At 37.3% G+C, this 288,358-nt stretch overlaps 1 protein-coding gene, 1 long non-coding RNA gene and 2 other non-coding genes across 4 annotated transcripts; 2 read left to right on the top strand and 2 right to left on the bottom strand.

Moving 5' to 3' along the window:
• The first annotated feature begins 79,493 nt into the window (after positions 1–79,493).
• On the top strand, positions 79,494–104,481 carry LOC150078182 (uncharacterized). Its single transcript, XR_016547604.1, has 2 exons — positions 79,494–79,560; positions 104,301–104,481. It is a non-coding gene; the product is annotated as an uncharacterized LOC150078182 (long non-coding RNA).
• Positions 104,482–148,981: 44,500 nt separating this feature from the next.
• TRNAI-AAU (transfer RNA isoleucine (anticodon AAU)) lies at positions 148,982–149,055 on the bottom strand. The gene has a single exon. It is a non-coding gene; the product is annotated as a tRNA-Ile (tRNA).
• Positions 149,056–151,805: 2,750 nt separating this feature from the next.
• On the bottom strand, positions 151,806–151,879 carry TRNAI-AAU (transfer RNA isoleucine (anticodon AAU)). Its single transcript has one exon. It is a non-coding gene; the product is annotated as a tRNA-Ile (tRNA).
• A 29,455-nt stretch (positions 151,880–181,334) lies between these two features.
• On the top strand, positions 181,335–285,156 carry Tim17b (Translocase of the inner mitochondrial membrane 17b). The gene is made up of 7 exons (XM_090385359.1): positions 181,335–181,398; positions 204,255–204,354; positions 228,758–228,821; positions 245,597–245,725; positions 247,010–247,045; positions 259,554–259,628; positions 283,148–285,156. The coding sequence occupies exons 1-7, from the start codon at positions 181,373–181,375 to the stop codon at positions 283,216–283,218; spliced, it is 501 nt and encodes a 166-aa protein (XP_090241485.1). The 5' UTR covers positions 181,335–181,372; the 3' UTR covers positions 283,219–285,156.
• The last annotated feature ends 3,202 nt before the right edge of the window (positions 285,157–288,358 follow it).

The raw sequence follows: 288,358 nt of genomic DNA, 5'->3' as shown, positions 1-288,358 counted from the left end.
GAAACTCTGTTGAGCAAAGCATCGTAAGGAAACTGGTAGGCACAGTGTAAGCAGTGGAAAAAGTGAGGCAGATATCCGCTCGGCCGATTACATGTACTGCGGAATTATAATTTTCTGCAAAAATTCGCTCAGAACCGTATTCTTACACCTGCTATGAACCAAAATCAACACTTTGTAATTTCTGAATCAGATTGAATGGCTAACATTTCTTAAGGCGCGTATACACTTAAACACTGACGAAAGTGAACAGATAGTTTTTCATGTTTTCCAATGTGGATAGTATCGTTCACTGAAAAGACAGAGCCATTCGCTTGTGCTTCAGCTGTTTGCAAAGAGAATGTCATTTCCACGTAAGTTATATTAGAATCGTACTATCAGAGATGACTATTAGCAACGTACTATCAGTCTACCAGAGATGACGTATGCCTGACTTACGTTGTTGTTGTTGGGTGTAACAAATTCATGATAACTAGGAACAGTCGGTAAATGAGTAAACATTGTTTTATTATATTATGATTTTATTTTCTTTAAATATTTTTAACCTAAGACGTTTTCCATATAATACGTTTTAACCAATAAAACCGAATGTTATGGATATAAGAGATTATAAATGTTTTTGTCCCAACAGTGTTAATTATTTCCTGTTGTGCAGTCAACTTGACTATCTAATAAAATCGAATACAAAAAAGTATACCATTCACGAAATTTTCATGTAATTTTTAAATAAAAAAGCACTGCTGGGAAAAAATATTTGGATTTTTATACGAAAGTTTCCAGTTACTCCGTTTCATCTTTGTCGGAGCAACTGGAATCTCAATCAAAAACGTAACGTTTGGTCACCTTGGTACAAAGGCAGTGGGAGATATAAATACGAGCGACTTCACTTCCCAAAGTGAACTCAAGGTGGGTCCCAAATATGCTGACATTAGATCAGAAAGCGTGGAGAATAAGATCAAGTATACACCCGAGAGAAGGAAAGCATGGAATGGCATCACACGAACTCTCCACTGAGAGGGGGGGGGGATTAAATCTCGCTGGCAAGGTTATGGCTTTAGTCTTATGAGACACTGATGAGTTAATGAATGCAGATTGGAGCATGATGTCGCAACAAATTCTTCAGTATTATCTGTTCTCCTAACAATGAAGGTGAAGCTGGAGCTGGTAAAAAAATATCTCGAAAAGGTCAAGAAAGGGGACCATTCTCTTCCTCCTCCTCCACAAAAACGTTTGATCCCATACCGTCAATATGAAGATCCTGGACTACCCCCCCCCTTACAGATGATCATGTCTCCTTCAGATTTTTACATCTTCGGATGACCATTTAAAGAACTTTTTGGAGGACAGAAGTTTTCCAGTAATGCAGCAGTGTATGCATGTTTTCCAGTGGCTGTGAATCCCATCCTACAGAATTATACTATATCAGCACTCTCACGTCGATAGAACAAGTATGGATATGTAGGGAGAAAAGGATATCTAATATGAATAAAAACACACCGATTTACACTACGATCTAAATTACGGTTCCACAAAAGTTTATAAACTGTCTTTCTTTACTACAAACACATTGAATGGATTCGTATGTCCTGCCATACCGCAAAATGTTTTGATACCTCTTGAAACGCAAATGGCCACACTCAAGGAATTTTCATGCTTCAGCATGACGGTGCCCTTCCCATTACGTGGCGCCTCGATAGTTTGGCCATCTCGTTTGCCAGACACGACCCTCTATACTTCCTTTTATGGGATTTCTTAAAAGATCCCAACGTGCTGTTTGTATTTTCGGCACACCATCAATGAATTGGAAATGCAATGAAGAAGAATTAATAAAACTATTATTCAAGTGTTGCATAGGTTTTTTTTAAAGGGGGGATTCATTTTCTTCATTTTAAATAATGTAAAATTTGTAGAATTTTGTTTTCATCGATACATAAAGCATCTAGCTAAATAACAAGAGTATCTGTGGATATTTGAAATGTGAATAGGAAAGTCATAACTGCGGTAACCAATATTCATTTCATTTGTAGTACACTATCCATTTAAAATTATAATCGTCTCATCTAGAGACATATTGTACGAGTTTATTTCCTCTTTCAGTTACCCTGCAAATAAGCTTATATGTGCAACAGAAAACATATTTTTTCTAAGATACTTGATTATTAGGGCATTGCTGGCTATTATCCCCGGTACCTGCTGATAAACATACCATTATCCACGGGATCACCTGAAAATAGATTTAACTTCTCTCTCTCTCGTCTAATTAAGCCTGTCTCATTAAATTTAGTTAAGAATTTCCTTAAAGACAGTCATTAAAAGAAAAAATATTGACAAATAGACAGTTTTAAATCGAAGAAATATTTACACAGTGCGTAGAGCGCCAATAGCCATAAAGTTATTTGCAACAGTAATAAGAATATTTTTTCCTCCTGCATTATAAAAAAAGGGAATACGATTAGTCTATATAAGAACCAGTAACAACTTCATTAAATGTGTTCTATGATCCTCATCGGAATATTTCTGTGAAATTCTTATTAAAAAAAAAAAAAAAAAAAAAAGTTGTGACCTGAATTATTAATCGACAAATATTTGAAGACGAGTTCCGTATTAGTTCAGTACATGATCCAATTTTTCTATTCTACCACTTCCTCCGGGCAAACAACTGAGTAAATTACACTATTAGTGACAACTGTCAAACTTTAAAAAGACCTCAAAAAGAAATATCTGTTGTTCTGATCTACCAGAAAGGAAATCTATATCTACCGCAATATAACATTTTACGCTTCAATATGCGCGTTGGAAATATATCTCTGCAGGTGCCTACATACTCTGCAGTCACTGTGTTGTAGTCTGAACTATCTCACTTAGGTTTGTGAATCTATTGGTTTATCGCATAGTGCTTTTCTAATATTTTTATGACGTATTATTAATCGTGGCTGGAAAATATCAGTGCCCTGTATCCAGTGTAAGGATTTCGTCCAAGACACACCCTCCAGATCTAGGTTTCCGAACATTTTTGACCGAGGAACCCACGTTGTAAATCTGCATCTTCCGTGGAACCCTAACATCTTTAAAAACTCTAATACATATGTACAAATCAGCAAAATCAATGGTAAAAAATACAATCAATAAAATGGATGATAAAAAAATTAAAGGAATATTTTCAGAACTTGTCTCCTTTACAAAAATTAGATCCCAGAAGTTCTTCCCTAAGGTTCTGCGAAACACACTTTGAAACCACGGCTTTAGACAGCCCTGGATCGCGGATATATCTTAATTAATAAAAACCTTTATCCCAAACTATTTTCTATGTTATCTATTCCTCATTCATTAAAAAACCAAAAGTAGATATAACAAATATCGTAAAATCACCTCGCCTCATTAAAAATCTCACAGAACCCATGTTAAAAACCAACGACATGGATGAGGTGTATTCATGGAACGCAAAAATGGTTCTCTCGGGGGTGGGGGAGGAACGCTCGCAAGCCGAACTAGTGTACACAAAACATTCCAGTGGGGCATTACCAGGAGAAATATCGACCGTCCCCCTCAAGACACTGGCGCCGCCACGTTAAGAGTTATAATGCAGTAACAAGTCTGATATGATATCGTATTTTTTCTAGAATGGCTGCAGATCTACATTAACGGAAAATCATTAGAATGATTATGCAGTACTATTTATTGAAAGATATTTAGCTGAAAGTTCAGAATTTGGAAAACTTATTCAACATTGGTGAAGGAAACAAAGGGAGCTCTTACCAAGAAAGCATCAGTTTTCAAATTACAGTGTCTGGAGACTAGGCCTGCGAGGTGATCTTACCGAGGTTTTTAAGGTTTTAAATGAATTGAGCAAGTCAATGCTGATGGCATTCTTCCTCTTCAGACTACACACACAAGGGGAGGGAGCATAAATTCAAACTGTAAGAATGGTTGCAGGATATATACTGTATGTATGCGAAAATTTCGTTCATCCAGAGGGTGGTTGAATGTTGGAACAAACTTCCATCTGTTGTTGTCGAAGTGGATAGTTTGAATAAATTCAAGGGAGAACTAGACAAAATACAAGAGGAGGAGGAGATGGAGAGGTGATGTGGGGAGGGTTTTTTTTTTTTTTTGGCTGATGCTGTATAAGCTTGCTTTCTTGCATCATTTGCCGCTACTAATACTAACAATTAGCGCAAACAAATTTCGAAGAGGAGTTCGAAGAAATAAAATTTTACTAACCACTCATTTTTTTATTTCACAATGTCGTTTATGTTTATGAACGACATTGTGAAATGTCGTTCATTTCACAATAAAAGTTTCATTTAGAAACTTTTATTGTAGTTTCTAAAACTACAATAAAAGTGCAAGGTAATCAATTAACAACAATCCTTTTGAAAATTCAGGCCAACACTCTCTCTGCTGATGGTTGGGTTCGAAACTTTTTCGGAGTTGCAGATCCCTTGTGCTTCCACTGTGCTTTCTAATTCGGATTGACGATCATAATAATGTGGCCAAGGTTCATCACCAGTCACCAAACGGGATTAAAATATACCTGGATTAAAGAATTAATTTTAAATTCCACTTTGATGACCCCACTTTCTGAATTTGTCATAAATGGAAACGTTTCTGTAAACCCATCTTGCACAAACTTTGAGCGTTTCCAAATGCTCATGTTAAACTGCTTTCCGTGCACAATGCCCAGGTTGCACAGACTAAAATGTTTGCAGAACTACCTTGTCTTTTCATCCTTTTTGGCAGCCAACTGGATTTACACTGCATTGATAATGCAATGGTTTTAATTCTCACAGCAGAACAAACTTGTCTTTGCAATGAGTTGCACTAGTATTGCACTGCTTTCAAACAAGTGGCCTCTCCAAAAGATGAGACTGTTATAGCAGCCTATTTTATTACTAAGAAATCTTTATTGCAATAATAATGATAATAATAACTGGTCCCTCATCAGATACCAGGTGATCTATACCGACAATATACAAACAAAAAAGTTTGTTGAGTGAGCTGTCATACAATATATGAAATCAGTTTTAAAAGTTGTAATATACTCAAGTATTACAAGAGTTGCCCTCGTAATATACTACTTTCAAAGTATATCTGTTGACACAACTCGTTACAAAGGCAAGTTTTTTCTGCTGTAAGAATTAAGCCCATTGTATTATGCATGCAATATAAGTCCTGCTTCTGACAAAAAAGGATGAAAAAAAAAAAAGTCATAAATAATTACACTAGTTATACCTCTCTAAAATCCGGCACCTCTCCATCACCGAGAGTGCCAGAATTTAGAGTTTACTGTATGAAATATTTTCACATATTGTCCCTTGTGAAAAAAAAAAAAAAAAAAATAGCGATAAAATTATGAATTTTATTTAAATACGTTTATATCGTTTAATCCTTTTAATCTGTGAAATCTCACAACACTTGAAACGAGGGGAGCACACAACAAACGTCATAAAGCCGCCATTTCGAGATGCCTGCTCTAGATTCATGTCTAGTTACAGCTGTGAAAGAAACATATTAGTAGCTGATATGGAGTACAGCCCTCACAAGGTAGCAGCACAGTGGTTACAATCATTGTCAGGAGCAATATGGCAGCTGCAGCCCTTGCACCATTAAACCTTAATCACAAGAACATAATGACTGTCCTTCCACACTATTTGGAAAAGGCATTAGAACACTAACAATGGCGTGAGGAACTTTTATATGCTTTTTCACGCCGTAGTCTAGTTTGTCGGTCCTACCGAGAGTGGCAAGATTTTCTCTCCACGGAATTTGGGTTTTATCGTCCAACAAACAAGCAAACCGACTAGAGAACATAATTTACAGACACAAATAAATGATCGGTATATCGGTATATACAAAAATATTTGTTTTTTTGACATGGTGTAGAGTGGGAAAAGAAGCCTTTCAAATCTCTTCATTCATTGCGTGGGTAGTTAGAAAACCTAATCTGAATCCAAAGAACAAGAGGGATTCCATAGTAGACTACCCTTTCATTTAATGTGCAACGTGACTTTATTTCATTTGTTCCAGCAGATAATGACTATAACAAAATAGACTATCTATTTTGTTATTTTGGTTCTCTCCTCGTCCGTTTTCTCATCACAAACCTCTTGAAACCTAATTAATCAGTTATATATAGGTCGCAGTTTGTCTTTCTTTTTTTTTTATGTGAGCACATATACAGCAGCACACAGACCGTCCGTGTATTCAATTTCCATCTCAATCTCATGTCATCTTATGTGTTTTGACAATGCGTCACTCTATTGATGGTTATTAGAAGGAAGTCGAACGTAAAAAGCGCCCCCTTTCTGCAGCCAAATTTGGCGAAGTGGGAAAATTACCAATAATCCGAGCTCTGTATTGATGGATGACGACTTACGGTTGTTAAGAGATCATCCAAATCGTACATCCACCCACAGAGCTTGGAATAAAAATCAAATTGAAACCAGAATTGCCATGCGGAACTAAGCATAAACAGTTGATTGAAAGATGATTACCTTCATTATCTGTAAGAGTTGCAACGAGCAGGAATTCGGATATCGACAGCATCCACATAAGTCTGCGCTAGCAGATCGATAGCAAAGGTTACGGTTACTTTCTTCAAATGTAGCGTCATCGATTAAAAGCTCCTGAAACATCACAGTTTTATATTGATTTTTCTTCTGTAAGAGAAGCAAGCAATTCTATCAGCGCCTGAGATTATTAATGCGCACCCCATTTTCCTTAAAGATTACTTCTTCAGCTAACGTAAAACATTTCATAATTCCAAATCCGGTGGTTTTCTTGGTATCTGAATCGTTTCCGATTCATCACACTTAAACATTTATCCCAACCTCTTGCGGTAACGTCGACCACAAATGAACGATTTCTCGGGTCAACGACCACAACTAATTTAGGAAGGGTCACAGTTACATTAGCATTGCTTTTCTGTTGTTGTCAGGCTTCAGTTTCTTAAAAATCTTGAGAATTATTGTGAGTAAAATAAAAATGAATAAACTGTTAAATAAATAATCCGTTTTTCATCCGAATCCACTTGAAAAGCAGATTAGATAAATAATTTCAAAATTGACTACCAAAAAACAAAAGTCTCCTGATTTATCCACCGTACGATATGATATGAAGTAATAAGAAATATCTCGAGCTAGCAGAACATGGGTCAAATTAAACAGATCTCATTATCTAATAAGGACAAAGTGCTTGGACTGTTGCCAGTAGTTATCTACAAGGATTATACTGCACAGAAAAAGAAAACAAAAAAAAAAAAAAAAACACGTTAAAGTGAATTGGAGTATTTTCCATAGTCTCTTGGGAAAAAGAACAAAGTGAGTGAGAGAGAGAAATAATGAATTGCTTTGGTTTTTTGGAAGCGTTTGCATATATGCATGATGCGCTATGTCTTCTTAAGTCCATCCGTCCGTCCGCATGTAATAACTCGCCTCCTAGTGGACGGGATTTTGACGCAATTGGGCCTTATGAAAAGATTTTAGAGCCATTCCAAGTTCCATTATAATAAGATCAGTAGAAATCCGGAAATTGTTTATTTGTCAGTCTGTCCCCATGTAATAACTCGACTACCAGTCGATGAAGTTTCATTAAGTTTTATATTTCCTCTTTTAGAACGATTTTTCGAGCCTTCCAAATTTCATTAAACTCGGACTAATAGAAATCCAGTAATTGTTATTTATTTTTATCATACATATCACGTAGGCTATCTACATAGCATACATTGTAGCTGAACACTGAATATATGTTTGTTGTCATGAACTGGTTGGAGGAGTGAATGAGCAACGCTGTGGATATGCAGAAACGAAATGTTCTCAGTTCGCGCATAAAGGACGTTGCTTTTTGTTATAAATTATAAATTATTATACTATTTGCTAACGTCCCTGAAATGTAATGCACTGCGTACATCAACTAACTTCTTTTTTTTTTTCTTTTTTTTTTATTCCTGTTAATTGTTTATTATTATTTAGTGGGCATACTTTACAAGCGGATTGTAAAGGGATTAGAGAATACCTAAATATACCTATTTGGTAACCAGTTGTCCTTCAACCTGGATTTTGAAAACCACAGTATCTTAATATAATTTAAAGCTACAAGAGATAGAGATGGTATAATGCTTTTAAAGGATTAGGGAGGCTTTTTTTCTTTTCTACACATTTGCTAAATAATGTTGAGCTTCCTGAAGTGCTCTCCTTCATTCATACGTCAGATAATCTCGCACGTATGAAACCATGATCTCCTTTATTCTGTAAAAAACTATAAAAATTCATTCAATAAGCTGCGAAAGCTTGTTGACTAATATAAAACAGCAGAAAGGTCATTCCAAGGAATAGTTAGGAAAGAGGAGGGGACTGTTCAAATAGTGAACATTGAGATTGCGATGACGTGTTTGTGTAAAGTATTTTTTCTTTTACCTGACTGTTTCTTTTACCTGACCTACTTTTGGATAGCTACGTGAAAATTGTTATCGCAAAGAGTGACTCAAAAAATAAATAAAAAAAGAAGAGTTGGTTTTCATGAATTTTCAGTGTCAGATATTCATCAAAATAGAATCACCGAGGAGATAGCTTCTTAGGAACTAGAACAACCCTACTGTTTCAGAGGACACAAATGATAAAATGACGTCACCGAAGTTTAGAAAAATGCCAGTGAGATTAGAAGACATCAGAAGTTTTCGCTTTTATCAGTTTCAGATCGACAAAATCGATTAATTATATGAATTCAGTATGAATCAAAATATGCTGATAAGCATGCTTTTAATGATACTGCCATCCTTTTAATAAAGATGAACGGTTGAACACAATTTTGGAAAGATTCAGTGGCATTTCACAACTAGCATGCATGCATGGGTAATACACATACAGATAGTTAATCATGTTAATGATTACTCTTAACCTATGGAAATTAATCGATTTACTATTAATTAAACATACAATTATTTATCCAAAAATTTTTTTTTAAGATTTTTTTTTTTTAATTCAATCAATAAAACGATGCTGGTTACTGATGAAAATCTGATATTTGGAAAGCAAATAATCGTGATACGTGGTAATATCACGGAAAAGGTTTTGTATCAAAACACAGGCTATAAAACCAAAAACACTTCTTAAATACAGTAGTCTCGATAATCCGGTTTCGTTAATCCCAGTTCCCCTAAATACGAGAAAAACGCTAGAAAAAAGGGAAATCATACTTAATCAAAGTAATAACTTCATGGATTCGCAAGCCGACCGGGCTAGCCGAGTGGGTAAAGTACCTGCCCGGCAACCCAAAGGTCGCGGGTTCGATTCCCGCCTCGGGCTTGGATCAAAGTACTGCAAAAACCTTGGGAGGTGCAATATGGCCACAGAAGCCGATGCGCCAACAACTACCAAATCAATCAATCAATCATGGATTCGCATAGGTATCAAAACAAGAATGTATTACTATTTGTTAGCTGTTTAAATAAGTTCAAAATTTTAAAACAATTCGAAGAGTGCACCACATTGTTTTGTTTTGTATATGTTTTTCCTTAATTGAATATTCCGATTCTCATTTCTTTCTTTGGTTTGGAGGGCTTCATTAATTTTAACAAATAAATTTGCAAGACATACTTTATCCGAGTTTGATCTGCTCACGTTTAGTATGGATTACTGAAACACCACTGTATTTTAAGTGATTTTCTATCGCTAGAAATTTCTTACTTATTTCTAAGCAAAATCGCATTTTCTTTCTATACAAATGTGATTTTGGATTATGCGTTCCAAAGTCACTTTAAAATACTATATACTGGGTAATGCTAAATCAGAACCAGGATGTAAATATGCGCACAAATGCGTCCTTACAACACTGCGAAAACAAACATACTGAACTTTTATCACCAACCATTCCTCTCATGATTAATTTAATTTAAACCAAAAACCAGGGCATGCAAGTATACATATTACTCACCATACCTCGTGTATATATATACACATTTAGATGATCAATTATACAGAATGAATCCAGAGCGCACAGGCTTCTTTACCTATAAATATTATATATATATAAGTAAAGTAAATTAGAATGATAATTAAAAAAATAAAAATAATGCCAGTAGCATGGCAAGACAGAAGAGCGAATATAGTCAAAATTAAACATAACGATCAAACCAACAGGGAGGGAAGAGAAGGGTAACAAGAGCAAAAATATTGCAGCAGAAACTCTCCAAAATAATTTAGAAATTCTAAATATCGGCACCCCCCTCTGACTGGCACCAAGTCCAAATTTATGTGAAATATCACCAGCAGAGAAGTAAACCAACTACAATAAAATAAAATAAAAAATAAATAAACCAAAAAATCGTCAGAGGGGGCGCCGTTAAATTTCTATTTAATTGGCTTTCAAAATTTAATTGATTATTATCTTTGTATTTTGAATTTCTAAATTATCTTGGAGAGTTTCTGCTGCAATATTTTTACTCTTGTTACCCTTCTCTTCCCTCCCTGTTGATTTGATCGTTATGTTTAATTTTGACTATTTTCGCTCTTCTGTCTTGCCATGCTACTGGCATTATTTTTATTTTTTTTTTAATTATCATTCTAATTTACTTTACTTTTATATTTCAAGCATCATGTAGAGGAATATGCTTTTTGCTGCCTCTGATGTTTGCTTTATGTTTTTATTTTTATTATGAAAGATACAGTTTTCAGTTATTTCAAACATTATTTAAATATAAGTATATATATATATATGTACGCGGTATGGCAATAAAGTTCCCGGGTGATGTTGCGGCCATTTTCCATGAATTTGAAAATAAACGGAAGTGGTGCGTTGTAGTTCAAATTTCCTCCAGCAGATGGTGGTACAGAGATTATCAAGTAGGCTGACAGGTTGTATGTAACAACCAGTATCGTTAGCAGCGTTAACGTTCCGTCTCACAAGTTTGCAATGGAGCAACGAACAAATATCAAATTTTGCTTTAAACTGGGAAAAATTTCAACAGGAACGAATGAAATATTAAAAACTGTTTATGGTGATGAAACGTTAAAACATACCAGTGTGTTTAAATGATATAAGCGGCTCAAAAGCGGACGTGAGGATGTTCATGATGACCCAAGAAATGTGCGTCCATCAACCTCTCGAAATGAGGACAAAGTTTCAAAAGTTCGGAAAATTCTGGCAAGAGATCGTCGTTTGACTTTCAGAATGATGGCTGAGTTGGATATGAATAACGAGACGATTCGTCAAATTCTGCATGAACATTTAGGAAAAAGCAAGTCTGTGCAAAATTTGTGCCACACAGCCTCACGAATGAGCAGGATCAAGACGATGGTGATCATGTTTTTCGCCAAACAGGGCGTGATTCACAAGGAATTTGTACCTTAATGGGAAGAGTCAAAGCTGCGTTCTACGTACAGATGCTTCAAAAACTATTCAAGCGCATTTTCCGGGTGCGGTGAGGTCGCAATTTCAAGAAAAAGGCAGTTAGTTCTTGTTGCACGACAATACCTCCCACCCATTTCGAATTTATTGTAAGGACATTTCTGACGAAACATGGTATTGAACAGCTCAACCATCCACCCTACTCTACCAATCTAGTACCAGCGGACTTCTTCCTCTTTCCAAGGTGAAAACTACCCTCAAAGGAAAGATTTCAGGATGTTGAGGACAAAAAACATCTCTTTTCGGAAACTTTTAGAAAGATATAATAAGTGCATTCAATCAGGTGGTGATTACTTTGAATAAAAATTAAACCATTTTTAGCTCCTTCACTTTGTGTTCTTTTTATTGCACCCGTCCGAGAACTCACCTCGTATATATATATATATATATATATACACAGTGGCACTATCTGTTAGTTCCTAGAATGCTTCGGATAATCGACATTCCAGATAATCGAATTTCCAGATAATCAATGTCGTGCTGTATATATTAAGTATTGCAAATGAAATACTACATTAATAGTGTTCAGTATAGACAGTCAGCAGTTCTAAACTAGTGGGTCTCTTTCCTCCAGAGGTCTCGAGGGAGGACCAATGGAATTGCAAAAAAACACAACACAGAATTTCACACAAAAGAATAGAGTCGCGGATTTGTCACTTGTCACTCTGAAGAGGTCTGGATTTGATTCTCTTCTATGACCGGAGGAATTTCTAAAGTCCTCTTCAATCTAGGCTGCAGTTAGCCGATCTGAGACGGAGGTTGGAGGGTTTACCGGTGAATTTACCTCGGAGTTTTCAGCCCACACGACATACAAATCGGCCTGTAAACACACGCTTGTTCAGATATAATACGCAATTGTGCAATATACCTTAAATCGCTGATATGCGTAAAAACAAAGAAAGAAAGGAACTAAGCTTCTGGTGATCAATTAGGGATGCAGCGAGAGATTTTGTTCAATTAAAACAAAAATCCCAATGAGTTCTAGAAGAATAAGAAAAACTACTTTAGAAGCAAGTAAGACTATTGTAAGAAAATTAGCATTTTAATCCTCGTACTTTATCTCCTTCCTTTTATTATTCTCCTTCAAATTTTGTTTCATAAGATGCTTTAATAACACAAAAAGATTATTATCAGAGAAAACGTTTTAGTTATAAGCATTTAGTTATGAAAATTGATGTTTTACTACAAGTTCCAGTGTTTTCTGTGGCCCGCTACTGTCATGGGAAAAACAGGGATCGTGGTTAAAGAGAGTGTCGTGCACAGCTGCCTATTTCGAACTGGCTTTGCACAATGCTAGTGACAGATGTCATTTTCTTCTGTAGGCGTTTTCTTTGTAATGAACAAAGCAAGGGAAGCTATCTCCTCTTCTCTGGTGGGCTATAATGACCTTTAAAAGGATTCAGCTGGGTGCAAACAAATTTTCATCTTTATTCCAGTTCGGTCTTTTTTTCTTAAAACTTAGTGTTGATCAAAGGAAAGAATGACTCTGTGATTTCTTTGTATATTTAAAGTTATTGCATAACTGTTACTGCAGTGCCTTACTAAACAAAAAAGTAAACCTTTTATGATGTGCTGTTGACATTATCTTGCTATAAAAAAGGAGGGCAGTGGAAATCACCAAAACCCTCCCACTGATATTAAGAGAAGTGACAGATAAGTTAATGGAAGCGGAATGGCTTGATCACATCAATATTTCATATCTTCTCAATTTTAGGAAATTTATAGCCAAGAATTCAATTTCGAACGTTCTAATATAGTTTTATTAAACAGATTTTAAACGTTTAATTTTTAATATTGCAACTATTTTTTAAGATATAATACAAAATCCTAAGTTATAATTAATTCCTAAAATTCCTAATAAATCCTTAATCAATTCCTAAAATCCCTAATAAATCCTTAACCAATCTTTAAAATTCCTAATAAATCCCTAAGGTATAATATAAAAAACATCGGCATCAACAAATTTATAGATCGAAAATACACCAAATGTAGTCAATGCCAATCACACGAACTGTAACTGACCGGTCACAGAAATATTAATAAAACATGACTGATTAGTAAGTATTGCGACATTCTAACTGCACGTTATAAGCTCAGTTCTCAATGTTCGAATATTATGGGGGATTTTATTTATTATCCGTGATGCGTAATAATAAATAAATTAATAAAAAAAACTTAAGATTATTATTGCCAGTAATACAACCGTGATGCAATTGTCAAACTTGGTTTATCCCAAAGAGATCGCCAGAATTGGATGGTTTAAAAACTGTTGTAAGGCCTGTTCTGTCATCTAATGTTAGTTTAAAAGATTTGAAAGCAGTTTGGCTTTTTATTGGATTTGGTTCTAATACCTGATTATAAGGCGTTCCTGAAGTACTTTAACCATTTCAGAAATCCTTTATTTATGTATGGGACCATCATATGGTCTTCTATTAAACCAATTTTGATAAAAGAATATTCCTATTGGAAATGGTTAAATTACAAGCTGAAGCTTCCTCCTGCATTTTCCAAGCATCTGTTATGTAGACAATTCAAGCGATGGTTTCCTCTGCGCCTTCAATTCATAGCACGGAAAATTCCTATTGTTGGACTAAAATCTATGCCGAAGATGGTTCCTATATTGAACAGGAGTAAAAAAAAAAAACACCACTTCTTTCTGAATGCTGCACCTGAACTGGTGCATCTATTGCTACTAAATCCAGCAACTAGGTCTATGGATATAGTAACTGAAATTACAATTAACATCTAGTTTGTGACTGTCATGCGCAATCTGGAAGGGAGTTGCATCAGGGCCCCTGACAATTTTTTGAGGAACCAGCAACGTTTCCTTAACAACAGACATACAGACACAGTCGTAAAGAGCGAATAAGTACTTATGATTGAAAAAAGCGGGGAGGGGGGGTATGTTCTTCCAGGCTAGCTAGAAAATACAGAAATTTAATTAAAAAATCTAGTAATGTAGAGTATAGGTATAAAATGTATACCAGTAAGCCAAAAAAGAAAAAAATATACAACGTAAATATGTTAATATAACATAAAAAATATGGACCAGTAATCCAAAAAAAGATCATAATATGACATACTGGCTTGACTTACTGGAAGATGATAGGGGTGATTTAATGCGGAAGAGAGAGGTGTAAAGGAGGTAGATGCAATGGAGCTTAACGCAATGAAAGTAGAAATCGGTTTCAAGAAAAGTATGATCGAAAACTATTTATCTTTCTTTTTAATTTATTTATAGTTTCAAAATTCATACGCGATACCTGCGTGCGATTTCGACTTTCTGCTTTCACTAATGATCGAACTTCTATGTTCAACTTAGAGACAAATACCGTTTGGTCTCTAGGTTTTGCCGAAATTGTTAATGTTTTTACATCTTTTTAAATTATATACCATAACCTGAATAGGTGAATCCACTGTAGTACATTTAAAATTCTGAGACACCGCCACGACAGCAGTTTCGAATCGTACTGGCTTCTCACAACACAGCTGGTGGGTGCTTATAATAGCGAACGTACGTTGAACTGCGAATAATAATTTATTTTGTCTAAGTGAGCAACCAAGCGGTGTATGGAAGTAAAATTTTTTACTCAATAAAAAAAAAAATAATAAATGAACTTTCTGTTTATACTTCGGGACGACCCCGAGTATAAGAGGAGTTTACTAAATAAAGAGAATACAAGAAACAGCACGTATTAGTAGTCACAGGCTTGAACCCCAGTCACTCAAAGCATGTGTACTCAGGCACCCTCAAGTCTCATCACTCGACTACGGCGGACCTAAAACTTCTTAAACCAACAAATATGTAAAACTACTTTTGACTTACCCTGTATATACTGTATATAATTATTAAAGTTAAGTTAGCTTCAATATGTCCAAATGACTAATCAAGCTTACTATCTGGAAATTCTTAAAAGTTTAAGGTATTTTGTTCGATGCAGAACGCAAGATCTTGAGAAAACTGAAAACCTTCCCATAACAAAACTCGTTTACAACAACCTTTTTGCAAGACAACTTTTAGAGATGATTAAGCAACTTGGAGATCCACTTTATTCACAACATTTCTTTTCCCATGTTAAAAATATCAATGAAAAAAATTATTTTAAAGTCTGGTAACCTTATTGAAGTGTGTATATACAAAATAAGAGCTGGAAATCGGTGGTGGCATTGTTATTCACTGTTGTTCATACATCAATGAAATTTTTATTCTTCCACCAGTCCTATACTTATATAGCTTTATAAGGGGACTGCTCTGAATAATAAAAATTTTATCGATGTAAATCAATAAAAGCATGCTTATTATAAAAATTAGTCTCGTTACTTTATGGTTTCACCTCGTGTTAGTTCCTCTATTTTCTTCTTCTCCCACCCCATCAACCTTTTTCTTCCGTGTGAGAAAATTGTCTTTGAAGGCTCATCATTAACATAAGAAAGAGCTTTCTGCAAGATTGGATAATTTCGTAATAGTCTACACATGAAATAGGCTGTTGATGGACATATGAATCATGCCATTTGATATATTTTCGCTGCTAGGGAGTGTAGAATGACTGTATATGATAGGTAATACCAATTCGTCCAAGAGTACTGTGTAAGAGAGAGAGAGAGAGAGAGAGAGAGAGAGAGAGAGAGAGAGAGAGAGAGAGAGAGAGAGATTACCTGAGTCACGTGCATGAGTCATAATGTTGCCAGGCCAACGTGAACGTGCAACACAGAGGAAACCTAAATAGAAATAGAACGGGAGCAACAGCAAATGACCGGTTTACAAATATAAAGATAACAATAAAAGCTAAGAAGGGTTCGCAATTACTACTAAGGCTTTATTTTGCTTCAATCCTAAATGCATAGGTATAATACAATAAGGGTGTTCGCTACACGCTAAGCACTTGTAAGGCTCTCAGTGTACCTGCTTGGCATCTGGCCCTTGCGAAAACAGTTTAATTGGATTATGTTGGCAATGCACCCTAACCAAATCTTGAGTTAGTAAATCTGGTTTTTCCAGAGTTGTGTAGAATCCATCTGTTTTTCATCATATAATTTAGTATTGTCAATCTAATGAAGTCAGGTATTCAATAATTAAAATAAGCAATTAGCAAGTTCGCACTTTTGGTAATGCAAATTAATGTAAACGAATGTAAACGAGTGTTGTGATGATCACATATGGAATGGCTTCACTATTCTATTTCGGATTCATTAAACCGGTGATATGCGAAATGTTACGATTACGCTCTCCGCATCTACTGAAGCTTCAAATTAACCGGTTTTTATTTTTTTTTTACAACGCTAGCTAAATGATAATTTGGCTAAAATCAGTTCCTAATTTTTAAATTGTGCCTTAAATGAAATCTTGGGTCTTGAAGAATACTAAAATTACATCATTCAGTGCATTTTCTCCCTCTAATATAAGTACCCCAGGATCAGTGGCATACCAAAAGGTTCCACAGACTTCGCATTGCGGAGGGTCTCTTAAGAATCTACGTGGGAAGGGGGGAAGAACAGTTTTATATATATATATCATAGAAAATAAAACATCTTCAAAATGCCAAGCAAATGCACTGAAATACAAAATATAGTATGCTTCAATGGTAAAAATATATACTTAAAAGTAAAAATATACTTTTTTTTCTTTTTTTTTGAAAGCCCAACGCTCATTCAGTTTTTCGGGGGGGGGGAGTAAGTTTATGGATAGGCGTCGATTTTCGCTACGCTAGTTACAAAATCTCAGGACACTCCATAAAATTATGTCACAAATTTCTTATGATGTTAACCACCCAAATGTATTTACAGAATTTCATATCTCAATATAAGCTCTGTGTTAATAATTGGGTATTTCCAGTATAATGAAGTTATTGTGTTCAGTAAGGGGGAAAAAGGACACTTCCAGTCCATACTAAAAGCATTATTTCTAAAAGTGGTTTCGGTTTTCAATATATATGAAGAGTTTTCTACACTTCATGCAAAAAAATAAATAAATAATAAATAATTCAGTAGAACTCAATTGTTTTCAGTGATCGTATCCGTTAAGAAATAAACTGAATGAAAATAAGCTTTTTTTTTTTTTTGCTAATTCTAAAGATTATATAAGTAGCAGTGAGTGGCATCACTACTGCTGCTATAATAGATGCTATTATGACGGAGTATTGTCACGTGAACTTTTTTTTTTTTGTCTGACCGAAGCAGAGACTTATTTCCTACACAGCATGTGATCGGTAAGAAGAAACGGCAAGAAACAGCAATCTAGCACAGATATGTGAGCAGCGAGGGTGCCCAGTCATGCAGAACAATAGAAACAGTCCATATCATCCGCTTACATCTAAACAGCTCTCAGGATTCATCAACAGTCTTTCCGCTAGAGATCAGGCAATCGGAGAAACAAGGATGAAGTACTATAAGAGTTGACAACATGAATCAATGGAAACATCGAAGACAATGGGGTTGTTATGATAATGAATAGCTTTTAAATATCGAACTATATATGGCGATATAAGTAAGAAGTCTTAAGAAACATTAAAAGTATAATTCGTGTTTGCTCCCAAATCCTCTACGTATTTTTTTTTTCTTAAAAAAAAATAAATAAATAAGTCGAACACGTGTAAGAGAAGGATGTCCAATACTATAAATGGCGATTTATACGAAGGCAACATCTGGCAGTCCTATTAGGGAATCCAAGTGCATGAAAGCAATAACTAAGTGAGCGATAAAATAAATTATTTCACATTCGTTAGTAAAACACAGGTCACGTAAAACTGAAACTGCCGACGAAAAAGCGTTGTCCCATTCACGGGCGTATTCAGGAGTAGGCAGAGGGGGGCATATACCCCTCCTTAACCAAAAAATTTAAATTAAAGAAAAAGAACGCAGGAGGTGTTCTAAAAAAAAAACTCAAAAGCCTGGTTGCCACCCCCTTACGATGATACCTGGATACGCCACTGGTCCCATTTCAACTAGCGAGCATCTATCAAAACAATGTAGAATAATCAATGAAATCAGATTCTCGACAATACACAACAAAAGCGTATACATTCTCATCCTCTATTTTGTGACCTTAGCAAGCCCTATGGGCATCAGCTTCTAGCTGCAATCGTCTCCCAAGGACGCTTGTTAGCAACTAATCATTAGCCAACTGATCACTTGGATTTGCAACATAATAGGAAGGTCACCCAACGATAGAAACTTCTCCACACGCCGCAGGTACATAAGCTACGTGCAGGCACTAACAAGTAGACGAGACCAATCAAAACCCAAGTCATCTGTAGCAGATTGTATCGGATCGGTAGGCTGCGTCCTGTTTTCCACATCATAATATAGGCTTTGGCTCCCTCCCTCTGCTGAAACCTGCAGGCCAAACAATGTCTACGCAGGATAAAAAAGGTGCGAAGTATAATTGCTACCAACAGGCTTACAGAAATTATTACTTACTCTGTCACACGAAAAGACAAGATCTGCTAGTGAGTCAACTTCATGGGACTTTCACTCGGTAAACCTTTGATTACTTTGTGATTGGGGAGGTAATTTACTAGACGGTCTCAAGTGAAAGACGTTTTACTGAATACAGACAGTTGCCTAAGCCTAAATATATACAAATATTTTAAAACTGAAATTGTTGCGACTGCATATATAGAAGATACCTTCGAATTTATCAAGGATAGAAAGTTGAGCATCAAATGTTCATACTTTAATTCAATAGTGTTTATTAGAGTAAACAAATTTTTAAAAACATCCGTTTATATGCCGAGAAAGGTGTAGAGAGCAAGAGGAATTTACAACTACAGTAATTTATAGCAGCTAGCCACGGAACTCACTGCTACCAATGGATCCATTATTTTGTGCCAGTATACAGATTTGAACAAGTGATGTGTAGAGGTTATTACCAGCATGCTATTCACCGCTAGCCTAGCAGTGATTTCATAAAGAAATCTGAAAATAAAACGCTAAACTAGAAAACTCACAGTTGAGCCAGTTATAGCTACTTACACCCCCCCCCCCCATACTTCTTTTTCAACACATGCACGATACTAAGTACTATAGGTTTTGATACCTTTCGTGTTTGGGGTTTTCATTAAAAAAAAAAAATAAATAAACAAAACAGTGATCTTATAAGAATAACATTAACCCTGTTTTTTAAAATTGCAAAAGCACATTCAAAATGATAAAATCAGACTCTGTTTCTTATCAGAACTTAATGTGCACCAGTTATTTGCAGCAAGACCACAAATGAAAATCTATTAAAAATATATATATGCTCTGCTTTATATATGAAATGTGAACAAAACATTCCCAGGTTGTGTATATATATAAAATTTTACTTATCAATTATTCCAAGCAGTCACACCCAAAAAAGGCATAATGAACTTATAATCAAGCTAATATAATGTATAATAATTTCGGGCTCGGAATAAAATGCCTGTGGCCCGTCCCCTTCCCTATGAATTAGATCTAACTACTTGTGATTTCTTTGTTCCCCGAAACAACTGCCCTGAAAGATCGGCCATTTCACATTTCTAATATTCAAGAAAAACCGCTAGGCATATCGAATATTACAGAGAAGGGACTGTATAAATGATTCTAACAGCTGCATGGATAACAGCATTATTTTTTAATTACTATCTGAAAACGTTTTTATCACACCTCGCATAAGTTTGCAACCCTATATAAAACTACCACTAACATATTACAGATGAAATCTTAGAAGGAAATAAAAGATGATCGAAATGGGAATAAACTTGTACAGACATGCCACGGACATCTAAAGGGCTGTTGACATTTCCATTCCCCATCTCCGTGAAACGGATGTTGTTATCTTACGTGAAAGTTATTCTATTTTATCACGTCCCTTTATTTCCAAGAGTCGAAGACGGCCAGAGAGGTAAACGGTTAGCTCTAATCTTAATTACATTATTTAAACAAGCCTTGGAGCTATTCCAAAAGTAGCCTAAAATCAAATTCTGTAAACACAATTCAAAAGGTTTTTTCAGTTATAGTAGTAAACATGAATGACCAGTTGGCAACATCAAATAAAGAACATTATCATCAGACGTGTGTGTGTGTGTGTCTGTGCTTGGCCTAATTGTCAAGCGTCTGATATCATCAGACCATCATAAAAATGGCTATTTTCAGACAGCGCTGTGTGAACTAGCCTTAGACATACACAATAAATAATATTTATATAAGCACTCATTGTTTGGTAAACAGATTTTCACATTTCGTCAACTTGAAAGCGCAGAACTTGTTCTGCGACACTTCCTTTTTTTCTGCGCCCCCCCCCCCCAAATCCTCCATCTCCGGTCTTCATGCTGTACTGCACTCGTGCAACTACAATTTATTCCGTCTGTACACATGTCTAGGCGGATGCTGCTCTCTGCTTCTACTCGATGAATCGAAAAAAAATTTTTACCATACAGCTTATTTCTCCATTCGAGAAAGTTAACTTCACTGAACCTGAAACTATGCATCTTCCATTCGCAACTAACTCAAATCGTATCTTTGGAAATTCAGTTAAGGATATCTAACTATCCAACTTCATAAAACACTTTTGTTCTGCATAAAGATAATACGATTTGTATGAGATATATTTATTTTTCCTATTGCTTAATATCTTATCTGCATAATTTTTAGCTACATTTTAGCATATCCAGTATACTATACTCTGCAACACAGAATTGTGCAGTGGGAGGGGAGGAATATTCTGCAACAAAAAATCTTCATGACAAAACTATAATAATAAAAAAAAAAAATTAAAAACGTGTGTATGTTATTATTGCCGATAGCAGGCTGCACGTTTGAACTTTTTAACGTCCATAATGTCTATTTTACGATTAAAAAAGTAAGCTGATGTATGAAATGATTTGTCGCTTTTGCTATGTTATGAGTTGTGAACGTCCGAAAAGCATATCGTGTCCATTAGTTTTTCGAATTATGAAGAAAACTGAATTTTTTACCATATTTTATAAAACGCTTTTCATGCATTATTGCCAAAACTTTATCAAACACTTTTCCATTAAATCTAAATGCGTATTGGCACATATCCGATTCGATCGGAAAATGTTTGATACATGGCGCTTACTTTGGTAACTCAGTTCCTGTTTAATTATTAATTTCATAATAAAAGAAATGTGTTTAAATTTCCCTCTGTTGTTACTACATCCATATACAGTATTTGGGAAAAAATCTTTATAAATTTTCAACTATATCAAGTTTGGTCATCTACACCTTTTTTTGGCATCTCTAATATTGTGGAACTTTATCATCACTGGGCTGCCATGTCATACACAGATACGGGCCTAGTTACCCACCAATTAAGGGAAAACAATTCCTGAAAAGGCTGTCCGTGCAACAGTACTTATTACAACTAAAAAAATCAATAATCTCTTTTGGGGAAAAGGCTCTTTATTTGTGGTGTAAAATTGTGGCAACTCGTGGTTATCCGCTTCACAATATGAGATGGAAAAGCACCGACACTATACCGCTGAAGTTGCATTCGGCAAGCCCAGTGAAAAAATAAAAACACTGGCACGGGAAAGGAAATAAAATTAAAAGTGATTCATTTAAAAAATACTGTCTCTATATTTTTTAAATGAATCACTTTTAAACACTGCTAACAGGATAACAGGCAAAGCAGGTGCTATTTTGTTCCTGTGAACCTAACCATATATATTTGCTGTATTTATTTCGTGGTTTAAGTGTTCTCCAGATAATTTTTAATAGCTTGAGCGATATAACCACGTTTTTCCCCATAGTAAAAGTGATTCATGTGTCCTGATGTTTGCTTTCGTGGAAGTTTCATCCTTTACACTTCGTTCTTGTGTCCGATTTTGTTATGATTGCATCTAAATGAACAATCATAAATTTGTTTTCGATTTTTATCTTATCAACCGTGCGTAATTAAAACGCAAATCAGAGCCCAAGGATCGCATCATGCTATTCAGCAACGTGGTGTTGCGTAGTTTGTGTATGTGTTTTTCCATTTCGAAAGAATTTCTTTACATAGTGAAATCAAGAAAAGGGATACTTTTGCTTTGTGTGCAGTATGCCAGTATTACCACATAACGGGAAAAGTGACAAAAGCATTGTATGGATTCGCAGAAAAATAAAGGAAATGTCTGCAGTAAACAAACAAAATTTGCAGAAATTTCTTTCGTATGGATAATATGTGTAATTTGTGCTTGTTTATGGTATTTATTATTCATTATTGGGTATTAGCTTTAGGAAAATGTTTCCTTAGCCCAAAGTAGTTCGCCAGTATTGCCAGTTTTTCGGCAGAAATGACCACAATCAAGCAAAACCTTAAAAAAAAAAAAAAAAAAAAAAACGAAAACATACCTGAATATGTGCAGAATGTACAGTTAATGGTAATGCTATTTTCTCTTAGCATTTATACGTTTAGATTTCATACATAGTTTTAACTTCCTACTCCAACTCATTTAGTTTCTATCTATATATTTTGTTAATTGAATGTAGCAAGTGGGTGGGCCCAATCAATTTATCACTGGTTTGAGCCTTAAAAATATCTCATGAGTTCAGTTTCGAAAGTTATTTCTGAGTCATTACTGCTCTTTTAAAGATATATATAGTATGTGCATTTTTAAGTGAATATTTTTAAGTGACGTTAGGGGAGTATTCACATATGTTACGCCAATTTTCGAGAATTTTGACTCCTCGTCACAAAAACTAACCCTCCTCGTAAAATTAAGACAAAATTGAAAGGTCTCCCTTCATTCCATAAAAATAATCAGTAATAAGTATTAAAAGTATCATATCTAATAACATAAGGTTCACTTTTCGATATGTATGATTTTCTATAACGCACCTAGCATACGTTAAAGTTTACTAGTAAAATAATAAGAGGAGTTTACCTCAATAGCTCTGATTCATACTATCTAGTTAAAGTTTACTGTCAGGAACTGCAATTTTCTGCAGGAAATTCAGAAAAATTTTGGAAGATTCAGTATTCTATGTTTACGATGAAAAACTAATAATAAATAAACTGCTATCCTTGGAATTCGAAACGAGTCTAAATTCTGGTGAAGAAAATTAAGTGTAAGAAACTAGCTCAAAATTGGGCATGTAAAAATACGAATACGATTAATGATATCCAGACCAAACCCCGCTCGAAAATAATTCTTATTTTTGACTAAAGAAAACCCCATTCATGTTTTTAACTGATTTGAATATTCTGATCGTTAAGTTCAGCAGGTAAACCATCAAAATTTTTTATCTGATCTTCTTACGAATCACTATGGAAAGTCGAACCATATTAAGGAAACTAAACTCGAGAATTACAAAGTTGGGCTTTTTTCGTCTTTTCGTGTTTTTATGGCCGGGAGGGTTTACACTGGGTAGTGAATGCAATGGTCGTAATGCTCGCAACAGAACGAACTTCACTTTAACATGTTTTCTTGGCATCGTCCCACTTGCATAAATGATGTCGCCTTTTCATAATAAAAATATTTTCTGAATTACCCCGAGAGAGAGAGAGAGAGTCAAAAGTAGAAGGGAATCATCAAGAAAAAAGAAGAATGATGATATCCAGCTCAGGACCCTGGGTGTGCCAAGCCCATGCTCACCAGATGTGATATCGTACAACCACATTGCCATTGTTCCTCTCTCTCTCTCTCTCTCTCTCTCTCTCTCTCTGTCGGGCGCATTATGGCCTTAGCTGCCAATGCGCCATTAAAAACCACAAATCAATCAATCAATCAATCAATCTCCCCCCCTCTCTCTCTCTCTCTCTCTCTCTCTCTCTCTCGGAGAGTGCAGAGACTGACTACCTATGAGTAGGATCAGTTCTGAAACAGACTGTCATAGAAATTAGTTGCTAGCCGTTGGTTTTTAGGCGCATCAGCAAGTTAAGTCATATTGAGCCACTGTGTATTATCTCTATATAGGTGCGACTTCATGTTTTGGGGATGAAAAACCCGGAATAACTCGCAGGGAACCTTACTCCCTCCATCATAGCAGTGTCTTCCCTATTAAATAAATAACAGATCAATCATTTGATGATGCTATTTGTTTAAAGGTAGTGCACTATAAAGACAACTCATGGCAAAAGCGAAGTTCGCTTTACTGTCAACATCAGAACATATATACCACACGGAAATGAAAGGCCAATTCCGCTGCCATTAAAATAATAATTTAAAAAATATTTTTTTTTTTTTCCCGGGAGATTTTAAACTGCATAGTAAATGCAGTTTAAAATCTCCCGGGAAAAAAAAAAAAAAAAAAGAGAAGAGAGTTCTGCTTTTCATAATTTTGAAAATAGCATCAGCTAATTTTACAATTTCGAAAATCAAGAATATTTTGTAATATGCTATGAATGTTATAACAAAGGGAAAATTCAGAAAAGCCTGAAAATTTTCCATAATTTCCATGACCATAACCTGAAAACAGAGAACTGAACAGGCAAAAAAATCAATAATATACATATCACATTTCTTGAGCATATTGTAAATTCACAAAAACTCCCCTAATTCACTCAGTAGGTAAACAGAGCAAGCGGAAATAAAAAATATCTGATATGAGATGTGAAATAGGAATCCCATCACAATGATTTGAACATATGTAAACAAAGGCAGGAGCTCAAAAGAGCGTGGGCAGATACAGCTTCTGAAGTTGCCATTAGTATGAATAATTGAAAGCTATGACACGCGAACAGTAAATAAGCAAAAGAATTAATGGAAAGGAAATGAATAAACAACATAAATTTCAATAAAGTTAACTCTGGTTAACTTTATTGAATGCACAAGAGTGGAGAATGGAAAATAAAAATCTTATATTCAGCAGAGCACACTGACTGTGTTAGAGACTACGTACGCAGAAAGCTCTCTCTCCCTCTCTCTAATGGAAACCCCAAACGCCAACTCATGAACATCTTCTACATACGCGTCAAGAAATAGTGCCCCACGGCACCACCACATTCCCTAAAATAAACTCATGATGTAACACCAGAATGAACTGTTCGGCATACAACTCTTATCCTTATCTCACTTGAAGCCACATTTGATATGAGAACGTTGTTTTGATGTGTGTGTTTTCATGAAAACAGTCGACGCAGCGAAGAAAGCCATAGAAGTTAACGTTGTCTCTAAGCAACCCACGCGGCGTAGGCCACGTCAGCGATAGAAGCACACGTGCGTGTATTTCTTGCGACAAATTGCCTTGAACGGAAAAGAGCAAGGACAGTTGTCAAGCGAGAGAATGATGGGAGAAAATTTTGGAATACATTAGCAGTGTTCGCTCTTGACATTCTTCAAAAAATCTATGCGACAATCAGACAAGTCTTTTGCCGGAATTTCTAGAATAGTCTACCGTTGCTCGTAAATGGAATATTTGTACTATACTGTATTGTATATACATAGCTCGCTCGCTCTCTCTTTCTCATTTTGTTGATTTGGTTTCTAGCTGAAGGCTTCTGTTTCGCTGAGTGTGATGCCTGTTTGCTCCAGACTCGTTAGTGCTCCATGTTCCTACCCCCTCCCCTACCACCATCTCTAAAACTGGCCTCTTCAGCAGCTACAACCACAAGAGGAAGTCAATAATCCCCAGGTGAGGTCTGTCAGCGTTGTCTGGCATCCACTTCCTACAGACAGCCGTCAGCTGCCCTTCTGTTCCTCCTCCCCCTAGTGCCTTCTCCGTTCCTTCTCAACCAAAAAGCATTCTGCGTTCCCTTGATGTCCCCGAAGGCAGTAAATTACAGAGAGATTTTCTTCAAACTGCGCCTCCCTCTCGCTGTCCTGAAGCACACTGGCTTCAAAAATAAAATAAAATAATAACAAGGAAAAGAAATTTTCAATTTTTTTGTTGTTGTTTTCCATTTTGCTAATACAGTTCTTGGCAAAAAGTATTGTTATCTGCAATGGGAATAAATGTGCTCGTCATCACAGAATACCATAGCGCAAATTGCAGTTTATTATATGTAGGTCAGAATGAACACTTAATCAGTTATTTTACAGTATTTCAAATACTTTCAAATAACTGACACCTCACATTTTGAGGGGCATTTTACTCTTTATTTAAAAGAACGTATCGCCGAAACATATTTCGAAATGCCTGCTGCCTCCCTCATCAAAACGCGACTGGACTGGACCCTAGAAAAACCGGACAACAACTGACAACATAAAGCAGCTTGTACATATTTAAATATTTCAATTTTAAATTATATATTTATTTATTTTTATTTTATTTATATATTTTTATTTTATTTTATTTTATTTATATATATATTTTTTTTATTTTTTTTATTTTTATATATGTATATTTTTAATTTTTTATTCATTTAATTTTATTTTTATTCTTATTTTTAATTTTAATTTAATTTTAAATTCTACATATTTAAATAGTAGTCACTTCGCCCGCTGCTAAGTCTCCACACAAAAAACAAAAACAAAAAAAGTACTGTATTTAAGTCGAGCTTTGGGATAGTAACCTCTTCCTCGCCACTTCTTACTTAGTCTACTTTTGTAAATTCATTCTGTCCCTCCATCATGTGTGGGTACAAACTTACAAATAATGCAGAAAAAAAGTTTGCTGCATTTGACACACAATCTCACTATTCTGTGATAAGTTAATAACATTTGGTTCATTGGTGGTTCACGTTACATATTGAAATATAGCTGGCGTCATGAAGCATGAAATGAATACACAATTCGTTTACCATTACGAAGATAACACGGCTTCAAATGTTTTTCGGCTGATTAAACTCGATGATGAGTAGTGAAACATGCTCAGCTAATTAATTATTGCTCACAGAAGGTGTCACAGTGCAACTGAGTGCATTAAGAGTGAGCAGTATTTCCTTAACTTAGTGCATGCCTATACAAGGATGTTTCATAAGATACAGACCGATTTTTTTTAGAATCGATTCTACACTTGAAAACAATAAAAGAAGTCTACATAAACATGTGCCTAATTCTGAACGGTTACGGAGTTATGGTTAATTGAATTTTGAAAAAAAATAGAATTTTTTAAAAATTCCCTCCTTGATTAAATTTTTAAAAAGTTGATTTTAAAAAATAAAAAAATAATATTGAAATAATAATAATAAAAAACAATAAAATCGTCAAACAAATAAACAAAGCAAAAAAATTAAAACATAATTTGTAAAAACATCTCTAAAAATAATAAAATAAAATATAAAAATAAACAATTTCGTTTTTTAAAAATTAATTAAAAATTAATTAGAATTAGCAAACATATACCAAGTATGAATTAAGATTCATGTATATGTACGCTTAATTCTTATTTATTGCTTTTTTTTTTTTATTTACCATTGCAAACACAATTTCTTAAAATTCAAACAGGCGCACCTCTCCACAACAGGTTCAGAATCGGACACAATTTATATAAACAATTTTCATTGTTTTTAAGTCCTAAATCGATCCTGAAAGTATGGCCCACGTGTTTATGAAACACTCTGTGTACATATTATATCATCCTTAGAATTATGAAAACTTTAAATATAATATACTGTATTATTTTTTAAATAACGTCAAAATATTTCCTATTTTAATATACATTATATGTTATATACTAATATACATTGTATGTTATATACTGATATACATTGTATGTTATATACTGATATACATTGTATGTTATATACTGATATACATTGTATGTTAGATAGTAATATATAATAATCATACGCATATAATCATACGGAAATCATGCATATCTAAAATTAGTAAAACAACCTGGAGAATTTAAGTACAAATGTATAATACACTAAAGATATCATTCGCCAAAACATACCTGAAAAAAAATTTTCATTTGCATTTATACTGTACATCAGAATTATTTATCATGAGCAGAAGAAATAAAAAAATCAAAAAAATCAGAAGGCTGTTGCAAATATTTATGTAAAGATCATACAAAAATTAACAAGAAACAAATATAATTTCCACATACGTTAAATTATAAAAAATAAACACAACTAACATTATTTCACAGAAGCATAAGTTGTGTACTAGTACACTACTGAAATAGCAAGTTAATTAATTAATCTCTAATTCTAACTTGCTATTTCAGCCTAACAATACAAAAATAACATTTTAAATATGTGGAATTTTTATTATAATAAATGAAAGTGCTTCAAGTTATCACAACTCTTTATAAATTATTTACATAATGAATAATATATTTTATTATAAAAATAATATTTTGCCACAAAAAATAATACATATATTGTCAACAAAATACGTCTCACAAGAGATCTTGTTTCTATACGAGATCTACAACACGCGTTCATGCCTTTCGACGAATTTTGTGTGCAATGGATATGACGGATATTGTAGATTGAAACTTTGAAATTAATGTTTAAAGTACAATTGATAGAAATGTTAGTACTTACCAACATCTGTTATTAACTAACTGCCGTTGCAAAAGAACTAGAAGTTTGATAATGAATAGTGAACATTTTTTACAAAGTAGGCTTAGTTCTTGCAGAATACTTCGTTAATTAACCGAGAAAAAAGCGCAATCACGCTAGAGGGCAGTTACTCGATCCAAAATTCCAAAATGTTGAAAAAAAAATAATTCAAAAGAAATTCATAAAAATTATTAAATTACATAGTAAATATAATAAAATTAAATGTTTATTCTTTTTACAAAAAAGTACGAATTAATACGTGTGGTAAATGTAAGGAATTTTTAATGAGAAAGTGTGATAAATAAAATATAGTGAAATTATAAATATAAATAAAAAATTTGACTTGTCATAAATATAAATACATTTATAGGTCTAGAAATACAGTCGGCAGGCGATCTCATCTAAATGCCAGCTCTCGGCGGCAGCAAAATGAATAGAATAATAATGAGAAATTATATCTGGTGAGGACAGCAAAATGAATACTGTATCGCTGGGATATTTTCGTGTGACTGGGGATGGGGAGGAAAGCAGCATTTTGTTGTTTTCATCCAGGTTGTAAAAAGTCATGGTACAAGTTAACAGTTTTGAAATACTCTGAAACTATAATTTTAGTTTTTTCGTTTTGTTCATGAAGGCTAAAGATTTCTCGATGCGAAAGCAAATAAGCATTGTGGAAATATGAGTTTGTTCAAGTGTCCTTAGAAATAAACAAATCTTTGATTATGACATCATTCTTGTTATAAATCGAATTATCTCCATTATTATTTTCAGGTCGAATTTTTTTTAAATTCAAGTCGATCATTTTTAATTTTGAAATCCTGTGTACAAGCTACCACTAGCTTGTACACTTTACACACAGTAAAGGAAATGCTCATTGCTTCTCCTGTGAACTCAGTGCCTGGCATCCTTAGTATAAGAAACATTGGGATTCGTTTGACCACATCACAACTTTCCAGTCATCAAACAGCCTAACTTTTATGCCTTTTAGCCCATATTAGCAGGACTTTTTTTATGCGCAGCTGTTAACAACGGTCTTTTTTTGGAGACCCTACTCCAGATATTCATGTTATGTAATTCTCTTCGCAGTGTTTCTTCTGAAATAGGCTGGTGAAGTCCTTGGTTAATTGTTTTTAGCAATTGCAACAAATGTTTTCAATTGTTTTTTGTTTAATAGACGCGATATTCATCGACGAACACAATCACTAAGCACAGATTTATGACTACAGTCGTTGAGTTCTAATTGATTTAAATTCATCCCCTTCTTTAAAAATTCGTAACGGAAAATTCAACTACGTACTTATTTACCAGAATGCCCTTTCCAGCTGCCAAAGCTATCACTCCTTTTCGCCACTCACTAACAGCTTTCATACCCACCATCCTTAGACATAGAAACCCTAGATTTTTTAATTACAGCTGGTATACCTGCGTTTTTTTTTGTTTTTTTTTTATTATTATTTTTATATATATATATTTTTTTGCTGATGCTCTATAAGCTGGCACTGGCAAAAGTCATCGTGGAACAAGTAAACGCATGGACTGTGTTATGGTAACTAAGAGTAAGAACAGGTGCATGTATACATGCATGTACACCAGTGCCAGGAGTATAGTAAAATTGAATTGCTGGTCAAGACATAAAAGGCAGATATTGTTGGAATATCAGACGTGGGAATATCAGATATATCTGTGAAATATCACAGATATAAGGAATCCAGAATTGGAATTTGGGGAGTACAATGTGTACAAAAAGGATAGGAAGGGAGGAGGGGTCATGCTGTTAGTTAAGAAACAGATAAAATCTAAGGAAGTGCATCCAGTTGATCTAGATGGACAGTGCAATGTTGAGTCAATGAGAGTAGGAGTGTGTAGGAGAGAGTAGGCCTAATGACTCTGATGAATAAAACCAACAACAGTACAGAGAAATAGAGTGGGCCACAAATCAGAATGTCTTATAATGGGAGATTTTAACTTCCCAGATATTGGTTGGATCTTGTGGGTTGATCACTCACACACTAGCAAAATTTTTATGGATTTATTGGATGATTGTTTTCTACAGAACTATGTTCGAGAGGCAAGAAGTTGAAGTAATACTCTTAATCTGATTATCAGTAGTGATTATTCGTGCATTAAGAATTTGCAGATAAAGGAACAACTAGGTGACAGTGATCACAGTATAGTGATGAAGGATTTACTTAAAGATGTCACTATCATTACGGGTAAATGGAAGGGATTTTGCTTTCGAAAAGGCTACTACAATGGTTTAAGACAGTTTTTAAATACTATACAGTGGGACCAACTGACGATGTTACCAACAGCAAATTCTAAATGTGAAGCATTCAAGGAATTAATCTTGGAGGCTGCTGGGCTTTTCATGCCAACTAAGAAATACTGTTCAGGATTTAGGCCTAAATGGATGTCAGATGAACTAAAAAGACTTCTCGCAGAGAAGAAAAATGCATGGGATGCACATAAATTAACAGGCGACACAGAAGCTTATGCTAGATAGAAGCTAGCCTGTAATCAAGTGAGGAAGGAGGTTAGGCAAGCAAAGGCAGATTACGAGAAATCTTTGGTAAAGGATGCAAAGAAAAACAGCAAAGACTTCTTTACTTATATAAAATCTAGAAGGAGGGGATGAATCAGGTTGGTTCACTTGATATCGATGGTTCGACTGTTGATGATCCTGCTCAGATAGCGACAAACTGAACGAGTATTTTGGATCTACATTCACACATGAGGAATTGTGTAGGAAAATGGAGGACAGAAGCTTATTAAACTCCGACAGGGAGCTAAATGATTTTGAAATAACTGAGAGCAAAGTGGAGGAAAAATTGTTGAAGTTGAACATAAGAAAGACATCTGGGGTTGATGGGATCTAGCCAGTTATATTAAAGGATGAGGCAAAGGAAGTAAAAAAAAAAACTCTTAGCTATAATTATGAGAGCATCCTTGGACTCAGAGTAGGTCCTCACAGACTAGAGATGTGCAAATGTATCTCCAATTTACAAAGGGGGATCAAAGGGTGACAAAAGTAATTACACATCTGTTAGTTTAAATTCTGTTCTTTCTGGGGATAATAATAATGAAGTCACTGGTTAAAGAAGCATTACAGGATCATTTAGACAAGATTGCAGTTATTATTCAGACACAGCATGGTTTTGTCAAGGGGAAGTCTTGTCTGACCAGTTTGGTTGGATACTATGATGTGATCACAAAGGAACTGGATGCAGAAAATTATTTTGATATAATATATTTGTATTTCAGGAAAGTTTTTGAAACTATTGCACATGGAACACTGCTGTACAAATTGGATCAGAATGGTATTAAGGGCAAGTTGCTACAATGGATAAAAGGATGGTTGAGTAGGAGAAGACAGAGAGTGATAATCAATGGGCACTGCTCTTCGTGGACTAATGTTATTATTGGAGTCCCCCTGGGTTCAGTGTTGGGCCCATTTTTGTTTTGTATATTTATCAACGATGTTGATGAAGGTTTATCAGGCTTAATGGCACAGTTTGCAGATGATACAAAGGTTAACAGGGTTGTTAATGATAGTAATGACAGTATGCTACTACAACAGGATCTAGAAAAGTTGGGCAGATATGCTGAGAAGTGGCAACTGAAGTTTAACATTGACAAATGCAAAGTACTGCATTTGGTTAGCAGTAGCCCCCGAGAAACGTACCGTACCAACTCTGTGGTACTACACTCAGGGTGGTACAGAATTAAAAAGACCTGGGGTAATTATGCAGTCAGATATGAAGTTTTTTCTGAGTAGTGCAGACAGTCTGCCAGAGCAGGTCATGGGGGTCTTGTCAATGATATACAGGAATTTTCATAATAGGGAAAAGGAGGTGATTATCGCTTTGTAAAAAGCAATGGTCAGGCCATTCCTTGAGTATTGCGTACAGTTTGAATGCCTCAATTTAGGAAGGATATAGAGTTGCTAAAACGAGTACAGAGAAGGGCTATAAAATTGGTGAGGGAAACGAAGGTGTGGTCTTGCCAAAAAAGGCTTAAGTTCTGCAAATTGCAGCGTCTGGAGACAAGGCACCTGCGAGGTTAACTGATTGAGGTGTCTAAGACCTTAAATAAATTCAAGGAGGAACTAGACAGCTTTGGAGAGAGTGGATGGGTGAAATGGGAAGGGTTTTTTTTTTTTTTTTTTGGATGATGCTGTATAAGTTTGCTTTCTTGCATCATATGCAAGAAAGCAAATCTACTAATGATAATGCTAACAAGCGAAGAAGATTTACGTGTTCAATCTGTTATATGCCGTAATATCAAAGCTACTACTTTTTTGTCCGATCTTTGTATCTACGACTGAAAGATAAAGAGGATTCGCAAATTTCTTGAAAGATTCAACTGGTATTAAAATATGGTTACCAGAGGTTCACAGTTTCTTAGGATAGTCCTTCTAAATAACTATCTGTCCTCAGAAATTATTTGCCTCCGGAATGTTCTCAATTTTTAGAATGTGTCCTCCCTGGAAAGCTGACTAAGAACTGAAGACTATTAGATACTTGAAACTACGAAACCACTCATATTTCACTACCTTCAAACAATTGTTTGAAAGTAGTGCAATACGAGAGCAACTCGTTGTGAAGAAAAGTTTCTGCTGTGGACCTCAAAACTATTCCATTTAAAACCCATTTGGTAGGAGGGGAAAAAAAAAAAAAACAGAAGAAAGGACAGTATAGTCCTAACTCTATTTAATGCAATAATTATTTTATTTTATAATTTAATAAATATAACTAAATAATTAAATGGTAACAGGCCTACGGTCTCAGGATTCATACTAAATACAATAATGCAGTATCGCTGAGAAACGATACTGCATTATTGTACTTAGTATGAATAAAATAAAAACAGGTTGAAGTAAAATTCCTTTAATAAACTTGGAAAAAATTAAAATAAAATAAAAAATAATAAATCACAAATAAATGCATTGTGATTTATCACTTTTTATTTTATTTTAATTTGTTCCAAGGAATTTATTAAAGGAATTTTACTTCAACCTGTTTTTATTCGTTTTTCTCAGCAACATTGCATTATTATATTTAGTAAATAATTAGAATTGTTAATTTAAAATATAATTGTTAACTAAAATTATAACTGTCAAAATTGTTAACTAAAATTATAACTGTCAAAATTGTTAATTAAAATTATATAATATTACTATACGTTAATTTGTTTTATTGTTATTGTTATGATTTAATTACGTCTCCGGATAGTATAATCAAATTTACATGCGTATTAGTATAATCTTTAAGTTGAGGCCATTTTGTCCATGGATTTAAATGAAAAAACAAATGATAACCCTATCATTCAAAGAGCAATGACATGGTCATTCCTGGTATAGGCTATAACAAGGACTTTACTGTACGTATATTCGCAGAGTAGCAAATCATTGCTGTCAATATGCGACTCTCAGAGAAATATGGGCTGGAAAATTTCGTGTCAAAATAATACCTTGTATTATCAGGTTTTTTTTTTTTTTTTTTTAAATGAAAAACTCTCAAGAATGGCAGCTGGATGGCTAATGATTTTAATACCCTGATGATGCATTAGATAAAAATGAAGCATTTTTCTTCACCTCATTTACTTATTCTCGATTTATATTACTTTTCCTTGATTTATTTCAGGAATTTATATTCCTCTCTTGCATTTCTTCTTTTGCTAAAACTTTCGTAAAAATAAAAACGCAACCTGTAAAAAAGTTCTCATCTGCATCCGCTGTCATTCTTCAATTGTCTTCTATTTGTGTTCGTTAATTATGACACAGTCCAGACGTGAACGTAAAGCTCTCTGAGGCAATACCCTAAAGTTTGAATGGACGCCAAGTGATGAGGCTAAGTATTTATAGTAGATGCAACCAGTCGGCAAACGCTGCGGATTCATCTTTACAGATCTACTAAGTAGATGGAAGCCATTTATGGCATGGCATTGAGAGAACGTGTAGTATGTTGTAATACACTGTAATTCTGGATATTGAAACAATAGTAAGATCCACACTGGGTTTTAGTCCCATTTTAGTTACGAGCAGTAGTATTTTCGTCCCCAAAAGTTAAGGAGATGATTATTTTCTTGAAAAAAAAACAAAAAAAAAAAAAAAACAGAAAGAAAATAAAATCGACCTTTGTACTGTCTTATTTTAGGATAAATAAACGACACTACCCGATAAAAGTTGTTTTGACAAGCATGAACTCAGTGTCCTCTTCGAATAAAAGAACATTTTTAAACAAGGACACTGGCCTCCAGTCTAGAAGGACAGCACAAGCACTCAAAAACGAATCTGTTGCTGACATTCTTACGACACCGTCCAAAACACCATGCTGTTCTAATTTGAAGGTGGCCCGTGGCATTTAATAGATTCGCGTTTCAAATACCTAATATTTATGGGCGTTTTTGCTTATTGAAAGCTGCTATCTTATTTTACAGAAACTCTCTAAAAGCTAACTCCGGAATTATAAGTTTTTATACACCTTCATGTGTTTCTAAACTGTAATTGCAATATTAATTGGAGAAATATAACTTCTGCTGGTATTAATAGTAATGATAAGGTATAATGTGGTTGTTTCATATCGCTCGGTATATCTTATGACAACTGGGTAATAGTAATTTACATAAATTAGCAAAGTTGGTCGTGCACTTCCCTAAGGAATATTTCTTCTCAATTAAGATGGTTGGCGGTGTAGTTCAATCAGGTTGCAACCAGTTTCCTGCAGTAATTTGCATAACATAACAATAAAGACATACTTTAAAAACGATGTCAAAAAAAAGTGGCGGAAACGTATCATTTCCTTAGATACGTAACGAGTACCAAGTATATGTATATTGCAAAGAACCGGGATTCAGGTCATGTTCTCTGACACGTGGCTATATGAATGATGTAGCCAACCTCACGCGTATAGTGATCCATTTGCGAACATATTTGAGGATTTTGATAAAAGCCGTGTTTTCAGTTGAAGCGAGGGTAGTGGGAGTGCATTGCTCTGAAAACAAACACTGAACATATTCCTATTAACTGCGGGTTCATAGTTGACTTATTTAATAGAATAAAGGGAGTTTTTCAACATTTGGACACCGAAAGAGTTATGGTTCTCTTATTTTCATGCACTGCAGAAATGGATAATGAAACTCTAGATTAATGATGAGCAACAGAATGCCAAAGAGTATAACAAAGACAAGCTTGTGCAAATCTCTCCCCACGAAAGTGATCCAAACGACTTAGCTACCCAACCAGCGAGAACTTAATTAACTCCTTGCTTTGCATCTGCAAAGCAATAAGTCAATTAGCTCTTCTGACACTAAGCTCCATAAAGAAAAGAAATGGAAAACTTGCAGTATCAGATATTATGCGCTCCTACCAATTCTGAGAGAAATCAAGGTTTGCCACAATATTCAGCAGGTATCTCATTAGTAAAGCGTGTTTTTGCTGTCTTTTTAAATTTCAAAACACATTTACATTCTCTTATTCACATATTTCCATTAGAATTTTATAAATATAAACAGGTTTATATTTTATAACCGTAATAATCCGTAGTTGTACGTTTAATTATTAAGTTTACCTCACCTTTATGTGGGTTAGTTTATGTTACTTTGATAGCTGAAGTACATCATTACTTAATGCTACTTTTGCATTACGAAGATCATCATGTGGGTTACAACGATTTCATTCCAGGATGTAGAAATATCTTATGATCCGATGATGTAAGTTTTCCAAAGAAATTATTGCTGGAAGTTATTGAAATTAATTTTCTTTTCCTTATGATTTATGGAACCCATATAAAATTTTCCGAACTTTAAACAAGTGTTTCATAGTGAAGTAGCAGATGGCTACTTCATTATGAAATTATACATTATTTCAATGTATATGGTTATGATAGTCAAGTACAACTATCTATCATATTTAACAGGAGATTCATTTCATAAAGATATCAGTGAAATATGGCTGTAATTATCATAAATAAGGTTGTTTTCCAAAGGAGAAGACAAATAATTTTAATAAGTTGCGTTGCTTTATTCATGAAATCATCATTATCTATCTTCCGAATTCTACTAAAATGGTTTGAAGTCTGAAAGGCATGGTTAATTAGATGCCCCGATGTCTGAAAGTTAACAGAATAAGTACAGATAAAGCTACGTCATAACCGAAGTATTCCTGCTTCCATATGTTATGCTATTTCATATCCCTCCACTTCTCCCCTCTTTCAAAATTCTCTTTTTAATAGAACATATAAGTTCTATGCAGTAAGAGCCCATGTTGCTTATTCAAAACTCCCTGCAAACCCTGGTGTCCTACACATATGCACTCAGCTGACAAAGAAAGAGTTGAATAGAAGGAAGAAGTTTTATGATCGCACAATTCAATGAGTCATACATAATGCAAAAGCCATCTGCTACTTCACTATGAACATAGAGAGAATCTCGTTGAGCCAGCAGCTATTTCACAATATGGCAGACAACAAACACACGCACTGCGCAAGATATGCCATTCACAGATGGCGTCCCTCGCTGTCTATTGACAGAGCCGCATCTACCTAGTGGAACGCATTAAATTTGTTTGCGAAATACATGGAAGATATAATTAACGATGTGCGAGGAAAGAAAAATTAGATAATTAGCGAATGCCTAAATGTGGTGTTGGAAAATATACGAACAAGGGAATACAAGGATTTAAAAAAAAAAGTGCAAAGTCAAAAGAATGAAAGAAAGAAAAAAGAATACAACAGGAAAAAATCGAAAACTTTATCTATTTGAAAAGCAGTTTCTTTTTAAAATACAGTAATTTGATAATCTTACGGTACCAAGCAGTTTTATGTAATCAGTGATCGTGCTTTACGTACTCTATACCCACACCTAAATGATCGTGTCTCACCTTTTCTATACGCACACCTAGTCATTGAGGTGTGCCATCCTAGGTTGGGACTTATTGCTTTAGACAACCTAAAATTCTCCGCACCTCATATGGGTTTCCTCTTGCGAGCGTCACTACCATTTTCAATTATTTGATAGCTTTACTCGCCCTCCTTTCTTTACAACTCTCCTCTTTAAGTTGCCTTCACCCCTACCCCACCCCCATTCCTTTTTCCATTCTGTTGACCCATGAGTTCTATTTGGCCTCTCGGCAAAGCCTGCCTTTCCGGTACCGTGGCATTTCTCTTTGAAGTTGTTCTGGCATTTTTCTTCTTTCCTTTTAAGCAACAAAGGAAGGCAGTTGCTACTGTTGGATCCTTTCTGGTTCTCTTTGCTACATTTGTATCGCACGCGAACTTTGGTAAATGAAATAAATATAAGAGATTTCCATACTCTGAAAGCGAGTTAGTCTTTAACAAAAATTTATTATTATCATTATTATTATTTTCTGTTCATAGACCAGGAATGCTACATAAGGTCAGAGAGGTTTATGAGACAGATTACAAGAATATTGTCGTATTTTGTATCCCGTGGATTCTGGGTAGTAGCCAGATTTACAATACGTGTTGGGATATGATATCGTAATACTTATGTGCAAGCATATTTATATAAAATTCTTGAAATATATGGGTATTTGAAAGCTTGCCTGTTATTCATTCTATTAAAGGACTAGTATGGCCGCCGTAGCCGAGTGGTCATCAAAAGGTTGCATAAGTACACGTTCCTTGATTAACCGGAGTTCAAGCCTGTGAATCTGTTTCTTGTATTCTTTCTACTTTGTGAACTCCTCTGGTCGTCCCGGAGTATAAACAGAAAATTTATTTTATTTTATAGGTTAGGTGTGTAATAAGCGCCGAAGCAACTAAGGCTATGAGTGTCTGTAAAAAAAATTTTGTATTATGCGGTTGATTTACCTGTTTACTGGATGAAAAATCGATTTATCTGGGAGATAAACCATGCAGACTTCGCCTTAGGTCAACTAACTCAGCCGCGTTGTGAAAAAAAAGCCCATAAAAATTCCTCTCATGATTGATGGGATTCGAACCCAACCCTTTTCAACCTAGAGTGGGGAGGACGGTGGTTATATTCACTGTGTCATCTGAGGTATTAATGGACTATGTGTTTGGTATATGAGTAATAGTTTACGAAACTTGCTTAATAATGTATAGCTATAAAGCCATGCAGTCTAGTTTGGCGAATAAAGTATTTTAATTGAAGAAATTAATTTATTTGAAACTTTAAAAACCAGTTGAAGTTCTGTATAAAATTTAAATATGAACCTCGCATATCAATTGCTGTACTACACTGCTCGACAAAATTTACAGAACACTAGAAAAAGTGGTGCAGCTTGCGATGAAGAGGGACAAAATTTGTCTTTATGGTGTACCATAGAATAACGATGAAATGAGGAGACAGCGAGAAACTTGAGCGACCCGTGTTTTTATAGGCATGAATAATTTGCATAATGTGCGACTCTGTTAGGTGGTAGATCGATTTCTATTGGGTATTCGGAATTTGAATGTCGGGATGCCTATTATATCAAATATTTTCCTCCTGCGACACTGTTCAGAATAAAATATACATGGAAAACATTTTGTTCTGTTAATTTTGTCGAGCAATGTAGACAGAAGTAATTACCTACACACACACACACGCACGCACGCACGCACATACACCAGGAACTGCTGGGATTAAGGAAATAAAAAATAAGGAAATTGGCAAGAACGCATTTATCTAAAGCTGTTTAAGACAGTAGAGGAGAGAAAAATTATAGTTTAAGGCATTTGTAGTCTGGGTAATAACCAACTCAACTAAATACTTAGCAAATAAATGAAGAAGAAATTACAATAGAAATACTGTATCGCTTATTGGTTTGGTAGGTAAGAAAATGTGGTTTTTGTGGTGATGCAGTATTGTCTCTTCCTCTTTCACACGTTTCACCAATGTAAATGAAGAATAAAAACACTTTTGACTGCCCAATCCAACAGTGACAGAATGAAAGCAACAAGCCTTTTCTATTAAATATACTTACAGATTTATGAGTGAAAGAAATTTCGTATAATTACAATAGAAAGATCGCTTCTGATATCGGTTTTGATATTATATATTCTGTTTTTCTTTCACTATTCGAAGCTTTATGAAAGTTCACCTAAGATTGCAGCTACAAGACTGGGCAACAGCAAGGCTATTTTGATTTAACAGATGGTCATGTAAGTACTCATATATGAGGCATTCACTCAAGATTTGTTTGGACGAGAGAGAATAATCTTTACGAGTATGAAATCTGCATTGTTCAGTTAATCCATATAATCCTAATATGAATTAGAAATCTTTCTTTTTTCTACTGACAAAAACTTGATTTCTTAGCATTTACATACAATATTATCTGATTATGCCAAGCTCACAAAGATTGCCTACATCCATCTTAAATTTCAACTCCCATTAGCGGCCTAGTAACTCACTTTTTTTTTTTTATCAGTTCAAATTTAACCCAGTTTCCATGGATGGTAGTGCCACCTGCTGCCAAACAAGGCAAACTTACCCCTGTGGAGATAAACGTCAAAAAGTAGATCGCGTTATTAAATGGTTTTCTCGTCATTTTTTGTCCATAATATCGTTAGTGGTCCAACATATCAGCGGAGAGTCCCCCGTGACCTATTCTACCTGGAAATCCACGAATTCTCCGTGACGCATTATTCTATCTGTGGTAAGCTGTGTCGCCTCACTCGTTATCTGGGATTGATAACACATCTGATATACGATTTCAATGAGCATTGTGGACCTCTGCCAGTTGTAATATCCGGAATGTTGTTTTTGTCGTCGTAAAAGTCAACGTTCTGAAGGCCTCACGCCACGAAAACTCTGGCACTACACCAGGAACCTCCACGTGCGCACGAGAAAGGCTCACGCTCGATACACCACAAAGGAGTCAAGGATAAAAAGGACAAAGCGGGTGGCCAACAATTTTTCTATCTGTTTCACCGCTGAAGCATGGAAATATTTCACGGATGCAGCGATTCTTCACCATTTCGTAACACACGAACGGTCTAACTGAAAATGTGAACTCTCCTTAGAGCTCATCCTTAACATTTCGTGCCCTTTTAAAGATGCACGAAATAATTCACAGATTGGTAGCGAGCAACAATGAATCACTAAATGGAAAATCTTTTAAAAGTTATCAAATAAATAAATAAAATAAACTTTCCGCTATAGTTAAGTCACTTGAATCGTTGTCAGTTGGAACCCTTCTCTCCCCTCACTCTCTACAATCTTTCTGTTGAAACAATTCTTAGAAATAAATTGAAGTTAAAGTCATACAGGTTACCTGTGCTTTTATTTCATATACAGTATATTATATTCACAAAAACCCTTTTGTTCCTATACATATTCAGTATTACAATTGATCATTACTATTATTTCTCAAATATAATGTACAACCAACACTTACAGCGACAGGTATGCACAGTAGCTAACTCCAAAATTTGCCTCGAATTTGAAAATTAAGGAAAACTTCAATTTTTTTTTTCATGAATTTATCCGTGTAGCATATGTGAGATGAGAATTTTAATGATTGAAAGCAAGATCATTTTCAAATTAATGCTTCTTGTGTGCTGTAGGAATTCATAGAATCACTGTTTAGAGTCGTGGTCGCCAAGCTTTTGTGATGGTGAATCAAGTATGATTTCTACAAACGTGATGAATCGATTTAAAATTTGAATGAAAATTAAAAATTGGACCTAGATGTTCATACAGATTTTATTTGCTAAAATTACGTTACAATTGTGTTTTCAAACAAATTATTTTCTGTATATTTATATTTCACGTATGTATTTTGTTCTATATATTTCACAGAATTTTAATTTCTTCCTTAGTACCAAATTTCATTAATTGTAATCGATACATCCGCTTGATGCATTTTGTTTTTCTGCTTTAAACAGACCCGAATGTTTCATTTTGTAAAAATATTTGCCTTTGTGAATATCTTGAATCAAATTCGGATAGAAGCGTAAATACAATTTTAATAGTATAAGAAAATTTTGGTGGAAATAGATTATTTTTTTTCTGAAGAATTTTTTAGGGGACAACGAAAATATTCTCTGAAATGAGAATCCTGTTCCAAAAAATTATTTTTGAGAATTATCCATTGTTCGGCAATTACTTAATTTGATGGATAATTTAAATTTAAATTATTTATAAGTTATTTAAATAAATTTTGTTGTATTTTTTGTTCTGAAGAAACATCTGTACTGCCTCCTATTCTATTAATTTCCTTATATGCATTAATTAGATACTCTGAATGAGTCCAATGTGGTCATGTTTAATTTATATATAATCCATGATGCTGTTACAACAGTTGCGAAAGAATCAAGTTTAATGTAATGGACGAATCTAGGCGTACAGTGTTAACAAAGATGTTTATAAGGTCATCAATGTCCATCAGAATTAATTTGAAAATCTGTAAAATGCCTCACTCAACAATAACACCAAATTGGTTAAAAACATACACTTTAACCGATTTTTCGATTTTAAAATGGTTCCCAACAAAATTCAGATATAATAATCTCCGACCGATGTTGAAAACATTAGGCAATCGACTTTTGCGGTCCATTTCGCCAATGTTGGAAGACCATCCACATTTTTCATCACATTTGGTTCACTGGCGAAGCACGCAACAGGTTCGTTAATAAACAGAATATGCGTGTTTAGACCATGAAAAATCCCAACGTAGTCATGGAGACACTTTTGGATCCAGAAAAATAAATAAATTTCGTTTATACTAGGTACGGCAATCACAACCAGAGGATAACTGCTTTTTTTGCAGCAGCAGGCATACCAGAGCAGCAAATGTTGAAGAAACGATCTCATAACAACGTTCCTCTGTCCACGTACGTTAGCCAAGAAAAATTCGGGTTTGTAATATATTGGTACTAATAGTCAGACTTCGTTTTACAAACCAATACAATTATTTTTATCAGATTAGTTGAAAAGGAGCAAAATTATTTATTTTTTAGCAGTAAAAGACAATTGAGGCTTTCATTCCAATACAACGAGTTGCATAGTTGAAAATGTTTGAGCAGATATATTATTATGATATACTAATAGGTTTCTTCCCTATTTTCAAGCCTTTATTCATTCATGGTAACCTTTCATATTTCAAGATTACCAAATTACGCATTAAAAATATTTTAAACCATTAAGGGTGGATGAAATCAAACCATAGCAGATGTGGTCGCAAATGAATTGGAGAACTAAGTGAGGAGAGAATTTATGTATATATATATTAAATGATTTCATTGCTCATTTAAGAAAAAACTTTTTATTATTAATCATAGATATATTTGGTACTTTGTCAACAAAGGCAAAAATATCATGGTTTATTAATTTTCAGGTATAACAACAACCTTCCAAGGAACAAGACAGTGAGAAAAAATAAGGGGAGATTAGATTCGTATATGCCCATAATCCTGCTTTTAGGAATGTTACGCGGTTTATATGAGCTGTGAGGAAAATGAGAAAGAAATTTCGCTTTGTGTCTTCACCATTCTGATTTCGACTAGACTTTAGCCCCAGCTTATTTGATAAGCAAAAAATAAAAAAATATAACTCTTAAACAAAAGTGTCCTTGTTACGGTCGCGTAACTTGACCTACCCTCTAAAAGTATCCCTCAAACTTTTCTATCACGCATAACTAATCACATTCACTGACTTCCTCTGCAACCCTTAATTACGCTACAAGGAAAAGTAGGAAGCTGCATGGAAAATCGTTTGGACGCGATGTTTGTCTCCTTGTCTCTCTCCTTCGTTTCTTGGAACTAAAGAGGTTTCTTGCTGCTCCGGAAGTGACGGATATTGGAAGATGGAAAATCAGCAGAGGTGGCGCCATCCTCAAGTAAATACGAGAACCTGCATTGTGCTCCTTCAGGTGTATTAAGCCGACAACTGCGTCTTGCAGCAGAATCCCATGACGAGCCCAGATTAGCAGATGGCTGGGAAGGGTGGGGGGTTAAAAGAGACTTGTGAAGCATGGCACTTCCCGAACAACGATGTTTACCTTTGGAAAGGTCACCTTGGCGTTCATTCCTGGCAGTATCACGTGGCTGGAATGATGGAGGGGGGGAGAGGGAATTAAAGGTGAATTTACGTCTTCTTGTGTTTCTTTCTTTCTTTTTTTTTTTTTTCATCCCATTTTACATCCGATCCCTCACACACCAAAACACTCCTTTTAATGATTGTGTGGGGGCCCCCTCTTGGGAAAGACGAAAATACTGTCGTAAAGCGTTGCACAGCATGAACGGGCGATTTGAAAGTCTTACGTGGGTGTTCCAGCACGTACAATGATTATATACTTAAGACGCCTACTCTCCTGCTGAAAAGAAACGATAAATAGTTATCTAGCTGGCTGAAAGCAAGATGACCACCACCATCTGTCTTTTTCCTGCTTTACCCTTGCTATATATACTGTATATATACCATACCTAATGTGTGTTTGTGGGCGTGCCCTCGCTCTTAACCATTATTTCACTTTGCGTCTAAATTCGGCAAGCAACCGAATATTTAAGATTTCTTATTTCATTATATTGTGTTTAACGATTAAATGTTTATTAGCTTGTGCCGATAATTCACAAAAGAGATAAAAGTACACCAAAAGTTAATATAAATGTATATTTTCAACAGCTCTTGGAATACCTACAGTATTTCTTACCTAGCTAACCTGCGCTCTCTTGGGAAATTTTCAGTTAATTATTATCTTTTCCTTGTAGGCTTTTACAATGAAAAGGTGGTTTGTTATGATAGCTATCAACACCGAAATACAGTACAATGATTTTAAAACCTGGCTGTGGGCCTTACAAAAAAAAAAAAAAAAAAAAAAGAAAGAAAGAAAGAAAATAAAAATCTTTTTTAAGCCCTCCCACTATATTTTAAACATTGTTAAATATTTCTTAAGAAATGTTTATGATAGTAATATTACCTAATAAACCATTTTTGTTTGTTCTGTTTTTTTATTGCGGTTTCAAAACAGGGATGTATGAAAAAAACTTTATTTTGGAGAAATAAAAGATAAATATTCTTTCCTAATTCTGGTGGGAGGAAGGCAGCATTAACCCTTTAAGGGCCGAATTATTTTCCAATCGAATATTTCTTTCAAATTCAAATATTTCTTTCCAAGGGAAAGAAATATTTATTCTTTTTAATACTGTTAAACTAGTCGTACATTACTAGGTTTTAATTTTTCTAAAGATTATGAAATCGTTGACTTAGTAATTTAGTGAGTAATCTTGGTTACACGCCCTGGTCGCTACTTGGTTTACAAGATGTAAATTGATTCTGCAAATATTTTCATTTTAATAATATCTATAATGAAATGAATGAATGTAAAGAAAACGTTGTTCTGGATGGTTTGGATAGAATAAGCAACTATGGCAGCTGAAATCATGAATTGTAAGTTGCTTGTATTCTGTGGTTCAGATCAGCGTTAAGGGTTTGTCTGTGATGCCAATGTATCATTTCAGAATACCTCTCGGCCGTGGTGCTAATTAGGGATGCCTCTCAACCGGAATACTATTCAGTTTTGACACTTCTAGTGCCGCTACTGGTTGGTTTGCCTTTGTTGTGAGATTCAAAACCATTCATCCACCACCTGGGACTGATTAATTCAACTTTGGCGTGAAAAAACCCATAAAAGTTCCGCCATCCCAGCCTAAATCGAAGTAAGGCCTCTTCCACGTGGTATGGAAAAACAGCAGCTGCTACCACTGTGCTTGTTACAAGGGCTTCATTCTCTGAAAGAGAGAAGGGAGTTGGTTAGAACCAAGAAGGAAGACTACAATTGCCTATTCTATAATCAACCGATCGTATCCTTCGTAAATGTATTTTTGTTGATATGGATCCACGATTAATTATGAATGCTCTCGAATTTGCAGTCGTCAGTAGTTATGTACCATTTTGTAAAACGTTTTTGTTTTGTTTTTTTGAAGTTAACTTGAACTTGATTTAAGAAAGTAAACTTATCAAGCAGACCTACATTCTTGCTAGCTTCGAACACTGAAAATAACTCATTAAAGTCTATGTAATCCAACAGAACAACTTCGGCTAGCGATGTGAAAGGACTGTTTCTAATCAGAAAGTTTACGAAGAAAATTTTAAACAGAAATTTAGCTTCAGAATGTACAGAAAAATTAAAATCACGTGGATACATTGAAACAGAAATTATAATACGATACAGGTATTTGGATGAAACTAATTGCAATCAGCTCAGTGTAAATACTGTGATTTTGTTGATATCATCAATTTATGAAGGGTCACATGCTCACACATGGCTGACTAATAAAACGAAGGTAGAGTAATACATGCCTTTGTGTTGACCATGGTTCGAGTCCACTTGACTTCTTTAATACCGTGTATAAATAGTTTTGGAAACAAAACTAATCAATTAATTTTGTTTCCAAAACTGATTAAAATCGGTTAATTTTGTTTCCAAATTAGATAAATGAATTACACATATTAACATTATGGACCTGTAATGTTTTTATACATTTTATGATTGCAAAGACCTCAAAGCTTGTGACTTTCGCTCAATGTTGATATTATTTATTAAATTCAATTTGTATTCATCATTAGAAGTGTGTATAAGCATCTGCATTTTTTGTTAAAAGTGATCAGTACGTTTACATACGTGTTCAAAACGTTTCATTGTACTGCTAAATTACTACCATCATTCTTTCTCTCTGGTCTGTAACAACTAGTTACTCATTCTGTACTTGTTGCATTCTCTGCGACTCATTGTGATTTCCTTATTACCTTTTAACGGTGGCGATGGCTTTTTTGCTTCTTTGGTTTGGCAATGTCCGAATAAACCGTATTCCTGAAACAGCTAACCCAACTCCACTTGAAAAATATCCTAATAAATTCCTTCTGTTATTAGAGTTTTTTTTTTTTTTTTTTGTAAGTACATTACAACTTCATTGTACTGTACTTGTTGACATTAATAATAACATTTTATTATTAATGTCAAAAGCGTTAAAAAGCATTTTGTTTTACTTTGCGTTGTTTATCATGACAATTTTTTGGTGTGTGCGTTGAGAGAAGGACATTATGGGGTTGTTCGTGATGAATTAATTCGAAATGTGAATAACACCAAACTACGTGAATTATGCATTAAGAATATGAATTATTACATTAACCAAGTTAAACTCTGCACAACAAAAGTACTTAATAATTAGGGATGTTTCTACGGAATCCATATTGAATCCTCATGACAGAATTCAACATGGATTCCGTATTGAATCCTGCTATTATGCCTAATCATAAAAATTTTGAAGGCTATTTCTAACTTCCCAAGGTAGATAAGTCGCCAATTATTAAGTAATTCTATTTGTGTGGGAGTTTTACTTAGTTAATTATAATCCTTTTTTCATAATAAAATTAACTTTATAAAAAATGATTCACTTCTTGTTCACATTTTAAATTAATTCATGGTGATAGTTTTTATTACGAATATTGTTTCTTGCTTTTTTTCTATGCCAATAAAGCAAAGATTAATAATTCCTCATCCCTTTCTGAAAATCGCGGTTGAAAAGGAGCTTCTATGCTCATAGCATAACAATCATCCGCTTCAAAATTGTCCTCTGGCATTTTCTCCCAAAAAAAAGGAGAGAAGAAGATGGGTCCCCTCTCAATTACCGACAAAGTAATGGAACGTTCCATTTTAACCTTAGGCATCTAGGGATTCTTGAACACACGACTGGGCTTGAGCAGGCTGGCTTCGGGGGAAGGAGCAATACCTGTTCTCTGTATATGCTTGCTTTCACAGCATATAGAGAGAACGTATCCCAGACAAATAAAAAGACCGAACGATTTTTTGGATCTCACCGCTGTATATGATATCATCCGGCACATCGAATTGCTGTTTAAGCTTCCTCAGATGCTACCCCGCTGGGCTGTCGGAATAATTGAGATACTACTCAGTCGTTTTCGGATCTTCCTGTGAGTAGGTGCAGCAGGTGGAAATTCCAAAACAACGGTCTCCCTTAGGAACTGGCGCTAGCCAAAACTTTGTTCAACCTCTTTACAAATCACCTCGCTCACTCTACCAAGACAATTTATATAAGCTTTTGACATCTTGCATACCAAAACAATGGCTTCGATAAAATAGAAAAAGTTTTAAATGATGACTTAGCTATCATTTCAGAGTACTGTGATCGTTGATGTTTGAAACCAAGTATAATTAATAAATATAATCTTTATCGTGGTACATAAAATACACACAAATCCTTTCATGGATAAGGAACGCTAGGGGTTAAGATATGGCATCCTGCTTTCACCTCTACTCGACATGGTGGATATCAGCATCATCTTACAGTTTACTTTAAAGGACAGAAGATTAAGCAAGAAGAAATCTTCATGCTTAATCTCCTATCTTACAAATCTGAGAAACAATTAAAAACTAGAAATAATCTCCTTAATATACCTGGTGCATCTAATTGAATAGCATGTGTTCTTGCCCTTCATACAATAGCACTCGGTTTCTTTATTCTCCTTTTGAATGCTGCTCCTAAGGTTTCCATTTAGATCGGCTCATACACATTTGCCAATGTTCAACTTAATCAAACCATGCGTATCATCTCGTTGGAATCAGTGTTCCTAATGTAGTGGAGCGTTCCAGTACGCTCCAATACGTCTCCTCCTCACCTTCCCTGACAATTTGTTACAAAACACATTCTCCAGAATGTGCAGAGCACGCCTCAACTGCTGCTCCATACTCACATCTGGGGTGCTTCAGACATCCGCTTGAAAAATGCATGTAGAAAAATTAATCCAGAAATCGTCCAAGTCGAACAGTCACTCTATCCTTGTTTTCCTTTGTCAAAACAATGCCAAGATATTAGAGCCTATAGTACTTAGTACCGTGCATTGATTGAAGACCTCTGCATGATATTTTTCATAGGCTCTATTAATTACCCTTTGTGAAAAAATGGGATTTGGTGTCTCGTTTTGTTCCAAACAGTGAACTTTCTGCCGTCGTAGGTATCGAGCTTCCAGGATTTGACCTCTTGAGGAAAACTTGGAGACAGGCCAACAGATCCCTTAGCAACTATACCCGCTGCTCAAAAAAGGAGCATAGGTGGGGTCTCAGGAACGGTCTCACACTCCTGTAGAGTCACAGACCTCACTCAGATCTAGCTGAGTGTTTTTCCCGGAAATAACCTACGTCAGATTGAAACAGCTTCACCAGCTTGGCTCAGTCATCTTTTGGCGCTGAGGCTGTAAATTGGCTACAACATTAAAAATATAGGCTTTTTGTTCTATAACTTTATATCTTCTATTCGTTTTTTTTTTTGTCTGTACCCTTTATGTCCAGATTCGCTCAAATCCGGACTTTTCCAGCAAGATGAAAAAGTCCACCAGACCAAGGAGGACTTGCATTCCTTTGAATAAACAGAGATAAACTAAGGATATGAGGTGTAAATATATCGTTTATGAAAAACACGAGTTTCCGGGGACACTAGTAGCCTGAGACGGATTACTGCGCCACTGATTAAAAAAAAGTTAATAAAAATTCCTTCTGTCCTGGAATCGGGGAACAAGTCTTCCTGTATATGGTGTTGAAAGAGCGGCCACAGCTATATCGCTAGATATAAAGGTTCTTATAAGGAATCTCACCCACCGTAAGGTCAAAAGATATGTTAATAAATATGACCTTATTATGCCTTCATGTCTGCTGGATTTTTATAAATACAAAAATACATAAAATGACCCCTTAGCGAAAGTCAATGCTTGTTTTTCTCAAAAGATAAAGAATAATAGGAGTTAAGAAGAATCCCACCTCCTTACATTACGAAGACGATGTCTATTCCTGGAAGTCGTTTACTTTCTAACACTGGAATGAGGTTCTTTTCATTGCCAGTAGTGAAGCTCTGATCTGGTTTTATATCACAGATTCCAATGGTTTATGAACTGAATGAGACATTGAATAATTGTTTTACTTTTTTTTCTGAATTGAAACTTATTTATAAATCTTTAATATCTTCATTCTTAAATACTTCAGATCAGGACTATTTCTTGCTGTTAATTGTTCTGTGTCAATTATGGTTAATATATTTTTTTTTCTTTAATTTATTTAACCGTACAATGCAGGGCTTTCTGCACTAACACAAAAGTTGAAGGGTACATAAGAAATGTATCGTATATACCGTTTAAATTCATAGCTATTTACATACCTATATACATTTATATAATATTATGTATACAATATACGTACACTTTATTCTATCTAAATAATATTTTATTCACATTATACCCTAATTAATTTGATTATATAAAATTTCTTCAATTTCATAGGGCCCAACCATCCCTCTAATATACATTCCTTCTTTTTAAAACTGTGTCTGCAAGTTTAAAAAATTCCCTGAAATACTGTTTATACAGAATCAGTTTACTAACGTTATCCTCTGTAATACCCTCAACCATCATATTCAGATTAAACTCAGATCACAATAATTCGGACATCCAAACAATGTGTGAACTAGACTCAATCTGTCCTCAAAGGCTTAAGTCACTTTCTACCAAATCAAAGTATTTCAACTTTCCCTCGAGTCCGTTACCAGTTAATAAAGTTACCACATTTGCCTCCAGTACACCACGGCATCTTCTTAAGATCGACACTATAGACCTTAGGGATGAATCTGTAAGTGTCTCTTCCCTGATCTGTTTTATCCCAGAGATCTTGCCATACTTTGTGAAATTGGTATGAGCCAGCTCCCCCACCTCTATTCTCATTAGCGTTACAGCAGATTCAAGGTCCTTGTTGGCCACTAACAACCATGGTTATTATTGGCTGTTCGATGTTCAGAAAAATGGGTTCAAATTGTAAATTTGGAATTTCTTATAACTTCCCTGACGTTGCCTTATGTTGAGCAATTTGAATGTCAGAGAAATAAGTTGTAGGTTTATTCCCATAGACGTCTTTTCCTCAACACGTAATCCACACTGAATCAATAAATTAAAAAAAAAAACTGTCACGAAAGCATTAGTCACGCGATTCTGATCAGCAACAGGTGATACATCTGCGCATTGTTTCATCACTGCTCACATTAACTGGGCACGCAGCCAACTGGTACAGTGAAGGAGACAGGTTTCTCGTGGTTTTAAAGACCACTGCTTGTGTAATGAAACTGTTCGAGTTAATGACGTTAATCCTACAGCAAAATATATTCCGAAAGAAGTCGCTAATGACACGTTACAATTATCGGTTGATTACCGAACTGATTCGTGAACTTTGGTTGAACTCGTTCTTCGAGTGACTGTAATCGTGTCACGTCTCATACGAGGAATTTCATTTTAAAATTTAAGTAATTTTTGAGCGTACAACGATGGTAAATAAAGGTTTTAAAATAGTCATTCTCGTACTGACCGGTAACTGTGTCAGGTTACTGGCAGGTTACCACTCTTCTATAAGCAGACACTTGACACACGCAGACATGTACTTTGAGTGGCGTCAGTTGAGGTATTTTTAAATATTCCTCTGAGAATTTCGTCTTTCTCTCGGTCATTTTCTTTCTGTAAATGTCCGGCTTCCCATTCAACAACTTCTAGAGTGCATTCTGTCCATTAACACGGACAGCACGACGATGATTTCCTAGTAATTTTGTTTCTGATACGCATTTAGAAACAACCTGCGTGAGTGAGCTCAGTATTGTGTTGAACTTGGCCATATGCTTTTACACGCTGAATCAGATGCTTCGTTCCGCATAGATGACATTTAATACTGGTTTACAACGTTGTGCTTCACTAAGCTTAGCCCTCCTAGGTTAGTTGTCTTTTATTCTTTTTCCTGTCTCTCCCTTTTTTTGCAGACTGATGAGCGTAGCATCCAAACATGCTGAGCATAGCCGTTAGTAAATTGATCCAGATGAACATTTCTCTTGTTAGTTTATGTTGGTTCAGATGACTGAAACAACATTAAGTAACGTAATGTTTACTATTGCAATTATTCTGTGCAAAAATGGTTAACATGGCTACCAGTTTACGTTTTAAATTTTTTTTTCTATACTCCCTTTCCCAAATATTGGCTTCAAAACCTTTCCTGAGTTCAGCCAATGATTACTGGGACAGTTCACGGCTGGTTCTCCTCTTTACTGGTATACTTGGTTATCTCTGACTAAAAATTATGAACGCAATTTTATTTCCTACTTGAGATTATCAAAAACCACTCAATTTTAAGCGTGTTAGCACATGTGCATAATGTGCCTGTTGTCTTCTCCATCTGTTCATCTGTCTGTTCGTTTGTCCGCATGTAATAATCAGTTCCTGACGGATATATTTTCGTGCAATTTTATATTTGGTCCATATAAAAGGATTTGTCGAGCTATCGGAAATTTCATTTAAATTTAGACTAACAGAGCTGTCCCAAATATCATTAAAATAGGATTAATCGGAAATTATTATATATTTTTTAAACATATCACAGACTATTCATATACCTTATATTGTAGCTAAAGCACCGGATATTATGCTTCTTGCCGTGCGCTGGTTGGCTGCTTGTACTGAAACCATTTCGTCTCGGTACAGGCATAAAAATCGTTGCTTTTTTCTCTCTCTCTTTTTCTTTCTTTTTTTTTTTTTTGTTAGAAATCATGAATTATTACTATTTTCTAATGCGCCTGAAGCGTGACGCACCGCATATATTAACCAACTTGTTTAGACTACATGTCAGAATTGACACACAGTAGAAGCTACCATCAATTGCATTTGCTAGTAATGAAAGAAATGTTGAAATTGTTTTAATTGATAATGTCGTGTTGTCTGTGTGCCAACAACCCTGTTTCTTTTTGCTACATGTGCGAAAATTTTCTGAGATATTCCGCATCTTCTATAACCCAGAAAAAAGTGGAAGCTTCTTTAGTATTCCGGAGTATTGTGAATAAAAAAAAAATTAATCATTTATAAATCAAAAGACTACGAGAAGATTGTCGACAAAATACTAGCTTCATAAAGTGAGGTTGCAACATGGATGTGAAGGTTTTATGCACAGCCACCTCGAGTACTTTCCAGAACTTGAACGAAGTGAGTAAAGAGAGAAGGTGAAAAGTTTCGCCAAGATATCAATACTGTATTATGGAACAAAAATATAGGGATAAATGGATTGAGCCAATGATGAAAGGTTAATTGCTGGAACAAACTTCCATCTGTCGTTGTGGAAGTCGATAGGTTGAATAAATTTAAGGAGGAACTGGACAGGCATTTGGAGGGAATGGTTGTGTGAATTTTTTTTTTTTTTTTTTGGCTGATTCTGCATAAGCTCATACACTTGCTTCCTTGCATCACACGCCACTACTACTACTACTATATTTCAAAAGGGATTCGTGTGATGAGATCCCTGTGGGAAAACTGTGGAACTACTAAATAAAGCATTTCATTAAGTGAGGTGATCGAGTACCTGTGTTCATTATCATTTGTTCTTAACTGCTCTGTACAGAAAACTATCTAGATAATACGATTTTTATTCTGTTTTTCATTTTGTACTAAGAATTGGCATGATAGAACAAAATCAATTACAAATTTTCAATCTGTACTTAAAACTGCAGAAGTTCACCTATTTCCATTAGAAACGCAAATGTTTTTTTTATATACAGGGTATCTCAAAAATATTGGTACAAACGTTTATGGGAGGTAAGTAACATCTAAAGGAATGTGAATCGCATAGGAACCCATAACCGGAAACGTCACCGTAAGTCGGTACACGGCTCTGTTCATCAGTTCGTGAGAGGGAAAATTTCTGGTTTACTCATTCACGCAGTAGTCGCCGCACGAAGAGCATGCATCGATATACGAACTGCGAGCTGGCAGACATGCACCTAGTGTATGGATCAGCAGAGGGCCCATACGGTGTGCGCCCCCATGCGGCACAACATCGCTTCGCAATAAATGTGTGGGCCGGTATGGTCGGTGACTGCTTAGTCGGCACATACCTGTTACCATCCCGCATGAACTCCACTGAATATCGGATCTTTCTTGAACAAGTTCTACCAGGGTTACTTGACGATGTTCCAGCAAATGTGAGACGCAACATTTGGTTTCAACATGATGGGGCGCTTGCTCATTATGGAAGGTGTGTTCGTGACCATTTGAACAGGCGTTTTGGGCGTCGATGGATTGGCCGTGGTAGACCCGTTGCCTGGCCTCTACGCTCACCTGATTTATCGAGCCTTGATTTCTTTCTGTGGGGAGGCCCTCAAATCTATCGCGTATGAATCGCCTGTGGAGACGGAAATGGATCTCGTCTGCGCTGCTGGTACTGTCAAAGAAACTCCTGGTGTGTTCGACCATGTCCGTCAATCCATGCTGCGTCGGTGTCATCGTGGAACCTTTGAGCATCTGTTGTAACATCATGAAATTCATCCATCTCGTACTCCATTGTTAATATTATGTCAAATACAGTAAATGTTTGCCACTAATTACTGTCTTGTGTCATTTCTGCTTCTTGTGCCTCTGCTACTACTTTCCCGTGACGTTTCCGGTTATGGGTTCCTATACGATTCGCATTCCTTTAGATGTTACCTACCTCCCCTAAACGTTTGTACCAATATTTTTGAGACACCCTGTATACCAGTGTTATGTAAGTAGGTGTACCTATCTGGGAATTTCATGTCCTGGGCTGGTTTTGTTTTAGACTATGGTGTGGCTATTTCAACCAATAATGTGCGCATTGTGATTATTAATTAATTTGGAATTTTCTTTTATCTGTGGAGATAAAGATTAAGGCTGGTTATTTGTGATACCAAAAAGAGCTCTCTCTCTCTCTCTCTCTCTCTCTCTCTCATGCTGTTGTTTGTTTGGGCCATAATGTGCCTAATCTATGATGAAGTTCTTTTCCTCATTATGGCGTTCTTGTATGTGATACTTTAAATTTGAGTTATTTCGTATTCACACCTAGGGTAAAGGTATAACAAATATGTACCTCCCTAATATGCCATTGCATGAGATGACTAGGCCACGTAACCATTTAATGCATCCTTCGTCTCCTACGGTGACACATTTATAAAATATTAGTCACCGACTGCATGACCAAAAACATTCGCCGGTTTACAGGAAATTGGATGGGCTAATTTTATTGCTTGACCTTAGCAAAAGGAGTTGCGTCATTTGTGGGTGGAACTGATCAATGCGTATGAAAAGCCAAGGTTAGCAAGCTTGTCTGGCCTTCAAAAAAATAAGCATCCTGGAGCCACACGCTCCATCGTCCATTCATTCGTGTTCATCTCTTCGAATAAATGCATAAATACTAAAAACTTGTTATGAAAGAACAAGATAGATAGATTGAAGGGGGGTAAGAGAGAGACAGATGCATCAAAGTAATTACTTTATAGTTTTATAGTATTTTGGTCTACAAATAATCTCCGAAGAATTACTATATATTGAAATGGCTAAATGTTGCAAGGAAGTGGAATTTTTCCTTATCTGTTTTAAAAAAAATAATTTGCCCATACTTACTCCATCGCCAAAAAAAGTGATTATTCAATTCCTTTTTGAACTTAACCAAACTCCCCGCCTCAGTCATCTTGGAAGGTAATTTAATCCAACACTACGCTGCCCAAAAATGAACGTCATGAAATCCAGCCTAGAACTGTTGTGTTCTAGGCTGGTTTGCACGTAGGTTGGACTGAAAACCATACATATCTGCCTCGTGCAGCATATTCACTTATTGAGAAAGGGGTCGCGGTTCATTTTACTCTGTTCTTTCGCTTTATTTGAGACCGAGGGCCGAATACTTAACCTTCTGGCTTGTGCTTATGCTGAACTTAGAGACAAATACCATTATACACGCATCACCGAAAAGATGAATTTGCTAACATTAAAAAAAAAACAAAAAAACTGGAGAACTTCGTAACAGCTGTCCGGCGGTGTTTCAGATGTATTTTTATTTTTAAATGTATAGCGTATTCACCTGTTTAGATCATACTATTCACTTTAAAAGATATTAGCAACTGAATACTGTTGAACTTTCGTTAAGGTGGCGTACTGCATAAGATACTATATATGTCAACTGAGTACTGTACAATAATTTTCCCTTGTTGTTCTATCTCTGTAATTTTTCACGAAGGCCTTTTTGTGTCAGTGTTAAATCAACTATCGTTTAACAGTGAAACTAAAAAGAATGATTCTCATTAGTGATCCTCAGTTCTTCAGCTGCTTCTTTACAGGCGTTCTGAATAGTTTTTGGACCATGATGGACTTGGAAACAAAATGCTCGTTAGCGGGCTTTAGAAAATTCCCGTATTCTATTGACAATCTCATTAGTTAGTGTGGTTATGACTATCTAGTTACTGATATCTTTGGATCTATACGTATCGAAGATAGTTTTACCTTAGATGTTTTTAGTATAGAATGACCTTATTGATTTTCTCATGGATTACGGAGATGGCACCACTGAAACCTGGTTCTGACACACTGCGCAAGGTCTCATACAGGTATTGTGTTGGATTTAGGTTTAGAAAGAGAGTATGTACCCTCAGATGTCTTGATGTTCCTGGTGCGCGCGCGCAGGTCTCTTTGCGTCTACAGTGGCCATTCTCATCCGGGAAAAAAACTTCTGCTGTTCATTCCCAATAGATACTGCGCACTCACACGACCAGTGATTGATTCGACAGTTCATTTTGGAACCAAATCCAGTTCATTAAAATTAGAAACGTTCTCTTTGCTATGCTAATGGGGATAGTCTGAGCGTGACTGCATGACGCATTTATGAAAGGTCCTTTCAAATCAGCCTCGTGTCTGCAGCCATTGCTAACTGGTTCTCGTACGAAAAATTTCCACTAGGAAATATGACGTCATCTCTCGCCACTCGACATCAATAAGCACGCGCACCAATAGTTGCCGCTTCTGAAGCCAGTGTTCCATCGAGGAACACGGAAAACATTTTGTGCCAGAAAATGGGCAGAACACGTGGTATTAATAAGGTGACAATCTCACGCGTAACCATGTGCTCGATAGGCCGTACAATACAGTGTTGCCTGGCAACAGTTTAAATAGGGTTGTTTTGAAAAGCTCACGTACAGCATTATTTCTGGTAGTGAGGGGACAGAATGGCTTTATCGCATATCATAAAAGACTTACCCTTGGAAAAACTAAGCTTGCAACACTCTTACAACAGTAACTTGCTGGAAGTTTTCGCTTATTATCTTAATTGACGTCAGATACCACATTACAACACAGTTGTTGGAAGATTAAGACCGCAATAATGGATAGGCTTATTTGTTTTTCATTTACCAAAATAGTTCACAGATTGACTGAAACGTGTTTAGTATGGGACTATAGTTACCATCTAATCTGTAATAATTTCGAACTATTTTAACTGAATTCCGGTAACTTCGAGTCATTTTGTCCGGGGAGAAATCTCCCCTCTTTCTTCTCCTGCCATTCAGATTCCACGTCGATTATCCCTTACTTTGACATCGTTGTTTAGGGAACGTCTAACCCGCAAAATAAAAGAAAAAGGAAACTGCTTTAATTTCGACAGTTAGCGAGCCAGTTGTCCCGATCGCTTCATACTTTTAAGAGTTAAAATAGTGACCAAATGACTGACTCAGATGAGCAACGATAACACTCCCTATATGTATTTTACAGTTATGACCTCTGCCAGGCGTCTCTATGTAATTTTCCAACTATATTTAATCCAATTAGACTGAACTTTCTGACTTCCTTTTCGAATGCTGTTATAGCAAGTACTATCAAATATAGTAGTAAAAGATTGCAGCTACGTCTCTACACGTACCTTTGATCATTTACGTCACTAAAAGCTAAAAAAAAAAAAAAAAAAAGTGCTAATTGTGATCTCTTCTAGCTTGTTTTTATTACATTATTCGCGTATATATTTTGATATCCTTCAAGGACTTCAGACCACTTCAAACAAAATTATATCAAAAACTCACTAGAAACATGGCATCTCTATATCCATTATTTATCATGTGACTTATGCTACAATAAACAACATCCCACAACTTTTGTTCTGATGCTGCGCTTAATTCAACTTCAAGATTGATCGCAATAAAGGTCACTATAATAAAAATTACAGGAACAAAGCAACCGGAAAAATTTGTGGGAAAAACAACATTCAAAGCGCTGATTATTTAGACGTTAATAATGATACATTATTTCCTTAAAGTCAGCATGTAGGGCTTATCTTAGGTCTAGGCAAACTAGACATGTGCCTAGGGCCCGTACCTTGAGGGGGCCCGTAAATGGCAATGGACACAGCCAAAATCGCAACGCGTGACATTGGAGTATTGCCAATTATATGTCGACATTTTATTAACTACAATGTCAAGCGATATGATAAAAGTATTATATTTAGGTCTTATTTCTCGCTTCTTCGCGACCCCTTGAACTTCTTCCGCGACCCTCCAATGGGATCGGGAACCTCTGTTTTACATAGATGGCATATTTGCGTTTTTGTCATTTGCTGTACTGAATTTTTACATTTTATTTGTGTCTTAATTTTGATTTTGTTTTGTAGAATATTATTTGTTTCAACTCATTGGGAATAATACTTTTGCCTAGGGCCCGCATATCCTCAAAGTAGGCCCTGTCTGCCTAAAAGACAGCGCATGCGCTCACTGTCCAATGACACATCATTCATACGCAAACAATATTTAAATCACTAGATGTAGAAAATTACCCGAGCTCAGTATTTTTGCAAACGTTACAGAAATATTTAAAAATTGCACGATAGGTTACAGAACAGATGAACTTATTTTCCCAAAAGGACGCGATCTAATAACGTCTCATATTCGCTTTCTTTCTTTCTTTCATTCTATTTTATTTTATTATACAACCAAAAAACTCATATCTCTAATTAGAGATATAAGCTCTAAGCTGACTTGTGCTATGTGTATAGAAGCGTGTCCAAGGACAGGTTTGCGCCATGTTTTACAGGATAGCAAAAATGGGGGAACCCTCCCTACCTTCGTCTGAGAAAAACTAACTACAGCTCCGAGCGAAAAGATTATTAACAAATTCCTGCAGTAGTCAACAGGATTTAAACTCAGATGAGCAGAGAAACAACCGTACTGTTTAAAGGTCATCGTGGCTGCTTTTATTATAAAAAAAAGACAAACACATTACACCGACACAAGCATAACATGGCAATGAAGCGCTTTAACAACCATATCGAACTAAGATAAAACATACTTAAAGAAAATTCCAACTCGCTCAATATTTTGTACGTCGTCCAATACCTTGATGCGACTCAATCACGGTATTGGACAATGTAAGCATTCCATTTCTTTCCAACAAGTCCAAACATCTGTTTAATGCAATATTCTAATTATGGCTATAAAATCAAGGGTTTTACAAAGAGGAAAGCGACCTGACAGATCTATACATCGCAGCTCAAAAGTTAAGTAACAACCATTAGATCTGAGATACAGATAAAAATATTTTTGGTGGACCTGATCTTGTTCCTTTGATCTTCTGGAAAAATTGTTTTAATTCTCTCTCTCTCTCTCTCTCTCTCTCTCTCTCTCTCTCTCTAAAATTTTGCTTCAATCTCTTCAATCTTCTTCAATCTCCTTCAGCCCCTTCAATTTCTTCATGCATACAGGAATCTATCCTGATCATTTCAAGAAGATAAATGTGATATCTACAGTATATACCAATATACCAACTTCAATACACCAACTCTAAGGAAAACTGTAGAAAACCCAGAGACTTAACTATCTGCTTAACTCACTTGAGAAAATTTTGATTTATTGATCTGGCGCATGCTTTTGATACTATTTTACCATTTTGATTCCGTCTCTCATTCTCTGCTTAGCATAAAATTAAAACATAATACATTATGGGCATTATATTCATTACATATGCCGCTCCAGTCTGGTACAACAAAACTACAATGGTCTCCAATCAACAGAAGCTAGAAACTATCCAGTGGACAATATTACTGACAACGTCTCGAGCCTGCTGCACGGTCAGCACCCACGCCCTGCAGGCCCTAGGGAGGGGGGCTCTCCCCTTGGACCTGGAGGTAGTGCGGTCTGGCATCCTAACCAACCTGACCAGAGGCTACCACCTTCCGAGACTTCACCTCAAACACAGCAAACAACCACAAAATGAAAACCCGACGTTTGACCGAATACTTACATGATCTCTGGCAGCAACGCTGGAATGACAGCACAAAAGGCGCCATTACCAAAAACTTCATTCCAGACCTCAGAAAAACCTCATCCAGAAATGCCGGTCTGGCTTTCCCCAGGCCTACTGTCCTCATACATACTCACTGGGCACGGAGCCATCAGAGGAAAGTTAATAACAATGGGATTAACAGAAAACCCCCTATGCTTATGCGGGCTCTCAGAGACCTGGGAGTACCTAATGTATACTTGCCCAAACTACGAAGACCTAAAGTGTGTATTAATTACCAAAATACACTTTAATCCAAAGGACCAAGAGCATTACCTCTTGGAATCCAGCGAGACCTATAATGCCTTTACCAGTTTCGCACAGGAACTCTTTTAGAGACGAAGGACCCTCCCACCGCCATAATCTTGGCTTATATTACCACTGTACATAATCTCCTAATCGAAGAGGACATCTACAAAGCATTTACCCAGTTCGCCCAGGACCTCTTAAATAAATCCTGGAGGAGACATTATCCCATGAATGACTATCCACAAATCCTGGACGGGACACCATCCCATGAAAGACTTCACATCAACCCTGGATGGGACATCAACCAAAGAATGTCTGTCCTAAAATCCTGGACGGGACACCATTCCATGATGATTTCTGCAGCTCGCTATACGCCCCTTGGCGATCTGAGCCGGATGCCCTTGTCTGGTTCACTTTCACTCCTTTTCCCTGGTGGTGGGGGAGGAGACGGCATCTACTTCTCCTCCCCTCGCCGCCGCTCCTCTTTCTCCTCCCTATGGGGCATGGGCTGCCCTACAGGCCACTTCTGGGGATGCCTTCTCTATTGTCCTCATATTTCTGACTTTCCCTCAGAAATATCCAAATTCAAATTGCTCACAATCATTTCGGCCCAGCAAAATTCTAGCATAATTCTCCCTTTTTTTTTTTTTTTTTTTAGGCCCTAGCCACTGAAATCTCAGGAAATTAGGTGACAGGGCTTGCCATAGTACCATTTAAAATACTTGTGTACCTGGTCTGCCTCCACGGGGCCAAGTGTAGGCCCCAGTTGGGATCCAACGGCTAAATATCCAGATGAACAACGGTACACGACACTACACATGTACAAAATCCATACACTTTTAAACCTCTGGCATTGACAGTGTTCTGTTTCACACCCACAATGTATACTAAGCGGAGATAGGGGAAACCCCTGGTGCCGTTTGACCCTAAACACACTTTACCATTGTACATCAGAACTGAGGACAGAGCACAATCCCAACAGCGAATACCAACACAAAGGACTCTCCATATACGAGGACCCTAACATGGCACCCCTGATCCCACGAACGTCACATCGGAACAGACAAACGTCTACTGGTGTCTGATGTCAAGCATGCAGGGATGGACTCCCTCTGGTCCCTCCTCCAAAGACTAAAGAATAAACCATTTTAAAAATCACAATATGAAACCAAAGGTGGGACTTTGTCCCAAAAGAAGGCACAGACAGGACGCCTCTGTTCCTGAAGGAACAAATGGCCCACTCTACCAACTAAAACTCCAGCAATGAACCCAAGTACCGAATATTGTTTTTCCCACGCAATACTGGACTATCTCCGAACCTAACCTCACTACTATTGACACTCTGACGGGACTCCTCAGTCTCCCCCCAAAATGGACAAAACCTGGACATGGATTACTATGGTGTCCTTGATATAGAGATGGCCTATTAGCGACTCTTAATCCGCTCTCCCTTGAGCGGATCTTTCCTTCCAATTCCCCGGGCGGGAGGAGAGGTTCCCCTCTTCTCGCCTCTCCAAAATTTTCACTCCGGTGGGGCATGGGCATGCTCACTTTCATTCCGACTTCATCCCCCGAGTCTTCAGTCTCCCCTCCCAATACTTTCTCTTACACAGCGTTCGTCCCACACGTACAAACTTAAATTACAACAAAATTTTCCCCGACCTTTTAGGCTCCTAGAACTCGTCCTTTCAGCGTACAACCCCACGCAGGCTCTTTTAACGAAATCTTACCTAAATCAACCGCGATCACTTAAACTTTTTTTTTTTTTTTTAGGTCCTTCCACTGAAATCCCAGGAAAGTATGTGGCAGGACCTGCCAGAGTATCACTTACTGGTAACACCTGGCTAGTCTCCACGTGGCGGGGTATGGGCAACGTCGGTTCCCAATAGGGGCCCGACGAACAATGGGCACAACATCTTACACAACCCACGACCCACACACTTTTAAATCTCTGGCTTGACAGTGTTCTGTTTCCGATACGCGGAGATGGAAGAAACCCCAGGTGCCGTTTGACCCGAATATACCTTATTCTTGATTCATTATAGTCTTGGCTTATGAGTAATATCGCTAACAAAAAGCATAGTGTTGAACTCCAGGGAGCGAACTTTGCTTTTATTCCCCAGTGCGGGAGTCCATTTGGATCACTACTTTCCACCATCTTTTTCAATAACCTTGAAAATATATACAGTGACAGTAAGTTGCTGTACTTATGTTTGTGGGTGATGATAATCGTTCGAAATATGTTTCAATGAGCTTTACAGACCGAAGGAAAAACATTACATCAACAATACCTGCAAGATACGACATAACAGTATCAACACAGTTTCTCAAACTAAGGAATTTGATATCACTTTTAAACAAATGTAACTTCGAGAAGCATGTGACCAACACAGTCAACTAAGCAACCAAGAAGACAAGATTTATATAAGGGAATTCCCTTTCATTTCCATGATTCTAAATTTCCTGTTCTTCTTTCCAAATCTTTAGTATTTCCGAATCTTGAATTTTCCTCCCAGATAACAAACCCTTACCTGTAAGTTCACTGAACAATTTGTAAAGGTGTAAGAAAGATTCATCAAATACTTTACCAGCAGACGTCCTATGTTTTATCATAGAGAATATTACATCCAGCTGAGCCTTCTAAAAAGTAAGAACATTCTAGGTCTCAATTTATTTATTGAGACGTTATGGCATATCTTTTTATTTTGAGATCTTGGAACATTCTAGATCTCAAAATATTTGCTCTACAATTACTAGAGCAACTCTTCTTTCATATCATATTCCTACAGTATCTACCAGAAAAAAAAATTGGCATGCCACACAAAGAAGACAAAAGGACTTTGCCAGAAACGACTTCAGTAATAGAGCATCCATCTATGCAAATCGTTCAGGACTTGACATGTTATTGGACTTCAATTCATTCATGATTTTGCTAATGGTGTCAGTACTGAGGATGCTTAGAATACTGGTGCATTCCATTTACTGTATAACTCTTAATAATCTTCATCCCATGTAATGTGAAAAGGATTTGACTGAATGAACTGGTATAAATTCATAATAAGTTAAATTGACAAAGACAGTTTAACTTTTTACGAATGTGCAAACAGGTATATTACAGGCAACAAGCAAGGTCCAGTGAATAACAAAATTACATTAATCTTGTAAGTAAAGTTAAATCAGACAAGGAGTTTTAAGTCAAACAGGCTCAAGGCAAATTTATTTTAGCATTGTGAAAAGCAAATTATGTTGTTGTGTTGTCATTGTAAAATTCAATATTTCGTAGGCTACAGATATACGCGAAGTTTATCAACAAAACATTATCCTACAATTTTGCCTATTCGCACAAATGTTCAAGAACTTGAGTTGATTACAACAAGATAATGTTGTAATAAAAACATTACACTTAAATGTTCATAATACAGCTTTAGAAAGAACTAAAATTGTTTGGATTGAGGTCATAGTTAGAAAACAATGAAATCTCTGGTTATTCTCATATTTAGATGAAAAAGAACCATTATTTTTCTTTAAGACGTTTATCCTTAAGAACTTACCTACAACGTTTCCATACATCGGTTATCTCAAAGTGGTAAGTGCATATTTTGGTTTGGAGTGTGTTCTGTTGTAAACTGTTAACCGCAGTGTCAACACAGGGAAATTTTGGGCGGATAGTTTAACGCACATATTTAAAAGGGTCGACTTTTCCTCTACATATACCAGATTTACCAATTCATCTTATGGATCTGAATTTAGAACGTAGCAGATGAATTTAACTGTTAAATATTAGCTTCTAGTCAAAGCCAACTCCAAGGACGATGCGGACTTGAAAATTTGGTTCTGCTCATTGGAGAAGATTCAGAGTTTAGATTAAACATAATGAACGCTGATTTTTAGAGATTGATTTGTGAAGAAAAAGGTGCTGGATAGCTTGATAATTGCTGTAATATACTGTCTGTTAAATAAATTGAGACCCAAAGATCAACTGTGGATTAAATCATAGTTAGCAGCTTCACGTTATTCTACACAGCTTGTAAGCTGCTTGTGAAGATCTCTGTACCAAGCAAGGAACGACCAGAACGTAGCCCGCTTTCTCTCAGCTTTCTGATAATGATGATTGTCGTATAGGCCAAGTTAAGTCTGAATTCGCAATGTTTAAAATCTGTCGAATGGTCATCGATCTGTGTCTTTTAGCAAACACGGATCTGTGGATTCTCTTGTGCTGATGTTTATTTGGTGGCTCTAGATCCTTAAAGATCTCTAGATAAAAAAAAAGTAAATCTTTTATCGAACGATGTTAGAGCCGTTGAAGTATTTTAGCGTATCTCTCCCAACAATTTTTGGTTAACATAATCAGATCAGAATTTACAAAAATGACCCTATCATCTCATCTATTTTATTCAGTAATGCTTTTCTTGATTTTACCTATGTGCATTTTCTTTCTAGTTTAGTACGTCCTTGGAAATTCTTTTAATTATCCTGTCACATTCTTAATCATATAACTTGTTCATATGACTGCTGACTATTCAAAATATTAGTTCCACGCTTGCGGGCACTTAACTGCCGTTTTTCAGCACGGTCACAGAGAATCCAGTAGTGGCCCACTGTTGGTTGAAAAATGTTATACAGCATACGTTCTTCCATCTTTGTGCTAATTGTAGATTTACAGCTAGTCACTGTAACGTTCCTCGATTAGCTTCTGCTTCTGTGAATTTTAGGCGCATTGGTAACTCAGACTACAGTGAGCCAGTTCCTATGGTAATCTGGGTTATTATGTTTTGTTGAGTCGATTTGAATGTTGTGAGGCCTTAAAAGCGCATAGTAACTAATGGAGGAGGGGGGAAATCCTACTGATCCTTCACTACTATACCATCTGATCAGCTAACTACAGCCTCGATTTAAGAGGCATTTAAAAATTCTAAGATTACAGTAACGAGTCAAATGAAAACGAGATTGTCTAAATTAAAATTTATGGGTTGATACTAATGGCTCTACTCAACAATAGGACACGTTAGCTGTCCTGTATGATTCATAGCGGCAGATAAAATATGGTATTCACAGTGACGAGTGCGTCCATGCCAGCGCAAAGTGGTGTTATGTGGTGCACTTAAAGCCAGAGATCACGGGACTCAGTTATAGTAGAAACAAATCATCATGACGGTTGAAGAAATCAACTTTCAAAAGTACTAGAAACACTGAAAATAACTTCCAATTAAATTGTTTGAATTGAAACAGTATTTTATGCACAGTATATAATTAGTACAGTATATAAAGAGCATTTAATCATTATTATAAATCCCAGATGCTAAATTTTTCCTTGAATGCCAATTTGAGTGTAGAATTTTCGAAGGATATACAACGTTAAATTTACTACTTCATCCTGTTCCCTTCAAGTGGAGATATATTTTTTTATTTTTTATTTTTCTGCTCCTTGAAGGCTTGCTCAACAGTAGTCTGGTTAATCAAGGTATAACTCCACTATTAACAACGGAATCTTTATGTGCGAGATACTTGTGAGCAAGTGGACCTAAGCGGAAACTTGTACACATTCCAAATTAAGAAAGAACTTTTGTTTTTCTTAAAGGCGCAAGTCAGTAGTTATTCAAAGAAAACATTTTCTTCAACGTGCGTAATTATGTGATGACAGAAAATTCTTTCTGTCTACGAGTCTTGATTCTATATATAGAATCCACTCTCGTGGAGCCAGTATTCGACAGCAATCAGTCATTGTTTCGTCATTATCCCAGTGGGGATCGCGTGACGTATGAGTAGTGGTGGGGGGATTTTTTCTGTCGACTCGACACAATTTTTTGTTATATAACGTTGGATGAGCAACGCAAGAATTATAGTAACAGAAATCACATATTCCTACTCTCAGAATAGGCAAGTTATCCCTATACCTTTCTTTATTTCCAACAGTAATGCAATTTGAAAGTCATAAATTATTAGCACCGTGTTTAGTGTAACGAATCAGTGCGTTGCATACAATTACAATTGAGCTGTATGCTAAGCGTAGATTGTCACTGCTCACAATTAACCTCTCCGTGACTTCAGGCGGAAACCAAAGGAGATGTGGTTGAACAATTTTATCAGGAGTCTTGGAATGATCGCTTTGTTTCCATTCAACGCGTTAGCACGATTCCATGCATGCACTCTCTTTCTATTTTCAGAAACGGCTCGCAAATTACGCCCGCTTTCTGTGTTTCCAAAACATCTGCTGCACAGCGCGAGGTACGAACTACATTTCCCACATTATGTTCGCTTGAAATCGTGCAATCATCTTTCCTAGTACAGCTTCGTCAACCCTCAGTCCACCTTAATATGCTTTTAGTATCGAAATAAATACGCATCTCATTTGCATCCAAAGAACTGTATTTTTAGATGAATTTTTAACTTAAAAAAATAACGTTAAAAAGATAACTTTTGTTGACACATTTTTTAGTTAAAATGATGCGCCATGATCAGAACAATCATTAGCTTCAACAATCGTTTTAATCTCAGCAAACACAACAATGGAATCATGCACGAGCAGATTAAATGAAATGAACATTTACTTGCAGCCGCAGCATGAAAGCTAAAGAAGACCTAATGGAAAAATGAAAACTAAAGACCTAATGGAAAAATGAAAACTAAAGAAGACCTAATGGAAAAATGAAAGCTAAAGAAGACCTAATGGGAGAATTTGTAGGTCTGCACATCTTTGTGTGCAGGGCAACAAGCTCTCCCATTACTATCGCTCAGCAGTGCCATAAAATCGGACACTGATTCGCCCTGTAATTCACGTAGCAAATGGCTGGAATGCACCTGACCACGACTGACGCCATTAAAACGTCATACTTCACGCTTTTGTACAGAACAGTCGCTCGTGTGGGATCACGCAATAAACTAATCAATCACAACTTCAATTATGACTTCTCAGCTGAGTAAATGGATGTTTAAAGCAAATGTACCCGACTATTCATTTCCGTCGTTTACCTCCGGTCACCGTAGTGACCCAGTGAACCATTCCACTCTTGAAATACCCTATAGGAAACGAGGAGAGACACTAGGCCGGTAATTATATGGCTCGTGTACGTAATCCTCCCTTGTAGACTTGCGTAATTTCTGGATGTAATAATAAACATTGTAATAACAAAATAGGAACTACGTCGTGGAAAACCTGATGTTTGAGACTTAAAAGTAAACCAAAGAAAAAGTAAACTACCCAAACATCGAATAACTCACGCAGAAAAAGTTCAGATGCGAACAGCAGCGTTTGGTAAGCATCTGATCTTTTGAGATGTTTATCTGTACGTGTATGAATAGCCAATCACCTGCTTGTCTTTAAAGCAATTTGAGTTTAATTTTTAATTAACTAAATTGCTTAAAATACAAGCTGATAGTTAATTAAATTTTTAGTTTATAATTAATTAAATTTTACTTTTTAAGCTTAAAAGGTAACTTTCATTTATAATTTGCTTGTTTAAAATATTTTAGGAGATTTTTAATCATGCCTTTTGCTTAAAATAAAAAATTTACAAAATATACAAAATACAAAATTTAATTTTACTTAACAATAGGTAAAAAATTTACTAAATATTGTTAAAATACATTTTTAATTTAAAATATAATTCAATTCTTAATTTGTTAAAACATAATATTTAAAATATATTGTATTTTATTATTTTGGCTCATTTTAAAAATTAAAATATTTACATTAGTAAAGTTCTAATTCATTCGATTTTAAAACATAAATATAAAAATTAAATGTATTTTTATATTTATGTTTTATTTAAATCGTGTAAAAATATAAAATAATTTTTTCCGCTTTAAACTTGAAGTCTAGAAATGCGATATAATAATTTCAAATATAATTTGTTTTTAATTATTAAAATACAATTTTTAATAACAATTTCACGAACTGATCTCAATATATAAGGGTTAAAGGATTTTAATTACCATATTCAATGGTCACGTGGGTTATACCCACCGTGTAATTAAAATATTTACATTAATAAACTACCACTTAACTGTTTTTATTCTAAATAAAACAGTAAATACAAAAAAATAAACTTAATTTAATTTATATATATATTAAATTAAATTGCACCTGTTTTATTGAAAGAAATTTTTTTTCATGCATTAATTTATATATAAAAATGAAATAAAGTATTCCATTTTTAATTTTAAAATCAATCCCAGTATACTTTTTCTGACCTGTCACAATTATCCATTTGATTTTCCCAATTACCCTTCCCACCTGAATTACCACACCGAAATAACTTGTGCAAACACGTTTCACAACACTGAAAACGATTGTAATTTGATATTTTACCTACCTACCTTAAACTATCATCTAAAAACTGGTGTTTGATCTAGTACTCCAAGAACCGGTTTAGATGAATTCGATTAACATAAACATCAAAGGTGGAGTAAGTGGTAGGACAGGATGATTGATGGCGCTGCCGGAAACACTTTCCATTATGAACGAAGTCAGAAAATTAAGGGGTGGAAGTAATAAACAGTTTCTAGGGGAGGAAGGAAAGAATTATGATACTGTAACATCTCAGAAAATCGGGAAAGTGACTTATAAGTCTTAATAACCACACACCGGGTGGAGAGGACGTGGTTTGAGCCCATCGGTGACGTGAGGAATTTTTATGGGGCTTTTTCAAAACGTGGCCCAGTTAGTCGGTCTCAGGCGAGGGTAGCATGATTTTTCCTCCCAGAAACTCAGGTTTTTCTTCCAGCAAACAGAAAATCGACCATAGAACACATGCAATTTACAGACATTATACATGGATAAATATGGCCTTAGTTTCCAATGCTTCTAAAACCCTATTACAACTACAACAGCGCACTGTTTTATTTTCACGATACTAAACTTTGTGAAGTTATTTTCTTGTATTTTTGTTGCTATTGAGCAATCATTTTTTTTTTCTTACTACTGAACCCTGAGTAATAAATGTAGTTCAATGGCATGTTTCCAAATAGTCCAGTTTGCTTAGACGAGTATATACAACTACTACTTAGAGCTACAGTCGCGGACCTAGTCACAATGTATAATTGTCGTTTCCTAAAAGATTATCATGGGTAGAAGCATAATGTAATGGTAGACGGCAATAAATTAATGGTGATCCTGGGGCTGTTGGGTAACCCCAAAACCCTTTGTAATATCTCATCTGTATTGTTCCTCTACTTAGCGTGATCCGTAATTGTAGGTTGCTTCCGCATCTCAAAGAGCAGTTAGTATTGTAATGCTTATCTGCCATTGTTCGTGCGTATCGATGTGATTTATACCACAAACAGATAACCAATAGAGTTCGTAGAAGAAAGCTGTTATGCTCCTCAAAACCGGCCTTGAAAACTGTCCATCCGAATGCTAAATAAGTGAACAGTTTTCTGGTCGGTGCAGAATAAAGAAACTATTAATGACTCCGCGCATCCCATACTAACTGCCACTTCATACTTTTCATGTTGTTTGGCACGCAAATTCTGTCTTTCTTTCACCTTGAAATTTCCCTCCTATTTTCCCACTACAAGCACTGATGCAAAGCTTACCCATATATTACGTCATATTTCTGAAAATTTCACTCACTAAAAAGATAATCTTTAAACAATAGCTACTAATTGCCAGGAATTCCTTGATTATCAGGAACTATAAGGTCGGCCTAATAGTGTACTAGACAATGTCTAGGACACAAGCAATTGATATGTGCACACATCGGAGAACAAGGCTCTATTGTATTCCAGCCATGTTATTGTTCTAAAGTCCTGTTTAACTTCTAAATTCACAGACATTCTTTTCAGCATGAATAAACGGTATTGGTACAGGTTCCTGGTGGTGGTGGTTTGGAGGATTTTAACGTGACCATGATGGCAAATGAACGAGACAAGAAACGATACGTGCTACTTCTTCTTTTCGCCGTTTTCTAGTCAGCGATTTTGTACAAGCGACAAAGGTATGTTTATTGGAGGGCACACACCTTGCTCTGCAAGAATATCATAAATGCTTCTGGGTGTATAAAAAAAAATCAAAGAACTAAGGTCAATAAATGCGAGGGCATGGAACACTTTGACCTTGGCTAGCGAGCTAATGGCCGTTTTAATGTTTCTGTACGCTTTCTGTTCCTCAGTGGAGAAAACTGCTTATTCATCGATTCGGAGCATTTGATACGTGCTAGAGGAACTAGGGTCACACTCTGTGACCTTAAAACTTTCTTCATAACATTTTAGACTGAAAAAAGAAACGAATCTTGGTGGTTAAGTTTTTTAAAGGAAGCAAAAAAATCTTAAATCTCTTCGGGAAAGTGAAGAAACGTGAACAGAGAGCTAATGTCTGTGCAGAGAAAAAAAAGAAAGTTTTTCTTTCACAATTAACACTGGTAATTAGGATGTAGTCATGAATGTTCTTGAGCACAGCTGCTTAAGGACATGTTGCGATGTTGTGGAATAATCTGTTTTTCTTTGGACCCGAATGACTTTTCCAACAACTGCGCTGACTGTGCGGAAACACATTTGACACCATTAGATTTTGCGTGTTTATTCAGCTCTCCAACCGCCCCTTTGTGCTGCCCTGCCCCCTTCAACATGTCACAAGCGTATAATTGGGCCAATTGTTCTGTCTGTTCAGGCTCAAGACAGCTGGATTTTTTCTTTTACCTCGATTTTAAAAAGTTAACTCATTATAGTATTTCTCTCTTTTTTTTTTTTTTGTTTTTGTTTATATTTCTTGCCAAGCAATAATTATGGCGTTAAAGCAAATATTCAGCATACGAAGCATTGGTTTATCTTGTCTTTAGTGTGTGTTCTAAGTCTATTTTGTCTCTTCGTAAGATGAAACACCCAAAAACAGAAACAGTTATAGCATGATTATTATTAAGACACCAACCGAGTTTCGCTTGGAAAATCCTCTCCCACTAAATTCTTAAAGTTATCACAGTTAGGACAGAGGCTATAAACATTGTCCTCTCACACAAGAAGGCCTGTGTTAGAATCTCGTCAATGAGGCGAGAGATTTTTATGGGCTTTTCGATCAACGTGCCTGAATTGGTCAATCGCAGGCGAGGATTGTGTGGATATCTTTCAAGGAAACTCGGATTCTTCATCCAGTAAACCGGTCAAGGAATACGTTCAACAACAGATACAATATAATGGTACTTCGTAGCCTTAGTTGCTTCGACGCGTCTAACAAACACCTAACCTAAATTCTTTAATCCTTTACATCATCGATGGGTTTTGAATTTCAGCCTTTTCAAATGAACAGCGATTGATATGCACCCAGCCATAAGTTGGCTTGGCCAGATGGAATTCTTTTGGAGAAAGGCAGACAGAAGACCAACAAGCATATTGCAGAAAAATAATAACAATAATAATTACACGTTGCCACGGAATTATTATTTTCTCGATGAAGAGTAAGATTAGCGGTTATTCTCAAAGGAGAAAATTACATCTTGATACTTAGAAAACAATTAAGTTTTGATCATTCATTGCTTGAATCACATGGTGGAAAACTGCAAACACATTTCGAGTAATAACATTTATTCAACAAATTAATTAACAGTTACCCATAAGCAACATTAAAATTTGTTAGAAAAGAATAATGCAAGTTAAAAAGTTCCACAAGAGGGCGCAATATGTATACTTTCAGATGAGCCAATGCTCCTGTTCAAAGCCGTACTTTCTCTCTCTCTCTCTCTCTCTCCCTCTCCATCTTGAGATTTACTTTCATGCCTGCATGAACTAAGGGGAAAATGCACTCTGTTGCCGGGCAACGAATATGAATTTTCATTTACTATCGCCCGGATGTAAAAAGGGACACCCACGCGCAACTTTTCACATGCAAATCTTATTAACCGGGATGCTACCGCGTTCTCCACACCTGTACATGTTCACCTAAGGCGACGCTTTTCGATCAGTGGGAAAAGTGTGGGAAGAGAATCTAAAATGGGTTCCGAAAAAGGATTTCTTTTTCGTGGTACGTGATAACACGAGGTAATCGATAGCCTTTGGAGGTTCCCAAAAGGGATTTCACTTCGGGAAGAAATGGATACTGTATCCTTAAATTTATATCAGCCTGTATACAGATATCACTACACAAATTTTCTACCACATCTTTTCTCGTAGAATATTTCTGTGAGATAATATAAGACGTACAGGTTTTAAATAGAACACATCTTATTATAATTGTTAATTCTTATACGTCTATATATTCTTCTTATTATTATAAAATTTCATTAAATCAAAATTTTCTTATCGTTTGTAACAACAAAATTAGACTTTTCAATCTCTATGACGCATCTATATGGTATTTATCAGTTTTCCAGTATTAATCCAATAATTGAATAGTTTTTGCATGAAACTGATGTTTAGTCTGATTTTAATGAAAGTGGAATGGCCCGACAAATCTTTATAAAATGCCAAACCAAATTATATTTCATGGAAATCTGCTCACCGGGAGTCGAGTTGTCACATGTGGACGGACATTCAGAAGCTAATGAGCGCTTTATGCATCTAAAAACTAAAGCAAATTTTTACGAAATTATTCTGAAACAGATTTTCATTTAATTTAAAAATACTGCGAATAAACAAATCGAGGACGGGAGATTTATTATCTGTTTTATTCTAGCATCTCTCTCTTAACGAACTTTTCCGTTAGTTTCGCAAGATCAAACTTATGAAAAATAATATTTCCCAACCAACCTTGCACCTCTACTTCTTAACGTTACACACGACTTTCCTTTATCAAAATGACAATCAATGGCAATTGAAATTCAGACTCATACTCCTCGCTTGTGTTTACTTTCGAATGTGTGTTGAATGAATATTTTCTATTATCTCTCGCTACAATGTCCAAGTCAAAAAAACACAAAGAATTGGCTATAAATGACTACAATTTAAAGATAAAAATATACGGGCGCCATTACAATCCTGTTGTGAGTTTAAAGACAAATTCTTATTTCGACGTAATGTTTTAGCTACTTAGGAAATCTAATTTATGATTCCGATTTAAGAGATAAATCGAGAAGCGAACATCCGATCACGTGTTGTTTGCTTTTCAATACGAAGGACATCTAAAGACAGACCTGCAGATGTGACACAAGCAGCAGTCAACCTGCGTTCTTTTTGATTTATTTATTTATTTTGTAGTAAGTGTTTTCGAATTGTGTTAAGAAATGAGTGAATTAAAATACATATTTTCGCTTTCTTTGCACGTGAAACATTCTGCATGTAATACAGGTAGGCAACAAAGCCTATATCTGGATTCCTCGAAGGATTCCTACGTCAACATTATCTGCTTACAGTGCATATTTTCCTTTTTATGGACATTTTCTGGATGATTGATGTAACTGTTCACAACTGGCTATGAACGTAATATTCTCGGGCCCTCTACTTCAAGACTAAAGTTCGACAGCTTAAAGGCTGTTTCCTACTCTGCATGCAATCTAATATCAGTCGCCACCTTCCCCACGACGCCTCCTTCCTCTTCTTTGCACGTGCTACTTTGTTCCTAGGAGAAAGTGCTCTAGTTATGGCTCTTCTGAGTAACATTTTCTATCATTAGGTAGCAGCGGCAAGGTCATCAGCGACTGATAAGACGATCAGCTACCCTCCTCTCTTTCTCCATCAACTTCCTCCTCGTCCCACGACCCCTCCAAGGTTTATTAATTCGATTTACCAGTCCAGCGAGTCTCTGGTGGTGCTAATGGCGCAGTCAACCAACAGACCTTTTCCTACTTCGATTGCTCAGTCGTTAGTTCTCTATTACGCACCTTTCATTAGCAACGCTCAAAGTCCCCCCCCCCCCTCCTCTTCCCCAAGGGTTTTAATTACCTCGTGCCACACGTCATCAAAGCTGCAGTGGCAGGCGCTGGTGCCGTGTTTAACTCTGTTTCGTTCTTTTCGCTGTTTTTCAGAGCATAAAACTATTCCCGGAAGGGTTACGAGGAGGATATTGGCAGATAATGGGGACTCCTACTTTCATGTTCAAATAATTAAGGAAACGTTCAATTCATGGCGCTATCAGCAGTTTACTTCCCACAGTACTCTTTGGCACGTTCTCTGATAAACGTCTTGCCAGGAGTAAGCAGAAACCTGCCTTCTTAGCTACGTCTGTTCCGGGTTCGGTAAGTACGCTTGATTGAAATCATCAATTGATGAAGAAGAAGACAGCTTATAGATGTGCCGATAGGGGAATGGTTTTCAACAGTAAACTTTGGTGAAATTTCCTTATCATAAGATGGCCGCGTGATTTATGGACACCATTTGGTCTGCTTGTTTGGATTAAAATTCCTACGGGAAATACGAAGTGAAAATAGCAGCTATTTCTCAGTTACAGTTTCTTTTTGATACATTTTAAGTAGATGGGAAGTATGGGAAATGCTAAAGCCATCGATCTAGCGTTCAGTGCTGCATTTGGACTTATATCCCACCGCCTGAGATTAGCACGTAATACTTTTCGTAGCTAGTTGCACTAGGTGATTACTGCCTCTGTTTCTCTCGTTCCTTCCTCCCTTTAAAAGCGGTTAGTATTTACACCGAGGCTGATTAATTACTTGTCTGATAGCATGCATGCATACCAAGCCCCCATTCTGCTGCCCATGTGGGTTATTGATAAAGGACAGCTTCCTCCTTTGCGTTCTCCTTACTAATGCCAAGTCCTTCTGTTCAGGGAATTAAAAAAAACTGGACGAGGAAAGAGCTGTTTTTGTCGTAAGATCATTAATTTGGAGGGTTTTAGGTTGGTCGTATCTTGTTATCGAACCGAGGGGAGAATACCGGGGGGCAACAGAAGGCAGGACAAGCGGAACAAGATAAATATTAAAACGAGGGGACAGTAACCAAAATCTGAAGAAAGTTAACATCAAAAAGAAAAGAAATCAAAACAAAAAAAAAAGCAACAGAGCAAGCGAAGTCTAATTAAGGAAGCCACGTGAAGAATATGGATGAAAGAAAAACAAAAGTCCGCAGTAAAAAAAAACAAAAATGAGATGAGTAAAAGATAAAGATGCGTAACCATGGAAACATTGGCTAAGCGAAAAGTTTGCGTGTCGTTGTGGGTTTGTTACCGAAGATGGAACTGTGGAGGAGTGGCAAATCCCCTGGTTATAATGCAGTACCTGTTACTCGGCTTAATTACTATACCCCAATGTTTTCGACGTCATTCGGAGAAACCATCTGCTCTTGGCTCTACGTGAGTTTCTACTTCACGCATGCATGCTCATGCCAGCCATAGTTCGCGGAAACATTTGCGCATTTCCTTTCTCGTGCACATCGAGGCATGCACGCAAAGAAATTAGTGCACTACGGCGAACATGTCTGCGTAGAAAATCTCACGGATGACGAAAACAATCAAATAAAACACACACACACACGAACAGTGCCGAGAAGTGTCTTTTCATGAATTGAAATGGCAGTAATTGGAGCAGAAATGGAGTTCATTTGTGTACAAAGTCGTGGGCATGCGGTTGCGATGACCAGCCAACTGGCAATGTTATTAATAGCATTAAAACCCACGCGTGTTTGCTAATTTAATAGCTAAAACAGAACTGAAACTATTGAGGTTTTTGAATTGACAAAATATATATGTAGACTACAAAGACATGTGATCAGAACCGATCACTGCTCTAGTTAGTTTCATGCTTAAAAATAATCAAAAAATTCTGTTTTTCAATTCTGTGGGAGAGCATATTATGAATTCATGGTATTCGGTGGCCTAAGAGTAAGAATAGTTCCGAATCACAATCATTGTTCACTAGATTCTGGTGAACCGTGACTGTGATTTATTAAAAAAAGATACTCGACTGAGAATGTTGTCTAGATCAGCGTTTCTCAAACCTTCTACAACTTCCCCCAAAGAGACAGCGTACTCCTAGAGATGTGTAGAAGTATTTCGGGATTTTTTATAAATTTTTAAAAAGCGAAGATGTATTGCGTAGAAACAATCTTGTTACGTTTGCAGGTTTGAGAAAAAGTTTGGTGCCTGCGAAATATTTTTAAAGCCAAAACGGTTCTTAAGGTTGGGATGTACTTGTGAAATGACTAAAGTTTCTCAGACCATCTTATTATTATTATTATTTTGTTTTATTGCGAATGAACCAATTAAAATTTGTGTTAATGACATCTGCCTTTCAGGAGTTGAGAGACCTCTATCGGTTACCATAGTAGTTACGAATAGTGTTCTTCCACGCCTGGTGAAAATGGCTTGGATTCAGATACCCTTCTCAACGGAGGTAATTTTTGTGGACTTTAACAATGTGGTTGAGTTATTCGGTCTCGGAAAGTTATGAACAATTTTATCATGCAGTAATTCGATTTTTCATTTGTGGGAGAAGCAAACCGACAGAAGAATACACAGTTAAAGGCACGATGTACCGATGCCTCATGATCTAAGCTGCCTAGGCTTTTAACGCACGAGTTCCTCTGGATCAGGGAGGAGGCGTAGATATGGTAATCACAATTTTGCTGAAACGATGGAAATGAAATATTGTAAGAAGATTTAGATGGTGTATGAAAAGTTAATTATCGTAGCAATTCATAGTTTGCGGGTGAGGGGATGTGGTAGCGATTTTCAGTAGGGCAGGAATGTAAATGTACGTCAGAATGAATCTTCTTTTCAAAATACCAGTTTCTGTACTTTATTTTTCAATGCTGAATCTTCAGCGAGTATTTTATTGTTAAGGACAATAGCCATATAATGGATTCATGGCATGAACTTTTCAAATTCCAATCTTTCCAATGCGCGATCTCATTTTGTCTCGTCCATCTTCAATTGCTCCTAAATCATACATATTTCAGCATACAACGAGCCTTGCCTTCTCCACATGCTATGGTTTCGAGGTACCTTTATACCAATAACCCTTCATTCCCTAGTGAACCGAAATAAGCACACCTATTTGTTTTTAAAACCATGCAAACAGCTGGCCAAAATTTATTTATTCCAGTTATAAATCTCACTGTTTGTTTATTTATTCTCTGCAGATGTATAAAATAGCTAGCGAATCCTGGAAAACAGACATCTGCAGAATGCAGCAAGAATACTAACATACTTGCCAAATTGTATTCAGGAAGTAGATGAAAGCTCTGGTGGTAGAATGTGATAATTATTATTCTCTTAGAGAAAAATACGCAATGAAAAGTGTGCCAAATCATTAATTTAAATCACTGGAAATAGCAGTAATAGTAGTGGCATGTGATGTTTTTTTTTTTTTTTTTTTTTGATTTGGTAGTTGTTGGCGCATCGGCTTCTGTGGCCATATTGCACCTCCCAAGGTTTTTGCAGTACTTTGATCCAAGCCCGAAGCGGGAATCGAACCCGCGACCTTTGGGTTGCCGGGCAGGTACTTTACCCACTCGGCTAGCCCGGTCGGCAAAATTTTTTTTTGTAGTTGTTGGCGCATAGGCTTCTGTGGCCATAATGCACCTCCCAAGGTTTTTTGCAGTACTTTGATCCAAGCCCGAGGCGGGAATCGAACCCGCGACCTTTGGGTTGCCAGGCAGGCACTTTACCCACCCGGCTAGCCCGGTCGGCCGGCATGTGATGTAAGAAAGCAGTGTATGAAATATTGTAAGAAGATTTAGATGGTGTATGAAAAGTTAATTATCGTAGCAATTCATAGTTTGCGGGTGAGGGGATGTGGTAGCGATTTTCAGTAGGGCAGGAATGTAAATGTACGTCAGAATGAATGGCTGATGCTTATGCAGCATCAGCCAAAAAAAAAAAAAAACTCACACAACCATTCCCTCTAAATGTTTGTCCAGTTCCTCCTTAAATTTATTTAACCTATCAACTTCCACAACGACAGATGGAAGTTTGTTCCAGCAATTAACCACCCGCTGTCTAATGGAAAATTTCTGAACATCTATTCTACATCTGTCTTTCCTTAATTTGAATTTATGCCTCCTTAGGTTCGTAATCTGAACAAGTGGAAGAATCCCTTCAGAATTCAGCGTGCTCAACCCATTCAAGGCCTTATACACCTCAATCAGATCACCGCGCAGGTGCTTAGTCTCCAGCCATTGCAATTTGCAGAACTTAAGCCTCTCTTGGTATGAGGATCCCTTCATTCCCCTCACCAATCTTGTTGCCCACCTCTGTACACGCTCAAGCAAATCTACATCCTTCCTAAAATGAAGCCTCCAGACCTATACGCAGTACTCAAGGTGTGGCCTGACCATTGCCTTATACAGAGGGACAATCACCTCCTTTTCCCTGCTATCAAAATATTTCTATATATCATTGAGAAAACCCCATGACCTGCTCTTGCAGCCTGTCTGCATTGCTCAGAAAACTTCATATCTGACTGCACAATTACTCCCAGGTCTTTTTCATTTTCTAACACCTTAAGTGTAGTACCACACAGTTGGTACGTTTCTCTGGGGTTACTTCTACCCATATGCAGTACTTTGCATTTGTCAAGGTTAAACTTCAGTTGCCACTTCTTAGCCCATCTGCCCAAATTATCTAGATCCTGTTGCAGTAGCACACTGTCATTAACAACCCTGCCAACCTTTGTATCATCTGCAAACTTCGACACTAAGCCTGATATACCTTCATCAATATCATTGATAAATATACAAAACAGCAGTGGACCCAACACCGAACCCTGTGGGACTCCACTAATAACATTAGTCCACGAAGAGCAGCACCCATTGATTACCACCCTCTGTCTTCTCCCACTTAACCATCCTTTTATCCATTGTAGCAACTTACTCTTAATACCATTCTGCTCCAATTTGTAGAATAGTCTTTCATGCGCAACAGTGTCAAAATCTTTCCTGAAATGCAAATATATGATATCAAAATTATTTTTTGCATCCAGTTCCTTTCTAACCACATCATAATATCCTATCAAATTTGTCAGACAAGACTTTCCCTTAACAAACCCATGCTGTGTCTGAATTATTGCTGCAGTCTTGTCTAGATGATCCTGCAATGCATATTTAACCAGTGACTCCATTATTTTACCCGGAACGGAAGTTAAACTAACTGTTCACATCGACAGATGATTACTACGGACTGACTGAGCTTTCAATGGAATGACCACCCAAAAAAGGAAATTTGTAAGATAAATACACTTTCTATAATATCCAGAGTATAATATCGTCAGTGTTTTGATGCAATCCCATTATACAGTGAGTAACTCAAGAGATAGCGTTGAAGCATCCATTTATGGATCTCAGATAGAAATCCTGGGAGAAATGACAAAACAAAACAAAAGCAGAAATAGAAATCCAGAAACCCACAAACAACGTGTATTTTTTTTCCGTTTTTTTTTTTTTTATTTCGCAAGACACTGACGTCAATTGGCGTTTCCATGACAGCATTACCCAAGTTGCTGATTTTTTATTATTAGAAGCACCTTGGTGGTGTCCTTGGAGGTTTGCGTGCTTCTGGTATTTTGTGCACACTTGATGCATCTGCTGGTGTAGGTGTAAGTGTAGGAGGAAGCGAATGGGTTTCCCTTGTTGCGTGTCTACCGACTGGGGTGAGTTACCTTTCTTTTAACGAAGGTCACACGGGTACCAACGCAGTTTTGAACTATATTTTTGAGTCCCAGCTGCATCTCTGTTCCTTTTTTTGGATTGACAAAGTAGATGAAGAAAGGTTTTCTTATGAGAACCATAAAAGACCACACGGGAGGCAATAAGATTCATCCTTCCCGAATGTATTGCTCCGCCCTATGAACAAAAACGGAATACAAAGCATCAAATAACGTATATGGAAGAGTTAAAAGGTGAACTTTTGAAAATTCTCCTTTTTACTCTAAAGACGTAGTTCGTGTGCGCATCTTTATGTCGGGGCACACATGCTACCTAGATACAATTTACATAGTAAATGATTGACTCAGGAATTTGCGTTCAATAAGTTTTTGGAGGTGGGGAACGGTAGAGGTGCGTGTGTATATGTGTGTAATCTTGTCAGGCGGGTTGTTTTTGTTTCAAGAAAACTCCTTTAGTATTCTTGTTCTTCCACAACTAATTCGCTAGAAAAAGGTTCCAGCCACCAATTACTTCCTTTTTGCAAGAATAAAACAGGTCTTGAAGGGACGCAAATCTAAGTCTGCAAAGAGAGAGATTGCAGAAAAGGGCTTGCAAAAAGTAATTTCCACAAATAGACGTGTGTGACAGTAGAAGGAAACTGCTTTAAAGGAACGGTGTAGTGAAACTTGCCATCGCAATAGATAACTAACTACCACAAAAAGTTTTGGAATAAGTATATTAAAATAATCACTACCACGAAGCTTATTGACACTTCCGAAATCGATAAATTCCTCTCGTTGGAGCCTACCATCTTGGAAAGAAGTGAGCTCCTATGTGGGCTTGTACTTTGATTATACAAAGGTAGTTTGTATTTTCAAATTGCTAACGTCTGAGTTAGTTTTAGCATTACTTTTAAAATTTATTCTAAGCTTATAACAAGAAAGAAAGAGGGATGAAAAATTTTGAAAGAAAAAGAAAAGAAAAATGACAGCGTACAGAGCGGAGAAAAATTCATAGTATTTGTCTTTTCTTATTTATGGATTCAACTAATATACCATCACGTTGAACAGAACTGGACGTGTAGGTGGTTCTATTTATGATATATTCTAAACCAAAAGTTTCTTCGACTAGAACGACGCATACTTCGTTGTTGGTATTAAACCCATTTGCAGAAACCCTTAATGAATTCCTGGTTGTTTTTATACGTTTTCATGTTTGTTTGGGCAAATATACAAACATACGTTTGTTTGTTTGTCCCAAACAACTAGTGTTCTATCCTCTATGATAACCTACAGTTACAACAAGGAAGAAATACGCTGTGCTTCTGCATCAAGTGGTGTGTTTGTTCCAATTATCTGTAGCTGGTCATGCGACTGTTCTTCCAGTTTATCAAGCATCGCGGAGATAAGCATACCGATAAAGGCTTCCAGTTGTTGTGGAGATAGTTTCCTAGGACCTCTGTTAGAAACAAGACTATACTTTTAATCCAAAAAGTGATGTCAATATAACTTCAAAACATGCTAACTATCCTTTCTCCCGGAAACTCGGGTTTTGAGTCCAGCAAACAGAAAATCGACCATAGAAAACATTCAATTTACAGACAATATACACGGAGAAATATAGCCTTAGTTGCTGATACTCCTAAAACCCTACTATCATCCTTTCATGTTATGAGTGATAGATTGGCCAGGAATGCAACCGTATAAGGCACACAGCAGAAGATGATGCTTAACAGGTTCCCAATAATTAACAATAGAAAATCCATGTTCCTATTGAAACATTTTTAACGATAGATAGTCAAAAGATGTCTTAATCTTTTTTTTTTTTTTTTTTTTGTTAGTTGTTGGCGCATCGGCTTCTGTGGCCATAATGCACCTCCCAAAGTTTTTGCATTTTACTCTGATCCAAGCCCGAGGCGGAATTCCAAACCGCGACTTTGGAGTTTTTTTATGGGGCCAAGTGTGGGCAACGTTGGGCTCCAGCAGGGGTCTAGCGGCTAAATGGCCAGAAGAACAACGATACACAGCACTACACTCATACAATATCCATACACTTTTAAATCTCTGGCCTTCCCAGTGAACTGGTACGCCTACAATGAAAGCAACGCGGAAATGGCGGAAACCCCTGATGCCGTTTTATACTAAATACACTTTAAACTTACCTTTGAGTTGCCAGGCAGGCACTTTACCCACCTGGCTAGCCCGGTCGGCTTGTCTTAATCAGTTTACAGGCCAGGAGTCTTACAGTCCTTTGTGATCGATCATAGACTGATTGATTTTAAAGGATATCTTAAGAGTCAATTCACTTTCATATCTATAAAAATAACCGCGTTCGTTGTTCTGTAATTATCTTCTTCATTTTAGCCTCTGAATTTTATTCTCTACTCCGATACCTTCAGTGATCACTCACGTTAGCAGGACTGGTGTTATTTTAAGCAGTTTTATGTAACACAAGCTTATTTTGAATCTATTAAAAAGAGCCTTTTAACTGGTGATTCTTAAATGATACAATGTTCAGTCGGCAATAATTTCTTATCTTTAAAATAGCACATAACTATAGTATTTACCACTTACCTTCGCATATATTGTTGAATATATTCACATGCCAGTTCATCACTCTCTGCGATTTGGAAAAAAGGACACGAAGAGTATTCACTTTTCGTGTCCTTTTTTAAGATGAATATGGATGCACACACACGCACACATTCACTGTACTCTTAAAATTATTTGGACACCAGTAATGTTGAAACACTACATTTTTAGTATGAATAATGGCATTGTTCAATGAAGATTTTCCAACAGTTTGCAATAGCTTATTGCTTTGCATTCTTTATCAATTTGGTTGCCCTGCTCTGAACCTCTCCAGAAGTTATGTCTTTTTTCGGTGTGATCACCAGAATACATTATTCCGAAAGCCATTTAATTATCGTCTTATGTAGAAGGATAATGACGGCCTTCTCCCTATTGCCAAAGTTCCTAAATCCATAGACAGGACACCAAGTGACTTCGTAGTCGCCTGTTTACACTGCATGAAAAATTACATTTCTGAAGTCCTTCATCTTGGACCACTTTTAGCTCCTCTCTCCCTAGCTTATAAGCGACTTCTGGGTTTCTGTTCCCTAAATGCACAACCTTACATTTAGAAGCATTAAACCTTCTTTTTTCCTCAGATCAATCGAATACAAGGGCTGCCTTGTAGGACAACATGAAACGCACACTTGCATGGGATTGGCAAAGAAGCGGCATCATGGAACGTCCAAATGTCAATGTATGCTGCGTCATCTTGGGTTTACGCTACCACAACTAACAATGTGAACCCCGAAAAGTAACCCAACACCAATTCGCATTCTCATCCGGACTTTATTACTGGAAGAATAATGCAAGACGGCAGGGAACTGTGTTCCGGGCATTTTTGAAACCTGCATCTGAGACTCGAACGTTGTTTATCGCGAGTCGTTAAGGATTCTACAGAGTGATGAGTCGTTCTATAGAATCAATTTTCATTGTTTCATAATCCAACACAAAAAAACACAGCAAAATTGTTCAATTAATAGATAACACAGAACCAGAAGTCACACCGGATCGAAAAGACCTGAATTCGAATCCAATCAGTGACGTGAGAAATTTTTATGGGTCATTTTCACAACATGCCTGAGTTAATCGGTATCAGGGGAGGGTAGGATGTTTTTCTTTCGGAAACTCAGTTAGTTTTTTCGTCCAGAAAACAGAAAATCGACCTCAGAACACACGCAATTTACAGACATATACGGCTCAAAATTGCCTTGCTGATGCACCTGAAACCCCACAACAGTAGCAGGATCAGAACACGCAAAATATCCTGCTCAGGTGGCTAACAATCTAAACGAGTATTTTGCATCTACATTCACGCATGAGGAGTTATTCAGGAAGGAGAATGATGTAGGTAAAGTAAACATTGGCAGTGAGCTGGATGATTTTGTAATAACTGAGAGGAAAGTGGAGGAGAGATTGTTGAGGATAAACATAAAAAAGGCACCTGGGGTGGATGGGATCTATCCAGTTATATTAAAGGAGGCAGCAAAGGAAGTAAGCAAACCCCTAGCCATAATTATGAGAGCTTCTTTGGACTCAGGGGAGGTACCCATAGACTGGAGATGTGCAAATGTAACCCCAATTCACAAAGGAGGATCAAAGGCTGACACAAGTAATTATAGACCTGTTAGTTTAACTTCTGTTCCAGGTAAATTAATGGAGGCACTGGTTAAAGAAGCACTGCAGGATCATCTAGACAAGAATTCAGTTATAGCTGAGACGCAGCATGGTTTTGTTAAGGGCAGGTCTTGCCTGACCAATTTGATTGGATACTATGATGTAGTCACAAAAGAACTGGATGCAGGGAATAACTTTGATATTATATATTTGGATCTTAGAAAGGCTTTTGATACTGTTGCACATGGAAGACTGCTGCACAAATTGGAGCAGTGTGGCATTGGAGGCAAATTGCTGCTATGGATAAGGGGATGGTTGAGTGGCAGAAGACAGAGAATGGTAATCAATGGACACTGCTCAACGTGGACTAATGTTATTAGTGGAGTTCCTCAGGGTTCAGTGTTGGGTCCGTTGTTGTTTTCGGTGTTTATGAATGATACTGATGATGGGATATCAAGTTTTAATGTCCAAGTTTGCAGATGATACAAAGGTTGGCAAGGTTGTTAAGGACACCACTGACGCTATGCTGCTGCAACAGGATCTGGAAAGGTTGAACAGATGGGCTGAGAGGTGGCAAATGAAGTTTAACATTGACAAATGTAAAGTACTACATATGGGAAACAGTAACCCCAGAGCAACGTATCAACTCTGCGGTACTACACTGACAGTGGTGGAGAATGAAAAGGACCTGGGGGTAATTGTGCAGGCAGATATGAAGTTCTCTGAGCAGTGCAGACGAGCTGCAAGAGTAGCTCATGGTGTCTTGTCAATGATATACAGGAATTTTTCTAGCAGGGATAAGGAGGTGATTATTCCCTTGTATAAGGCAATGGTTAGGCCACATCTTGAGTACTGTATACAGGTCTGGAGGCCTCATTTCAAGAAGGATGTAGAGCTGCTGGAACGGGTACAGAGAAGGGCAACAAGATTATTGAATGGAACAAAGGGGTGCTCTTACGAAGAAAGGCTTAAGTTTTGCAAATTACAGAGTCTGGAGACTAGGCACCGGCGAGGTGATCTGATAGAGGTGTATAAGGCTTTGAATGGTTTGAGCATGCTCAATGCCAATGGGATTCTTCATCTTGCTCAGAATAATCAGCTCAGAGGGCATAAATTCAAATTGAGGAAGGACGGATGTCGGATAGATGTGTGGAAATTTGCCTTTGGCCAGCGGGTGGTTGGTTGGTGGAACCGACTTCCATCACTTGTTGTTGAAGTTGATAGCCTAAACAAATTTAAGGCTCAACTGGACAGGTTTTCGAGCGAACGGAGGGGTGAAATGGGAGTGGTGTTTTTTTTTTTTTTTTTTGGCTGATGCTGAATAAGCTTGCTTTCTTGCATCATATGCCTCTACTAATGCTAATGCTAATGCTAAAAATAATACTTTGAAATAATTTTTGACGTAATTACTCCATTACCCCCTCCTCACTTCTCGGATTATCCTTGAGCCATGTTGCATCGCCCCACCCAGCGCGGCAATCGTAACCCCTTGTAATGCCTGCGAAGACTCAACGACTTATTCAGGTCCCCCCCCCCGCACAACAATTCCACCGTTTAACAAGTTCCTGTTGGGCTGAAAACATTCTTTTGTAGACATAGTATGAGACAAAACCCGGTGAGCTGTAGTAGCAGAAGAACTGGAGCACCATGGCCTGAGTAGCCGGTACGCCAAAGATGTCCAAGGACGAGATAAGCAACGCTTCACTGTAGAACAGGGGTGTCAAACCCTGAAGTGCTTCTTGGGACACTCGCGGACCAAACCAATATGTATTCAGCCCACATCTAAATGGAATTAGTGTAAGAGAAATGAACGATATTTTCACATACTGCCCGTATACACGCAATCACCTGTGAAAAAAGCTGAAGAAGATTCATATGATTTATAAATTTTGTTGAAATTAATATTAAAAACTTAGATTTGAAAGTTTCGAAGGCTACTCAATAAACGCTTTAGCACCAGCAGGTCTAAAGCTGTTGTTGAGTGCAACTACACTGTATAATTTCATATATAAGCTGTCTACATTGTATGGGCCACAGCATAGCAGTTGATACGTATAATACAGTTATTATAGATGACTCAATTTAAATAACTTTATACGTGCAACCAACGTCTTTAGCTTTCTTTCATCATATTTCTTCTTTATAATTCCCAGTTTAATCTATAGAATTGTAATCAAATCACTTTGAACTTATTTAATATAAAATAAACACAATTCTTAAGAACTGCGTTACGTTTCAGGCTCGTTCGATTTTTATTTATTAAAGTAATTGATTTTTTGTTGTTTTTCAGCGATTAATAGAGGTAAAAATAAATAATAATCTTATTATCAATTAATCACTAACTTACAGTACATAGCTCACGTTTCTGCTGAGATTAACATGAGAAAATAGTAATAATTCGTTGTTTATGTATTTAGTAAATTGATAACAAAAAAACGAGTGCTTCAAGAAAACAATGTGTTTCATATATGCGCAGTAATTAAACCGAACTGTGTATTGGATATATTTACGCGATTGCCTCTTGAGTAGCACAGTGGTATGATGGCCGTTTTCCCCACACGGGGTGGAAAAGACTCGAGTCCCATCGATGACGAGAGGAATTTTTATGGGCCTTTTTCACAATGTGAAAAAGGCCCATAAAAGTTAGTAGGTCTCAGGCGAGGGTAGCGTGGTTTTTTCTCCCGGAAACTCGTGTTTTTCGTCCAGCAAACAGAAAATCGACCATAGAATACACGCAATTTACAGACAATATAACGCGATCGTCCTATTTTAGAGTGGTGGGAAAAAAAACGACACAATTTTATTAAAAAATTATATGAAAATTTTATATTGCATATGCATTTCGTAAGTTTTTTTCAATAATGACCTTGGTCAAGTTGAGCGCACAAAGAGGAAATAATCGTTAACACTTTTGGACACAAAACCCTCAATGCCTTTTAAAATAAATTACGTCACATGTTCTCAATTGGCATAGGCACTGGTGGTCTTATGTGTGTGCCCCCCCCCCGTTTCTTTATATTTATTATATTTTTGTTTCAAAAACAAAACATTACTATTGTAATTGCCTTCTCCTGAATGTACCTTCACAAAAGCTCACAAAAGCTAAGGATAAGAAAAAGAAAAACTGTTTTGACCCCTTCGGCAGGTTAAGTAGAGCTCAACCACCCTTACATGCAATTACCTGAGCCGCACGATCGCTCTGACCTGGGTTAAGGAACTACACACCTATTTTGAAGCCACATCGTCCGTAGCGGAGACAAATTCAGATTAAGGTAACTTATCATTAGCTGACGCCTTGTGTAACGGACAGAGGGACTTCTTGAGTGTGCAACGACGTCCTAATGAGACCACTTGGATTCAGCAGAGTGCTTTAATTACGTCAGAGGAAACTAATTAGTTTCCTCGGAAGATTAAAGGAAAACAGGATACGGTGGAAAATCTCCTGCGTGGTAGATGGCAGTGTTTGGCACAAATCGAGGTGTACGTTGATGGGAGAATCCATTTGTCCTGGAAACCAAGCCGCGGATTTCCTCTACCAAACTTGTAAAATACGTGCCGTTGCTAGGCAACGATGTAAATATTGCATCTTTTCGTTACTAAAGGTTATTACTGGAAATGTTTACCGGAGTTTATAGAGTAGAAAAAGGTCGACGAGTGTTGCAGATTTGTCCACAGTGTATATTTGAAAACTGCTTCATTTTCTGCTCGAGTGAACTGCCTACTCCAGTAATATATGCTCTTGAACTTTTAACTAACCTCTTTTAGAATTCGCTATTAGTTACTGATAATTTTGCGAAGGCAGTGTATTTTTAATGGTTCGCAATTTCTTTTCCTGTTTGTTATCGCCTAAGACAGATGTTTGAATTGCTAGTGGGCTTTCCGAGAAGCTTATATTTGAAAAAATAAATAAAAAAAAGTACGCATCGTGTGTTTTTTGTGTTCAGGCAACAGAATGCCACTGGAAGCTGACGAAGCAAATAACTATTATCCGCGCACTTTTAAAGAAAACTCTTTGTTACCGACTGCATTAAGTCTTGGAAATTGTCTTCCCTTAGGCCTACAAAGAGATAAGACTTTTTTTTTTCTTTTCTAGCCATCCTAATCTCTTAATTTTACTTCCTGTAGATGCAAAGTCCTGAAGGTAATGCATTGTCTAACTTTAATTCACTCACAGGCAGGTTCCACGCAGATAATTATCGATTTCTTAATAGTCTGAATCAACCCCGAGGACATAAGGTGCTTCCAACATTCTTTTTGATGGCCTATGGCCACCAGACAGACCAAATGTTAGCTATCTCCCGCAGCCACCTATCATTACGTGTGATCATTATACTTAATGCGACTATCCTATCACGTGTATAATGCCCTAATACCCCCCTCTCTCTCTCTCCCCCTTTTAATATTCTCTTTCTCTCCTATCTATCTAGCCTTATTGAATAGCAATCTATCATCTCCTGCTACACGTACTGCCTTTTCTTCCTATACTGACGATATCGTTTCTAAGAGGATGGTTGATGAAGAAGAAAAAGAGGAAAGACTGAATCGCCCTGAAAGAAAGACTTTTTGAAGGGTTCTGAAGTTTTCTGTTCAACTTGTTTACATGCCAATTGTTTGCTGTAAAAGCCATTTACAACCTGTAACTTTACTATCACTTTTAGATAATATCATAGCAATTTTTAGCTTTCGGAATCCGCCTGATTGTGTTATCTTTATTTCATACAAATACTCCTTATTTTAGATTATCTTCTGTTACTATTATAAAGAGGGTTCGTTTTGTTTGCACATCGACACCATTACTTGGAACACACGATCACCCCATCTCGCGTAATGGTTGATGATCGACTGTTATCATAGCAAACAAGCCACGTGCAAATTTTATACACATTTAACATAAATAGGCTTCCTGTCAAAAGCCTGTGCTTTCTGTTTTTCATCCTATGTTTATGCTGTCTTTTTATTTTTGCTGCTTTTTAGTTAATGCTTATGCTACCTATTTTTTCAGTCCCTGATTATTCTACCTATTTTTTTCAGTCCCTGATTCTGCTACCTATTTTTTTCAGTCCCTGATTCTGCTACTTATTTTAAGTGAATATGCTTATGCTGCCTATTTTTTACAGTCTGTGATTACGCTGCCTATTTTTTTTAGTCTGATTATGCTGCCTATTTTTTACAGTCTGTGATTACGCTGCCTATTTTTTTTAGTCTGATTATGCTGCCTATTTTTTAGTCTGATTATGCTGCCTATTTTTTTAGTCTGATTATGCTGCCTATTTTTTTAGTCTGATTATGCTGCCTATTTTTTTAGTCTGATTATGCTGGCTATTTTTTTTAGTCTGATTATGCTGCCTATTTTTTAATCTGATTATGCTGCCTATTTTTTTAGTCTGATTATGCTGCCTATTTTTTTAGTCTGATTATGCTGCCTATTTTTTTACCTAAAACCAAAAAAAATTATAAAGGAAGAGATTCGCCTGGTAGCTTTAAATACGTGATTTTCTTTCGTCCATTTATCACATAATTATATATGCTTACCTTCCGACACAAACACGCTGTATAAAGACATTACAATGCTGCTAAAATAAAACATTGAGTGTGTGCGTGCATGTGTGTGAGTGTGTGTTTTGGTGAAAAGATGAGTGTTTAAAAAATAAATAAAATAGGGAGCTTCTTAAGAATTCCTGGTTTAAAATGCTATCGAAAAATACCGAGAGGGGAGGGCTAAGTAGAATGACGAATAAGACAGCAGGGATGGAAGACTACTAAGAGAAAGGGATGGGAGAAGTGATGAAAAAGACATTTCTTGAATAGCTTTTGTGAACCTTTCAGAAACACGATAGGCTCCTGGAGATTTACGTTATTGATTCTCTGTCTTCCTCCTTGCATTAACACAATAGTCCGCTACAAAAAATATCTCGAGTTGTTTACGTGGAAGGACTCCGTTGTCGCCCGCGCGCGCGCGTGTGTGTGAATGCATTCCCAGTACTATCGCGGATCGATAACGCGCTTGAAGGAGAGACGCAGAGATAGTGTGTTATCCGAGCTGTCATCCTATTGGACGTCTGTAGTGGACTTTAATTAACTTGTGTTCTTTTTGTTCGACGTGATGTGGGAGTACAGGAAGAGAGACAAAGAGAAAGAGAGAGAGAGAGAGAGAGAGAGAGAGAGAGAGAGAGAGAGAGAGAGAGGCGGAGGGTGAGGGTACAGGCAAGCGGGAAAGTAAGGAAAGTAGGTAGAAACAATGAGTGGATGTAAGGAACACAGATACTGGAGCAGGAAATAATGGCACGATGCGGGCGGAGATGAAATGCGACAAATCTTTAGAGAAAGGATGAAATAGTTCAAAGAGCAAGACAGATAGAAAGTAAGAGAGAGAGAAAGAGAATAAGATGAGTAACCGGTACACAGGCAGATAATCACAACAGAATTAGGCGCAGAGGAAGAAAAAAGGGGATAGGGAGAGATAGGGAGAGAAAGACAGGGGGAGAAGGAGCGTGAAAGAGAGAGAGGGAGAGAAAAAGAAAGAGATGGCAAAAGAAAGAAAGAGAGAGAGAAAACAAGAGAGGGAAGAAAGAGAAATATAGAAAGTAAAAGGAGAGAGAGACTAGAAATATACAAAACTCTAGGTGATATATTTAGAATGAGGATGAAAACATTGTGTTATGATAAAGTGTAGTAAAGTATGCGAATCTGATGGTGTCATAAGGACAGCATTACAGGCAGAATCGTGAAACGTCTGACAATAATCTGTAATTCTTAAACTCAGATTACCCTCCTTAGGTTGAAGGAGGTTACCCTCCTACACACCATTTCGCTGAAATAATAGTAAAGGTATTCGCTATATAGTGCAAGAAAGCTACAGGCTTATGATGCACTGGCAAAAAAAAAAATAGATAAGAAAACACAAATTACATGCGTCCCTCCTCACACAGGTAACTTATCCAGTTGAACTTTGAATTTATTCAAAATGTCAGCCTTAACTACCTGCGAGGGCAACTTGTTCCATCAATCAACATTTCGCTGGCTAAAAGAAAGCTTCCTACAATCTAATCTAAACTTCAACCCCTGTAATTTGAATTTATGATCAATAGTTCTGGAATGCTTAATAACAGTGAGAATTACACCTTCATTCATTTTACTAATCCCTCTCAGAGCCTTATAAAGCTAAATCAGGTCACTTCTGAGGGGCCTGGTTGCAAAACTCTGTAACCGTATGAGTCTTTCCTCATACGGTTGTCCTCGATCTCACCATTCGAGTTGCTCGTCTTTGGACCCTTTCAAGAAGCTCAATGTCCTTTTTTTTTCAGATGAGGTTTCTATACTTGAACAAAGTATTCAAACTGTGGTCTTACAATTGACTTATTACAGTGGGATTATGGAATCCCTGTCTCTACAGGATAGCGTTCGATAAATCATGGATAATGCAACATGGGCTTTCCTGACTGCCTGTTTACACTGTTCAGAAAACTTCATATCTGCTTGTATTGTCTCCCAGATCCCTTTCTTCTTCTACTCTTTTTAATTCAACTCAACCAAGTGTATAATTTATTTTGGGGTTGCTCTTCCTTGCATTTTGATGCATAAAAACAAAACTGCCGCTTTTCTGACCATTCCTGAAGCCTGTTCAAGTCATCCTGAAGGCGAGCTGCTTGACACTGATCATTAACGACTCTACCAATCTTTATGTCGGCTGCAAATTGTGACATCACGCCTTCTATTCCTTCGTTTATGGCATTTATGAAAATGAGAAACAACAGTGATCCAAGAACCGATCCTTGAGGGACCCCACTCCTGATGTGACACCAGTTTGAAGAATATCCAGAATCTCTTAGAATCTTACCAGTAATCTCAACCTGTTCAAGCTTAAGCAGTAATCTCTTATTAGGGATCAAGCCAAATGCTTTGCTAAAATTCAAATAAATTATGTCGAAATTGTTCCCTACATCCAGCTCATGACAAACTGTGTCAAAATAGCCTATTAAGTTAGTTAAACATGATTTTCCCTTAACAAAACCAAACCATGTTGTGTCTTTCAGAATACCTTATCTATCTAAATGTCCCTGGATTGCATTCTTAATCATTGCCTCTTAAGGTTTTTCCTACCATTCAAGTCAGACTACCCGGTCTGTAGTTACCAACTTCACTTTTAGAACCACTTTTATATATTGGCGATATGTTAGCACTTCTCCAATCCAAAGAAATTTCCCTCGAGTCCAAAGATGCCATCATAATTAACCTCAGTGGTTCAATACACTCTCTGCGGTCTCTCTCAAACCTACAGGAATAACGTACTGCCTTCCTTATGTGATGAAATGTAAACTTTTGCGAACAGCGTTGTTTTTGAAGTTTTACAATTACAAGAAAAGAATCGCATATACAGTTTATCGTAAGCTGCTTACAGCATTGTATCTTTCATTTTGGCGTACCCTGGTCCCAAAAACCCCAGGACCTGCTCTGTCGATGCTAACTTGGAAACCAGGAAACGGCATTGGCTGTTTACAAAAAATCCAAGGAGACATAAAGAGAGCTAACACAGGCACTTAGTTGCCTGTGTTTGCTGTTTTGAAAGAATGTCTAGAAATATGGAAATGTTCTCTTAAAAAATTAAGGCAGGACAGTAAAATTGGGCTAACGAATTACTGTAAATATCTACAGACTGAAAATTGGGCTTGTCGCTGTAAATATACCTTCATCAATTATATTGATGAAGGTATATCAGGCTTAATTTCCAAGTTTGCAGATGATACAAAAGTTGGCGGGGTTATTAATGATAGTAATGACAGTGTGCTACTGTAACAGGATCTAGAATAGTTGGGCAGATGGGCTGAGAGGTGGCAACTGAAGTTTAACATTGACAAATGCAAAGTACCGCATATGGGTAGCAGTAATCCGAGAGAACTACGATTGACGCATTTCGGTCACGTAATGCGATCGAATCCGTTGGAAAAATCGATAATGTTAGGAAAGGTCAGTGGAACAAGGAGAAGAGGTCGGCCAAGAACTCGCTGGCTCGACACCATCAAGGGCGACAATGGCATGAGCATGAAGGACTTGAAAGAAGCTGTGGAAGACCGGACAGCATGGACGCAGCTCGCCCATAAAGTCTCTGAAAGTCGGCTGCGGCTGAAAACAACTACAGAGAAACGTTCCGATTGTGTGGTACTACACTCAGGGTGGTAGAGAATGAAAAAGACCTCGGGGTAATTGTGCAGTCAGATATGAAATTTTCTGAGCAGTGCAGACAGTCTGCAAGAGTAACTCACGGTGTCTTGTCAATGATATACAGAAATCTTTCTAGCAGGGAAAATGGAGTAATTATTCCCTTGTATAAGGCAATGGTCAGGCCACACCTTGAGTACTGTATACAGGTCTGGAGGCCTCATTTTAGGAAGGATGTAGAACTGCTGGAACGAGTACAGAGAAAGGCAACGAGATTCGTGAGGGGAATGAAAGGGGTTGCTCTTATCAAGAAAGGCTTAAATTCTGCAAATTGCCGTGTCTGTAGACTAGGCACCTGCGAGGTGATCTGATTGCAGTGTATAAGGCCTTGAATGGGTTGAGCAGGCTCAATACTGATGGGATTCTTCCTCTTGCTCAGACTCTTGCTCACTTGAGGAGGCATAAATTCAAATTGAGGAAAGACAATTGCAGAAAATAGATGTGTGGAAATTTGCCTTTAGCTAGCGAGTGGTTGATTGCTGGAACAAACTCCATCTATCGTTGTGGAAGTTGACAGCTTAAATAAATTCAAGGCAGAACTAGAAAAACTTTTGGAGTGAATAGATGGGTGAAATAGGAAGTTTTTTTTTTTGCTGATGATGTATAAGCTTGCTTTCTTGCATCATATGCATTTACTAATTCTAATATCTACAGCCGATCTGAAATATAATCATTCAACAATGATTGTATTTGAAAAAACAGACAAAACGTTATCAAAATTTAAAATCGTGTATAACAGCTGCCAGAAATCGACTAAACCCAGAAGAGAGAAAATTGGTTTTCTCAGCGAAATCTGGTGGCAGAGTATGCGAAGAAAACTCCGCTATACAAGTTATTTTCAGAGGACATTTTGTCCTCTGAAAATTCATAGGTACCATCATCGAAACATACTTCCACCAGATGTCTCGGTGAAAACCAATTTTCTCCCTTCACATAAATTTCCGGTTTCCGAGACACCACAGTTCAGCTTTCTTTACTTAGCTGCCACATCCAACGTAGAACACGTACACAACGAGCAATTTATTGACTACCGCGGGTGCAACATTACCAAATGCCACACGGATTCCTCGGATTGACCGTAATGAAAAGAATCATGTTTCACACACTGCGTGGACCACGTACTTTAATTGTTGCCCATACCTATCATTCATGCTGCTTAGCTCCTTTACTTTTTTTCTGGACCCAAAGTGCGTGGCCCATAAACCTGTAACAGTGGAGTTCTGTTACAGCATTTTTTGATGTTCGTTCCACTTTCAGAAAAAAATATATCTACGTGAAAAGAATAAACAATCAGCTCTTATTTCGCAGAGAGTACTTTATCATTTGAAGTGTGGTGTCAAGGGATAATATTTGGGATTGGACAACTGATGGCACGACAAGTAGGTGAATACACTGAACGAGACTTTTTGTTTATTGAATGTGGAACTCTGATGATTGAGAACACGTCGGTGAAATTTGATTGTGATTTAAAAAGCGTTTCATTCTACTAAATTTATTTACTTTTGGTATTTTAATTCGCTTTCTTTTTAAATTAATTATTATTTTAATTATTAAAAATACTTAAAATATGCAATTAAAATAAAAAATATTTTCTTTAAATTTGGAGAAAAGTCTCAAAATTAGCACTCTTTTTCTAAAGGATTTAGCGTCATTTCTGGTAGCAGTCGCGCCCTATCTTTGCAGGATTCCATCCTGATGTTTTTCCCTGTGTGGGAATGAATACTGAAAAGATAGGGTGCAAATGCTGTCCGAATTAATGCTAAATAAATCCTTAAGAAAAGAGTGCATAATCTGAGACTTCATTATTGATAACACCAACACTTACATTTAAGAGCTTATGCACTGCAATTTTTGATTCCAAGTAATGGTTTTCTTTAAGTTGATATATTGGACGAGAGCTAATCAAATCACCTGGACCTTAATTAGTACACCTGCCCAATGCATTCTACACACGAAGTCTCGAAGTTTGGTTCTAATTGTGGTAATTTTCTACTTGTCTCGAATCCAAACGTGTTCAAATATTATATTCTTGTCACGAACCCGTAAGTAATATGGTAAGCCATTTCAGTGTTGTGCAAGTATCCAGACTACCACTTTACTGTAGGCATTGAGAGACAGAATTAGTTTTAAACGAATTAAGGAAGGGGGAGGGGACACGACAAAGGAATGTTCGTGTCCAGATCACCATACTGAGTGGTATGAGAGAAAGCCATCAGTCTGTTGGAAAATAAAAATAAGTATAGCAACAGGCTTTAAGATAACTGGTTTTCTTGAGTTGTTGTTGTGACTTCCTTTTAAATACTCTATGCTTCGATAAATCTCAATTGACTTCTAATTAACGGAAAATAAGGAACAAGGGAAGAAGAAAAGATTAGTAAGGAATAAAAAATCCAGGTGTTGGCTTCGTGTTGCGAAGAGGGTTGGGAGAGGACAGGCATGAAAGCTGCAGTGTAACAGGTAATTGAAGTTGTTATCTCGTGTCCCACTGACTAGGGTTAAGGCCCTTAAAACATAAGACGTAATAGCCATGTCACGCTCCAGGCCTGCTTCTATAGAATCAGCATTTCCTATATAACGAGTGCACGTAAAAGCAACGAACCCACAGAAGGGTTTCTTCTAATGTTAATGATGTGCAAGTGTGCATTGTTCTCTCTCCAATTACCGACGAATCTCTCAAGGTCACAGGTCGCTTTAAGCAGAGAAGGTACGCAATAGCATTCATTGTGTACGTGCTTATCTGAGTTGCAGATGCATCTGATGAAGAGTTAGCTTAATTGCAGTTTCTGTCTAACTAATCTTCTTTCGATGTCTTGGAGAGAGCAACGTGAAAGATCTCTTTCTTTGGAAAATCAGTCCAGTTTAGAGGATGAAACTCGAGTTTCTGGAATAACTCGCTAGCGCTGTCCAGTCTCGAAAAATTTGGTTTATAAACGAACCTTTTCTGAACTTATTTTTATAATGGCTGTAGAGGAAGGTGTTATAACCACGAAATAAATCTCTGATCCTTAATAAATTGAAATAAAAGAAGCCTACCATTAAAACTGGATGAACAGCGTGAATTAGACACGTAAATTTAAAGGGTGTGGAACAGATCATTATCAATTACAGTTCTGCTAAGTGTCATGGCCGGTGAGTATTTGTAAAAGTAGATAGAATGGTTTTTCAATCAGGGCTTTCTTGCCTAACACTCCTTTGTTGACCCAATAAGTAAGCTCAGATTTCCATATAAAACTGAAAACTGGAAATATACGCCTATCTTTTCCCGGTGTTTTGTTTTTGTTTCAGTTTCAACCCACCAAGATTAAATGTCACGATCACCGGACACTTCGATTTAACCTATGTACGCCTTAAACAACCTAGAAAATAATATCCGATTTTCATTTTATTTTTTCTTAAGAAATAAGGCAATTCCTTTAAACCGCCCTTAGTTTATAGGGATGAAGATACGAAACATTTTTTGTAGCGAAAAATTTTAAATTAAAGGGATGAAATGTCGAATGACCAAAAAAAAAAAACCTAACCAAAGCTGAGAGTCTCCATCCAGAGGACAACAGCTGTAGTCATTAGTTGCTGAGACAGAATACCAGTCACTGCAATACCAGTCCTTTGAAAAAAGCTGGAGTTGAATATTAATATCAAGAGCAGATGGATGATTCACACACGCTATACTTCTTTTGTCATAACTCGGACATCAGCAAATAAATTGGAAATTCGTCATTGAAAAACTAGAAAAAAAAGAGCATACTCGGAACGATAATATTCTTAAATACGAATCTAGTTGTTATAGAGGACTGAAGTAAAAAAATAAGGGGGGGGGGGAAGGAATGGCTTATGGTGCGGAACACTAATTCATCCAGTGAAGGTCATCTGATATGACCTGATTTGTGAAGCAAGAGAAAGTCCTGGGAGGCCATTGTTATTATTGCAATGTTTCTGAAGCGACATTCTAAGCATGCCTGACCTCAATTTACTCCAAGCTCCTTGTAGGATCTGCAGCTCTACTTCAATTGTTTTTTTGCCCAACTGCAAACATGAAGTCCGAAAGTGTCTCGAAGCGAATAAAACAAGATGCGCAGATGTCCTGCCTTATAGAGTATTGGATGTCCTTCGGAAGCTTGTATATTCAGATGAGCACAAATGTTATTTACAGCTCCATTGCTAAACTTAAAAAAATACAATTTACAAAAGTTCTGTCTGTCCGTTTAGGAAAATATAAAAAAAAATGTTAATTTTAAAAACATTAAAAAATCCAATTGAAATGTTTTTTTAGGTTTCAAATGTTTTCAGCGGAACTCGTGTAAATTATGTACATGGAGTAATGACTGTGGGACATACGCAGTAGCCAAAGGATCATACTATCAGATCCAACCTATCAGACTGGCAGATGGCCCCCCAAGTGAATCTTATTGAATTCTTGAAGTTCTCGATAGGCAGACTCCTATAGCATATCCAGATGACTTGGTCATTACAAAGCACATCACGCATTTAGTTTTAGACTGTCTCATAAACGTTCTCATAGTCGTGGTTAATGACAGGATTCAGAGTATGCTGGGGAAACAAGACCTAGAGAAACTAGACAGATGAGCTGTGAAGTGGCAATTGAGGTTTAACATTAATAAATGCAAGGTATTACATATGGGCATCAGAAATCTCAGATTCGTGGAGTTTTGTTAATGATACGTGGGAAATTTTCCGCATGGATAAGGAGGTGATTGTCCCATTGTATAAAGCAATAGTTAGGCCACATCTTGAGCGCTGCATACAGGTCTGGAAGCGTCAGTTTAAGAAAGACGTGGAGCACTTGGAACGGGGGAGCACACGAACACAAAGGGTATTCTTACCAAGAAAGGCTTTGGTTCTGCAAATTGCAGCGAAAGTAGGCATTTGCGAGGAGACCAGATTGAAGTGTGGCTTTGAATGAATTGAGTAAAGTCAAGTCAATGCTGATGGCATTCTTCCTCTTATTCAGGCTACACATATTGAAGGGGCATAAACTCAAATTGGGGAAGGATCGTTATAGGGTAGATGCGCGAAAAGTTGCTTTGAACCGGAGGGTAATTGATTGCTGTAACAAATTTCCATTGGTGGTGTAGAAGTGGGTAGTTAATTTTATTCAAATTTATTCAAACTGGTAGTTTGAATAAATTTAATCTAAAGAAGAATGAAATTAGTTTTTTTTTTTTGACTGATGCTGTGCAAGTTTTCTTCCTTGAATCATTTTGCTGTTTCTAATACTAATAAATGAGGATACTTTCATATCCACACGATATATGAGCGAAACCTTTTGAGTTTCTCTAAACCGGGAAACAAACTTTTTTCTCGATCTCACTTATTATTTTGTTTTTAATATTTAATGCAGAAATAAAGCCCAAAAGGGGAGTAAGCTTTGAAATATGAATCCCCTTCGCAATGGTGAAAAATGATTGCGTTCAGCGTAATAAAAGATGAGCTGAGCTGCCCCTGGCATTACATGCCTTATGAGTTGCCGGAGAAAATGGAATGACTGTTGGCACCAAGAGGGTAGGTTCATTCTCTAAAACAGCACATCTAATGGACTGTTGTTCCGAATGAACGTTCATCTGCTGTGAAAGTATATACAGAGTGCCAAACTGAGTGCAAGACAACCAGTCAATCGCTAGACATGGTGAAAATTAAAAAGTAAAATGTACCAAGAGAGAGAGAGAGAGAGAGAGAGAGAGAGAATCCTGCATACCATTAATTCTATAATGGACTCTTCAGTGGGTGTAAATAGGAGTTGAAAATCATATCCGTGTTTATGAGCTGGTTTGCATGTTCCGTGGGCAAAAAAAAAAAATCCTACTCTCACTGCCTAAAATCGGCTAAATCTAACAGAATCGAATACCTTGCAGGTGTAAATCATTGATTCCAGCTAATCCCTCAGCCCCAAGAATTTAGGGATTAGATAGTCTACGACTGCAAAACTGCTCTGGTTTCTCGCAAACTGCCTTTCCTTTTGAACTTTAATCTCATGTCGTTTCCTGTTGTGGCGAAAGGAACACAAGACAAAGGACTGGACAGTGTAGAAGATTGCGATAACCCTCGTAAAAACTGCAGTAACCCTTAGTAAAAAGTTTAAAGAAGTTTTCCGCCCCCTGTTTAGTTGAGGCGATTCTTTATTGCTTGACGCCTCTCTGTTTTATTTGTTCTCATTTGACTGACAACTACTCCAGGCTACATCCTAAGCTTGGCTCGCCCTAATTCGCCCACACAGTTGGAAACGTCCCTGACTATATCGTATGGTCCATCATTTCTGTTTTGAGTTCTGTGATGCTGTACGATAGTGCACTCAGTATTGCGTTCCAGAATAGTTTATATTTCTTTTATTATAATTATCTCACTAGGGGTTGTCCACAGGATCAGTCCTTACAGGATTGCAGAGGATGCAATGTCTCGGGGTTCCAGATTGAAAAGTCCCAGCAAGGGAGAGCCGTAAATTCTCATTTAATGTAATTAGGCTGCTGATTTGTTGAACGAGGGGGTGACACAATGTGGTGTCCCTGAAGCTAGTATTCTTCCCTCCCCTCTGCAAGTTGGTTCGTTCACATCCTTATATTTGAAAAAAAAAAACTCTGCTTGTCTTGTCCCACCCCCTCTCGGGGATTGGGATTTTTAAATATTGCTGCGCCACCGTGTTAATTCCTGAAGTCCGAGTCATTGCGCAATCTCCAAATGTAAAGCCATTTGCCCCGTTCTGTGCATGCAGACTCTGACCCGGTCATTTTCCAAGGTCACCTTGTCGCTCGAGCGACGTTTATCTTGTTGATTCAGTAGTAAGTAAACGTTCATCTTATTGGCGGACTCAACTTTAGATGCTAGAGAATGGCAGAATTAAGCTAAGTATGCCCAAAGGTTTATCTCGCATTTAAGAACCAACCTTGAGCACTTCTTCCCTCCCTCACTCTGTCAGTTGTTTACGACTCATATTGTTGCTTCGGACACGATAAACCTGTCGTCGTCACCGATAAAATGTTCCTCCTTGAGCACTGCAGCCAAGTTAGGAAACGACTCTTGATCCGAAGCAGATCATCCCTTACGCGCATATCTCTCTTATGCTTCGTCTTTTCCTTGTTTACAACCCCCTTTCCCCACCCCTCGCGTTATCAACCGCGTAACTGCTGATCGGCTGTTATTTAAAGCGCATTTTGAAGTGTTTGTACACCTTCGTCCTCCACATACCCAGAAAGCAAATATCAACTTCAGCCATTGGAAAGTGGCTGTTCCGATAAATAGCTACCACCCCCTCCAGCCACAAGTATTATTGAAAACAAACCAAGGACTTGAGCGATTCTGTTTATTTTGTTATTAGAAACATTTAGACGAAAATTTGGATAAATTGATAAATGAGAGGGACAACTGGTTGTTCCCCCTCTCCCTCAAGATGGTTAGTATGTAGTGCGCATATTCTGGATTATATAAGGAATTTAAAGATACAAATATAAATAAACTTTAATGATAATAATTAATTATTCTTGTTTAAAATCGGAAGCGATGGGAAATGAAGGTAAATTCACGACTGTGTCTGCACATGAGCAAAACACTAAGCGATTGGAGCGTGGAGTACAAATGTAAACAAATAATCGTACAGTGCATGCCACTGGCATTGATCGGTACCTTGTTTTCTCCAACAACCTTTCGATTCTCGGATCTCAAAAAAACAACAAAAAGGTCTTTCATCATCACTAATGTCAACATTTGCGGTGTTGCAGGAAAAAAAGCATCTTTTGTTTGATTCATTTGCTTGTAAGTTATAAATACAATCTGTTCAACTAACAAACAGTCAGATGATGACGAAAGCGATAAACTCATTGAACCACACCTCGTGACTCATGGAAAGAACAGTACGTGGAGCTGGAGTTCAAGGCGAGAACAGAACTTGTATTGTTTGATTCAGAAATTGCCCATGTTAATTGCTCTGATTGGCCCCTGGGGCAAAAGACTTAAAGGGGAAACGAGAAAACTTCCCATACAGTCACCAACCAGAATAGAATAATAAATCGGCCTTATATATACGCATTTTTTCAACCTGGGTTCCGTGAGCACCGAGTTCATTACCTATTGTGCAAATCCAGTTTCTATTTAAACTGACTGACGCTCGATGACAAAAGGTTGGTCCATTAAAATGCTCGCCATCGTGAAAGGTTGAGTACCCCTGTTATAAATGGTTTTTAGTGTCTTGAAGGAACATAATGGCACATGTAGAACATTGGTATTCAGGCTGCCATCAAATGACTGCCGAGTGGTGAATTTTAGTGAATACTTATTGATAATACTCCAACAGAAGAGTAGATTTAAGGTAAAATGAACTAAAATAATAAATAAACCAAGATTCCGAAATTTCTGTGATCCTCAGAGTTAAAAAATAAATGAGTAGCACTAATTCTATTCTTAACTGTTCAAAAGTTCTGTTTATAAACTATAGTGATGCTTAAAAGTTGAGGAACAAACAAAACTTTAGTGAGCCATTCAATTTAATGTGTCTAAAGAATGGACAAACCTTAAATTGCAGTTATGCATTAGTGGCCAAAAATGGCGCGTCACCATGGAAAAATATCCTAATAAAACATGTAATCTACGTGGCTGAGAACGAGAGTGTTAATTAGTGTTGGGAGTTCAGTACCAATTTCCATTCTTGAGTAAAGGACAGTGCAACGTCATTGAGGTTTGTGGGATGAGTCCTGTGACTTGCAACTCGCCTGCCTAGAATATCCCACACATGCTCTATTGGATTAAAGTCCGAGGATCTCTGAAGGTTGTTGTTGTTGTTGTTGTTGAAGAAGGATTTTAGGAACATCAGCCAAATTTTTCCCTTGTATACTGTAGTAAATTGTGTGGATTCTGTGGTCGATTTTCTTTTGCAGGACGAAATACCCGAGTTTTCGGGAGAAAAAAACCACGCTACTTTTGCCTAAGACCAACTAACTCAGCCATGTTGCGAAAAAGGTCCATAAAATTCCTCACGTTATCGACGGGACTCGAACTCAGGTCTTTTCCACCCGGTGTGGGGAGGACGATGATCCTACTAACTGTTCTACCCACGAGGGTCCCTCTGAAGGTATTGGAGAATTATTTTAATACTATTCTTGAAGCTGCGTACTATAGCTTACTTTAATAAAATAATGTTACTGCTACATAACAATAATAAGTAATTTATCACGAATGTTATCTGCAGGGCCCCTTTGAGTGAACTGTGTGTACAATGCGTGGATAAATTTGATAACAAAAAAAAAAGAAAATTACCATTATCGAGTTTGTCAATGTGAGCGGTATTAGGCGTAGTGGAACTTTTCAGAATTAAAGAAGAATGGCACCTATTTAGCTTCATCGATAGATATTAATAGAATCAATTAGGTACAACGCACACGAATCTCGAACACAAGAAGATAGCAACAGAGCAGTTCCAGTTATACACTACGTACACGAGATTAAAAAATAAAGTACACAACTGGAGTTTGCCTTTCTTCTGCCTACGTCGTGCGTTATTAGAGGACGAAGTGTAGGTCGATCGATAGCGATCGTTTGCATGCTGAGACCGCTTTATTAAGAGAATGCAGCAACGAACAGCTGATACAGAAAGTAAATTATTAATACACAGTTTGCCATTGCAGTTGCGAGTCCTGTGCACACACAGATTGCGTGCAGTTGGTGTGCCACACGCTTGGTGGTGTATCGCTGGAAATGCAGTATTATTGACCTCGCTAACGAACCAGCACGAGGTGATAGTGGCTGAACACTCCTTCACTTCCACGTATGTTGAAAATCCTTGGCCTACGTGAGACGTCCTGCTAATGATGACACGTGCAAAAGACAGCGGAGGTTACACGTATGGCTTCAGTTTCCCACAGTCGTGAAGCAGTCATTTTATGCTAAGTCATGGTGGTGTTTAGCATTCGTGGAGACTACACCTCTCCATTACTTCTGTTATCGGTCCCCTACATTTTCTGCATTTTTATTATCAAAAAACTAGAAAAAATCCGAGGCCACCGTGCTTCGTAAAGTGAATTTTCTCCTTATTCGGTAGATACAAGAAGACAGAACACATTGGCTTCAGACAGGATACATAGAATGACACTTCGCTTTTCAAAAGACATGAGATCTCAAAGATCGGCTGCATTTTCGAAAAGTGACTGTCAGCGCCAGTATTGCCAACTTTATATAGCATAAATTACAAATGCATATTGAGGAGATTCAGTAATTAAAAGGAATTTGGTTATAAGTGTACGATAGGTCTTTGCATCCCCAAAAATTGAAATTTCATCTTTTGTATTGACTTACTCTTCTTATATACAGAGTAGCAGGAAAGTTTGCACACGCACGTTTAAACTATAATAATTTTAAATACGTATAAGATCTCATTTAAAACAACATACAGAGATCAGTTAGAACTACATTTTCCCTGGACAAGTTTGTCTAGTTCTGTTTTTTCAGATACAGCTCTCAAATGTAAAAGACCTTGGTTTTAGAAATGCTGAACCGTTACTTCAATGAAGACGATTGGAATCCCATTGGGATTATTCAAGAAATTCCTCCATTGCTTTCCCTTTCAACGATCATTATTTAGTCGCAAGAAACAACATCCTAGTGGAACAAAAAAATGTCATTTTAGCCCCCCCTCACATAACTCATCTGCCCAAATGTAATATGATCATAAACTGCGTGTGTTGTCTGCTCGATTTGCTTGTTTGCTGGACAAAAAAACCCTATCCACACCTGAGACGGACTAACTAAGTCATGGATTAAAAAAGCCCATAAAAGTTCCTCGAGTCATTGATAAGATTCGAGCCCGGACCTTTTCCACCCAGTGTGGGAAGGACGTTGGTTATAACCACCGTGCTACCTCAGACCTTCCTAATGGAACACAAATCAATCATTATAGTCAGAATCCCGATGTAGTATTAATATAAATGCTACTTGTAGTCGTGTCTGGTTAGAATCTGGCCTTGACACATTGTTCAACCTTTTTTTTTGGTAAGAGTGCTGTCTGAGAAAGTTACGCAATAATTAAAAAAATAATAAGGTAATCATCCCAGCCACAAGACAAATAGAAACACATGCTCAGCATGTAAGGTATAATCAATCTCCTTATGCTAATAATCCGAGCAAGGTTTGGACAAAGTTATCAGCACCATTGTCTGGTCACCGAGACCAAATGAATGATTTCTACAATGATTAGATTTCGGTATTTGTCACTTCATTTTATATTTATTTATTTGTTATATTCTTTATTGTATAGTTTTGTTTACCACTTTACCTATTACCAAAAAAGATAATATTTTGTAAAATAAGGGAATAATTTGTTTTATTTATTTATGTCTTTTTTGTAGAACTCAGTTGTGAACCAGATGTATTCGAACAAGCGTTTTCTGGGCCAGAGGAACTAACGACAATAATGGAGGCATTTCGAGATTTCACAGAAGAAGCTGTGACTGAGACAAAAAGGATGAGTGATATCACCTAAATGACCCAAACTTTCGCAATTATGTAAAGGAATGAATGGAGATAACATAGAACACTTGCTTGAAGCGTCCTAAAAATATTGAAAACTATATTTTTGAATTAACAAATTAAAAAGTTTGTTATTTTGAACGTGTCATAATTTATATTGTGTGTGTGTGTGTGTGTGTGTGTGTCCAACTTTGTCGGCCACAATGTCATGGTTTTCTTCCAGATACTTTGGGTTTTTTATTCAATAAAACAAGAAAATCTTCCACACTAAACAGAGAATTTACAGACACGACTTTACTGATTTCTCATGGTCTTGATTGCATATCTCAACGCAAACTCGTTCGAATAAGTGATTTTAAACTAAAAATGGAGTTGTTAATCAATAAATTGGATCCGTCTTTATTACAAACACAGTATACACGTTATGACAATCAGATTTCTCGATGTAATACCCACCAATGTTCATAGCAAGCGGTTGAAAGTGGAAAATTGCATCGTCAATATCTTCTGGCAGCACTTCCTGTGCAGTTTCACGGAAAAATTTGTTAATTCAGCTCTAAGTCAAGCAGAGTTCAAATGTTTCCCCGATAGACTCTGGACCAGATATCCAAGAAGCAATTAAACTCGTGTGAATCGGGGTCAAGTGAGGGTGGTTGGAAAAAGGAATGGGAAATTGTGTGAAATGTTTTGAAGCAATCATGTAATTTGGTGAGCATGTCGGATGATTCACCATCCTTCATGAAGATAGTCAGGCGCAGACTGCCTTGTTCTTTATGGGCAGGAAAAACAATGTGAGCAGTTGATGAGAGCTCCCCCAAGGATATGCTATCACGGTCTTGGGCAGGCTCGTGTTGGGTTTTGTCGACTGTGATAAATATGTTAATATTGAAATTGGCTACAAATCCGCATCCTAGAAGATTGACTTGGTGCTTCACAGACATATGGAAGTGACCCGGCCCATATTTAACAATCATAGTGCAACGAACGTGATTGTTGAAATGACCTACTCCATATTCAACAATCACGGCTGTTTTGCACTATTTAAATGAAAATTGGTCTTGTCCAACTGCAGGATCTTCCAAAGCCACACTTTCCATCTCATTCTGTCCAGAACTATGAGATCGTTTGATGTTGCACAAAATTGGAGATAATGGACCTTGGAATGACGAGTTTTCACAAAAGCTTCGCTGCGAAATCAATTTTCGTACAAGGTACAAAAAATTAAGGACATCCCCGTTTTGTGCAACCCATCTGAAAAACAAAATCCCATCTTTTCTTTCTGCCAGCGAAGTTCATACACACATGATTATGGAGTTTCGGATGTTACTTTTGAGGAAGAAAAAAATTCAACTTTTTATTCGGCATATTATTTATCATTTTTTAAATAGATAAGTTTAACCTGACCTCCAGAACTAATTTTACAATTCCCATTGTCGTTCTCTCCCCCCTCCCACATCGAAGGAGATTGCCAAATTCCTTTTTCTTTACAACGGCCTTCTTTGTGGATATATTATTGTCTACGTTGGAAATTTTTTCTTACTTTTATGCTTTTGTCTCTAGTATTTCCAGTTTTTGCAAGACAGTGTCAGGTGTTCTCATTCTGAGTCATGCGAGGCAACATTGCAATCATATTTCCACGTACATTAGGGCGCAGAAATATAATTCTGTTATGTATGTTGATACAAACGAAAAGATGTAAGTAGAGAGTCCGCGTAGTTGTTAATCAGTTAACAGTGGACACCTTGGCACTAGTCAGTGGCATCGTGGAGATTCCACCAATCCAAACTTAGAAGCCAGTTTAGTACCTCATACTGGCTTCTGAGCTTGGTATTTGGATAAAGTGAAAACAACGCGAGCTACAAAGTAGATTTGCGGCCACTTGAGTTATTTATCAGAAGCAAAGTGCTGATTATGGAGGCCGATAATAAACTTTTGTACAGAGCACGACTACAGTCACACGATATTCAAAAGAGCTTACAACAGAATGACCAATCATTTTCATCAAAATTTACTGACGCTGTACACTAGATGGCAGCACAAGCACCACCAAGGATTGGGCTGTAATATTTTTGTTGTTTTTTGAAACGAGAAATCTAAAAAAATACATTACTGCGTTTTATATTTGCTAGAATTACTGTTGAATCCAGGGCTAAATTGCGAGGAAAAAGGTAGATTGGGGACGGGGGTCGAACTGATTATCGCTCTACGATTATTACAAAAGATTTTGCATGGGCTGTTTTTTACATTCTCTTTAAAAAGAGCTATTTTTCTATTACGTCCCTTCCCACCAAAAAAAAAAGATATGAAGGCTAGGTTTGTTTTTGTACAGGAAGAAGGAAATCTCCTCCCAATGAAGCAAATACTTATTCTAGTACTATTTATATGTTCGTTTACAAAAATCTACAAATTGAAAGAAACTGTTGGTCCTTTCCGATCCCTGGGGGTTTATAAATCTCCTTTGATGAGGATCATTGAAATGTTAAAGACAACCAGCGCTTGAGAAATGATGGAAGAATATCTTCCCTTACTAGGATGACCCCAACAAGAGAATATATAGGATGGTGATAAACCACCTTAATGTACAAAGATGTAAATGTCTTGGGGATTTTATTGTGTTATGAATCCCTTAATTCTGGAAGTCCATAAAAGCTAAGAATTCTGAGTATATACAATAGATCATGTTTGTCAACCCTCTCTATTTCTGAGGAACTAAAATGAGCAATAATTTCAACTCCCTTTCTGATCACAACACGTTTGTTTCCCTTATTCGCTTGAAAGTTTACATTTTGTGTTTTTAATTTATTATGGTCAAGGCTGGATTTACCAGGATGCAATGGAGCATTTATACAGGGGACTCCAAGATCCTAGAGGGGCTCAAACTGATTACTGTTGATCCACAAGCCTCTGCAACCTTTTTTTTAGGACATGGACCTCATAACCCCTTCCGGTGATGGCTCCATCGTCCTCCCCTCCCATCCCCGAGGTCAAGACCAATGGGCTGAGAGCCATTGCAGTAGATGAAGCATAATCTTTCATAGATCAACCTCTGTTTGACAGTCTGTTCGAAGGTGTGTGTTTTGTATTAGCTGCACACGGCACTGATTTTGATGATATAGTTCGGACTCATCTGTCATTGCTTCCTGCAAGTGTTTATATCACATGACTAAAGTGGATGAGAGCATTATCTGTATATTGAGATCACAAACTGTATTCGAGTGCGCTATGCGTCACGCTTTGTGCCATCTGTTAATATTAGTGATATCTGTAGTCGCTTTCTGCAAACACACGAATGCTTTATATAATTAGTAGAGAATATCACGCAAGCGTGTAGAAAATAAAAAAATAATAATAAATAAACAAAAAACAGCAACGAAATTAAGATACTGAGAACTAAGGTTGTAGCTCTCAATTAAAGATGCTTAATGAAGACATTGCCGACTAGTGTATTGATGTAACTCTGCTATAATTATTAAAACAACAAAAACAACAACAAAAAAAAAAACCTCCTGTGACGTACTCTACGCATGCCATTTAGTGACATTCCGATCTCCAAGATAAGAATGTATATAAACAACATTTGAAGGACCCGAGGTATCGAAAAGGTTCACATGATGTAAACAACTCGATCAATCCAGTTTAAGAATAATGACCGACTTAATTCTCGAACAAAAAGAAAAACAGGAAATTTAATCCTGGAGAGAGAAATAGTGTGGCCTTCTTGACTGCGATAATGACTTGTTCTACAAGTTAACCCTCCAACTGACCGTTTAACATAGAGGCTGCTCGCGGTCAATGAATTATACTTGACGCCGAGCTCCACTACGGATACCAATATATCATCCAGGTTCGCTCTTTCGCTTCGTTCTTCGACCAAGAAATAATACCCCGCGTGACCCGATTCTTTGGGGTGAAAAGGTCATATCAAAAAATGGACGATTCGATAGTCAAAGGAGATCGTATTTTATCGTCTGCAGTTGGGGGGGAGGGGGAATATTAATTTAGCCCACTTAGAATGGCGCCTAACTTCGGTGCGTTGGCGTCGAGGTTAAAGCGTACGAGATTAGCCAGATTCCGAAGCTCCGCTTTCGTTCTTATAAACTACATTTAGTTCATTGACTACGCTGTGTGTTTATTTTTTTTAACCAAAAAAGGATTCGGATCTCTGTAAATGGCAGAGATTCGAGACCTTTGTCGCTTGTAGAAGCATTTGTACAATATGTGAGTGGTGCAAAAGATTCTAAACCCCAATTTCACGGGGGCTCCGAAGCAGATTAAACTCTGTTAACACCTTAACCTTTGTTGCAGCATAATGGAGTGTAGTTAATTAATGGAATGTAAATTATTTTTATACGTTTTTCCTTAGTGAGTTTTGAAGGAAGATGCGGTGTATTCACGAGAAGTTTGGGGATGAAGCCTGTTCGGTAATTAATGAAACAAGGACGATTAAATTACGCTTTTTTTTTTTTTTTTTTTTTGTTTTTATTGAAGTAAAGACAAAAACGGGATTCGTGGGAAACGACTGGCTTTCTTTTACTATAATAAGTTACCAGCTTATCTTGTCCTTATAGATTGAAATATGGCCGCTAGCATTTCAAGATTTATAAACAGCGAGGTCCCTTTAGTATTTATCATTACCAAAAGAAATTTTTAATCGGTTATTAACCACTACTTGTCATATTAAGTGAGTTTCGAACTACAAGTTCAACTAGGAATTTTATTATTTTATTTCTTTCCTTTTGACTACTGTACTTCCTTTTGAATGTAACTAATCAAATTAGTAGATTTTTTTATTTTTTTTTTTTCTGAAACTGGAAGTAGTCAAATTAACAGGTTTTTTTTGAAACTAGAAGTAGTCAAATTAACAGTTTTTTTTTTTTTTTTTTGAAACTAGAAGTAGTCAAATTAACAGTTTTTTTTTTTTGAAACTAGAAGTAGTCAAATTAACAGTTTTTTTTTTTTTTTTTGAAACTAGAAGTAGTCAAATTAAGTTTTTTTCTCAAATTGGAAGTAGTCAAATTAACAGTTTTTTTCTCAAATTGGAAGTAGTCAAATTAACAGTTTTTTTCTCAAATTGGAAGTAGTCAAATTAACAGTTTTTTTCTCAAATTGGAAGTAGTCAAATTAACAGTTTTTTCTTAAATTGGAAGTAGTCAAATTAACAGTTTTTTTCTCAAATTGGAAGTAGTCAAATTAACAGTTTTTTTCTCAAATTGGAAGTAGTCAAATTAACAGTTTTTTTCTCAAATTGGAAGTAGTCAAATTAACAGTTTTTTTTTTTTTTTTTTGAAACTAGAAGTAGTCAAATTAACAGTTTTTTTCTCAAATTGGAAGTAGTCAAATTAACAGTTTTTTTCTCAAATTGGAAATAGTCAAATTAACAGTTTTTTTCTCAAAATGGAAATAGTCAAATTAACAGTTTTTTTCTCAAAATGGAAATAGTCAAATTAACAGTTTTTTTCTCAAAATGGAAATAGTCAAATTAACAGTTTTTTTTTCTCAAATTGGAAGTTAGCAAATTAACAGTTTTTTTCTCAAATTGGAAGTAGTCAAATTAACAGGGTTTTTTTTTTTTTTTATGAAAATGGAACTAATGAGATTAACATTTTGTTGTGAGCTGGAAGTAGTCAAATTAACATTTTTTTTTTCTTCTGAAAAATAGTCAAATTAACATTTTTTTTTTTTTCTTCTGAAAAATAGTCAAGTTAACAATATGTTTCCTACAAGTAGTCGAATGTATTTCGAACCAAAACAAGTCAAACTAGCTCTCTGAAACTGGAACGAGTCAAATTAATTGTTTTCTTTCTTTTTGTTTTCTGAAACTACGTCTGAAAATGAAAGACGTGAGTGAGAAATTTATTAATAGCACTGGATTTGTTCACCACATTGTCCGCGACGATCTGGAATTCATCAAGTGCAAAATAAGTCTGGCGCCTACTTACAGATGAGTTGAAACAATATGGAGTTGATGCGTGTTGTGAAAGTGAAGAGGCTAACTTTCTAGCCCACATAACAACTGGGAATGAATCGGCAAGCAACCAGAGAAACTCTCTGGCGGTATCCAGGCATTGGTTTCGCAATGGAAGACGTACATTGCAAAAGGAAACAATATGGAATATTAATGAGATTTCTTATAGTCCTTTATGAATAAAGAATTATTTATTCATCTTCCACTTTTCGTCTGAATCATCCTCTTACCTCTCACCTACAACTAGAACTAGCCAGTTTCACTGTTTTTCCTGTTTACGAACTACTACGAATCGAAATCGATATTTTCCAAGCAACTGTAAACTAGTCAGATTAATTATTTTATGAAACAGCAACTTTATCAAATTAATGATTCAATTGATAAATTCCAGCTAAATGCGAGCTAATTTTCAGTTTCTATCAATCGCATATATCATCATCATCATCAGGGCCGGCGGAACTACAAGGTGGACGCCGTTTCGAAGTGTTAGTATGAAGTTTCATTCTTTCTTTAAATTTTTGTAAACGAATTAAGTAATAGTAATTAGGTAAGTCAATATAATTGCTGCAAATTTACATATTCTGCATAAAAATAAAAACAAATAAATTGTTATTTGTTTGGGGGCGCCCATTTCAGCTTTGTAGGCGGGCGACGTCCAGCCTAGCGCCGGTACTGATCATCATCATATTGCTCTCCACCCCCAGAAATACATCTTTATATCGCTCTCCTAGATAAACATTCTGGATGCGCTCCCAATAACAACATTAAACTTGGCTGGAATTAATTTCTCTGCTAGGATTCAGATACAATTTAGCTTGAATGCTGAGAAAGTTTACATCTCCTTTTATTGACTGCTTTTATTGCAGAACTATCAGTGCTTGAGTCAAAAGGTTTCTTTAAAATATTTTTTTATAAATCCCCTTAAACCCTTCAGAACAAAACGTGTGCTCTGTTATTATTGTTTTTTTTTAAATACGAACTCCACATTCTAGAGCAGAGCGAAAAAGGAAAGAATGTCCAAGTTTGAACTTTTAATGGATATTTTTTCGCACTGAGACGTACTGCAAGGTTACTGTGTCCTTGTACAGGGCAGCTGCTGTTTATCACCTCATTGGCTACGGTTATATTTCTGCGAACGGACAACCTAACTAGGGCAAGCGGAGCAGCTTTGGAGTCCCATCTACCCCACATACTTCGCAAAGTAACCATAGATGGTCCAGATCGGATGTTAATTTTTTTATATCATCACTTCCACGTATGATTATTCCCTTGGAGGTTTTGCCAACGTTAAACGAATTTAAAGGCCATCGCGAAGTTATCTTCTTACTGAATATCGAAGGGTTTATTGGCAAATGCTTTGGAATACCATTATATTATGCATGACCGCGTAGTAACTCTGGACACACTCACGCACGAGTTTCATCTTGTTTGTTATTCGGTTCCTGCCGTTTAGGGCTCATTCCAGGATAGCGTACTTACGATTTGCATATAACGTCCTAGTTTTCATTACCTGTTGTTCGTACCGCCCATTGGTAGGTGTTATCTTTCGGTCAATAACTGAGGCTTTTACGTTCCCTCCCTGATTTTATTTCCAGCACTACTTAAATTGCCTACTTCAAAAGTAGGTGTTACGATGGAGTGTTTGAAGGATTTGTTTGATGATTAAGAATGCTATGTAGGCGTTATCCCTGAAATTACCGACAGGGTACCATTTTAATGGCAACAAGCACGTACTCGCTATTTCTCCCTCTGTCTCTCTGTTACTTTTCGCCCTTTTAAAGTTGTTCCACAAAGTCCAATTCTGCTGATATTCAACACAGTTCAACGCGTAACCTACGAATGAAAAGCGTGATACTTTAATGTCTCTTTTCACCCAGTTAATAATCTGTCTGCCCAGCTATTGTGTGTACAGTTGCAACTTATTTATTCATTAGCTGGGTTAGCTACTGTCTATATTTACGGGTGTCTACACTCTGTTTTTTGGTGCAAGGTTCGTCTTAACACAGACGCCCAACTTTTGTGCTTTTCTCTGGTATTGCGATTATAGGAAACACACCCTTTCCAAGTTCTTTCTCAGTTGCCGTTCCTCTCGAAGACCTTTTTTTCTTTCTTTCTTTACTTTCGTAATGGCACGAGGGAAAACAACGTCGTATTTTCTCACAGACGGAAGTGGGAAGGGTACAGAAAATTTCTCAAGGACAGACGTAGTTTGTCTTCTTACAAACCCATCCCGTAGGTGTTTCGGTGATATGCTTAGGAATGCAGTCAACACACCCTAAATGCAAATACAGCCGTTTTATGGGGAGGTGGAGGGGGAAGGGGTGACTGCACGCAGTTTTGTTAGGAATAGGAACAGTATAAACACTGAAAAGGGATGCTTAGGTGATGTTATTAAGATAGCAAAAACTGAAGCGAATCCATAAATATTACCCTCTCTGGTGCGATTGATGCTATCTTGGGTTCATATCAGGAAGGCAATTTCGATTTCATACAGGTGATGAAAATGTCCTGTATAAGGAGATCGCACTGCACCTTTTATTTAAAGAAATAATAAACAAAAAAATTGAAGTCAGAATTAAGGCAATTCCTGTGTCGACTTTATTGGTGGTAATCTATTGCCCTTTTCTTGTCTCTTCTGTTGTTATTTGACTACGTTAGTGGTTGTCTCCTCTCAGTTGCTTGCCCTAATAATATTATTAGGCGTGTGGGCGATTTAAACTTAGTATCCCATTTACCACAGTCAATTTCCCCCCCAGCAATTGTCTATTCTCGGTTGCACTGAATTCCAACCACCCTTTACTAGGTCTGGCGCTCTTGTTGAATTCTAATTAATGCCTTCCCTCAGCTTCTGTCACTTTAGATTTTCCTTCTTCTTTAGTTCTGATCACAAACCCCTAAAGATGTCCTAAACTAATTTGTAATATTCATCAATGTACTGCTTTCTTTCATAGAAAAGTCTGGCGACGTCAGGGTCAAATTTATAAGTCTGCTAGATAAAATTATCGTACATAGCCTCCCCCTCTACAAAGAAGGGGTAAGATTTCAAATAATGATGCCAAAAGCACTAATTTGAAGTAATATTTATTTAATAAAATGCCATTTTGACTGCACTATATACTACACCCCAAATAACCACTTACAGAGCCATAATCACAAAAAATAATCTACTTAAAATTCTCAAAATTGGAACATAACTACTCTAAGCCTGTCTGTAGTTGTGATAAGCCTTATGGCCATTTTTTTGGCTTTGCCATAAAAGTGGACGTTAGTTGTCTTATTTCGCTTTTAGAACAAACTATAGTTTACTTCTTCGCAACAGACCAAAATAAAAACACGTGCTCCATGCTGCCTCGCCTTCCCCTGTTTCTACCAGGTGCTAAAACTGATGATGTTATTAACCAGTTGCCAGTTATTAAGGGAACTAAAACGAAAACAAACTGACGACTTGATCAAAAAATACGAGGTCATGCTGGAAAAATGCCAAAAGATAGGCCAGAATGTTATCGTTTGCAATTCTACCCATACAGGGGATAGGAGGGGATGTATAATGAAGGCGTTGTGGATTAACTACAGACTTCAGTTAAATGGTGGTGGACTCTTCACAGCTTGGTCTGCTCTAGTTAATTTTGCAAGGACGGATTCACTTGAACATTTCATGTTCAAGTGAATGCCTCTCTGTGGTATCAGCAAGTTCTTTGCTGATACCACAGAGAGGCATCGCAAATTTTCTTTGGTGGTGCCACATTTAGGGGACAGAATTTACTTTAAACCTTTAAGGGGTTAGAGGAACTGCTAACTGGGGAGATAATGGGGGTCTCTAATTGTGCTTCGATTAAGGATACCGGCAAACACTTTACTTGCACTATCCTCGGTGGTGCTTGTGGGACATGTTGCAATTCTATATGCATATAAAAATTCGATAAATTATACACGGCAAACTAGAGCAATTGCATGCCACACAGAAGGAATAATTATAGGAGATGTACAGGGAATGGTAGGAGTTTTAAGAAACTTAGGAATGGTTTAGAGATTAGAGTGGAAACTGTTTATCTGTTTGTCATATTAGGGCCACTCAAACCAGCTCATCTGCCCATGTGTATTACGTTTGTAAATTGCATGTATTCTCTGGTCGATTTGCCGTCTTTGCTGGACGAAAAACCTAAGTTTTCAAGGGGAGGAGAACCTTGTTATCCACGCCTGAGACCAACTAACTCAACTACGGAGTGAAAAAGGCCCATAAAAGTTTTTCGCGTCATTGAGGGAATTCGAACCTGGGCGTTTTTCGCCCGGTGTGGAGAGGACGGTGATTATAATCACTGTGCTAACCGAGCGGACAGAGATTAGAGGGAAAGGAATTACAGGATGTCCATGATGAGAAAGGCTTGGGAATTAATTATGAAAAAGAAGCACATTTTCGAGTGACTTCAAATTTATTTAGAGCCAGTGAAGTAGCATTTCTTGATGATCAGAGGATAACTTGAGAGAGAGAGTTATAAAACTTTTGTTAGATTGATGTGCCAACAACGTATTTCGGAACTCCTTGAGACTAACTAAAAAATAAAATCTTTTTCCTCCTTGGCGAAGCTCTGTTTCCTAGAAAAGGGCACTACTTTAAAACAGGGCAGCAGACTAATCTGCTGATGAAACAAGGACTAGTCAAAATCGATGGGGAAGTTTTTATCTACTGTGATTGTGCTTAAAATAGTATTAACGTCTGGCTTACTTTTGTTGCAGAAAAGCATTTTGTCTTCCATTAAGCACACTGAGCTCCCCACAGAGACACAGTTTAGACGAGACCACATTTAATGATCTGCATCTGTCATTTTTGTGACAGGAACCGATCCATAATTAAGACTGCGATATGAAAAGCACAAAATAAACAATCGCTATTCCCACTTTAACTGAAACTCGGTGTGGCTGCAGGCTCTGGATGACCCCATTCGATCAGTCAAGCATGTTAGTGACCCTTTCTGACACATCTACGGAAGTATTTTTATGTCTCAAGCACCTCAATGGGAGACAATAGAGATTCTAAGTTAGCGTACAAACTGCGTTTGTCTCAACATCACGATTACCGAACCTGCCAATGGACCCGAGTCGTGTTTTCTCACGCCCTGTTCATCAGACAGGGCTCTTCGTTCGATGACACGTCCGAAATTTTAGTCCCAGTTTCGGCATTCTTCCAAGTGGCGAGATTGATAGTGAGCTCTTTCTAGTGATCGTGGGTCATTCAGGTTTAGCCGATTCAAAGCTGGTTTCATGTAGTGATGTGTTTAACGCCACTTTGTCTTATTTTCTCTCTCTGAAGACATGTTGAAACCGCAGGGTTCATCGCTTTTGCAACATTTTCTTCACCCAGTTTGTCTACTCACACAATAAGGGAGAAACATAACTTAAGAAACAAGCTTCAAGTTTCATTTTAGTCTAATCTTTTACGTGAGCGGAAGAGATTAAAAGACAAATCTATCTGCAGCAACCAAACTTTCCATTCACTGACCAGTGGATGACAGTTATAATTGCAAAAGCTTCTTGGGTTTAACCACATCATTGTACATGGTTACGTTAAAACTACACATGTGGAATTTGAATAAGTATTTAAGTAGGATTTGTTTGTTGTCCAATAAACATATAGCAATTTGTGTAGTCCTAGTACAGTGGGATGAGGAGCCAGATGAACCTCGTGGACGTCGGACTTGAACTGCAGTACATTGTCATTCAAGTAGTACGCGAAGGTGATTCTGCAGAATAGAAGGGATGAATGTGGAAGAGAAATCAGTTAGATTTTGAAGCTGATTGTGAATGGCTTAGAAGTTTGGGGATCGGTATCCTCTTGGCACCAGCAGGTTGTATTTTATTTCCACAAGTGGGAGCACAACTGCCAGATTAAAAAAATAATCGTAACAGTATAAACAAGCCCTTCCATCTTCATTCAAATCAATCACCACTTTGGCTAAAGTACGCTAAATGTTAATATATCTTCTTGTTACGTGTTTCTTTAAGATTTTGCGTTTTTGGTTTATTAAATTCGTGGAAGGGCTGCATTTTAGTTTATCAATCAAACACTATTGGCCACCGGCTGCCGACCTCTGGTTTACAAAACCAAAAACTTATTGGCGGAAAACTAAGTCTGTCATTCGCAGTAAGAGACTTGGATTTCTATCTAAGTGGTTCATCTGTATGACAACACACACCTCCAACTTGCTGAACCCACAGAAACCTTCTGAAGGACTTCAAGCAAATTACAGCTCTGACTTGGGTCAGTCAGCCATCAAAGACTGATTTTCATCGCAAGAAATAAACTTCTATTACAAAGACTTAAATAGTGGCGCAGAGACTAAACCCTGAAATTATTGACTGACCTCTTTGATGCAGTCATCTTAAGAATGAAAACATGAGGTGGGTGTCCATGTGGTAACCACTGATAACAGAATTTCTGAAGAGTCATGAAATACACTTTCGCTTACATTAACGTCATCATAGAGGTGACAGGCACCGGGAAGTGACAAGGTCTCAAGTGGCACCCTTACGAATAAAACTCTCCTCGTAGGTATTACACTGGATAGAATCACTGTCTTCCCACATCGGGTGGAAAAGGCCCGGGTTCAAATCCCATTAATGACCTGAGAAACTATCATGGGCTTTTTTGATCTCCGTGATCGAGTTAGTCGATCTGAGGAGAGGACAGTAAGGTTTTCTTTATCTGTAAACTCTGGTTTTTCATCTAATAAAAGAGAAAACCGATCAGATAACACAACCTTCTCAGTAGCACAGTTGGTATGATCACAACCCTCCCCACACCGGGTGGAAAGACCGAATCCCGTCGATGACGAGAGGAATTTTTATGGGTCTTTTTCACAACGCGGCTGAGTTAGTCGATCTCAGGTGTGAGGGTAGCATTTTTTTTTTCTCTCGGAAACTCGGGCTTTTCGTCCAGCAAACAGAAAATCGACCTCAGAGCACACACAATTTACAGACAACCTAGGAGGATCATCGTCTTAATCGCCGATGCTCCTAAAATCCAATAACAACAAGCACACATGGGTGGATGAGGATGTTTTCGGATAACTCTTAATATGACAGTTTTAAATTTTTTTACAAATGAAACTGATGATGGAGTTTAGGCACATTATTTCCCCGAAAAGTTTGTAGTCTCCCAGCCAGAAGTGTTCTGTTGAGGTTTTTGTAATCCAGATCGTTAGTTGTGGAGGTTCAAATTCGTTCTTGTGGATAAGAAATGCTTTTTGGCTTGTCAAGGAAGGAATATGTCTTGTATTTTGTCCAAATTAACTGATTCTTGTTGTTAACAGAGTGGTCTCTTCTGTTGAAGCCGTCTTCGCACTAAGCAGGAAACATTGATTTTATCTGCTGTGCTTGCAAAAATAAAGCATACGAAAAAAAACAGGAGCCGATTTTTCTTTAAGCTTTCCACAAAGAGTTTGCAAACCAACTGCAAGAAGTTATAAATTGTTTACCAGAAAAGCAACAGCTTTATATCCCCTAGAGATGTCATATCTGGCTCATGCACTTTGTTCAGGATGATGGAGATGCGTTAGAAGTGACGTAACATGAGGCCCAATCACTGTACTGAAATTTGATTTCATTGAAACTGTATCTAACGTCCAGTTGAAGAACCGGACCGGGAGTCTCAATTCCAACACTCATTCTCAATTCTTCTTCCATACATCTTTCATGCCCTTATTTCTTTCAGTTGTTGTTGTAGGGTTTTAGGAGCATCAACGACTAAGGCTGTATTGCTTGGTGAATACTGTCTGTAAACCACGAAGTACTGGAGGGAACACTACTCCAATTATTCTGGGATTTTCAGCTGGCATAACATGTAAATCGGCCCATGAAGTTTGGATATTTCTTAGGCGCATTGGCATCTATGGCCATAAGGCACGTTATGTATGGTAGGTATGTATGCTATTCCTTTACATGTCGAGAATCAGAAAATTAGTTTTTGACTAACTAAAGGAGGTGGTATACATTGATCATTTTGAGAAAAGTAAAAATGTTTGAGACATTTATTTATTTATTTTTTTTTTTTTGCCCAAAAGTGAAATAAGTGTTAGAGAGTCTTCTGTTGTGACTGGAGTGAAAAGATTCTGGCATTGTATTGCAAAAATTTGTGCATTCCACAATGCCCATGAAGAACTAGTCATTCAATGAGCCTTAAGTCTACTCTAGGAAGAACAGGAACGCCCTCAGAAATATGGCTTTCCAATTCGTTTAGATGAACGGACCAAAATTAATAATGAAACTTACATGTCCTGACATGCCAAAAAGCGGAACAGAAAGCGTTAGAAATGGCATTTAAGGATGTCAAAAATACTGCCACCATAATTTTGATAATGTAGTGTACATTCCATTTCGATGAACTTAGTGAAATATCAATTTTAAATTTGAATATTTTGATCACATTAAAGCTTATTTTATCAGATGCTCTGCGATGTAGAGAAACGTGGAAAAGTACAGTAAAAATATACAAACGGGGGACTATAGAGCATTCGGGGGCTATAATTCCTTTACAAAATCGATTACCAAAAACTGACATGTTTCTTTTCCATGGGGCACTTTCATAAAGTATGAAGTTTTGATGTATCAGTCTGTACCATATTGATCGGGGTTTCAGAAATTGTTTAACATAAGAGAACAAAATCCATAGGATAGAGTTCCTTTAAATGAATTGCAAAGCACACCAAGATGTATCTCAGAGGGAAGAGAAATAATAGAAGGATAGGGTTGGTTTCATTTTAAGTTGATTTTCTTTAAACTTAACGAGCTAAGATCACCCTTCGGGATGAAATTCATTTGTTTGCATTTATATTTTATTTTGCCTCAGAAAGCTAGGCTACACTGGAGAATACAATATGCTGATGCTTTAAAAACAGACAAAGAATGCAGACAGAAAAATGAGAATGTTAAGAAAATTAACTGCAAATATTTCCAGAGTAATTTTCACCAAGATAAGAGTCAACTTCCGTTCACGGTTGTGTCCATTTAATCCGTCACTAGTCATCGTCGTCATAGTAACGGGTATTTACGCAGCAGTCGGGAAATGTACGTCACACCCGCTGCGAGGAAACCCAAAGGAGGGGCGTCTTTTTCTTGCTTATCCCCGTCTCGGCAGGTATTTCTGAAGTTCGAACCAATGGTTGTCTTGGCTAAGGACACGTTAGTGTTAACACCCCACCCCACCACACTTCAGTCGCTGAATATCCAATCGACCTTTCATTGGAGCTCAGCGGGAAGTTAAAGATCACATTTTCTTTGAGGTCTTCACAAATATTTAACTACTTTGTATGTGGAAACAAGGCCGGAAGTTGACAGAGAGAGATTGTTTAACCAACGCACAGCTGGAATTACTTTCAAGCATGCCACGGGTACTTTCTAGAGGACACGGCGAATACTCTTTTTGTCTTCATCTTCTGTTTTTCCTTATCACCGACTAGCAACTGATGATCTAAGCTTTCGAAAGCTAACGTGTCTATTTATCTCATCAATCCATCGGTTTTTTTAGGAATCCAACACTTTCTTCTTGTGTGTGTACTCAGATTCGAACATCTGTTAGGTGTTTGCACTGCTGAATAAATTTAGCTATCAATGCCCGCATACAAATCTTACATCGACGCATAGTGTTTTCTGTTCTGCCCATTCTAATTTAGCTCTTTTGTCCTGCCTACGCACCTTTCTATCTCTCGCAGCACTATTGTGCTCGTAAACACCCACCTTGATTAGCGTTGTGCAAAAAAGGTGACGCAGTTTTTGGATGAGGTCAATGCACACAACTGTCCTTGGAGTCAAGCACAAATACCCACCTGCGTCCTTCACATGCCAATCAGAGGAGGGTTGATTCATTGTTTACAGAATATTGCGATGATCGACGTAGGTTATCTGCAATTTGAAGTAGGTATGGTTTTATACTATAGATTGAGCCTTGAAATTCGCGAGTGTCATTCAGGTTTAATTCTGTTTCGTATTGTTTACTTCTCGAATATAATAAAACCAAAAACTACGCTGTGTCAAATAGATCCACCATCAACTCCCCTTCCCTTTTTTAATTTTTTATCTTGAGCCAAACATCTACAATCGCCTACTGTTTTATGTCACTAAGTTGCTTCTATTAACTTACCTTCCCGAACTGGAAAGGTGAAACCAGTGCAAACATCTGTTTTCAATGGAAGCAGAATAAAAAAAAGGATCTCACTTACTTATAAATGAAGAAAACGAGTAAGAAACCCACGGGGCAGTACAAAAATAACATACGAGTGTCCTTCAAAGAGTTCATACTTTGATTATTGACCAATAATTGCACGTACAGTAACATCATGTTTAGAAATTTACTTGTTTTAATAAACAAGGTAATAAAGTTTGTCCCATATTTAGTCCCAATGGCGGGCATCGATCAGGAGTATCTCCATTCCTCTTTCTTCATTGCATTTACCAGTTAAACTATAGAAGACCTGACGTATTGGTCCCGTCCAATATTCCAGTTTATTTTAAAGGTATTCGATTTGTCTGGATTCTGGGCCTGACTAGTCCAGAGTTCAGACTTGGTTGAACTTCGTTTTCCTCAAATTTTGGTTTTTATATTACCCTCCGGGATTGAATATTATTATGCTAGAACATGAAGGGATTCGTTTCTGTAGAATTGCCAGGGAGTGACTAAGATGTCGGTGTATGGCTTCGCATTTATGATTTTTGGCAGTACAACCAACAGTCAGAGAGCGAACCACGAGAAACAGTCCCAGACCATGACCTTACAATACTATGTAGATGATATCCCCAGGCATTCTCCACTCGACCAGCTGTGTAGCACGACAAGTTTCTATATGGGACCTGTTTCTACTGTTTCATGGTCCAAGAACAATGGGTCTGGCACCACTGTCAACGCCGTCTAGTGTTCATTAGTGTGGTATAGGGTTTGCAAACAGCAGATCTGCCACGAAAACTCATGCTGTGCAGCCCCCTATTGAACGACGGACGCATTAAAAAAATAATAATAATACACACCACCTGTGGATATCTGGAGTTCCAAAGTAACGTTTTACGTCATTAGGTTCTCTTTCTTTTGGGATCGTTAATTCCTATCCTGTAGTATGTTGGGTTATCTGACTGTTTTCGCACATCTAAGTCGCCCACTTTTCCAATCTTTTCACTACGAGTGACTTTGCATAATTCCTTTAAAAATAGTCCCATTTCTCTCCTTCCATAATTGGGAGGAAAGTGGGGGGAGCATTTTTTTCGGAGTTTGAGAATGGAGCGACTTAGTAAGAAAAATTTCTCCTTGGTTTTGTACCAAGGACCTATAAAATCATGTTAGGCCCTACCTTTGATAATGGCAGGTAATGCGAATTTCAAAATCAAATGGTATCTGTTGATGTTTTCATTTTTTTCACGGAAGGTGTCAATGAGCACAGTGTTTTAGCTAACAGAATGAATTAATGAAAACTGAATAGATCAGAGTTCAGTAGGTAGCGAACAATCCAACGCTGGCCTTGCAGCTACCACAATAGTTACGATCGCTGTCTTCGTACACCGTCGTGGAAAAGGTTTGGATTTGAAGCCTGATGGAGGAAATTTTGTTGACTTTATTCACAACGCGACTCAGTTAGCCGATCTCGGGCTGAAAACTCAAGTTTTCATCCCGCAAAACAGATCAGTCGATTGCAGAATGCGTGCAGTTTACGGACAGAATATACCAAGGCCTCGTGAGCTTAGTTGTCTGGGCGTAAACTGAAAGCTATCAACCTAATGCTATATTTGAGAATTCGTTTTGACCCCACAGGAGAGACAGAGAGAGAGATGTCATGCCATTAAAATTGCAGTCTTTGTAAACGTTTATTACTCCATAAACAGTGATTGTGCCACGGGAGATTGCGTTGACAGTTATGCGTTTCTACGAAGCCGAGACTTTTCGATCAATAAACCGAGAGGCCGATAACTTGTGCCCTAATAATGAGCAGGGGCACCAAACCAAACAAGGAAATGCTGGCTTTAAACTAGAACGCCAGATAAAGTAATATTTGTTTTGCTCACTCGCATCAAAACGGAGATTCTATTTGCGTGTAGAGAAGCCATTAAGGCGAAGCAGGGACCACAATTACTTCGACTAACGGCAACTTAAAATTCACTCCTTGCACTTTAATTTCTCGTACAGCGATGTTTACTGGGCAACCGTAGCGTAATATTCAATTTACGATCGATTTTACTCCACGTTTACTCCCTTCTTTCCATATTCCAAGTAGGAAAATGCGGGCACCAGCGCCATCTGCCATCGTACGATATTTCCAGCCGAAATTGCACAAAGTACATACCAGGGAGACTGCCTATAGCCTCGTTCCAAAAAACAATGAGGAAATCGCAACACCGGCAACATCTATACCCTTCTCTTCCTCCTCTTCTCCCTCCCATCCCCCCAGCGCAATCTACCCCACAAACGCGTGATTCGTCCCACTCCGTCATTTTTGCGAAGGACATCGGTGGAACTCCTGGTTTTGGTAACACGAAAGTGTCCGTAAAACTAGGCCAATCGCTTAGCACAACCTGACGTGACGGTGCCAGGCTGCGAGGGATACGATGTGCCACGGAGAACGACTTTAACTGAAGCTAGCCTTGGTGACTTCGAAATGCGCTTCTACAAAGCCCCGCAAAGGGAGGAAATGAAACCACAAAACGAGAAACTGCCGGTTCATAGAAGGACAGACGGGTTAAGAAGTCGAGGGGAGGAATACGCGGGGGTGTGGGAAATGGTTTCAAAAGAAACAAATGAAATATTACTCTCGAAGGAGTAGTAGAATAAGTTCAGACTACTTACGTCTTCTAAAAACTTGAAGTCCGTGCGTGGTTTAATTAGGCAAATATGTTTTAGAAATGATTGGGAATATCAAATTTCGGGATTTATTATGGAATATAAAATCTTTGAGAATTAAATTGGAAGTCAAATTTCGGGAATCATTTTGGAAGTCAAATTATGGGAATTTTTGGTAATTCGAAATTTCAGAAATAAAAAGTGAAACCAAATTTTAGAAATTAAATGGAAAATCGGGATGGATAAAATTTATTATTAGATTATTATGATATTCCATAATAAATCCCAAATTTCGAGATTATGGAATATCAAATTTTTGGGAATTAAATGGGAAGTCAAAAAATTGAGAATAAATGGGAAATCAAATTTCGGGATTTATTATGGAATACCAAATTTTTGACAATTAAATGGGATGTCAAAAAATTGAGATTAAATGGGAAGTCAATTAAAAAAATTCAGATTAAATGGGAAGTCAAATTTCGAGTATCATTTAGGAAATCAAATTTCGGGAATTTCCCTTATTTCCAAAATCGAAATTTTGGAAATAAGGGAAACTAAATTTTAGAAATTAAATGGAAAATCAAATTTTGGCAATTAAAATCGGAGATTAAGTTATTATCAATTAGCCAAAGGAACCAAAATTTTGGAAATTACTTGTAAAAAGTAAATATTTTTACTTAAGTGCAGTCAAATTTGAAAGATTTACTTTTGGGGAGAAACTGATTAGAAAAACACGTTTCGGAAAACTGAATTTGATTTCCTCAATTATACAATAGTAAACTTAGAGTCACCCTCTTTCTCGCTCTTTCCTCACACAAATGCATGACTTAATAATATGACAGAACTGTGCCGGATCATTCTTTACAGTGCTCTTGTGACTAACCCACAGTAGCCTCCATCAGGATAATTTGTTATCCAGGAAAGTAACCCCCCATCACAGAACGGCTGTTTATAACACTTCCCATTGCAATCTCCATCTAATGAGATATTAGGATTCGTTTTTTTCCTTCTCTTAGACTGCTGTTGTACGAGTTCATGGCTCGATCCACGTAAGCAATGAATATGTAGGTTAGTACATATTTATTAACCTGGAAATTCGGTTCCCTACGTTTCTAATTTTTACAATGCGAATGGTGGACAGATTTTTCGTAATCGCACATGCGCAGAAAGCTGCCTCATACGCATTTTGTGCGAGTAATATTTATAGTAGTATAAAATGGATTAACGAATACTAAACTTAATTTTATTAACTATTAATTATTAAAAATAGTTATTAAGTTAGTTATAAATATAACCATTAGTTAAGATAAACTAAATTAAAGAACGCTAAAATTATAACTATATATTAACTCCTAACATTTATCAGCACATATTTCCCAAAATACCTATGTATTAATATGGTAATAAATGTTTTTGAAAACTCAACTATATTCAAAGATATTTAAGAATGCGTGTTATAAGTAACTAAAAAAACTTTGGATTAAAAAAAGAAAAACTGTCATCTTAGGGCCGCCCAAGAATTACCTCATCTATCGTGTGTATTATGTCACTGCATTGTGTGTGTTCTCTGGTCAGTTTGCCTGTAAAGATTTTCGATAAGCCAACTCGATTCTGATAGTATTTTCAAGCTTCCCTCCTTCTCCAGATAGGCTGGGGAGAAGCTAAGCTTGAGAGAAAAACGGTATTTTCCCTTTCAGAAAACAGATTTTTCATCCTGAAATCTGGCTAGACATAATTAGACACGAAAGATCCTCGAGTGACACATCAGTCTCAAATATTGAATAAAGTTGCTTCTCTCCTAACCATTAATCCAATATCAAAGTTAATTTTTATTTTTAACTACATTTTTATTAAGGAAAACAAATTTTAAAATAAGCATCTTATAGTAAGAAATATTAAAAATGGCTTTTGATTACGTATATTTATAAAGAATGAAATGTTTTAAGAAAAGGAATAAAGAAATAAGCGAATAGATAGTTTCAACTTAATACCATAAAAAATGGGCGCTGTCTGTTCCAAGACCAATGCTCATTGTCCATGAAGTGCCATATTGTGAACATAAAGGATAAAAGTGTGATATCTATCGCATCCTATGTAGGAACTGGTACAACGTACAGATTCTTGCCACTTCCTTTGACTCCCTTTATTTATTTATTATTATTTTTTTTTCCTCTCCGGATACGGACCGGTACGGAAATGCAAGTAACATCGTCGTTGTCAGTTTGCTGTTCTTGTAACTCTGCCATTATCAGAATTATTATTAAACACACCACTTTCTGTCCTATGGATCACTTTATTCGTGAAACATTTGACGAAAATTTAATAAAGTGATGAACAATACTATATATGACAAAGTTTAACTCTGACACTTTTAGGTACATCTGATTTTTTTGTTTTTCATTTTGTATTTACATCAACCAATGTTGACATAAATAATGAACTTTGATTGTTCTTTCCCTCTGCTTTCTAGTGTATTCTATAAAAGTATCTGCATGTTTCCATCGTTTTATAACGATCGATAACTTGGTCATCCTCGTTGTATTTACATTTAAAGCTCGCTCAATGGAGTTCTAGTTAAACTGATCTTCTGCACACCAGAACCGAATATACAGACCTTCTTTTCATGGCTAAAATGGGAGTGAGTGAGCTGGAACATTCAATTGTATAGATTTCAGATCGATGCCAAGGATATAGTATGATAATGATAGATTACGAGTGTTGGAAAAACATGTTTTCCTTTCGAAATCAATAACAGATGTTAATAAATTCGCTATTGGCCTTGATCGACTCTTTGTTGACAGTTTGGAGAAGAAATATTTTTGAATCAACAACTGGGTATATCTCGGTGACCTTCCGGCAAATTCTATAAATGTATCAGTGGTTTTATCTTCTCTAAAATCGTATGATTTTACTGGGGCCACTTCCTGTTTTTAATATATATAAATACTACTTTAGTAGTTGGTTGTCAGACAAATAAAGATCTATTTATTTATTAATTTTTGTCTATTGATTTTTGTTTGTGTTCTTCAACAATAGTGTACTACTACTATGAGCTTTGTAAATACCCCACTCCTACACTGGTCCTCTCAGGAGTGTCCTGGTTATTTGGTCTCGCAACTCTACAACAAATATCAATTATTTTTTTAATACTAAGATGGTGATATAATAACGTTGGGAGCATACCGAGGATTCGCATTCTAATACTCAATTAGTTCTTCTGTTTGTGAATTGGCAACGCATACCCGCAGGAAAACCTTACAACTACTTTAAGTGAATGCGTAAATTAACATAAGAATATTTTCTTGCTTTCCCTTTACTTTTATCCTCCATATATTTTTAAGACGTCAAGACGTATTGTGAAGATGGAATTAGAATATTCTTCATCTGCAAACTCATCTCCAAGTTTCAAGTTCGGTTATGCCTCGGTAAATATTCACATTTCTGTTGCTCAATAGGCCTCTTGCAGATGTCTCGAGAAACACGAGAGGAGGAGCACCTAACACGAAACCCCCGAAGTATCATGCTACCTGGCTGTCATTAAAATCAAGAGATAAATGGCTCCCTCGGGGTAAATTGCCAAGATGGGAATTTTCGTCGGGTCAGAGCGTTAAATCGAAGACTCACGAGTGCAAATGAATCCTTCTGAGAACACACACAGAGTCGCAACCACCAGAGGGCGGGTATCGTGGAATACGGTTTCGGCTTGATCAGTTGTCCTGTAATTCCTCCTGTAAATAGACCCTGAGGTAGAGACGGGATGTACGCGACACTTCGGTTCACGTCTTGCCTCGAGGATCACCAGACTTGCTGGCGTCTGGGTAACCCAAGTCGGCCGACAACCCGGGAGATGTGATCCATGCCTAAACACGTCGCATCGTGTGTCTTAACGGAGGCGACACGCCTGTGTCTGAAGCACGATCACCTTGAATTATTAAATGTACAGCCAGTCTTCATGCCTGCATTAGAGCGAGCCGGCCCAAAAAAAGAGATTTTGGAATGGTGTTGTGCGATTTATTTATGTTTCAAACACCAGAGTTACGTTTGTACGTAGCTTAAAAATGGATTTGGGTCATCACGATTTGTAGTCTTCACCTAATCAGGACTACAGTACTGGGAAGTAGTATTAATCCAGAAAACATTAAGTATCTGTTTCCATCTGAAAACCAGTTGAAAATAGATGTAAAAAGCTGGATGCAGTTGCTGCACAACGGCGTTAGCAAAAATTTGATTCGAAGATTACGTTAATTGATGACGTTTTCTCCCCTAAATTTCAGGGATGTGGTAGGGAATTCAATATTTTTAACATTTCTGACGTAAAAATTAAAGAAAATGGTACCCCTTGACATGATACAGGAAAGGTAGACTGGCTGATAAAAATCAATCTGTAATTTATTTTAACAATAACTATCCAGCACTGAACAGAACAGAGCTGATGTTTCGAGATTGGTTGTATGGTCTCTTTTTCTAGTATATCAAAGCTGGCTGGTGTCCAAATAAATTACCATTGCTAATAGATGCGCAGTAACTTTTATCATCTTGTTTACGGAAAGCAAACCTCTGTGAAGCAATTTCATGGACTCGAATAGAATAAAATCTGCGTGTCGTCTTTTCATCCAAGAAGATTATCGTATTAAATGCTGGGAACAATTAACTTATCTCTAGAACGAATTCACACTTTTTACCAGTACTGTACTCATTTTTAGGTAATTTTAGGAGACATTTTGGCTATCCTCAGAGTTGACTGGCTTTCATAATATCTAAAACTCAATAATACAATCGTTTCTGTATTGAATCAAATTTGGTCTAGATCACCCTATTTTAAACAGACAGCTTATTATAATTGAAATCATTTCTTACATTTCATTTACTTTACCAAACATATGATTATTACCTAGATTATATCAGAATTTGTTAGCCCTCAACGCACTTACTGACATTAAAATATAATCTTGTCCCATCTTACGTGTTCCTTAATGATGTATTTGTAAACTTAGACGTAATTTATTCCTTAATTGTAAAGAATAAATCATCCGAAACCTAATATGTTTTTATTGGGTTTTAGAGACTTAGGCTCAGAGAGACTTACACTATGTTGTGCCATGCAAATTGTAAATCGTATTATGGCTGTAAATTGAGTGTGTTTTGTGGTCGGTTTGCCTGTTTCAATAGACGAAAGACCGTGCTAACCTCTCCTCAGACCAACTAACTCAGCTACTTTTTGAAAACGACCCATAAAAATTCTTGAATTCGGTCTTTTACATCCGTTGTTGGGAGAACGATGATTATATCCACCATAATAAAGTGGTTCCAGGACATCAAAAAGTAAATCAACATTACAACGTGATGTCTTCGACCTGCGGCTCAATGTCCATTAAAAAGGTCTTGTTAGAGTGTGCTAACTGGTTACTTTTGCATAACAAGAGCTCGTTAGCATTGAAATTTGAAAAAAATAACGATTGCAACGGTAGTTTAACCCTTTCAACCATCGGATATACCACAACATGATTCTTCTTCTTTCTTAAAATAATATTTCGAAATCAGTTGAGCTCTTACGTTACGATAAAAGGAAAGTTTTTAATACAGCCAATTTTCCACGAGGATTGTCCATGTTTGAAGCTTTCTGTATGGAATGCAATATTCCGTGCACTAACCTCGAGGTTATCGTCTATTACTTAAAATCATACATCACGTCCATCATCTATCTTTCTACATTCCTGAAATATGTTCAACTTTTTCCAGTGTTTGTTCCCAACTAATGAAACGCTGTGAAGAAAAACTCTTGGGATCAAAGTTAACCCATCTATCCTCTTCGGGGGGGGGATTCAGCACGCGCTACGTGTCTGTGTGTCTCTTTGTATACGCTTAAAGAACACTTGACCAATCATACAGTACGTGTTATCTCCAATTTCAATACAGTTGTGCGAGAGTCTGTCTAAAGAAACCTTATCGTTAGAAACCATATCAGGAAAGAGAGAGACAATCTAAAGAGCCGAAAACAGCGTTCAGAAACTTTTCCCACAGATACTGCCTCGTGCTCAACACGCAAAAAGGAAGACCAGATTAGAAAAGAATCTAATTAACGACGGGAGGTTCATTAAATGTCTTCTAATGATGGCTTCTTATAGCTTAAGAAATTTCCCCGTTTCCTACACGCAATGGTCCACGGTTATTTGCACAAGCGAAAGTTATAAAAAGAAAAGAAATACAGCTCTTGCCACGAAGCAGTTTAATCACTTTGATAATGAAGATGCAGTCTCTGTTTGCCGGGAGAAATGCAGCTGCTATAAACAGAAAGGAAAACAGAATTACACTGACGCGAGGGATTTTCTCTTTTGAGATTCTAAGGAACATTTGTTTCCGATTTACTAAACTTTGTGCCCACCGAAAAGGACAAATGCAAGTCTGGGGTATCTCTGAAATCATCTACTATTTACCCAAGTAGATCTAATGGCCTCAGTTTCCTTGCTGCTTATCGGAAAACAGCCCGTGGCAGCCGAACTAAGACAAAACTGTCATGATTGCTATCGTGTTAAATGTGCAAAACTTTTTATTTAGTATTATTTTAAAACTTGGTTGCTAAGTGACTAGTTTGCACTAGCTTGGGGAACCTACCTGATCAGCTGACAAGGACTTATTGAGCAGTTGTAAGTGTGATGGAGATTTCTTATTTATGTTCTAGAAAGTAGCACAGTGGACATAATCACAGTGTTCTCCACATCGGGTGGAAAAGGGCTCTGGGTTGAATCACGTCAATTACGCGAGGAATTTTCATTGTCCTTTTTCACACTGTGGCTGAGTTAGTCAGTCTTAGGCGAGGGTTGCGTAATGTTTTCCTCCCGGAAACTCAGATTTTCCGTCCAGTAAACAGGGAAATCGACCATAGAATACAAGCAGTTTATGGACACAACATATTATGATGCCTTATAGCCTCAGTTGCTTTGGCGCTTAATTTTTATTTAAATTTTTTAAAAATAAAAATCAAACGTCATTTTTCTTAGAAAGTGATTAGCAGAGCTTCATTAGTTCCTTACCAAGCTAACGCCTGCCTGGGCGGGCAGCACAGTGGTTATAATCACCGACCTCCCAATACTGGGTGGAAAAGACTCGGGTTCGAATTCGGTCATTGACGCGAGGAACTTGTGGACTTTCGCTCCGTGGCTGAGTGTCGGTTCAGACCAGGATATTAAGATTCGACCCACACCGGAAACTTGGGTTTTTCGTCCAGCAAAATAGGCAAGCCGACCATCCTTCTGCAACCATCTTCCTCAATTACTGTAGACATGGAAATGTATCTGTCGATATGGTGTGTTTGCCACATACTGAATGCTACTTGTAGTTCTTCCCGGAGAATAAGAGATCAAAATACAAAGTCCCTTTTAAAAGCTTCCATAAAACCACCAAGAACTTCTTAGAGTTCTTGAGAAATGTCGTTGGCTGTTGAACATATCGTTTCTAGTATTATCTTCCAAATTCAATATTATTTTCTGCAGACTGCACGCTGTTCTTGTACTTGGTGATCTGGAACAGAATAAGAAAGAAACGTAAATTCAGTGGGTTGCGTTTCTTTTTGAACACGCTAGAAACAAATAGGAATGCATCTAAGTATTTGAAGTCCCTAAATGGTACAACATATAAAAGGGAACGCTACCTAAAAAGGAATCTTTACTTTACTGAGTAAAACTAAATATCTGACGTATACTGCAACACAGATTCAATAAAAGTCAGTGGCACAGTTCTTTTGTGTAAATTACATTGGATCAACAAAAGCCCTCAAGATCTCTTCTCTTACAAGAAGCCATCTGCATGAGTAGAAGAAGTTCCACAATCGTGTCCCAGTTAGTGAAAAAAAATTTTTCAAAAATTACTGACAGATGTAGATACATCACGGTAGAGGGAAAGAGGTGGGTTGGGGTGGGAAAGAATGATAAAGAAAGAGAGAAAAACAGAGAGATGACCTGGACGTGTCACTGATTTTCTCTGTATAATAAAAGCCACGTGGCTTGTTGCTACGTGTGTAAGTAAAGGCGAAAGATAGCGGTATCTTTATGAAACTGCTAGAATGATTCAAGGTCCAGTTGGCCAAGGTTATGCTAATATACTGATTCCAGTTTCCAGACACAACTGACACTCCAAACACGTGTCTACAAATCACCTGTGTGCAACTATTTGCTTTCTCACTATTAGCCCACTCGAACTCGGTGTTTGGATGATCGCTGGTTCGAGACCCACCGAACCCTAAAAAAAAAAAAAAAAGAGTGATTGATCAATGTCGTTATTCGGGCTACAAAGAATAGCCTGTAGACAGTATTGCAGCAACGAATTGCGGCGAGTGGGGCAAGAAGTGATTACGACATCCCACCCTGAGGCTAGGCGCGAGCATTTGGACAGTACAATGTGTGCAAATAACATTACAGAGGAAATTGGATGTACAGCCTGTCCATTCGTAAGTTAATGCCCACGAGATATTCGGGTTATCAGGGGACAGATGCTAACAGCTGAATGTCTCTGCTTCCTCCATTTTGTCTTTCTTTCTTTTTATCTCTATTTTTGTCTATTTTTTTGAATAGGTTTTTTTTTACAATTTGTCCTGGACCCAGTTCCATACATTGCTGCACGATACTTGAATGACGTTTTAAATGATATTCTGTCTAACAAAACGTATAACCGGAATGATTTTGTCTTCTACAGTCTAATAAACTTAAAGGGGATACAGTTAATTAGGACACTACTGAAAGTTAATTGTAGATATACGATCGAAGTTTATTTATTACTGATAAACATCAGATTTTATTATACAACAACATCCGCTAGTTCATTGCAAGATTTTAAGAGGGAAGGAGTGTCAGTAAAAGGGCACATAGCGTGACACGAACAAATAGAGAAATAAAAGCGTGTCATTAGAATTTATGCGATAAAAATTCGGACAAATACATAAACAGAATCCTAGCCTCGAAGTCAGGACATCGAAGTTGATTTACCTGAGAGAAATTATAAGGTGTTTGCCTGACTATCTGGTCCTTGTGTTTCTTGCCCAGCAGGATTTAACTGCTTAGATAATGAATGGCCTTAATGCACACAGTAGAACACATTGTCTTTGCAATGAGTTGCTCTGGTATTGCACTACTTTCAAACAGATGGCCTAGCCAAAATTGGCCACTTAATTAATTAATTGACCATTAAAAAAAAAGATGAGACACTGCTGTGACAGAATGCTTCAGAACTAGCTGGTATCTCATAAATTAATCTTTCTGGATAGAAGTTTAAAAGTAGTGCAATACCAGGGAAACTCGTTGCAAAGGTTTGTTCTACTGTGAGCATTAAGACTATTATATTACCCAAACAAACAGCACTTGACTAAAAGTGAGAGACAAACTCCGGACAAGAAATAATTTACTGAGCATGCTTTCCGGATCAAGATGGGGAGCTAATGCCCTTCTTTAAGAACTTCCGGTCTTGGACTTTGCTATTCCGTTGCAGATTATTGCTGACCAGTTTGGCAAAATCCTGCCCACACAAACCTCATTGACACCCAACTAAATCAAACTATGAGAAACATCACTGGCACAATGATGTCTAACAAAACTGAGTGGTTTCCAATTCTTTCGACATTGCCCCTCCCCATCTCCGAAGACAGGAAAAGACAGTTAAACAGCTGCGTCATATCCAAGCCAGGACAGAGCTACCTCTGCATGATGAAATCTGGAAAATACCTCTACAACGACTGAACAGCAGGCACCCGATCTGGAATGATCCTTCACTATTTGAACAGGATACCCCAACCCATGTTACTTGGCAGCAAGAATGGGATCTTAATTCTAATCAGATCCCCAACTCTAATCTTATAGACAGAGTGGGCAAACCTGTAGCAGGATTTGACCTTTTCAGGGATTTATGGAAGAAAATAAACCGCTTTAGAAGCGATTGTGTTATATGTGCCAAATCATCACATAGATGGGGGCTTCAAGGATTCTTCCCTCTGTGCTTGTGGAACTGTAGAAGACGCTTCACATATATTATCTGGCTGCACCTCCCGACAGGGCCTCTCTGGAGGAATCACTGCTCTGCATAATTGTACAAATGAGACATTAGAATGGCTTGATTCACTTTAAATTTTTGGACTAGTTCAATTCCTATTTTTAATTAGTATCTTTTAATTAATTCTTATTATTTAGTTTTCCTGTTGTATTTACTATTTATCTTGGATATTAATAATTATTGACTAATTACAATTACTGACTTTGGTTAATTACAACCTATAAATATTATTTCATTTTGGTAAACTTTGCGCACACATCTTTGTACTCAATGCATTCGAAATAAATAAATAAATAAATTACCCAAGCAGTTTGAATCTTGGCCATAAACACACACACGTAAGGACACAGTAGTCCTGCAAACGTTTTATAATTACAGAGTCCTGTCACGTTTGGTGTTTATCAATAGGATGACCTCTCCATTTTCTGTAGGATTTCAAGTATCTAAAAGAAACAGAAAAATGACTACGTGCATAATGCGCTGGCCTCAAATAAGAGTCAGAAATAGTGTCAATCGCCATTAACCCTTCACCCCATGTAAACGTTCCTGCTTTTTCGGATGGCTGATTCCGAAATAAAAGTGGAAAGCTGTTATTACTGCGAGGCCGACTTTGTTTTATTATTTCTTATTGGTTGCTGAACCCAGCAATATCCATTAGTCACGTTTTTCTAGTTTCGTTCAATGGCGTGTGAAAAGTTATCATTTTATCTTTGGGGATAATTGTTACCGTAAGAACAATCCCACCGAGATGGAAAAGAAATAAATCTGTCAATATTCTGACATCTCTTGTTTATTCTCTGAGAAAAGAAGTCCACAATCAGGTTGAATTGCCAGATTAAGCGATCAAGGGACTAGAAATAAACACATCGTTTCTCGCAATGGTGTCAACATTGATCTGAGTAGAAACTATTTTTAATGAGAAAAATCGCCAGGCTTAGCTTTACAAAAATATGGTATGAACCAAACCGGTTGCAAGATAAACGCTCTTTGGGCGTTGACATGTCGCAAAGCGGAGGTAATAGTGCCGGAGGAAAGTGCTTCACTCATAAATTATAAGTGCGGTCCCATCTTTCCTGCTTTTCCCATAAATGATACACACGCACACAACAACAAAAAACACTCAATACAACGACTGGAACTTTACTTGGTAACCAGAACCGGGTAGGACTCAACAGACACTGATACCACAGCTAGACAGTCATGATTACGCCCATTTCGTTTTGGTATTATTATTCCTGGCGATAATTCCGAGTTGGAAACAATAAATTCTTTCTTGACTCTGCACTACAATGAGGGACATCCACTTTCTTCGCGTGTCATAACGATTTCGCTAATTTTTGTATCACGATCAACTCGTGCATAAGTATCGTTATATACTCAAGCGCCATCTGTGATCAGCCTGTTATTATATAAATGTAGTAGGAAGTGAATCGTGTCTCATGTTTCTACTGCTATTAACCTCATATTCAAGATATTAAAGAAACTCCAAAACCTAAATGTTCCAGGTATGTAGCATGTAGGTTTTGGACACACACACACGGTCATATATATGTGTGTGTGTGTGTGCGTGGTATTTCTAAATGCTCTAACAGTAACGTCTCTGTACTAAATTTTTCATCTTATTGGGTTTTTTTTACATAAGTAATGGCAATTGCTTTGTCCAGAGCACTTTTTCTACATCCGGGTTCTAAAGGCAATTTTAACAGTTCAAAATTTTACGTTGTTTTATTACCATCATTATACTGCGTGCTTGAATCCCTGAAGGAATTGTCTCCTCAGAAATGGACGCAAACACCCAAGACATGATTTTAACATCATGAAATTCTAAAGATTCTTCTTTTTCTTAGCCTTTCTGATTATCCTCTCCTAGATGGCAATGGAAACCTGTTTTACTGCCTCTCTGACACCACCCTCCACAGTCAGCTGCACAAATGATCCCAAGCAGCTACCTGTAATGCTTTTCTTTGTTTTTTTTCATGGATTGGGTGCTTGGAGGACTTACGCATGCAATGGTTAATGCGCATGTCACGACCCGGTGTACTTTAAGAATGATCTGACTCTTTGTTAGGAAACTGGAGTATTCTCAGTGGGGAAGGGAAGGAGGAATAAGTTGATTCTTTAAGAGCTCACGACGAACACTTCACATTTGAAGAATGTTTCAACGTAAATTGTCATTGCACAAGGACGCCAGCTGATTCATTATTTGTACAAGTAAGTAGTTATTTTCCAGTACACTGGAAGTGTAGGCTGGAACTGTTTCCTTCAGAGAATATACAAAATGGCAACACCCATGGCCTCATACAATATACTAACGCGCCCATAGCCTCTGTTGCCTTGGAAACACCGAGGCCACGAGGTGTCAATATATCGTGTTGGAGGTAAACTCCAGTTTCTGGAACAAAAAACCAGCAGCCGTTACCTGAAATCATCTAACTTGGCCATGGTGCGAAAAAGGCAAATAAAAGTTCTCTTTGTAGAAACGGGAGGACATCTATAAAGTTCTAGGAGCAAGGAGGAGAGGGAGGACAAGGAAATTTTTCTTGTTTGTAGAAGTGTACTGACGTTAGAGGAGATATTCTTGAAAGATATTAATTTACCTTACCAATATTATTTTCCATGGATAAGCTACAAAACTTATTATCGCTCCTCGTATACAAATTCTATCCAAAAAAGCAATTCCAGTTTTAATTGAGTATATTTACTGAAATGCGTATCACACATCGATGCAGTTGGTGTTTTCAAACAGTATTCTTGCGAGAATGGAATTCATAAGAACCTTACCAAGTGGTTAGAGCTCGAGTGTGAACTTCCTTCACCTCCCAACAGGGGAGGGGAAAGAAGTCCACGTTTAAAAAAATAATTATTCCACCATAAATACGAGAAGGTAGAATCATTTTGGATATTCTTTCCTTATTTCGAAATAAACTTTTGTTACAGAATCATTGATAATGTTCAACGGGTCTTTCCCCACACTTGTTTATGATACAGGATGTTCAAATAAAGATAATCTTTGATTCGTTTGGTTGTAAGTTAAGTCATCTTAACTTACAACTTGAAGAAACAACATTAAGAATTGGACGCTTAAGTCTGTAATACTTATTTGTTCATAAATTCTTTTTAAGTTCTAATAATTAAATTATAATTAATTTTTTAATTGTATACAGTATTTTTAATCCAAGCATGACCTGCTTTCTTTCGATATTAATTTCTGTTTCTACAATTAAAGTATGCTATTAATTATATTAATTACATTGTTTGTAATCTTAAGTTAGCTCTTTTTCAAATATTCATTATATAATTAAATGAGCAGTCTACTAATACAAAATAAATAGAAATTTTTGTTGTAAGATTAAGTTTGTTTCTAATATGATAAAAAATAAATAAATATAAAATCTTAATTTTTCTTTATAGATTTATCTCATACGGACGATACCAACAATATTGTACTAATATTAACCTTGAAAAAAACCGAACAAACTTTTGTGGTCATCAGGTAAAATTGGAGAATTTTTATTTTTTGGAAAGACCCTGTATATAAGAAATAATTCTATATAAAAGACAACAACAGTACTCCAAGGTACAAGAAATAATAATGCACCACTAAATTTAAGCGAAGATAAAAAGCTCAGTTGAACTTTCATCTAGGTTTTGAGCATCAGCGCAAAGAAGGTTTCCCCATACATCTGTTTGGAAAATTCGACTTTCCATCAAACAGTTCGATGGAAGACATAATACCGTTCGATGGAAAACCATGCAATTTGGTTGATTTCGTCGGCCTCAGGACCCATAAAAATTCCTCACGTCATTGACGGGATTCGAACTCCGGTCTTTTCCACACGATGTGAGTAGGAGTGTGATTATATAAGCTGTGCTACTGCGAGGGCCTCCGTGACAAAGCAGTGCTGTCACAATTGCGATGTTTTTGGAAAGGTCTGGGTTCAAATCCAATTAGAGACAGGAGGAGTGCATAAATATTTTTTAAACTGAGGTTGTTATCCTGTCTCTAGCTGAGAAGGTAGGGTGCCCATGAATCGGGAAACTACCCTCTCGGGATATGAATTGGAGCACCACTACGATTGGAGTTTTGGACTGCTTTCAGTTGCGTTAAGGAAACTCAGACCACAAGCATCAATGTAATATATCTGAAAACGATGTACGTTCCAAGGCCATTTGTTTATTTGCAAAGTACATTGTGGAATGCATAATCCGCGACGTCGTACAAGTTCTGCAGACGACTAATTCTATCGGATTGTGCAGATGGGTCTAATGAATTTTTTCCCAATCGAATATATTTGTGCGAAGGTTCTGGGCTTTTTCTTCTAAATTAAATCCGCTTTTACTTCAAGAATTGCGTGTCTCCAAGGCTTTTCAGACAATTTACCCCGTCTCCATTATTCCAGTCATGGATTTCTTTGTGTCACTCTCCTGTTTTCGTTGTTCGCTGCCACGTGGAAGTCCTGTTTGAGGTTTACTAAGTCTAATAACGTGGAAGGGCCATTAACTGTATGCAGTACAGTCACCTGTGAAGCCAATGGGTTTCTCATTTTATTCTAGCTGCACCACTGTGGGCTAAAATGTCAGTGCTTTAAACGGAAGACAAAAAGCAGAGAGAGAGAGAGAGAGAGAGAGAGAGAGAGAAATAACGCAACTTTTAAAAGGCGACATGGCCCCATTTTGAAATTCAAAAATGGAACAACGTATACAAAGGAATCTTTTGGTTGCATTTCAAAGCATTTTGTTACCGATACTTTTTAGTTGTAAACCTGTCCTTGTTGAAAAATAAATGGCACACTATTTTTCACTCGAAACGAGTTTTGATTTTTTTTTTGAATTCCTATCAACATTTTTCAGAAGCTTTGTATGTCCTAAGAATCAACTATAAAAAATGACCATTCTGTTCATAGATTAAAAAAAAAAAAAAAAAAAACATTTTAAAAGCTGGTTTCTTAGAGGAAGGGCTGATTTAAGATTGTAGCCAGCTTCTTTGGAACAAACTAGGTATGGTTTAGTGAAGAACTTCTAATATCATATCATGCAACAAATTAATCAACAACTACAGCGTGTATTGGCTCAGTGAGAGGAATATTTTTTCCAGTGACGACACGCAGAAAATACACAAGGTAAAGACGTTCGAAAACTACTGGTGGAAGAAACTGCAATATCCCCCTGCAGTATAAAAGCGCAGACAGAAGAAGGCGGCTTGGATACTGTTGATATAAATATCCAATTAACTCCATAGCAACGAGCGTCTTCACCTTCTATATTTGTTTCACCATCATGGAATACGTGCATTACATTCATCCAAATGATAAACATTATAAAGTTGCAGTAAATAATCTGGTTCATATTGAAGAAGACTTCTCCATGGGACCAGCTGAAACAATAGCTCTCAGGAACTGCTCTGAAACTATCATTATCGCAAATGAGGTTGTAGTCTCACATAGGGCCTGTCTCTGTGTGAGAAGATAGGGTGCCCATGAGTCGAGAAACCTACCTTCTCGGGATATATGAGTTGGCGTATCGTGAAATAGCGCACCATGACCAAAATAATGCTTGTGTTACCTTTGTTAAAGTTTGCACGAGTACATAATGACGCATGCGCGGTTGCCTAACCAACGTACGTTTTCTGTTACACAGCAGCAGCTCTCTCTGTGTGCCTGTCTGAACTCTTTAGATTAGTATAGGGAGGTGGGACCTTTTACCTGCACGGGGAAGTTCGTGTGGTGGAACGGGTCGCATTTCCTGGTTACTGACCCGAAGTGTTTGTGCAAAGGGGGGAATCTGCAAGCACCGCAGCTGTTCGAAACTTGTCAAGCAGCCACAAGTCTCCTACTGTGTCAATGTTCTCACTATCACACGCACTCACCCGTTAGGCTTACCTCAACCATTACAAGAAGGGATGGTGGTTCTCGTATTCGCTCACAAATACACCTATTGAAGGACTGTTGTTGGCCGGTGAATGCTTGAAAAACGGTTGAAAGCCTAAAAGTAATACAACACACAGGAAGCCCATTTAAGGGTGGATTTTTTTTTGCTCCTTCTAGACGTGGTCGTTTTGTTTGTTTCATAAAAACCTTATTTGTAGTAAAGATAAAAATAAAATGAAATAAACTCAAAAAACAACTTGCATACAGGATAAATGACTTTAAATGGTGCATTCGAGTTTCGGACAATGACACGCTCCTTATCTAATCGGATCAGTACTACATACACAGATATTCGCACACGCACGCGCGAATTGCTGATTAACAAACCCTTCATTGCTTTATCCAATTTGACCCTGAAAAGAACAGCTCATTGAACATTGCTGATGTGAATGGTACTACAACACGCTGCTCCTCAGAGACCTAGATTGCTTTTTTTTTTTTAATTAGTATCTCTTGTTCATACCCCTTTATAGCCCCAAGGACAGGGAGGGTTCATTTTTATTCTTAATCATACATATTCCATTTACGTTATATTCATTACACATTACTACGGTTGCCACTTTTGAAAACATTTCTTATTTCTTCTCGATGTATTTTTACAATACTTGCCAAGTAGCAAATCAGAGTTCCTTGATTCTCGGAGTTTAAAGTTACCCTTGAAGCAGCCCTGAGCACTAGAAGGATTAATATTAAGCGCGTTAAATATGTCTGTTTAGGATTATTTTTTGGAGTCATTTTTCGATGGAAAAACGACGCTCTCCTGGACGGACTAACTCACTAGGTTGACGAAAAAGGGCCCATAAAAATTCCTCCTATCATTCATGGAATATGAATTCGAACCTTTTCCACTTGCTGTGGAAAAATAATAATTACATCCACTATGCTACAGGATGGTGTGCACATAGATCGATACATAAGGAACCTCCACTTCCTTATGTATCGATCTCTACATTATGGATCGATCTGCATACACTGATTGGTCACTTTATTAGGCCAGCGAGTAGGATCTCCTGTAGCCCTCAGAGCAGTCTGATTTCGTCGTGACATGAACTAAACGTCGTGCTCAAAGCATGCTACAAGGACGCCGGTCTACGTTGATTCAACTGTAATTGAATAGTTGCAGATCTGTAACTTTGAAGAGTTCGTTGCACCTCATCCGACAGGTGCTCAACTGGATTACGACCTTGTGAACGGAGAAGCCACTTTGATGTTCCTGGAACCAGTTCTGTACAATTCTGGCCTTGTGATATGGTGCATGATCCGTTGGAAGCTCAAATTCGCTAATGTATTCACTGCAGCCACAAAGTGATGCGCCTTGTGGGTTTATTTGGAAGCAATTTCCAAACGATGTTCCGCTAATATTAAGAGGCCAATGTGCACCACGAAAATACTCACCACACCATTAAGTTGACACAAACCGCCTGCATTGCGGACACCTGGCAGAATGGAGGGGGGTATTTGGACTCATGCTGTTTTCTCCATGTTCTGTCTCCCAACAGCGTGAAACAACAGGAATCGAGATTCGTGAGATCAGGCAACATTTTTTTTAACCACCGCTGTCTAGTGTTGGTGTTCCTGAACCCACTGTAACCGTACCCTCTTGATTTTTACTGACAGCAACGAACCCAGATCGGTCGTCCGCTGCGATACCACATCGATGATAATGTGCGACGAGCTGTGTGTTCTGACGTGCCTCTTTGGTTATCGCTGTTGTGCTGGGTTGTTATTTCACTTACTGAAGTCTTTCCATTACTCTGCACAAGTCTAATCAGCCTCTGTTGGCTTTTCGCATCAACAAGACGCATTACGTTGCATTCATCACACATTACTATGTATACTACTTTTGAAAATACCATGTCAATGTATTTTAAAATATAGTACTTACTATGTTCTAAAAAATTTCATTTCTTGGAGTTCAGATTTACAAGTACACCCGATACAATCGTGATACACTAGAGACAGTCCTACGTTAAAGCTCCAGCACCGTTACAGTTTTCGAGATACTATTTCGTACCGACTACCATGCCACCTTCAAAGTCACTTAAATCGCCAATTCTTGCAAGAATTGCACAACACAGCATTCCTACGTATCTACCACGTGCTTCATATCGCATGGTACGAACACGCGATGGCTGAAAAAATGCTCTGTTTTATGAAAACGGCCAGTCACTGTACATCTTTCTGGGGAGGAGGGAGCTTGATTAAGCGCCCAGGCAGCTAAAGTAACAAAGTGTCCCAATACCATACCTGTAGATTACGCGCGTTCTATGTTCAGTTTTTGAAGGGCGAAAATCTGAAATTTCGGGAGCTAAACTCATGCAGCCTTCACCCTAAACCGACTAATTCAGCTGCAGAGGGAATGAAGCAAATAAAAATTTCTTCCGTGTGTGGGGGGAGAGGGGTGGGAGTTTATTGGCTTTTGTATGATTTTTGGCGCATGGTCTCTGGGGAGACGCCTAGCGGCACGTCCACACCCACCAGAAAATGTTCACCAGCTGAGATGGCGCTGATGAACATTTTCTATGTATCAACAACATTGTTCTATGTATGGACAAGCGGTGCAAAGCCTCCATCGACATTAGGAGTGGCCATATCTCCTACTCAGGACCACCTCTTTGCAATTTTGTGCGTTTTGTATGCAATAAAGAGTTCTTCCCTTTGATCCATCTTTGGCAGTGATGCATCTGTATCATGGCAGCCAGTGCTATGTTTCCATTTTTGAATAAAGTCCCTCTGTACCGTTTTGTTTCGTTGTTGTGTCGGTGTTGTTTCTTCATCATTTCTGTACCTTACAGGGTTCCTTTGGTATGCTTTTCCCATATCCAGGCCACTCCTATGAGAAGCTACAGGTGAAAACCTGACAGGTCCTTAAATTTTGCACACTAGTACAGTATATGTCGGTAAATTGTATGTGTTCTGTGATTTGCTGTTTTATGGTCGATTTGCTGTTTTATGAACGAAAAACCCCAGTTTCTGGGAAAAACCATGCTGTCCTCGCTTGAAACCGACTAACTCAGCCACATTCTGAAAGGAAAAAAAAAACCATAAGAATTCTTGGTGTCACTGACAGGAATCGAACCCAGTTCTTTTCCTCCTGGTGTGGGAAGGGCGGTGATTATACTATGTCACCCACGAGGGTTCATGAACAGTTTTCAAACTCACCAGAAACGGTCCTTTTAATGAAACATGCTTAATATATCATCGTTTTCGTGCACATGTCTGAATCGGACCATAAATTCCAGCGAACAGATTGCAAGGAGATCATGGATATTTCTTGCTCTGTAGTTATTTTTAAAGGATAAGTTAGCCATGTTCCGTTTTTCATCCAGCCAAACCGACCATTGAATATACTTAATTCACGGGCACACTATACTGACACCTCATAACCTTAGTTGCTTAGACGAGAATAAAAACAACGAACAACAATGGGCATTGGTAATGAATGTTAATACTAATCCATGTGCCAGTACTTGCAATCACACGGATTACTATTAGCAAGGCCAAATGATGCCAGGATGCTGGCTTTTTCTGCAGCTGCCAAAAATAACAATATTATATAATAAAATAAAAAAAAAACAGAATTTTCAAACGATAAAATATTCGCAATAACCGTCTAATTCTGCTTTGTACTTAATGGGAGATAACGTACTCCAGTATTCGACAACGCGCTGCCCATCGATGAATTTCATGAGATCTAGTCTCTCTGAGATTTATATTTGTGTCCACTAGTTTGTGCCTCACTCACGACGAAGAACATGACTTTCCTCATTCATCTTATTCAACCTTTTCGGTGCCTTCTACACCTTAATCAGATCTCCCCGTAGGTGTCTAGTTGTCAATTCTGCAGTCTAAGCTATTTTCCACGTGTGCATCGATTTGCACTCATCAACTAATCTGGTCGCCCTTCTCGAATTCTCTCCAGAAATTCTATATTCCCCGCCCCTTTTTTTTAAGGCGCGGTCTCTAGATCTGAATACAACATGGTCTTGTATAGAGGGATAATAACGTCTTTCTCTCTACTAGTACTTATAAATCATTAATAGGACACTATGAACCTTCTTGGGTGAGGATTGTCAAATAATAAGACCTTGGTGGAAATTATTCTTCAGTGCACTCTGTTTCTAAGAATTTTCCTTAAAAGGCAAAGACGTTATCTGCTGTATAAAAGCCTTGCTATCTTGCTGGAACCAAAAAGATATCGAAATTAACTCTGTTCCCTGAGAACGAAAAAAAAAAAAAAAACTGTGGTAGGTTTCAACTCTTGTTTAACAGTTAAAAATTTTCCACTGGTCCACAGACATCAAAATGTAATAACATCGGCCACATTCAGTAATGAGTCTTAGTTCCTTCCTCTTGACTGGCGCTTTGATCTTAACTGATATACCTGTCTGCTGGAATCATAAACATATCAAGTAGTTTAAAGAGGCACACTCTCAGGTTGAACCACGAACTACTGTCTGGGCAGACAGGTTATTAGACGCATATCTTTAATGAAAACGTGACTGTGAAAATCCTGGAAGATTTTTTATTTACGTTAATCAAAGAACTCGCACTAATAGAAAGAATGTAGTTGTCGTTTTAGCACCCTACATAATTTTCTTTATCTCTTAACAATATCAATGGTCGAGCATGTTCCCATTAAAATTAATGAATAAACAAATTTCAATTATTTTCCCTCACTTCTCATTAGTTCAGTTGGACAAGTGTGCTAATAAAGCAAAGGTCGTGTGTTTGATCCCCATATGGGCCAGCTTTATTCTCTCTTTCTTCCTTTTCCTTCTCTTATTCTTGACTCTATGGCTGTGAAGGATGTTGTCTAGTGTGTACTGTTGTACATAATTATTTTTGCTTACGAAAAGCAAAATTATTTATGACAATGTTCAGGGTAGATTTGTCACAATCCTGCTTTATATGATATTTCCTGTTTATTCCACCGTTTATTTCTGATAAATAGGAAGGAATATTTCTATTTCGAGATATTTCAATTTTATAGACAAATCGGTTTCAATGAAGAGGAATTTATACTCATTCTGTCTTTTAAGTGCCGAATAATCACCACAGCTTTGTCTATCGTATCCAAAAGCGTGCCAAAGGCGAGTGCCTCTTTCTTCTTATGGTTTTGTGCCTTGGGCTATTTAAATTAAATATTAACTTGTCACGTGGTACGTTGTATTCGAGAGCAAAAAACCCATTCACTTTGAATAGCTGGAGACGACAGTAGACACTTCCTGTGCACGCGTACACGTATCCTCTAATGTGTATGCTTTGTATAGGTAGTGAGAGTTTTAAAAGTAATCTTTATTGCATGATTATAAGAAGCAAATCGGTCTCGTCACAGTTAGAAACCAGGAGTTCTCTCGTGCTGGTGCTCATTCACTACCCTATATTTTATGGCTCCATTTTAAGCAAGTCTAACTCTTCTTATACGTGCGTAGACTATAAGAGGAGTAGAAGTTAAACAACTCCAAGTCCTCTTACAGTCTACACGTATATGTATTTCTTTTTGAATAAGTCAAAATACGTAATTATTTATAATTTTTTCCAAGACTTAAGCAAAGACACTACAGAACCTATATTGAGAATTTAGGTTCCAGTAGCATCAGGTACTGGTATTGTACTTATTGGTACTGGTACTGAAGAGATTATTATACAATGTTTGGTTAGGGGTGGGTTAGTTTTGCGTGTAGGGGAGGCCAGTTATGAATATGCACAGATTAATGGGGGTATAAAATTGGAGACGTACATCTGAAATGATAGTCCAGAACTGCTTCTCCCATTTCAAATGGTGTGAGAAGCAATTCTAAGGAATCGTACTGCATCACGTCAACTGGCGAAAAATTTGTTCTTTCTTCTTTTTCCATAAAACCAGAGGCAGTAAGACCCCGTATAATATACGTGTATTCTGGGTCGAGTTGACTATTTTGCTGGATGAAAAACCAGAGCGTTGAGGAGCAATAAGCTACGCGGCCAAACTTATAATCGAAATCTGTCCGGTCATATGTTCCAGATGTAGGTAACCCTAAGCAGAATGCTGGCAAGTTACAGAATGTAGTAGGGTTAAAAACTCAGAAATTTTGACACAGCTGCCGAAAGACGCAGTGCCTGTAAGCATCCTCATTCCAGCATCTACGCATACTGGAATATTTACGACTACACGTACTCATTGATTTCCTGGCCAGAAGCGCTCAGTCTGTTTATGGACTGAAAAATATAGACATGCGCTCTTCGTCAGAATCACTACTACCTCATCCGACTTCCGCTACCTACTCCCCTCAATGGGGAAGTGAAATGGGTTAATATGGACGATCATTTATGTAGTTATCTTGGAACTCTTTGTCTTGAGCCCATTCTTGGAACTTTCTGGTGACCTCTGGATTATAATCCGAATTTACAGTCATAACCCAGACTTAAAGATATGTACGATACTAGAATTCTGTTTTAGCTGTCGCGTCTGAGTGCGTTTCATTTTGCCCTTGTACAAACACAGGCGGCTTCGTTTATTAGCAATCATTCCCAATCCCCCATTAACGCGCAATACCTCGATGACGTCATGTTCATATTTACGTCAACGCTCTGTATGTATTAAATTGTAGTCCTTCTCATTAACCCAAATAGAGCTATTGAATGCGCGCTGGTATTGCCAAAGCACTTATTGTTGTTTAGTGACCGAGTGATTTTCTTTAAAAACGCACGTTTCGTAACCCTACCTCATTTGTAGGTGGATGTTTAGTCGAGTACGTGACACCAGGAAAAGGATTAAAACATTTTTTGTTTTGTGTGTTCGGCACGTGTCATTAACCGTTTTCTATTAACCTCGTATCCTCAAACGTAGACCGATTAATCTGTGAAGTTTGTTCCAAATGCATTACTCATAGCATTGATGACTTGAATTTCCACAAAGACACCAGTTACGTGTTCCCTCATTGTCACTCGTCGTGTTCATGACGAATTCTTTAGTAAATATTTCTCCACATCTTGCTTCTTTCTCTTTTAATAACCATTAACTACATTAATTGTTTAACTTTTAAAAATAAATAAATACGTGGACGACTAATCCAATCTCTAGTGAAATTCCTTAAAAGTTTCTCTGATTGGAGATGGGGGATCGATAGTCTTTTAAGATGGTGGCAAGTGTCGAAACTACTACTGTGCCATGAAAGAAGAACAAATACAACTAAATAGATATTTTTTTCAGTTTATATTCGGGATGTCCATATAGGGAGAGGATGGAACTTGAATTTCAGTGACACTGTGTAGAAATTTTGAACAAGCGACTTGCAGATGTCGTTACCATTTAACTATTCGTAGAAAGAAACGAATTAGTTTAATGGGATGACTTGATTCGAATGATTTTTTTTTTTTTTTTTTACATTTGTTATAACCATATAAAAGTCTTTCCTGTACTGAAGAGACCTTTAGAAATTCATAAACAAAACTGAACCCTTCACATACCACTCTTACTACCTACGAATTTACAAAATTCGTTAAAATACTCTTTGGGCAAAATTACCTTACAAACGTTGTCCAGTATGATACTATCATATATAAATTAAATCTCAAATCACAGTAATTTGAACAAAGAAACGTCAGCTACATTCAACCTGTCTATAATTACTCAAATCACAATGGCTAAATTATAGTATTTCAACTTTTCTTTTATAAATTTCAATTTCTATATCATACCAACTAAGAAATGCTGTTCAAGGTTTAGACCTAAATGGATGTCAGATGAACTGATGAGATTTGTAGCAGAAAATAAAAATGCATGGGATGCATATAAATTATCGGGTGATAGAGAAGCATATGATATATATAAATTATTCGGTAATCAAGACGACACCAAGGAGTTTAGGCAAGCTAAAGCAGATTATGAGAAGTCTCTAGCAAAGAATGCAGAGAGCAGCAGCAAAGTTTTCTATGCTTATATTAACAGTAGAAGGAAGGGGTTGAATTATATTGGGCCACTTGATATCAATGGATTAACTGTTGATGACCTTGTTCAGGTTGCTGATAAATTAAATAGGTATTTTGCATCTACATTCACACGTGAGGAATTCTGTAGGGAAGAGGGTGCCAGAAGTTTATCAAATTCTTACGGGGAGCTAAATGATTTTGTGGTAACTGAAAGGAAAGTGGAAGAGAAATTGTTGAAGTTAAACATAAAAAAGGCTCTTAGGTGGATGGAATCTATATAATTATATTAAGGGAGGCAGCAAAGAAGGTAAGCAAACTCTTAGCAATAATTATGAGAGCATCCTTGGATTTAGGAGAGGTCCCTGTGGACTGGAGATCTGCAAATATATCTCCCAATTCACAAAGGGAGATCAAAGGGTGACATGAGTAATTACAGACCTTTTAGCTTAATATCTGTTCCCGAGAAAATGATGGAGTCAGTGGTTAAAGAAGTAATGCAGGATCATTTAGACAGGAATGCAATTATGCTGCATTCATAGCATGGATTTGTTAAGGGCAGAACTTGTTTGATCAATCTAATTAGATTTTATGCTGTAGTAACAAAGGAACTAGATGCAAAAAATTAATTTGATATCATATCATTGGATTTTAGGAAAGCTTTTTATAGTGCTGCACATACAAGACTGCTGTACAAATTGGAGCAGTGTGGCATCGAGGACAAGTTGCTGCTATGGATAAAGGAATGGTTGAGTGGGAGAAGACAGAGAGTGGTTATCAGTGGAGATTGCTCTTTTTGGATTAATGTTTTTAATGAAGTTCCCCAGGGTTCGGCGCTGCGTCCATTGTTGTTTTCTGTATTTATTAATGATATTGGTGAAGATATATCAGACTTAATGTCTAAGTTTGCAGATGATACAAAGGTTCGCAGAGTGGTTAATGACAGTAATCAGAGTGAACTACTGCAACAAGATCTAGCTAGGAAAATTAGGTCGATAGGCTGAGAAATGACAGTTGAAGTTTAACATTGACAAATGCAAGGTACTGAATATAGGTAGCAGTAATCCCAAATTATCATACCGACTGTGTGGTACTACACTCAGGGAAGTAGAAAATGAAAAGGGCTTGAGCGTAATTGTGTAGTCAGATGTGAAATTCTCTGAGCAGTTCAGATAGGCTGCTAGGACAGCTCATGGGTTTTGTCAATGATATACAGGAATTTTGGTAGCAGAGATAAGGACGTCATTATCCCATTGTATAAGGCAATAGTCCGGTCACATCTTGAGTACTGCATACAGATTTTGAGGCCTCATTTTAGGAGGGATGTAGAAATGCTGGAACAAGTGCAGAGAAGGGCAATGAGATTGGTGAGGAGAACAAAGGGGTGCTCTTACCAAGAAAGGCTTCAGTTCTGTAAATGGGTCTGGAAACTAGGCACCTGCGGGGAGATCTGATTTCAACTTGAAAATTGAATGGATTTGACTTCCATTCAATTTTCTCAAAAGTCAAAAGTTTCATTGAATGGATTTAACTTCAATGCTTATGACTTCCTTCCTCTTGCTGAGACTACACACGTGACGGGGCATTAATACAAGTTGAGGAAGAATGATTGTAAGATAGATGTGCAGAAGTTTCCCTTCAGTCAGTGAATGGTAGATTGTTGGAACAAACTTCCATCTCTTGTTGTCGAGGTGGATAGTTTGAATAAACTCAAGGAAGAACTAGACAAATTCTTAGAGATATGAATGGATGAAGTGTTTTTTTTTTTTTTTGCCTCATGCCTTATAAGCTTGCTTTCTTGCATCATTCGCCACTACTAATACTAAAGTAAAGTATTTCAATTATTTCTATTTTAATAAAACTCAAAAGGTGTCAGATATATTGGTCTTATTCAGATGAATAAAAAAAAGTTGGCCCGTATGGGGATCGAACCCACGACCTTCGCGTTATTAGCACGACGCTCTAACCAACTGAGCTAACGGGCCACTGCACCATACTTTACTTTAATTTTAAAATTGAGTAATGAAGTACAGAAAGAATGAATGGATATCAAAATAGCAATTTCCTATGTTGATTTAAGAGATTAAGTATAGATCAAGGGTTCCCCAGCCTTTTACCAGTAATAAACTCTTCAATAGGCCAGACTCCTCAACGCTTGTCTCTGCACAGTGAGAAATAAACTCAGTGTTCTGAAACATCATTATTTTAAGAATTGTTAGAGATTACTTCATAACTCCAACAAGGATGGAGCTTTTAGAATGTTTGATTTAGATCAATCATTCTTAACCTTTTTGACATTACGGACCACCTTTCAACTTGCAAATTTTATGAGGATCCCCAGTGTATTTTTTATATCTTCTGATTTATTATTGTTAATTTATTATTATTATTGATTTGTTATTCTCAAATTTGTTGCTATAAAATATTATTAGATTATTATTAGACGTGCTTCCACTCAAAATCGGATATATATCGAACGTGGGAAGATGTTCTACTTGACACTAAAAAAAAATCGTTTACCGATCTTTGATCATTGCATGCACCACCTGTTCAGTTCTCTCGGAACATGGTTTTAGAAACTCTTGTCTAGATTTTAAACATTACGGCTGGATACGTCGTTTCTATTCGAAATATAATATAACACACACACGCGAAGAAGCAATCATTCTATGGGCTATTTCGTGCATCTTCCAGACCGCACAAGACCTCCTTACTCCAAAGCTCAATATTTAATAATAATAATAACAATAATAATCCAATATAAGAACGAACAGTGCACTGAGAGATTGCTAAAGCTTTCATTTAAAGCCTGTAACAGCAAACACGATATCTGCAAATAGGATAATCATCAGGAGAGCATAAAACCCGAAAATTCATCTAAATCAACCAAATGAACGTGTTTAAAAAAAGAGCGACTCTACTATTGGATGGCATCATAAATACGGGAAGTTTAAAAATCTTCCGTAATTAAAAAAAAATTAAAAAAGAGTTGAAATTGTTTGAGTTAAATGGGTTCAAGCTTGTTTTCCCAAATGATCACAAGGACGGTTGGATTTTTCACGATTAAAATGAACACAGTTGAATTAAAAACGCCCCGTTTATACCAACAATATCCAATTATACCATGTTCCCTGTTAAAATGCAGTCAGGAGAGTGGTCCAGGGTGGTGACAGCGTACTGCTCATTTTCAAACGAGTACGAGGAGACAGAAATATGCTGCCCATAAGTGAGATCCGTGTGTGAGTGCCATAATAATCCAGTTGCTAGCATCTTTTGCCGTATGGCTATCTGTCCCGGAGTGAAAACAGATTTCTTTCTTTTCTCTTTGGCTAATTTAAGCAGATGAGGCGAAGAGATCAAGGAACCGAGTGCCACGCACTGAAAATGTCCTTTGTTTCGTTCGTTATCGGAAAACTCGCTGCCTACCTAGCGTAGGCACTTTTAGCCGGAAATGACGTTGGTTGCAGCACTGACGTCAATCGTTTTGCGTGATAAACGTGACGAAGCTACTCTGACGCATTTTAAAATCCCCTTTCCCCTATCTCCGCGAGTTGTCTTTTTTTTGTTTTATCTCCCACCTTTTCTTTTCGCTTTATTTGTTCTTTATTTTCAATAAAATATCCCTTTGTGTCATTATTTTACTGTTAGCCAAGCTGTTCCAACATAATCATCAAAAACTCTTCAGCAACGTCATCGGGTGGATGCACTGTGAAAAAACTTCCAGCTTAGAACAGTTTCATTAGACATACTGATGACGAAAACTGTTTTATATTATAATTTAAATTCCAAACAGCAAAATCTATCGTAACAGACAATATACACAAAATCTTAACACTCTATGTTGTGACTTTCAGGGACAGTGGCAGTCAATAAACAAAACAGTAAACACAAATATCGGTAGTCAAGTGATGTTAGGAATTACAACAAAGGAACTGTGATTTTTTTTTTGTAATCATTAGAGGTAGGTCACAGAATCACGACTCTTGATTTTGTCACTGCTATTGATGTGTTACGTTACTGATGACGCTGGCAAATGAAATCAAGTGACAGTGACAGAGTATAACTAGTAATTATCGGAACTAGAGCTAGTAGATAAAGAAAAATCAGTGTTATCTAACGCGTTCTAATCCCAGTTAGTGAATCACAGTCCTAATGTAGAATATAAGTGATTCTATCGTTGTAACGGTGTATATATATATACAAATTCTCGCGCAGTTTATATATTATATTTTTCTAAGACAGATAGATTCAAAATTTCTGACTCTGACTACTTTAAAATTGTTATTAAAAAAAAGAGTTTGAGAATAAATAACACCGGTGATATATCGATTATTTATTCGTGATATGATTATATTTCGATGGAATCATGAAATTAAGTTAGACTGGATAGCCTCTGTAGCGTGAGTTAGCATTATTGCGATGTGAACATGGAAATTAGGAATGCCCATTACATTCATTTGTCGCTGGCGGCTCCGAATAACTGGTTTTTGTCTATATGACTTGTCGGGGCTGTCGAGGGATAGGGAGCGTAAGGAATATTAAAAGAAAAGAAGAAGATCGCAGTTTAGCGAAACTAATTGTCATTGATTTTTGTCTACAACAACTTAACACGAATCCTTCTTTCAATCAGTTCATATTACACACTGTTCTAATAGAACACCTCACTGGCAGTATTTTTAATTCTCAATTACAACCAAACTGATCGTAAGTGAGAACAAAAGAAAAAAAAAAAAACTGGCCTGTATGGGGATCGAACCCACGACCTTCGCGTTATTAGCACGACGCTCTAACCAACTGAGCTAACAGGCCCTCCCGTGCAGAAATTTATTAACTTGGAAGCATCTCTTTATTTATTGGGGGTGTGTGAGTGAGAGAGAGAGAGAGAGAGAGAGAGAGAGAGAGAGAGAGAGAGGGGGGGGGGGGTAGGATGCTAAATCTAGCATCCTACTCCATTTAGGAAAAGTATCCTGTTGTGGTTCTGCACGTGGAAATATTACAACAGTTTATCATTCTCTAAGTAAAAGCTGAAGCAATAAGGTATTCTAACTCAGTGGCGAAACTACCATACCACCAGATACGAGACCGCGGATAGGTGAGTCCGATGGCTCAAGTAGCCAGAATTGTTAAAGATAACGTGCGGGTCGTTCGGCAATCTGGTGGGGGAAGGAGTAGAATTGATAGTTTCACCCTGTCTAAATGTAAAGTTTCGAGAAGCATCGATATTGTTTATTATTATTATCGTTATTATTATTCCATTAACTCTCATTACTACAGTTGTAAACAGTACTTAATTTTCGCAATTACAGTTAGCGACATTGGCACCGACAGTCACTTTTCCGAATCATTGTTTTCTTTCAGATTATCCCAACGTTGGTTTTGGCCATCGAAGTATCGTGTTCCTTCCTGTTTTAAAAAAACTTGCGCGGACAGTGGCGTTTAAGTTCACGTTTCCTGTATACCAAAACGTATACGAGGGACGTGAACTGTTTAGTAAGGGTCTGAACTTAAGTGTAGCGGCTGAATAACAGCCAGGTAGACGAGGCTAATAGCAGCACCTAACAGTTCAATGTGCTGATGAACTTAATTTCCAAATTTGTCATAAATTTCATGTCAGCTATGGAAGCCCTTGGCGTGGTGTGACAAACCGGTGTAGTGTACGGAGTACGCAAGTTGGATTGCAAAGCAGCTGACAGATGACCACAGAAGAGATTTTACAGCGCTACAAAAGCAGAAAAGAGTTCTGAAGCGTGTCATCATTGCAAATGAAACACGGGTACATCAATTTGATCCATAGCACGACTCAAATAAAGCGATGGAAGCATGGATTCTCTACAGATAGCCAATCATCAAAACAGAACCATTTTGGGGAAAATTTACTGCAACGCTGTAAAACAAGCAATTCGGTCGGGTGCATGTCCCTTAACAACAAAAATTATCCCGAAGAATTACAATACTTCTCTTTGTTTCCAGACCAACCAGAATTAGGGGGCCGGCAATGCCAACAGCACGATTGCATGAGTTCCATGCTTTCACAGACCTCACATTTTCTAAAAAAATATTTCTTGTGATTATTGAGTACATAAATTTTGAAAAATATTATTGGACACTCTAGCGAAGAAAATGAGTGCTTATTTGATTTATTATAATCTGACATATACTTTTACGTTATAATTCTGAAAATAGGGCATCTTAAGAGGCGCGAGCACGCACACTTTTCCCTGTTTTTTTTTGTTTTTTTTTTAATTTTATAACTGTTTTGAAGACATACATTTTTCGCACAGTTGCATACGTTGTTTATTAGTTTGTTAATTAATTGGTAAATAAATACATTTGATTTTTTATTAATGTATTTAATTAATTCTTAATTCTAAATTCTATTTAATTAATTCTAAATTATTTATACTCTATTACTGGGATAATATCCACAGGCTATATTGCTAGCTTGATTCTCAAATGTACACAGATTCAGCACTCAGCGCTGCTACGCGATTCCCCCTCCCCCACCCCAGAAAGAACAGCAAAGTTCCGTTTTAATGAACCTGAAGTATCCATATATGGTATTCCAGTGACGTATCATCACATGGTGAAAGGGGTGCAACTACACGAGGGCCTGAGCTTATGGGAGCTGAAAAGGAAAAGAGAAGACTTAGTGGACTAATAAAGAAACTTTGTACATGGATTCAAGCCATTGAGGATACATCGCTGGGATATCCTCAATGGCTTGAATCCATGTACGAGCCATTGAGCCATTAAGGATACACCACTGGGATATACTGTGGTAATAACATTTAATAGAAAATCTATGTAATGTAGGCTTAGTAAATCTATAAAATCTTACATTCGTAGCTCAAATTCTCACTGTTGTCAGTGCCTGATATGCAGCAGTGGGAATTTGCTTCAATCATTTCACAATACTACAAATTTCTTTAATTAGCATCTATGGCTAGTTAAAGTTAATTAATGATAGATTAAATGGATTTTCCTTGCACACCGAGAGAAGGCTTCATTCTCTAAATGCTTGTTTTTTTTTTTATCTATTATTTCTCATCATTATTACTTACAGAGAATTAATTTCTGTTTTCCAGCAGAAATATTTCTCTTTTGAGAAAGTTGCAGCGTGCTGCTGCCTGATCACCAGGAAATGAGTTTAATAATCGGTTACCCACGAGTTTCCACTAATTACTTCATGATACAGATTCTAAGTAGACACTAGTTCTTAGAACAAATAATGTAAGCACGGAGTTACATGAGTTCTAGGTAGTTCATTAATTATTAAAATAATAATAAGGTATCCTTGACAAGAGGTTAAGCATAATCAAATAAGTGTATATTATTTTCGTTAGCTATTTACATTACGTTTATATGTACTACAGTGTATTTCATTTTCATTGTACAGTTATGATTGTAATCTTATTTCTTGCTGTAAATGAAAGTGTTTTTTTTCTTTTCTTTTTTTTCTAGTTGTTCTGTATTGGAGAGCTGAAATTCTCATGTGGGAGGCACACTGTAACCTGTATACGCTGGAATAAATCCTTTGGCTGTTTCTTTCTTTTTACCACCAGCAGCGCTGCTTTGGGATGAAATTACTGACTCAGCTCTGGAATAGTAAAGCAAAAGCCCTCCCCCCCCATTTTACAAGAGCTCAGAAAGTATTCAGTTTGTGTCTTAATTTTTGTCCAAATACATTTCACTCAGATTTAATCCCTTCGTTTTATATGGATAATAATTTATACATGATTTTTACTTCAGTTCAAAAATACTTCATTTCCACAACTTTACAAAATGTTTGTCAGTCATCGAGATTTGGAAAATCCTGTGAACAAACACCAGTGTCCCAAACAGGGTTTTCAAGTGCCCTTGATTTTATGGACAATCCATAAAAAAGATTTTACCCGTTCTTTTATTAGACACAAATTCACAACGACACTAAAAGAAGTCCTCATCAATTACAATTCCAATATATTGAAGAACTGGACAAAGTATTTTCAGCCTCTATATTTAAAAAGAAGGTTGTCAAATCCTTAAAAGGTCGAAAAAGATATTAAAAGTCACGTAGGAATGGCCAAGGTTTCTTTATCACCATGAATCTATCTGGCTTCTGCTACTCAGAATTTGTAACTCCAACACAATCAGGTGCGCCTGAAAGTGTTAATTATCTGAAAGGATCGCACACTAATTTTATTTCAGTTAATTCGCAAAATATAAGGAGGTGCGCAACCTTTAAATAATTCTGCTTAAATCCTAAGGAAGCCAAAATATCTTTATTATTTTTTAAACTTGATATTGAAATTGTAAATAGTATAATATAAAACATCATACGTTTTAAGTAGTCGTTTGGTAAATCGTATTATTATACATACTTATTTTCCTGTAGAGCAGGGGTGGGCAACAGCCGGCCCGCGACGATGTTGAATCCGGCCCCCTCGGTAAATGCATAAATATAGAAAATCCATACCTGACTACACACGCCGTAAACGTTCGGCTTAATTCGGTTCAATCGGGAATCGCGGCCAGTACAACAGTAACCAAGTGATTCTACGCAGCGTCAAAGAGTTATTTCCTAATTATTATTGTAGCATCGATCGAACGAAGTTCCTTTGGGTTTGACTTATTGAAAAAACATAATATTGGTGCTAGATGTTTTATGCCTTTTCTAATTATTACAATTTTTAATTTAATATAATTTATAGCCCATAAAATGAGCCAATTAAAAAAAAAAAAGAAAAATTGATGCCGAATGCCGCATTTTCAATGATAATTGGACATTCAGATATTTTTTTTAAAAATACATTAATAATTTGGTGATTCAAGTAATATAACATTTTTTGGGTTCTGATTTTTTTTATTAAATCGTTCAATCTATTCCGGCCCGCATCATGATGCGAAAATTTCATTGATGCGAAAATTTCATTCGGCCCGCATCATGATACGAAAATTTCATTCGGCCCGCTGACGAAAACAGTTGCCCACCCCTGCTGTAGAGCCATCATGTCAGAGGAGTTTATCATAAATACAATCGTTAACGGTATTTAGCAATCACGCGATCTTGAACCACCGTCCATTCAAAGAGCCTGTGCTCCTGCACTCTCGCTTCTGACCACTCGGCTAGATCAGGCTTAATATATATATATATATATATATTGCTTCTTGCCTGATGACCCACCAGGCTTGGCGCATATTCTTTTAAGTTGTCTTTTATGCCTCTTGAACGCGAACTTATTATTCTATATAACTCTCTGATCCTTATGGCGTTCAACTGTCATCAGCAGTAACCAGTTTGCGCATGTGTTCAGTAGAAACATTCTGGCCTGTTTAACAGAAGCGGGCCCTTGTTGGTAGCACAGTTTTGCATAATCAACGTCCTTCCCCACCTGCTGGTGGAAAAGACCTGAGTTCGAATACCGTCAATGACGCAATAAATTTTTATGGGCTTTTTTCACAAAGTGGCTGAGTACATTAGGCGAGGGTACATTGGTTTTTCGTCCAGCAAAACAACAAATCGACCACAGAACACGCAATTTACAGACATGTTATATACGGCGCAATATAGCCTAAGTTGCTGATGTGCCTAAAACCCTACAACAACTCAAGCGAACTGGACTGCAGGTATTTATGGCAGTGTAAGTTTAACCAGAGATGGGCAGTATGCCTCTCTCTGCATAGCTAGGCAGCGAACCAGACTGTCCCTTCCAACTTACAATCATGCAGATCAATGCACAACACTCTAGATGCATTGCTGATGAGATCAGGCTCATTGCAACAGAAAATTTATTTGATATTATATGCATTCAGGAACCTTATGTCTCTAAGCACATTTATGGGCAATCTTCCAAAGTTATGGGATATCCCACGACTACAAGAATCATCCAGTCCTCTGCAACAGATCCTAAATCTGCCATCATCATATTCAACATCAAGCTGGATATCACTGTTATCTCTGGCTTGTGTAATCAAAATTCCACCTGTATTTTAGTCTCTACATCAACTTTCTCGTTCTACTTACTGTCACTATATTGTCCACCTTCAGCAGATATCAATTTATCACAAAGATATCTAGAACAGGTGTTTGCTATTTTAAATCCCACATATTTAATAATTACAACTGACTCAAACTCAAAATCTTTCTTATGGTTCAGCAGTGTCTTGGACAACAGAGGTAGGATTTTCGAGGAATTTTTATTCACCTATAATTTAAATCTGCACACAACTTATCGCAGAGTAATTGCCATTGACTAAATGGAAGTTTTTATGCGTCAATGATAAGGCAAGAAGTGGACGTGTAAATCTTCTATTCAGTCAATAGCAATTACTCTGCAAGAAAATGATAAGGTCATTTGCCGCAGCGGTCCAGTTCGCTCATGTTAAACGGGCCATAGAATTAAGCAAAGAGTAGTCTGAATATTATCCAAAAACATGTCTTGGGGGGAAAATGACGTGTGCATTGGGAGCATGGAAGGAGAAGAAGGAAATCCAAAAGTAGTTTTTGGTCCTTGTTTACAATGTAATACATATTCTGTAAGTAGAAGTGAATAAATAAACTTTGTAAGGTGAGTACCTACAACAATCTTGTTAACCTGGAAAAAGATTTTTTCTTTTCTTTTTTTTTTGTGTGTGTATGTGTGTGTAGTGCATCTCCTGTGCCTCCCCACCGTGTGCGCTGTGGGAAGGAGGAGAAAACATAGAAAAATCATATTCTCTCAGTATTATATGAAGAATGAATGTTACATTCACCATCTCAGCTTATCGTGCCAAATCACCATCCGATCCAATATCCGTATAGTCCCACGGTACAGCTGTAGCCATGGTGACACATAAAGAGCTTCCTGTTATCCGAACAACAGATCTATCAGCTAGGAAATTCACTTGTAGAAAGGAAATGTGGATGAGATGTGTTCAGGAATAATGTCAGTAGCTGAACCTTCTCGTGAAGCCCTGCGAGGAACAACCTATATTTTAGAGCAGCGGATTCTTCTCTGTCGCCAGGTTCTTCTACATCCGGCCTGTGAAACTTGATAATTGACTTCAAGTAAAAGTTCCAGGGGAGGCCGAGAAAAGGCAGCTGTTAGCAGTTTCCTCGAATGCAAAGCAATCTAATTTATACCCTAAAGTAGTACTCGTAATCTGATAGCCCGTTTCTCTTTCTCCAATCTCTATAATAAATCTTCGTGCGTGTGTGTTGGTTGTTCAGAAATTGTGTCGAGGAAACTAAGGCCACGAGGGGGCAGTGTATTGTGTCTGTGAATTGACCATAGAAAATTGCGTATGTTCAATAGTTAGGTTCTTATCCTGCCGAATAAAAGCCCCCTCCCCAAAAAAAATTCTATCGTGAGTCCTCCAACAGTTTGTTTCGCTACATATAATTTTTGTTCTGGTTATTTTTATATAAACATAAATTCGTTATTTCATTTCTCTTTTTAACAGAAGCTACTTATAGTGCTGTATCTATTCACGATTTTATGACAATAAGTTTCCCCAGCGAACCCCAAAGCCTCGAGCATAATTTGTAAGTAGTATATATCCTGCTCATCTCGTGTAAGGATCAATATATGTAGTTGTCATATGATACCTTATTAACCTTTTGGGTCTATCTTCCCATATTAGAAAGACCTTTTCTTCCACGTTACTAAATTTTTTCAGATACGTCACTGGTTGAGAGGGAAAAAAAGAAAAAAAAGAAGCAAAATGCAAGCGATAACAGAATACTGTATTCAGAATGATATTATTATCAGAATGGCCAAATGATGCAGGAGAGCAGATATTTTCTGCACCTGCCAAAAAAAACTGTCCCCAGATATTCGTATTTTCTCTATGGCCAAAAGTTACTATCCAGTTCCGCTTAGAATGTTCCCCACATCTGCGACTCTACCACACTGACAAGCAATTTATTCCAATGATCTGTCCGAAGAGCAACTTCGTGGGATACACGCTTCTATCATTACCTAAGATTTTATATTTGTGCCTTCTAGTCCTTGACTCTCCTACCAGTGAAGATATATCTCTTTCGTTCATTTTACTGATCGCTTCAAGGGCTTTGTGCAGCTCAGTCAGGTCACCCAGTTGCCAAGCTTAGCAATCCGCTAAGCCTTCTTCATATGGACATCGATTAGCATCTCTCACCAATTTCTAATTTTAATCTCAGCCTCGGGAGCCGAGTGCAACATTCCAAATGCGATCTAACAATCGTCTTATATAGAGGGAAAATGGCATTCCTATAAATCATAAACAGGACACAAGTATGAAGAATATTTCATTCTACCCTTGCTTTTTGTTTCGATTTTGATTTTTGCACAGAGTAGGAATATAGTTTTTGTCTTTTAAGACATTTGTAAACCATTTCTTTCACACGCTATACTGTATAACGGATTTCGTTGGTGCAGTTTCTTTTTTAAAAAAGAACTTAAAATAGTTTGAAAAAACTATGTAGGTTAAGAGGCAAATGGGGAGGAGAAGATCTTAGAGAGCGAGGTGAATGAATACTGGACATCTATAGAAAGAGGAAGATGTATAAAAAAAACAAACAAACAAAGGAAATAGAGAAATGTAGGAAAAATAGAAGACAGTGAAAAAGATGAGGAGAAGGCAGATTAGTGGTAAAATGCATGCGGTTTTCTGATAGAAAGTGCAGGTGACAACGATTTCACACGAAACAGTAAAGCGAGAGTTGAGGTCAAGTAAAGGTCAGGTGACGCAATTGCGCAAATTGGGTTAGTAGGTAAATTGAGGTGGAGATGGGAGTAGTTGGACGGGTTTGTTTACCTCTGGTGCAAGGCTAATTAGTTCGTCCCAGGAGGTATCTTGATGCTTCTGTCGCCCACCTTCCTCGGCACCTGCATCTTTTGTTTGCCTTGTAAATATGGCGCTAAAATGAGTCCAGAGGGCGCTTTTTGTCAAATGAAGTTTTTGTTTCCTTCCTTCCTTTCCCCCATTCCTCTGAGTGACCTGCAGTGGGTTTAAGAATATGTTTGCACACAGTAGGAATGTGTATTAATTTCTCACGTACTTTTAACCCAAATGATTGGTCACCGTTCATTTGTGTCCAGCGATTACAGATGTAACAGACGCTTTACAGCGATTACCACATTGACGGGACATAGGGTTCACCCTAATGAGGACAACGTACTACTCAGTAGCCACAGACATACGTTTTATCAGATCCAAGAACAAATTGCCTCTTTTCTCGTAGTTCTCGGCAATTCTTCAAATATAGTCTGAATTAACACCAGCATATTTGAGGTATTTTGAAGTATCGTTTTATTTTTATTTCAGGATAAATAAATAAACGAGTTTTATTTAACTAAGAAATTAGATAGATACAAATGATAGGTAGAGGGCCCCATCACGGAATTACGCCAGTGTCATTTCCGTAATAATACAGTACTTTAAATTTTTGCATCAAAGTTTATAAATTAAGCAAAGCAAGAAGGCATGCAAGAAAAATATGGTGCTGTTCTTGTATTCTTTTGATCTCCGTGTTGTCGTTCTGGAGTATAGACAAAATATTTATTTTTAAAGGGGCTATACCTGTAATATTTTAAATTAAACTGACAGTTTAGTTTAAAATATTGCAGTAATACTGTCTGGTAAACTCCAAAGAGTAAACTCCACTTCAGAGATATGGGCCTCGGCCGCCGAATCCAACATCAAAAGAATATTCTCTGCAGAATTCTGGCTTCTAAAATGGGCCAACAGCAAACTCCACCTTCCCCCAGCTCTCAGATCAACGCAGTTAGCAGACGCTCTTCAACTACGCAGGCTCCGGTCCTACATCGCAGAAAGAAGGCTGCTGTTCACCATCAAGATGGCCACCGGTAAAATTACAGAGCCGAACTTCTGGGATCACTGCTCTTGGCGCATTCCTCCTCCTTATCTCCGGTCTTCAGCACAGCTGCTAGCAAACCGTAACCGGCTAGTACTAACCGACAGATTCCTGCCAAAGCAAATGCTGCCCTCACTGCAAGCCATCGACGGGGACCTCCAAGAAGTGGTCAATAATAAAAAATACAGGAAGGGAATCCTCGTCGAACTGAAAATGTAAAACTGTGCTTTGTTAATAATCTGATTATCTGTTTTTTCTCATGTGTATCTCTTTTGTAAATATGTTTTGTTAACCCCTGGCACCACCATGCCGTGACGGGACTAATTGTATGTCTATCATTGCTGCAATTAAAGATTCTATTCTATACCACTTCCACTAACCCTTAATTCGTATAGGGTCTACTGCCTATAAAGGTGCTGACTATAATTGTTATAATTGATGAAGATCTAGGTATTTTGTGTTAAAATTTATAAAAATGGTGGACTCCAATGAGCTTCCCCCTGCCTTTACCCTTACCCCCTTTTTCAAGGATAAATGATTGTTCCCTCGGAGTTTTTACTATATCCTTAGACTAAGCTCTTTCCGCGGAATTGGTGAGGAATATACATTGAAAAGTTAATGGATCACCTTATTTGTGACAAACATTAGCTCTTGCGGGTAACATAGCGGTTATAATCACCGTCCTCCCACATCGGGGGGGGGGGAGCTTGAGTTCAAATCCCGTCAATAACCGAAGAGTTTTTATGAGCCTTTTTTTTTTTTCATAACAGCTGAATTAGCCGATCGTAGGTCAGAGTTGCATGTTGGAGTTGCAATCGGATTTCATGTCCATTAAACAGAAAATCGATGGAGAATGCACGCTGATATAGACTATATACTTACGCCTCGTAGCCTTAGTTACTTTGGCGGTTAGCACCATCTAAGATGAGACGAACGGTTATTAGCATCATTAAAATGAAATGATTTGTATCGTATTCAAAGCTTTCTAAAAAGGCAAAAAATATTTTTTCAGCAAAAGGATACCATTTACGATTAGCTTTCATCTGTTGTAAACAATCTATAATCGCTTCAGGCACGATAAAATAATCGTTCTGTTTATGAATCTGCTGACATAACATTCCTGATTAGATCAACCTTCACGTCTCTCTCTCTTGTTTTCCCGGCTTTGAAGGTCACTAAATTGTGCAAGTAATATTAATCTTCCATCTATTATTAATAAAAATAGACTTAAGGTGGGGGATCAATAACGAAAGTCAAATTCTCAATATCTTGTCAAAGCGATATAACTATTTTTCCTTTTACTGTATGCAGCCAATTGCGCATGCCTTAGAAACCACACAGTTCTGTTGCACGCTACTGGCGGCGCTAGTTGACAGTGGCACGTAGAAACTAAGATATTTAAATAAAATTAGCATAACGATTCACTTGAAGAAATCAGCTACCAGATTTCAATAGTTCAATCGTTTCATATGTTAAATTTAAATCTAACTTATATAATACATATTTAAAAGCATATTTTAAGCTATTTATTTTGGACTTTTGTAAAAGTAGCAGTAAACGTTCACAGGTGTTAGTTATTCTTCATCAGAAGTTGTGGATTTCTTGCACCGAAAGCAGCGTCTTCTTTTGGTAATCTCAAGCCCTAGATACTCTTCATTCCAAGGCCTCACTACATTGCATCAAACATATTAAAATGCCTCTGCATTAAAACTAATTGTATTTTTAAAGAAATTGGAAAGATTTTCTATATAAATTTTGTTTTGAAGTTATTTCCACAATACTTATTCCAGCATTAACTTACCCGCATTACGCACTTTGATGACATTGTTAACAGCAAAATCCGAAGAAAGAATTTATCTCGGAATATTTTTTTAAAAAAATTAGTTTATAGCAGTTTGTTGTTGGAATAAAATCATTGAATTCTGTTTAAATTATATTTTTTCGTTGCTCCTAAGCACAGGGTCTAATGGAAGAGACGGCCCTTATCGGAAGGCTCTGTTTTTTTAACTCCCAAAAAGCAGAAAAAAACAGGAACCATTACGACATAGCTGCTACCCTCTCTATTGTGGGGTGAACCATTTCCTCAGCCAAGTAGTCAGGCAAGACAAATTACGGTTCTAAATACGGTACAGTTTCTTATAAGTTTCCTGTCTTGTGAACTCCTGCGAATGTGTATTCGTCCCGGAATATAAACAGGAAGTTTATTTATTTCAGTATAACATCGTGGCCAAGTGAACCATTCTCGGCCATGGTGTTATAAGTTAGTTTTTATCCCATACTAGCAAGGGATAAAAAGTTTCCTGGATAAAAAAACAAAACAAAAAAAAAGTTTTTTAGCCCTTAAACAGATTTGTTAAAGTCTTTTATTTAGTTTTTTTAGATATTTTTAGGTTTTCTCCTACCTGGAAACTTCTATAGTTTCTGGAATAAAAAACCTTGTGTTGTGCTCAAGCTTTCGGACAGATTGTAGTGACGCCTAAAAGCCTTAGTGCAGTGGTGGCGCAAAATCGACTAACAACCAGCTTAATAAGGACTACTGACTTCTTTTATAATGAACATAACAGAAGGTTCTTTTATTAAAAACAACATAATAAAAGGTTCTTTTGGAAGTTTTTGTACTACTGACTGCTTTGATCATGACGGTCTAGTTCATACGATGTATTTTGGCAAATTACAGCCTCAGCTGAAGAGATCTTTTAGAATTCTTCCAGTCTCTGACAGGATTTGAACCAGGACCTATCGATACGAGTGAAAAGTAACGAACCGACTATATGACTATAGAGAACTCAGCGTTGGTTTTTCCTTCTTTGTCACAGTAAAGAGCAGAATAGCAAAAGGACGAAATATACCATGAATCTCTTTAGAGATCATAGCTACCTGCTTTTATTGGTGCTCGTGGATTTGCTTACTATTTCCATAAGATATTTATTGTAAACAACACTATATCTAATTTTGAGTCTCATTCTGTGCACAATACGATGTTTGATTGGTCAATTAGCTGTAATAACGTATTCATTACAAAATTTGGACTATTGATAACACATTTATCGAAATATTTAAGAATAACATGGTTTCTCGAGCAGCTGATGAAAAGTTTATACTCTCGATCTAAAAATTTTTAATACCTTGTTTCCTTACGAGCTCGACATGGATCCATTTCGCAATTTAACCCACTTATCTAAAAACTAACATTTTCCAGCTCCACCAAAACCAGACCAGTGTCTTCTGCACGTAAACAGACTTCGAGTGCATGTTTACTCACCTGATAATTTGAAGTGATATTTTCTCTCATTTCCGCCTTAATGTTTTTATTATTAAGGTTAATTTTAATAAAGGTTATTGATTACGCTGACATCTAGTGTTAGGATCAAGAATTAAATCAGCGTCCATTAAATTCATAATCACGTCTTTAAAACAACAAAAAGAAAGAAAAAAAAAAGATGTATTTTAATGAAATAGAACAGAGGGATTGAGTAATCACACGTGACATGAAACGGGTCATAAAGTCAGAAATTTCAACATCTTATCCTTACACAGATCGGGGAAACAAGAAATGCTCAGCGATGACCTATTTAATTGCTGACGGATTAGCTCCATGGTGAGCCTTGATCATTAATACTTTTTATTTTTGCTCTTGATGCGTCATGTCTATTCCCCCCGCCCCCAATCACCATCACCTTTGTCTTAGCTTGAAAGAACACTGCTTCTTTCTAGTAGTTCAACTTAAATAATGAGATTAATCCTAAAATTGTTGCGTAAATCCAACAAAGAATACCTTACATTTTAAAAATTGTTACCTTTGTCAGATTTAAGATCGTATCGTTTTCAGAAATAGCAAGACGATAGTTATATATTATATTAAAAACTCTTCATATTAAGAACGAACTCATCTGCCCATGAGTAATAAGTCCATTTACACTCCGGTACGACCATAAGGTTAGTGGAGTTTACAATAAATCAATCAATACAACAAATGGGCTTGAATCCCGGTCCACTCAAAGAGCGTGTGCTACTGCATTCGCGCTCCTGACCACTTGACTACGTCAATTGCTGGTCAATTCTCCTGTCTTACTGGAAAAAAAACCTGAGTTTCTTTCCGGAAAGATAAAACCTTGTTATCCACGCTTAAAACTAGCTAACTCGACCACGGAGTAAAAGAGTCCATAAAAGTTCCTCCTCCTCCCATTGATGGAATTCGAACCCCGGGCTTTATTCACGCAGTATTAGGAGGAGGGTGAATATAACCACGGTGCTACCCGAGCGGACGCAACAGTTATATATTGCTGCTATATCTTTAATAAGCGTGGGTTAAATAGTTAATAATGTTTAATGTGTGCGTATGTTAACTCCAAGGTAACTAAGGCCAGTCTATGAAGATCAGGATGTAGCGTTTTTAACTGCGTATATTCTTCTGTCGGTAAGCCTGCTTGCTAGATAAAAAGAAAGATTAAAAAAAAAAAACAACAACAAAACTCGCTCCAGAGTTCTTGGGAGATAAAGCCAAAATACTGTATAAAAGAACCGAAGGCAAAAAAAATCCTTCAAAAATTGATAACGCTGCAAGCAGCCTTCACTGTCTCCGAACATTGCACGCTGGGAATTGCTTGATATCGTTTTGCAGTGTGTTGTGGGCATGGTACAAACGAAACGTGATTGGCACACCTTTAGCTAATCGCCAACTGTCTAATCGTGAGGGTTACGTCGTTCTGCAGGAAATGAGTCTAGCCCAGTGTTTCTCAACCTTTAGTAGACTGTGGAGCACACTAAGATCTCATTTATATTTACACGAACAATACGTGTAAAATATATTCCTCAGCACGGAATCCCAAGTGATGAGCACTGGCTGGAGCATTGGTTGAGACTAATGTTTCTCAACCGGTCTAGACCAATTGTATTTCGAAGTGAGTGCCCCTACTGCTATTGTCTAGCTCCCAAAAGACGCCTGTTCATTGATGTATCCTCTCTGACCAAAACATCTACCATTCGTTTTCCACAACATCGATTGGCCCTCTCCGAATGCACAGTTATTGATGTTGTGAAGATACTGTATATAGACTGGTAAATGGAATGCAAGAAAAACCAACTATCACAATCAATGTTGGTTGGTTGTTGTATGATTGTAGGCGCATTAGCACTTAGGCCATATTGCTCCGTATATAACAGTATGTCTGTAAATTGCTTATGTTCTGTGGTCAATCTTCTATTTGCTGGACGAAAAACCAGTTTCCGGGAGAAAAACAACGCTACCCTCTCCTGAGACCGACTGACTCAGCCACATTGTAACAAACTCCCATAAAAAGTCCTCGCGTCATTAACGGGATTCTAACTCTGGTCTTTACCGCCGTTCACTACCTGTGGTGTGAGGTAGTAGGAAGAAAAAAAGGAAAAATGAGGAAAAAAAAGGAAAAAAAAAAAACAAGGCTGACGAATATGATGAGTCTGTATGCAGATGTAATGGAAAAACAAATGAAATTGCTTGCTCTGTTATGGAAAATTTTAGGTTAGAACAATTGGGAGAGAAATTAATTATGCGGAACAAAACCCTTAGAGGACAAGAATATTCCAGGCCTGATTCTTACCTCCTGTTCTGAGAGTATTACAGGGATTCGCGTATAGGAACCCTCAACGGCGAATGGTCATGGAGTGACAATAGTATAAGTACAATGTCAGATTAATCATATGGTACAAGAAGCCCCAAAAGCTCATTGTTAAGGGTAAACACAGTTTTAATTTCAAAAAACTGGACTATGACAATGTAAGTTGCTACATAGCCTTTATCAACTAGGAAGACAGCATGCGGTGGGCAAACATAGGGACTTTATGGAATAACTTTAAAGCCATGACAGAAGCCACGAATTCATATAGAATATTAAGAATACATACTATGAGGAGGATGCCGAGGTGGATGAATAAGGAATTGGTAGTTTAAGAGAGCAAAAACAGAATAGCGCAGTTATAGAGCGATAAAAATCTCTGGAGCATACTTGGGTCGGACTCTTATTTAATGGATACCGCGTAGTCCTTGATGATCAGCTAATGTAGCTGATGAACTGAATAGATATAGTCCATTCACGACAAGAAAAAACTATAATAGCGAACTTGAGCTCTGAAAAATCAGCAATTTGGAAATTACAGAGGACTGTTTACTAAAAATGATTGAGCCTGAAAGCAAATAAAGACCTGAGGTAAATGGAATATACCTACTTATTTTGAGGGAGGCAGAGAGATGCGCACATAACTCCATGGGTGCTACATTAGATTTAGGGGTGTTAAGCCTATTATTATACATAACTGGCCCATTGTTAATTGAGCGGCTGCACATGGCTCTTTCGTGTTGTCTTATACTTTCCTACTCTTAGTTTCTCAAGCGGTGACAGTACTCTTTCGTTACATGTTTTGCTTCCTTATATTTCTAATTTTGGTATGATATCCAAAGCAACATAGACTGTAACGAGGTTTTTTTCCTGATTTAACCTCCCAGAAAGGAATAGATGCTTCCCTTTTCTCGATGGGATCACGTCTATCTTAAGGTTAGTAACCTTTGTAAAATCCCTGGCATACCAGTTTATGAAGGATAATTATCGTCTTTTTTTGTCAATAAAGATCATTTATTTAATAGATACTTATTTCTATAGAGCAACTCTCAATAGTACTTGTAAAAGCATCGATGACCCCGAGTGGTTTATTCCCCTTAAAATTAAATAAATGTAATTAATATTCATCCAAATCCTGTCAAAATGGCTACTTTATCCAAGGTAAAAAGTGGGCAGCTGCCTATAGTCCCTGAGTTTACGGTCCCCTTACTACATATCTGGAAAATAGACACAAAAAGGACGCGCAATGTCTATTTATTTATTTATTATTATTTTATTTTTTTTTGTTCGCGTCGGTACGTTTGATATTTCTTACTTCTGATTTGAATATACAGTATTCTCTAAAAATTTGTTGTTTTTGTAAGATTTTAGGAGGATTAGCAACTATGTCCATATTGCGTGTATATTGTCTGTAAATTGCGTGTGTTCTGTGGTCGATTTTTTGTTTGCTGGGCGAAAAATCCGAGTTTCCGGGAGAAAAACCATGCAACCTTCGCCTAAGACCGACTAACTCAGCCACGTTGAGGCCCATAAAAATTCCTCACGTCATCTACGGGAGTCGAACTCAGATCTTTTTCGCCCAATGGGAGGGAGGACGGCGATTTACCAACTTAACTCTACCCACGAGGGCCTCTAAAAAGTATTCGGACACATGTCGGTTTGACATTAATCACTCACTTTAACATCATGTCCCTTTGCCTTTCGCCGCTGTAACACACTAACTTCCAGAGTACTTTCTGCCGTTCTGAGTAGACGTTCTGCTGTAGGCTGCAGCGAATACAGTCTTCCATTCATGGCTCTCGAAGGTAATTACCATGCTCCCACACCAGGTGGAAAAAGACAGGAGTTCGAATCCCATCAATGATGAGAAGAATTTTTATGGACTATTTCAAAACGTGACTGAATTAGCCGGTCTAAGGAGAAGGTTGCATTGTTTTCCCTCTGTGTTTTCGTTCAACAAAGAGCAAACCGATCGAAGAATAGACGCAATTGCAGGTACAGTGTACTGACTATTCATAACCTAAGTTGCTTTGGTGCTTTCATTCCTCCTGCAAAATACACTGAAAGGACAGAATTCATTGGACAGATACCTGGTTCTTAGGCAATGCGACGCTGCCACCCCATTTGCGATTGGACAAACACAGCGCTTGGCAAGTATATAGGTACACTGCATCACTGCATTCGATGTCAGTATGGATAAACGTCTAGAGTTAACCGATTTTGAAAGAGGAATGATAGTGGGTGCCCGACGCAAGGGTCACTCTATCGCGGAAGCGGAGGTGTATCGAAATTACACTATCCCCGTTCTACAGTATCAAGATTGTATCAGAAATGCACCATTTCCGGAATTACATCTCCTCGTGGACAGCGCTGTAGGCAGAGAAAGGTGGTGGATGAACGTGGCCGTCGACGTCTGTCTCGCATTGTTTCGGCCAAGCGGAGAGCGACAGTGGCATAAATCACTGACGACTTCAACGACGGGAAGTGCCAGAAACGTCTCCACGAAGACTATCGGGCGATCATTAGCTGCAATAGGTTATGGGAGCCGCCGACTCACCAGAGTCCCATTGCTAACGCCACAACACAGGACTCTACGCTTCAACTTGACGAAAGAACATTGGCACCGGACCTTGGATGATTGGAGACCGGCCTCCTAATCCGATGAGTCCCGTTTCCAGTTATTTCGAGCTGACGGGAGGGTGCATATCTGGCGGAAACCACACGACGCTATGCACCCGTTATGTCAACAAGGAACTGTTCAGGCAGGTGGGCGGTCGGTAATGGTCTGGAGCATATTCAACTGGCACACGTTGAGACCTTTGGTACGTCTAGACGCATCTCTGAACGGTACAGGTAAAGTGTAAAGTGTAAAGTGTGTTTAGGGTCAAACGGCACCAGGGGTTTCCCCCATCTCCGCGTTGCTTTCATTGTGGGTGAACCAGTTCGCTGGGAAATGCCAGAGATTTAAAAGTGTATGGATATTGTGTATGTGTAGTGTCATGTACCGTTGTTCATCTGGTCGTTTAGCCGCTGGACCCCTACTGAGGCCCAACGTTGCCCCACTTTCGCCCCGTGGAGGCAGACCAGGAAACACCAGTAGACTAAGATTTACTCTGGCAGGTCCTGCCGCTTAATTTCCTGAGATTTCGGCGGCTAGGACCTAAAAAAAAAAAAAAAAAAAAAGAAATATATATATATATATTTGGTAAATTCGATGAGGAATAACGCTAAATTTCTGAAAGGCCGAGTGTATGGGCCAAAAACGTAATTTGGAGATGATTAAATCAATTCCGACGTGTAGGGCATTCGCTTGCGTATGTGCAGGTAGAGTGGGTGGGGAGACTGAAGTCTGGGGGGAAAAGACAGAAGTATGGAGTCGAGAGAGGAGGCAACCCCAAGTCACAGTTGGGCATGCCCATGCCCCACCAGAAAGGAATGTGGGAATGGCGAGGAGTGAACGGTACAGGTTACATATCCATCCTGCAAACTATCTGCATCCCTTCATGGTTATCGTGCACCCACAGGGGCAATGGACTCTTTCAGCAGGACAATGCGCCTCCCCACAGAGCAGTGGTGACTGGAACGTGGTTCGAAGAGCATTCCGCAGATTTTACCACCATGGAATGGCCTCCTCATTCATAGGACATGGACCCCTATGGAGCACCTTTGGGTTGCTGTGGAAAGATTCGTCCGAGCTTCAGATCCTCCACCCAGGAATGCGACGGAATTATGGACAGCGGTGCAGCAAGCATGGATGGAAATACCTGTGGAACCCTTTCATGACCTAGTGAACTCAATGCTTCGCCGTGTAACTGCCCTTATCCGGGCGAAAGGTGGGCCTACCGTTACTACGTAGGTATCCCATGATTTCTGTCCACTCAGTGTACATTAACTTGATTTTCCTTCAAGGTATATATATATATATATATTTTTTTCCCCTTTTTCCGTGGGGAATAGGGGAATATTTCACTGAATTTTATTTCGTTTAGATGTTCCTTTAATTATTTTTTCTATACTTACGAATTTTAAGCGAATTATTTTTCGGTTTTTTTTTGTTACTGCACCTCCCAAAGTTTTTGCATTTTACTCTGATCCAAGCCCGAGGCGGGATTCGAACCCGCGACCTTTGGGTTGCCAGGCAGGTACTTTACCCACCTGGCTAGCCCGGTCGGCTATGGAACATCTAGCATATCGTAACTCCAGTTTATTGGTTTTGTGGGTGGTAGCACATTTAGTAGAATTGTTGTCCTTCCCGACACCGAGTGGAAAAAACCCGAATTCGAATCCCGTCGAGGATAGAGGAATTTTTATGGGCCTTTTTCTCAACGTGGCTAAGTTAGGTGGTTCGAGCAAGTTTTTGTTCCCGGCTCCCAGGTATGGGCTACCTGGGAACCGGTGGGTGCAAGATCTGTGCAGGAAAAAAAAACACATACAGATAACAGAATATCACTACTCATAACACAAAACAATAACTTTTTCAGGCTTGCTATACAGAGTTTCTGTTGACACAGAGGACAAAGGTGGAGATGGGCATTTGCCTAGGAGCCACCCCAAGACACACGCATGCACACGCGCACACATGTACAACCTTAAGATAGATATACAGTATTTGGGAATGTATATAAATCATGTATATAAATTAATTGTATATTTATCTTGGGATTGTACATAAATTTTGTGTGTATGTAAAGAATGAAAATCAATGAAAACCAGGACCGTTCACAGATGCTTCTAGACGTACCAAATGTCCCACTGTATGCCAGTTGAACACGCCCCAGACCATTACCGACCGTCCACCTGCCTGACCACATCATTCTTGACATGAGGGTGCATAGCTTCATGCAGTTTCCGCCAGATACGCACCCTGCCGTCCAGCTCGAAATAACTGGAAACGGGACTAATCGGACTAGGAGACCCGTCTCCAATTATCAAAGATGTTCTTTCGCCCAGTTGATGCGTATAGTCCTGTGTCATGGTTTAAGCAATGGGACTTTGGTAGATTGATGGCTCCTATAACTTATTGCAGCTAATGATCGCCTGATGGTCTTGGTGGAGACGTTTCTGGCACCTCCCTCGTTGAATTCGGCGGTGATTTGTGCCGCTGTTGCTCTCGGTTGGCTGAAAGAATAGGGACTGACGCCGACAGCCACGTTCATCCATCACCTTTCTCCATCCACAGCGCTGTCCACGATGAGATGTTATTCCGCAAATGGCGCATTCCTGATACACTCTTGATACTGTCGAAGGGGAATCGTGAAATTTCTGTACCACCTCCGCGATAGAGTCACCCATGCGTTGGGCACCCACTATCATCCTCTCTCAAAGGGCCAGTCCCAATAGTGCTCGTGTCTCAATTCGAGACTCTGACCCACCTGATGTTGCCAAAAGGTGGGCCAGATTCCTCTAGGAGCCCACTCCAGAGGGGAAAAGGGGGAGGGGGGTTTCCCGCGGCATATTAAAAAAAAAAAAAGAAAAAATGAGAGGTTCCCGTGGCATATTACAAAAAAAGAGGTTCCCGTGACGTATTAAAAAAAAAAAAAAAAAAAAAAAAAGAGAGCGAGAGAGAAGTTCCCATGGCATATAAAAAGAAAAAAAAGAAGAAGAGGTTCCTGTCGCGTATTAAAGTCTGCGCGGGTAGTACAGTGGTATCGTCCCCGTTCTCCCCACACCGAGTGGAAAAGGCCCAGGCTCGAATTCCGTCGATGACGCGAGGAACTTTAATGGGCTTTTCTCACTCCGTGGCTGAGTTAGTCGGCATAGATAGCAAGGTTTTTCCCCCCAAGAAACAGGGGTTTTTCGTTCAACAAACAGACAAATCGACCATAGATATGTTTACACACGCAATTAACAGACATAAGACACAGCACGGCAGATGAATTTAATTATTCGGGTGGCTTAAATATAATAGTGGCGTAATAAAAACCCGCCAGTTAAAGGCAAACTTCCGTACATCTATCCTACAACTGTCTTTCCTCAATTTGAATTTATGCCCTCTCAGGTGATTATTCTGAGCAAGAGGAACGTTTCCCATCAGCATTGAGCATGCTCAAACCATTCAAGGCTTTATATACCTCAATATGATCACCACGCAGGCGCCTAGTCTCCAAACACTGTAATCTGCAAAACTTAAGCCTTTCTTCGTAAGCGCAACCCTTTGTTCCATTCACTAATCTTGTTGCCGTTCTCTGTACTCGTTCCATGAGCTCTATATCCTTCTAAAAAATGAGGCCTCCAGACCTATATACAGTACTCAAGGTGTAGCCTGACCATTGCCTTATAAAAGAGTATAATCACCTCCTTATCCCTGCTAGATAAGGAGACCATCGGCACAGCTCAGAAAACTTCGTATCTGCCTGCACAATTACCCCCAGGTCATTCACATTCTCTACCACTGTCAGATGTGGGAAACTACAGGTGGCGCCTGACCCTAATACTATGTCAGTGTAGTATCACAGAGATTACATGTTACCCTGTGGTTACTGCTTCCCAAATGCAGTACTTCACATTTGTCAATGCTAAACTTCATTTGCACCTCTCAGCACATCTGCTCAACTTTTCTAGATCCTGTTGCAGCAGCGAACTGTCATTAGTGTCCTTAACAACCCTGCCAACCTTCGTATCATCTGCAAACGTGGACATTAAGCCTCATATACCATCATCAATATCATTTATAAATACAGAAAACAACAATGGACCCAACGCTGAACCCTGAGGGACTCCACAAATAACATTAGTCCACCAAGAGCAGTGACCATTAATTACGACTCTCTGTCTTCTCCCACTCAAACACCCCTTTATCCATATCAGCATATCAGCAATTTGCCTCCAATGCCGAACTGCTCCAATTTGTGCAGCAGGCTTCCATGTGCAACAGTATCAAAAGCCTTTCTAAGATCCAAATATATGATATCAAAGTTATTCCCTGCATCCAGTTCCTTTGTGACCACATAATAGTATACAATCAAATTGGTCAGGCAAGACTTCCCCTTAACAAAACCATGCTGTGTCCGAGCTATAACTGAAGTATTGTATACATGATCCTGCAGTGCTTCTTTAACCAGTGCCTCCATTAATTTCATTGGAATCATCTAGTGAGCTAGATGATTATGAAATAACTGAGAGCAAAGTGGAAGAGAAATTGTTGAAGATAAACATAAAAAAAGGCACCCGGGGTGGATGGGATCTATCCAGTTATATTAAAAGAAGCAGCAAAGGAAGTACGCCAACCCATAGCCATAATTATGGGAACTTCCTTGGACTCAGGGGAGATACCCATGGACTGGAGATGTTCAAATGTGACCCCAATTCACAAAGAAGGATCAAAGTGCAACACGAGTAATTATAGACCTGTTAGTTTAACTTCTGTTCCAGGGAAATTAATGGAGGCACTGGTTAAAGAAGCACTGCAGGATCATCTAGACAATACTTCAGTTATATAACTCGGACACAGCATGGTTTTGTTAAGGGGAAGTCTTGTCTGACCAATTTGATAGTATACTATGATGTGGTCACAAAGGAACTGGATGCAGGGAATAACTTTGATATCATATATTTGGATCTCAGAAAAGCTTTTGATACTGTTGCACCTAGAAGACTGCTGCACAAATTGGAGTAGTGCAGCATTGGAGGCAAATTGCTGCTATGGATAAAGAGATGGTTGAGTGAAGGAAGACAGAGAGTGGTAATCAATGGACACTGCCCTTCGTGGACTAATGTTATTAGTGGAGTCCCTCAGGATCAGTGTTGGGTCCATTGTTGTTTTCTGTATTTATAAATGATATTTGTGATGGTATATGAGGCTTAATGTCCACGTTTGCCGACGATACGGAGGTTGACAAGTTTGTTAATGAGAGTATGCTGCTGCAACAGGAACTAGAAAAGTTGAGCAGATGGGCTGTGATGTGGCAAATGAAGTTTAACATTGACAAATGTAAAATACTACATATGGGAAGCAGTAACCCCAGAGTAATGTACCAACTGTGTGGTACTTCATTGACAGTGCGCTTCTGCAAGAATAGCTCATGGTGTCTTGTCATTGACACCATAAGCTCCTCTGCCAGACTTGCTGACTGCCAGAGTTTAGTTTACCTCTGGCATTCCCCTTCCTGAATAACTCCTCATGTGTGAATGTAGATAAATTTTTCTAGCAGGGAAAGGAGGTGATTATACACTTATATAAGGCAATGCCACACCTTGGAGGCCTGTACAGCTCTGGAGGCCACACCATACAGCTCTGGAGGCCCCCCATTTCAAGAATGATGTAGAGCTGTTGGAACGAGTACAGAGAAGGGCAACAAGATTAGTGACTGGAACGAATGTTTGTTCGTAAGAAGGAAGGCGTAAGCTCTGGAGGCCCCCCATTTCAAGAATGATGTAGAGCTGTTGGAACGAGTACAGAGAAGGGCAACAAGATTAGTGACTGGAACGAATGTTTGTTCGTAAGAAGGAAGGCGTAAGTTTTGCAGATTACAGTGTCTGGAGATTAGGCACCTGCGAGGTGGTCTGGTTAAGGTGTATAAAGCCTTGAATGGTTTGAGCATGCTGAATGCTGATGGGAAATGTTCCTCTTGCTCAGAATAATCACCTGAGTGGGCATAAATTCAAATTGAGGAAAGACAGTTGTAGGATAGCATTAGCATTAGCATTAGCATTAGTAGAGGCATTTGATGCAAGAAAGCAAGCTTATGCAGCATCAGCCAAAAATAAAAAATAAAATAATAATAATAATAAATAAATAAATAAAAAATAACCACTTCCACTTCACCCCTCTGTTCGTTCGAAATACCTGTCCAGCTGAGCCTTAAACTTATTTAGGCTATCAACTTCCACGACAAGGGATGGAAGTCTATTCAACCAACCAACCACCCGCTGGCTAATGGCAAATTTCCTCGTGTCTATCCTACCTCTGTCTATTCTCAGTTTGAATTTATGCCCTCTCAGGTGATTATTCTGAGCAAGGGGAATAATCCCACCAGCATTGAGCCTGCTCAAACCATTCAAGGCTTTATACACCTCTATCAGATCACCTCGCTGGTGCCTAGACCCCAGACACTGTAATTTGCAAAATTTAAACCTTTCTTCGTAAGAGCATCCCTTTGTTCCATTCACTAATCTTGTTGCCCTTCTCTGTACGCGTTCCGGCATCTCTACATCCTTCTTCAAATGAGGCCTCCAGACCTGTATACAGTACTCTAGGTGTGGCCTACCATTGCCTTATACAAGGGAATAATCACCTCCTTATCCCTGCTAGAAAAATTCCTATATATCATTGACAATACACCATGAGCTACAGCCCCTCTTCACTGCTCAGAAAACTTCATATCTGCCTGCACAACCACCCCCAGGTCCCTTTCATTCTCTATCACTGTAAGTGTAGTACCACAGAGTTGATACGTTGCTCTGGGGTTGCTGTTTCCCATATGTAGTATTTTACATTTGTCAATGTTAAACTTCATTTGCCACCTCTCAGCCCTTCTGCTCAACCGTTCCAGATCCTGTTGCAGTAGCATAGTGTCAGTAGTGTCCTTGACAACCCTGCCAACCTTCGTATCGTCTGCAAACTTGGACATTAAGCTGGATATACCATCATCAATATCATTTATAAATACAGAAAACAATAATGGACCCAATACTGAACCCTGAGGGACTCCACTAATAACATTAGTCCACGATGAGCAGTGTCCATTGATTACCACTCTCTGTCTTCTCCCCCTCAACCACTCCTTTATCCATAGCAGCAATTTGTCTCCAATACGACAGTGCTCCAATTTGTGCAACAGTATCAAAAGCCTTTCTAAGATCCAAGTATATAATATCAAAGTTATTCCCTGCATCCAGTTCTTTTGTGACTGCATAGATGTGTGGAAATTTGACTTTAGCCAGCGGGTAGGTGATCGGTGGAACAGACTTCCATCTTTTGTTGTGGAAGTTGATAGCCTAAATAAATTCCAATATTTCTTAGCTGGACAGGTGTTTCGAATTTGTCCATCTAAGAAAAAATCACTAGCGGTTTTTTTTTTTTTTTTTCGGCTAATACTGCATAAGCTTGCTTTCTTGCATCGTAGGCCTCTAGTAATGCTAATGCTAATGCTAACTGGATAGATCCCACTCACCCCAGGTGCCTTTCTTATGTTTGTCATTAACAATTTCTCCTCGACTTTCCTCTCAGATATTACAAAATCATCTATCTCACTGCCAGAGTTTAATTCACCTCTGGCATTCCCCTCCCTGAATGACTCCTCATGTGTGAATGTAAATGCAAAATACTCATTTAGTTTGTTAGCTACCTGAGCAGAATCATCAACAGTTGAACCATCGATATCCAGTGGACCAATCTGATTCATCCCCTTCCTTCTAGAGTTTACATACGTAAAGACTTCTTTGCTATTTTTATTTGCATCCTTTGCCAAAGATTTCTCATAATCTGCCTTTGCCGGCCTAACTTACATTGTGAATTTGTTACAGACCAGCTTATATCTATCGTAGGCTTCCATGTCACCCATTAATTTATATGTATCCCATGCATTTTTCTGCTCTACCACACGTCTCATTAGTTCATCTGACATCCATTTAGGCCTAAACCTTGAACAATATTTCTTGGTTGATATGTAAAGCTTAATAGCTTCCAAAATTAATTATTTGAATGTTTCCCATTTGAATTTGCTGTTGGGAACATCAACAGTTGGTCCCACTGTATAGAATTTAAATACAGTCTCAGACCTCGGCAGTCGCCTTTACGAAAGCAAAAACCCTTCGCGTCACCCTTGATGGTAGTTACCTCTTTGTGTAAATCCCACTTCCGCGCACTGTGATCACTGCCGCCTAGTCGTTCCTTTATCTCCAGATTATAAAGAATCACTACTGAAAATCAAATCAAGAGTATTTCTCCCTCTAGTAGCCTCCCGAACATGTTGATGTAGAAAACAATCATTCAATAAATCTACAAAAGCCTTGCTAGTGTGTGAGTGACCAAACCAAAAATTCCAGTCAATATCTGGGAAATAAAATCCTCCATTATAAACTCTCTGATTTACTGGGCCACTGTATTTCCCTGTACAATTTTTTATTTTACTCATCAGAGCCATTAGGCCTATAACACACCCCTACTCTCGTTTTTGATTTCCCAATGCTTATGTCACGCCAAACTGACTCGACACTGCACTGTCCAGCGATATCGACTGGCTGCACTTCCTAGGATTTTATGTGTTTCTTAACTAATAGCATAATCCCTCCTCCCTTTCTATACACATTGTACTCCCCAAAATCCAGTTCTGCATTCCTTATTTCTGTGTGACACCACATCTCTGATATCCCAACAATATCTGCTTTTGATGTTTTGACCAACACCTGAAATTCACCAAATTTATTTACCAAACTCCTAGCATAGGTGTACACGCAAGTATAAATGCACCTATTCCTATTCTTCGCTACCCTAACACAACCCATGTGTTATCTTGCACCGCAATAAATCGCAGGCAAGTTCTGAAATCCCCTGCATCTTGTTTCCAGGCTGCTGCTCATTCCAATAGAAGCAGTGCAAGAATCACTCTCACCTCTGGCGGCGGCTACTGTTAATCTATTAGTCCGTGTATTCCCCCAAGCTAGCAGTTTTCCGATCCACCTAACACTGCCTCGATAGCATCAGCATTTGTGCATATGGTGGCTCTAGTAGATATTGAATAAAGCTTCTAATTTCTAACGTATTAATTAACCGTGTAAAGAATATTCAGTTTTTGTTAAATGGTTTTTCAGTTTGGTTCTGTTTAATTTCTGGCTATAAGTTAAAATAAGCTTTCATTTTTTAATGACATTTCTAATAATATATTTGGAACAGTCTGTTTGGCTCCTTTGAAGTAAAGAAGATTAAGAATTACCAGTGCATGATCGATCGTTTTTTTTTTTTAATTTTTATATAATTATCATTACTTATCAATTAATATAAATTTAATTTTATCCATACCAAGGCTATGCTTTTCGTCATTGCTCTGATCTAGTTTATTTTAAATGCCAATGTCGGTTTCTGGTTACAGTCCATCACACGGTCGTGATCACAGTTTCGTAAAATTCTCGAACGGGAATCGAGACTGCATAACTCATGTTTCAGCTACGGAATAATAAAGTTTATGTTAAGAAAGAGAGAGAGAGAGAGAGAGAGAGAGAGAGAGAGAGAGAGAGAGAGAGAAAGAGAGAGAGAGAGAGAGAGAGAGGGGGGGAGAGAGTAGTAGTAGTAGTAGTAGTAACGCCATGTGATGCAAGAAAGCAAGTGTATGAGCTTAAGCAGCATCAGCCAAAAAAAAAAAAAAAAAAAATCACACCATTCCCTCCAAATGCCTGTCCAGTTCCCCCTTAAATTTATTTAACATGTCAACTTCCACAACGACAGGTGGAAGTTTGTTCCAGCAATTAACCACCCACTGGTTAAAGGCAAATTTCCACACATGTATTCTACATCTGTCTTTTCTTAATTTGAATTTGTGCCCCCTTAGGTTCGTAATCTGAACAAGTGGAAGAATCCCATCAGAATTCAGCGTGCTTAATCCAATCAAGGCCTTATACACTTCAATCAGATCACCGCGCAGGTGCTTAGTCTCCAGCCACTGCAATTTGCAGAACTTAAGCCTCTCTTGGTCAGAGGATCCCTTCATTCCCCTCACCAATCTTGTTGCCCTTCTCTGCACACGCTCACGCAAATCTACATCCTTCCTAAAATGAGGCCTCCAGACCTGTACGCAGTACTCAAGGCGTGGCCTAACCATTGCCTTATACAGAGGGACAATCACCGCCTTTTCCCTGTTAGCAAAATTCCTATATATCATTGACAAAACCCCATGACCTGCCCTGGCAACCTGTCTGCATTGCTCAGAAAACTTCATATCTGACTGCACAATTAATGCCAGGTCTATTTCATTTTCTACCACCTTAAGTGTAGTACCACACAGTTGGTACGTTTCTCTGGGGTTACTTCTACCCATATGCAGTACTTTGCATTTGTCAAGGTTAAACTTCAGCTGCCATTACTTAGCCCATCTGCCTAAATTATCTAGATCCTGTTGCAGTAGCTCGCTGCCATTACTGTCATTAACAATCCTGCCAATCTTTGTATCATCTGCAAACTTCGACACTACGCCTGACATACCTTCATCAATATCATTGATAAATATCCAAAACAACACAGGACCTTTTATCGATTGTAGCAACTTACCCTTAATACCATTCCGCTCCAATTTGTACAATAATCTTTCATGCGCAACAGTGTCAAAAGCTTTCCTGAAATCCAAATATATGATATCAAAATAATTTTTTTTCCTCCAGTTCCTTTGTAACCACATCATAATATCTTATTAAATTTGTCAGACAAGGCTTTCCCTTAACAAACCTATGCTGTGTCTGAATTATTGCTGCAGTCTTGTCTAGATGATCCTGCAATGCATCTTTAACCAATGACTCCATTATTTTACCCTGAACAGAATTTAATCTAACTGGTCTGTAATTACTCGTGTCACCCTTCGATCCCCCTTTGTGAATTGGGGATACATTTGCACATATTCAGTCCGTGGGGCCCTCCTCTGAGTCCCAGGATGCTCTCATTAAAGGAGGCGGCAATGCAACTAAGCAAACCTAAGGGTTTTCTTAGTTGCATTGCCGCCTCCTTTAATATAACTGGATAGATCCCATCCACCCCAGGTGTCTTTTTTATGTTTAACTTCAACAATTTCTCCTCCACTTTGCTCTGAGTTTAGGTTTTTCATCTGCATAACAGGTAAAACGGCCCATGAACACACACAAATTGGAGCAAAATGGTATTAAGGGTAAGTTGCTACAATGGATAAAAGGTTGGTTGAGTGGAAGAAGACAGAGGGTGGTAATCAATGGGTGCTGATATTTGTGGGCAAATGTTATTATGTTATTAATGGAGTCCTAGAGGGTTCGGTGTTGGGTCCTCTGTTGTTTTGTATATTTATCAATGATATTGATGAAGGTATATCAGGCTTAATGTCGAAGTTTGCAGATGATACAAAGGTTAGCAGGGCTGTTAATGACAGTAATGGCAGTCTGAGCAATGCAGAGAGGCTGCCAGGGCAGGTCATGGGGTTTTGTCAATGATATATAGGAATTTTGCTAGCAGGGAAAAGGAGGTGATTGTCCCTCTGTATAAGGCAATAGTCAGGCCACGCCTTGAGTACTTCGTACAGGTCTGGAGGCCTCATTTTAGGAAGGATGTAGATTTACTTGAGCGTGTATAGAGAAGGGCAACAAGATTGGTGAGGGAAATGATGGGATCTTCTTACCATGAGAGGCTTAAATTCTGCAAATTGCAGTGGCTGGAGACTAGGCACCTGCGCGGTGATCTCATTGAGTTGTATAAGGCCTTGAACGGGTTGAGCACACTGAATTCTGATGGGATCCTTCCACTTGTTCAGATTACGAATCTAAGGGGGCATAAATTCAAATTAAGAAAAGACAGATGTAGAATACATGTGCAGAAATTTGCCTTTAGCCAGCGGGTGGTTAATTGCTGGAACAAACTTCCATCTGTCGTTGTGGAAGTTGATATGTTAAATAAATTTAAGGAGGAACTGGACAGGCATTTGGAGGGAATGGTGTGATTTTTTTTTTTTTTTTTTTTTTTGGCTGATGCTGCATAGGCGCATACACTTGCTTTCTTGCATCACATGCCACTACTACTACTACTACTGCTTTACTTGTGAAACCATAATACATTGTCCCAAAAATGCCTAAATGGTGATGCGCCATAAAACCAACACCGAAAACTCATGGAATTCGTTGGGAATTCATGCTCATGGCAGTGTTTATAAATAAAAAATATTACCCTGAGTACGTATGTGGTGGCGTTGTAGTTTTTCTTATGCAATATCCTTTTGAAGTTACAATATGGAGGAATACGCACGTGAACCATGGTAACGTTAACAGTTAAAATATTAAAAATATATATATTTCTATTTATTTATGATTTTTGTGATGTACGAAAGCAGTGTCAAGTAACATTGATTATTTTATAGTTTATTGTATTGTAATTACTTGTATGACTTATTACGAATGCCAGTTTGGGAAAGATAATTGTGAAGCACTCCTATTGCCACCGGTGATATTGTCTTTCTCCGAAAATATTATTAAATTTGTTGAATTTAGTGGTAATTTTTCGTTAGCTTGTCAGTGTGTGTGTCAATTCGATATGCTGTAACTTTTTGTTATACTGATCCCTTTATTTATGTATTGTATCAGCGATGGAGTATATATATTTTTTTCTTTTCGTCTTATTGAATTTAATGAAATTGGTTGATTTCGAAGTATATAAAACCAACAGCGAAAACTCATGGAATTCGTTGAGAATTCATGTTCATGGCAGTATATTGAACCTTCGTCAAACACTGCGCTTATAAAAGAGAATATTGCGCGTTGAGACATGCCCCGAATTGCTTGCCCCTCCCGGCCATCACACACTTGCTTAATTCCAACATTTTTCGAATACTAATATACGAGGTATGGATATTAAATAACTCGTTATATTAAATAACTCTCGTTATTTAATAGTCTTTTTCTTTTTTTTTTTTTTTCTACATGTCTTCAGTGGACTGAAACTGGGTTCCCTTAAGTATTCTTTTGAGTTTAGGGAAGAGATAAAAGGCACAGGATGGTTAAGTGGGAGAAGACAGAGGGTGGTAATCAATGGGTGCTGCTGTTCTTGGACTAATGTTATTAGTGGAGTCCCACAGGGTTCGGTGTTAGGTCCACTGTTGTTTTGTATATTTATCAATGATATTGATGAAGGTATATCAGGCTTAATGTCGAAGTTTGCAGATGATACAAAGGTTGGCAGGGTTGTTAATGACAGTAATGGCAGTGTGCTACTGCAACAGGATCTAGATAATTTGGGCAGATGGGCTAAGAAGTGGCAACTGAAGTTTCACCTTGACAAATGCAAAGTACTGCATATGGGTAGAAGTAACCCCAGAGAAACGTACCAACTGTGTGGTACTACACTTAAGGTGGTAGAAAATGAAAAAGACCTGGGAGTAATTGTGCAGTCAGATATGAAGTTTTCTGAGCAATGCAGACAGGCTGCCAGTGCAGGTCATAGGGTTTTGTCAATGATATATAGGAATTTTGCTAGCAGGGAAAAGGAGGTGATTATCCCTCTGTATAAGGCAATGGTCAGGCCACGCCTTGAGTACTGCTTACAGGTCTGGAGGCCTCATTTTAGGAAGGATGTAGATTTACTTGAGCATGTACAGAGAAGAGAAGGGCAACAAGATTGGTGAGGGGATTGAAGGGATCCTCTTACCAAGAGAGGCTTAAGTTCTGCAAATTGCAGTGGCTGGAGACTAGGCACCTGCGCGGTGATCTGATTGAGGTATATAAGGCCTTGAATGGGTTCAGCACGCTGAATTCTGATGGGATCCTTCCACTTGTTCAGATTACGAACCTAAGGGGGCATAAATTCAAATTAAGAAAAGACAGATGTAGAATAGATGTGCGGAAATTTGCCTTTAGCCAGCGGGTGGTTAATTGCTGGAACAAACTTCCATCTGTCGTTGTGGAAGTTGATATGTTGAATAAATTTAAGGAGGAACTGGACAGGCATTTGGAGGGAATGGTGTGATTTTTTTTTTTTTTTTTTTGGCTGATGCTGCATAAGCTCATACACTTGATTTCTTGCATCACATGCCACTACTACTACAAAGGACTATGTCTGGTGAGTATGGTGCATGTTAACACACAGTGATTTGTTTTTTTGGCAAGGAACTGGCAAAAAAGAGTACATTGTATGCTAGAGCATTGTCTTGATGGCACATTAGTTGAGGCATTTGATGCAAGAAAGCAAGCTTATACAGCATTAGCCAAAAAAAAAAAAAAAAACCTTCCCATTTCATCCGTCAGGTCACTACAAATGTTTGTCTAGTTCAGCCTTATTTATTTAAGCTATTAACTTCCACAACAACAGATGGAAGTCTGTTCCAGCAATCAACTACCCACTGGCTAATGACAAACTTCCACCTGTTTGTTCTACAACTGTCTTTCCTCAATTTGAAATATCCTGTCAGCATTGAGCCTGCTCAAACCATTCAGGGCCTTATACACCTCGATCAAATCACCTCGCAGGTGCTTGGTCTCCACATGCTGCAACTTGCAGAACTTAAGCCTTTCTTCGTAGGTGCACCCCTTTGTTCTTCTCACCAATCTTGTTGTCCTTATCTGTACTTGTTCTAGCAATTCTACATCCTTCCTAAAATGAGCCCTCCAGACCTGTACACTGTACTCAAGGTGCTGCCTAACTATTGCCTTATCCAAAGGGATAATCACCTCCTTGTGTCTGCTAGCAGAATTCCTGTATATCATTGACAAAACCCCATCACTTTCTCTGGCAGCCCATCCGCACTACTCAGAGAACTTCATATCTGACTGCACAATTCTCCCAGGTCTTTCATTCTCCACCTCCCTGAGTGTAGTACCACACAGCTCATACGTTTCTCTTGGGTTACTGCTACCCATATGCAGTACTTTGCATTTGTCAATGTTAAACTTCAGTTGCCACTTGTCAGCCCATCTTTTCTAGATCCTGTTGCAGTAGCATACTGTTTTTACTGACATTAACAACCATACCAACCTTTCTATCATCTGCAAACTTGGACATTAAACCTGATATACCTTCATCAATATCATTGATAAATACACAAAACAACAATGGGCCCAGCCAAACCCTGGGGAACTCCACTAATAATATTAGTCCATGTAGAGTAGTGTTCATTTATTACCATTCTATGCCATCTCCCACTCAACCATCCCTTTATCCATTGCATCAACTAGCCCTTAATGCCATATTTCCAATTGGAAATATGGCATTAAGGACAATTTCTACAGCACTCTTCCACGTACACAGTATCAAAGCTTTCCTGAAATCCAAATATATGATATCAGAATTATTTTTTGTATCCATTTCTTTTGTGACCACATCATCGTATCCAATCAAATTGGTCAGACAAGACTTCACCTTAACAAACCCATGCTGCAGTCTTGTCTAGGTGATCCTGTATCACCTCTTTAACCAGTGATTCCATTATTTTCCCTGGAACAGAAGTTAAACTAACTGGTCTCTAATTATTTGTGTGCCCCTTTGTGAATTGGTGATACATTTGCACATTTCCAGTCCATGGAAACCTCTCCTGACTCTCCCATAATTATGGCTAGGGGTTTGCTTACTTCCCTTGCTGCCTCCTTCAATATAACTAGATAGATTCCATCTGCCCCAGGTCCTTTTATGTTTAACTTCAACAATTTTTCCTCCACTTTGCTCTCAGTTATTACAGAATCACTTAGCTCCCTGTTAGTTTGATAAACTTCTGGCATTCCCCTCCTTGAATAACTCCTCATTTGTGAATGTAGATGCAAAATACTCATTTTTATCAGCTAGTTGAGCAAGATCATCAATAGTCGAACCATCTATGTTAATTGGACCAATCTGACCAATCTGATTCATTCCCTTCCTTCTAGACTTTACATAATTTGTAAAATAATAAGAGGAGTTTACCTCAACATACGGAAGTGTTCTACGTACTATATTGAGGTAAACTCCTCAATATAGTACGTAGAACACTTCCGTATATTGAGGTAAACTCTTATTATTTTACAAATTTTAATATCAACGTAGAATGTATTGAGCATTACATACTATCTAAGACTTTACATAAGTAAAGGACTCTACTGTTTTTCTTTGCATCCTTTGCCACCAAAGATTTCTCGTAATCTGCCTAACCTCCTTTGTGACTTGATTACAGGCTAGCTTATATCCGCCGTAGGCTTCTGTGTCGCCTGATAATTTATATGCATCCCATTCATTTTCTTCTCTACCACGAGCCTCATTAATTCATCTGACATCCATTTAGGCCTGAACCTTGAACAGTATTTCTTAGTTGGTATGAAAAGCCTAGTAGCCTCCAAGATTAAGCCCCTGAAGGCTTCCCTTTTAGAAATCACCGTTGGTAACGTCATCAGTTGATCCCACTGTATAGAATTTGAAAAAACTGTCTGAGACCACTGTAGTCACCATTACAAAAACAAAAATCCTTCCCTTTACCCTTGATGGTAGTTACATCTTTAAGTAAATCCCACATCAGTACACTGTGATCACTGTTTATCTGCAAGTTCTTTATGCATGAATAATCACTGCTGATAATCAGATCAAGAGTATTACTCCCTCTGGTTGCCCCTCGAGCATGTTGCTGTAGAAAACAATCCTCCAATAAATCCACAAAAGTCTTGCTAACGTGTCCTCTCACAATTCAGGTCCGAGAGGAATTTTTGTAGTTATTTTTTACAACTTAACTGAGATAATCGGCCTCGGGTGAGGGTAGCATGGTTTTTTTCTCTCAGAAACTTTAGTTTTTCATCTAGCAAAACAGAAAATCAACCTCAGAACGCAATTTACAGGCAATATACATGGAGCAACATGGCCTTAGTCGCCGATGCTCCTATAAACCCTATAACAACAATTCCTCTTCAAATTTTTTCGTACAGCCTCGTCAGAACTTCTGTGAGATATGAACTTCAGTGAGGTATGTTTGAATGACAGTCTGATTTGGTGGGACATCTTCAGCAATAGTAATTACTTTAATATCTAAGAAAACAAGAAGCATGGTTTTCATTTTGATTTTCTGCTTTTTTTTTTTTTTTTTTGTCTGGGAGATTGTTTTGTCTTCCAGTGCATTGATTGTTTTTTAATTTGTGTGTTGTACTGGAACAGCCTGCTTTCATCACAAGTAATTACAGTACTCAGATAGTTTGGATCTTCAGTGCTTTTCAAAATATCTTCACAAACTTGGGAGTCCCCCTCAATCTTTGATTATCATTCAAAAATTTTGAATGATCAAAGAATGGGAGGACACTTTTTTTCATGACTAAATTTTCAGTTAAACAAATTTTTAACTGTTTCTTTGTCCATATTGAGTTCTGATGAAGCCATTCTAGTGCTTAATCACTTCTAATCAGTGTCCGCACGCGGTCCACATTTTCTTAAATTTTTGCAGATACCAGATAGCCTGGTCATTCATAATCTTCCATTCTCTTGTCCTTCTAAAAATCTTTTATACCATTCAAACATGCGAGCTCTTTCACTTAGTATATTCCTTATGAACTTAATGTAACAACTCAACTTTCAGTTAGTGTTTTCTTTAGTTTTGTTAAAAATTTGAGGTTGATTCGTTGCTTAATTTTTTTGTCTATCATTTTTCCAGTAAACTGCAAAAACACAAAGTAATGGAAACCTGTCTCACTGCAAAGTAATGAGTATGTTGGAACATGACTTGGCAGACAACTAGAGAATGGTTCGAGGCCAACTGCCATGCCTTTGTTTCATAGGTTGTGCTTGATGTGTAGTGGCTGTGTGCGGTCTCATTATTTAATAGCCACCTTGTATTCCTCCAGTTAGAGAAACATTAGTATTGGCAAAATGGTGGCAAGCCTACCATACCGCCACCTCGGGGGAAGCTAAAGGAGACATAGGTTCTGATGGCTCGTTCAGTATATAGTAAGACCATCCATGGGAGATACGTTCCAAGACCTACCATGGATGGCTGAAACCGCGGATATAAGCGAACACCTGCTGACCCCATATAAAACGCGATTTTCTTGTACGTACATATATATAATAAAGTTTAATTGATAAATTAAACACACAGTAAGTAACACATTACCAATATTAAATACAGTAATCATAAAGTACAATAGACTCTCAATTTACTGGGATTGGATTAACTGGGATACTACAAAACTCCAAATAAAAAAAATAAACCAAAAATCATAAAAATTCAAGTAATAACTAGAATAGGTATAAACAGATATTTTGCAAGTCTTAAATAAGCGACAAGAAACGGCATTATAAGTCGTCATTGGGAGATTAGTGTACCAATTATCTTGCAAACCCCACTGTCTTCACACCTACTGCTCAAAACAAAAAAAAGAGAGAGAGACCAAATGTTTAGTTTGATTTAGTGCGTCGCATCGATTGTTGTGTTCCATCGCACCGCAAAAGGACAAATTTTGTTTCATTATTTGTCAGGGGTGTCAGATTTTTTATTTTACAGTATCTATTTTTTATTTATTTTTTTGTTTAGAAATCACAAAAATGATGGGCAAACGCAAGAGTGTGCTTTCAAATTAAACAAAAACTTGAAATTATTCAAAAGTTTGAAAATGGTGCAGCCGTTAAATCTCTTAAAGAACCATTATAATGTTGGTGACCAAACTGTAAGTGACATTGTAAAAAATAAAGGGAAGCATTGTATTGGTCATGTGAGCAGTACGTGTTAAAGTTTTTTTTTTTTTTTTTTCCCCCTTGGTTAACTGCGGGTAACTGAATCAGCAGATACAGGGGCACAACTGTAGTTATTAAAGATCGTGTGGAGGATCCATAATTATACTTGGCTTCTTAAAAGAGGCAAACTTTTTTTTTTTTTTTTTTATGAAAACCCCAAACACGACAGGTATTAGAACCTATAGTACTTAGTACTGTGATTGGGTTAGAGGTTGAGAGACGAGAGAAGATATTTGTTGACATTAGACTTGAACTTCTGTAGACTAATTTTCAGGAAAGACGTATGAAGGAAGGTTGTTCCCGAAAACGGCAGTTGAATGAATAAACGAGGAAGATAAAAAGTTGGTTCTGTGAGTTCGAAGTTGGACAGTAAATGGATGTTGGCTGGTGGCGGCACGTGTTCGGACTGTTTTGAAAGAGAGATGGAATTACAGAAGCCAATTCAGAAGAACAGTGCCCATGGAAGTATCTGTAGAAAATGCTTGCAGCAGAAACAGTACGTCAATGAGACAGCGAGTTGAAAGACTGTTAAAGATGAGGCATTAATTAACCTAACTGCCCTCTTCTGAATGGAATCTAGAAGCCTGAGAGAGGTTTTGGGGGCACCGCCCCAGATGTGAAAACAATATTCCGTGGTAAGGCGGATTTGCAATTTGTACAAAGTGAACAGCTGTTTGGAAGAAAAGTAACACTGAGAGCAAAAGAGAAAACCAAGTTTTTTAGATGCAGAGGAAGCAATATTTGTAATGTGCTTGTGCCAAGAGAGATTAGAAGTCAGGGTAATCCCCAAAAGAGATATATCATTTTGCCTAGAAATCGGAGTGTCACCAAGGATATGCATAGGAGGAGAAGAATGCTTTTTGCGAGATATAATGACAGGACTGAGTTTTAGAAGGATTGAAATCAACTAAGTTGTCTTTGCCCCACTCGAGAATTATCTGGAGATCAGCATTTAAGGAATTGGTAGTGGATATTCGAGAAGTTGAAGCTGATTAAGGTTTCTCAAACCGGAAAGTGGAATGCAATGTGCTATCGTCGGCAAAATTATGAATAGTCAATGGAAGAAGGTCATTAATATACAAGAGGAAAAGAGTGGGGGAAAGAACTGAATATTGGGGGACACCAGCATTAGTGGAGAAGTAAGAAGACAGAGACCTATCTACCATCACCCTCAGTGAGTGATTGAGAGAAAACTGGATAACCAATCACAAAAAACAGTTGGCAAACCATAAGATGGAAGCTTGTTTAGAAGACCATTATGTCAAACACGATTGAAAGCCTTTGAGAAGTCAAGAGCAGCTGCTTGTGTTTCACCGAACTTTTCCATTGAATTTGTCCATGAATGGATAACATAAGCCAGAATATCACCAGTGGATCAACAATGATGGAATCCATACTGGGGATCATTGATCAGACGAATGGATTCTAGGTAGTGAGTTGGCGGTTAACTGATTTCTCCATTACTTTAGAAAGAGTAAAAATAATTGCAATGGGATGATAGGATGGGAGGGATTTGCCACTTTTTTATGAACTGGCTAGTATGAGCAAATTTCCAAGCAGAAGGAAAAACACCTTTAGAATAAGAAAGTGAAAAAAAGGCAGCAGATAACAGGAGTAAGTTCAGGAGCACAGGTTTTGAGAACAAATAGAGAAATTTCATCAGGACCTGGAGTTTTCTTAGCATCAAGGTAGGTCAAAATCCTGCCATCCTTTTCACGGAAGACCACAGGAGGAATTGAATATAGCGTGTTGGGAATGGTGGGAGGTGTTTTACCAAAATCATTAATACATGAGTTGGAAGAAAAATGGGATGCTAGCAGGTCAGCTTTATCCTTGGCTGAAGTGACAATAGAACCATCTGGTTTTGACAGAGTTGGGAGCAGAGATGGGTAAAAGTTGCACCCAATAACTTTGGCAAGAGACCAGAATTCTCGGCTACCAAATAGGGCAAGACTGGAGATGTGCAAATGTGACCCCAATTCACAAAGGAGGATCAAAGGCTGACACAAGTAATTATAGACCTGTTAGTTTAACTTCTGTTCCAGGAAAATTAATGGAGGCACTGGTTAAAGAAGCACTGCAGGATCATCTAGACAAGACTTCAGTTATAGCTCGGACACAGCATGGTTTTGTTAGGGGGAAGTCTTGCCTGACCAATTTGATTGGATACTATGATGCAGTCACAAAAGAACTGGATGCAGGGAATAACTTTGATATTATATACTTGGATCTTAGAAAGGCTTTTGCTACTGTTGCACATGGAAGACTGCTGCACAAATTGGAGCAGTGTGGCATTGGAGGCAAATTGCTGCTATGGATAAAGGGGTGGTTGAAGGGGAGAAGACAGAGAGTGGTAATCACTGGACATTGCTCATCGTGGACTAATGTTATTAGTGGAGTCCCTCAGGGTTCAGTGTTGGATCCATTATTTTCTGTATTTATAAATGATATTGATGATGGTATGTCAAGCTTAATGTCCAAGTTTGCAGACGATACGAATGTTGGCAGGGTTGTCAAGGACACTACTGACACTATGCTGCTGCAACAGGATCTGGAAAGGTTGAGCAGATTGGCTGAGAGGTGGCAAATGAAGTTTAACATTGACAAATGTAAAGTACTACATATGGGAAACACCAACCCCAGAGCAACGTATCAACTCTGTGGTACTACACTGACAGTGGTAGAGAATGAAAGGGACCTGGGGGTGGTTGTGCAGGCAGACATGAAGTTCTCTGAGCAGTGCAGACGGGCTGCAAGAGTAGCTCATGGTGTATTGTCAATGATATATAGGAATTTTTCTAGCATGGATAAGGAGGTGATTATTCCCTTGTATAAGGCAATGGTCAGGCCACACCTAGAGTACTGTATACAGGTCTGGAGGCCTCATTTCAAGTAGGATGTAGAGCTGCTGGAACGAGTACAGAGAAGGGCAACAAGATTAGTGAATGGAACAAAGGGGTGCTCTTACGAAGAAAGGCTTAAGTTTTGCAAATTACAGGGTCTGGAGACTAGGTACCAGCGAGGTGATCTGATAGAGGTGTATAAAGCCTTGAATGGTTTGAGCATTAGCATTAGTAGAGGCATTTGATGCAAGAAAGCAAGCTTATGCAGCATTAGCCAAAAAAAAACCACTTCCACTTCACCCCTCTGTTCGTTCGAAATACCTGTCTAGCTGAGCCTTAAACTTATTTAGGCTATCAAGTTCCACAACAAGTGATGGAAGTCTGTTCCACCAACCACCTGCTGGCTAAAGGCAAATTTCTGCAGGTCTATCCTACATTTGTCTTTCCTCAATTTGAATTTATGCCCTATTGGGTGATTATTCTGAGCAAGAGGAAGAATCCTATCAGCATTGAGCATGGGATTGAGTCCAAGGAAGCTCTCATAATTATGGCTAAGTGTTTGCTTACTTCCTTTGCTGCTTCCTTTAATATAACTGGATAGATCCCATCCACCCCAGGTGCCTTTCTTGTGTTTATCTTCAACAATTTCTCCTCCACTTTACACTCAGTTATTACAAGATTCTCTAGCTTATTGCCAGAGTTGAATACACCTCTGACATTCCCCTCGCTGAATAACTCCTCGTGTGTGAATGTCGATGCAAAATATTCATTTAGTTTGTTAGCTACCTGAGCAGGATCATCAACAGTTGACCCCTCGATATCAAGTGGACCAATCTGATTCATCCCCTTCCTTCTAGAGTTTACATAAGTAAAAACTCTTTGCTGTTTTTCTTTGCATCCCTTGCCAAAGATTTCTTGTAATCTGCCTTCGCCTGCCTAACCTTTGTAATTTGGTTACAGATCAACTTGTATCTATCATAGGCTTCTGTGTCACGTGTTAATTTGTATGTATCCCATGCATTTTTCTTCTCTGCCATATGTCTCATTAGTTCATCTGACTTCCATTTAGGCCTAAAACTTGAACAATATTTCTTAGTTGGTATGTAAAGCCTAGTAGCTTCCATGATAAGTTCAGTTGGTCCCACTGTATAGAATTTAAATACTGTCTCAGTCCATCATAGTCGCCTTTACGAAAGCAATAACCCTTCCCTTTACCCCTAATGGTAGTTACCTCTTTGAGTAAATCCCACTTCAGCACACTGTGATCACTGCCACCTAGTGGTTCATTTATCTGCAGATTCTTAATGCATGAAGAATCACTACTGATAATCAAATCAAGAGTATTACTCCCTCTAGTTGCTTCCCGAACATGTTGATGTAGAAAACAATCATCCAGTAAATCCACAAAAGCCTTGCTAGTGTGTGAGTGACCAACCCACAAATTCCAGTCAATATCTGGGAAATTAAAATCCCTCATTATAAGACTCTTTGATTTACTGGCCCACTCTATTTCCCTGTACAGTTTCTTATTATACTCATCAGAGTCATTAGGCCTATAGCACACTCCTACTCTCAATTTTGATCTCCCAATGCTTATGTCACACCAAACTGACTCGACACTGCACTGTCCAGCGATGTCGATTGGCTTCACTGCCTTCACTTCTTAACTAATAGCATAACCCCTCCTCCCTTCCTATCCTGTCTATCCTTTCTGTAGACGCTGTACTTCCCAAATTCCAGTTCTGCATTCCTTATATCTGTGTGACACCACGTCTCTGAAATCCCAACAATATCTGCCTTTGATGTTTTGAGCAATACCTCAAATTCATCAAATTTATTTACTAAACTCCTAGCATAAGTGTACACGCAAGTATACATGCACCTGTTTCTATTCTTAGCTACCCCAACACAACCCATGTGTTTACTTGTACCGCAATGACTCCCAGCAGTCTCTGAAATATCCTGCATCTTGTTTTTCAGGCATCTGCTTATTCCAATAGAAGCAGTGCAAGAATCTCTTTCACCTCTACCAGTGGCTACTGTTAATCTTTTAGTCTTTGTCTCACCCCAAGCTAGCAGTTTTCCAACCCACCTAACACTGCCTCGATAGCATCAGCAAATATTCTTGCACCCTTTCTATTTAAGTGTATCCCATCTTGTAGAAGCAGTCTCTCCTGTTAACAAGTACAGTCCAGGCTGAAAAAAATTCTTTCCCTTGAGCCTTGCACAATCTTTCCGGGGCCGAATTGATCGACAAGGCTCTCATCATATACTCCCTCCTATCGTGTCTGGGCAGAATTGCAGACACTTTCAAATTCAACCCTAATTCACGGCTTTTTTTCAACAGTGACCTGTACTTGTTAAATAATTCTGCCGGTCTCCTACTCTTGATATCATTAGTACCAACGTGTACAACTATATCACCTTTTGTGTCCTTAAAAGATGATATCCGCTCTACAACATCATCAACCTTTGCCCCTGGCAGACATACCCTGGTCCCGTTCCCCCTATCCTTTTTACAAAGCATGTTCCCTGTTTCCCTGACAATAGAGTCACCAACAACTACTAGTTCCTGTGGGACCAGTGCATTCTGCCTTGGGGGTTGCCGCTGTGTTGCGTGATGAACAAGTGCAAGCTCTGGCATTGATGTGGGCAGCTGAGAGCTTGATGGGCCCCTCAATTTATTTCCTTCGAGTGCATCCACCCTGTCCTTCAAGCTCTCATATAGGCCAATAACAACGCTGAGTTGTTGCCTGATTTCAATACACTCCTTGCATCGGGCACACACAAAGACATCTCCCATGGCAATATTCTTGCACCTCTATAACCTGAATGCTCCACAAACATCATGCAAGCAGTGCATTTTAAAAGGCTGTGATTCAGAAGGTAACTGCCCCCCCTCAGTTCTCCTCTGAGCCACAGTACTTCCATTAGCTTGAGCCTTTTGCTTTGCTGCTCTGGTCTGAGTCATGATTTCTATTAATTTCAATAAAATTTCAATTTCAGTTCAAAATTATAATCCTAAACTTGTATTGCAACACAGTTATAACGATATATATATTTTTCAGTGTCAAGTATTAATTATCTACAAGTTCCCTTTATATAACTTCCGTATCAGTTATGTATTAATTATGTTATGTTATGTTTGTAATCTAAGTCATTATATGTATTTAGTTGAAAGTACAATTTAATTGACAACGAAGTTCAACAAGTTTAATAGATTCTACCGATCAACTGACAATATTTTAACCTATACTATTCTAACGCTATCTGTGACAAAGGCGACAAGTTACAAACGGTAACGCTATCTGTGACAAAGGCGACAAGTTACAAACGGTAAATCTACGGACACTCAAGTATTAATTAACTTTCAAATCTCACTGTCTCAATTCTGAATAAACTAACGATCCTTACTAGGTCTATAAGCTACTTACAGAAAATAATTTGATGTAAAAAAATATTCAATAATGCGGCTAAATATGGCTAAAAAACTTCTCGTTCAGTGGAGTTACAACTTGTAACACGTGGATTTGATACCCTTACCGATACTTTTATGCAATTACAAGGCTGAGTAAATAATAAATACACCAGATTAATCAGAAAATCACAAAATAATGCTATACTACTAAGTTTAAATCAAAAGTTTTAGAAAAACAATAATTTCAATGCATGCTCAATGCTAATGGGATTCTTCCTCTTGCTCAGAATAATCACCTGAGAGGGCATAAATTCAAATTGAGGAAAGACAGATGTAGGATAGACGTGCAGAAATTTGCCTTTAGCCAGCGGGTGGTTGGTTAGTAGAACAGACTTCCATCCCGTGTCGTGGAAGTTGATAGCCTAAATAAGTTTAAGGCTCAGCTGGACAGGTATTTCGAACGAACAGAGGGGTGAAGTGGAAGTGTTTTTTTTTTTTTTTTTTTTTTTGTTTTGGCTGATGCTGCATAAGCTTGCTTTCTTGCATCAAATGCCTCTACTAATGCTAAAGAAGCAAGTTTTCTACTCTTGGCCTGTTCAAAATCTAGTTTGGACCGATTAATAACTGTTTTACTTGTGGGAAGCTTTGGTGTAGGCAGAAAATGAAACTGAAGAATTGGAATCAAGCCAATTACGATATTCAACATTCTTCTCTTGAACAACCTTAGCACATTTAGTGGAAAACCAAGGTTTAGATAAAGGACAAGATTTTAAAGTTGAGTGTGGGATAAAGGATTCCATTCATACAAGAATAATTTCACTGATACGATATGAGCAAACGTTGACATCAGAAGTTTTGAAACAGTAGTCCGACCAAGGAAAAGAAGAAAAGATATCTCACAGGTCATCCCATTTTGCATTCTTGTAATGCCAAACAACACGAGGTTGGGAATAGCCATGAGATAAAGGCTCCATTAGAGAAGAGACAATCACCAAGCTGTGATCTGAGGTGCCTAAAGACTCACTTAGACCGTGTACTTAGAAGGGTTGTTTGTGAGAAAGAGATCAAACGTATTGGCTATATGGTTAGGATTGTCCGGTATGCATGTAGGTAAATGAACAATCTGTGCAGTCATTAGTAATTGCAAAAGCTTCGGCATATTGACCAGTTGGGTTGGTGTGACTAAAAAACTGAAGCCAGCTGGAGTTGTGAACATTAAAATCACCAAGGAAAATTACCTCACTGTTAGGAAAGTTGGACTGGAGAAAGTCAAGTTGCAAAGAGAGGAAGTTGAAGAGCTCTGAGTGATTAGTGTATCAGCTTTAATTTTGACTTGGTGCGTTATGGCCTTAGTTGCCAATGCGCCATTAAACACTAAACCAACCAACCAAAATTCAAGTGATTAGTGGAGTTGGAAGAACAGTAGAGACAACAGATAGGCAATACTGGTAGATGACTCTCAGCAACTGGTGAAATACTGCCACTTTGCTTATTGGAGACTTGAAGTGGTGGAAACCGTGTTTAGTCTCCAGCGCCTTATATGGCATCAGCCAAAAAAATAAAATCTTTTGCTTACTTCATTGCTTATGCTTTCCAATAACTGTATCTATGTCGTTTAAATTTATTCCAACCTCTACCTGCTCAACACTGGTGTTTATCGACAGTCAATTAATCGTTGTCTAATGGTAAATTTCTGAAATTGGATTCTCATCTGTTTTACAATCACGTTTTGCCAGTTGAAATTTGTGCTCCCTTCTGTATCACTCTATACAAGTAGAAAAGATGCACCAGCACTTAGTTTTACACAACCTTTCAAAACTCTGAACATTTTGGGTTTCCACTCCAATTATCCTAATTTTCTGGCATGGCAATTTACAGAATGGGTAGTATCTCTTGATAAGAATGCCTATTCACATTCCTAACTAAGCTTGTTGTATCCCACTCTAAAAACTTCTTCTCATAAGAAGAAGCAAAATAGATGCAAATACTTTGATTCAGCAATCTGTATAGGATTGTTGAAACTTTTCTTGATATCAGGTGTACCAGTACATTATCCCTTTTTTCAAAATTCCCAGCAAATTGGGAAGTGTTCAGGGAAGTAATTTTAGAAACCATTCATCATCATCATCAGCCATTTTCAATCCACTGCAGGATGAAGGCCTCTCCAGCAACTTTCCAGTTCCTTCTGTTTTGAGCACTGGCCATCCATTTACTACTCAGAAACTCATGAATTTCATCTATCCATCTCCGCCTTTGTCTTCCAGGTTTTCTTCCAGCTCCTCTTGGGTACCATTCTGTTATTTTCTTAGTCCATCTGTCATCATATCTTCGAGCTATGTGTCCTGCCCACGACCATTTTAGTTCTTTAGTTTTGATAACAATGTCCTTTACTTGAGTTTGCTGCCTAATCCATGTGTTTCTCTTCTTATCTAACAGTCTGATTCCCAATATAATTCGTTCCATTCTTCGCTGTGTAGTTCTTAGCTTCTCTTCCATTCTTTTGGTGAGTGCCCAAGTTTCACTTCCATAAGTCATGGTGGGGAGTATACATTGGTTCATTATTTTACGTTTCAGACAAACTGGGATATTGCTCTTCAGTATGTGACTATATTTCCTGAATGCTATCCATCCAAAATTTATTCTTCTCTTGACTTCCAGCCATTTATCATTATTACAGCTAATAACTTGTCCCAGATAAGTATATGACTCCACCTTTTCAATTACTGCTCCTTCAATCATTATTTCCCTTTCCGTGGCATACTTGTTCATCATTACTTTTGTTTTAGCCATATTCATCTTTAGTCCAAAATCCTTACTAACTGTGCATAACTGATTAAGATTTTCCTCTAATTCTTTGGGATCGTGGCTTATGACCACAATGTCATCTGCAAATCGTAAATGGTTTAGGTACTCTCCGTTCACATTGACTCCTTTCTGTGACCAGTCTAATCTTCTGAAAGCTTCCTCAAGGGCAGCAGTAAACAGCTTCGGAGATATTGTGTCTCCTTGTCGAACTCCTTTCTCGATTTTAAATTTGCTACTGTCTTTGTCTAGTCTAATAAAGGATGTAGTACTCTCATATATTTTGTTCAAAATCATAATATATGGAGTATCTATGCCTTGTCTTTCCAGTGCCCGAAACATTGCCTTATGTTGTATGGAGTCAAATGCCTTTTCATAATCCACAAATGCCAGGCATAATGGTATTTTATATTCATTTGCTTTCTCCATTAGCTGTGATATTACGTGAAGGTGATCCATAGTTGAGAATCCTGTCCTAAAGCCAGCTTGCTCTTTCGGTTGATTCTCATCAAGTATTCTTTCTAATCTGTTAGTAATGACCCTTGTGAACAACTTGTAGATATGGGATAACAAGCTAATTGGTCTATAATTTCCAATTTCTGATTTATCTCCTTTCTTATGCAGCAAAACTATGATTGCATTATTCCACTGCTTAGGCATCACACCTTTTCTAATGCACTTTGTGAAGAGCCTTGCCAGTTTTTGTGTTATGTCTCTTCCTCCAAATTTTAACAACTCTACAGTAACTTCATCTTCCCCCGGGGCTTTCCGATTCTTCATTTTCTTCAATGCATGTTCTACCTCATCAGGAAGAATATCGGGTATGTCGTATGTGTTGCTACTTTGCAATCCATGTTCCCCACTGCTGGTATCATTCCCTCGCTCCTTGTATAATTCTCTATAGTAGTCTTCTGCTATTTGAATTATGCCTTCTCTGCTGTTTATAAGTACACCATCGCTATTCTTCAGTTTCAGTATCATTTGTCTTTCTGTATTACTGCTCATGGCTGCTGATTTAAATCCTTTGTTTTCCCTTAATGTTTGTTCTACTTTTCTTGTGTTAAATCTTCTTATGTCCTCTCTGAGTCTCTTTCTAATGGCTTTGCATAACTCAGTATACTCAATTTTCTCCCTGTCAGTGTGTTTCTTGCTCTTCATTTGTCGTCTTTGGTTCATCATGACAAGTGTTTCTTGACTAATTTTTTCTTCTTTGGATTTCTGTTTCCCTATAGGTTTCTTGGGCTTTATCACTTTCAGAAAGTTGTAATATTCCTCGTCGATATCTTGGTCCTGAGCAGTCTGCAGAAGCTCAAACTTGTTTTTAAGTTCCAGTACATACTGCTTTTTCTCCTCCTCTGTTATTTCAAAGACCTTTATATTATTTACTCGAGTCAGTTTTTTCCTTTCCTTTCCTACATCTATATCAAGTGTACATCTTACCATTCTGTGATCACTTCCAACATTTACCTTATTCAGGACGGTAACATCATTCACAATATATCTTCTGTTAGTGAGGATGAAGTCGATTTCATTAGTTGTTAATCCATTTGGACTCTTCCATGTCCACTTTCTGTTCACCCTTTTCTTGAAAAAAGTGTTCATTACTGACAGTCCTTGAGATTCTGCAAATTCCAAAAGTCTTTCACCTCTTTTATTTCTTTCACCAATTCCAAAATTTCCTATAGTTCCACTTTCTGCACTGTTTTGCCTTTTTCCAACCTTAGCATTGAAGTCCCCCATAATAATAGTGTAGTGGGTTTTCTGCTCATCTAGAAGACTCTCAATTTCAGTGTACATTTCTTCAACCTCTTCATCATCATGGCTCGACGTTGGTGCATAAATCATTATAATCTTTAGCTTGTACCTTTTAGAAATCTTGAATATTAGTCTTGACACCCTTTAGAAACCATTACAGACATCTAATAGCTAGAAGCTATTACAGCTTTGACAGAGCTCTTTATACCAATAAGGAGGCACTTTTCAAGGTTTACACCAAAATGAATGTCAGTTCAGATGAACTGTTGACCTTAGGGGCAGAGAAAAAAATATTGCACCCTTTTTGTCAGTAAGTCTTAGTGATTAATATCACTTTTGGTCCCTAGAGTAAAGTTATATCTAAGACTTGTAATCACCTTTGTGAAAACCAAATTCCTTCTCTTTATCCTTTACAGTAGTTATTTCACTAAATCTCATGTTAACACTATACTGTGATCACTGCTGCTTAGTGGTTCCTTCAATTGAAGGTTCTTAATACATATAGAATGTCTGCTGACAAGCAAATTCAAAACAATGTTCTGATTTGTTGGCCTGTTTGTCTGTATGGTTGTGTTATACTCATCATTTGGCCAATAACATTTGTTTTTTAATGCTTGCAACACCAAGCTGACTCACTGACAACTCTTGTGTTTTGAAGGTACTGTTTTAGAATTATGATTCCTCCCCATTCTTCCTGTCAGTGTCTGTCCATGTTAAAATTCAAAATTCTGCATCTCCTATGTCAGAGTGACATCATATTTCTTACATCAGCATTTGTTGACTTAATACTTAAAATTCAAATTTATTTACTATGCTCCTAGCACTAGTGTATAAGCTAGGACCTGTCTTAATTTTTTATTCTTGTTGTAACTTAGCTAACTAACTAGATAACATATCCTGTATAATGCATGTCCCACAACTTTCCATACTTTGAAAACTTCTTCCCTCTGCTTTCTAGGTTATCGTGCAGTTTAAAAGAAGCAGTGCATGAATTTAATTTCACCTTACTTATGGCTGCATTGAATTATTAGTCTGTGTCTCCTAAAACTAGTAGTTTTCCAAACCATCTAGCACTGCTTTGACAGAGGCAGCAAATATTCTTGCATCCTTTCTTATTCAAGTGTATCCCAAATCTATAGACAGATAAGTGCAGACTATACTGAGAATAATTCTATCCTATGATGAGGCTTGTACAATCTCTCTGTGCCCGAGTTGATTAGTAAGGCTCTTACCACGAACTCCCTCCTTTTTGTGCCTCTGCAAATTTCCTGACACCCAAACTCAGCTATAATTTGTGGCTATTTCTCAACATCATCTGATAGCTATGAAGGAAAGCCTCAAGTGGTCACCTATGCTGAATGCCATTAATATCTACATATATAACTATCACCTTTTACATCTTTATAAGATAGATGTTTTACATCATTACTAACATATCCTATTGCACCTATCATCACAAAATATTCCCCATTGCCCTGACAGTAGTCTCCAGAAATAGCTGCTTCATGCAAGAAGCAATTATTCCTGAGGACTGCTTCCTGTGATAGATATCCTGAGATATCATTGCCATCTGTTCTTGTTAAGCCTACTGTGCAATGTGGTACTTGAGGATAACCTAAAGTATCTGGCTGCAACATTGGACAACTGAGGATATATTCCTCTGATTTAAATCAGATCTCTAGCATCCCCTAATTTAATTCCAAATGAGGGCATTAATTCCCTTTTAAAGAACTCTTTTTCATCTATCATCTAATATTCTCTCTCTCTCTCTCTCTCTTTGATACAGTTATCACTTACAAATTTGGACTCAGATTCTTTCTTCCCATTCTTTCTGGGAGGGAGAAGAAAGTAAAGCTTTTAAGTAAGAAAGATTTAAAATAAAGACACTTTTCCATCTGAAGTACTTTAATTAGTATGCAAAATAGTGTTTTGTATATTGTACAGTTGGTAGTATTAGATCCAGACAATCCCAACCAACCAGGCACCTCCGTGGGCAGGAGCAGCAGTGCATAGCACACGCTTCTTGATCAGACCGGGATTCGAGCCCGTGACCACCAAATACGGAGGATGCGGAAAGGTCAGGAAATGACCACCACATATCCCCGGAGCAATATGGCCTTAGTTGCTAATGCTCCTAAAAACCAAATAACAACAACAATCCCAACCACTAATGGGTGGGTGAAATGGGATGGGTTTTTTTTTTTTTTTTGTGGTTGTTTCTGTATAACCTTGCTTTCTTGCATCATATGCCTCCGCTAAAAATAAAATTGGCTAGATTGCAGATTTCGGTATTGAAATCTTTCAAAAGGCATTGGTTTTTGAGTTCTATAAAATTATGTACAAAGAGAAGTTAACAACTTTGTGCATAATTTTATAGAACCCACCTAGTTTTAGAGAATCCTTTGTCAATCTAGTTACAAAGGGTTCTATAAAAACTAGGTTGGCAATACATGACATGAATCCAATTCTGCAATTAATGGAGTTTAAAATTAAATTCTGAATTGCCCTTAATCACAAAACATACTCTACTAGATAATAAGGAAAAGAGGTTTATGCAAATAATATAATTGTTACAGTACATTTCTTTAACTGGAATTTAAAACATGGAACTTGCTTTAATGACTTTATGGAAATAAATAATGATTAATCCTTCTATTAAGGATTTACAAACCGTGATGTTAAAAATAAATCAAATCAATGCATGTACTTACTGGAAGGAGTTCCAAAACTTCACCACGAGAGACCAAACTGTATCATGCTAAGAAACTACTTCAAGAGAAACCATCTGTATTGCTTTAAATACTCCGAAACCTGATAATACTGACTAGGGAACCAACCAGTGGTTAAAGATGATGTTATTGAAATACTCTCAGACTCACATTGAGATACTCTTAAACCCATGTAACTGCAGTACTCTCTAATCCCCAGAAGGCAGAATTAAACTTGCTTGGACTGCAATCCTGAGATCTTTCCTAGAGCTGAAATTATACACAAACCATATTATATCAAACCTGCAGTATTTAAAGTACTCCAGACATTTCTCTAAGTAAAAATCCTGTGTGATATAGTTCAATCCGCCCAGTGAGTACATGTATTGAGTTGATTTATTTTAACTTCATGGTTTGCAAAGTCATTTAAGCAAGTGCCATCTTTTAGATTCCAGTTTATTTTTAAAATGCTGTGATTTTACATGTTACATTTTAAAAGTCCAGTTAAAGAATTTTATTGTATATTGTACCTTAAAAATTATTATTTTACACAAATCTATTTACCTTCTTATCTAGTAGAGTACACATGTTTTGTGAGTAAGGATAATTCAAAATTTAATTTTAAACTTATTTAAAACTTAACTATAGAATTGGATTCATGTCTTGTCAACCTTTTAATTTCTTTGCTAACTTCTCTTTATATATAATTTTATAGAGCCCAAAAACCTAGGCCTGAAAACAGCCAATTTTATTTAATTGTTGGGATTGTTTGGGATCTAGATGCACCAATTGTCCTTTGCATACCAATAAAGTAATTAAAATACTTCACATGAAAAAGGAGTCTTATTTTAAATCTTTCTTACTTGGTAGTACTCCAGTGTAATTAAAGCCTTTATTCTTTCATTTACAGAGTATTTTTGGTAAATGAAATTTCCCTAGTTCTCCTTCCTTATGATGGAAAACTAAAGATTTATCATTTATGCCTGGATGTTGAGCTGCAAACCAAGTGAGGTAACAACCCTACTCTTTGCACACAACACATAAATGCATCTCCTGTGGCACTGCCCAGCTATAGTGAACTCTGCATGCACATCACATACTGCAAGCAGTATAGAATGATTCATATGAGAAAAATTGCAATTGGAAATTTAATATGAATGAAGGCTGTCATTATAACTGCTGTGAGCTGTATTAATATCTACATATATAACTATCACCTTCTGCACCCAATTAATATAAATAATAATCTGCATGTAAAAGTCCTAAAATCTTAATTTAGGCAGTTCCCGCTTACAAGTTTTTTTTTTTTTTTTTTTTTTCAAGTATCAAAAAAATTTAAAATACGAACATTAATTGCAAATAAATAAATGTCAAGCATTCATAAATACAGCATTTCAAGCCACACGCGTAACTATACAACACTACAGTAGTATTGTAGTGTTGTATAGGCAGATGAGGCATCTCACTAACTCACAAAACATAAAGCAGTTACCATGCAGACGTTACGAAGAGTGGTTGCATTGCTCTACATTTTCGCTGCCTTGTCTTATTTCAAATTTATCCCGCTTATTAATACTGTACAGTATGCCAAAATGAAGTAATGCTACGGAGAGGTTGGGCGTGCTAAATTCTGATGGGATTCTTCCGCTTGCTCAGATTATGAACCTGAGGGGACACAGATTCAGATTGAGGAAAGACAGTTGTAGAATGGATGTGCGAAATGCAAAATTTGTCTTTAGCCAGCAGGTGATTGATTGCTGGAGCAAGCTTCGATCTGTCATTGTGGAAGTTGATTTCAAGGAGGAACTGGACAAACTTTTAGAGGGAATGGATGTGTGAAATTGGTTGGGTTTTTTTTTTTTTTTTTTGGCTGATGCTACATAAGCTTATATGCTTGCTTTCTTGCATCACATGCCTCCGTTACTATTACTGCTATAAATTATTTAAATCACTTCTGAGAACAATGCAGGAGCAGTAGATGAATGAAATGTTTTTGTATGGTGAAATTTGTGTCACTTGGTCATCTGTTTCAGTTTCAGTTACAACTCCACCATCCTGTGTACAACTGGAAAAAAAGTGAAAAACCTAGCTGTTTGTTCATTATCAGATGCTCTTCCATCAACCTCATCTGCACCTAGTGTCACTTATGTGGAAAATATTGAACTCTGATGGAGATATTGACGAATAAAAGTTGAATACATGTACTGTACAGTGTATGTATGGTACATATATTATGTTAGTACTAATCTTCTTTATTTCTATTTTGTAACTCTTTGTTTTTAATTAAAATTAACAAGTATGATATCTTGTTTTTTCTTATTCTTTTTTATTTTATTTTACGTTACGTATCATATACGATAAACCATAATGCATACATACATTATAATAAAATGTATGTATGCATTATGGTTTATCCATTTGGTTTAGACCATTTGATGTTTAGTACATGGTTTTAATGCTTTAAAATGGCTGCTAATTTATATGATATGTATCGTAAAAGCTCAGGAATGCAAGATACACATACCGACCAAAACGTATAACGAACAAAGTCTTGGGACAGAACTCGTTCGTAAACCGAGAGTTGCCTATATTTGTTTTGGATGTTTAGACAATATTTGTGGTGTGGTATCCAAATAATTTTGGTCATAGTGTATTTTTGAAAACCTTTTTGAATGTACCTTGTATATAACTTACTTTTATTGTCTCTCTCATCACTATGACACAAAATCGTGAAATGTCATCGTTTGTATCCAGTTGAAAATAGTAATGAATATTGTATTTTAAATGCAAAAAAAATTTTTTAAATCTGGAAACAGTTTTGTGTTTGTTTTGCTTATGAGATAACAACAGTAAGATTTATCCATATACTGTGAATGTACATTTAAAGGTTAAAAAAAAATTATTTTTTTAATTGCTTTAGTCCCTGGCGCATCGTAGATGACTGTGGTGGAGCATTCACCATGGGCGCCATTGGTGGAGCCGTGTTTCAGAGTATCAGAGGTTTCAGAAATGCACCTTCAGTAAGTAAACCTTCAGTGATAATTACATTTAGCTTCAAAGATATTTCTAAACACTATTTATATTTATTTTTATTTGTGGTGAGGAGAAAGACTTCTCCAGTGGCATGCTTTCCCTTGAATTCCAGGGTGGTGATGTTGCTTGTATTTATTTTAGTGCAGTTAGCAGAAGGCAATAATTCTGCCATATTTTGCTGTTTAGTAGTTCATCTGTATCCAAAGGATAGGAGAGGGCAGATAATTGGTATTAATCTGTCCAGTTTCTGCAGCAGTTAGTACTTATTCGTCAATTTTTATTGTCTGAAGGGTTGCATGGATTGTAGAACTGCTGATGAAGCATATTATGTTCATTTGGCTGAAATTTATCGTGTTAATTTTTTATGGGTGTTAATTTGCTGCCTAATTTGGTAAAATAAAGACAGCTTCTTTAATCGTTATATTTAGTCTTTGTCACAAAAGAACAGGTGTGCTTTGTTCCAGGTTAACCTGACAGTCATAATGCACACTTTTGTGTCATGACTTACAGCATTGCCTCTCACAGGTCCCAAAATTTATACCTTAACACAGTGGTTTTCAACTGGGGTGCCATGTAATTTGGATTTAAGTTACTTAAACATAAATTTTTTTGGAAATTTATATATTTATTTCATTACGAAAAGGTGTATGGTATCCATTGTATCATATCTTTTTAATTTTGTGATCTATAATTGATGTTTATTTAGTACCTCTGTATAAAGAATAAAACTATTATATAAGTATATATAATTTGTATTATGAATTGTAATTTTGCTTATAATTATATTATTATAATAACTATCATATAACTTTTTTTTTTAATATTACACACACACAGAATTGGATTATTAAAAGGTTGAAAACCACTGTGTTAGGTATTTCTTTTGGCCTATGGGGAGCCATGAAAAAATTACTGGGACACTAAGGTGCTGTGAACCAAGAAAGTTTGGGAAGCTCTGCCTTAACATTTGCACAACTATTTATGATTTGTGCTTATATTATATGAATGCTTGATCTTTTAGCAGTAGATTGTAATACTTAAGTTTTTTATTTTTTTAATAATAATTTTAAAATTTTTAAATGCTCTACTTTTTTGGCCTCTTCGGTTTTAATGACATAAAATTTTTAATTTTTATTAATTATGCTTAAAATTTTAAAAAATGTGATGTTACTGTAAAAAATAAAGCATGAAACTATTAATCACAACAAAGTTCAAATCTCTGTAAACATTTATTGCATGAAACATTAGCATTATACTTTCACCATAAAGTAAAGTCATATGTGAACTAATGTTCTCCTATTTGAATAACAAAATACTAAATATAATAAATAATGAATGTAAATAAATGAGTATATGTAATATTGCATGAAAATTCTGCATGGCTCAGGCAGAAATTTAGGCATTTAAGCCACAAAACATTTAATGTTTGTTTATTTGGTTTTTAGGAGCATTAGCAACTAAGGCCATATTGCTCCGGGGATATGCGGTGGTCATTCCCTGACCTTTCCACATCCTCCGTATTTGGTGGTCACGGGCTCGAACCCCGGTCTAATCAAGAAGCGTGTGCTACGCACTGCTACTCCTGCCCACCTGGCTACGGAGGCGCCCACAAAACATTTAATGTAATAATTCAAACATAAAAGCAAAAATATGTAACTTACCATTTTTAGTTAAAGTGGTGTTCTGCTTATCTATCTCTATCTGCCCAGCCACAATGAATTTATACAAGTTACAACATGTATCCTCACAGGGTATTTCAATTTCTAGAAAGTGAACAGCAATGAAAATTAATACATAGAGCAGGTCACATGCGAGTAGACTCTATTTTGAAGCTACTAAAAGTAGCAATGGAAAATCCCCAACCAGTGACTCACCCTGATTAAGTAAATTTCCTAAGGTGCTGTCAGGATGCACAGTGTAGCTGCTAGGTTAAAGTGAAGCCCCCTCTCCAATACATTTCAAAACCTCACTTTGTGTACATCCATATTTGGAATATAGATTTGCAGTTTGCATCTTTTAAGCTGTTAGCACTCCTTACCATTCTGGTTGTCTTTCATTTATCTCTCTCACTCTCTCTCCTTTTTTATAGATGCAATCTCCACCATCCTGTGTAGAGACTGATGTTCTACCTACTTGCAAAAGTTCCATATAGGGTGTTCCTTTTGAACATCCCTGATTGCAAAAGAAAACCCAATGCACTCGGAAATGTTAATAACTTTTATTGGGAAAGAATACTCAAACAGTTTATAATTAAAAAAAAAAAAAAAAGTCAGCAGACTTCTATATATGCTCCTTTGGTGCAAAGAAGAATGTCCAAACAGTACTTGATTTCAGACTAGTTTCGCTCCAACATATCTGCATTGATGATGGCAGTTGCTTGCACAATGTGTGTACATAAGTTGGCAATGTTTAGATACCTTGGTGGAATAAACCATGTCTTTCACATAGCCCCAGAAGAATAAATCTAAAGGAGTTATGTCAGGTGAATGAGAGGACCATGATATCAGTCCATCATGTGCAATCCTGTGCTCTAGGAATGTGTCATTCAGAGCAGTGTGCACCTGCAAACTCCAATGAGGCAATGCTCCATCTTGCCAAAAGCTTACATTGGGCTGTAGGTATTACAATCTGAGGAAATCATTATTGTTCCAGCATGTCTAGGTATGCAATTTCTGTAACAGTATCTTCCAAGAAGATCAGCCTGATAATCATATTCTTCATAAGACCACACATTCACTTTTTGGCTGTCTCATATGTGTTCTCTTGGAAACAGTGCTGGTTTTCAGAACCCCACATTTGAACATTGTATCAGTCAAGTTTTCCCGAAATGTGAAAAGTTGCCTCGTCGGAAAACATAACATGACCCCAGAAATCTTGGGTTTGGTCAATGTGATCAAGAATATCAGTAGTGAAGTTTTGTCACTGTGGTGTGTTACTCATCTTGCTTTCTTGAACCATTTTCAATTTATAGGTATACAAATGCAGTCATTTGCTATGTACAACCCTATGCAGAGCTTCATGGGACATGTTGCCGACTGGGCTAGCCAGGTGGGTAAAGTGCCTGCCTGGCAACCCAAAGGTCACGGTTTCAAATCCCACCTCGGACTTGGATCAGAGTAAAATGCAAAAACTTGGGGAGGTGCATTATGGCCACAGAAGTCGATGCACCAGCAACTAACAAAGGAAAAAAAAAAAGGGACATGTTCAATTTCCTTGATATATGCCTGATTGATTTCTGCGGGCTCCATCAAGGGTAGCACATACCTCTTTGAGTCTCTTCTGAAACACTTTAATGACCTCCGTCTTGCTTCTGCATGCTGTTGGTGTTTAAAAATGTCCTGTACCATCTCTGTTTAGACTTTGGGTCAGATTCACCTTTGTTGAACACACATCCAAATTGCTCTTGAACTGTAATAACAGATTTACTCTCTGAAAACCACACACTGTTTGCACCTTCTCTTGCACCAACACCATTTTTACACAAAAATTGCAGCCTCAGTCGTGGCACATATCAAAATTTCAACAGTAAAACTTGATGATATCCCCCTCTGCTGGCACCCACTATGTTGCCGTATGTGCAACACGTGAATTTTAACCAACTTTTAAAATCAAGGACATTGTAAATCTTAGGCAGGGCACCATTTACCTTTCTAGTTGCCATTCTGCTGCATGACGAATTACTTATTTGCTTGTATTATGACCTTCCACTAAGCCTTTTTGTCTTCAATCATTTCTAACTCAGAGGGTTGCATACAGGATCACAAAGATCCCACACAAATTTCAGGATGTCATGTGCTTTGTCTCTTCCATCCACTCAGCTGAAACGCCTAATATTTCTTGAAAGGTGTTTTCTTTGATTTCTCCATGTAAAATTCCATAAATCTCTATTAATTATTAGGCAGACAGGAAGAATTCAGCTTCAAGTATGAAATATTACTAAGCCTTTTTAGTTTATTTTTGATGTCAAGAAGGTGGGTGTTACTCTTGCTATGGTTCACTTTGGAAAGGAGCTACCTGATCTGCTGGATTTTCCCAGTGTGAGATATGGGGGTGAGCTAGCAGGTGGTACTTGTGCTGATTTTCTAAGCTAAGGCAGATGGATGTTCCCACTTATGTTTACATTGAGAATAGAAAAGAAATAGATCATAATTGTTTCTTTTTGTGAAAAAAAGAGCTTGCTCCTCACATTAAATTCTTTTCTTTGCAGTGAATTTTATAAGAAAATTAGTTTATATTCTTTCTGCATTGTATCAACTAACAAAATTTCAAAGAAATTCATCTGTTAACAGCCACATCATAAATTACAAAAATTGGTATCATGAAAAAAACACTGTGGATTAAAAAAGAACTAAAAAAAAAACATCTAAAAATGGTTAACATCCCAACCACCCATGTAAGTAGCAAATTTGTCAAAAATGTCCAATTTGTTTGCACACTCTTCACAATGTTTTTTTTTTTTTTTTTTTTTTTAATTGAAAATTATTATACATTCTTTCTTCAGTGTATATTGCAGGTTACAAAAAGTGGTATCAAATAAAATAACACCACATTTATGCAGAAGAAAGAATGAAGTTTGCACTCTGCACAGAGAATGGTTTTTTGAAAACCATATTACTATAGAACTTTTGATGGATTTGATTTTGTAAAAAAAAACAAGAAAAAATTCTGTTGGCAGCCACATTATAAACTTCCAAAGACTACCGTCAAATTAAAACCATTGACCACTTTCATTTGTTTGCCAAACAAAAAGAAAAGAACTGCGAACTCCCCATGATGAATTTTTTTAAAATTATATATTCTTTCTTCATTGCACTTACTAAAAAGCTTCCAAGGAAAGTTATCTATTAGCAGCTGTTATTATAAATTGCAAAAAGTGTTGTCACATAGAAAACAGCACATTGCACTGGATAATTAAAAAAAAGTTTGCATTATTCATAGATTTGGTTTTTTGTTTTTATAAGCGATATTGCTACACCTTTCCTGGATGTATGTTTGATCTTGTAATAAAATTTCAAGAAAATATCTTTATTGGAAGCTGAATTATAGACTCCCAAAAAGTGGTGTCAAAAATGATATCCTTGTTTGTGCTTAAAGAATAAAGCATGCACTACTTGTAACAGATTGTTTTTTGAAGATTATATTGTTACAGGATCTTTTGTTATACAATAAAAAATTTGAATTAAAAGCAAAATTTAAAGGAAATTTTTCTTTTGGAAGCTGTGTTACAAATTTCAAAAAACTCATCAAATTCAAAACAAACTGGGTTAAATGAGATTTTTTAAAAAAACTGTTATGATTATTGATAAAATATTTTACTTTTGCAAATTACATGGTATTACTAACCAGAATAAAAAATGTAAATTTTTTATAAATGTTGATGTGCTATTGATGATTTTAAAATGTGGACACACTGGGCCTAAAGGCCCTGCACGTATACACTATGCACAATTTTGTTTTTAACAGTTTTTTCTGGGTTAGCTTCTCTCCCCCTAGATTATAAACTCCTGGTTCTTTGTTCCTCAGTTGCAAAACGTTACATTTCAAAGTAGAAATTTAGTTTCCATTTTTCAGACCATATCTGTGTAGCTGCAAATTCTTCTAATTTAGAAGTTTTCTGATAATCAGGTGTCTTCCAGTTTTCCAATGAGTTTTTTCCATTCAAATCTTTATTGTTTATGCATATTTTTCAGGTGCACTCCCTCCCCCTTTCAAATAACGAACTGCTGAATTTAATTGTGTGTGCTTTAAAAATCACTATATATATATATATATATATTAAGTGCATGGTACCAAGTGCATGGCTTGGAGATGAGGAGGGGGATACTGGAGACTAAACATGGGTTTCACCACTTCAAGCCTCCAATAAACAAAGTGATGGTATTGGTGGTTGATGAGAGTCGTCTACCAACTGGGAATAAAAAATTCTTCTTTTTAATATGTGGAGAAAGATTTTATTTTTCAATTTAAAGTATTCTTTGTCACTTAATGCCTTTTCATTTGTCCATTGTCTTTGGTGTTTGTTATTGGTAGTTGGTTTGGATGAAAGAAGTGTAATCCCAGCTTATGACAATCAAAAAGCAAGTATTATTTTCATGAATTATATATAGATGTGTTTACCTATATTTTGAAATCAGAAATTCAGAAAAAATGTTTCTTAAACCAGAAATAGCTAGTTATGATTCAGCAAAGCAAAAGCAGTAACTATTTTGAATGAATTGGCATTTGATATAACTGATTCCAATAACAATACAGATGCTAAGATTTAGTCCATTGTTTCATATTAGTAACAGCCATATGGTGCAAGGAAGCCTAATGCTTATGCTGCACCAGCCGTTTGATAAAATAATAATAAAATTAAATTAAAAATTAAAAATAATAAAAGAAAAGGAAAGAGACAACCTATGCATTTCCCTCCTCCCATAGGTAAGTATCCAGCTGACCATTGAATTTTCCCAAACTGTCAGTCTCAACCACCCATATAGGTTTATAATTCACTGACTAAAATAAAACTTCCTGCAATCCAGTCCAAACTCCTCCCCCAGTAACTTGAATTAATGGCCTCTAGTTCTAGAATCATTTAAAATCTTGTCCACATTCATTTTACTTTTGCCTCTCAGAGCCTTAAACACCTCAATCAAGTCTCCCCTTGCCTAATTTCCAAGCTGTGCAATCCACATATTTGAAGTCACCTTGTATGGACGCCTTTTGCCAATCTCACCAAGCAAGTTACCCGTCTTTGGACCCTTAAAGAAGCTTGATGTCTTTTTTTAGGTGTGATCTAACAATAGCCTTATATAATGGGATTATGGCGTCCTTATCTCTACTACTAAACGTTTGATAAATCATCGATAGGACACCAGTTCATGTGCCTTCCTTGCAATCTGTCTACAATACTCGGAGAACTTCATGTCTGACCATATCGCAACTCCCGAGTCCCTTTTCTTCCACTACTGACTTTAGTTCAACTCCACCAAGTGTAAGTTATTTTGGGATTACTGTTCCCCAGGTGTAAGACCTTGCATTTTGCCCAATTAAAATGGTCAGAAAAGTGGCATAGCTGCCACTTTTCTGACCATCCCTGAAGTCTATGTAGTTCACTCTGGAGAAGCTGTTTGGCAGTGATCATTAACAACACTACCGATCTTTACGTCATCTGCAAATTTAGACATCACACTCTCTATCCCTTCATTGATGTCATTTAAGAAAATCAAAAACAACAGTGGTCCCAATACTGATCCTTGGGGAACCCTACTTCATACATTAACCCGGTGGTTTCCAACCTTTTTTTAATGACGGCATCCCAAGTAATTTATTTTATTTTGCCCCTACCATACTGTACACCGTTTTATAATGAAATAAACATATAAATTTTAAAAAAATAATAAGTTTAAGTAACTTAAACCCAAATTACGTGGCACCCCTGGAATGTTGTTTCGGCACCCCAGTTGAAAACCACTGCATTAACCCAATCTGAGGAATAACCATTTATCACAACCCTCTGCCTCCTTCCCTGAAGCCACCCTTCTATCCATCTAAGGATTTTCCCTGTGATTTCAGCCTGTTCCAGCTTATAAATTAACTGCTCATGTGGGACTTGTCAAATGCTTTGCTGAAATCTAAATAAACAATGTTGAAAATATTCCCTAAAACCAGTCTATGAGTGACCCTATCAAAATAGCTAACCAGATTTGTAAAATGATTTTTCCCTTACAAAACCATGCTGTGTATCCTTCAGAATTCCATTTCTATCTAAATGATTCTGAATTCCACCCTTTATCATTGCCTCCATGATTTTCCCTACTACTAAAGTTAAACTGACCAGTTAGTAATTTCCCACTACACTCTTAGAACCTTTGTGTTGGCAATACATTGGCACTTTTCTAATCCGGCAGAATCTCTCCAGAATCCTCATTAAGGCTAATTATGAGAGTAGTGCTCTCATAATTAGCCTTAATGGTTTGATACACTCACTTGTTGCCTCACTTAAAATTATAGGGTATATATGCCATCAACCCCAGGAGCCTTACCTATAGGTTCGAAGGTTTTTCATTAAATGATCATGTAAAATTTCAATATCATTAATTACATATTTTTCAACTTCATTCCCATAATTTCTCATTGACATAAAGAGTTTTCCTTCTGTAAATATTGATGTAAAATAACTGTTGAGTTCATATGCAACATCAGCTGTGGTTACACACACGCACAAATATAAATATATATGAATATAAATAAAGTGGATTCCAGTTATTTGGGCTACTGGTTAATCAGGGTAGCCGTTTATTTGGGGCAAATCTTAATAAACAGAACCCAATTGAGTGAATTGGGTTCTGTTTATTAAGATTAAGCGAAGTAAAAGCCAGGGTTTACTTTGCTTAATTGGGGCAGGAGACTGCAGCACTGGAGATTACCCTATGATTGTGTCCGACTGTACTACGTGGTTCAGTCGGATTTCTGGAGGTCACAACCATAAAACAATAAAAAGAATAAGCAGTCACCTGTTTATTGGGCTTTTCTGTTAGTGCAATCTATCATAAACGGATAGTAAACTCGATCTTATTGAATTTGCAATAATACCGATAGCTGAAATTCTGTGGGTTATTATGGTGAAATGTGTTTACACTTCCATTAAATATGACAATATTTAAAATAACTAAATGCACAAGGCATAATACATTAAGAGTTTAATATCTATATAATATTGGTGTGTAGATACACCATAGACAACTCTTAAGAAACTACAAAGTAGTTGTTTTAGGCATCATTTGCTCTTTCTCATATTGTGCTCTGCCTTCACGACGAGTTGCCATGATATTGCACTACCTCGAATAAGTAACGCTACACACCGATATTATATAGAAATTAAACTCTTAATGAATTATGCCTTGTGCATTTAGTTATTTTAAATATTGTCATATACACCTTTTGGCATCTCTCATATTGTGTGATTATCTTCACAACTGGGTTGTCATGTCTGCAATACCAGGGTACCTGCCCACCCACTGATGATAGGCTAATAGCCTTGAAACATGTCTGGGTGGTGGTACTCACTGAGAATAAGTAACAATAGTCTTCTCTATTAGTGAAGCGTTACTTATTCGAGGTAGTGCAATATCATGGCAACTCGTCGTGAAGGCAGAGCACAATATGAGAAAGAGCAAACGAGGCCTACAACAACTACTTTGTAGTTTCTTAAGAGTTGTCTGTGGTGTATCTGCACACCGATATTATATTTGATACAGTGTATTCTGGTTATTTGGGCTACTGGTTAATTGGGACAGTCGAGAAAATAGCCAGGGTTTACTTCGTTTAATCGGGGCAGGAGACCACAGTACTGGAGATTACCCTACGATTGTCTCCCACCGAACCAAGTGGTACGGTCAGATTTCTGGAGGTCACAACCATAAAACAATAAAAAGAATTAGCAGTCACCTGTTTATTGGGCTTTTCTGTTAGTGCAATCTATCATAAACGGATAGTAAACTCGATCTTATTTGAATTTGGAGTAATACCAACAGCTGGAATTCTGTGGGTTATTATGGTGAAATGTGTTTACACTTCCGTGGAATCTTCAATCATATAAAAAAGTAAATTTTCAGAATCTTCTCTTTATTCTTATTTTTAAAGCTTCATAACTTGTTACTCCGTTCTCACTTGTGCGTATCGTGCTACTTGCAATTTGTGTGTGCCGTGTTCTTGGTTATTGATTTCCTATCTTTTTACTGTTTTAAATTTTAACCCCTACCCACAAATTTCAGTGAACAGAAATGGCAACTAGTTAGTATGTACATATTACAGTACATATTAATTATTCCGATCATTACATATATTCTTCCGATTTTCACGTATCATTTAATTTTTTAATTGGTAAGGTAATAAATGGTAAATTTGTGCTTAATATATCTTTACTTTTATAGCCAGCGGATAATATTCCTCCTATTTTCACTAATTAGAATTGCTGTTTAATAGAATTAAAATTCAATTCACAAATGTGATCACAATGACCGGTACTTACAACACATCGTACAGTGAACGGTACTTTACTATGGTGACTCCATCGTAATGTGATTTGATTGTACAGTGAACTAATTGTAAAGTGGGGGTCCATTGTATTTTTAACTTTTTTTGCGTGAAATTTAGGATAATTGGGGCAGCCGCTTAATCAGGCCAAAATGCACTAGTCTTGATGTGTCCCAAATAACCGGAATTGACTGTACTAATTCATGTTTCAATGTTAAATTATTTTCTCCAAGAAAATTTTCTGAAGTTGGTAGGAAATTAAGACCTTTTTATCCAAGTCATTGATGATTAACTCAAGTTTTTTGATTGTTGCATTTACTTTGTCACTAAAAGTGAAAAGAGTCACATTTGGTCCATGTAAATATCTGGGAAGACTTTCGTTGCACTCAGACAGCTTTTGATAAGAAGCATGACCCCATCACCACTTATATTTGTCCTATCCTTCCTAAATACATTGTACATACTCTCCTGAAACTCATCATCCCCTATCTCCGGGTGGCACCACATTTCCGTAAGCCCTATTATGTCAGCATTGCTTGTTCTAACCAGCAGTTCAAATTCATTCATTTTATTGACGACACTCCTGACTTTACTGTGTAAACAATTAAGACTTGGTGTTGTATATTTAACTACCCTGACACACCCCTTGAAGTTATTTAAGCTTGCTTCCCTGGAATTAGCTATCTGCTCATTTGAAACGTTTCTGCCCTCAGAATGTTGTTAATGTAATCTGTTGCAGTAACAAACAAGAACTCTTGAGGTATATGCAAGCATTACTTTGACCAATATTATTAGATAAATGCCTTCCCCCCTATATTTCCCTTCCCCCCCAAACTAGCAGTTTCCCTGAACCTTTAAGGTATCCTCAATGATTATAAGATAAAATGTCATAAACATGGCATTGCTGCAGTGTTAAAAGAACAGCAATTAGACTTGATTATCATAGACTGTTTTTGCTATTAATTTGTTTAGCTGCAGAAAAGGTGGCGCCTGCGTAGCCAGGTGGGCAGGGGCAGTGCGTAGCACATGCTTCTTGATTAAACCGGGGTTCGAGCCCGTGACCACCAAATACGGGGGATGCGGAAAGGTCAGGGAATGACCACCGCATATCCCCGGAGCAATATGGCCTTAGTTGCTAATGCTCCTAAAAACCAAATAACAACAACAGCAGAAAAGGCAGCAACAAGTATGCCAGCCAAATTTGATACTATTAGAAATATATTCCATTCTTTGGAGAGATGGTTAAAAGAAAGAAAACCTTCATAGCAAAGAGTGAAGAAGATAATAAAACATGTCTTTACCAGATGACTTTCCCTTGACTGAAGTTTAAGATTAGTTGACCAGTGGGAACCATTGTTTTATTTTTTTTAAAGAGGAGGTGGTCCCTCAGAAACCATCTCTGTCTGATTTTATACCAAATTCCCAGGTACAGACAGAATACATGAAAACTCCAAAAAAGGAAAGGCAGTGAGTAACGATGGAAAACAAAAACAAAAAAAAAAAAAAAATAGAGAGAGAGAAGAGTAATTGGATTCCATGTTTGGGCTTAGCAGTCCGGTACGGGACATGATACTGCCAACGGGGATGTCTTTGTGTGTGCACGATGTAAGGAGTGCAAGGAAATCAGGCGACAACTCAGCGTTGTTATGGGCCTTTATGAGAGCTTGAAGGACAGGGTGGATGCCCTCAAAGGATTAAAAGTGAGGGGCCCATCAAGCTCTCAGCCGCCCACATCAACGCCAGAGCTTGCACTTGGTCATCAGGCAACACAGAGGCAGCCCCCTAGGCACAATGCGCTGGTCCCACAGGAACTAGTAGTTGTTGGTGACTCTATTGTCAGGGAAGCGGGGAACATGCTTTGTAAAAAGGATAGGTGAAATAGGACCAGGGTATGTCTGCCAGGGGCAAAGGTTGATGACGTTGTAGAGCGGATATCATCTTTTAAGGACACAAAAGGTGATATAGTTGTACAAGTTGGCACTAATGATATTAAGAGTAGGAGACCGGCGGAATTACTTAGCAAGTACAGGTCACTGTTGAAAAAAAGCCGTGAATTAGGGTTGAATTTGAAAGTGTCTGCAATTCTGCCCAGACACGATAGGAGGGAGTGTATGATGAGAGCCTTGTCGATCAATTCGGCCCTGGAGGGATTGTGCAAGGCTCAAGGGGTAGAATTTTTTTCAGCCTGGACTGTACTTGTTAACAGGAGAGATTGCTTCTACAGGGATGGGATACACTTAAATAGAAAGGGTGCAAGAATTTTTGCTGATGCTGTCGAGGCAGAGTTAGGTGGGTCGGAAAACTGCTAGTTGGGGGGATATAAGGACTAATAGATTAACAGTAGCCACTGGCAGAGGTGGAAGTGATTCTTGCACTGCTTCTATTGAAATGAGCAGAAGCCTGAAAAACAAGATGCAGGATATTTCAGAGACTGCTGGGAGTCATTGCGGTACAAGTAAACACATGGGTTGTGTTAGGGTAGCCAAGAATAGAAACAGGTGCATGTATACCTGCGTGTACACCAATGCTAGGAGTTTGGTAAATAAATTTGATGAATTTGAGGTATTGCTCAATACATCAAAGGCAGATATTGTTGGGATATCAGAGACGTGGTGTCACACAGATATAAGGAATGCGGAACTGGAATTTGGGGAATACAGGATAGACAGGACAGGAGGGGAGGAGAGGTTATGCTATTAGTTAAGAAACACATAAAGTCCAAGGAAGTGAAGCCAGTCGACATCAATGGACAGGGCAGTGTCGAGTCAGTTTGGTGTGACATAAGCATAGGGAAATCAAAATTGAGAGTAGGAGTGTGCTATAGGCCTAATGACTCTGATGAGTATAATAAGATATTGTACAGGGAAATAGAGTGGGCCAGTAAATCAGAGAGTCTTATAATGGGGGATTTTAATTTCCCAGATATTGACTGGAATTTGTGGGTTGGTCACTTGCACACTAGCAAGGCTTTTGTGGATTTATTGGATGATTGTTTTCTACATCAGCATGTTCGTGAGGCAACAAGAGGGAGCAATACTCTTGATCTGATTATCAGTAGTGATTCTTCATGCATTAAGAATCTGCAGATAAATGAACCACTAGGTGGCAGTGATCACAGTGTGTTGAAGTGGGATTTACTCAAGGAGGTAACTACCATCAGAGGTAAAGGGAAGGGTTTTTGTTTTCGTAAAGGCGACTATGATGGTTTGAGACAGTATTTAAATTCTATACAGTGGGACTAACTGATGATGTTACCAACAGCAAACTCAAAATGGGAAGCATTCAAGGAACTAATCTTGGAGGCTACCAGGCTTTACATACCAACTAAGAAATATTGTTCAAGCTTTAGGCCTAAATGGTTGTCAGATGAACTAATGAGACATGTGGCAGAGAAGAAAAAAGCATGGGATACATACAAATTAATGGGTGACATGGAAGCCTATGATAGATATAAGTTGGTCTGTAACCAAGTCACAAAGGAGATTAGGCAGGCAAAGGCAGACTGCGAAAAATCCTTGGCAAAGGATGCAAAGAATAGATAAGGAGGTGATTATTCCCTTGTATAAGGCAATGGTTAGGCCACATCTTGAGTACTGTATACAGGTCTGGAGGCCTCATTTCAAGAAGGATGTAGAGCTGCTGGAACGGGTACAGAGAAGGGCAACAAGATTAGTGAATGGAACAAAGGGTTGCTCTTACGAAGAAAGGCTTAAGTTTTGCAAATTACAGAGTCTGGAGACTAGGCGCCGGCGAGGTGATCTGATAGAGGTGTATAAGGCTTTGAATGGTTTGAGCATGCTCAATGCCAATGGGATTCTTCATCTTGCTCAGAATAATCAGCTCAGAGGGCATAAATTCAAATTGAGGAAGGACGGATGTCGGATAGATGTGCGGAAATTTGCCTTTGGCCAGCGGGTGGTTGGTTGGTGGAACCGACTTCCATCACTTGTTGTTGAAGTTGATAGCCTAAACAAATTTAAGGCTCAACTGGACAGGTATTTCGAGCGAACAGAGGGGTGAAATGGGAGTGGTGTGGTTTTTTTTTTTTTTTTTTGGCTGATGCTGAATAAGCTTGCTTTCTTGCATCATATGCCTCTACTAATGCTAATGCTAAACCGGGGTTCGAGCCCGTGAGCACCAAATACGGAGGATGCGGAAAGGTCAGGGAATGACCACCGCATATCCCCGGAGCAATATGGCCTTAGTTGCTAATGCTCCTAAAAACCAAATAACAACAACAGCAGAAAAGGCAGCAACAAGTATGCCAGCCAAATTTGATACTATTCTTAGAAATATATTCCATTCTTTGGAGAGATGGTTAAAAGAAAGAAAACCTTCATAGCAAAGAGTGAAGAAGATAGTAAAACATGTCTTTACCAGATGACTTTCCCTTGACTGAAGTTTAAGATTAGTTGACCAGTGGGAACCATTGTTTTATTTTTTTTAAAGAGGAGGTGGTCCCTCAGAAACCATCTCTGTCTGATTTTATACCAAATTCCCAGGTACAGACAGAATACATGAAAACTCCAAAAAAGGAAAGGCAGTGAGTAATGATGAAAAACAAAAAAAAAAAAAATAGAGAGAGAGAAGAGTAATTGGATTCCATGTTTGGGCTTAGTTTCAACAGAAAAAGAATTTCCTTTACATATCATAAGGAACAACCAGTTTTTAAAAATCATTTACAAGTCACAAAGAAAATGTGCTGCTTTTTTTTTCCTTCTCTTATTTGAACAAAGTGGTTTGTATATTTCTACTCGATAGCATGTACAAATGAAGATAATTCAAACAATATCTTCATAGATTCACAATTTCAGGTGAATCTTATTGAAATTTGCTGAGATAACTGTTCTCAAAATTTGAAGCTAAGAGCTTACTCATGAAGTACATAAATCACTCATTCATAACCAGGCAGAGAACCAGGCACTCATTCATAACCAGTCAGTGATTTGGTGGTAGATAACAAAACTCCTGAATTAATAAATAAAGTTCTAATTTCCTCACCTGAAGAAAAAGATAACTTTTTATTTTGTTTTCTGTTAAGAACAACTTTGCCATGGCTTGTTGACTGTATTGTTAATAAGTTTTCCCTGAAGAGTGAAGTGCCAACAAATATTGCCAGAATGTGACACTGAAAATGCAAGTTTCTCTCTATTCATTATTTTGTGGAATTGTCCCTTCATTCTGCATGTGAAGGATGATGGAATGAATTATGATCATTAATGGAGTCCAGAAGCAATTTGTAAATCTTCAGATATCAGTAATCGCTGCACTTCAAGATCACGATTTTTGCAAAATGATTTAAGCTGTACAGTGTTCTTGGTGTGACTGGAATTTTAAAGATAGAATATCTCAAGTTATTGTCTATCCTTATCGCTCACAGCAGCTCAGAAAGAAAACATTTTCAGCACTTGTCAAAAAGAGCAGAACAGAATTCAGATCATGTATGTAAAATAAAACTGGACAGTCAATTTCAGTATTAAAATGCAGAAAATTGGATTTTTTATTTTTGATGTTTATTTCCTGAGAAAGGCTAAAAGGCTGCTACTTTTTTTTTTTTTTTTATAATATGACTGCTGTTGAAACTTCTTTGGATCATTTTGCCACTACTAGTAACACTGATTTACATCATCATTAACCAATAAAATGTATCAAGGCTTCATATGTCACATTTCGACAGGTATGTTTACGTTTTTTTTTTTTAAGTAGCATTAACTTATGGAGTTTAATGCGCCATTGTTGTTATTGATTAGTTTGTTCTATGTTGTGTATTGCAGAAGATGATTGTGTTAATTGGAATTTGTGAAGCAGTGTGATTGCACTGGGGTAATCAATTCATGTAAGATGGCATGGTACACTATCAACTTGGAACCAGATATGGAATGTAAAGATTTTGAATAGTCAACACTACATTTAAACAAGATGGGAGAGAGAGAAAAAGAGAAAGAAAAAATAATAAAGTAAAGAACATTAAGTACAGTTTATTGCATTTGGCTACATGCATAATTTACCTACTATAGCATGTGATATGCATTAATTATTAATTTGGAAGAAATGTCTGGGAATGCCATTTGGACAATGCCAGGAGAGTTTTACAGCATTCCAGCTGTAAAAAGATCTCTATTAAAAGTCTTTCATTTTCTAAAAGTTTACAATGTGCATTCAATCAAGATTGTAATTTGCTGATTTCAGGCTGATGGGTTAGGTCCATGAGCTATTTTTGATTTTTAAGCCTGCACAACATGCAAATTAACCCACTTCTACAGGCAAAAGCACAATTAAGGTACAAGTGACAAGCTTTGGTCAAAAAAAGTCAAATTATTATTTCAAATTTACAGAAATAATATGGTAGAACTTTGATTGTCCATCACCCTATTTACCATCAGTCTCTGTTAACTGTCACTTAACCCCACTTAATACCATGTGTCACTCAGTCTTTGTTTACAACTCGCTGTATACTGTTGTACTTTAACCTCTTGTTTCATATTTTAATAATGTTTATACCACAGGAATAAAATCCAAACTATATTATATGCTGATGATCAAGTTATAATTGCAAAATCGGAAGATGAACTACAGATAGCAGCGAATGAACTGAATAAAATAGGTAAAAAGTATGAGATGAAAATCTCCACCTCAAAAACAAAATCAGTGAGATTATGTGGAAAAACCAAGCAAAGAGTCAAAATTGTTATTGATGACAAAATAATAGTACAAATATCTGACTTCACCTATTTGGGAAATTTAATATCAAATGAAGAGAAAGACATCCACACTAAACAACAAAAAATAATAAAATGAACGGAACGATTAAATGCAACTTCGGAAAACAAATGACAACTGAAACAAAATTACGACTGCACAACATCACTTCAAAATCAGCTCTCTTCTACAGCTCCGAGACTTGTGTCATAAATAAGAAAGATGCACACAAACTAGAAGCAGCACAAATGAGATTTTTAAGACCATTATTAGGCTTTACAAGACTAGACCACTAAAGAAATTTAGATATTTGTGAGAAATTAAAAGTAGATGACATAAAATGGTATCAGAAAAAATGGATCAGCCACATAAAAAGAATGAACCCAGACCAGATCCCAAAGTTAGCCTTTAACTACAAACCTATGGGCAAGAGAGATGTGGGTTGACCAAAGACAACAATGGCGAGATCAAGGCCACCTCCAAGATCTACAACGGAACACAGGCCTTAAAAGACCCAAGCTGGACAAAGTTCATGATGATGATGAATAATGTTTATTTAGTAAACCCATTGAAATGGCAGAGAAATGTAAACGAGTAGTGTTGAGATTATCACAAAAATTTGAAATCAATCGTCTAAGAAAAGGTGAAAGTGCTACCAGGATAGCAACAGTTTATGGAATAGGAAGAACAACAGTAAATGATATAAAGCGTGATGCAGACAAAATTGAAAACCACGTGTCAAATGGAAACCGCTGATGTTAATGTTAAAAGTTGTAAAACAATGAAGCTTGCTAAAAATGAACAATTGGATACTGCAATGGTTTGTTCAAAAACATAGTCACGGAATTGCATTGTCGGCACCTATAATAATCGAAAAAGCAATTGAAATCGATAAAAAAAACTAGGCAGAGATCCTTCATTCAAGGCTAGCATTGGGTTGTTGGACAAATTTAAGTTTTGCTATGATATTCAACAATTATCATTCAGAGTGAGAAGCTAAGTACAGATAGTGCAGCAATTTCTGTTTATCCTGAAAAACTACAGATGGAAATAGCTGATCAAAGTTTGATTAAAGACCAAATATACAACTGCAATGAGACTGGCCTTCATTAGCATTAGTACAGGCATACGGTGCAAGAAAGCAAGCTTATGCAGCATCAGCCAGAGGAAAAAAACTGCTCCCATTTCACCCCTCCATTTGTACCAAATACCTGTTCAGCTCAGCCTTAAATTTATTTAGGCTATCAACTTCCACAGCAAAAGATGAAAGTCTTACACCAATCAACTACCCGCTGGCTAGAGACAAACTTCCACACATCTATCCTACAACTGTCTTTCCTCAATTTGAATTTATGCCCTCTCAGGTGATTATTTTGAGCAAGAGGAAGAATCTCATCAGCATTAAGCATGCTCAAAACATTCAAGGCTTTATACACCTCAATCAGATCACCTCGCAGGTGCCTATTGTCCAGACTCTGTAATCTGCAAAACTTAAGCCTTTCTTCGTAAGTGCAACCGTTTGTTCCATTCACTAATCTTGTCCTCTGTACTCGTTCCAACAGCTCTACATCCTTAAAATAAGGCCTCCAGACCTATACACAGTACTCAAGGTGTGGCCTGACCATTGCCTTATACAAGAGTATAATCACCTCCTTATCCCTGCTAGAAAAAAAAACAAATTCCTGTATATCATTCACAAGACACCATGAGCTACTCTTGCAGACCATCTGCATTGCTCAGAAAACTTCATATCTGCCTGCACAGTTACCCCCCAGGTCCTTTTCATTCTCTACCACAGTCAGTGTAGTACCACAGAGATGATATGTTACCCTGGGGTTACTGCTTCCCATATATAGCACTTGACATTTGTCAGTGCTAAACTTCATTTGCCATCTCTCAGTCCATCTGCTCAACTTTTCTAGATCCTGTTGCAGCAGTGTACTGTCATTAGTGTCCTTAACAACCCTGCCAACCTTCACATCATCTGCAAACTTGGACATTAAGCCTGATATACCATCAATATCATTTATAAATACAGAAAACAACAGTGGACCCAACACTGAACCCTGAGGGACTCCACTAATAACATTAGTCCACAAAGAGATGTATCCATTGATTACCACTCTCTGTCTTTTTCTGCTCAACCATCCCTTTATCCATAGCAGCAAATTGCCTCCAATTCCAGACTGCTCCAATTTGTGCAGCAGTCTTCCATGTGCAATATTGTGAAAAGCCTTTCTAAGATCCAAATATATAATGTCAAAGTTATTCCCTGCATCCAGGAAATAACTTTGATATCCAGCTCCTTTGTGACCACATCATAGTATCCAATCAGATTGGTCAGACAAGACTTCCCCTTAACAAAAACGTGCTGTGTTCGAACTATAACTGAAGTCTTGTCTAGATGATCCTGCAGTGCTTCTTTAACCAGTGCCTCCATTAATTTCCCTGGAATAGAAGTTAAACTAACAGGTCTATAATTACTCGTGTCGCACTTTAATCATTCTTTGTGAATTGGGTCACGTTTGCACATCTCCAATCCATGAGTGCCTCCCCTGAGTCCAAGGAAGCTCTCATAATTATGGCTAAGGGTTTGCTTACTTCCTTTGCTGCCTCCTTTAATATAACTTGATAGATCCCATCCACCCCGGGTGCCTTTCTTATGTTTATCTTCAACAATTTCTCCTCAACTTTCCTCTCAGTTATTACAAAAATCATCTAGCTCACTGCCAGAGTTTAATTCACCTCTGGCATTCCCTCCCTGAATAACTCCTCGTGTGTGTGCATGTAGATGCAAAATACTCATTTAATTTGTTAGCCACCTGAGCAGGATCATCAACAGTTGAACCATCAATATCCAGTGGACCAATCTGATTCATCCCTTTCCTTCTAGAGTTTACATAGGTAAAGCACTCTTTTCTGTTTTTCTTTGCATCCTTTGCCAAAGATTTCTCATAATTTGCCTTTGCCTGCCTAACCTACTTTGTGACTTGGTTACAGACCAGCTTATGTCTATCATAGGCTTCTATGTCACCCATTAATTTATATGTATCCCATGCATTTTCCCTCTCTGCCACATGTCTCATTAGTTCATCTGACATCCCTTTAGGCCTAAACCTTGAACAATATTTCTTTGTTGGTACGAAAAGCCTAGTAGCTTCCAAGTTTAATTCTTTGAATGCTTCCCATTTTGAATTTGCTGTTGGTAACGTCATCAGTTGGTCCCACTGTATAGTATTTAAATACTGTCTCAATCGCCTTTACGAAAGCAAAAACTCTTCCCTTTACTCCTGATGGTAGTTACCTCTTTGAACAAATCCCACTTCAGCACACTGTGATCACTGCCACCTAGTGGTTCCTTTATCTGGAGATTCTTAATGCATGAAGAATCACTACTGATAATCAGATCAAGAGTATTACTCCCTCTAGTTGCCTCCCGAATATGCTGATGTAGAAAACAATCATCGAATAAATCCACAAAAGCCTTGCTAGTGTGTGTGACCAACCCACAAATTCCAGTCAGTGTCTGGGAAATTAAAATCCCCCCATTATAAGACTCCAATTTACTGGCCCACTGTATTTCCCTGTACAGTCAGTCCTCGTATATCACGATGGTTGTGTTCCTAGAAACCCTCGTGCAATGCAAAATCGTGCAATATATACAACAGGCCCTATGGGAAAACTAGGTTTAGGTGCTGGCCACCCAAGATTGAACACACATTTGTAACCAAAACATTACCAAACACAATAAATAATCGTAATAAAATACTTACGTATTTTATTACGACTATTACGTAATAAAATATTGCTAATGCTTTTGCTTCTATTGTAAGCATACTTGTTTTTTTGCTTGATTTTCTATCGAAACAAATGACAGACGTTCCATCTCTTCCAATTCTTTGTGTCTTAATCTAATGGATTTTAATTACACTTTGAGTTATTCCCGCAATGAAAGTTGTTTTTTTTTTCTCTGCATTTTGTAATTCTCGGCATTGCCTCATTTAGGTCTGTAGCACGTGGAATATCACATGGTCTTTCATTTTGCTCAAAGCGTTTCCCAATTTCATATTTTTTCTCTATCGACAGAGGTGGATTGGCCATAAGCCTTACCGGGGAAACCCCGGTGTGATTTTGGCCATAAACCATAGTATGAGGCCACTATAAATTTTCATAGGTAAGAATTTTTGACCCAGTCCGCCTGTGTTTATCGATATTGCTTTTCTTTTTCTCTCTGAATCTGCAGTGTCTTCACCAGGACGCTTCCTTTTCACACCTTTTAAGTATTTTACTCATTTTTAGAGAATAAAGCACAATTACAAAACGAGGAGGCACGCTTGATACACATAAACAAAGCTGCGCGCGTGTAGCAACTGAATAAACAACACCGTAAAGGCAGAGATACACTATTAACACTTCACATTTTACTAAAGCACGTTTCTAGGGGTTACTACCATAAAACAATAAAAACAATTTCCAGTTGCGTTTCTGCTAGTGGAATCTGTTATAAACTGGTAGTAAACTCGATCTAATTGCATTTGCGATTATACTGATTGCTGGAATTGTGTTGGTTTTTACGTTATGGTGAAACGTGTTTCCCCTTCACTGATATAAAAAACATAAATACATTTTCAGAATCTTCTCTTCATTCCTATTGTGCTGCGTTCGACTGCCATTTCTTGTAAACACAAAGGCGAATCGTGCATAAGCGAATTCGGTTCGTGTTATATAAAATATCGTTCCCCTATTTATAAATCGTGTATGATCGAATTCGTGTAGTGCAAACCCGTGTTATACAAGGACTGACTGTACAGTTTTTTTATTATACTCATCAGAGTCATTAGGCCTATAACACACCCCTACTCTCAATTTTGATTTCCCAGTGCTTATGTCATACCAAACTGACTCGACACTGTGTGACACCACATCTCTGATATCCCAACAATATATGCCTTTGATGTTTTGACCAACACCTCAAATTCATCAAATTTTTCTCCAAACTCCTAGCATTGATGTACACGCAAGTATACATGCACCTGTTCCTATTCTTAGCTACCCTAACACAACCCATGTGTTTACTTGTACCGCAATGACTCCCAGCAGTCTCTGAATTCCCCTGCATCTTGTTTTCCAGGCTGCTGCTCATTCCAATAGAAGCAGTGCAAGAATCACTTTCACCTCTGCCTGCGGCTACTGTTAATCTAATTGAAATTTTTAACCTAATAATTGAAAGGCATTACCTCAAAAGACAATGACTGAACATATGGCACCAGGATATAAGATGCAAAAAGATTGTATCACTATAATGGTATGTGCTACTGCCAGCAGTAATCATAAATTGCCTTTGGTTGTTATAGGAAAACCAAAAAAGCCTTGATCATTTAAAAATATTAATTTAAATGCTTTGCTAGTTAATTATTTATCACAAATGTGTGGATGAGTCAAGATATATTTCATGATTGGTTTCATAAAATATTTGTAACATGTGTAAGATCACATTTGGCATCATAAGCTTTACCACAGTATGCAATGCTAATGATAGACAATGTGTGTACTCATCCCATACACATACACTGAGTGATCACTGAATTATGACCACCCCCTAGAAAGCTGAATGCAACCCATTGACCACATGAGGTACCAGAGTGCAGAGTTGATCGACCTACATAGCATAGTGATAAAGTTAAAATCCACCATTATTTTTCTGTATAATTGTTCATTGTACTCATCAGTCATTAGGCCTATAACAAACTCCTACCCTCATTTTTGCTTTTCTGGTTCTTATGTCACACTGAACTGACTCAACCTTGCACTGTCCATCTTTGTCAACTGGATGCACTTCCTCAGATTTTATGTGTTTCTTAACTAACAGCATAACCCCTCCTCCCTTCCTGTCCTGTCTATCCTTTCTGTACACATTGTACTTTCCAAATTCCAATTCTGCATTCCTTATATCTGTGTGACACCATGTCTCTGATATCCCAACAATATCCACCTTTGATGCCTTGACCAGCACTTCAAATTCATCAGATTTATTTACTATACTCCTAGCATTGGTGTACATGCAAGTATACATGCACCAGGCTGCTGCTCAGCAGCAGCCTGGAAGCAGTGTAAGAATCGCTTCCACCTCTTCCTGTAGCTACTGTTAATCTATTAGTCTGTGAAACCCCCCCCCCAAAGCTAGCAGTTTTCGGACCCACCTAACGTTGCCTCGATAGCCTCAGCAAATATTCTTGTACCCTTTCTATTTAAGGGTATCTTATAACAAAACTGTCTTTAATTCTTGAAGTGATGTACCCAGGTAATTGTGCTGGCAGGCACACCTTTCCACTTCAAGAATTAAAGACAGTTTTGTTATAAGATAACAACCCTGCCTGCCAACTAGGCTAGTTGCATTACTGCCTTGAAAGTATTCCTATCCATAGGGATAAACATGCAATGTTGTTAGGTGCACCTGATCTGTAGTGATATTCAGAAATGCTATGGTATTCACGGTGGTGCTCTCCATTGGGGTCAGGAGTGTGCCACAAAGAGATACCATTGGCCATTACATTTCCTCCAGCAGCCTGTACTGTCAGTATGCAACAATGCACTTTCAGCACCTCAGTGCTGAAAAGCATAACTTGTCTGACTATGTGACTTTAAATCATAGCTCGTTAGACACATATCTTGTTTCCAATCCTGCATCTGTCCCCCCTTTATTTTTTCTAACACCAAAAACAAAAAAGATTTAGTTGAGATCAGGTGCTATTACCTGCACTGTGAAAATAACCCAACAAAGAATACACCACTTCTGTTGTGCCGTCTCCTCAGAACTGCACACTATTTTTATATTGAAGTCTGATGGGGCCAGATCTGATGAATGAGGCATATACAGCAGTTCACACCCATGCTGATGAATTTGTCATTTGAGTTGCTGTTGTGCGAGTAGGAATATTGTCTTGGTGAAATAAGACACCTTCTGTCTGCATTCCTTTTTGTTTAGTCCTGATAGTATTTCATATTTGACTTAATGGGTAGTATATACTCCTGTTACAGTTTGACCTGTTGAAACAGTCAACAAATTTATTCCTTTGGAATCCCTGAAGATTGCCACCATCACCTTTCCAGCCAGTGGAACTGTTTTGTCTTTGGAGGTGGTGAAATCACATGTTTTCATTGTTTGGAATGCTGCTTTCTTTCAGGCTGATGGTGGATTCACCTCTCATTCGTGGTTAATTAAACTTTGCTAAAAAATATTTTTCATCTCTACTTTGTAGCATGCTAACAAATTTGAGGAGGTCTTACACTGACCATATTTTTGATCGTGTCCAAAGCTTCAGTACATCTTGTGCATATAATGCCTACAGCCTGCTCCATTCTGCCATCACCATATATATTACAACAATGTTTTCTAGGTAAAAGTGGCCATTGCTGGACAAACATCTCGAATGAGTAAAAAGTTCATGCTTATATATCGAATAAGACTGGTCCATGGAACTCATTTCATTACAACTGTTATTAGAAAACATAGTGAACAAAATGAAATCTATGTCCATCTCTCCCAGTTAACTTTATGGATGTCTTCTACAGAACTGCTGTTTATCTTAGTTAATTATCAGTTCTGTGGTAAGACTGTAGAACATATCTGGAATCTTGATCTTGTTTAATATTCATATCTTTAATTTTCAGGGAATGAATAGAAGATTACTTGGAAGTCTTACAGCAATTAAAGAAAGAGCACCCGGTATTGGAGGTAAATGTATTTCCTTTTTACTTTAAACAAAAAAATTTTAAATTCCTGTTTTGTGTTGTGCTTACAATAAAATTTTATTGTGATAATATTGTGCACTTCTTTGCAAAAGTTTATAATCCTTATTATTATAGAGGATTATGAAGGGAATGTATTGTGATGATTGCCAATATGGCAGTGTTAAGCAGTTGATGACTTAAATGATTGTGATTAAGACAATTTTTTTTTTATTGGCAGAGTGAGACTGTCATAACTTAGCAAGATTTATTTTAGTTCACATTATCTGAGATGGAATCATTTAATATTATAAAGTAGAGCTGCCAGACATGTTTCTGGGTTGCACCTTAGACATGTATTGAAAGGCACCAACTGTTGAACTTGACATACTCAATTCCTCTGGTGGTTAGAATACACCACTGTAATATTAATAGTCTTAAATTTCAAAAGTTCACTCTGTGTTTACACCGTAAATGCTGAATGAAAATCAGTGCTGCATGTTGACATTCAATTCTCTTCTGATATAGGTTTCACACAAAGTGTGAGAAAGAGCTTTAGTAAAGGAGCAGTGCCCAAGTTTCTCTACCCTCATGATGAAGTGATATTAATATTCTCCAAAATATTAATACACTGGCGTGCAAAACTTAAGAACCAGCACTATTTCTAAAGGTTACAACCACAAAATCAAATGTAACAGCCTGTGGTGATTTGCATAACTATGGCCGTTCAGTAGGAAGTGGTGCACATGCAAAAATTTTAATTGTGACGAGAGAGAGCTCACATAAACAGATAAAAGCAGCAGTTATGTGCAAATTACCGAATGGTGAGCACGATTGTTACAGACGTTTGGTTGGTTTCATACAGTGCTACAGACAACGAAATGGCCAGTAGACAACATCTGGATGACTTTACCTGGGGTCGAATAATTGGGAAAGTCAAAGCGCAAGGAGTGTGGCTGCAGAGTTCATTATCGCCCATAGCATTGCCTCACATGCGTGGTCGGCCTTCAGAATGACAGGTAGAGCTGTTTGAAGGACCAGTGGTGGTCATCCACGAAAAACAACGCCAAATGCTGACCCCTATATACTCCTACAGCCAAGAACGACCGACACCAGATAGTGGGATCCATTGCAAACCAGCTGCACAGGACACAAGATATCACGGTTTACTGTGGCCAGGTGACTCCACAAAGGTGGACTGTTTGCCTGACAGCTGTGTCCCTTTAACACCTGCCCATCAGAGACACTGTTTACAGTGGTGCCTTGAACACAAGGACTGGACAGCAGCACAATGGGATAAGGTACTCTTTACTGATGAGAGTAGATTCAGTCTCAGCAGCTATTCTGTATGTCAACTAATCTGGTGAGAGGTTGGCACATGGTATCACCCTGCAAACATCACTGAAAGGGATCGATATGGCAGGGAGGCATTATCTTAGATGGACGGGCACAACTCCAGATACTGGAAGGCAGTACTAACCAGTGCACGCTACTGTATGGGGTAATCCTTCCCCATGTGCATCTGTTCTGAGGTGCCATTGTCCCCGAGTTCGTGTTTATGGATGATAATGCCACACCCCATTGCACTGCAGCTTTTGGAAAGTGAGGACATTGTTTGTATGGATTGGCCTGCCCGTTCACCGATCTAAATCCCATTGAACACATATGGGACACTCTGGGAGGACACCTAGTAGCACATCTACACCCACCAGAAAATTTTCACCAGCTGAAGATGGCGCTGACAGAGGAATGGACGATGTTACCACAAGAACTTATTAACAACATTGTTCTAAGTATGGACAGGCAGTGCAAAGCCTGCATCGACATTAGGGTTGGCCATATCTCCTACTGAGGACCACCTCTTCCCTTTGTTCCATCTTTGGCAGTGATTCATCTGTATCATGACAGCCGGTGCTGTGCTGCCATTTTTGAATAAAGTCCCTCTGTACCGTTTTGTTTCCGTTGTTGTGTCGGTGTTGTTTCCTTCATCGTTTCTGTACTTCATCAGTTCCTATGGTATGCTTTTTCCATATCTAGGCCACTCCTATGAGAAGCTACAGGTGAAAACCTGACTGGTCTTTAAGTTTTGCTCACCATTGTATTCACTCAGACTTCATATCTTGTCACACATGAGTTTGACCTATCTGTTATAAAGAATTAATAAAATGGATCAAATTGTTTCAACATTTTACACTTGTTTGAACTGAGTCCACAGTCAGTTAATTGTTAGGAATGTAACATCCGTCACTAATCAGGGGTAGATAAAATTATGCCACAGGCTGAGTTTTGTGGTGGCCATATGATAAAGTTAGGAGCAAAGCTGCATTTAGACAGGTGCAAAAGGGTGTGTTTTACCAAGTCCTGTGGTTTTGATTTTAAAAAAAGGTTCAAATTTAAAAAGTTTTACGCTCAAAAGTAAAACACAAGGTGCACATTTCATATTCATTATAATTGTAGTTAATTATACCCAATTGTATCTAACAAGTTATTATTGTACTTACACTTGTAGGAAAACGTATTTCCAGATAACTTCAAAAATTGTTAATTTTGTTTTGGAAATCCACTATTAACATTTAATTATGTTTTATAATTAATTATACTAAATGAACAAGTTAGTGCAAAGCATAATTGCACTAACTTGATAATAAAAAGTAAATCTCTGAAGTGGGTGAAATGGCATAATTTCTGTTACATCTCATATTGTGAATGCCTTCACAAGTTGCCGTGATATTGTACTACCTTGAATAAACAACACTTTGCCAGTAGAAGTAGACTAATATTAGTTATTCTCAGCAGATACCACCACCACCCAGGCAGAACCATTTTGAAGCTTGTTGGCCTCTCATTGGTAGGCACCTCAGTGACAACCCAGTTATGAAGTATAACTCCACAATATGAGAGATGCCAGATGGTGTGTTGATAGTAAGGACTAAAAAGGGGTTTAGGGCTGAAAGTCTCAGACCACAGGAAATTTATTAGACAAACTAATTAGTGTAAAAGCATCAAAGCGTTGCTCATTCAAGGTAGTGTAATATCATGGCAACTCATGAAGACATTCACAATATGAGATGTAACACAGAAACGATGCCATTTCACCTACTTCTGTGATTAATACGAACTAAAATGATGCTTTGCACTAACTTGTTTGTCTAGTAAATTCCCCATAGTCTGAGGCTTTCAGCCCTAAACCCCTTTTTAATTTTTAATTAATTATACTTATTGTTCTTGTTCCTGTAATGATACTAGATGTTTCTCTTGTTTTTATTTTATTAAAAGAAAAATCCTGAATACAGTTTATAAGGATCATTCAAATGAAACATGGTGCTTTGGGAATGAAGTTGGTACAGATACAACAGAAATGACTACACCTGTAGAACAGAAAAAATATTCCTTCTAAGACCAGAATGAAAGTATAGGAGAGGGTACAATGGATGTAGTTTGTGCTGAGAATAATATGGATATGTGCAGATTTGTCAAGCAGGATGGGGGGGGGATGTTCTTTTTTGATAAGACCATTGTTGAGTTTTATTGCTCTGTGACAGTGTGAAGCCTCTAGGCTCAGGTGCACTAATGTGGGTGGAGAGTGCTGCAACACCTAGCCTACAGTTACAACCTATCACTGTTTTTAACTATATGAAACTCTGAACTGTTTATTTCAAAAGTCTATGTTGTATTTGAATGCCCCCTTAGATTATTAGCCTTGCAGAATTATTGCTTGCCTGGCTTCCACAAACCATAGAGCTAAAAGTCTTGGCTAGGAAATTAGCTGGTTAAATAGAAGTCACAGTTTTTATGAGTGTAAGTTGTGTATGTAGTGATGTTTTTATGAGTATAAGTTGTTTCACAGTTTTTATGAGTGTAAGTTGTGAGATAGTGTAGTTATGCATAACTACACTATCCTGAGTGTAGTACCACACGGTTAGTATGTTGCTCTGGGATTACTGCTACCCATATGCAGTACATTGCATTTATCAATGTTAAACTTCAATTGCTATGTAGCATACTATCATTAACCACCCTGCCAACCTTTGTATAATCCACAAACTTGGACATTAAACCTAATATACCTTCAATATCATTGATAAATATAGAAACCAACAATGGGCCCAACACCAAACCATGGGGGACTACATTAATGACATTAATCCATGAAGAGCAATGTCTATTGATTACCACTCTGTCTTCTTGCACTCAACCATTCTTTTATCCATAGCATCAACTTGCTCTTAATTCCGCAGTGCTCCAATTTGTACAGCAGTCTTTTATGTGCAGTAGTATCAAAAGCTTTCCTGAAATCCAAGTGTACGATAGCAGAATTATTTTTTGCATCCAGTTCCTTTGTTGACACATCATAGTAACTGATCAATTCGTCAAACAAGATTTCCTCTTAACAAACATTTCCATGCTGTGTTTGAAGCATAATTGCGGCCTTGTCTAGATTATTCTGCATTACTCCTCTTACCAGTGACTTCGTTATTATTTTCCCTGAAACAGAAGTTAAATTAACAGGTCTGTATTACTCATGTCACCTTTTCGTGCCCCTTTTTGAATTGGGGATACATTCGCACATTTCCAGTCTGCGGAGACCTTCCCTTAATCCAGGAATGCTCTCATAATTATGCCTAAGGGTTTGCTTATTTCCTTTGCTGCCTCCCTTAACATAACTTGATAGATCCCGTCCACCCTAGGTGCATTTCTTCTGTTTAACTTCAACTTTCCTCTCAGTTATTACAGAATCATTTAATATCCTGTTAGAGCTTGATAAACTTCTGGGATATCCTTCCCTAAAGAATTCCTCATGTGCAAACGTAGATGCAAAATACTCGTTCAGTTTTTCTGTACCCTGAGCAAGATCATCAACAGTTGAACCATCATTATCAAGTGGACCAATTTGATTCATCCCCTTCTAGAGTACATAAGTAAAGAAGCTTTTGCTGTTTTTCTTTGAATCCTTTTCCAAAGAGGTCTTGCAATCTGCCTTTGCTTGCCTGATCTCCTTTGCAGCTTGATTACAGACTAGTTTATATGTATCAGAGACCTTCTGTCTTGCCCCATAATTTATATGCATCCATGCACTTTTCTTCTCTGTTTTGTTTCATCAGTTCATCTGACATCCATTTGGGCATATATCTTGAAGAGTATTTCTTAGTTGGTATGAAAAGTATAGTAGCTTCTCTGTTTAATTCCTTGAACACTTCCCATTTAGAATTTGTTGATGGTGAAATCATCAGTTGGTTCCACTATATAGAATTTAAAAACTGTCTGAGACCACTGTAGTCTTGTGCAAAAGCAAAAACCCCCTCCCTTTACACTTGATGGTACTTGCATCTTTAAGTAAATTCCAAATCAATACACTGTGATCACTGCCACCCAGTTTTTCTTTTATCTGTGTTGAATTCACTGCAAACTCTGGGTTGAAATGGTTTAGAATTGTAATAAGTTCATGATAATTTATCATATAATAAATTACTGTGGAATAGTTATTTATTTTTATAAAAATAAAATGTTTTGACTTGATTTTATTCTTTATCAGGAAATAATGGTTGAAAGGGGAGGTTTGGTTAAATTCTGTTCAGATGATGTTGCAAATTTATGTCAGATTTTCTATATGAGCTCAAGTAAAGCATCAAATTCTACACTGCATTCATCTGTTTAACCTTCAAAGTTATTTATCGAAAATATAATTGGATCGATTATATTCTCTTCAATTAAACAATTCTTATGCCAGTAATTTTCCTCAATATCTTTTACGTGTCTAACACACTCAGCCCATCTGTTAGCTGATACATTGTCCAATGCTTCTTGCCATATCATTTTTACATTGCTTTCATTATAGGGCATATTCCTGCAAATATTTTTCATAATATTGTTTAGTCTGTGCCCAACAAGACTCAATCTCCATTGTACAAAATGTATCCTTCCACAGTAGACATTCCGATAGTGTGCTTAGCACAATATTCACATTAATGCTGTACTAACTCTGACCTTCATATACAATCTGAAGTGAACTCATCGACTGCAATGACAGGCTTGTTTCGTTTCCATCATTTTTTGGCGTTGGTAGTTCTTTTTTTGACAAAGCATTTGTCGCAGTAATTCTGCCAACACCAAGCAAGTTGCTTGGTGTTGGCAGAGGTACTGTCTGTCTATGAAAGAACAGCCAAAACTGTTCTTTTCTGAGCTATACTCTGCATTCTTTTTTGATGCAAATAATAAACTCCTTCATTCATCTTATTGTCAGCCCATGCCATTTGTACTTTAGAATTCGGAAGAATGGAAAAGGCCTATTCTCATTTAATTGTTCATAGCAACTTTGTTGCAAAGTTGCTTAGAATATTTTTTGTTATTTAGAATACAGATGTCCCTCAACCTATCGTGGCTAATTTAGTAGCCTTTAAATGTGCACAAGCTAAAGCATACTATATTCACCATCAGAGTCAAAAGTAAATGTGGATTCATTTTGCATCTTCTTGATTAGACCGGGGTTCGAGCCCGTCACCACCAAATACAGAGGATGCGGAAAGGTCAGGGAATGACCACCGCATATCCTGGAGGCTCAGAACAAAGCTTGAGTTAAGTAATCTGATAATATCCTATCGTGGCTAATCTAGTAGCCTTTAAATGTGCACATGCGGTGGGGGGGCTCAGAACAAAGCTTGAGTTAAGTAATCTGATAATATCCTATTGTGGCTAATCTAGTAGCCTTTAAATGTGCACAAGCTAAAGCATACTATATTCACCATCAGAGTCAAAAGTAAATGGGGATTCATTTTGCATCTTCTTGATTAGACCGGGGTTCGAGCCCGTCACCACCAAATACAGAGGATGCGGAAAGGTCAGGGAATGACCACCGCATATCCTGGAGCAATATGGCCTTATTTGCTAATGCTCCTAAAAACCAAATAACAAACAACAAACATCATTTTACATCATTTGTTACCAGTCAACTAGCCCTTGGATAAAATCCAGAAAATGAAGGGAAATCGTGGCTAATCTAGTAGCCTTTAAATGTGCACAAGCTAAAGCATACTATATTCACCATCAGAGTCAAAAGTAAATGGGGATTCATTTTGCATCTTCTTGATTAGACCGGGGTTCGAGCCCGTCACCACCAAATGCAGAGGATGCGGAAAGGTCAGGGAATGACCACCGCATATCCTGGAGGCTCAGAACAAAGCTTGAGTTAAGTAATCTGATAATATCCTATCGTGGCTAATCTAGTAGCCTTTAAATGTGCACAAGCTAAAGCATACTATATTCACCATCAGAGTCAAAAGTAAATGGGGATTCATTTTGCATCTTCTTGATTAGACCGGGGTTCGAGCCCGTCACCACCAAATACAGAGGATGCGGAAAGGTCAGGGAATGACCACCGCATATCCTGGAGCAATATGGCCTTATTTGCTAATGCTCCTAAAAACCAAATAACAAACAACAAACATCATTTTACATCATTTGTTACCAGTCAACTAGCCCTTGGATAAAATCCAGAAAATGAAGGGAAAATGTGTCTCACTTTTCATCAGTCCTATAGTATAATGGATGCCACCTTGCAGAACTACTTACAATAGTCAGTGCTCTTGGAGAAACATTTTCTAACATCTCTGCAATATCATCTTATTTCCCAGAGTTCATGGTCCTGAAACATAAAAATTAATAACAGCCACTTAATTTCACACCAAAGGGCCTTTATCCCTATAACAGACTGTTCACTATATGGGTGCTCAAGTGAGCTCTAACCTTTTCTTGAGGCAAGTGCTGTTGGACCAGATGGCATTCATTATGAAATGATTAAACATCTTTCTCAAAAATCTATGGATCACCTGCTTGTTCCCTGTAACAGTGTCTTTATTGAAGAGCAGTTTCCAGATGTTTAGTGAAAGGCAATCATCCTTGCTTTTGCTAAGCCAGGAAAAGATTCTAAAATTCCTACTATCAATCTATTACTCTGGCTAGCTGTTTATGCAGAAGCCTGAGGAGAATGATCAATGCTCATCTTATATGGTATTTAGAATCAAATGATCTCCAGCATTCAGTATGGCTCTGAAGGACTAGGTCCACTCTGGACCATTTAATTTGAGTGGGAACATCCATCCAGGATTCTTTCATAAAACGAAAAAAGTGTATGATGCAACTTGGAGGTTTGGCATTTTAAAACACCTATATAGCCACTGTCTTAGAGGGCACCAGTATTTTTAAAAATTTTTAACCGATCAGTCTTTCCAAGTTTGTGTAGGATCCATGCTATCTCTACCCTTTTGCCAAGAGGACGGAGTACCGCAAGGATCGGTTTTAAGTGTTACACTTTTCATCTCCTTTAAATTCCATCACAGAACAACTTCCTCTGACTGTAAACATCAACCTCATGTCGATGACTAGCATATTAGCATTAGCATTAGTAGAGGCATATGATGCAAGAAAGCAAGCTTATTCAGCATCAGCCAAAAAAAAAAAAAAAAAAAACCCTCTCCCATTTCACCCCTCCGTTCGTTCAAAATACCTGTCCAGTTGAGCTTTAAATTTGTTTAGGCTATCAACTTCAACAACAAGTGATGATGGAAGTCGGTTCCACCAACCAACCACCCGCTGGCCAAAGGCAAATTTCCGCACATCTATCCGACATCCGTCCTTCCTCAATTTGAATTTATGCCCTCTGAGGGGATTATTCTGAGAAAGATGAAGAATCCCATTGGCATTGAGCATGCTCAAACCATTCAAAGCCTTATACACCTCTATCAGATCACCTCGCCGGTGCCTAGTCTCCAGACTCTGTAATTTGCAAAACTTAAGCCTTTCTTCGTAAGAGCAACCCTTTGTTCCATTTACTAATCTTGTTGCCCTTCTCTGTACCCGTTCCAGCAGCTCTACATCCTTCTTGAAATGAGGCCTCCAGACCTGTATACAGTACTCAAGATGTGGCCTAACCATTGCCTTATACAAGGGAATAATCACCTCCTTATCCCTGCTAGAAAAATTCCTGTATATCATTGACAAGACACCATGAGCTACTCTTGCAGCTCGTCTGCACTGCTCAGAGAACTTCATATCTGTCTGCACAATTACCCCCAGGTCCTTTTCATTCTCCACCACTGTCAGTGTAGTACCGCAGAGTTGATACATTGCTCTGGGGTTACTGTTACCCATATGTAGTACTTTACGTTTGTCAATGTTAAACTTCATTTGCCACCTCTCAGCCCATCTGTTCAACCTTTCCAGATCCTGTTGCAGCAGCATAGCGTCAGTAGTGTCCTTAACGACCCTGCCAACCTTTGTATCATCTGCAAACTTAGACATTAAACTTGATATCCCATCATCAATATCATTCATAAACACCGAAAACAACAATGGACCCAACACTGAACCTTGAGGAACTCCACTAATAACATTAGTCCACGTTGAGCAGTGTCCATTGATTACCACTCTCTGTCTTCTGCCACTCAACCATCCCCTTATCCATAGCAGCAATTTGCCTCCAATGCCACACTGCTCCAATTTGTGTAGCAGTCTTCCATGTGCAACAGTATCAGAAGCCTTTCTAAGATCCAAATATATAATATCAAAATTATTCCCTGCATCCAGTTCTTTTGTGACTACATCATAGTATCCAATCAAATTGGTCAGGCAAGACCTGCCCTTAACAAAACCATGCTGCGTCTGAGCTATAACTGAATTCTTGTCTAGATGATCCTGCAGTGCTTCTTTAACCAGTGCCTCCATTAATTTACCTGGAACAGAAGTTAAACTAACAGGTCTATAATTACTTGTGTCAGCCTTTGATTCTCCTTTGTGAATTGGGGTTACATTTGCACATCTCCAGTCTATGGGTACCTCCCCTGAGTCCAAAGAAGCTCTCATAATTATGGCTAGGGGTTTGCATACTTCCTTTGCTGCCTCCTTTAATATAACTGGATAGATCCCATCCACCCCAGGTGCCTTTTTTATGTTTATCCTCAACAATCTCTCCTCCACTTTCCTCTCAGTTATTACAAAATCATCCAGCTCACTGCCAATGTTTACTTTACCTACATCATTCTCCTTCCTGAATAACTCCTCATGCGTGAATGTAGATGCAAAATACTCGTTTAGATTGTTAGCCACCTGAGCAGGATCCTCAACTGTTGAACCATCAATATCCAGTGGACCAATCTGATTCATCCCTTTCCTTCTCGAGTTCAAGTATGTAAAGAGCTCCTTTCTGTTTTTCTTTGCATCCTTTGCCAAGGATTTTTCGTAGTCTGCCTTTGCCTGCCTAATCTCCTTTGTGACTTGGTTACAGACCAACTTATATCTATCATAGGCTTCCATGTCACCCATTAATTTGTATGTATCCCATGCATTTTTCTTCTCTGCCACATGTCTCATTAGTCCATCTGACAACCATTTAGGCCTAAACCTTGAACAGTATTTCTTAGTTGGTATGTAAAGCCTGGTAGCCACCAAGATTAGTTCCTTGAATGCTTCCCATTTTGAGTTTGCTGTTGGTAACATCATCAGTTGGTCCCACTGTATAGAATTTAAATACTGTCTCAGACCATCATAGTCGCCTTTACGAAAACAAAAACCCTTCCCTTTACCCCTGATGGTAGTTACCTCCTTGAGTAAATCCCACTTCAACACACTGTGATCACTGCCACCTAGTGGTTCATTTATCTGCAGGTTCTTAATGCATGAAGAATCACTACTGATAATCAGATCAAGAGTATTGCTCCCTCTTGTTGCCTCACGAACATGCTGATGTAGAAAACAATCATCCAATAAATCCACAAAAGCCTTGCTAGTGTGCGAGTGACCAACCCACAAATTCCAGTCAATATCTGGGAAATTAAAATCCCCCATTATAAGACTCTGATTTACTGGCCCACTCTATTTCCCTGTACAATATATTATTATACTCATCGGAGTCATTAGGCCTATAGCACACTCCTACTCTCAATTTTGATTTCCCTATGCTTATGTCACACCAAACTGACTCGACACTGCCCTGTCCATCGATGTCAACTGGCTTCACTTCCTTTGACTTTATGTGTTTCTTAATTAATAGCATAACCCCTCCTCCCCTCCCCTCCTGTCCTGTCTATCCTTTCTATATACATTGTATTCCCCAAATTCCAGTTCCGCATTACTTATATCTGTGTGACACCACGTCTCTGATATCCCAACAATATCTGCCTTTGATGTTTTGAGCAATACCTCAAATTCATCAAATTTATTTACCAAACTCCTAGCATTGGTGTACACGCAGGTATACATGCACCTGTTTCTATTCTTAGCTACCCTAACACAACCCATGTGTTTACTTGTAACGCAATGACTACCAGCAGTCTCTGAAATATCCTGCGTCTTGTTTTTCAGACTTCTGCTCATTTGAATAGAAGCAGTGCAAGAATCACTTCCACCTCTGCCAGTGGCTACTGTTAATCTATTAATCCTTGTATCCCCCCCAATATTTTCTCAGTCATGCAACATGAGGGTTGCTGAAAGACAACTGCAGCAAGCTGTTGCTTGCCTTAAATCCTGGGCATTACCTAATGGACTAAGGGTCTTGTAGCAAAAGATTACTTGCATACGTTTTTGTTGTAAGTGTAATTTTCATTCTGAACATGAATTTAGGCTTGGACAAAATGCTATTCCAGTAGTGCTAGGCACAAAATTGTTTTGACCCGTTTTTGATTTTTAAAAAAAAAAATTTTTTTTTGAACTTTCTTGAACATATCCAACTTCTCACAAAACATACAAAGAGGCTTGAATATACCTGGACCCATTTCTCCACTTCAGATTTTCTCTATTTCATGGATGGGTTCCTGTCGTTTGGTTAAAATTGTACTTAATAGGTGCAGAACCTTTCACACCTTCCCAAATTCTTTCTTTGTCCTTAAGTATCGTCGATACCGTGGAATGTGATAACTTCAAGTCACGTGCTATCGTATTCATTTTCTTTCCACCTTCATACTGCTGGATAGTTTTCATTTTACACTCTAAATCAATAGTTTTCCTTGACTTCTCAGCTGGCATATATGTAGATGAAGGCATTTTCCTTTTACTAAACATTTTATGGGTATTTCAGTAGAATTTTAATTAATACACCACACGCAACAGATGCTTAAAAGCGACTGAGTGTATGTGCCTGGTGCTGTCCTCAGGCCTCCTGTTATCGATGTGCCTCCTCACCTGGGTTATGGGTGTCCTCAGTAGTGACTTCTGATTTATTATTAATTAATTATTATTATTATTTTTTTTTTTTTTTTGTGGTCGTAAGTGTGGTCAGTCGTAAGTCGACGACCAAGTGTGTATGTATATATATATATATTTTTTTTTTTTTTTTTTTTTTTTTATATTATTATTTCATTAAATATAAATGCTTTAATTTCATTCCACAGTCGAGTGATATGTAGGAATGCTTATGCTGTACAGCAGGATATATTTGAACCAGCCATAACTTTATTGGCATTTCTGTCTTGGCTAGTTGTTATAAATGTAGATAACTGATTTTGATAAACCTAATTATGGAGTTGTTGGTGCTATATTCCAGAAGCATGCTTTTTAATATTTTCTCCTGTATGAGATATAGTAAATAATTTATTATATACCTTGCAAAATGCTCTTGACTTATTGTAGTTGTTTCAACCTCGTGTATTTTGCTTAACCGTTCATTATGAAAAAATACACATTCTCCTAGGTTTCTTTGAAAGAAGTGTTGGCCTGTAAACACTACCACAGTGGTAAAAACTTAAATGTCAAATGATTACACAACAAAAAAAATACACCTGAAAAATCTAGCTTAAATCTGCAGCAGGGTTAATTTTAATTTGTTCACTGCCAGTGAACCAGTATGTGTTGAGTAGGGAAGGACGAGTAGTTCCCAGTGTGCAGATAGTAGTACAGTGTGCCCTCAGTATGGCAGCTAAACAGTGTTGCCATTTAGATTTATGGAGTTTGTTTGGCTGATTGTGGGACATTTCAACTCAGTTTCAGTACACAGGATTTTAAGTGCATTTTTGGGACTATCCTACAAAAAGCAGGATGGGTGGTAACCCTATACATATATATAACATGCTGCATATATTTTTAATCCATATACTGCATACTTATTTTTAACATTTTATAACCTTGTCTTGGTGCATAATAGCCTTTATCACTAGTGCACTAATAAACCCTAAACCAAGCCACCTTAAATGTTAATTACATAAAGTTTGTCAGCCTGTTAATGATGCTTTAAGACGTTGAAATGCAGCTGTTATCTCTACATCACGAACTGGGACTACTCATATTTCAGAATGAGAATTTTCTTCGTTAATTGATACCCTCATTGTTATTGAGACTCATTACAGAGATTATTCTCCAGTTTCCTTTTTTTTTTTTTTTTTTAATATTATTTTACTGCTCAAGCCCATATACTACTTGTTGGCTAATATACTGATAGCACTTTTTTCTTTTTTAATATTATAATGTATAAAGTTCTTGAATGGCATGATGTACAGGTAGATTATACTGAGCAGCCACTTTATTAAATACACCAACTGAGTAGGAGTACATCCGACTAGCTCTCAAAACAGCCTAGATTCATTATGGCATGCACTCAGGTGCATGAGGTGTTGAAAGCATGGCTAACTAATGCTGGTCCATGTTGATTCAGTTGCTTAGAAATTGGATAGTTGCAGATCTCTACTTGAAAGAGTTCATTCCATCTCTTCCCACAGTGCTTAGTTGGATTGAGGTCTAGTGATTGGCAGACCACTGCAATAGGCTAAATTCACTCTCATATTTTTGGAATCAGTTTTGCACATTCTGGCCTTGTGACATGTCGCATTATCATGTTAGAGAAACCCATTTGCACATGGGTACATTGCAGCCACAAACGGCTGCAATGTACCCATGCCTGGCTAGAAACAATTTCCAGAAAACCTCTCATCCATTTCTTATATGGGGAAATAATTAAATGAAATAAACATTTCAACTTGTTGAATAATGGGCATAAAATTTAAAAAATAATGTCTAATGTGATTGTTTAGATTGTATAGGAAAAACTAAGTGCCTTATATCTGGTATGATACATGTTGTCAGTTGTGTAATAAAATTTAGATTCAGGTTTTAATTTGTAAGTCTGTTCACAGATATGTACTTCCAAAGAAACTTATGTAAGTTGTGCCATCTAATGTAGATTAAAATGTTTATCTCGTGGGAGACACTTTTAAAAGTTTTGCAAATTCCTGCTTTAAGCTTATCACTACAACTAAGTTTGATTGGCTCTTTGTAAGTTGGATTCAGCAGAAGTTTTCATCTTGTAAAATCTTATTTATTAGAACTTTTGCACATAAATTGCTTGAGAAAATGTCAATTTTTCATTAAAAAATGTAAATATATAAATTTTTTGGTAATTAAATATTTAAATTAAATATATTGAAGGTAGCTAGCCACATAGATCACAAAGTTTCGGTGAGCATGCTATAGGCTTAGGTTGAGCATCACTGATTTAGAGGATGACTTTTACAGGTAGTCCACTATGACAAGTGTGTCCTTTAGAAAGACATAAATCAAAACATTTTTCCATTGAGATAATTGGCATAAACAGGGGATGCATTCTTTTGAAATATATCTGCCCATAATTTGACATTGTTCTTACCATCCTGTAGTGCAGCATTTCCCAAACTGTGTTCCACGGAACACTAGTATTCCGTGAGATGTGAACAAGTGTTCTGCGAAAAATCATAATTAATAATTTAAAAAATAAATAAATAAGTTTTGCATATTTGTGGCATACACCACTTTTGTATCATTATAATTTTTAACATTATTTTATTTACCTATTTATTTATTTATTTTTTTTTTCTGTTATTAATATACTGACATAGACTAATAATCAAATAGACTGCGGAACACTATTTTGGCAGGCTTTGCATAGAAAAGTATGTGTAGGGGTAATGACATCTACGAAAAAGTAGCAATGTAGTGGTCTAATATGCCATTTGTATGCAATTTATCCTGGGATACATGGGTTGAAGGAAAGGTTGAAGCGAACCGATATCATAACTAAATTCACTTCTTTGTATAATTTTTTTTTTTGATAATTATCAATATTTTGAAATATTATTATTATTGTTAAAATAAATGACCGTGGATTTGTGGTTTAAAAAAGAAACTTTAAAACGAGACCAAAAATACTTCCTAGTATTGCAACTGTGGTCGATGAAAACGAACACAATATTGTCACACTTCAAAGTGAGGATGAACAATTGCAGCCTTTTTTCCCCAAAAATCCGAAGTGAAAAAACAGGAACCTACTAATAAAAGACCAAAATGAAAAAGTATGATGGAAGTTTGAATTTTGGCTTTACATGTGTTGGAAGTAAAGATGCTCCTGATGCACAGTACATTGTATGTAATAAAATATTAGCAAATAGTTCTTTCGTATCATGCCACTAAATTTGTGTTTTGTAAGTGTTCCTTAAATATATTGCGAGATGAAAAGTGTTCTATAAATATATTGTGAGATTAAAAGTGTTCCATTACTAAAAACATTTGGAGAACGCTGCCTTAGTGTTTAGTGGGGTTGTGGTGCAGCATAGATAGCAAGCCTTGAATGTGGCAATCACTCTCAAGCTTGTTCTTTGAAATCATGAAGTTTTGTTTGACAGTAAACATACAATCCAAAGTTATATATTACATCCTCCAGCCGACCGGGCTAGCCGAGTGGGTAAAGTACCTGCCCGGCAACCCAAAGGTCGCGGGTTCGATTCCCGCCTCGGGCTTGGATCAAAGTACTGCAAAAACCTTGGGGGGTGCAATATGGCCACAGAAGCCGATGCGCCAACAACTACCAAATCAAAAAAAAAAAAAAAAAAAACCATCCTCCAAGTTAATTGGGTGTCCACAAGCATTACTAAGCAAGAGGTTTTGTTTTCAGATTTTTTTCACAAGGTACACATTTTCTGTACTGTTGTTAAAGTTAAATAATCAAGCCTATGGCCATCAAAAGTTCATCGGTGTGCATGCAGCAGTACTTGCTGACCATTTTCCAGATATACTGCATGCAACAATATTGATGTTGTAACAAAGAAATATAAATGGAAATGTTGCAGGAGTCCTGTGCTTTAACAGCTGTTATATGTAGAATGCATTTGGAAGTATTTAGTTATCTGCTGTTGAACTCTAAGTATATTTAATCTTCTGTGAGTCAAATCCAAAGCATATGCTGTTAACCTGGCAGTACTGGCCTGACAGGTTACCCTCAAAAAAAAGTATGTTGAGCGTGCCAAATTTGAAATAAACCTGAAAACAGAAGTAATTTTTTTTTTTAATTTTTTAATACTATTCATATTCATGATGCATATTTATAAACATAAGGAGAAATATATTTTCATGAAATTTCAAAATTCATGTGAATGTTTGAAATTTTGTCCAATTAATGGCCTTTTAAACTAGATAATTTAACAGGATGTGCTCAATAGTCTCTTAAATTATCTAGTTTTATGTCTGAAGCCTTTTTTTTTTTGCAGTTTTTTTTTTTTTTTAATAAAAGTATGTTTATAACACACGTAACAGGTTTTTAAATTTTCAATTTTATTAGAACTTAAAAAGTACATACAGTAAGTGCTGTAATCTATTAAGCAAAGATATAATAATGTCAGTGTTTAATCAGAATTGAAATAATTATAATAATAATAAAAAAAAAACATTTTCAAGAAAGTATATGTTATTTTTGTTACTTTATAAGCACCATCATATGACAAAGTTTATATGTATCTTAATGCATTTCCTCTCATTTTTTATTTACCCATCTTTCAGGTAGCTTTGCTGTCTGGGGAGGATTATTCTCTACAATTGATTGTTCTTTAGTACATATTAGAAAAAAGGAAGATCCGTGGAATTCTATAACTAGCGGTGCACTGACTGGTGCTATCCTTGCAGTTAGAAGTAAGTCAGTCTTCTTGGCAGTTTGTTATTAATAAATCTTTGAAACCTGTTTCATATTATAAATGAAATGAAAACTTTGAATGTATGTATTTCAACATTTTGATTAACTTGTGTACATGTTACCTTGTTTATAAATTTAGCATTTTGACTGTTTCTGAGTTTCCTAATGCACATTAGATAAGAAAACGAATTTGCCTTTTTTTTTTATTTTTTATCATAACTTTTATCATGACTTGAAGTTAAAAAACTTTTCTTAGTTTAGAAAAAACAATCAGTGTGATAAAAGCTATAGCAAAGGAATACTTTTTATTTTTCTTATGAAAAAAAAAACCTTTATGAGAGAAAACCTAAAATAATGGTAGCCATCATTAAGCTAGAATTATTGCTTGTTGCTTACATGTAACAAAATATTGGAACTTTTCATGAAAATGTTAGGTAAAATTAATACCTTTGTTGCATACTTTCAGTTCAAAAATATGCTTTTCTCCAGTTTTTGGAAGATTTAAAATCCTGTTGCTGTTGAAATGTTCCAGTGCTCTGTTTATCCCAGTGTTCAAAATAGTTAAAAGCTTACTTTCCACCATATGTTGAAAGCTTCTTGAAAGTGTAACATATTAAAAAAAAATAATAACATCTATTATGATCCAATGCACAAAATTAAGTATGAGTCAGCTAGATCCATTTTCTTACTATAAATGTATTTCATTTCACTGAAGCATTTATTTTTGGTTTTTTTTTATATATAGTATAAATTTAAGGTGAATTTCACACCAAAGGGCCTTTATCCCTATAACAGACTGTTCACTATATGGGTGCTCAAGTGAGCTCTAACCTTTTCTTGAGGCAAGTGCTGTTGGACCAGATGGCATTCATTATGAAATGATTAAATATCTTTCTCAAAAATCTATGGATCACCTATAGCATTTATTTTTGGTAGAAGGATATGATTACTACACTGATATGCCAAAATACTTTTTCCTGGTTTTTATATAGTATAAATTTAAGGTGAAATAATTAATGACACGATTAGATAAACAGAAGCAGGTGAACAGGAAGTGGCATGGCTCATTATACTAAGGGAGATTATGCATTGTTACAGTATGATTTCTAAAGGTTGTGCAGTTAACTGTATTTGAATTTAAATAGATAGCCTATAAAATTTAATCACATCTTATTATTAGTTGGTTTTTCTCTCCCCACCCTTTTATATACTTGCTATTTGTCCTAAATATGTATATCTAAAATAAAATTCAGTGCAATCTAATGACTGTTTTTCCTTCACAGATGGGACAGGTGCTATGGTTGGCTCAGCAATTATAGGTAAATGTTTAATTATTAAAATTTTTCACATAACATTTCTTAGTTACAGTAAACCTCGAGGTGTCAGCAAAAATATGGTGCTTAATGTTATTAACTTTTTTTATTATTAAATTATATTTTTGCCAAAAAATTTGATTTTAATTTAGTTAAGGTTTTCATTTATATTATCTAACGGTGATTCCTCAAAATTTGATTGGTAGGCAAAGAGCATTTCAGCAGTAGCTTTTGTAAACAAATTCTTTTAGCAGAGTTTACTTTTAAATTCAGTCACATCTTTCTTTTAGTTAAAACTTTGTAGTATTTTTAACATTACTCTACAATAAACTCTTAAAAAAAAGTAACGAATTTGTGGTAATCCTTTATGAAACAACTCGTGCAAGGATTTTTCTAATTTGCATGAGCAAATTAGAAAAATCCTTAAAAAATATCTGTGCAAGCATTTCACATTAAATTTATATGGTGATCATAGCGACAAATATAAACATATACTGATGTTCTTTTTTGAAATAATTGCTGCATGCCACACAAATAGCAATTCATTACAGTTCCTACATCGTAACCTTTTCTGGCATGCATTCTGCTTAGATTTTTGTAATGCAACACTAGCTTACACTGAAAGGATTGAATTTGTGGAATACCTGGTTCCTCTTGCTAGTGGACAACCCTACCGCTTGACAGGTATATAGGTACACCGCATTCACGTAGACGATAATTCGATGTCAGTATGAATGAACATTGTGAGTTAACCGACTTTGAAAGAGGGATGATCGTGGGTGCCTGATGCATGGGTTACTCTCTGGTGGATGAACTTGGCCATCGGCATCTATCTCACATTGTTTCAGCCAACCAGAGAGCGACAGCAGCATAAATCACTGCCGATGTCAACGAGGGAGGTGCTAGAAATGCTTCCGCCAAGACCATCAGGCGATCATTAGTCGCAATGGGTTATGGGGCAACGCCGGCTCACCAGAGTCCCATTGCTAACACCACGACACAGGACTATACACCTCAAGTGGCTGAAAGAACATCGGCACTGGGCCTTCGATTATTGGAGATGGATCTTCTTGTACGATCACATTTCCAGTTATTTCAAGCGGAGGGGAGGGTGCGTATCTGGTGAAAACCGCACGAAGCTATGCACCCATTCAAGGGAAGGGTTTTTCCTTTCGAAAAGGTGACTGTGGAGGTCTGAGACAGTTTTCAAAGTCTATACAGTGGGACCAACTGATGTTGTTACCAACAGCAAATTCTAAATGGGATGCATTCAAAGAATTAATCTTGGAAGCTACTAAGATTTTCATACCAACTAAGAAATATTGTTCGAGGTTTAGGCCTATATGGATGTCAGATGAACTAATGAGACATGTGGCAGAGAAGAAAAATGCATGGGATACATATAAATTAACAGGTGGCACAGAAGCCTATGGAAGATATAAGCTGGTCTGTAATCAAGTCACAAAGGAGATTAGGCAGGTAAAGGCAGATTACGAGAAATCTTTGGCAAAGAAAAACAAAGAGTTCTTTACTTATGTAAACTCTAGAAGGAGGGGGATAAATCCATTTGGTCCACTTGATATCAATGGTTCAACTGTTGATGATCCTGCTCAGGTAGCTAACAAACTGAATGAGTATTTTGCATATACAGTTACACATGAGCAGTTATTCAGGGAGGTGAATTAAACTCTGAGCTAGATGATTTTGTAATAACTGATAGCAAAGTGGAGGAGAAATTGTTGAAGATAAACATAAAAAAGGCACCTGGGGTGGATGGGATCTATCCAGTTATATTAAAGGAGACAGCAAAGGAAGTAAGCAAACTCTTAGCAATAATTATGAGAGCTTCCTTGTACTCGGGGGAGGTACCCATGAACTGGAGATGTGCAAATGTGACCCAAATTCACAAAGGCGTATCGGAGGGTGACAAGTAATTGCAGACCTGTTAGTTTAACTTCTGTTCTGGGGAAATTATTGGAGGCGCTGGTTAAAGAAGCAATGGAGGATAATCTAGACAACACCGGTCCTTTATACTGTCGCAGACATTCTCTGAAATATATGCCAGGATGTCTAAAACGCTGATGGAACTGATATTCGGGTGACACTCAAGTCAAGTGGAACCAATTTTGCCAAAATCCAGACGGTCTGTGACAACCAAATCCTATGCTTGAACCTCATGATGGTGGGACTGTTAGTAATACTGTGTATAACCCCCATGCACAAGCACACTACGTGACCACCCAGGTGTGAACCAACATGAGCAGGGGTCGAGGTGTGGTGCCCACACTACATGGAGGAATGCCACCACTCTGTGTTACCAGGCAATACTAGGTGGCAGATGACTCTCATCAAGAGATGCAATATGACAACTTTGCTTATTGGAGGCTTGAAGTGGTGAGACCCATGTTTAGTCTCCAGAGCTAAGTTCTGGCCAACCATTCTTCATCTCTTCCATCATGCAATATGATCGATGTCTTTTGTGGTTGTGGTGAACGCCATGGCAAGATCCAAACTTCCTTCCATTTTTGAAGGTACAGCTCTAAAACAGTGTTCGCAGGTCAGCCACTAGTTAGTACACTGGACCAGACCTATTGGTAACTCTCTAGGAGGCTTCTGGATCGGCTAGTGTATAATCTTGCTACCTCTACTCTGCCAGATAGTGACTGGAGGCAGTCTGAGTAGTGTGTTGCATACACACTACTCGGGCGCCTCCGTAGCCAGGTGGGCAGGAGCAGCAGTGCATAGCACACGCTTCTTGATTAGACCGGAGTTCGAGCCCATCACCACCAAATACGGATGATGCGGAAAGGTCAGGGAATGACCACTGCATATCCCCAGAGCAATATGGCCTTAGTTGCTAATGCTCCTAAAAACCAAATAACAACAACACACTACTCGAGGGCATTGTGGAGGCCACGTTATGTCAAGGATTTGGGTATATTCTTACCATGTGTATGCCATATCCAAAAATTTCATTACTTCATGCAGCAAGTCCCCCCCCCCCCCACTTTTTCTTACCATTTCAATACACCATGAATTGTCAAACCAATAGAGCAAACTTATCTGCGAAAAGATCTAAACTGCCCAAACACTTCCTAGTTCATTTCACAAATATACGTGGTCTCAGTTCTAATCTCAATGATGTCCATTTCCACTTGCACATCTGCCAAAACCCATATACTTTTTCGGACAAAATCTCAATTATCGATTGATTCAACCTCTGCTCATCTCAGTTGCCGAAATTATTCGCTGTATGATTCCTTTCACCTTAAAGCTGGTACTTGTGCATATGTCTGTTCCGATATTCCCTGCCAGAGACTTCGTAATTTGGATTCTCCTCTCTTTGATCTTCTCTGGCTTAAAATCTCTACCTCATTCGGTCAAATTCATCTGTTGTCTCTACTGTTCTTCCAACTCCACTAATTACATGGAACTCTTTGACTTCCCATCTTTGCAACTTGACTTTCTCCAGTCCAGCTTAAGACTCCAGCTGGCTTCAGTCACACAGACCCAGCTGCTTGAGATGTGGAGGCTTTTGCAATTACTAATGATCTTGCACTGCTTGTCATTTACCTACCAGAATACTGGACAATCCTAACCATACAGCCAGCACGCTTGATCATTTTCTCCCAGACAGCTCTTCTAAGTACACGATTGAAGTCTGTGGTCCTTTAGGCACCTCAGGTCACAAATTGGTGATTGTCTCTTCTCCAATGGAGCCTTTATCTCATGGCTATTCCCAACCTCATGTTGTGTGGCATTACAAGAATGCAAAATGGGATGACCTGCAAGAATTTTGATGAATCTTGATGCTAAGAAAGCTCCAGGTCCTCACGGTATTTCTCCACTTGTTCTCAAACCCTGTGCTCCTGAACTTACTCCTGTTTGCACCTTTTTTCACTTTCTTATTTCAAAGGTGTTTTCCCTTCTGTTTGGAAATTTGCTCATATCCAGCCAGTTACTGAAAAGGGTGACAAATCCCTCCCATCCAATTATCGTCCCATTGCAATTACTTCTACTCTTTCTAAAGTAATGGAGAAATCAATTAACCGCCAACTCTTAAACTACCTAGAAACCTTCCGTCTGATCAACGATCGCCAGTATGGGTTCCGTCAGTGTCGATCCACTGGTGATATTCTGGCTTATGTTACCCATTTATGGACTAATTCTATGGAAAGGTTCGGTGAAACACAAGTAGTTGCCCTTGACATCTCAAAGTCTTTTGATCGTGTCTGGCGTAATGGTCTTCTAAACAAGCTTCCATCTTATGGTTTGCCAACTGTTTTTTGTAATTGGTTATGCAGTTTTCTCTCTGACCGCTGACTGAAGGTGATAGTAGATCGCCCTCTGTCTTTTAACTTCTCCACTAATACTGGTGTTCCCCAAGGTTTAGTTCTTTCCCCCACTCTTTTCCTCTTGTATATTAATGACTTTCTTCCATTGACCAGAAATACTATCCATAGTTTTGCCAATGATAGCACATTGCATTCCACTTTCCATTTTGAGAAACTGCTCAATCAGCCTCAACTTCTCGAATATCCACTACCAATTCCTTAAATGCCAATTTCCAGGTAATTCTCCAGTAGGGCAAAGACAACTTAGTTGATTTCAGTCCTTCTAAAACTCAGTCCTTGCCTATCTCGCGAAAAGGGTTCTCTTGCTCATATGCTTACCTTTGGTGACACTCTGATTTCTATGTAAGATGATATATCTCTTTTAGGCATTACCCTGACTTCTAATCTCTCTTGGTACAAGCACATTACAAATATTACTTCCTCTGCATCTAAAAAACTTGGTTTTCTCTTTCGCTCTTGGTGTTTCTTTTTTTCCAAACAACTGTTCACCTGTACAAATCGCAAATCTGCCCTACCATGGAATATTGTTCCAACATCTTGGGCAGTGCCCCCAAAATCTCTCAGGTTTCTAGATTCCATTCAGAAGAGATAGTTAGGTTAATTAATAACTCATCTCTAACAGTCTCTCTCTCCACTCTCTGACTCATAGACGTACTGTTTCTGCTGCATGTCTTTTCTACAGATACTTCCATGGGCGCTGTTCTTCTGAATTGGCCTCTATAATACCTGCCCTCTCTTTCAAAACATTCCGAACATGTGCCACCACCAGCCAACATCCATTACTGTCCAACTTCCAACTCGCAGAACCAAATTTTCATCTTCCTCGTTTTTTTCACTCAACTGCCATTTTCTGGAACAACCTTCCTTCATACGTATTTCCTGAAAATTGCAGCCTACAGACATTCAAGTCTAATGTCAACAAATATCTTCTCAACCTGTAACGCATGCACGGTAATAAGTACAGGTAACCCTCGTATAACACAGTTATTAGGTTCCTGTAAAATGCGGTGTTGTGCAAAACCATGTTATACAGGACTACGAAAAAGTGCAAAAGGGTGGGTTATGTTCCAAAAGCTAACAAAAATACACCATTCTAGATTTCGTGTATCTTCTTCTTTTTAAAAATCAGTAGTCTGGGTTTGTCTGTTTTTGCTTGATAAATCTGTGAATTTTATCGTATGGAACTCAGCATTTTTGAAGCTCCCTTTTGAACTTTGGGCTAGTTTCATTCAAAAACCTGCATTCAAAAAATAAGATTCTAATTGCTCGACTAATTTTATGCCTTCCTGTATGCTTTTTAGTGTAAGGTTAAGTGTAAAGTTTGGAAGTTTAGAATTTTCATCTGCGATATCATCCTCTGAATTAATTTGGTTTTACCTCCGATGCCATTTGCACCAAATCCGCTACACCAGCTTCTTTTTCTTCAAGTAATTCTTGAACGTCTTCAGTAATCATGTCTTTTTTTATTTTTTCAGTAGCATTGGCAACTAAGGCCATGTTACTCTGTGTATATATTGTCTATAAATTGTGTGTGTTCTGAGGGTGATTTTCTGTTTTGCTGGACGAAAAACCCGAGTTTCCGGGAGGAAAAAACCATGCTGCCCATGCCCGACTAACTCAGCCACATTGTGAAAAAGACCCATAAAAATTCCTCCCTTCATCGATGGGATTCGATCTTGGGTCTTTCCAAGCTGGTATGGGCAGGAGAACAATTCTATCAACTGTGCTACCCACGAGGGCTTCAGTAGTCATATCATCAAAACCTTCCCCTCCTGGCGATGTAGTAAGTTCTACTATCGCACCAATTCCCTTTTCTGCTGGTTCGACCATATTTCCTGAATGAACTGACTCTGGCCATACATTTTTCCACGCGCATTTAGCGTTGACGGTTTTACTTTTTTCAGCTATAAAGCTATGATTCTGATACAGTCCACAATTGAGAAATGTTTCCATGCCTCCATTACTTCAATAGATTCAGAATCAATTTTTTCCAAAATCCATTGTAACGATTTTCTGATGGAATGAGTTTTAAAGGTGGATATAATGCCTTCATTTAGTGGCTGAATGAAAGAAGTTGTATTAACCCAGTACATCTGTGGTGGTAGGAACATAACTTCAACGTTTGGATGACTTAAATCTTTTGGATGGCCTGGTGAGGTGAGCTATCCAATAGTAATAAAACTTTGAAATCTAGATTTTTCCACAAGTTCAATAGCACAGAAGTTAACGCGGGAATTTCTCAACAAAATAAAATACAGAGATTTCTCAATAATTATTTTTTTGACTTGCGAGTGAACAGCGGGGATTCAAAAAGAGTGGAAACGTTGAATAATTACATCCAATATAATAGCGGGGTTTTTCCCTTCACGAAAGCTCAAAAATACCCTGTTATGCAAGGTTAACCAAAATTCTCTGTGTTAGAGCAAAACCGTGTTATATAAGTAACTTCCTTTATGTGCTGTAGTATAATGACTAATGTATTAAGGTAGCATAGCTTAATTTTCAGCACTCATCTTTTGAATGATCCACTTGGATGTGATGTAATTATAGAAGCCACATAGTTAATGTGAATAAGAACCTTATTTATACAAAATTTGTACATAATCATGACTATAAACACGATTACAATTTGGAATTTATTAAGGATTTGAAAAAATTAATTAAAACTATTAAAATATGCATGAGAAGAAGGGAGTGTCATTTCACGGTTGTCGATTAAAATCATTAAGATGGGAATGGTTCTGAATGGAATAATACTAATAAACAAGCTAATAGTTGCACACAAGCAACTTTCGATTTATGTCCTCAGTTAACTTTGTGTGAAGAGAAAACGCGAACGGTTTAATAAGAAGAAAAGTCGATTCCCGAAATGCAATTCAGTGCATGTGGAAACTTTATGCATGCTAAATTCCAAATAGGGGAAAGGTTGATTGGGAGTTTTGTGTTTAGTACGTTAAATGACGTATGTCACCGAAACCATTCAGTAACTAGTGCTTCATTTTGGAGAATTTTGTAATTAGAAACCACATGCTGGCTAAAGGCGAAAATTTGCCTTTAGCCAGCATGTGGTTGATTGCTGGAAAAAACTTCCATCTGTTGTTGTAGAAGTTGACAGCTTAAAAAAAAAATCAAGGTAGAACTAAACATTTGGAGTGAATGGGTGGGTGAAGTGGGAAGGATGTTTTTTTTTTTTTTTTGGCTGATGCTGTTAGAAGCTTGCTTTCTTGCATCATATGCCTCTACTAATGCTATCCCATTTTGCTATTGGTTTAGAGGTTCTAGAGAAGGACACTAATCTTGAAAGTTGTCCATCTTTGGACCTTTCAAGAAGCTTAATTTCTTTCTTTAGATTTTGGCCTCTGGATATCTGAACTCAGTATTCTGGTTGCAATCTAACCTGGCCCTAATATAAATTAATCAGACCTTATTTCTGGAAAATTTTACCTGCAATTTGCTTCATCTACCTTGTGAGATTGTCAAAAATACCCTGCATTCTGCCGTATCAAAATGAAATTCACATTACGCTCACTGATCAAAAATCCAAATCAGTAACTTCATTTTCAGCAAAACATATATTCCTTCTCAATCGTTAGGCCATGCCAATTTTGAAAAATCTTTTTTATGTTTATCAGCTGCAAGTGTTCTTATTATTATAACAGTATTCCATGTTCATGTACAGTATTGACTACTTATTTTTGAGCAAGAATGCAAAGCAAGCAATAATTTTTTATTTAAATTTCCAAAATGAGGACTAATACTCTTAGCTTTCTCATTTGCCTTTGCATACAGGGGTACTGATTTTGTCGTAAAAATAAAATGACAAAATTAGCAGCATATTGTCTTGAGAACCACTCACCAGGAGTGTTCCATGTAGAGTGGTCGGAAGTTAAAACATGTGATGTGGTGGCAGATAAGAGCACCAGCAACTGATATGAGAATAATAATGTAAATAGATGGTGAATTTAGGAAATCGGTGGGTATCAAAGGCCTGTTGTATTATTTACTTATTTTTCCTTCATTTTCAGCTGGGCCTCAAGATCTTGGTACTGCACTAAACATTTTTGAAATTCCTCTTTTCTTAAAACCCGCATCCTACTCTTTTGAATATCTTCATTGTTGACAAATCATTCCTTTGTGGGGTGATTTGGCATTTGAAAACAGAAACGGCCAAAAATTAATGGAATCTGTCTTGTCAATAAGGTTGATGATCTACTACATAATAATATTTTTTGTGAATAACTTTGACAGAAAGTGCATGTGGGTTGGAGTATTGTCATGGTGAGTGCAATAGCACACGCTCTTTGAGTAGACCGGGCTTCAAGCCCCTGACTGCTGAATACGGTCGATCTCCCAACCCGCAGTGGACCAGCGTGGCAGATTATGGTCCATTTCTCTCAGCATTAATTGTTGAGGAGGCTTCCATCCTGCAGTGGGTTGATAATGGCTGCACTTTATCTTTTTTTTTTTTTTACCATGGTGAATCATTGGGCCATGATCAACTTTTTTTGCATTACAAAAGAATCTCAAATGCTTTGTAACAGTATTTCAAAGAAGAGCATTTCTTCCTACATTCTCTGTGACAGTATAGTGGTTTCACCACTTGCAGCTTGTTTGGAGAGGTGTGGGTTTGATTCCCATCAATGACTGGAGGAATTTCTAAACTCTTCAGCCAAGACTAGTTAGCCAATCTCAGGCAGAGGGAGTGGGGCCACCCTCCCACACTGTAAATTGGTCTGTGAACACACACTTGTACAGACATAATACACAATGGCACAATGTGGCCTAAGTCACTGAAAACCTAAAACCTAAACCCAACAACAACTTATTGCACATAGAGAATGTTCAGCTGATTCATAGTATGTCCTCAGCCACTTCATCAGTGACTAATTAAGTGATGTTTTGCTGCCTTGCTCTTCACATTACAAGTTTCAAGGCTAAATGAAGTAATTCCATTAATCTCTTGAAATTGACAAAAGCTGAATCTCATTCTTGAGCTGTCACTCTTTGTTGCATATAATATCTCCTTCAACCAATAAGATTGGTTCTGTTGTAATTAATGTGGTTTTTTCTCTCTCAAAATATAAAGTACTGTGTTAGAACTTCTTGTTTGGCATTACTGTAGTAACCACATTATTCAGTCCTATAAATGAATCTTTAACAACTTCCTATCCTGTGCCACCTTTAACTTTAAAGTCAAAGGAAAGAGTGTTTCTAAGTAACTGTAGGAAATGGTTGTGGTTCCTTTGATGCATGCACAAATCAAGGAACTTTAGTGCCCTTTTTCTTTATTCATGAACACAGCCTTCTATAAAAAGTAACAAGAATGTATTTTGATACATTTTATTTACAAGGTTTTCACATTATCTATGTGCAAACCTTGTAAATAAACTATACACATGCAGAAAGAAACTGTATCTCACTGAATTGGGTACAACTTTAAATGCTAAGGTTAAACATACGAGGTACCACCCAAAAGTTCCCAAAATGTATTTATAAAATAAATTAGACTCACCCTGGGTCTTATTCGCCACAGTCACCTTCGAAGTAGTCCCGTTGAGAGCATAAACACCTATCCCAGCTCTTCTGCCCTGATTTGAATGCATCCTGAAAGTCCTTCTCTGTTAGTGTTCAGCACCACCTGTGGTTTGGATATCCTCTACGCTATCAAATCTTTGACCCTTCAGCTTGATTTTCTTTCTTGGGAAGAGGAAGAAGTCTCAGGGGCCTAATACCCAACTCTTGTCACCAGTGATGACATATAGAAAGGAAGTTTTGATCACTCCTGGCCCGTTCTTGAAAATCTCTGCTAACTTCCATGCAATGCTGCTTTTGGTCTTCACTCGATAATCATGGCAAGAACTTGGCCACAATCCTTCTTGTGTTCAACTTGTCTGACAAAATCTGCTGAAACTTGCCGTATGATAGTCCTACAATGCTACAAGTGTCATGGATGGTCTGCCTGTGGTCTTCACAGATGGCCGCCCAAAGTTTTGCGACATTTTCTGGGGTGGTGGTCGATGATGGTTGTCAACCAACATTCAACTGTTTTTAAAACAGTTAAACCAGTAGTAGGTCTGCCTCACCAAAAGCTTGTTTCAACTTCTTATGGATTTCTGCTTCTGTGTCTTTAAAAAGGAAACAAAACTTGATGCGAATGCATTGCTCTCTCACATCAGCAATCGTAAACTACGTGAAACACACCACCAAAGAACTGCGCATAAATATTCAGTGACTATCCAGCCCAATGCCACGTGGCACACTGATTCACAAAGGATGCATGCAGTGTTTTCTAGTGCCACAAGTCCATACTAGACGTAGTTCCCGTGCAACATACAAATTTCAGGAACATTTGGGTAGCACCTCGTATATCTAGATTTACAAAGCATTTTATCTTTCAAGTATCATAACTTGCAAAATTTGAGAGTGACAGAAGAAAGGCATTAAGAGTTTTCTTCATCAAAGTTTACCTATAGGCCACTGTTTTTTTCTTTTGATTCTTTAATAAATGTCTGGAGACTCCCTTCCAGCTGAGAGAGAACTATATAACAGAACTAATTATCTCTGATCTATCTCCAGTGTCATCTGATGAAAATGATTGGAAATTTTATTCAAATGTGTTAAAATACCATTTGTGAATAAATGACTAGTATTTGAAAAACTTGGAATTAAAAGTTCCAATAGGCCTACTTATTCTACACTGTAACGGTGCTGGTGATAATTGAATTTCCATAATAAGAATCCAACAGGCTATATTATGTTGATAGAAAGTTTCTGTCAGTCCTTTACAATATGCAGGCAAATGCAACTACAAGATATTTGATGTTCAAGTTTAGTTTCACAAGATTGAACTTTAGGTGAATGAGGCAGTTGTCAAAAATATAGATCCACGATGACTTAATATTCAGGGTTTTCTCAATCCCTGTAATAATTAATTTTTTTCTCTAGCCCACAAAGGTTTAATGCATTGAAACTTTTATCAACCATTCATTTGATTATCTGTGCAGGGCATGTTTTGTGTTATTTAACTTTTTTTGACACTGCTATCTTTTATTTTATTTTTCTTAGAGACTAGTGGATAATTGAATGTTGGTTTGATGTAAGGGGCAAAACATAAGAAACTAGAGATTACAGTATTTATTTTTAAAATAAATCTATATGTGGGTCCATAGTTCCCAAACTTTTTCTCCTTAAACTTCATGAAATTGTTTTCATTGAAACAGCAGTTAATGTCAAGCTGTTTTTTCTACTCTGTGCAGATATTTTATTATAAAATGTTGATTAAATGTAAATGAATTGTTTTATAATTTAAACCAATATACTAAAATAGTTTCAAACAGGGGATGAATATCACATTACTTTATTTTACCTTTTTGTACTTTTTATTTAAAAAAAATGTAAAATTAAGTTGTGTACATTGATAAAATTCTCTTATAGGTAAGTGCGTATATAGAATACTATATATGCAAATTGGGCATTTCCTGTGAATAAATCAACTTCTTATGTAATTGATATTGTTTCCTATACTATATACATATTGTGAATTCCCTATGAATAAATTGTTTTTTGATTAACCAGCACCTTGTTCCATCATTAACATGAATAATCGAAGTTCTGCTGTATAACTTTGATTGGTAACAGTATGATGTTTTTAAATAATCAGTATTAGTAAATGAGTGCATTTTATATCAGCAGTACAAAATTAAATTAATAATATCGACACTTTGTCTTTTGAAACAGCTGATAATTTCTAGTTTGGAAAATCTAGCCATTGATAACTTTTTAAATGATTTGGCATAAAAGGTAATAGTTTTGCATTACCATTATGTGATATCCTCAAGACACTTGCTTTCTTGTTGAAATCTTTAGCTTTACATGAGAAGATAAGAACTAATTTGGTACAGTTGGTTGGTTTTACATTTCTTTTCTCTGGATTGATATGAAAGGCTTTGATTTTTCTTTATATGTGGATTCTGTCAGTAGAACAGTATTTTAAATTGTTACCAATCACACTTATATGTGATTGGTAACTTAAAATATGGGACTGTTAATTCAGCATTCTTGAAAAATGTTGATTTTTGCCAAAGGTAACAGTAGTATATAGTGTGTACACTTTATATGTAGATTATCTATGTGATTTGTTTACTCATTTTATTTTCCAGGTGGTGTTCTTTTAGCTCTTATAGAAGGTGTAGGAATTCTTATTACTAGATACTCGGCTGAACAGTTTAAACCAAGTAAATATGCAGATTTGTGACAGTGTTACTTTTTATTATTGCTGTATAACTTTGTTATGTTATGTTTACATAAGTATAGTTATGTAAAGTGCCTAGTTTTGGATATGTTTTAATGAATAAGGATATTTTTCAAGGAAATGATTTGAGATCCAACATATCTTGAATATTATTATTAGTTATTTCATATTTATTCTCTTTCCAAAAATTCTCCCACACACTCACCCTTCACTGTTTTGATGTTTTCATAATTATAGTGATAAACCTATGAATTCGAGTTCTTAAAAGGCATTGGTTTAGTTTTGTGAGCTAGTATTGGTTGTTACTCCAGTCTTTTTTGGGCTTATTTTGCTATGAGAGCTGTTCAAAAAATAATGATCATAAATTTTAAGAAATAATAGTAAAAATCTTCCAAATATTTATGATTTACTGATGTATAGAACTCTTTTATCTGAGCACATTCAGGTATCCAGTAGCCTATTGTGCAGATATTTAGAATGAATGACAATAACCTCCAGCTTTGTAGCTGTGAAAGGCAGTACGAAAATACTTTTAAATTTATCTAATGTTTAAAGAAAAATATATGGAAACTTATTCCATGTTTAAAAAAAACCTATGGAGAATTTGTGCTTCCCACTTAACTATACAGTAGTTTAAACAATTTAAAGGTGGATGCGAGACCATCTTAACTTCTTTAACCATCTCATGTTATGACTCAGTGATGAGGCTCTGGTGTTCAGGCATCTTCAAACTGATCTAAAGATTAATGTTGCTGCCGTAGTGAGGGAAGATTGATCTGTGACTTTTAGGTGCCTTGCTGATAAGGCACCTAAAAGTCACAGCAATCATCACTGGATTTCACATGACTGGAATGGTGTGCCAGAATGTTACGCTACTCATGCAGTGGTTATTAGCCAGTATTTCTGTACTTAGAGCTTTATGAAAGCTTATCAGAAATATCCTAATAATTTATACTGGTGATTGGATGTTTCATCAATGCCACATGAATAGTTCAGATCTGGGACATTTACCTTCCCTACATTAAAAAATAAAAAAACATAAGAGCTAGGCTGGTTGGGGGGAGGTTATAATATCAACTTTTCAGAAACAGTGATCAAAATGATGGAAGTTGTTTTGAAAAGGACTTTTAAAATTTAAAGGTACATAATAAAGATAAATAATTAAATTATGAACATTTTTGTTTTTAACATCCCTTATAGTTTTTGCCTCCAATAAGTTTCTTATCTGCATCATGCTTTACAGGGGATCAGTGTACTACTCATTCAGCTATCCATTTTGATTGATGTGCATAATGTAATACTAATGGTTCTATTTATATGTACCTCTGACATATAAATACAACATGTCAAAATTTATTATTTACAAATGTGTTAAAACTTCTTTCTCTTTGTTGTTCCTTCACTAATTTCCTTATTTTTATCTACTTTCTTTTGAAATTTTGAGAATGAGTTGGAACTTTTTAGCAAATGTGATTAGCATTAGTAGATGCATATGATGCAAGAAAGCAAGCTTTTACATCAGTCAGAAAAAAAAAAAAAAAAAACACCTTCCCATTTCACCATCCATTGACTCCAAATGTTTATCTAGTTCTACTTTGAATTTATTTCAGCTATCAAGTCAACTTCTGCAACGACAGATGGCAATTTTCTCCAGCAATCGGCCACCCACTGGCTAAAGGCAAATTTCCGCACATCTATTTTACAAATGTCTTTGCTCAGTTTGAATTTATGTCCCCTCAGGTGATTAATCTGGGCAAGAGGAAGAATCCCATAGCATTGAGCTTGCTAAAACCATTCAAGGCCTTATACACCTCAATCAGATCACCTCGCAGATGTCTAGTCTCCAGGCATTGCAATTTGCAGAACTTGAGCTCTTTCTTCGTAAGAGCAATCCTTGTTCCATTCACTAATCTTGTTGCCCTTCACTGTACTCCTTTGAGAAGCTCTACATCCTTCCTAAAATGAGGTTTCCAGACCTGTACAGTACTCAAGGTGTGATTTGACCATTTTATTATAGAAGGGGGATAATCAGCTACTTATCCCTGCAAGAAAAATTATTGTATATCATTGAATGACGCCATGAGCTACTCTTGCAGACTGTCTGCACTGCTCAGAAAACTTCATATCTGACTGCACAGTTACCCCCAGGTCTTTTACATTCACTGCTGATATGTTACTGTGAGGTTACTGCTACCCATATGCAGTACTTTACATTTGTCAATGTTAAACTTCAGTTGCCACCTCTCAGCCCATCCATTCAACTTTTCTAGATCCTGTTGCAGTAGCTTACTGTCATTGGTGTCATTAACAATCTTGCCAACTTTTGTATCGTCTGCAAATTTGGACATTAAGCCTGATATACCCTCATCAGTATCATTGATGAATACAGAAAACAACAATGGACCAACACCAAACCCCTGGGGGACTCCATTAAAAACATTAGTACACGAAGAGTAGTCCATTGGTTACTGCTCTGTCTTCTCCCACTCAACCATCCCTTTATCCATAGCAGCAATTTGCCCTTAATGCCATACTACTCCAATTTGTACAGTAGCCTTCCATGTGCAACAGTATCAAAAGCTTTTGTAAAATACCAAGTATATGATATCAAAATTATCTTTTGCAACCAGTTCCCGTGTGACCACATCATAGTATCCAATCAAATTGGTTAGACAAGACTTCCCCTTAAACCCATGCTGTGTCTAGATCAGGCATGTCAAACTGAGGGTCCCCCGAGGGCCATATGGGTCACATTTGTGTTGTCGTGAGGGCCACACACAACAACTAATTGAAGTCATTTAATAAAAATTATTGCAGAATATTTTTATTACTTAAACTTAGAAACATACAATATGTATACAAATGGTTTAGTGGCTAGCCACATTCATGAATGCAAAGTAATGAAGTAGTTTAACAAAAGAAAAAGAAAAAAAAAGAAATTTTAAAGGGCAACATAGACTTGTATGCAACAGCAACAAATACATTGTACAAAAATTACAACAGTTCAAAATGAACATTCATTTATGACTATTTTTAGTGTTTTGTCCTGAGGCTTGACACCTCGTTTTAATAACAGTTTTTGCTATGTCTAGCTGAAATGTCTGTGCAGTTCTGACTTTCATGAGAGATGAGAGGTGTTGATCAGTCAGTCTTGTTCTCTGAGAAGTTTTTGTTGATTTCATGAAGGAAAATAACTGTTCACACACATAGGTAGAACCGAACATTGCCATAATCCTTGTGGCAAACTTTCTGAAGTTTTTAAACTTTTAAGGAAGGTATGAAAAGAAACGAGGTGTCCCCACTTTGAGATACTTTGCTCTGAGTGTAGAATCCGACTGCATTTCTAATAGTTCCATCTGCAGTCTTTCTTCTGCCTTGGCAACATCAAAGGTGAATGGTGCTGAGAATAATGCAAAGTGGTGTTCAAAAGATGAGAAATCACGAAATCTTTCCTGAAATTCTTTTGACAACAATTCCAGGTGACTGTCATACTTAGCAAAGCTAAGTACAGACTCAGTATTGGCAGTGTTTTTCAGCTCTTTGCACTTAGGAAAATGAACTAAATTTTCATTTGACAACTGTGACTTCCATAAGCTTAGTTTTGTAATGAAGCACTTGGTGTCATCATACAACTGAGTGATGATGAGTTTGTTTTTACCTTGTAATTTTAAATTAAGATCAGTTAATTGTGCAGTAATGTCCACAGCAAAAGCCAGATCCTAGAGCCAACTTCCATCTTTTATTTCATCCATGTTTTGACCTTTCATCTCCAAAAACATAATTATTTCTTGTCTCAACAAATAAAATCTTTTCAGCACTTTGTGACATGACAACCAGTGGACTTTTGTGTAGAATGGAACATCGGTAAACTGATTAGCCATATCTTCCAACAACTGGCTGAATTGACGGTAGTTGAGAGCATGGCCTCTGATATAGTTCACTGTCTTTGTGACAAAACTAAGCACATGATCCAATTTTAAAATCTTTGAACACAAATTTTGCTGATGAATAATGCAGTAAAAATGTGCAAATGATGAATCTGGATGCGAGTTTTCTATTTTTGTTCGTAATAACATGGCAGCAACACCATTATTTCTGCCGACCATATTCGCAGCACCGTCGGTAGATAAGCATGCAAGTTTACTTGAATCCAAACCATAGTCATGCAGAACCTGCTTGACTTTCTCAAAGATGTCCTGGCTTGTTGTAGTGTCATGCATTGGGGATCAGTTCAATCAGTTCTTCATAAATATTAAATTCACTGTCACAAGCCCTGATGAAAACTGCAAGCTGTGCTATTCCAGTGATGTCAACGGTCTCATCAATAGCAATAGAAAAATGTACAAATCTTGAGATGTGGTCTTCAACTGTTGTTTCAAATTACTTAGCATTTGATCAATACGTTCAGCAACAGTGTTCCTGGTTAATGAAATGTCTTTGAATAAGTGTGCTTTCTCTGGACACACAATTTGAGCCGTTTTTACAAGGCATTGCTTTACGAAATCTCCTTCACTGAAAGATTTCCCACTCATGGCGATCATTCGGCTAAGTTCATAGCTTGCAGTAACGGAAGCGACATTCCCTTTCTCAATTTTCGTAAAACAAGTCTGTTGCTGTCTCACGTTAGCCTTCAATTCCTTGAGTCTTGAGACACGCATTGGGCCTTCATATTTATCGTAAGATCGATGGTTCGTTTCATAATGTCTTTTCAAGTTGTACTCTTTTGGCGTGGCAGTGCTTTTGTTGCAAATTAAACAATGTATCTTTCCATTCACCGTTGTGCAAAAATACTGTAATTCCCATTTTTCTTGAAACACTCGCCCTTCTTCGTTCAGTTTCCTTTTTCTCTTAGCTTTAGAAGCACTAGCCATTTTTAAAGATGATGTGCAATCTGAAAAATAATAAAATTAAATTTAAAATAAAATCACCGATTAAAAAACTGAAATGAAATTTAGGCCAGCTTATGTTTTTTTTTTTTTTTTTTTTTTTTTTTTGATTTGGTAGTTGTTGGCGCATCGGCTTCTGTGGCCATATTGCACCTCCCAAGGTTTTTGCAGTACTTTGATCCAAGCCCGAGGCGGGAATCGAACCCGCGACCTTTGGGTTGCCGGGTAGGTACTTTACCCACTCGGCTAGCCCGGTCGGCCGCCAGCTTATGTATTGTTACGAGCAAGATAAACGAGTTTTTACTTCATTCTCGTTGGTTCAACTCTCACTCAGGCCGAGCAGTTTACCTTAACGAGAGAGGAACCTTTTCCACTTGTGGGCCGTGGAATTCAGATCAGAACCAGGTACCTACACCAATAAATTGGCAAGAATGCTAGAATTCTTGTCGTAAGGCAGCCGCGTGCGATATTCAAAATTCTAAATTACTTCAATTAACAGATTTTGTGAATCGCTATAGTGTCCTTTGTGTGGGCCGCAGGTATGCTTGCAAAGGGCCGCATGTTTGACATGCCTGGTCTAGATGATCCTGCAGTGCCTCCATTAATTTCTCCGGAACAGAAGTTAAACTAACAGGTCATAATTACTTGTGTCACTCTTTGATCCCCCTTTGTGAATTTGAGTCACATTTGCACGTCTGCCATCTATGTGGACCTTCCCTGAGTCCAAGGAAGCTCTCATAATTATGACTAAGGGTTTGCTTACTTCCTTTGCTGCCTCCTTTAATATAACTGGATAGATCCCATCCAACCCAGGTATCTTTCTTATGTTTAACTTCAACAATTTCTTCTCCACTTTCTATTTAAGTGTATCCCATCCCTGTAGAAACAGTCTCTCCTGTTAACAAGCACAGACCCTGCTGAGAAAAATTCTATCCCACGAGCCTTGCACATAGGTAGAATTTTTCTACCCCATGTGCGTGATAGTTTTTAATTATGCAAGGCAGAAAATAAGTTGAGCCACTTCAGTTTCATGAAATTGATTTCACAGCAGGAAAATCGGTAAAACAGTAAATGGAGGGCTTCTATTTCCAGTAAATAGTAGTTCATAGGATTTCTTTCCTTGGGTACATTCAAACCAGCTTAGCATACAATCAATTTATACATATATATTGATGACTTAGTAAAAGGCGCATCTGTAGCCAGGTGGGAAGGAGCAGCATTCCGTAGCACACGCTTCTTGATTAGGCCGGGGTTCGAGCCCATCACCACCAAATACGGAGGATGCGGAAAGGTCAGGGAATGACCACCGCATGTTCCTGGAGCAATAGGGCCTTAGTTGCTAATGCTCCTAAAAACCAAAATAACAAACAACAAACAACGACTTAGCAAAATTCTGTTGCTTCTTGACAACTGCACTGCACACCCTCACTTTGTCTGAACAACATGCGAATGGAAGTCTTCCCACCCAACACAACATCCTTGCTACAACCCATGGATATGGACATCACACAAAGCTGGTTAACTGTACACTTGAAGTCATTGAAGAAAATCTCTATACATCATCAACAGCAAAGAAAATTGATGCAAAAGTGATCATTTTACAACCGATACAATATGCCACATGATCAGTTGCAAGACAATTAAAATCCATTTTGCTCATGTTGGCTTTCAGTATTCAGGCATAGAGAATGCTGAAGTAGCACCAGTCGAAACTGAAACTGTGCTAGTTACAAATGTGGAGGAGTTTGTGTGTCGACAAAAATCTGCAATGTTACGATAAAAATGACCTTGACTACATTGTTGATCAAATTGTAGCAAAACACCACAAGTTATCTGAAGAGTCAGTTAGCGACAAAGATGACATGCCTGAGCGAGTGAAACACAAAGATGCAATGAAATGTGTTGCCGACTTATGACACTATTTTATGCAGGAAGGAAACGAAAACAGTCACATATCTGCATTGGATCAATGATATGATTTTGTTCATATGAAGTCAGTTGAGAGCACATGGCAGTCAACTTTGGATAAGTTCGTAATTGAATAATTTTTTTCATTAATTCTAAGTTTTGTATGTTCTTAATCAGTTCCATTGTAGTTTAATAAATGAGATTTTGCTTTGAACTTATTTGTTTTATTTTATTATTTTTTTTTTTTTTTTTGCATATCCTTATGCTACGGTTAATGGGACCAGCTGCATAATAGGACCACATCTCATTTTCTCCGATGTGGTCCCATTATCCGGAATGCACTGTATTTAAAAAAGTATTTAGCATTAGTAATTGTATTAGCTATATGGTTGTAATATAATATTAATGAAATGTACTAGCCACCAATAGAATGCATGATTTTCCAATGCAGGGCTGTACCTCTTCCTTTGAGTTGTCATTGATTCATGATTACTGAAAGAGAAAAAAATACTTTTTTCAGTATTTTTCAGGGAAAAAATACATTGGTGGATAAAAAAAATGAATTATTCTTAACACGTTTGTTGCCATCTACAATATCTGTCTGTATAACATGGGCTTGAGTCTCTTCTAGATGATGAGGGCAGAGACTTTTTGAACTTTCTTCTCAGTATGCTAGATCACTCAGCCTCTGGTGAAAGTTACTTAAAAATCTATTCAGCAAGTCAGAATAATGGTTCTTAAAGTTAGGTGATTTTTCATCTAATGGTTGAAAAACTGATACAACAGTGAATGTGTTGAGGAATTCACAGTGAAATATGCAAAATCTTTCTCCTTTTCTCATAATAACAAAGGTCGCTAAGTTTTGTTTTTGCTGCCATAATGATGCCTCCGTAGCCAGGTGGGCAGGAGCAGCAGTACATAGCACATGCTTATATTAGACCGGGGTTCGAGCCCGTGACCACCAAATACGGAGCATGCGGAAAGGTCAGGGAATGATTGCCGGAGCAATATGGCTTTAGTTGCTAATGCTCCTAAAAAAATAATAATAATAATAATTAGCTGCCATAATTAACATTAGCATTAGTAGAGGCATTTGATGCAAGGAAAAAAATCAGTCAAAAAAATAAATAAATAAAATAAATAAATAAATAAAAAATAACCACTTCCACTTCATCCCTCTGTTCGTTCAAAATACCTGTTCAGCTGAGCCTTAAACTTATTTAGGCTATCAACTTCCATGACAAGGAATGGAAGTCTGTTCCACCAACCAACCACCCGCTGGCTAAAGGCAAATTTCCTCACGTCTATCCTACATTTGAATTTATGCCCTCTCAGGTGATTATTCTGAGCAAGAGGAAGAATCCCATCAGCATTGAGCATGATCAAACCATTCAAGGCTTTATACATCTCTGTCAGATCACCTCGCTGGTGCCTAGTCTCCAGACACTGTAATTTGCAAAACTTAAGCCTTTCTTCGTAAGAGCACCCCTTTGTTCCATTCACCAATCTTGTTGCTCTTCTCTGTACTCGTTTCACCATCTCTACATCCTTCTTGAAATGAGGCCTCCAGACCTGTATACAGTACTCTAGGTGTGGCCTGACCATTGCCTTATACAAGGGAATAATCACCTCCTTATCCCTGCTAGAAAAATTCCTATATATCATCGACGATACACCATGAGCTACTCTTGCAGCCCGTCTGCACTACTCAGAAAACTTCATATCTGCCTGCACAATCACCCCCAGGTCCCTTTCATTCTCTACCACTGTCAGTGTAGTACCACACACTTGATACGTTGCTCTGGGGTTGCTGTTTCCCATATGTAGTACTTTACATTTGTCAATGTTAAACTTCATATGCCACCTCTCAGCCCATCTGCTCAACCTTTCCAGATCCTGTTGCAGTAGCATAGTGTCAGTAGTGTCCTTGACAACCATGCCAACCTTCGTATCGTCTGCAAACTTGGACATCAAGCTTGATATACCATCATCAATATCATTTATAAATACAGAAAACAATAATGGACCCAACACTGAACCCTGAGGGACTCCACTAATAACATTAGTCCACGTTGAGCAGTGTCCATTGATTACCACTCTCTGTCTTCTCTCCCTCAACCGCCCCTTTATCCATAGCAGCAATTTGCCTCCAGTGCAACAGTATCAAAAGCCTTTCTAAGATCCAAGTATATAATATCAAAGTTATTCCCTGCATCCAGTTCTTTTGTGACTGCATCATAGTATCCAATCAAATTGGTCAGGCAAGACTTCCCCTTAACAAAACCATGCTGTGTCTGAGCTATAACTGAAGTCTTGTCTAGATGACCCTGCAGTGCTTCTTTAACCAGTGCCTCCATTAATTTTCCGGGAACAGAAGTTAAACTAGCAGGTCTATAATTACTTGTGTCGCCCTTTGATCCTCCTTTGTGAATTGGGGTCACATTTGCACATCTCCAGTCCATGGGTACTTCCCCTGAGTCCAAGGAAGCTCTCATAATTATGTTTAAGGGTTTGCTTACTTCCTTTGCTGCCTCCTTTAATATAACTGGATAGATCCCATCCACCCCAGGTGCCTTGTATTTATCTTCAACAATTTCTCCTCCACTTTACTCTCAGTTATTACAAGATTCTCTAGCTTACTGCCAGAATTGAATACACCTCTGGCATTCCCCTCGCTGAATAACTCCTCATGTGTGAATGTCGATGCAAAATATTCATTTAGTTTGTTAGCTACCTGAGCAGGATCATCAACAGTTGACCCATCGATATCAAGTGGACTGATCTGATTCATCCCCTTCCTTCTACAGTTTACATAAGTAAAGAACTCTTTGCTGTTTTTCTTTGCATCCCTTGCCAAAGATTTCTCGTAATCTGCCTTCGCCTGCCTAACCTCCTTTGTAACTTGGTTACAGATCAACTTATATCTATCAAAGGCTTCTGTGTCACGTGTTAATTTATATGTATCCCATGCATTTTTCTTCTCTGCCATATGTCTCATTAGTTCATCTGACATCCACTTAGGCCTAAACCTTGAACAATATTTCTTAGTTGGTATGTAAAGCCTAGTAGCTTCCAAGATAAGTTCTTTGAAAGCTTCACATTTTGAATTTGCTGTTGGTAACATCATCAGTTGGTCCCACTATATAGAATTTAAATACTGTCTCAGTCCATCGTAGTCGCCTTTACGAAAGCAATAACCCTTCCCTTTGCCCCTAATGGTAGTTACCTCTTTGAGTAAATCCCATTTCAGCACACTGTGATCACTGCCACCTAGTGGTTCATTTACCTGTAGATTCTTAATGCATGAAGAATCACTACTGATAATCAAATCAAGAGTATTACTCCCTCTAGTTGCCTCCCGAACATGCTGATGTAGAAAACAATCATCCAATAAATCCACAAAAGCCTTGCTAGTGTGTGAGTGACCAGCCCCCAAATTCCAGTCAATATCTGGGAAATTAAAATCCCCCATTATGAGACTCTCTGATTTACTGGCCCACTCTATTTCCCTGTACAATTTCTTATTATACTCATCAGAGTCATTAGGCCTATAACACACTCCTACTCTCAATTTTGATCTCCCAATGCTTATGTCACACCAAACTGACTCTACGCTGCACTGTCCAGCAATGTCGACTGGCTTCACTTCCTTGGATTTTATGTATTTCTTAACTAATAGCATAACCCCTCCTCCCTTCCTATCCTGTCTATCCCTTTTGTAGACATTGTACTCCCCAAATTCTAGTTCTGCATTCCTTATATCTGTGTGACACCACGTCTCTGAAATCCCCACAATATCTGCCTTTGATGTTTTGAGCAATACCTCAAATTCATCAAATTTATTTACTAAACTCCTAGCATTGCTGTACACGCAAGTATACATGCACCTGTTCTTTTTCTTAGCTCCGCTAACACAACCCATGTGTTTACTTGTACCCCAATGATTCCCAGCAGTCTCTGAAATGGCCTGCATCTTATTTTCCAGGCTGCGGCTCATTCCAATAGAAGCAGTGCAGGAATCACTTTCACCTCTGCCAGTGGCTACTTAATCTATTAGTCCTTGTATCCCTCAAAGCTAGCAGTTTTCCGACCCACCTAACACTGCCTCGATAGCATCAGCAAATATTCTTGCACCCTTTCTATTTAAGTGTATCTCATCCCTGTAGAAGCAGTCTCTCCTGTTAACAAGTACAGATCAGGCTGAAAAAAATTCTACCCCTTGAGCCTTGCACAATCTTTCCAGGGCCGAATTGATCGACAGGGCTCTCATCATATACTCCCTCCTATTGTGTCTGGGCAGAATTGCAGACACTTTCAAATTCAATCCTAATTCACGGCTTTTTTTCAACAGTGACCTGTACTTGTTAAGTAATTCCGCCAGTCTCCTACTCTTAATATTATTAGTGCCAACGTGTACAACTGGATCACCTTTTGTGCCCTTAAAAGATGATATCCGCTCTACGTCATCAACCTTTGGCCCTGGCAGACATACCCTGGTCCTGTTCCACCTATCCTTTTTACAAAGCATGTTTCCCGTTTCCCTGACAATAGAGTCACCAGCAACTACTAGTTCCTTTGGGACCAGCGCATTCTGCCTTGGGGGCTGCCGCTGTGCTGCGTGATCACCAAGTGCAAGCTCTGGCATTGGTGTGGGCAGCTGAGAGCTTGATGGGCCCCTCACTTTTAATCCTTTGAGGGCATCCACCCTGTCCTTCAAGCTCTCATATAGGCCCATAACAACGCTGAGTTGTCTCCTGATTTCCTTATACTCCTTGCATCGTGCACACACAAAGACATCCCCCATGGCAGTATCATGTCCCGTACCCGACTGCTCCACAAACATCAAGCAAGTAGTGCAATTTAATAGGCTGTGATTCAGGGGGCAACTGCCCCCCCCTCAGTTCTACCCTGAACCACAGCACTCCCATTAGCTTGAGCCTTTTGCTTTGCTGCTCTGGTCTGAGTCATGATTTCAATAAAATTTCAATTTCAGTACAAAATTAAAACCCTAAACTTATATCCCAACACAGTTATAACGCTATATTTATGTTTCAGTATCGAGTGTTATCTACGAAATCCCTTTATATAACTTCCGTATCAAGTTAAGTATTAATTATTTATTTTTACTAATTATTTATGTTACGTAACCCAAGTTGTTATATGTATAGTTAAAAGTACAATTTAATTGACAATGAAGTTCAACAAGATTAATTATCTGATTAATTGACAATATTATGTACTATACTATACTATATTAAGCTTATGCTATCTAGTTCGAGAAATTTTGTATCGCGTAGCAATGGCGGCAATTTACGAACGGTAAACACGTGGATTTGATACCCTCTCCGATACTAAGTAATACCTACAAAATCTCTAAGTTACTTTAAACTAAGTATCGTAAATAGGAATATAAAGCTACTCTAGAAAATAAGTTAATATGCCAAAAAACTTCTCTGTTCCAGGAGCGGCAAAAATGTACATCCGCACAGGCTACGCTCGTTCTATGTTATTTATAATATATAATTTTACATACTCTGCTAAAGAGAGAATAATTGTATTTTGGAATATTATTTGCTGTTTAATACTTTAATCCAAAAGTTTCCTCCTGTTTATTGCAAACTACTCTTGCCAATTACAGATACATAATCTAGTCATAGAGCACTTGTATGAACCAGTAATCAGTTGGAAGTTACTTTAGACCTGTTGAGAGTGAAGAGAGAAAAGAAAATTTCTGGGTTGGGCCACAGCTGGAAAAATGTACGTTTGATATACAGTTGTGTGGAATTAAATTATTTTTTGTGCATGGAAATTAGGTTACTATTTATGAAAGATATTGATCATGGATGCCACTTCAGGAGCAGCTGCCATGTTTGTTTTCAATACTGTTTTTCTGAGTCCGGCTAAAAGACAAATATTTAATCACATACTTCCACATTTGAATTGGATTGTTCTATCATCTTTTATTATTTTAGCATATAGTTGCATGTAATCTTTTCCTTTCCTGTATCTTCCGTGGTTAATATCTGTCATAAATAGTGACTTTTTTTATGCACACAAAAAATAGATGTAATGCCACACAATCCAGGAGAAATTTCAAAACTGTAATCAAACATATTTTTCCAGCTGTTCTAAAGTGATATCAAAGTCATCACCAGCCCACATTAGTGGTGCATGACCGTCCTATGTAACTGTCATGTGCTAAAATAAGAACTTTACTGAATAGGTGGCAGTGCTAACAGAGAGGAATATGATTTATTCAGTAAGTGAATAAGGGATATTCCTCTCTCTCTCTAGCAGATATGTATGATTATTCATAATAAACAATTTCTTATTTTAATATACAGCTTGTATATGTGAAGATGTGTAATAAGTAATGAAAGCAAAAGTGAAACTTGGCCATCTTTGTTGTTAGCTGCAAGAAATTACTGAATTTATTCATTGTACAATTGTTATCCTTCTCGTATTGACTAATTTGACAAGTTAACCATCTATCCATAAACATCTACCATAACTAAAGCAAAATACTTAACATATCATTTTTTACTGTATATAGTTGAAGGAAATCTGTTTCTTTCTTTTGGCAGCATATTTCATTCATGTTGGCTGGTAGTGAGACCTGTCATGTGTAGCCACTCTTTATCTTCTGGTTGTGGATATTATCCCATGATTTTAGAAAGAATGAACTTAATAGCTTTCAGGCACTCAAACTTTTCTGACCCTTAACCACCAATCAACACCTGTGCTGTGGTAGCAAGTCCACATGTTCAGAGGTTGTTCCTCTAACACAACCTGAAAGCATATGTAGTTAAAACAAAAAGCTAATTGTATTTGAAAGTAAAGTTTTACAGCTAACAATAATGCAAATTATCTGAACTGCATTGCAGATACCTTTGTACCCAGAATTTTTTTTGTATGATTCAGTGGAAGAATGACAAAATGACCATCCTGATTTATTCTCAATTAGTTTAACAAACCTAGCAATTTTCCTGTAATTAATGGTGTACCATCAGTAGTAACAAAAATTTACTTTTTCAAATCAAATTTTTATTAGTTTCCTAAAGTCACTGAATTTGTGTTCTATACATTATATCCCACTTTCTTTGTATTGTTGATAGAGCATGTGCATCTCTTCATTTTTCCTGATTTTCAATTGAAAGGATATAAGCAATAAGCTTAAAGGCACCATTTTTATCTTTACTCTCATTGAGTCATAGTCTGATATTGAGTAACATTGTGAAAGTAAGGTACATAAGTTTCAAATATAACCCTGCATGTTGACATCTTCTTGGGTGTCTTATTCCATCCACCATGTACCCAGAAAATAAATTTACACTTTGGACACTTATTTGTGCATGCATGCTTTTGTGTATATGTAAATGATAGAAAAGTAAATTTAAGTTTCACAAAATTTCTAACAAAACAGCCAAGAAGTGGTATTGACAAGAATGAGAATTGGACACATTCATCATACTCATCTCTTTCGATTATTGGGAGAAAACACACCCCAGTGCTCATCTTGTCACACGGCTAAAATGAACAGACATTTCTACTTGAAATTGATAGATTCTTTTAACTAAGAACACTTTGAATCGTGACAAATCTAGAGTAGGGATCTTGTGGGTAGCACAATGGGTGTAATCACTGTCCCATCGCCCCCCCCCCCCATCAGATGGAAAAGCCTTGGGTTCAAATTCTGTCAATGACGGCAAGAATTTTTATGGACTTGTTTCACAGTGTGGCTGAGTTAGTTTGTCTCTAGTGAGGGTTATGTGGTTTTTAATCCAAAAATAGGCAAATTAACTATAGAACGTGTGCAGTTTACAGACACAATATGTGAGGCCTCATAGCCTTAGTTGCTTTGGCACTTTACACATGCCTGAACTTCTAGGGACCTACTATATGTGCTCACTTAACCAGGTGGGCAGGAGCAGCAGTGCGTTGCACACGCTTCTTGATGAGACCGGGGTTCGAGCCCGTGACCACCATATACGGAGGTTATGGAAAGGTCGGGGAATGACCACCACATATCCCGGAGCAATATGGCCTTAGTTGCTAATGCTCCTAAAAACCAAATAACAACAACATATGTGCTCAGAAAATAAACCAAAAGCCTCTTTCAAATTTAAAACTGCAAGATTGAAATAAAATGAAAAGAACTCTTAGTAGTTAAAAATAAGTTTTGAGAGAAGAAATAAAATCTGAAAGTTAAAAATGCCAAGTGGTGTACCCTCATCAGGAAAAGCCATGAGATGCCCAACTACATATCTCCTAACGTTTCAATGACTATTCAATGTAGAATGAGTTGCACCAAAGGATCATGACCCATATCCTATGTACACAAAATATGAAAAAATAAAATTAGCTATTTGTCTGAACCAGAAGTGAAAAGAGGAAAGTTTGGAAAGATCAGTGGAATATACATATGCTGGAAAAGAATGTGTTTTAACTAGAGTTTCTCTATAACAGAAAAACATTTGCAGATGAATATGTTAGATAAATTGTCTAGAGCATAGGCTAAAATAAATTGTGATATGCCCCAACTGAATAGATTCCAAAACCTGGAAGAGATTGCTATGCAGAAATATCCAAAGCTTTTAATTAGGCCATGTTATACTTGTTAAAAAAAAAAATTCTTAGATGGATTTGTTAAAAAAACTAAGGTTGCAAAGTTGTTACACAATGCTACATTTCCTTTAGTAGTATGTCCCCTTCGTGGAATGTACCCAGAAAATAAATTTTCATTTTCTTCTTCTTTTCTCTATATCCCATTTCATTAGCTCCCTTCTTAAGGGGAAACTAGATGCCACATCAGTAGCCTGTGCTAATGGTGATCTGTATGTAGTGTGAAGGATCAGGATAAGGAGCACTTATTCAGCATTGTTACTGTGTGATCCTAATCCTTCTCTTGGACATTCATTTTGTCAAAGAGAACACATGAACAATATCCCTCAGTCAAAATAAGAAAATGCGCAACCATTAAGGTGTCTCGTTATTGATAAAAACTATTTGGCTTCAGCCCTAAATGCAGCAAAGTAAAACTTCCTTGAATATGACTGTTCCTGCACTTCCGTATGATACTCTCCAGAAATTAAAATGAATAAAAGATTAACGCAAAATAATTACAGTTAAAAAATCAATTAAAGTTAAATTAAAGTTAAATGTAAATGTAAATGTAAATTAAAGTTAAAATTAAAGTTAAATGTTAAATTAAAGTTAAAATTAAAGTTAAATGTAAATTTTGAAAAACGATTTTCCTTCCTGAAGCCGACAATGTTTTTCAATCGTGTGTCATGATCACAGGAATAGAAACGGAATGTGTGAGCTTGAATCTTAAATAGAGATTTGTTCTCACACATGCATGTGAAATGCCATAATTATTTGTTTTCATGCATGCACTTTTGCGCAAAAGACCACAAATTGGAGATTAGATATGGACGATGAATGTTAAAGAATTCTCATGTAATTTAGTTTCTGCAATTAAGTCTCGTATAATGGATTGGACACAGTATTTTGGCCTCGTTAAATAAAAATGTACGTTTTTCATTAACAGCATGAAAGACCAATTCTGACACTGCTGAACGAGAAGCATAAACTGAGGACACGTCCTGTTTTATGCAAACAATGAGCAGAAATCACATAGATCCTTGGTAAGACAAGTCGCAATCACTGCAAGAAATGTATACCAAGTCATTTATTTGTGTTGCGAAAGAGAAAAGAACTGAGCGATTGTTCAGTATAGTGTGTAATTTCCATATTGATCTGGCCACAAACTTAAATTCTGTATCTTTAAAGAATTTGTTAAGCTGCTTGTGCCACTGTTCAATGTATGGGACAAATAAAGTATTTTTTTATGTTACTATTGTTGATTGGTGTAGTTTTTTGTATCCTGTCCTTAGCTTGTACCCCAATTCTGATTATTATAGCAAGAGGGTAACCCCTATTTAAGAATCTGCTTGTTAATATTCTAAATTTCCGTATTTCTGAGTCTAAAGCAGATTCCATTTGAATATTTATAGGCATTGAGAAACCGATTAAAGATAATAGCCCTTTTGTAGGTGAAAGGGTGATAGCTGTTATAATGTAGAAGCATACCAGTATTTGTTGGTTTACAGTAGATGTTAAATTGGATTTTATTTGCATCCTGAGTAAGCGTGAAATTTAGAAAATTTTATGACTTAGTATCTGTAATTTCCCTTTCCAATGTAAAATTGAGTCTAGGATGAATAATATTAAACGAATGTAAAATATCTTGATAGTGCCACTGTCAGTAATAACAAGAACATTGTGGAGGGGTTTCTCCCCGAATAAAGTTCCAAAATTGTTGATTTATGTCTTCAAGTTTTTCTAAGTTCAACAGTGAAGGGTGACGAGTTCCCCCACCCCACCCAATTGATACCACCTGTTTCAAAAAAGTGGATTACTAATTGTGAAATTTGTTTATTTTGCTCTTGTTGGTCTGTGTGTGTGTGTGTGTGTTTTTTTTTTTTTTTTTTTTATTAAAATCTGGCTTTGCCAGATTTTGAAAACCTAATAATTGTTGCATGCAGATGTATATGGTGTGCGTTTGTAAATAAGAAAATAAGCTTTCCTTTTTGGTTGTACAAATTTTGATTTGCTCTCTATATATGTGAAGCTAATAGAGGAGTAATATAAGAGGAATTGAGCTAATGTTACTGCCTTTAATTACTCATCAACTCACATAGGAGCAAGTAGATAAGTATGTAGGTACAGTGCCACCCAGGCCTGTCACTATTAGAATGGGGGGGGTAAATTTGTAATTGAAATACATAGTTTATTTTCCTTTTCTTATGGTGAATTAGTTCTGAATTAATAAAAAAGAAAGAAAGAAAAAATTATATATAAAAAAACCTATATTTAACATAGATGAGAATCAGATTTGTATCCTCTGTACCTAGTAAATTTTTGCTTTAACTTCTAGATCACAAAGATTTATAAAGAGCAAAGTAGACTTCCCAGTTTTCTAAGGAGTTTCTGAATATGGGCTCATACTTGTTCATTGTTTTTTTGTTTTGTTTTTCATTTAAGGAATGCTCTTTCGTCATGAAGTTTAAAATAAATTGGAGATATTATGTGATTGTGCAGTCCCCTTTGTGAGATGAATTCTAAGACCACTGCTGAATATACAAAATTTGATAAGAAATGGAATTTAGAAATATTCACTGGAATAAAACAATTTATTCTGATTAAAAAATGATCTGTAGAATGATGAAATGTATTAAACACAGAATGTCAGGTAGTGAAATGCCAAAAAAAAAAAAAAAAAAAAGTACAGACCAGAGAGAGAGAGAGAGAACTGAGTGAATGTCAGATCAGACTTGGTCCCTAAGCATGTATCCATGAAAGGAGAAACTATTTTATGGCTTGAAAGTAACAAGATTATGAAACATATTTTGAGAAAATGTCTGTCTGCAAAGATGGCAGATGTGCAGTTACAGAGACTAACATCATATATCAGTGGTTTTCAACCAGGGTGGCGCCTCCATAGCCAGGCGGGCAGGAGCAGCAGTGCGTAGCATGTGCTTCTTGATTAGACCTGGGTTCAAGCCCGTGACCATCAAATACGGAGGATGCAGAAGGGTCAGGGAATGACCACTGCATATCCCTATATCCCTGGAGCAATATGGCCTTAGATGCTAATGCTCCTAAAAACCAAATAACAAACATCAACCAGGGTTCCGCAACAACATTCCGGGGGGGGCACATAATTTGGTTTTAAGTGACTTAAACTGGTTTTTTTTTTTTTTTTTTTAATTTATATATTTATTTCATTATAAAAAGGTTCACGGCATCTATTTAATTTTATGGTAATCTATAATTGATGTTTATTTAGTACGTGTACTAAATAAACATCAATTATAGTTACTAAATAAACATCAGTTAGTACATAATTTGGTTTTAAGTGACTTAAACTGGTTTTTTTTTTTTTTTTTTAATTTATATATTTATTTCATTATAAAAAGGTTCACGACATCTATTTAATTTTATGGTAATCTATAATTGATGTTTATTTAGTACCTCTATATAAAGAATAAAATTATTATACATGGCGTTTCAAAAGTGATCGTCGATAATTTAAAGGTGAACTGTACAGACTACAATATGCAAAAAAAAAAAACCTAGTAAACATGGGTCCTTGAGTGAATTGTTTTTGAGATAGTGCACATTTCTAGTTGGGAACCACCACTGACTTGTTTGTTTAGGTTAGGTTATGCTCATTCTCTCCCTTTCCCCTCTCTCAATGCTCTGAGACGTAGCAGGCATACTAGTACTTTTCGACGGGTTACAGCAGTGAAGAGTATGCGGTCATGCACTTCATGTATGGTAAAGCCAATGGCAGTGCACTCGAGGCTGCACATTTGTACCAAGAAGCATTTCCCAACCGAAACCAGCCCAACAGGTGCACATCCATCAGGGTACATCAACACCTTAGAGAACATGGGTGCTTTGCACATGGAGTACGAGCAGGTAGGCCCAGAAGCATAACACCTGATGTTGAGGAAAGGGTGTTAGAAAGAATAGAACAAAATCCAGGAATTTCAACAATGAGGGTTGCTCGATCATAGCAGTGTGTGACGAATTTTATATTGCCAATTACTGTACCCCTACCATATCCAGCATGTACAAGGTCTCAGCAATACAGACTACCCTCCCAGAGTGCTCCCATAGTCAGTAGCAGATCTTAACAGAAAATGTACATTATCTCCAAAACAGTTCATTTGTGGCGCAATGTTCACTGGGACTTTTTTGCTTATTTTACTTTGTACTTTTCATCTTTAAATTATTTACGATCATTTTTGAAACACCCTGTGTACATATATAATTTGTATTATGAATTGCAATTTTGTTTATAGTTATATTCTTGTAATAACTATCTTATAACATATTTTTTTAATATTATATATATATATATATAGTAAGCGCCGGTTATAGTGATCACATTTGCAAATTGAATGTTGATTCTAATAAGCGAAAATTGACAAATATTATCCAAAGGCTATAAAAATAAAGATATAAAGCACAAATTTACACTTTATTACCAATTAAATGGCCGACTGGGTTAGCCGGGTGGGTAAAGTGCCTGCCCGGCAACCCAAAGGTCGCCGGTTCGATTCCCGCCTCGGGCTTGGATCAAAGTACTGCAAAAACCTTAGGAGGTGCATTATGGCCACAGAAGCCTATGCGCCAACAACTACCAGGAAAAAAAACACACAATTAAATGATGCGTAGAAATTGGAAGAATATTCCAATTGTTACGTTCCGAACAAAATAAAAATAAATTTATGCTTACATATATAGCTTAATAGCTTAATTAATATACATATTAATTAAACCTAACACTTTGTAATATGATAACATAGTCACTTATTTTAGATTGCTTTAAATTATCACTACAAAGTCTATTTATAGATTTTTCAATATGTATAACAGTCTATATTCATGATCACTTGCACCAGTTTCTTCCAACGCTCTCCTCAGGATGGCTATAGCTTCACAAGTTTGCTGTTTTGTAACTGGAATTTGTTTGGGTTTATCTTCATTTTCCTCCTCCCCAGCCAAATTATGAGTGACAGACTGGGCAATTTCTTCATCTGTTAAAGCTGTTGTAACTTGTAGATTACCATCTATGTCTACCCAATCATTAAACTCCTGTTCACCCATGTCTTCAGGCTTTTCAACGTGATCAGTATCATGACTTAGTTGCCCATCATGAATAATTAATCCACATTTTTTGAAACAGTTGCTAATGCAGGTTTCGGAAACTTCATTCCAGGCACTCATTGTCACATGAAGTGCATCTAGAACAGTTATCTGCTTTGTGATATCGGATGATGTTCCTAAACCTCCATCCTATATATGGTTGGGGAAAGTTTTGAGGTGAAGAATCATATTCGATGATTCTTCACCTCAAAATTCTTCGTAATTCTTTGTAATCTTCTTTATTTGAAGATTACAAAGATAATCTTCAAATAAAGAAGCTGTCATCCAAGCATTATTATTGGCATATTCAACAGGCAGCTGTTTTACTCTTTTAAAACATCTAGGCGATTTACTCTTGCCGATAATTAACAGCTTAATCTTGATTGTTCCCGTCATGTTGCATGTTAAAAGAACTGTAATCCTGTCCTTGATCTTCTTTCCTACAGATGCAGGGAAATTTTTAAAAATCATGCAGTGGTCTGGGGTAGCCCTGTAGTATAACCCTGTTTTATCTGTATTAAAAATGTCTTCAGGATTATAAGTGCTTAACACAGTTTGCCAAGAAGTTTCAACCAGGTGTCAGCTGCAGAACCATCAGAGTCCTGTTTTTCTCCGTGAAGTGTTTCATAAACAATATCATGCCTCTCCTTCCATCTTGTCAGCCATCCGTCCATCGGCTTAAACTCTTTGTGTAGTTTTTTGGCAAAATCATTAGCCTTTTGAAGAAGAATGCTGTGATTGATTGGCACATTAAATGAGCTGGCCTGTTTGAACCAAAAGAACAGAGCTTCATCTACTGTTTGGCATTTCCCTTCACGCTTGCTTTTCCTGATTTCACTAATTTTTAATCACATTAGTGTTTAATGTGTGATGTGATTTTGACAATTTTGATAAAGATGACTGAAGCACTCCTAATTTTACTGCCGCTTCCCTTTGAGACATTTGCCTAAGTTTAGTTTATCGTATGTTTCTATAATTCGTAACTTCTCTTTTACACTCAAATTCACTCTTTTTCTGTTCACTGACATTTTTTTTGGTAGTAAAATTTAAAACACAGTAAAAAAGATAAGCAGACAGCATCAATAACAAAGCACACAGCACACACAAATTGGAACTAACACAACACACGCAAGTGAGACGAAGTTTGGATATAGAAGTTAAGATCAGATTTCAGCAAAGGGGAAACACATTTCACCATAATAACATGCAAACACAGAATTCTAGCTATCAGTATTATCACAAATGAATAAGGTTGGGTTTGCTACCCGTTTATTGCTCTAACAGAAAAGCCAAATAAACCGGAAACTGCAAATTGTTTTTATTGTTTTATGGTTGTGACCTCCAGAAATGTGCTTTAGAAAAATATCACAGAGGCGTTCAAAATTGATTCTTATAACCAAAAATGTGATTCTAGTTAAACGATGATTTGGATTGGTTCTTCGAAATTTGATTCTAGCAGCTGATTCTAATAACCAGTGATCACTATAACCGGCGCTTACTGTACACACACACACACACACAGAATCGGATCAAACAGGCAAAATATTGAATAGGGGTGCCACAAAATAAAATAAATTACTCAGGGTTGCCATTATTAAAACAAGGTCGAAAACCACTGCCATATTTTATAATTTTTTAGGCATGCTGGGTTTGAAAAAAAAAATGAAGACAAGGAACATTAGGACTGTTTTAAAATTGCAGTTTGAACTGATACATTGCTTTATAAACGTTTAAATCACAATAAATGTTATTAGCAGATTACAAAGTTAATATTACCAGTTTGAAATTGCATTATAGCTGATTTGTCCAAAGAGATATACACTGAGCAGCCACTTTATTAGGTACTCCTACTATTTTTCATGAAATGGAGTACTTCTTCAGTAATAGCATTGAGTGATATAAAGCTGGTGTGGCCAGGTATGTAGGGATGCTGTGTGCATGTGAAATTCATTGTGAGAATGAGAAAGTTCTAAAGACTTGAGTGACTGAATATGGTGTGGTGGCTGCATCAGATACACCAATATGCGTATCTCAAAGTGCAGCTCTTCTGGGTTTTTCACATATGGCTGTCTCGATGGTATTGAGATTCTATAACCAGATAACATCCAGCCAGTGGTAATCCTGTGGTCAGAAACCACTTGCTGATGTGAGAGGACAGTGGAGTCTGACAAGACTAACAGAAAGGTTATGCATTATCCATATAACAACCCAGTACAATAGTACTGGGTTGTTATAACAGATCATTCAAATTACAACCCAGTACAACAGTGGTAACCAAAGAGGCATTTTGGGATGTACATTCTGAAATGCCTTATCACAGGCGGGTAATCAGCTGACCCAGGTTCCACTCCTGTCAGCAAAAAAACAAAAAAGTATAGTTATAGTAGGCTCAAGGACACCAACACTCGAACAGTGGAGGATTGGAAGAACATTGCCTGCTGTTGTGAAAACAGCATGGGTCCATGCTTGCTGCCAGCAGTGTAGGCTGGTGTCATTATGGTGTAAGAATTTTTTTTATTTTTTATTATTATTTTTTTTTGGTGAAAAAAAACTGGTGGAGCAACATGGTACAGATTATCTGGAAATTGTTTCCAGTCAAGTGCATTCCTTCATGACTGCAGTATGTCCATCTGCAAATGGATTCTTCCAACAGGTTTATGTGCCTTGTCACGAGACCAGTATTATACAGAACAGGTTGCAGGAACATAAAAGTGAATTCAGCTTACTGTGTGATAGCCTTCACAGTAATAGAGATCAGAATGGAGCAGCATTCCTGTGGTGTGCACTTTCAGCATCTTGTTGAATCTAGGGTGTTCTGAAGGCTAGAGGGAGACCTATTAGCTATTAGTTGGGGTACCTAAAGTGGCAACTTGGTGTAATTGTGCATGTCCCAAAGTAATCTGAATTGATTTTTTTTTTAATGAGGTAAAATGGAAGTCTTATTAATTTGTGTAATCCCTCTAATGTGTTTGAGATTTTTCTCTTTCAGTCAATCCACAAATGGAGGATCCATCACAATTAGGAGCTGGTGGGCCATTTTCTACTCCCCAATTCCACTGAGAGTATTCATACTGTAAATTAGGATAATTGTCAGATTTCTTTTAATATTCCTGATTAAGAATATTGTCCTTGATAGATGTAATTTAGTTGAGCACTAATTTATTTGTGCCACCTGTAAATTTTAGCTTATATTTGAGTTTAAATGCAAAGATTTAATTAGCAAAATTATATATATAAATCTGTATATTTATTGATAAACTCTGAGTCACCCAGTATAGCCAGACTGCCAGTGTCAGTATACCTTTCCTTCAGAATTGCTTTTCTTGTCAGTAGGATAGTTCTGGGCACACTACACAAAATGAAAGCATGTACTGTTGTGAATTTTTTTTTTTTTTTCCTTTCCCTGTTTTTAAACAGTTGTTAGAAAAGTTTAAAAATATATATATATTCAGATAATAAGATCATAATCGCAGAAATGTCAGCTCCTGCACAAATGTAATAGGAATGTTACATTTGTGTTACAAACCAATGAGGCATTTGTTGAAATAATTAAGTGTTAAACTACCATTTTCCTTCATTTGAATGAAAAAATATGGTTAGATTTATTTCACAGTAATGGATAAACAATGCATATGAACCATGTTCTTGTCAATTGGTCATTTGAAATTTCTCTTGGTTATGGCATTTTTTAAAATATACAAATACAATGAATTGTGAATGCATTTAAAACTGTTGATGTCTTTCCTGCTGTTTCACTGCATTATTCACAACTTTTTTTTTATTAACTTGTAAAATCTCGTGTAGGATATGCTTGTTATCCAGTTTGTTGTTTATTCTTTTCTGTTTGATGTCTCCAGTTTCAGAATATTGAATTTGGTTCAGAGTTGAACTGACTTGACTCTCTTTAAGGATGGTGTTTTATTTCCATTTAAGTTTTTTATTCATTGTGTCACTTTTGTCCAGTCATATAACATCAATCTACATCTTCTGTGTAAACATTCATTTAACATTTGTATTTTGATTTGAATCCAAATGAAAAGTCTGCAAGCAGATTTTTGGTATACTAAATAGTAATGATGCTCTGTAAATAATGTCATCCATCAGCAAAGCTTAAAAATGTATAAAATTATACATAGTGAGCTCTGTACTATAATAAATTTTGTTTAGATATGAACATGTCTTAAGAATTGCAAACCACATTAGCAGGTGATATCTTGTCATACTGATTATCCAACATTCATATTTTTGTTTATTTCAATAGATAGGTGACTTTGATTCTTTATTATAAGAAAATTCTTTTCTTAAAATGGCTACACTTGATTATACTCTCTTCAAACTTTATCATTAAATTTAAAGTAAGAATATTTATTACATCCACAAGGAGATCCTATATCAGTTATTATATTAACAGATATAGAAATTGAAGCCAGTTTTTTATGCATCTTTAATACATTACTTCTAATTTCTGTTTTAAATTCATTAAAAAAACTTTACTCCTTACATATTAATTAATACATTTGCTGTTGTTTCATTGCAGTTATTTGTGGACTGATTAATTATTTTTATTTTTTTTTTGTTTTTTTTTGTTCATTTGTTCTTATTCTAAACTCTCATTTTTACATCATTTGAGTATTTCTTTCTTTGGGCATTCATGAATCAGCTCATCCATTCTGTAAATATTGAATCGCATTCTTTTGAATGCTGCTTAGTTGGTTCATTAATTCCAAATTATTGCGCCTGAAACATTTTCAAATAAAAGTAATTTTATTATGATGAATGCACTGATAATGTCATATTAAGAAGTCAAATATTTCTATGGTTTTCATTGTATCCTCGTATACCAGAAACACTGCACAGTATGCATCTATTGCTACAACATGGTATGTAAATGTAAGAAAAAATGTGCAGATGATGTGCAAAATAATTAACAGAAGTTACAGAATATATGAAATGTCAACAGTGCTGTTTTTTATAATAATAAAAGGAATTGTTGTTTTCTGCCTGATTATTATTATGTTCCTACAGAATTTCACTCCTCAGTTAACTTCTATGCAAGCATCTTAGAGAAGAGGGTTAGAAGTATTGCTGAATGTAATATTTGGGAAGAACAGACAAGTTTAAGGTCAAACTGGGGTCAAAATTTTCACCAAGACAAATTGTAAGTATATGACAAAGGGTAATGACAAACTTGTATAAAAATGGCATATCTGTATGAGTTTTAAAGGAAATATTGAGAGATGGTTTAATCAAATAAAATTTGCATATGCCTTACTGCATTAATTTTTTGATTGTGGAGATCATTCTACTTCCAGTAAGGACTGAATACTTAATGCAAAGGCTTGGGCTTAAGTTCATCTTAGAGACAAATACCATTATCCATGGTTCTGCCGATGTGGCTAATATATTTTTTAATTGTATAGTATTTGCCATGTATTAGTAGGGACGAATGATGCAAGGAAGCAGAATTTCTGCATCATCCAAAAATAATAATAATAATACAATATATATATATATAATAAACAGAATATTTACACTGTTCTCTCATTCCCGTGCAGTACCCATCAATTCTGCTTTGAATTTTGCCATACCTGCCTATACCATATGGGGGGGGGAAACTTATTCTACTTCGTAAGATCCAGTCTTCTGTTATTCCCTGAGATTTCATATTGTGTCCCTTGGTTCTTGTCTCATCTATGCTGGAGAACTGACCTTCCTCATTTTTACTCAATCCTTTCAGTGTTTATACACCTCGATCAGATCTTCCCTCAGATGTCTAGTTATCAAACTCTTTGCAGTTCATACTCTCCAATCCATTCTTCATATGTGCATTGGTTTGCCTTCACTACTCTGGTCACCCTTCTTTGAACCCTCTCCAGAAGTTCTCTTTTTTTTTTTTTTTTTTTTTTCAGGTGCAATTTCAAGACCAGACCTGAAAGTTTAGTAATGGAGACAAAAATTGAATCATATGTGAATATGAAGATATTCTAAGCTACTAGTTAACACAACAATATCATTATAAAACAAAAGATATGCAAATTGGGAAACAAGGTGAAAGAACCTTCAAAAAGTATGTGGATGTTCATGTATAGGTCAATGAAGTTGAAAGGTTAAATTTGAAAATAAACAGTTGAATGAGCAAAGTAGGAAGCCTTAAACAAATTCATTTGAAAACAGAAGAAATTAGCTATTTGTAACAATTTTTTTTAAGTGTTTTAACCTAGGGACCTGAGAGCTGTAAGAAATAAAGGAATTAATCAAAAAATAGAATCTTCAGAAATGAGTATTAGAAATTGTAAATAAAAGTTAATGGATGGAAGGAATGTCAAGACCATTTTACAAATGGTGAAATGAAACATCTTATAATAAACAATTAAGCAAATGCTTTCATTTTTTTTTTTTTTTTATTTATGTGAACCTCCAACCCAAGCACGGTACTTAGTACCGTGCTTGGGTTGGAGGTTGAGAAGACGAAAGACGATATTTGTTGCCATTGGACTTGAACTTCTGTAGACTGCAATTTTCAGGAAATACGTATTAAGGAAGGTTGTTCCAGAAAACGGCAGTCGAATGAATAAACGAGGAAGATGAAAAGTTGGTTCTGTAAGTTTGAAGTTGGACAGTAAATGGATGTTGGCTGGTGGAGGCACGTTTTGAAAGAGAGAGCAGGAATTATAGACGCCAATTCAGAGGAACAGTGCCCATGGAAGTATCTGTAGAGGAGGCATGTAGCAGAAACAGTACGTCTATGAGAAAGCGAGTGGAGAGACTGTTAGAGATGAATCATTAATTAACCTAACTGCCCTCTTCTGAATGGAATCAAGAAGTCTGAGAGAGGTTTTGGGGGCACCACCCCAGATGTGGGAACAATATTCCATGGCGAGGCGGATTTGCGATTTATACAGAGTGAGCAGCTGTTTGGAAGAAAAGTAACGCCGAGAGCGAAAGAGAACCAAGTTTTTTAAATGCAGAGGAAGCAATATTTGTAATGTGCTTGTGCCAAGAGAAATTAGAAGTCAGGGTAATCCCCAAAAGAGATATATCATTTTGCCTAAAAATCAGAGTGTCACTAAAGATAAGCATAGGAGCAGAAGAATCCTTTTTGCGAGATTTAAGACAAGATTGAGTTTTAGAAGGGTTGAAATCAACTAAGTTGTCTTTGCCCCACTGGAGAATTACCTGAAGATCGGCATTTAAGGAATTGGTAGCAGATTTTCGAGAAGTTGAAGCTGATTGAGCAGGACAAGGTTTCTCAAAATGGAAAGTGGAATGCAGTGTGCTATCATCGGCAAAACTATGGATAGGATTTCCAGTTAATGGAAGAAGGTCATTAATGTACAAGAGGAAAAGAGGGGGAAAGAACTGGACCTTGGGGGACACCGGCGTTAGTGGAGAAGTAAGAAGACAGAGCCATCTACCATCACCATCCTCGGTGAGCAATCAGAGAGAAAACTGGATAACCAATTACTAAAAACAGTTGGCAAACCATAAGATGGAAGCTTGTTTAGAAGACCTTTATGCCAAACACGATCATTCTTTGAGAGTCAAGAGCAACTACTTGTGTTTCACCGAACCTTTCCATTGAATTAGTGAATAAATGGGTAACAAGTCAGAATATCACCAGTGGATCGACACTGACGGAATCCATGCTGCGATCGTTGATCAGACGGAAGGTTTCTAGGTAGTTTAAGAGTTGGCGATTAATTGATTTCTCCATTACTTGAGAAAGAGTAGACGTAATTGGATGGGAGGGATTTGTCACCCTTTTTAGGAATTGGCTGGATATGAGCAAATTTCTAAGCAGAAGGAAAAACACCTTTGGAATAAGAAAGTGAAAAAAGGCCGCAAAGAATAGGAGTAAGTTAAGGAGCACAGGTTTTGAGAACTAGTGGAGAAATACCATCAGGACCTGGAGCTGTCTTAGCATCAAGATTCATCAAAATCCTTCTGATATACTTTTGACGGAAGACCACAGGAGGCACTGAATGGAGTGTGTTGGGAATGGTGGGAGGTGTTTTACCAAGATCATTAATACATGAGCTGGAAGAAAAATGGGATGCAAGTAGGTCAGCTTTATCCTTGGCTGAAGTAACAACAGAACCATCTGGTTTGACAGAGGTGGGAGTAGAGATGGGCAAAAGTTGCGGCCAATAGCTTTGGTAAGAGACCAGAATGCTCGGCTACCATTAGGGCAAGAAGCAAG

The sequence above is a fragment of the Mastigoproctus giganteus genome, chromosome 11 (genome assembly GCF_048544385.1).
Source record: "Mastigoproctus giganteus isolate SK-2022 chromosome 11, ASM4854438v1, whole genome shotgun sequence".
Taxonomy (NCBI): Eukaryota; Metazoa; Arthropoda; class Arachnida; order Uropygi; family Thelyphonidae; genus Mastigoproctus; species Mastigoproctus giganteus.
The sequence above is the reverse complement of the archived record's forward strand: the minus strand, read 5'-3'. Positions and strand labels throughout refer to the sequence as shown.

What these genes read in the sequence shown, in the direction of transcription:
- Tim17b (XM_090385359.1), top strand. Translation starts at nt 181,373, where the DNA reads ATGGAGGAATACGCACGTGAACCATG. An exon ending in GAATACGCACGTGAACCATG is followed by an intron (nt 181,399 to 204,254) that starts GTAACGTTAACA and finishes TAATTGCTTTAG; the next exon opens with TCCCTGGCGCATCGTAGATG. An exon ending in TGCTATCCTTGCAGTTAGAA is followed by an intron (nt 245,726 to 247,009) that starts GTAAGTCAGTCT and finishes TTTCCTTCACAG; the next exon opens with ATGGGACAGGTGCTATGGTT.